At 39.9% G+C, this 282946-nt stretch overlaps 9 protein-coding genes and 1 long non-coding RNA gene across 36 annotated transcripts in view; 4 read left to right on the forward strand and 6 right to left on the reverse strand.

Annotated features, from left to right (window-relative positions):
• Positions 1-10801: 10801 nt before the first annotated feature.
• On the reverse strand, positions 10802-32045 carry wapla (WAPL cohesin release factor a). The gene is made up of 20 exons (XM_031308296.2): positions 31733-32045; positions 30116-30538; positions 29205-29919; positions 27256-27563; positions 26437-26567; positions 25286-25381; positions 24546-24707; positions 22570-22706; positions 21691-21802; positions 20656-20886; positions 20387-20498; positions 20135-20232; positions 19750-19826; positions 19060-19235; positions 18589-18704; positions 18227-18457; positions 17260-17476; positions 15116-15204; positions 14915-15010; positions 10802-12831 (listed from the first exon to the last, which is right to left on the reverse strand). The coding sequence occupies exons 2-20, from the start codon at positions 30510-30512 to the stop codon at positions 12766-12768; spliced, it is 3567 nt and encodes a 1188-aa protein (XP_031164156.1). The 5' UTR covers positions 30513-30538; positions 31733-32045; the 3' UTR covers positions 10802-12765.
• A 2888-nt stretch (positions 32046-34933) lies between these two features.
• Positions 34934-59273, reverse strand: LOC116056152 (serine protease HTRA1A-like). Its single transcript, XM_031308297.2, has 9 exons — positions 58820-59273; positions 52106-52205; positions 51188-51392; positions 39809-40003; positions 39695-39727; positions 39461-39575; positions 38377-38434; positions 38141-38236; positions 34934-35614 (listed from the first exon to the last, which is right to left on the reverse strand). Exons 1-9 carry the CDS (start codon positions 59271-59273, stop codon positions 35446-35448), a joined length of 1425 nt encoding a protein of 474 aa, XP_031164157.1. The 3' UTR covers positions 34934-35445.
• A 3286-nt stretch (positions 59274-62559) lies between these two features.
• On the reverse strand, positions 62560-81682 carry LOC116056179 (pleckstrin homology domain-containing family A member 1-like). Of its 11 annotated transcripts, none has more exons than XM_031308344.2 (14): positions 81527-81682; positions 76463-76676; positions 75477-75533; positions 75304-75349; positions 71973-72070; positions 71517-71648; positions 70856-70996; positions 69841-69909; positions 69126-69190; positions 68942-69005; positions 68722-68811; positions 66638-66711; positions 65762-65836; positions 62560-64679 (listed from the first exon to the last, which is right to left on the reverse strand). In XM_031308344.2, exons 2-14 carry the CDS (start codon positions 76601-76603, stop codon positions 64448-64450), a joined length of 1284 nt encoding a protein of 427 aa, XP_031164204.1. In that variant the 5' UTR covers positions 76604-76676; positions 81527-81682; the 3' UTR covers positions 62560-64447. The 11 variants fall into 11 exon arrangements, 7 of the variants coding, with proteins under 7 accessions (XP_031164204.1, XP_031164209.1, XP_031164213.1 ...); XM_031308349.2 differs by lacking the exon at positions 81527-81682 and adding an exon at positions 76907-77058; XM_031308353.2 differs by lacking the exon at positions 81527-81682 and adding an exon at positions 76782-77058.
• On the forward strand, positions 67086-68144 carry LOC116056235. Its single transcript, XR_004106527.1, has 2 exons — positions 67086-67184; positions 68005-68144. It is a non-coding gene; the product is annotated as an uncharacterized LOC116056235 (long non-coding RNA).
• A 2526-nt stretch (positions 81683-84208) lies between the features above and the next one.
• On the forward strand, positions 84209-131603 carry phactr2 (phosphatase and actin regulator 2). Of its 5 annotated transcripts, none has more exons than XM_035992171.1 (13): positions 84209-84463; positions 109183-109368; positions 110351-110425; positions 111081-111221; positions 112842-113087; positions 115243-115768; positions 115954-116135; positions 116729-116885; positions 117248-117303; positions 119523-119584; positions 120074-120211; positions 123901-123977; positions 125540-131603. In XM_035992171.1, the coding sequence occupies exons 1-13, from the start codon at positions 84325-84327 to the stop codon at positions 125553-125555; spliced, it is 2001 nt and encodes a 666-aa protein (XP_035848064.1). In that variant the 5' UTR covers positions 84209-84324; the 3' UTR covers positions 125556-131603. The 5 variants fall into 5 exon arrangements, with proteins under 5 accessions (XP_035848064.1, XP_031164165.1, XP_031164193.1 ...); XM_031308305.2 differs by having other exon boundaries at positions 84210-84463; positions 115243-115774; positions 115960-116135; XM_031308324.2 differs by lacking the exon at positions 84209-84463 and adding an exon at positions 92032-92111 and having other exon boundaries at positions 115243-115774; positions 115960-116135.
• Positions 131604-140992: 9389 nt separating this feature from the next.
• sf3b5 (splicing factor 3b, subunit 5) lies at positions 140993-145124 on the reverse strand. Of its 2 annotated transcripts, XM_031308410.1 has the most exons (3): positions 144987-145124; positions 141393-141692; positions 140993-141128 (listed from the first exon to the last, which is right to left on the reverse strand). In XM_031308410.1, exon 2 carries the CDS (start codon positions 141662-141664, stop codon positions 141404-141406), a length of 261 nt encoding a protein of 86 aa, XP_031164270.1. In that variant the 5' UTR covers positions 141665-141692; positions 144987-145124; the 3' UTR covers positions 140993-141128; positions 141393-141403. The 2 variants fall into 2 exon arrangements, with proteins under 2 accessions (XP_031164270.1, XP_031164262.1); XM_031308402.1 differs by having other exon boundaries at positions 140993-141692.
• An 8472-nt stretch (positions 145125-153596) lies between these two features.
• On the reverse strand, positions 153597-177318 carry oprm1 (opioid receptor, mu 1). Of its 4 annotated transcripts, XR_004106532.2 has the most exons (8): positions 176561-176826; positions 159116-159465; positions 157531-157706; positions 156560-156738; positions 156045-156228; positions 155362-155510; positions 154598-154641; positions 153597-154497 (listed from the first exon to the last, which is right to left on the reverse strand). XR_004106532.2 is itself a non-coding variant. In XM_031308435.2 (7 exons), the coding sequence occupies exons 1-7, from the start codon at positions 176824-176826 to the stop codon at positions 154446-154448; spliced, it is 1251 nt and encodes a 416-aa protein (XP_031164295.1). In that variant the 5' UTR covers positions 176827-177318; the 3' UTR covers positions 153597-154445. The 4 variants fall into 4 exon arrangements, 2 of the variants coding, with proteins under 2 accessions (XP_031164295.1, XP_031164283.1); XR_004106529.2 differs by having other exon boundaries at positions 153597-154641; positions 176561-177316; XM_031308435.2 differs by lacking the exon at positions 155362-155510 and having other exon boundaries at positions 176561-177318.
• Positions 177319-216881: 39563 nt separating this feature from the next.
• rgs17 (regulator of G protein signaling 17) lies at positions 216882-241463 on the forward strand. 4 transcript variants are annotated; one of them, XM_031308456.2, is made up of 6 exons: positions 216882-217067; positions 221873-222238; positions 228789-228919; positions 231979-232053; positions 232160-232391; positions 232958-241463. In XM_031308456.2, exons 2-6 carry the CDS (start codon positions 222236-222238, stop codon positions 233144-233146), a joined length of 630 nt encoding a protein of 209 aa, XP_031164316.1. In that variant the 5' UTR covers positions 216882-217067; positions 221873-222235; the 3' UTR covers positions 233147-241463. The 4 variants fall into 4 exon arrangements, with proteins under 4 accessions (XP_031164316.1, XP_031164323.1, XP_031164332.1 ...); XM_031308463.2 differs by having other exon boundaries at positions 216902-217067; positions 221936-222238; XM_031308472.2 differs by lacking the exon at positions 221873-222238 and having other exon boundaries at positions 216902-217067.
• A 1165-nt stretch (positions 241464-242628) lies between these two features.
• Positions 242629-273893, reverse strand: pcnx2 (pecanex 2). 4 transcript variants are annotated; one of them, XM_031308489.2, is made up of 40 exons: positions 273405-273893; positions 271984-272186; positions 270991-271108; positions 270791-270869; positions 267979-268538; positions 267678-267872; positions 266374-266856; positions 266087-266282; positions 265359-265509; positions 265114-265256; positions 264624-264702; positions 264198-264333; positions 262740-262882; positions 262159-262312; positions 261779-261811; positions 261139-261310; positions 260903-261013; positions 260512-260603; positions 260125-260234; positions 259338-259449; positions 258725-258817; positions 258418-258568; positions 257800-257941; positions 257242-257419; positions 256234-256342; positions 256019-256148; positions 254695-254753; positions 254304-254519; positions 253962-254215; positions 252247-252480; positions 251589-251692; positions 250784-250928; positions 250339-250569; positions 247770-247927; positions 247427-247537; positions 245610-245788; positions 244487-244653; positions 244296-244370; positions 243254-243430; positions 242629-243094 (listed from the first exon to the last, which is right to left on the reverse strand). In XM_031308489.2, the coding sequence occupies exons 1-40, from the start codon at positions 273555-273557 to the stop codon at positions 242921-242923; spliced, it is 6510 nt and encodes a 2169-aa protein (XP_031164349.1). In that variant the 5' UTR covers positions 273558-273893; the 3' UTR covers positions 242629-242920. The 4 variants fall into 4 exon arrangements, with proteins under 4 accessions (XP_031164349.1, XP_031164339.1, XP_031164363.1 ...); XM_031308479.2 differs by having other exon boundaries at positions 247421-247537; XM_031308503.2 differs by having other exon boundaries at positions 247421-247537; positions 270833-270869; positions 273405-273892.
• Positions 273894-274689: 796 nt separating this feature from the next.
• map3k21 (mitogen-activated protein kinase kinase kinase 21) overlaps positions 274690-282946 on the forward strand; it is a 29143-nt gene continuing 20886 nt past the window's right edge. For all 3 annotated transcript variants that reach the window (XM_035992700.1, XM_031308513.2, XM_035992699.1), the window contains exon 1: positions 274690-276458. In XM_035992700.1, the coding sequence (XP_035848593.1) occupies positions 275666-276458 (793 nt within the window). In that variant the 5' untranslated portion in view covers positions 274690-275665. The remainder of the gene's footprint in view (positions 276459-282946) is intronic.

Below are 282946 nucleotides of genomic sequence, written 5' to 3' on the forward strand. Positions count from 1 at the left end.
TATAAATAATGACGTGTTAAAGCATAAGTTGAGAAGATTTTTTTTAAATGCTTTTTATTGATCCCCAGTGGGGAAATTACAATTCACACTCTGTTTGTTGTCTATTTTCCATCACAGATTATAATCTTAAATCTTTGATAGCCCTGAGAGAAGTCAGTCATGTTTACAAATTTGAATTACAGCTGCCCAAGGTCATACAATAGACATATGAATTATTTTTTATAATGGATCTGTGCTTTACTTGTGATGGCGGGGGAGCGCTCTCCAGCTTGAATTTTAAATGTCCTCATAATGTGCTCCTGACCATGCAGCGAAGACAGATGAGGAAAATGAGTTACAGAAGGTAACAAAGCTGAACTGAGGAGTATAACATGCCTAGAGGAAGTTTATCATCTTTTCACTCCATTCAGGCTCAGGTATACACACCAATATTTTACGTGTGTATGTGTTGTCAATATACAATGAGCACAACAACAGAAATAATTTAAAAAAGAAACACTGCACCTTCTCCCTGGATTTCTTTTTATACAACTAGAATACATTTGGATTTTGATGATGCATGCAAAGACATCACTTTTGTTTGCAGGACTTGAAATGGAGTGATAAGGAGTGGGGGTTACAAATACTCTGAATAAGTTATTGTGTTGTCATGAAGCTAGTAAGGCTATAAGCAAAATACCACACTTGGGAGATACTGGCCTGAAAGTTTGCCTCACTCTAAACTGTTAACACTCTCACAGGGAATTAACTGCTTGTGTGCAAGTGTCATCAGTTAAAGGGAAATCCAAGGTCCTGAAATAAAAAGTTTCTCTGAGTAAAAGCTCTCTGCAGGTTAGTTCAGTTTAGAGTGTTAAGAAAATCCTAAGCAGTCCAGCAGCAAACCCATTCAGGCAAAATAAAATGCAAAACATATTTCACTTAGCGACAGAGGAGACAAAATAATCCCAGATCGATGTTTTCCTTTGTTGAAAGCATAACCACAAACTTTTCCTCACCCTCTGGGGCTAAACGGTTTATATTTTATTTCTTAACAAAAAGTTTCAAAGTTATTGTTTTCCCTTATTTTCCCCTCTTCCTTGTTCCTCTACCTTTGTAGCCAACAAGATGCATCTCAGGAGTATCGCTGTCCTCCACCAACAAGGAATAGGTTTACCTATATTTCCACTTTCCATGATGTTAACAATTTCACGTAAACATAGGGAGTGGCAGTAGCTCAGTCAGTAGGGAGTTGGGTTGGGAACCGGAGGGTCGCTGGTTGAAGTCCACATCCTCCTCTTGAGCAAGGCACCAAACCCCCAACTGTTTGGGGCGCTTTTCCATGGGCAGCTCCCTCATTCTGACATCTCTCCATTAGTGCATGTATAGGTACTGAGCATGTGTGTGTAATTCAGGCCTGTGTATAATGTGTATAATAATAACAACAGAGTGAAAACATTGTAATTTCCGGGATTAATAAAGTATACGTTATACTGGGAGCTATTCATTCTATGTAATGCTGCATTTACCATTAATTAATTCTTTGATGCAGGTATTTACCAAACCTGACTTTATTTTAACCCCACCTATTTAACATTTAGAAACACTATTTATAAATATTTTTATCACAACTGGACACACTCCATCTGCTGTTGAGGTCAAGAGATGCTGCTAGGGAGAACTGAAATAAAACAATTTTTTTAAAACAACTTTTTCCAAGGTAAAAAAATGAACCCTCAAGCTCAACATGTCTGTATGAGTTTTAAACATATTCATAAATAGTTATAAACCTGTCTGTTAAATACTTGTACATATATAAACAGTTAATAAATGCTTTATTGTAAGGATTTGTTTATGTGTGTAATCAATCATAAACCAATCGCTAACATTTGGTCGTGACGTATGTCATGTGCATGTGCAACAAGAGGGGAGACCGACAACTATCGGCTTATATTTAGCATTAGCATCGCTAGCGTTAGCCTTAGCCAACTCCTTCACCACTAACGGAGCGAGCTGGAAAATCAAACTGTTCCCGAACCCCGTGGGGAGGAGGGCTACAACATCATGGCCACCAACAAAACTCAGCAAAGCTTGTTCTTGCTCGGGCTTTAACTTCTGGATATTCGGCAGCGTTGCCACAACGAACCAAATGGCTTCGCTCACATCTTTCTAGCGCAAGAACTCAACGTCATCGTTCTCAGCCACTCCCTCTGTTTACTGATTGGACCGCCAAATATTTGGCCAGAGAAAACCCAAGAATATAGCACAAACCCAGACGGAGTAGTGAAGGAAAATGAAAATTGAGCGGAAGTATGTAGGAGGGCGGAGCCAGGCTATGTGATAATGGCTCCCTCTTATTTCCTTTACACATTTTACATTGAAAGGATTAAGCAAATCTTCCAGGAAATCGTATTCCCTCTGCAGGTGCAGTGTAAAGTGCAAGATAAATGATCCCAGGAGTGTAGTGTAACAAAACAAAATCTGTAGCCTTCATTTCACAGCCCATGTATACATGTTTCCCTGTTAAGTGGCAACTCACACTTATGGCTGCTGTTGTGAAACAGTCATACGTATAACCTAACAATTCTCTGGATTTGGAGGAACGTGTGAAGCTACTTTATTACACCTCCCACCCAAAAAGCCAGGACCCTCAAGGGCTTTTAAATCAAACATCGCAAAGCACCTTTTAGACATCTTTCCTATGATGCTGAATGTTTTACTTGAAGAGGATAATGGCACGTTCTTCCCAGCGTGTGTCTCTCTGTAATCCACCAGACGCCACAGCCTTTAAGGGCACCCTGCCACTGGAAAGGATTAATATTAATTCCTTCCAAATTACTCAGAAATTCAATTATGCAAGATAATGCAAAGACTGAGTCTTTCAGTTTTGACTTACTTCCTACACACACACACAAAAGAAAAGAAAACAAATTGCCAATTGGAGCATCATTGTCTGACACATTTATTTTCTACTTATGTGCACCTGTAGTGAGCTGCCTTCATCTCTGTGTTGGTAAAAAAAGTAAGGGTAATGATTTCTAGGAGATGTTGCCACTGATAACGTTACCAAAAATTTGCCCACAAATGCAGCTTCAGTAGCAAAAGCCCTTTTCGCCTTGCCATCTCTCAATGCTGCACTGAATGTTTTCAGCCAGCTTCGCCTGCCTCTGGGGAAGTATCACAGAGACCATTAGATTGGAAAAAAAGAGGTCTTCAAACTCCGTTTAGAGGCTTGTGCTGCTGATGATCTGGTTTGCTTTTCTGAAGCCACAGGGGTCTTTGCTAGTTGGGCTGGCATGCCCTCAAATGCTTCACACTGGCAGTTAATCACTTAGATCTCCAGAAAAAAAAAGCCAGGCCAAGTGAGAAAGAAATATATAAGGGAGAGGAAAGACCATGATAGAGTAAAGTGGGGGAGAGACAGACAGATGAATCTGGTGTCACTTACAATTACAACTTCATTAGTTAACAGTACACAGGCTCCGTGTTTAGATACCTGCATTTAGACTCATGTATGTTCTTTGAACAAGCAGGAAAAACAACAGCTGTTCCATCTATGTATCTCTCTGCCGTTAGGTACACTATCTCACAAAAAACATCCTCCTAGATAGCTGAAATGACTGAGAGGCTTCACAACATGACGACATGTTTACTGACACCCTGGAAATTGCAGTAGCTGCACCCAACAGCTTTTTATCCTTAGGTTAGCTCTCTAACTGTAAACTCTAATATGTAAACATTGACACTCACTGTGACAATATGTAGTTTCATGGTAGGAAAAAAGATATTTACAAAAGAGAAAGGAAAATCTATAGTCTATATATATATATATATATATATATATACAAAGGCTTGATGGTGTTTTAAGTCCCCAACGTCGACTTCAAGGCAGCGCTGCGACCGTCGACTTCAAGGCACCTAACCCTAACCCTAAACATTGCCTAATCCTAGTGCCGTGTAATCTCCGATTGAGCCCATGTGTGAATAGAGCTGCTCATTGCGCAGAGTATTCACCACAAGCGAGTGGGCGAGTTGATGACGTTTCTATTGGCTTGCACAAAACCAGAAGAAGAGAAACATTCAAGGGTGAAGAAGAATGGGGGTTTACACAAAGACAGCAGCAAAAATGTCTAACTGGAGAGACAACGAGATTTGGGAACTTCTGTCTGTAAAGGCCGATGCCGAAATCGTCAGACAAATTCAAGGAACAGCAAGAGACTTGGTTGTTTATGATCAAATTATAAACCGGCTTTTCCGTGATGCATAATCTGCGCCATGTCCTGTCTGGTGCACACTCTACCCGGCGCCACCCTTCGTCCTAACCAAACGGTGTATTTACAGTGAAAATGCATCTGACACAGAGAATCTCCTATTGTGTGCTACATATGTGAAAGGGAAACTCCGGACTACTGTATGTCGGGACCTGATTCCCCAAACATTGTCCGGAGTTCCTATGTGAAAGCAGCTTTACTGTCCCGTTAGCGACCAAGTTAACAAGCTTGTAAACCATATTGTACTTTTGCCAACTAAGCTACTGAGTTTGTGAACTTCTTTCTCCTGCGTTTGCTACTAAGATACAAATGTGTTAACTGCCAGCTTGTGAACTTATTTTTTTAACATTAGCGACTAAGCTAATGAGCTTGTAGACGTCTGTCGCAACTAAATCCTAACTCCTCTTGAGGAGCTATGTCAAGTCTGAGAAATGTTTGGACCTCACATGAGTCATCTCTGCTTGCACTATTGGTTGCACTATGGTAAGTGTAGTATCCAGTCTTTTAGGGCTTGATACATAGGGACTCAAGGTCAGGATAGCTCAGCCTCTAGTGCATAGATTTTTTTTTTAAAACATGTCTCCTTTAAGTCCCTCAACTTTATAGAAGTTCAATACTAATCACTGAAGTGTCCCTTCAAATGATAGCTCCAGTAGACAAAAACAAGCTTCCACTGAAGAGAACCTGGAACTGTGCTGAACCCTATTATCTACTATCTACTGTGAAAATAAATGTGTATTTCAGTTGTTAAATGTGGCATGAAAAATTATACGTACAGGCAGGCACCATGGAGGGCTAGGGACCTAAAATACTGTGAAAATAATGATCTAAGAAAAGATACACTGAAACTGCCTGGTTCAAATTTCAACTACCAGGGACCTTTGCTGTGTGTCATCCATCCCTTTCTTAGGCTCCACGATTGTGCTTTAAATAACAAAATGCCAAAACATTAAGTACAGGCAAATGTTCTGCAGGCATCATTGGGTTGGCTTCAGTTTTGCAGCATTGAACATTTATGTTTTTCACATCAGGATAAATCTTTACATGTCTCATTCATTGCTATTCATTTATTCCCTCTGTTGCACAATTATCTTGATCTTATGATATCAGGACCAACCATAGACTGTAAGGACCAACGCACAGGCACAGATGCTGTGAATGAAGTGTCCCTGAGCTCCTCATAACACCCAACCCACACACTTAGCCTGCTTTCACACGGCAACCAGCCTCCGATTCAGTTGTACGGAGCCCCCCTGGTCCCTGATCCCACTTTGTAAAAAAAATTAATTATAACTATCTCGTGGCCTCAAGATAGTAACTCGTGGCCTCAAGATAGTATCTCGTGGCCTCAAGATAGTAACTCGTGGCCTCAAGATAGTATCTCGTGGCCTCAAGATAGTAACTCGTGGCCTCAAGATAGTAACTCGTGGCCTCAAGATACTATCTCGTGGCCTCAAGATAGTATCTCGTGGCCTCAAGATAGTAACTCGTGGCCTCAAGATAGTATCTCGTGGCCTCAAGATAAGTGTATATAAAAGGAGAATGCACAATGGAGCAGCTTTTCTCCCCAAAGCAGAGAGTGCATCAAGACATTTAAAGGAATATAAATAATAATAGAAGTTGGTAAATAAACAAGTATATACATGTAAAAAGTATAAATATAGGCTATAAAATATGAAGAAGAATTATAAAGGACTATGGATATGCAGTCTCACGGCAGTTCGTGTAAATGTCACGTTATTTTCTCGGGGAAAGGACGCCGGAAGACGGCTGGGAAACGGCCGAAAATGATGCTCTGTAAGCTGGGAGGCGGCCGCAAGGCGGCCCGCTGGGGACGCGCCACAATAATGGGATGGCGGAGGTTGGGTTTGGAGAAACATAACGGGGAAAGGGCGCCTTACGCGCCGGGAGACGGCCGTGGGGGACCCGCCACAATAACGGGATGGCGGAGGTTGGGTTTAGGATAAACATAACGGGGAAAGGGCGCCTTACGCGCCGGGAGACGGCCGCGGGGGACGCGCCACAATAACGGGATGGCGGAGGTTGGGTTTTAGGAGAAACTCTCTGCACTCTCTGCTTTGGGGAGAAAAGCTGCTCCATTGTGCATTCTCCTTTTATATACACTTATCTTGAGGCCACGAGATACGTATCTTGAGGCCACGAGTTACTATCTTGAGGCCACGAGATACGTATCTCGAGGCCACGAGTTACTATCTCGAGGCCACGAGTTACTATCTCGAGGCCACGAGATACTATCTTGAGGCCACGAGATAGTTATAATTAATTTTTTTTTTTTGGGACCAGGGGTTACAGTTGTGTTTAAAAAAGGGGGGTGGGGGGGGCAAATCAGAAATAGGTTATTATTCAGCTGCTGATTTGTGAATGTGTATTCTGAGGGTGTTTGGGTATGCTGTGGGAATTTCTTGTGAATAGATACAGAATATGTTTGTGATTTGTGTGATCAACTGAAAGAGTTTGCAATGATGAATGAAACGAGCCCGTCCTCAGCTTTTTCTCAATTGGGGACACAGGTTTAGTCCCCAATTGGACAAGCTGTCACCAATTAACTGGTTTTTAGACTGAATGTCTAAAAACTGAATGTCTAGACTGAAATGTGTCCCCAAAGGTAGCTAAAGTCAGGAGTGACACACACACACACACACACACACACACACACACAGCTTCCAGCTTTAATGCTTTCACATAGGTGGACAGAAACACACGCACACAAACAGCAATCCTGACGACCCCGCACAACACTCATCAGCCTCCACCCTGCTGCCACAGACAGGACGAAGGCAGACTGAGCCTGGGGGAGGAGAATAGCAAAAGGCAGAGGCAGTGTGTGGTAGTAATACTACCACTGTGCTCTACTCCTCATCTGGCTCACCCGTGGACAAAGCCCATCCGTTAGGAGTGCAGGTCACGCACACCCAGGAATACAGATGGGCTGCTTAGTCTTTCTGTCCTGCCACTCAATGATTCAAGGCGTGAGATTACACAAGAGGAGCTTCCTGCACATGTATAAGCAGAGAGGGATGTGCACTGGCTTAATTTTGTTAGGATGTAAATGCATTAGTGGCAGTGTGTTTACACATTTGAAGCGGAGCACATGTACTTACTGTTGTGCTTTTGTTTGCTGTTTTCACTGCGAGGTGTTTGCAGGCCAGTGTGTGTTTATTTATACACCTGAATCACTGTGTGAATACCTGAAAATGTGTACGTGTGTGAATAAACAAGACATCAGTGAAAACATCTATTTAGGCTGCATAGCACAGTGTGTTGTGGCAGCAGAATAGGGCAGCACTGGTGGACACAAACTGTTTGTTTGAATAAATCCTTTGTAGAAAAAGCAAAATAATCCAAGACTTGTACACAAATCAGTGAATCCCAGGTCCATCACCGCTCTGCAGTGTGGTCAAGTGCAAAGTTCTTTATTCAGTTGACAGTGTGTTGGCTCAGGGTTGGTTCTAGGTTCTCTTGCAGTTTCAAGATAATATGCTCAGTTCAGCCTCACTGTTTACCTTCTGACTTAATCTGTAACATACAAATTGAAGAGCAGGAGTTAAAGGGAAAAGAGTTGCTCTTGGTTTTAACAGCAGTGGTGGAAAGTAACAATAATAGTAAAGTACAATTACTCAAGCACCGTTGTTAAGTACAGGTCAGAGATAAGTAATGCTATGTATACAGTACATTTCAGAGGTAACTATTGCACTTTCTACTCCACTACCCACATTTATTTGACAGCTATTAGGGGGAAAAAAATTATTATAAATGCCCAGAGAACAGTTGCTTAATTAGCTCCACCCTGACCATCTACCATATTAATTTTAATGCATCAGTATTAATAATCCAATAAGATAATAATATAACACTGTAAGACTACTGTGTGAGTAGTTTTTAATATACTGAAGTGATTTTCTCTGTTTCTTATTGTCAAAAATTCCATGAAAAGAGCAAAACCAACCATGAATTGATCCTACTTACAAGTATTGCCTGATAGAGCTACATTGCTGTCAAAACTATATAAAACACACCAATTAGCTTCACTGTGGCACTGGCTGACATGTCCCTTCATCACGTTGAACATATGCACTGTAGCTTGAGTAGAGCCCACATTTACCCTCCTGTTGCCATAAATACTCACTATTGCACCAAATCTGCAACATAAAATAGTCCACAACAAGTGCACTTATTCTGTTTGAATAACATTTGCAAAAGCCCAGGTTGTTTAAATTAATTTTAAAATAATAATTTGTGAGTAGCTTTTAGGAGTAGAGACCACTAGGCTTGGGGCTTATGTTGTGTTTGTGCCATATCGGAGTTATCGTAAGCTTCAGAATTGTAAACAGCATTCACGTCAACTTCAAGGTTGTTACTCTGACTGGGAAAGCTCCAAAATCCAGCTTGGAACGTATTTATATGGAAGCGCATGAAAACCAAGCAGACACCTCACATCAGCCAAAGTGTCTTGTTCAATGTGATTAAACCAAACTTTAGTGGATATAGTGTTACATTATTAATGTACACTATTTTTAACTCTCACATGACCAAAGCTGCAGTTACAAAACTGTCCTGAGGTGTTCTGTGAGGCAAGTCGTTACCATGGGAACCTTTCCCATCCATCCGACGTGAACGCGGCTTTAGAGCAACAGACTGGGGAAGTCTGAAAGTATTGAGAAAGACGCACACTGTTGGTTTAGGCCTTTTTATGGGATTTGAATATGAAGTATATATATATTGCCAGCCGTATACTTTATTTACATTTTGCTGACAATACTTTTGTACATTTTGAATGCAGGACTTGAATGCTACTTTTACATTACTAACAGATCTGAATACTTCTTCCAGTACTGTTTAAAAAAACAGCTTTGCTCTGTTCCTAAATGCTCCAGTTGATCTTTTAAAAGAGCTATCCTTGAAGAATCACATATTAGACACATTAGATATACGGCGATATGAATACAACTTTTCTAAAAGCAAAAAAGCAGATTGAAGGATTTTTTTTTAATCTTCAGCCACATAACTGTCATCAAAAGCACTCAGACTTCCGCAGATTTGAGAGACGAATGCTTCTGCACATTCCAGTCTGTTTCATGTGTTGGTGCACAGGCGGCAAAATGTTTCCGCCGTTTGACAGCTTGGTTTAAATTAACTGAATAAGGGTATCAATGGTCAGCAAAGTAACTCTTGAGCCTCTTCATAAATGTTTCACCACTCTGCAGGGTGTGCATAAGTGGGACTGCATCAGCGAAGCCGTTTATCTCTCCAAAGACAGCAGAGTTCTTACAGCTTGAGGGGAAATCAGTAAGCAACACCAATGATAAGATACTTGTGTGTGCGTGGTAGTACACAAAAATATATGTGGGTTTGTGTACTCCACTTCAGCTGTTCAGGCACTGCAGTCAGAGGCTGAGTACTCACACCACCTAGTGATGCATTGAGGACCTGTATCATTCTGCCTTCAGAGGAAAAAGCAAAGATGAAAAGACATATTTACACATGTAGACTCATCACCCATTCAAACCTCACACAACAAAGGAAGGATGAGATAGGACATCAAAAAGGAGTTGCTGCAGCAAATCTTGCAATAAACACCATAAAAACAAGAAAGCAGGTTATGAAAAAGTAAAACAGCATGTGCTCAGGGGAGAGGCAAGGCTGGAAAAACAAACAAGTCGAGCTAGAGAAAAATATGTCGAGAGACGGAGGGAGATGAAAGGATGAATGCTGAGGAAGTTGCATCATTTAGTTGTAGTTCTCCCCTTAAGGCTGTGCAGCTTAACCAAGGCTTTTGATTGGCAGGTGGGAAACATTAATCTGGTGTTCTGCATCCTTTTTTCTTCTCATTTTCCCCTCTGCCCTCCCTCGTATTCTCTCTCAGCGGAGGACATCTTATCAATCTTGTAAACCTATAGGAAGCACTGTTTTTCCTCCGAGTGTTTAACCTCATCCACCTCCTTGCTACTGCTCTACCTTTGACTTCCTACAACTGAAGAACCATCATGTATAAGGTGTAGAGGCAGATGTAAGGCAGGTGTGAGGTGCCTGTCATCTTAATAACTGCACAAACACCTCAGTCTAATCATATACATGCATGTGGTGCATGCAACCAGACATAATTACATGTTATTTGTGCACCGTTTAACAAACGTGTTACCCAACAATTCCTGGCTTTTCAGATTTAAAGCCTGCATTTGTCCCCGCTTGTTGTATTGCAGTTAACACAGCTGTCGCCTGCGTAGAATCAGTGTTGCCAGATAGCATTTCACTACATGACCCAGGCTCCCCGAGCTATTTGTAAGTTTGTCTCTCAGCTAGGAACTACAACAAGAATCTTTTGTTTCCATTACGCGGCATTCAGTTAAGTTGAGGGGCCGTGTCCACAAACTCACCGCTGAATGTGTTAAGTACACCAACCCTGGCTGTGGACTCTCGCTCCATCCCAGCCACTTTGTCAGGGATGAGAAAGAAACAGGGATTGATTGCACGCATGCATGAAAAGAAAGGATTCCTGTTGTTCAAACAGTTCAAGGAAGAAAACACATAGGGGGTGTACTGAAAGTAGCAACTGTTTTTTTTTTCTTTTCTTTTTGAGATACAATTTTTTACATGTAACCAAAGACAATGTCCTTGAAACGGGTACAAATATTTTTTTCCTCTTCCTGCAATTTTAGTTTTTTCAAATGACAACTCAGAAATATTGTATAAAATAAAAATATCAGCTTCAGGGAAAAAAAAGTAGTCTACTCATTTTTAAATGTCCATTAACCGCTATGTACAGGAGTATTTACATTCTAAAATTCCATTCAGACCAGAGTTTTGCAAAGTAATTAACAGTAAACACAGTTTCAACTATGTTAACTGCAGCCCTACAAACCAGATAAAACTAATCTGCTTATACAGGTATGGCTGTCATTCAAATCAGTGATCGTACATGTGAGCAGTACAAGACAGAGTTTTGAAGGATCATGTGCATCATCATTACAGGTAAAAATGACACCATAAAAGAATAAATTAATGGGAGCTTAATGAATGTTGTCTAATGCAGACGCATCACAATGAGTAGAAACATGACGCTACAAGTGGCTGGACATACAGAAACCATCAGGAAATACCCCATGTCAATTAACATGAGAATAAAAAGCACTTCCCATTTTATTAAATGCAAGTTTTGTTGAAATTTTGCGTGTTTAAGCCAAAACCATAAATAAGCAAATTCTGTAAGATACATGTAATCATGTCCAACCACTGAGCTGTGTCACATGGGATACATTTTAATGAATCATGGTGTGAAACTTTAGACACAAATGGCATCTCACTAGGCAAAGACTTCGCATTTACAAAGAAGGAGAAAGCATTAAATTAAATACATTTAAAAAAAAAAATGTTTAACTTCATTACAAATTCAAAAAGGAAGCACAACCATAAATTTTATGAGTAATTCATCACATCTGTTATACCTGTGAGTTTCAATGCATACTGTAATTACATACTCTTGAATTAATTGGACTTTAAATAAGCTAAACAAAAGTATAAAGTATAAAATATGAGCAAAATGATAATGGGTGAGAAGGAAATCTAAAATTCATAATAGCGTGTAATTTCCAAGTGCCATTATAAGTCAAATAAAGGACATCCTATTAAAGTCGGTATGTCACACAGTCCTGATTTCTTTCAAAGTATTTCATTCAATTAGGGTGAAAAACAAAATGCCCTCAAGGAACAAAGAAAAATCTAAAAACATAAGAAAACGCCTATGAACTCGCACAGTTCACAAGATAAACGTGCAGAATGAGAACATAAAAATCTAAGATTAAAAAAAACAAACTCTCCTTCCCTTAAACATTCAAACCAACTGCAAAAATGTAGGTAAATCAAAGTATGCATAAAAAAAAAAAAAAATCATTCCACATGAGTTTACACGTAGAGACATCATTCTATCCATGAAACTGATTGTTTTTCATGCTAATCAAGGATTTCACCCATTGCTTTGATGTGGATGAGTAAAGATTAAAATGCAATGATCCATAAAATTTGATTCAGAGGTTCACACTCCAGCTAGGCTACCAGGAATCGAGAGCAGGCAGTGAGACAGGAGACTCCACCTCAGTGGCCTGTGACTGTCGAACCTTTTGGGACGTTTTAAGAAGAAGTCTTCTTTGAGTCAGTCTTCAAGTTTGACATTCCACAGAGTATTTTTAAACTTTAGCCTAGCCCCTGCCTGATTCCCAGTAACCTGAGGATGAATCTTCTGACTTTGAATGTGGCGTTAGTTGAGTGGAACGGAAGAAATCTGCATGTCTGTCAGCTAGCAGGGCTTTGGTTCAGGCTGTGCTCCAGAGAGGGGTTTAGCTGTAACAATTCAGAGTGATCACAGCATTGGGTGATCTGGTGAAGTCAAAGCAACGCTGCCGAGTCTCCAATGACCTCTTGTGGCTCCTGTGGGTTAAGGGGCACCAGTATAGCCTGGGATCCTTTTAACGTGCGGACTGAGAGTTCCCCGTCTGGCTGCCTGTTAACAGTGCTCCAGGTAGTCGATGACCCGTGAGATAGACTTCTGTCCTGTGGTGCCCATGGCACACTGTGTGCAGAGACAGAATAAGAAAAAACAAAAAGGAGAGTGTGAGTTTGTTAACATGTACTACTATACTTGTGAGGTCTTGAAGCACAGTGAGGGTCTTTGGAGGATGTTTGAGCTTCTGTTGACTTGAAAAGGCAATATTTATTAAACAGATGTTTCCAGTCTTCAGCTGTGACAGGATGTGTCACTTTCAAAGCTGCTGGAAAATGCACATCTGTGACTGTGTAACTGTTCAGCTTAATATTAATGCTCAACGAGAGCCTGACCGATATATCGGCAGGCCGATATTATCCAAAGTATCGGTATTTATAATGGCCAATAAATGAATATTTAAAAAATAAAATAAAAACGGACAAAACACCCTTCAACCATGTTATGAGTGTTGGCGTTGCATAGTTTATCCACCAGAGGGCGCTCTACAACATCTCTGTTGGCAACACTCGTGTTTAACTCTAAGTTTCATATCTTAAGTTTGTATTTTTATACATTTTATTTATCAGAACTTTAATATATTTTGTTGTTCCTCTGTTCTGTTGTGACAATAAAACAAGTTTATTTTTAAACTGCATTATCATATTATTTTAGTGAGGACTCATAAATAACTACAAATAACTAATGTTTAATTTTAATAAATCTGTTTTGTTACGCGTTTCTGGATTTAAAAATATGTATGTATGTATGTATGTATGTATGTATGTATGTATGTATATATATATATATATATGTGTGTATGTGTGTGTGTGTGTGTGTGTGTGTGTGTGTGTGTGTGTGTGTGTGTGTGTGTACTACTTGAATTATGCTGCTTGGATCCACACTAATCATTTTTAATTGATAACAATTTATTGGTCTTATTTTGTATTATAAATGGCACATTACTGCCACAAAAGCTCTATGACAAAGCTAAGTGCCACTAGAGGCTGTGCAAGTGATTTTAAGGCCCAGGCATACGGACCAGACGGCCGACCCTCGGAAGAAAAGGCAGTTGGACTGATCAGTCTCCCGAGTTGGTCAAAAAAGTGCCTCGGAACACACCAAAGCGACGAGACGTAATACGTCTCCATAACAGCAGGCGGCGCTAATCTGTATTGTCGCCCCAAAAATAAAAAACGGCAGCTGATTGGACGAACGCGTCACGTGGGTCTGATTTCTCCAGAAATTGAAAGACAGACTGTCATGGCGCCTTGTTCAGAATACGATCTCATATATATCACATTAAAACATTTTAAGCGAGAAATAGACCATGCAGTTGCTGAATCTGTCTTCATTTCAGATCAACAAAGGTCAGTTTAAAAGATTTTTGTCAGATTTTGAGAGACTCTAGTCACGCTCATTCCGCTCCCCGTTTCCGGGTTAGCACTCTACCAATCAGATGGGTCATTTGAGTCCGACTGCTGGCAGTGCCCGCCCCGCCGATTATACATGTCAAATCGGCCAAAATGAAGGCCGACGGCCTCTCGGACGGACGACGACACGGAACACACTGAACAGACTCGAGTCAACGACCTCGCCAGACGGTCTGACGGCCGATTATCGGGCTGGTGTGTAGTAGGCTTTAAACTGGCTAAGAAGCTATTGAGATTTATTGGTTTTCACAGGCATTTCAGACATTATGCATTCCTCAACCTTTGCGTCAATGAAATAAACAGAAATAAAAGCTTCCATTTTCATCTAAATTCTAGTGTTTACTCAGAAAGGAGCCGAATGAAGGTGCAGAGAAAAACAAGATCAAACCCTGCAATTATATTCTAAACTAAAAAGGAAATGTGAAATTACTGGCCCTCAAAAATGTTTATTAGATCCAGGCCACAGTGAGTCCAATTAAAGGGACTTTGGTAACTTCAATTTAATAATATGCCTGGAGCTAGGATTGCATCAACATTTTTGGGTGCTTACAAAAAGTACCTCTGATGTCAGCGTGAAAATGATGGCTTATCTTTTAGTTTGGAAATCGATTCAACTTGTCACTACAGCACTACACTATGATTTAATTATAATGTATATGACTCGTTTCTTTTATCATAATGGTGACAGCATCATCATGCAATGCTGAGGTCAGAAGGTCCGTCTTGGCAGTCATACTCACAGTGAGGTTCATGAAACTCAAGAACTTCTTCAGCATTTCTGTCATGATGGAGAAATCCCCTTTAGGGAGATGCTCTCTCACAGTAGTCGCATTTGTCTGAGAGGGACAGAAAGGTAGGGGAGCAAAGACATGAATATGTTTGACGAGGAAAAATAATCTGAAAAATCATATTGCGTATATATCTGCGTCTGATATTCTCACCTGGCTTCCCTGGCAGAGGCAGCCCAGCAGCAGAGCTGTGTAGGAGGCAACGATACTGTCCTCCATATGCTTGCCTGCATGCTGCAGAGCTACAGCAAACACAAGGGAGAAAGAAAAAAATGCACAATTACAGATACATGTTCTTTTGGGGAAGAGGGTTTCAACTCTCATGGTGAGAATAGAAGGTTGGCTGAAAACATCCCTGTGAGAAGGACTTTGTGGCTGTAATTCACTGCTCAGTTACCCAACAGGTACGGAGGCTAAAACATTCAGGGGAAGTCACTAATAGTGCCATTAAGTCCTAATTGTATTACTGTGCTTATTGGTGGCCACATTCAATGGAACAGCAAAAAGGTAAAGCACTGGATTGCATTTCACAACTTGTGATTCAATCATATGAACAATACAGCTATGCAGTATATGAGCTGTATACTGTGAACACACAAATGGTGTGCATTCAATGGTTGCAATGGAGTGACGTCCCTGTGCCTGCACAGTTTCCTATACAACATAAAACAGCTCAATTGCAGAGAAATAATGTGGATTAGGGCTATAACTAATGATTATTTTCAAATGAGAATAATCTGCAGATTACCTTCTCGATTCATCATTTGGTTCGATAAAGGATTTTTAAGGCCGATATCGATACAAATATTTGGCGATTTAAAAATCCGATATATCGGCCGATATATATTTTTTTTAAATCCAGAAACGCGTAACAAAACAAACAGATTTCCCTAACAGTTCATTGTAGTTTGAGTCCTAAAATAATATGATAATGCAGTTTAAAAATAAACTTGTTTGTTTTACTGTTACAACAGAACAGAGGAACATCAAAATATATATTAAAGTTCTGATAAATAAAATGTATAAAAATACAAACTTAAGATATGAAACTTAAAGCAGCCATATTATGCTCATTTTCAGGTTCATAAATTGTATTTTGAGGTTGTACCAGAATAGGTTTACATGGTTTAATTTTCAAAAAACACCATATTTTTGTTCTACTGCACATTGCTGCAGCTCCTCCTTTCACACGCTGTCAGGTTTCTGTTTTAGCTACAAAGTGAGACCTCTTAACTTCTGTAACATCTGTTGTCAGTCGCACATGCGCAGCAGCTAGGTAAGGATTACATGAGCTAGCTCCAACTTCGGCCTGTACAAGGCAGGATTAGCTGGGAGACTTCTTCTAAATGAGGGCGCACTTCCAACTTTGCGTGGAATACCTGCAGAACAGTGACATGTAAGTAGTTCTATACAATTTATTTTGTAGATTAGGGTGAATTTGTGTGTGTTGTAGCAGTGTTTTGCCATTCAGAACGAGCTAGCATGCTAGCGCTAGCATGCTAACGGTTAGCCCCCTAGGCCCCTCATCTCGGCTAGTGACGTAGAAAACCCTGCAGATTTTGAACAGCTCACCCGGAGACTGAAGGCAGGACACATTCAGAAACCCGTATCTCACTCAAAACAGCATGGATGGTTTTTTTTCAAAGTTTGTATGCGTGTGGAAGCACCAGAGACACAAAATAACACCCCAAATCCCAGAAAAAGTGATTTTTTTTCATAATATGGGCACTTTAAAGGGTTAAACACGAGTGTTGCCAACAGAGACGTTGTAGGGTGCCCTCTGGTGGACAAACTATGCAACACCAACACTCATAACATGGTTGAAGGGTGTTTTGTCCGTCTTTATTATATTTTTTAAATATTCATTTATCGGCCATTATAAATGCCGATACTGATAGTTTGGAAAATGCCTAATATCGGCCCGTCGATATATCGGTCTGGCTCTAGTTTGGTCTTTACAATATCAGAAAAAAAGTCTGTTGAGAACCTGGAACTTTTGATAATAGAATTTCCACCCATCACTAATTGATTAGTCAACTAATCGCTTCAGCTCTAATGGATATATACTGTTTAAATGCTTTGTAATCCAGTGGTATACTGCAGTTTGGTGGAAGAGAAAGAAACCCCACCCTGCTGTCTCCAAATTCTTGCTCCCTAATTAGTTGAGAAGCAAAAAAGGTTAAGGCCACGTAGTAATCATAACTGCAACATTAACCACATGTATCTAGATAATGATTTTAGCTGCAGCTAAAAACAGCTCCTCTTACACGCGTGCAACTTCAAACACAAACGTCTACCTTTATTTAGATCCAACTCTTCATCCTCCTCCTCTTTCTTCTCCTCCTCTTTCTTTTCAGTTTGGCTGTCGTTGGTTTCGGCTGCCACCCACTGGATCTCTCCCGACGTCTCCTGCCACTCTCCGCTTTGGTCCAGTGCCGGCTTGGGCGCCTCACTGATGAGGTCGTCAGTCTTAGCCTCAGCCAGGATGGCGGCGCGCTCCCTCTCCAGGAAGAGCTGCGATGTAGAGAGAAATAAACTGTGTGAACTCCAAACACAAACTTTTTAATTGGAGCCAAGTAACACAGCATATTTTTCATAATTTAAAGGGAATGAAGGGATAGCAGTTTAGCATGCATTTTTTCAAGGCGAGGTCAGAAAGCAACTGGGAATGCCAAAAATGTACTTGACAGTGAAAGGTAATTTTAAAGTAAATCACTACTTTGCTCTCAAAGTTCCCCTTTTAGAAAACCTAACTAGTCAGTTGGGAAAGGAGTTGGTTAAGACAATATCAATAATAAAGCAAAAATATTAAAATCACATTTTTATCTTGAATTTCAAATCCACAAATGAGTGTGCATCGATTGGCTTATTACAGTGTTTAGGCTGTAAAATGTATGCAACTTCAGACTTTACTTAAAATGCAGTCAACAGTACAGCTTATGGTTGTGTAGTAGGGCATGTAGGACAGGGGAATTTTGAAACGATAATACAGCAATATAGTATCATCCATATTTATTACAGTATCAGAGTAATGTTTCAACTCTCAACTGTCTCCCTGAGAAAACATGTGAAACACTGTCTCACCTGTTCATACAATACAAAGTTGTCTTTGAACAGTAAAGACATTTACTTTTTCCTCATGACTACTCATCACTAACTACATCACTGCTCACATCCTTACTTCAAAAGAAATGATGAGGAAAAACCCTGTAGCCAAGACAAAAGAAAAAAATATTTATTAATGAGTCCTGGCACAATTCCTACCTGCACCAGGGCAGCCAAAGCACCAGAGGCCTTGGGTCTGACAGCTCCGTCTCCCTGAGTCTCAGCTGTGCTTGGCGGTGCCGACGCTGCCGCTGTGTCAGATTGGGTTTGGTCAGCAGGCTGCATCAGGCTGTCTTCCAGACAGGTGTCATCGACTGTGTACTCCATGTCCACCAAACAGTGGCGGTTTCTGGAGCTATACTCCACAAGGTTAATTAGTAGACCCAGGCCCTGGTATACACAACAAAATACACAAATAAGACACGCGTTCACGCGGGCACAGACGTACATAGAGCAAACACAGGTTGGTAGAATATCTTTTTAACAATTATGTGGTGTTGTTTTGTTCAAGAGCGCCTTACCAGTACTCGCACGTCAAAGCGCTGCTCGTGGGGGATGTAGCGTGGAACTCGGAGAACGCAATTCAGAGCAGTTACGGTCAGCTGCTCCTGCTCACCTGTCTTAGTGCTTCCCCACTCTGCAGATAAATAATAAATTATTAACCTCTGCTCATACTAGTCAATACCCTACTAAGCAACTGAAGCCTGAGTAATATGATTTATATAAGCACAATAATAAGAATATAGTCCAATACTGGTACTATACACCACAATATTGAAAAATAATGCAATATCACATATAACATAATGAAACTGCTGTTTAATGCAATAAACTGTGCTTCATTGTTATGCATCACATCAGACAAACAATAAGCCATAATACTGAATCATTGTCCAGCACTTAAGATCCACAAATGCCAGATAAAAGCATACACAGAGCAAAGGCAAAACAAATGCAAAAGCAAAACATATAAAGTAGTAAATGGAGAATACCATTGTCGTGGGTAAGGTTGAGCAGCACTCCTATGATGGCCCTCATGCAGTCCTCAACAGCCTTGCCCACGTTACTGAAGCTGCAGTGGGGCAGCGCTGCACCCGACAATGACAGAGAGCTGTTGTTTAACGCCCTGCTGTATCGCTGAATCATATCCTCACAGTACCGCAAAGCTCTGGTGAAAGGAAGAACCAAGTTATTTGGCAGAAATAAGGCCCATTTTGAAGAAAACAAGCGTAAGGGTGAAGGACAGAGAAGGAAGAGATGAACATAAACAGAGATGAATTTTAAAAGTCAGATTCCCTTTATATGACAACCCTAAATGGAATTGTGTGTCCACCAATACAGAAATAGTAATAATTTTTTTTGTCAGATCCAAATTTGCTGATAAATCTTTAATTTTATCTTTTAATATAAATCTTTTAATTTAATTATGGTAATCAGGGAGATAGTTATGTAATTGTCTATTACTGTAAGGTTTGAGCTTTAATACTTATTCCTTTACTTCAATAAGGTGAAAATGTTTTCATTAACAGACACGCAAGTAAAAAGAGCCATAACACCCCTGAGGACAATGTGAAATGTGATGGGTACAAAAGTACAAAGGTAAACTGATTGTATTTTAGTCAGTGTCTCAGTATGTGTCCGTGTCCAGTCAATAATAGCTCCTAGCTGTATGTGGTACTCACCTGGCAGAGGAGACAATGAGTTGTGAGTCTTTGTAGGCAATCAAGTAACCCTGGTTTTCTGGGTTCTGCACTGTCACCTGTTGGCAGAAGATGAAAGAAATAAAATCAATAGGAGGGGAGAACTACATTGAAAGGCTCGAAAAAGAGACAAGAAACAGAAAATGAGGGAAAACAACTTTGTTTGGTTCAGACCTTTGATCATTCATCAATCATTTCATGTGAAATAGTTGATAAGAAACATTGTTTTTTTTAAACAAAGCCTTTCATAAAAGGTAACAATGAAAAGTTACCATCCACTTTACAGTACTCAATTACTCGTCCTTGAGTGTCACTCTTGTATGACTTTGGTGAAAGAGGAAACCCAACTTAACAGAGCAGTACTTACACTTTCAAGTACTCTCAGACACCTCTCAGCCCCCCATAAAGATGCTACAAGGTTCTCCTTGTCATCCTCTTGGCTCAGGTTCTGCACACACTCTTTAACTGTGGTACCACAAAACACAAAAGCACATTACACATCCTGACAGACACATAAAAGTCAACAGCTGTTAAACTTGAAAATGGAAAGCAAATCTTATACACAAGTACAGAGACTTGCAAACTGCTCACCTACGTACAATGCATCCTACACACTTACCTTTGTCTACAATATGGTCCAAACCGCCCAGTAGTCGCAGCTCTTCTTTGAACCAATCCCCGGCTCTCTTGGAGGTTAGAGAGAGCAATGTCTCCATGGCAAGGTGGCCCGTCTACACAGAAAAAGACATGTCAAATCTGAAATATCCTGCATACACTTTTATTTGCCATGACACATTTTTTCTACTGGAAAACCTAACCATCTGACAGCGCAATGAGGACATGAGCACATTTTTTGATAACTACGCTATTTGATAACACACAACCCACCGTGATGTTTTCCAAGTCGAGGTGCTTGTTGTGCACGGTCTCGCACAGCTTCCTGATCTTCTCCTTGACTTTTTCCACCTCCTTTGCGGTGAGCTGATCCTGGTGAGCCGAGTAGTCCTGGTCCAGTTCTAGCAGCTTGATCATAAGCTCCAGACAGGCCCTGTCTAGATCCATGTTAAGACGATCCCGACTCAGAATGTACATCAGAGCAGCCGTGCACAGACCAAGGTTCTGATAGAATGGTAGAGAAAGGCTATTACAAAAGTGGTGCAGAGCATACATATGTATGTGTATATTTGAACACCCTGGACCAGCTGGAAAAATCTGAATAGCTGTCCACTATCAGTACAGCATTCTCTAAATTAGGAAACATAGCTTCAAAACACTTGTTTGTGTCTGTGCAACAGAGAAACGTCTTAGTGTGCAGAAATACTGCACACTAAAAAAAAAAAGGTATGTACAGAAGACCTCAATGCTTTGATTTGAATTTAATAATAATTTAAATTTTAATAATAACTGCAGCATGTAGACATTTAACACTTAACACCCTCTTCATTAGCAAATATTGCACAGGTGTTGATCAACATACTAAAACAAAATTCAATCTTCATTTTTATACTGTAAAGCTGCTGTGTAACATGCAGATCACATTGCTATTGCTTGTTACTTAAGGCTTGAGACAATTTAGCAACAATGTTGACAGAACAGACTAACAATGCATGTCTGGGCAGTAGTTTCTGAAATAAAATGATTTTTACTTGTTGAATCAGATGAGTCAGTCTATTTCGCGTCTAACCCCGACACCAGCGCCAGCTAAGGTTCATGGTTCAAACTCCCATAAAACACAATGATTACAAACTTTGGAACTGAAACTTAAGAGAATATATTTATAAAGTACTAAGTAAACAACTAAAGCAGCAATTACTTAAAAGTGGCAAAACTTATTACCATTTGTCACTAGTTAAAAAAAAATTTTTTGAGAGAGATGACAACGTGAAATTCAAAAAGCAGGTGACAGAAAAGAGTTTTACTGACCGGGTGTTGTGGAGCATCACTGAGCATTTTGAAGACCTGCGCCACTTTCCCTCTGGCCCGCAGGTGCATCCTGAAACCAGGCATGGCACACCGTGTGGCCAGGCTGATTATACTGCAGCAGCGAGAGAGGAATAGAAACACATTCAAGGTGGTCTTTCCTGAGCGGACTTCGTTTTCACAACAAATGTAGCCGTGTGATTTATCAGACTACAGAAAAACACATTTTTAATCTCAGCATATTAGCCCAACATGGTGGAAATGTTGGTGGAAATAAAAGTGAGACGCATAAACAGAAGAGGGCGGAGAGCAACGCTAAATATAGGTACACATACTACCTCTATAGGGCTAATTATTTATTATTCATTTATTATATCATTATTTTTGTGTTAATTAAAAAAAAAAAAAAACTTTAAAAATAAAAAAAGTGTGGATGAATCTAGTGGATGATTCGTCATTAAGAAGTGCAAAAACACTATGTTGCATGTGAACAAGACATTTGAGTAAAAAACAATTAAAAAAAAAACTTTACATTCTTTGTGGTCTCTTTAAACATATTTAATTTGTATCGCTACCTCCTGCTGCTCTTGGTTAGAATATTTATCAGTTTTGTTTGATTTAAGAATCAAATTCTCAAAAGCTTTGATCAAGTAAATCAGCTGTTCCTGTAATTGCTTTATGAATAGGCTAGGCTAACACTAGGTGACATGAACAAACGTCGACAGGAGCTTGTACCATTCAATCAACTTAGTGAGGTACTTGGTAGCCATACAAATCAGTACCATCAGGATGCCACTAGAAAAGAAATATATGTCAGAGCATCTAAGCACTCCTCTGTAGAACTGCACAGAAAAGGCAGCACTAAGTGTTTATTCCACTTACCTAAGGCATCTTGTGTTGAGTGGCTGACTGCTCTTCAGCCCTGTCTCCAAGTACTCAAAATCATCTGTGAACTCTTGATTCTCTCCAAACTCCACCACGTCATTGAAGTGCTTCACATGCTGCACCACCGTGTACAGCTGGTGGAAGGGGAATGGGGTTAATTACAGGTAATTGGGAAGCAGTGCATCTGTCCAGAGTCACAATCAACTTGCACAAACACAGTGAGAGAATTGCTCTCATTGTTAAAGTCCCCACTATTGGTTCCATCACCAGCAATAGCTGACTGTGCTAATATCCATCATCAATAATAGCTCAGCCTGTGGAGTTAGGGCCTGTTCAGCAGTTGACTCTATGGGGCCTATCTTGCACCCGGCGGCGCAAAACCCGACGCAAGTGTCTTTGCTATTTTAAGACCGTCCAGCGCCCACATCGTTTAAATAGCTAATTCACCTGCGCCCATCTTTGCGCACGTGGGCATGCTGGTCTTACAGGGAGGTGTGTTCAGGTGAATTCTTGGCGTATTGCTATCTTGAGGCAGCTGGAAGTGATCGCGCCATTGACCAACAAAAACCTGGTCTAAAGTCAATAGCGCAGCATTTCACTGATTATTTTAACAGCGCATTATTAAAATGCGCCTAGACTTGTGAACAGCGTGAGCCTAGGTGCACACACACAGGGACGCGCAGCAGCACACAAACATGCAAAAGATTAAAAATGAAGATATTACAATATGAAATAGCATTATGCCATGATCTGCTTGTGCGCTTTCACTTCTCGCACGAGCAGATCAGTTTCTTCTCTCCTTCCTGCTCAGCAAATCTGCCATCATAATAGCAATGCGCCAAGGTACAAACACGCCTGGCATTTAAAAGGGAATGGGAGATGACACTGATTGGCTTATTGCATGTTGCGCCCAAAACACAACTATGATTAATTAAGCCACAAAGTACAACCCTTTTGAACCGGCGCACAGACCCTTTTATCCGCCATCAAACTAGCAAAAGTGGATTTCGACACGCCCTAAATGCAGCTGCGCCATGCGCTTCACACCGTGCGCTTAGATCGTTAAAATAGGGCCCCATATGTTTACCACTATCAACAGACATGCTGTGTTTGTGCACTGTAGGGCAGTTTAAATTAAACAGCTACAGTCCTCATTGCTACCTCCAATCTACAAAGGGGTTCATACAGTGAGCTTGACATGCATCAAATGAATGCTATTCTTGTACTGCATAACCTGCATCAAATGGGTAAAAGCATCTTGGCCGAGTATGTAAGAGAGATGTGGTGGAATTTCCAGAAACACCATGTTATGGTATGAAGAGACAAAAATAAGCTTAGACAACATCAGGTCATTCATTGGTCACAGGTCAGGGCACGAGAGTATAAGGTCAGTCTCTAAAAACTAAGCCATGTATAATGTATAAATATGTTTGGGTCTATGCAGTCAGGGAATGTAGGCAGCTGCATGATAACAGAATGTTTTGTTTCAGGACTGTCTCCTTTTAGATTTCGGTGAAAACAGGGTAAAGGGGCCTGACACACTGTAGCATACTTCCCAGAGAGAGATAGGCTCAACTATGAATTTGGGTTAAGCATCTATGTTTACGCCGCCCGCAATATCTTTGTTTACCTTAAAAGTTTAGCTAAACTTAACGCATCCAGCATGAGTTTAAATCCACCTACAGGAAGACAGGAACTTCAGAAGATGGGATGGCACCCAAATTGTACTGTGTGATCCTAATTTCTCCTCAATTGAGTGTCCATTAAATGCTTCTGTGCAATTCATCAAGGTCTCCCGAATATTCTTTACGTATGTGAAATGAGTTGTGCTGTTTGAGCTTTTCCATAACAAGAGATTAAATTCTTAGCTACATGCAACAAATGTAGTAAAAACTGAACACAAATTAGCATTACGCTGCGAAAGGCAGTGCCTCCTTCCCCCCTGAGCAGATGTCAGTGTGCTCTGGACTCACCTCCTTGTGCTCCTTCCTGCATTTGAGTGCAGTGACAATATCCTGGTTGAGTCGCGTGGGGAGAGTCTCTGACTTAGTGACTTTGGGCGGCGGTGGAGGGGCTTTGAACAAGCCATCATCTTTATGGGAGTTGCTGTCCTTGCTGCTGCACGATAAAACAGCCTGAGGAAGAAAAGAGGCGGAGAAACGGGGCTCATACCAAAGTAACAAAATCTGTTTAACGACATGCCCGCAAGATTTACCATAGCAGAATAGTCAGTTAAGCACACAAGTCTTTAATAAGCATTGTTAACAGATGTCAGATGAGGTAGTGCTTAGTCAAATAAATCACAGTTGCCAGCTTAGACTGTCTCTGAACAAAACATGTATTTCCACGGGCGAAATTCAACACAGAATATACAAATAAACCCAGGTTCACTTGTCTGGGAAAATAAACATGTGAACAGAAAGAGACTGACTAGAGCAATTAACTGTTGACTACTAAGAGACCAATAAACAATACCCTGGGTTGTGGACAGTAATGAATGAAAAATTCTGTAAATAAATGGTATTAGTTATTCATATTTGTTTAATATAATACCCTGTAATATTTTTTTTCTTTCTAATTTGTGTCAAAAATGAATTAATTTAATAATTTCAAATGAGAACTTTACCCGCTTAACACGCATTTACCCTTTTCGCACACTGTAAAGTAATAGCTAAACTCAATACCAATAACCAGCCAGAGAACGATTTCTTACCGGAGCGGTTTGAGATCGAGAAAGTGGAGGCACAGGGATCTCTTCAGGCTCAGGTTGATTCCAGTGGCGAGCGTTGTACACAGCTTTAGCAGGGGACTGGAAACCAATAAGAATTTAAGAATTGGTTAGTTATCTAAACAGACAAAGCATAACACCTGGTATTATGTTAGTGGACCATGTACATGTCATGCATTCATTCATTCATTTAGTGATGGAAATGTTCAGACACCCAAAGCTCTAAGCACCATAAGCATTGCCACCCATACATGAACAAAGACTATGTGGAAACACTTTCATGTTAATCTCCATTAACCATTCCAGCACAAAGCTTAAGTAGTTGTTGTGAATTAGCACAACTCAACACAAACACTGCATGCTGTAATCAGGACAACGGACTGAGACAACAGCAGCCTCTGAATGGAGCACAACAGTCCCAAAACATTTCCTAAAAATGACAGATCGTGCGATTATATATTGCAAAGACAACACGAAGAACAACACGGAGAATAGATTTTTGTCGATGATGTAGAAGCAGTAAACACAAAGAATTAGGAAGACAGACCACAAATAACCCAAAGCTACTGCAAAACATGATCTAGATAAGCAGAGCAAATACGGACATTACAGAAAATATTCTGATATAGCAGATGAGCCTGATGAAGAGGTAATATTCAAACCCCCTTCGCACTGGAAGACCACGTACGTCGTGTGCTACTGAACACACATTTAACTCATTCATGCAAGACTGCTGTCACAAGTTAATCGCTGGGCATCTCCATTCAGAGCCTCAAGTCTGCAACTGTAGTTCTAGCACACATTACAGCTGAATCACAAAATTACATCAGATAAAACAAACAAATAAATTTAGGTTTCAGTTTAGCTTATTTCCCACCCCCTTGCTCAATTTTTCTCTAATGCTCTCCTCTCTCATATTATATCAGTCTATTTTTAGACAAGCTGGGTATTCTGTTATGTAAATGTCATTTAAACATCTATAACATTAAAAGAAATGCCTGTCCAAAGCCAAGCAGTGTCAGACCCAAGATCGACCCTGGCCAGGAGGAAAGTCATGAAGGCAGGTTAGATGACAAAGTTACTTTTGAGTAAAAGCAGGCAGAGAAAGACAGATATTTCTAAACATGCTCATATACCTTTTTGGGTCCACTGAAGATCTTTTTGTGTCCACTGCCAATGTCCTTGGATTTGTCACTTGGCTTCCCTGAGCGTCCTTTTTGGCCCTCAGCGACGCCCGGGCTGGACTCATCAGAGAAGTCAAAAGCATCTGTTGGATAAACCAGATTGTTGATGGCGAGAAACTAGCACCAAAGTATGAATGGACTGGACTGACGCGTCATCAATTATTTAAGTTTTGGGAAAAATGTGCATGTTTTAGAAGCTTCTTGTCAGGCTACAAATATATTAGTCACAATATCACCAAAACTGCACAGAGGTTAATTAAAAATAGTATATATCCACGACGTTCAACTTCCGAGATTGCTGAGGTACCGCCAGAAATTCTGCCAAATGTCCCTCATTTCGGCCGGATGTCCGTTACCTTGGGGTGTATTTATGTTTTATTTATTTTATTTACGATTTATGAGATCTATGGTTGACTGCTCCTCAGATCTCTGCAGGGTAAATCCAAACAGCTAGCGAGACTATCTGTCCAATCTGAGTTTTCTGTTGCACAACTAAAACAACCTCTGAACGTACACGTTCCACCAAAACAAGTTCCTCTCCCGAGGCTATTTTGCAGCGGCACCGTGGCTCCGTCTGGCGCTTAGCGCCGCCCAAGACGAGTGTGATTGGTTTAAAGAAATGCCAATAAACCAGAGCACATTTTTCCCCCATCCCGGAATTCTGAGTGGGCTCGCCAGACCCTCCTCCACAGCACTGTCGAGGAAGGTCTGGCAAAGCGAGACTAAAAGTGATTCAATGGCCATGTATCTATAAATTAAGAATCAGCTCACCTGTATTGCTGCTGGCCTGGCTGTCCTGAGAGTCGCTGGTATGAGGGCTGTCCACACCGGAGCTCAGAGCAGCTAAGGCTGCAGCCGCCTTCTTGGCCTTTTTCTCTTTGGTCTGAGAGCTCTCCTCATCGCTGTCACTCTCGCTCAGGTCGTCGAAGCCAAAGTACTTGATCTTGTAGCTACTCTTGCCTGCCATGCCACCTTCTGGACCCTCCTCACCCCCCTGGTCCTCTTTGTCCTCAAACCCAAAAAACTCTAGCTTGGTCTCAGTCTTGGTTTTCTTGGTCTTTGTCTGGGTGGGTCTAAACCTGGGAAGATACAGTGAGAGGATTTGTTTCATGTTTGTTTGTATTGCTTTTTACTGAGGATGTGGGAAAGAGAGGGAAACTGGAGCAGGACAAAGCAAAACAAAAAATTAAAAGCACCCATTGAAGCGGAACAAAAAGAAAACAAAAAGTAGGGATCTACATTTTTGTACAACTCAATGAAGAGAAAATGTCTTAAAGTTGGACAACTGTTCACAGTGAAGACACCACAATGTAACCGTTCAGAAACCACTCAAACATGATGCATACTATAACAATAGACCACATACACTAATGGCAGTGTCTCCAAAGAGCTGACATAGACAGTCAAATTGAAAATAATTATTTTCTACTTAATATAATTTAAGTCAATTCAGTCACTGTGGGTAATGTGACATTGTATGCAATGATATTGATATTAACATCCATCTAGATGTATAGAGTATCGTTGTGCTATCCTCTGCAATTCTGAGTTTTGTTTTAGACTTAGGTATCAGTCATAGGACTTAACATTCATCACCATCATTGACCAATTTGCTCAGCCTGCTGTGCTATATCCAATCTGGAATAGGTCTACTCCTTCCCTGTAATATTTCAAACTGATCCACCTAACAAAAACCTTGTGTACAGCTTTCAAACCTGCATTAAATGTCAAACTATCACAAAGCAGCAACTTAGCTTTTGTCAGTGAGTAACACCTCCCAGTACATGACATACCTTTAGAATATAGGCCTTGCAGCAAATGATTACACCTCTTGAGACATCGATATTAAGGCCTTTACCTATAATAGTGTGTATTTTGCTCCTCAGCGGCTGAACAAATTATATTTCATACAACTCAGTCCTAATTGTGGAACCAGTGAAGTTGAAGACAGGATGTTCAAAGCCCCACCGTTATAAAGCGTGTGTGAATAAGTGCACAATGAAGTGCAATACAAAAGTGATGTTCTTTATTAGTGGCTGACTCATTTTACTTTGTATGTAAGGTACTATAAATTTCAATACTACAAAATCCTGAATGACTCAATTTATGGAAGCTGATAAATTACTTAAATAACTAATCAATTTTGTTAAACTAAGAAAATTTAGAAAGATACCTAGCCTAGAAATCTAGATGCACCAGGGTCAGTCTAGCGAGCTGGAAAAACCAAATTCTGGTCAAGCCAATCACATCGTGTATAGAGTCGGTGGGCGGGATTAACATAAGGACGGCAGAGTTGCAACGGTTCCACATGAATTCCCTCTAACTTGAAAACAAAGAAGATGGCTACTGCTGCTGGCGAACAGCGGTCTTTTGAATCGGCTTTGGTCGCGACTCTGGAAGACTTTGAGTTAAGCACTGAAGTCATTCTTAAAAAAGGAAGATGCGTTCGGAGTTTTGCCGACCGGATACGGCAAAAGTGTCTATTCATCTATCAACTAGCGTTGCTCTGGCTGGCTATGAGTGCAGAGGGAATTCTGTTTATCCCCGCCCCTTGGATTGAGCCCTGCCAATGGTGAGTTCCCAGACCCAACATCTTGATGTGGGTCTGGCTTGTCAGGCTAAACGATACCAACTTTGAAAAAAGGATTTTGAAGACAACTTTTTAGTAATGTTCTTCACAACGCAGGTTGTTAAGACACATAGAAATTGAAATGACTTACCTGGTAGGTTTGGGGGGAGGAGCATCTGACTTCTTCTTCATCTGGCCTGCATCTCCAAGGTCAGCAGGGACAGCCGGGGTGACCAGTTCATCAATGCCTCGCTCAATTGAGTCCTGGATAGTGACATTGCACACCGACAGACAGGAAGGGTGCAGAACTGTGTAGTCCCGTACCCTCCCGCCACCCCTGCCTACGGGCTTGGCTGCCGTTTTAGCATTGGCAGTCGTACTACTTGCGCTAGCAGAAAGGACACTGTTGGGTTTATCTTGGGCACTCGCTGTTTCAGTGGGCTTGTTGCTGTTGTTTTCCACCGGTTCAGAGGATGTTTTGCTTGGCCTGGTGGGTCGCTGGTATTTCTTGCAGTTTGAGGCTCTTAGGGTAAATGGGGAAGGGGGGATGTTGTCCACTGGTTCTGGTGGAGGCTCTGAGGGAGGCTCCAGCTCAGCACCTTTCATTTCTTCTAAAGGCAGTTCATCATAACAGGAAGAGGTTTGGAAGTCTCTGCTACCACCTGGTGCATCAGTGAAAAGTTTAAGGGAGGGGACTATATTCGGAGAGGAGGAGATGGGCCTCTTGGGCGCTGAGAGGTTCTGATCATTAGAGGGGACTGTGTCTGACAAAGGGGCCTTGCATGCAGGTTTCTGGTTGCTATCTGATGTACTTTTGTACCAGGTCTGGTTATTTTTAACAACCCTCTCTTCGGATGTTTGCTTGGCTGTGAATGGAGAAGACAATTACGGATGGTTATATGAAAACACAGACATTGCCACAAAATGGATAGCAGACACTATCAAACAGGTGGAGATAAATAATGGCATGACAGGTCGGCTACAGATAGTAAATTAACTGTCAAGACAATCAGGGACAATGTTGGGTATGTTAGTCTAGTTTATATATTATTGATTACTTACTTGTGTGAAGTAACGTGGCTGTTGAGCTTGCAGAGCCCTGTGCGGAAGTAACAACAGTGGCTGCCCCACCTCCCTGCACTGCGGTCGACTTTGTAACAGCCCCTTCATTGACTTTCGACTGGGACACGTGAGAGGTTACAGTCTTGGACTCATCATCGCTGTCAAACCCAAATGGGTCTCCATCACTGTCGCTGTCGCTGTCCTCAAGCCTGGGCCTCTTGGAAAGCTCAGAAACTTCAGGTTTTAAAATAGGCCTCTTGCCCCCCAACTGAGCCTTGTAAGTGGTCTCCCCCCATTTGGTGGTCAGTGTTGGCTTTTTATTGGAGAAGACCTCATCAAATTTCGAGTTGGCCTCCCCTCCCTTGCGGTTGTATGTTTTACCAAATCTGGATGTCATGTCGGTTGCTTTATGTTACATATTCCCTGTGAATAGAAGCAGAGAAAATAAAACACGCAGCATTGTACAACGTTTAAGAACAAGCATTCATCCACGATCACACTGGCAAGGTTGGATTAATTACCTTGGCTTGTTCTGGTTGATAGAACACCAAGTTGAATGACTAACGATAGCTCGCTAGCTCAAAATGCAAAGCTTGCATAGAATGCTGCATTCAAGTGGTGTCGGAATAATCTGAAAAAAAATTGTTCCAGACTTGGAGAATTTACGTGAATACTCCCTCAAATCGGACCAACTCAGAAAGTCGGCGAAATGTCTGATACACTTCTTTTTTTTTTATTATCAATCTTTATTCACAGATAAGGATATACACCTGGTGATAACATATTCTGTACATCTATGAGTCTACAATTAACAAAACAGCCAGGGAGAATTGTCTGGTACACGACTTTCTGAGTTGGCGTCATAGTACGCAGCAACATGGTGGACGAAACTAAATGTTCACATATTGCACATACGTTTGTTCACATCACATATTTGTAATATGGTATCAAGTTGTGACCGTTAGTTGCTGTCCACGTAGAGTGGCCTAGTTTGTGTTATTTATAAGCATTAACCCTGATAACAAGTCAGTTAACGTTAAAGCAGTATTTTAGTGGTTTTAGGGAATGTACTGGTGCAGCAACAAGTCTGGGACAAGATCGCTATTATAAAGATTCAATGTGAAATGTATAATGGAAACCGCTAACGTTATTGTTTAATTGCTCTGAGCAATGAAACACAACAAATAACACACCGAACTCAAAGAACGACTTTCCAAATCGGGAAAGGGGGCCATCCGAGGAGCACGTGAATGCAGCATAATAACATTATCGATCGTATATGTGCAATACGATTATCAGATGGATTAACTTTAGTAAAACTTTTAATTAATTGCATTACCTAATGTCACAGTGACAGGGCAGTACATATTATATACGTCTGTTAACTCTAGCTAGGCCTGCTCCTGCTTGTAAAGTTGCTATAAAGTTAGCCATTAGCTTCGACATTGCTAAACTATGCTAACGTTAGTCCCCTGTTTACATTTCACACTTCTGCATTAAATGTGTAAAATGTTGTGTTTTTAATATGATCAAGTCATTTAACTTACACATTTGAATACAGAGATTGAGGTTTAAACATCGTTGTGAGTACAAAAGAATAGCAGCACACACTGTTACCTTTCAACTCCGGCGACTAGCTAAACGTCCGCTTGTGTTTTAGCCAGCCGGTTGGGCCTGATCTCCCACTCGCGCACGAATCAAGCGGGTAAAGTCCGTTTACCGCAGTAGAAACAACACTAGAAACACATCTCCAACCCCCAAGAGCAATGTTCGTTTCCAAAGAAAAGCGGGCAAAACGCACCCGTAGCTAGTATTGTCTAAATATAGTGGATAATCCGGACTTTTTGCATTTGGTAGTGCTACTGACGGCCATTAAAATATCCCCTCCCTCTTCGTTCCCTGGCAAGACCCCTCTGTAGTGCGCCGCAAGAAGGGAAATGGCCAATCAGCGGCAGGCAGGTTCTCTTGTGCTTTGAGACGCTGTCAGCAAACGTGACTCTGATTGGTTAAAAAGTGAAACCATAATAAATGATAGGGGGCGCTGGAGGTCCACATTAGTTGATTTAAACTTGAAGACGTGCCAAGGAGAAACGGTACAATCATGGCATCAGGTTATCTAAATTAAGCAACTTCCAGATAATTTATCAAAAATCGTTTAGTTTAAAATTATTTTAATATTCTTTAAACTATGCACGGTTTAAAAAATAGGGGACCTAAATTATGGATGTATAGGCATTTCTGTTAATATTGACTTAGTCTAGTAATGTTAGAGTAAATTAAATGAATTAGTGTTTAAAGGCTCGGTTTACTCAAAACAAGTTTTCATAGGTACTGTTTGTTCAGCAAAATGTCATTCTATTCACATGTAACCAGGGCATATTTTTCCCATTTTGTATATTTATTTTTTATGTGATCTTGTGTGCTTCTATTCATCCCCGTTGTACTGGGAGTAGGCTGATACTGATATCTCAAAACCATGGGCAATTAAAACTGCGCGGAACTGAGCATGGCTAGATACCATTAGACATACTATGTGGGGGGAGTGGTAGCCTAGAGGTTTAAGAAGCCGGTTCAATCCCCAGACCGACAGGATAAAATCTGGGTGGGGAAAGTGAAAGAGCAGCGCTTGTCCCTCCCTCATTACCACCACTGAGGTGCCCTTGAGCAAGGCCCTTAACCCCAACCGCTCCAGTGGAGCTGCTCAGTGGCCAGCAGATCAGACTGTACCGGGCAGCTTCCAGGTATGACTGTGTAACTGTGTGAATGTGACAGGTCGTTGTTGCAAATGAGAAATTGTTCTCAATCGACTTACCTGGATAAATAAAGGTTAAAAAAATAAAAAACACAATAGAACATTTAAAATATGTTTTAAGCATATGCTACTACTTTAATATAATCCCTCCCCGTAGTCTCAATAAAATATAATAAAGCATATCTTATAGAATCAATAGAAAAACAATTCTATACAGCCAAATTTGATCATTGTGCTTACTGGACTGAATGTTCAAACACCTGCAGCATGCTGGAAACAGAAAGCATATAGATCACAAACACTGGCACTGGTCTGGGGCGCAGATGGTGTCAAATAAATGAATAGTGTGTTATAAACAGCTCAGGTCTGCAGGGCAAAGTGGTCCCAACTGTGTCAACACTGAAATGACCATTACTCAGCCTAGAAAGGCATCTCTTTCAAAGCGTGAAAGTCCTTAAAGAGATGCGATATGGGGTCAGCTCTGTGGAAATGGCTGGTCTCAGTTCAGAGAAAGGGGCATACTAATTTCCCATGGGAGGCATTTGAAATTCTCCATCTCACCCAAAGAAAAGAAAATAACTCTTACTACTGTATAGCCCTATATATTTTTAATCAAAGCATGGGGTCACAGCTGTTCTCTATATATCATGCCATGATATCAACAGTAAAGTGGCAAATCCATCAATATATTCCTACGAGTATGAAAAACACACAAAATTTTCATGCAGCGTTAAACATTTTTTGGCATCTGCATGTATTTGGGCTGATGGAGAGACTGTCACTCCACCTCAAGGCTCAGAGTTGGTGAGGTAATATGGCCATGCCCTGGGTGACTGATGGTTTTGAGCTCAGGTCTTGGCAGTTTGGCTGGAATTACGTGATCCAACAGGCACATTTTACAGCTAAATCCAGTGCTACATATACTGTAATCTCTCTGAAAGTGTTGCAGTCTCGGAATAAATGAGTCAGGAATCGGTGCCATTGCCAAGTGAAATTAAAAACAAAGAACTTCAATTTTGTGTGTAACATCTGCCTGGAATATTTGCAACACAGGCAGATGGGTTAAATTAAGAAGAGAGACTGCAACACTGACACAGAACCATGAGATGGCAGCAACACTCGCTGTCACGCTTCTGTCTTTTTACTTTTTTTTGCTTGTTTGTTTTTCAAAAATGCACCTTTGGCCTTTGACCGGGAATGTACATCTATCAATTGGGTGCTCAGTATGTGATCAAGTCAAAATATTTGTGAATTACCAGTTTATCCTGAAAATATTGTGTGGTTATGATGCATGCCTGTGGGCTGCTTAACGTCATGGGAAGGCATCTGTAACATAGCTTCCATGTGGTGTATGGGAATGGAAAATGGGGTGTGAAGCATACACATCTACTGGTTATTATAGGCGTGGTCTGAAATGCATATGTAAAAACTGGGTAGCTGCACTGCTGAATCACAAAATATGTCCCTCTGTCTTGTAAAGCTGTTGAAGTTCTATTTAATATAGTTGTAGACAGTGCAGCATAGCAGATCTTTCATTTGCGTTTTGGTGGGTTACAATAAAGAAAAAGAAAAAAATGTCCACTGCAGATTTCACATTTAGTGAAAGTTTTCGGTCGGAGACCTTGTGAATCTTGAAGCTGTTTGTAGTGTGTTGGTTTCTGTAGTTCTCATGAGGTCTACTTAATCATCTTCATCCAAAATGTATGTGGTAAACAAAAATCTCTACCAAAACATTAAATGTATTCATGCGAGCGTCACACATCTGTGGCCACTGCATCGTGGGTCGAATCTCTGTTTGGCTCGCACTCCTGTCTCTGAGGTTAGCCAGCAGACCTCTGGTCCAAAAATCACACTACGCTGCTATCAAGCCCATATGAAGGCAATAAAATCAAATTTAAACCAGATCCCAATTGGTTTTATGTCCCCTTTGAGCAAACTCTGCACACACACAAAGAAAATATTGCAATGTCAGCCTGGGTGCACTCCATTTCAAAATGTGAGTGTATTTAAATGTGTGTGAAATTGACTGAAAGAGAGATGGAAAGAAAATGAGAAAACCAGCACGGTGAGTGTCAAAACAAAAGAAGGTAAACCCTTTATTTTCTTCTCAGTACACATCACATAATCAACAAAAACATTCTACAGTACTTTGAAAAAGGAGTTAGAAATCAACAATTATATAAATCAGATTTGCCCAGCGAGTCTCTAAATTGCTTAAAATTGCAGTGGAAGACCTGACTGAGCAGAAGTCCATATTAAAAAAGACACAAAACAAGAGAAAGCAGATAAAAACAATATGCCAATAACCAACTACTTATGTTTGTGACCAAACAGTAATAGCGTTGATCAAAGCATTGAAGACTAAAAGTGAAAACACACATGGAGAACAAAGTGCTAATTTTAGAGCATCTGTAAAGCCAATCCTTTCAAGGCAAAGCCAGAATTTTCCTGGATGTGTGGCGCCACTGGCCTTCGGCCACAGGGAGAGGGTGTGTCAGTAGAAGCCCCTCTTAAATATAAGGTCCACTGGTGATAAGTAAAACCTAGCTCCAGCTCCTGTGGTGTGATTTGTGGAGGGTCAAGGGTCAATCTCCATGGGAACAACTGTGAGTATAGCGTCTTCATTTCCACGGCGCACAACTACTTTCAAAGTTCCCTCCCGCTTGATGGCAGCACTGACATCATTCGCTGATAAGATCCTCTGGCCGTTGATCGAGATGATGACGTCGTGCTCTTTGAGTCCAGCACTGTGGGAGAGCAGAATAACAAGGGTTGACTGATTGATGGCCTCATAAATGGCAAGTACATGTTGTGCAACAAATAACAGCTTTTTTGTTTTCTGATCTTTTTAGTAAAGCGATGTGATATTCTGGCACAGTTTTAGCCATTAAGGAGGTGTATGGGATTGGAAGGCCAGTGATGAGGGCATTCTGCTGGTTTAGGATATTGACCAACTGATCTCAACGTCACCCGTTTAAGTCCATGTGTTGTATGTCATCACCCATCACTCATCTACCCTCATTTCCAGCTCTACCCTGTGTACTATCTAATAAATGCAAAGATGCCACAAAAACAACAACAAAAGGTTAATGCTGTTCTGCATGTGGCCTTAGTATACAAAGAGTATTACGAAGAAAGTAAAGTTTAAGTTTGGTGCTATGTTATATTTTCCTATTGTCAACAAATTCCATGAAAAGACCAAAACCATCTATGAATTGGTCCTAAAACTATAACTATAAAATGTTATTTGTGTGTGTAAAGCCTGACATATGGCATTTCTCTGTTCTTATTATTCCATTGTTGTCAAAAATTGATTAAAAACACATCAATGAGCCTAACCGTTCCACTTGGTGACATGGGCACTGTAGTTTATTTTGAGACAATGCCACATACTCTGTCCTGGTGCTGGAAATACTCACTAGAACCCCAAACATGTATTTTTCTATCGCTAGAAATAGTCCCCAACAAATGCACTATTTACTTCTGTTTAAGTAATGTTTGGTAAAAAAAATACAGTGCCCAGCTGTTTTAAATTATTCATGAACCATTTTAAAGATTTACATCTTCAGTGGGAACCAATGGGCTTGCAGCTGAGCGTATTGAGAGACAACTAACACATTATTGGTTTTGGTCTTTTCATTTGTTGACAATAATAAAAAAAAATACAAAAAACAACAACCTTATCCTTTAACAATAAATTCTGTTGGTTTTATGACTATTTTTCCCTCTCTTTGCATAACGTGCAACTATAATTTCCTCTTAAGATTTTAGTAGAAACAATTAAAACAGCAGATTAATGTAATGGCCTACAGATGTAAAATATCACAAACTACACATCAATCACACAAGTTCAACTCAAGTTATCCTAATGTGTCTCTAGTGTTTTATACAAACATATCGAACTTGTAGTTTGGCCAAGGTCCGTGAGCACAATCAACATAACATCTGTTGTAAGAATTTCAACGATGGAATATTCATGATGATAGCACAGCGAGGTTAGAGCGGTAAGCAAATTAAAACATGTTGGCCAAACATACAGCCATAGTGAAAAAAACAACTAGTAAACCTGAAATCACACGCAGACCAAGGCAGTACCCAGCAGTGAAATCAAAAGCGGACTCTCAACACAGCTGCTTAATCACAGCCACATGTAAACACAGACCACCACACCTTCACTTGCAACAGCATCCATAAAAACTACTGCAGCTCAGTATTCCCCCTCATTATGCTCAGCTTGCTTTTACACCTCCAACAGAGAAAATGGATAGTTCTCTACAGCAGGGTCAAGATTTCCAAAGGCCATAAAGCAACACATGAAAGTGCAGGCTAGAATATAACACAGGAACCACAGAAATGTTCTTATGCAAAAAGCAGGGTGATTCAAGCAATGAGTAAACTCTGACGAGGCCCTGTAGGGGACACCGCTCTGGAGGGGGCTGGGTGAGCAGGCGCAGGAAAACCACAGTGCAGCTAGTAACCTCCCTGCATGAGGTTTGAAGGAAATGGCTGACCTCAGCGTCTCCCGAGCCCCACTCTGCTCAAGTTGTGGAGGTGGCTGATTGGAGTGGGCTGTTATTGTGGGAGGAGAGGGATATTTTTTAGAGGGCCAAGCACTCCAGGCATGCCAGAGTGAGCCATGAATTTAAGTTCTACTAAGACAGTTGTGTAGTGTGTGTGTGTGTGTGTGTGTGTGTGTGTGTGTGTGTGTGTGTGTGTGTGTGTGTGTGTTTTGTGTGTGTGTGTGTGTGTGTGTGTGTGTGTGTGTGTGTGTGTGTGTGTGTGTGTGTGTGTGTGTGTGTGTGTTTGAGTGTGTGTCTACATGCACACAGTTTGAGGAGAGAAATAAAATATACTGTCTATTTGCATTGCCAGAGGGGAGCAGGAGCTGCATGGAGAGTGATGAGAGTGAAGTACACATGTGTAGAATAAAGTGCCAAAGACAACATCCCATAACTGAGAAATTTGTTATTGTTATATATGTTATTTATTTTATTTTAAACAGGGACAATGCACAAGTTAACATTAACCTTGTATAAGAACAAGGAGAGATGCATTGTACCAGGTTGTAGCACAAGTGCTATTTTCCGCCCGCAGTCCCTTGGCAGGTCAATAAAACAATAAATATTCAACGTAAGTGAAATACAAAAAAAAGAGTCAGAGACAACTTGCATTTGCACTTATGAAAACCATGACGTTATAAGTAAGTTAGTTTGAATTGAGCCCATTCTTATGGAGCCATATATGGAGCCATATAGGTTAAATATCTGCCTTACGTTGCAGCTGGCGTCTTTGCAATGACCTCCATAACATAAGCTCCAGAGGTGATGTCAGGGAAGTCATGGAGTCGAGTCTTCAGCTCTTTGGCCAGCCTAGAGGTAGAAAAGGGGACAGAGAGTTTAGCTATCAACGGCCATTTTTATCTAGCAGAAAAAAAGAAATATAAATGTTGCATTTCCCATTGTCTCAGCATAATGATGGTTGTACTGGTGCTATTTCACTGGCAACTTACGCTGGAGTGAGAGTCATCATCCTCACACCAATATATTTCTTCTTAGCAGCTGCTCTCCCTAGAGATAGACAACAACACAATACAGATACAATAATTCATCCTCTCACCTGCAACAGTCTAGGTTCTTAGTTTTTATTAGGGTGTTTGTTTTGAACTCCAAAAAATAAAAATCCTCCAGGGTATTTTCTTCTGTATGTGAGCTAAGAAATATTACTCTAAAACAGACAGTGGATCACAGATCGTCTGACTTATCTTGCAGGACAGTGTCCACATCTACATACCCCATCTTCCATGTGTTTTAGCATCTTGGTTATTTCATCATATAGACAAATCAAATCAAGAAACCCATGTTGGCAGTCACATATAAAATACACGTGTGTGCTGGGGAGTTAATTCCCCAGAGCCCTTATGTTTTCTCGCCCCGCAGTTTTCCCTGGATTAGGGTGGCACCTAAATCATGGTTGCAGCTGTTGCCGTGGTCCTGCTAGGCGCCCTGCTATGCCCTGCTACACCCTGCTATGCTTTGCAGTGCCCTGCCATGTCCTGCTACACCCTGCAGTGCCCTGCTACGCCCTACAGTGCCCTGCTAAATTATAGTATGCTTTGTAAATTATAGTGTGGTCTAGACCTACTCTATCTGTAAAGTGTCTTGAGATAACTCTTGTTATGATTTGATACTATAAATAAAATGTAATTTAATTTAATTGAATTAAACTGAATTGAATTGCTCAAAAACACTATGTGAGGTAAAGGGTGAAAAGCAATAAAATATAATTACAACCTGACATATACTGGCATTTTCTTCTTAGGTGTTTATTTGAAATGTCATAATCCTGTTAGGTAATGTTGGGCACGGATTCATAAAGCTAGAAATGTAATCAATATATCTCAAGAGAGCACACAGAGATGAAAAATAACAACCAAATGACATGCTGAATTATATGCTCCTTTACTGTATGTACACATTGGATCTTGGTCCAACTCTTGCAGCCAATTTAAAATGTGCCTCATACACTTTGTCTTGGTGATTGAATAGAAGGAATAAAATGAAAACATAATAAGTTGTGTCAGTGAGAGCTCATACCTCTGGACTGCCTGTCATAGGACTCTGCCAGGAACTCTCGAATTTTGTCTGAGGGTATGGCAAAGGAGATGCCAGCCGTCACTTTCAACGTGTTGATCCCAATCACCTCGCCATCCTAAAACAGCAGACCTCAACTTAGTGTCTGGTAACAAACAACGGCAAAGTATTTTATGGTTTTTAACATGTCATGGTAATGTAAAAATGGGTCTGCCACAGAAATATAAAATGGCTTACCAGATTTACTAGAGGTCCTCCGGAGTTGCCGTACTGTGAACCAAAAAGATACGTCACTTATTATTTGTGTTTGTAAGAAAAAGAAAGCGTATGCATGCATATTTATTCACATACATTTATGATAGCATCAGTCTGTATGTACTCCATGTCGGAGTTGCGAAGGCCCAGCTCTCTGCCCCCTCGCTGAGTGGTGCTGACGATTCCCGTAGTAACTGTGTTCTGGAGGGAAAACGGGCTGCCAATAGCAACCACAAACTCCCCTGGTCTCAGGTCTGATGAACGGCCCAGCAACAATACAGGAAGCTTGGTCTGCAAATGAGAAACACAGAGGGTTTACATTACTGGAAAAGTAACTGAGAATAAAGAACAATTCATGAGGCTTTGTAGGATAGAACTAACGGTCATTTTGACCAGTAGTCATAAAGTGAACAATTTTTAAATTAAAATGACATGGATGCATGCAAACTGCATAGGCATATTTACAGAAAATGTGTCATTATTGCATGACCAAGATGGCCCTCAGCTGCTTCTTAAGCCCTTACTGCACTATTTATGACAACTATTATAATGTGTTGTACAACGGGCAGTGTGCAATTTTGTTGGCTAGTGGAAGTCTCTGCATGCAACATGAGCATGTCCATGCAGAGCAGAGGTGTCAAGTAACGGAGTACAAATACTTTGTTACCTTACTTAAGTAGAAATTCTGGGTATCTATACTTTACTGGAGTAATTATTTTACAGCAGACGTTTTACTTCTACTCCTTACATTTTCATGCAATTAACTGTACTTTCTCCTTACTCCTTACATTTTAAAAATAGCCTTGTTGCTCCTATTTCAGTTCGGCTTGTTTTCATTCCAGCTTGTCATTGTTCAAAAAAACACCAAAAAAAACTAAAACCTATCCAGATAAATTGTGCCATCTGGATAGAGTGAATTTGATTGTGGTTGGATGAGAAGTATAAACATATACCATTCCAACACCCTATTGGTTTGTACGTGATCCATCGCACCTGCACATGACACAAATCACGTCACACTCCAGCAAGGAAATAGCAGACGTATGTAGCCTAGTACGAAGATGTCTGTGGCAGAGACTCAAGAGAACTCGAGCGAAATGTCCCAACCAAGCACCAGCGAGGAGGTTGGTAGCCAGGAAGACCAGCCAACCCTTCTACATCCCTGGCCGTACCTGGAAGAATTTTTCGAAATGGTTGGATGCAAAAACAACTCCTTTCGAATACGCTGCCAGCTCTGCGCACCCAAGTACCACGAGCTAATTACAATACTTATAGGTAACTAGTCATCATATCTTCCGTTACATGAAACACATGTTAATGCTCAGTAGTAGGCCTACACATACAGTATATGGTTCTTTAATGTATTTGCATTGTACTAAAATGCGTTCATTTTCAAAGGGCATAAATGCAGCTGAAACAGGTGCATCCCAAATTTTTCAACATTAACATTTTAATATAACATTATAGTCATTATGGCCTTTAGAAAAAATATTTTTTGTGGAGGTGGGGTAGTGCACTATAGGCCCCTGTGGCGCAGCCTAAGCTTTTCTCCTTAATGGCATCTTTTCCCCCTTTACTATTATTTACTACTATTTACTATTACTTTTACTTTTATACTTTAAGTAGTTTTGAAACCAGTACTTTTACACTTTTACTTGAGTAAAAAGCTTGAGTTGATACTTCAACTTCTACAGAAGTCTTTTTAAACCCTAGTATCTATACTTCTACTTGAGTAATGAATGTAAATACTTTTGACACCTCTGATACAGAGTGATAACAGTCTGTGTCTGTGAACTGTATGTAACTATGTATGTATGTATATATATATGCACTATGTTGTGTTTAATTCTCTAAACAGCAGATACTCTTCGCTCGTCCAAGACAAATTTCCCTCGGGAAAATAAAAATCTATCTTATCTTATCTATCTTATCTATGTACAGCTCTAACTTGGCCTGTTAGTTGAAGGGTTGAGAATAAGATCAGATGTGGAACAACGAATGGGCTTCATTTGGTTACATTCTGGATGTGAAAAAAGCACGTTTTGTGAGATTGTTAACCTGTTTAATAGGAAATTCATATACTATTAATATGTTTTGGTGACTGATATTGGCATCACAAAAGGCAACTTTCAAAGGTATTTTCAACTTTTTTTTAATGAGTACAGCTCTAAAAGAAAATCACAAACTCAGCATTGCTTTAACTGCAATTACTCTACTGGGCTTTTAGGCCTTCTCATGATCATGCGTTTTATGAGTGGACAGCAGGAAAATAATAACAACAAAACCACTAACAGTCTTCTAAACACAACCCACTCAATGCTGCATGGCAACGCTCCCACACAAAAACAATTATTCCTTTTCCACCGCAGTAAGAAGTTACATTTACACCAAACAACTCAACCCAGAATGGTAATAACCAAAATCAAAAGCATATTTGTATAACTGAAAGTGTAACTCAGCCAGGGCGCCCTGGTAGCTCACCTGGTTAAGCATGCGCCCCATATACTGAGGCTCAGTCCTTATCGCAGTGGCCTGGTTTCGAATCCGACCCATGGCCCTTTGCTGCATGTCATCCCCCCATATCTTCCCCCTTTCCTGTCCTCAGCTGTCCTATCTAATAAAGGCCAAAAAGCCCAATAAATGATCTTTAAAAAAAATAAAGTGTAACTTAGCTGAAATGTAATTTCTAATTTCTAAATGGGTGTGCCAACAGGCCACATATGCTGGAAAATGTACTGATATACGGTAAATAATGAGTAATTTAAGCTCTGGTTAGCATTGTTACACTGGGCACCGGAAACCAGGCTACTGAGAGCTGGCCTCTACAGAAAGACAGGATATATTTATCTAACGCAGTGAAATCATCTCTTTTTTCTGGGAAGTCTGCAGTCAAAACCCACGCGCCACCACATCACGTTGAGTCTGTGCGCCCTGACGGCAGACGAGCACTATCTTAGACTAAAGGACCTGTCCTGTGTGCTCCTCCTATGTATCTGTTTTGTTTACTCAGGGTTATAAATAGGAGCCACAGGAGGCTGCAAGGTAACAGACAGCAACACAAGTTGGCACACACAGACAAAAGGATCTATGAGAATTATGCACACCCAGTCAAACACTCAGACATAGCAGGCAAATCACAAATCATATTATCATCAGTCATAAAACATGACACCTCGCTGCCAACGCATGCATGCATTTGCTCTGTGTTTATAGAAGTCTGCGGATGAAAAAGAAATAAACTGACAGCAGACACCTGATTCATAAACTAGTGTAAATTAAATTAGAAACTTGGATTGTAGAAAAACATTTAACACTTTTGATTCAGTCACCAGCGTATTATAAGCTACTTTGCTGTAAACTATCCCTACCCTTATGGTGAAGTTATTAATAGAAGATGACAAAGATATTGATAGCCAGTAACTGAGGAAGAGAACCTTTCAACCCTACTTTCCAACTTACCTAACACACACACACACACAGATATAAAACACACAAAGGTTCGAAGCCGTGTTCCTGATTCTTGTGTGGCTTGTTTGAACATTGTGGGGATGTTAAAGGTAAACATGGCACACACACACAGGCAAGTGTGTACGTAATCCAGAAAACGTGCACACACACACAGACACCTGACACAGGAGTAGCAGTCTGTATAATCACCCCCCCGCTGCTTCTCTCCCTTCACACTCCATGTGAGATAAGAATATAACCAGATGGAGAGAGGAAGCAAGAGAAACATACACAGCTGAGAGAGGGACGTCAGGTGGATGTGAGTCACTGCCAAGACATTCAGGAGTCGGCCCCAGCCGGCCACCATGATTATGATAACAGTTAGTGATACTGGTGGTGCCATAGCGACTGTTGCTATCAGGTGAAAACCATACATCTCCAAAATGTCAACTTTGAGGAGAAGCTTTGTTTTAAGCTTGACTGCAGTAATTCCTAAGTTGTTCTCACAAACACACACAAAATCACAACGCATTCAGAAAAACCATGTACAAAGAGTGCAAAATACATCGGTGCGCTGACAGCCAAACAGCGCCTAGGTGAGAAGGGAGAACAAACACTCAACACGCAGACTGACAAACTTTTTGAAAGACCCCTTGACTTACATATCACTTACTAATTGTGACTAGTCAGCAATCTGGAATGGGTTGTGGAAAATCATCTCGCCATGTGAGTCCGCCTCTCCTGACCACCCAAGTGACTCACTTTGCTATTTTCGGACGAAGGTTACGATTGCACTCGTACTTCACCCAAAGACGCTATAGCAACACTTAAAGGAAGGAGGCAAGGTGAAAGAGGGGAACAACAAACACCACAAACCACGGGAAGACAGTCTGAGAATGTGAGGCGAATGAGTCAAAAGCAGGTTTGTTTGATATTTTGTGATGCATGTAGCACGCGTTGGCAGAGAGCAGTTTATGACCAAATAAATATTTTGGTTTTGGACCCAGAAGAGCATCATCAGTTCAGGAATATTTCAGAAAAATAATAAACCAAACGTGCTGCTGAGTTTTAGAAAAAGTCTACGAGGGATAGCATCTACTTTCTGAAAATGAAAGCTTTCACAAGGGAAACCATGTTTTCCAAGTTCTCGAGTGTTTAGATCAGGGGTGGCGAACCTGTGGCTCTTGAGCCGTATGCGGCTCTTTGCCTGCTCCTGTGAGGCTCTTACTGTGTGGCTGGGGGCTGTGTCATTGGTTGATTGTTGTTTTTAACTTTTCTGAAACATACAGTATTTCAGAAAAGTAAAAAAAAAACATATTTGAATGCATCTGCCAATACATCTTCCAATTATTTTAAAATGGAAAATAATGCAGCAGAGTTTTGAGGACAGATTCTGCAACCTGAGGAAAAACAGCGGCCACAGATCACCTTCCTCGTTAACCCTTTCACTGCTGAATCAGATTGTTTGAAAGCCCCTTTAGTGACAAATGAGTGAGAGAGTTGCTTCGAGTGGCCACAACCGAGTTCAAGCAAGACCTGAAAAGGACTGTGGATAACAAAGACTGTCAGGTTTCCCACTGAGTCAATCTAAGTGAGAAAAAAAAATATGAAAACTGCTATGTATTATGACTGTCATTAGATCTGGAAGACTGTTGCTGTTGTAGTGTGGACGTGTATGTGTTGTGTGGCTTTTTGCTATGGTGCGTTTTTTTTGTGGCTCTTTATACCTAACTGGTTGGCCACCCCTGGTTTAGATAAAAGAGAAGTGGGGCATCAGATTAAAAGGAGGGAGGACTAAACGGTTTTGACCGAGGAAATAGTTTTTTTTCCATCTTTTGTCGCTGATCTGAGTATTAATTCAGCACAGACAGGTTTTGTCACATTTAAGTTATTGGGGACACCATGGCGAAAGGACAGTGAGACAGATAAGCTGGCAACCAAGCAAACAGATCGCTTTGAAAATAGCTATAGAGATGTGTCATTGTTTAATGTTACAGCCTTGGTCGTTTGGACACACTAACTACTGTTTTATGACTCGAGGACCAGGTGCAAACTTTAACTCCAGTCAAGATTGGATGGACTGCTGCTTAATAGTTTCTGAGGCACATGTGTACGTATATACGCACACAGACACACACACACACACACACACACATGGACACACAGAGAGAGGGAGGAGGTTGCCAGGGCATGAACCCTCACAAACTCAAGTCTGTAAATTAAAACCCACACACCTGGCAATGCTTAGATATACAGCCAGACCACTTAAAAATACACACATTTAGACTATGAAGCTGCTTCGGTTGGGTCTGTGCGTGACCCGAACTGTAGGCTATTTGAGCTCACTTCACACTTTCCTGTTCATTTCATACAGGTGACTTCAAAGCAAAGAGCATACTTTTATAAGTTCCACCCTGCAACATTCATAAGTACACTAAGGTATAGGGTTTTACTGCTGATGTCTGAACGTGTGCCCTCAGGGTTGTGCTGATTCAGATCAAAATGAGGCAGGATTAAGCACGCTCATACGTAACACCAAGTCAGAGGACCAGAAGATCAGACTGATTTGAGAGAGGGGACACCAAGTGTGTGTGTGTGTGTGTGTGTGTGTGTGTGTGTGTGTGTGTGTGTGTGTGCGTGTGTGTTTGTATGGTATGTACGTGACTCATTTATGTGTGTATGAATACGTGTTTGTGCATGTTTGCTAGACTGAAGAAAGATATGTACTAGGTGAATGTTGTGACCATGATTTTTACACACAAAGCCATAGTCAACACACAGATTTGCTCCACTGGGCAATTCCTTGCACTGTAGGTAACATCAACATGCTCAAATCACACTGGCTAAACCACATCCTTGCTGACACCAGTATGGAAACCACTATGGTTTCCATATGTTGTTGGGAAGGTTTTTAGTCTGAGTAAGAGCAAACATATGTCTGTGAGTTCTGTGTGTATGTTCCATTCTGTGTAGTTTTGCATGAGAGCTCAGAGGACTTGAGACTCTGGCTAGACACCACAAAATCTTTGAACTGCACAAATCACAGTGATGGGAGGAGATGAGGTCTTCATTTGCTCCAGAAAGACTGCCTAAAGTATATGACCTACAACTCTCTTTTACCTAAAGTATTAGGTCATATTTGTATTTTCATTTATATCAGGATACGTTCCTGCCGTGACCTTGAACGGGAGAAGAGATTTAGATAATAGATGGACGTTTCACTACAGACACTGCATGTAGAGACAATAGTGGCAAGAGTGAAAACTATGCCAGTAATTGTAATTCCTGTAAGTTTTATATGTCTAGGGCAGTTATATTGTAGTCTAGTCTATTCTGTTTATGGCTGGGGGAGCACACTGGAATCTGCTTAAGCTACTCAGAGGGACCCTGGATCCCAGTTTAAAAACCAGAGGGTTATAGCCCTGCCTGTATGTGATGCACTAAGCCTAGCCTCAAATTGTGGAGTAGGACACCTGTAATAAATGAGCTACTAGATAATAAAAGGCACAACTTTTATTCTTTACAAGAAATTACAAGAAAACATATTTTCTAGTGATATCTATCTATGCAGAAAGTTTAAATGTGTCCAGGTTTAGAGATATCTGCCTTTCATAGTATAGTGGAGGAATTTTGTCCATGGTGCCCACAGTATTAAAAATGTTTTCAAAATTCAAAAGCAAAAAAAATCACTTTTTAGAGAACACACTGACACAAGTTTACATAGGGACAATTTCTACAGTAGAAAGTAATACATTGAAAACAAAGTCAGATCTGTGAATTATGCAGAGTAAACTGATTTCGGGAAAGACATGTTGCTGCTGAATCTTTTTTTTTTCTAAATGTTAATAATGTGAGGACCACAAACAAAACTCCATTCACCTCAAGTGCATTGGATTTTAGAGGAGGATTACAAAACCTCGCCAAATAAAACAAATATAATCTGCTTGGCTATGTGCCAACAGGAGCAAGTTTGAAAATGTGTTTTTTTATAATTTTGTGTAAACTAACCCTTAAAAGGCAGGGTCCGATAATGTAATCTTTGCCCATAATCGCCTTTAAGAGGTTTTGTGCCCACATCATAGCCTTGTCTCTAATAACATTCACTGATAGTCAGTAAATGTCTCAAATACACTGTGGGTTATCAACCATCTGACTAGCCGTATTTCCTTTGAAACTTCTCTATCATGCCTCATACACATCTAAAGTGACGGCATCGACTGGTAACCCCAAACTGTTTTGGGCAAGGCTGCAGGTTTGGAAAACCATCCATGTGCACACACAAACGCACACACATTTGAATAATTGATTGCACGCTAGGGAAATGTAGACATATCTTACTTCCTGGGGAAACATTTACCCAATGTTGCTGATAAACAGATAAATGCAGGAACACATGGCTACACAAAGGCACATTCCTTCTCTTTCCTCTCTGCTCATAAACACACACACACACACACACACACACACACACACACACACACACACACACACACACACATTCCAATAATAGCACCAGGCAAATTCCCAGAGAGAATGGTTTGAGACTCTTACTGTAATAGTAGGTGATGGGTAATACAGAGACAGACAGTGCCATTGTTTCAGTTTTCCCTGCTACACAGCAACATTTTGTAAAGCTGATTTTAGCACAAGGGTTGAGTTAATGGCTAATTTATTTATAGCTAGGTTCATCCAACAGTCTCAGTCAGTGGGATGTAATTCTTTTTGAGGAAACACTTTGTCATTACTCTGCCTCTGGTGTTGAAAATAGGAATAGGAAGCTCTTCATTCTAGCATGGCATTTATTCAGTCCAAAGCTTCCAAAGCTTGACAGGCCTGGCCATGCCTATACGTAAAATAACTTTTGAGCTGCAGTGTGAACAAAGCCACGGATCAATGCGTGCACTGCATTCAGCTGCATTTGCAGTCCAAAGCACTCAAACCCAAGGTTAATGAAATTTCCTTCCAAGTCAGCAAGCTTTCAAGTCAGAGTGAAAGCAGGTAAATCTGAACACGGCCAAATCATTGCAAGCACTTCCAAGTGAATGGGACCATGTCCAAGTTTTGAGTAAGAGAATGAGGTTAATGAGAGGCCTTTAAAAAGCTGAAGCCCAACGAGTTATATCAATATTGTGCTGTTGCCACATCACACAATGCACAGTTTAGCCTATTAGCTCACATTGTCCTCCAGACATATGGATCCATTTTCCAGGCCTTGACCACATCGCTCCCTCTTTCTTTCTTTCCCCCCACACTCTCTACACAGGAACAAGTGAGTACAGCACTTTTCCCCCTTCCCTTCCCCTCTGAAGTTCCAGCTGCCGTAGACGGACTAATGTATTCCCCAGAGCTGAGGGGTGGACCACAGCCCCAGTACAGCCTGGATCTTGCTACCAATAAACTCTCATTTCACATAGAAAGGGAAGAGAAAGAACAGTCTTTCCACTCAGGGAAAACCTAACTTGAAACTTTCTCACTTGTAAACTGGTACAATTGTTTATTGATTATTTGTGGCTGCTTCTGGATTGCTGATGTCGACATTTAGCTTTAATTTAACAAAGAGAACACTAAGATGAAAGGAGTAAGGAGCAGAGAGTGAATGCAGGCGGGAATGAGGGAAAGGATGATGGAAGATTAGAGAGCTATATTCTGCAGTCAGGATATGAATTTATAAACTGACACAAAACTGCTACAAAACAACCCAATACATGCTTGAGACTCAAAAAACTAAAAATTAAACTAAAAACAAAAAAAAAAATTGTAGGCAGACTTAATTTTAAATCCTGATGAGTGTCATATTGTTATAGTGCTATCAACTCTACAGCTTCCATTCGTCTTTCATTCTCCAGTGTGCAGTGTTGCATTTGCTGTTACTTCAGGTTTAGTAGCAAAAACCAATGAGTCTTCAAGGTCCACTTACTCGCTTATTTTTGGAGCTTTTGACCATATCACACAGCCTTCACCTGCAGATGAGGTTTGCTTAGATGACATTAAGTGTAGATGTTCAAATTCTTTATTAGTCTGAGCACTTGTAGGACTTCATCTTCCCTCAAGAAGACTGCGTGATACAGTCGAAAGCACTGAAACAAGTAAGTAGGTGGACCTTGAGTGAAGATTGCTCAAGAGTGATCAACTGTCATTTTAAGTTAACTTGACTTGGACTTGCCCTCAATTACTCCAGATTGTATTTGAGACTTGCTTTGACAGCACTCCATTATCTATACCTTCAGTGAACTGTCCTTGAAGAAAGGAAGAATATATTTTAAAGCTGGAATTTACAGTTATTACTAAGGTACTGAAATTAAACACACAGTAGCTATAGGTTTGGATGACTATACTTACCATTTTAAGTGCAATCCAAAATGACAAGTTTGCTTGCCCTCCGACTCTCTCATTATAACTCACTCATCCTCTAATGTCTCCTTGTATCAACTTTCGCTAGTCCCGCACGCACGCACGCGCACACACACACACACACACACACACCAACTCCCCCTCATTAGCAGAAATGCCAGTTCCATCTAATCATGTGTCCTTTCCAGAAGGACCACATGTCTTCTGGGGCTTCATCACTGACTCATGGCCTGGATGACCCACTTCAACTTCACACAATGACTTACACTCTTTAACAAAACAAGCATACTCATGATGGTGAATGTGTTTTCTACCAGTATGACACCCTGGATATATCTGGCTGTCATTCGTTTACAATTAACGTGCTTTATTACAATCACCCATTGTTTACCAACCAGTTAAGTCATAGTGTCATGCAGGGGAATGCAGCCAATACATTTTAGGCGAAAGGCTGGACAATATTTCTGCATGCACTATAATAAACAATAAAACAATAAACAAAGACTTCTGCAATGATGAAGCATGCATTATTGTTGACTAAGATGTTAAGTTATTTGTCATGCTTCTACAACATAAAGCATCAGTCATTCCTGAATCTGCAGCAATCTGCAACGGCTGTATCCATTGAATATGAGATGCAAACAAATCCCCCCCGATTGAAGACCAGCCTGTCATCTACAGACGGGACAGCTTTTATTAGGATGAACAAAAACAAAGCGTCTGTCACTGCTCTTTTCCGCACTCTTCGCTCACATTGCCGGCCGAACAAAAACCTGAATGTTTCAATCTCTTTTCAAAATTGGAGGTCTTTGTAATACACCTTGTGTTGCTGTCATGGACATCTATTCAGCTGCGTCACCCAGCCATGATAGTGAGCTCCATAATGCACTCTGCTCTGTTATGACTCCCAGTCAATAGGCCCGGGATCTCTGACACGCATTCCTTCACATGACTGTTGACGGTGATTAACAGTTAACGTGAAAAACCTCTAGTCCAGTAGACATTATATAATACAGACGTACGTCCTGTGCAGCAAAGTGTAGAAAGATATTTAACTAATTTTTCTTTAAATATCAACATGGGCTTTAAACTGGCCACGGGTTTGTGATTATCTCTGCGAGTTGCTCGTGAGAAGAGTTTTGTCTGAACACCAACAGGATCTGGACCGACTGCCAGCCAGCTATCTTTTAAAGACCTATTTGGCTGCACCTGCATTCTCACTTTACTTCACTTGCACTCTGAATAATCTCCTAGATTTAGAACACTTTCGTGCTAGTCTTCAATCCCCCAGACTTCAAATTTCCCAAAAGTTTAATTACAAAACAGTCGGTCAAAAGCATGGTTTTGTATTGACGTGCTGTGGTGGTTGTGACTAGACATGAGTAAATGTCATTCTTTAGGTCAAGAGCCAAAAAAGAAACAGAGGGAGAAATAAAAAAAGAGAACAGACACACCCGTGTATTTCATTCCTCGGCAAGAAAGTGAATAAGCATATTTCCCAAAATGTCAAACTTTTCCTTTAAAAGAGACCTGGCTTTGGCAATAAAAGCGAGCAGAAAACGTGTTCAAGCACTTAGTTTTATCAACATTTCAACTTTCTAGATGTCTCTAACAACCACTGTACTATATATATTTTTTACTTTGCTGGCCTCCTGACTGTCTGGCACTTTAACTGACCGGTGCATCGATCTTGATGAGGGCGATGTCCGATTTCTCGTCCACGTCTTTGATTTTGGCATCATAGAAGCCGCCGCTCTTCAGCTCCACTTTCACCCGGTGCTTATTGGCCACAACGTGGGCATTGGTCACAATCTGGCCATCTTCTGCCACAACAAAGCCAGAGCCACTGGCCACTGCCACTTCCCGCTTTGAATAGGTCATCCTATGGGGGAGAGAAGAGGATGGTGGGAGGGAGGAGGAGGGGGGATTAGAGTATTTTTTTATTCACTTCATTCTTTCAACCAGTATCTTATTCTAGAAAAACAAACTGAGGAGAGAGCAAAATCATGCATGATGTGACAGCAGTGTAATACTTATAAGTTGAAAGCAAACCAAGTTCAAAGTATTTGAGTGTCTGCACACTTAAAAACAATATATTAACAGTAGGCAGGAAGGTATCGGTAAGCTGGCAATATTAGGCATACCTAAAAACAGAGTAGGAAACAAACACACAGCTGCATCAATATACAGCACATACTTAATGAAAAACTGCTTTCAAGTCAAACTGAGGCAGCAACAGCAGAGGAGGTAAGAAAGAAAAGAGACAGATCTGAGTGAGGGAAAGATGGAGATGTGGAAATCAAAGAGCAGACGTTCAAAGAACCACTTTACAAGCCACAGTGACAGACGTGATGGAGGCAACACAGACAGAAGAATCAAGCTGTCAAAGAAGAATAAGAAGCAGAGATAAAAGAGCATTGAAAGCTGGTGAGACGAAAAGAATATATGTTGAAAGACGTGTGAAGAAAGAAGTGGAGGGTAAGGTGCACTACCAACTGGTGTGGTCTAGTACACAGGTGGGTTGTAAATTCTAGTGTGCTTCAGTCTGTCCCACACACACACACACACAGACACACACAGGGGCACGGCTCTTACTTGCGGTAAAGTTCAATGTGAACCACAGACGGAGCAATTCTCTCCACTACGTCGGCGATGAAGTTGTATTTGTGTCTTGGGCTGTCTGGGTTGTCCTGAGCTGGAAATACAGCGCGCACACACACACACACACACACACACACACACACACACACACACACACACACACACACGCATCAGGATGTCAGATGAGTAAAAGCAAACAAAAGATGCACTGAAATAATGAATGATGTAAGAGCTGTGTGAGAATAGAAAACCAAAAAATTTAAAACTGCCCTTTATCATAACACAGAGGGGAAAAGAAAAGATGACAGTTCATCTGTGGTTGAGTCTGTCTAGGCAGGTCTGACACACACTGATTTACAAACCCGTAAACCTGGCTATAAACCTCACAAATAAATACTTTATAAATGATTTACCTTGACCTTTACCTTTATCTTCCCATGATTGATTGTATACACAGACTTTAAGTCTTAAACCATCAACAGATCCTTTGTCAAGACTAAACTGGTCCTCACAAGTATAATACTACTCTCACACACACACACGCACACACACACACACACACACACACACACACACACACACACACAGTCTGGCACTTTATGTATGAGGACTGCCAAATTCACTGACTCACCCATCCCACCATCTATACAGTGTTGGGCAAGTCAGGAAATGTTGACTGATTTACCTGGTAATTAAGGTCTACCCAGAAGACAGTTTAACCAAAGCTATGAATCAAGACTCCCTAGACCTTTCCCTGTGCGCTTTACATCCTTTAATGCTTAAACCCTTATTTTTCCACGTACCTCAAACCATCACAAGGACAATTTTCAGTCATTACATTCTCCAAGAGAATCACTCCTAGCGGAATTTGTAAAATTCAAAAGGCCCCCATAAGCCCTGTGATAACATTGATTGCAGCGAAGGGTTAAGAAACGAGAATGAGACTTTCCGCTTGAGGGGCATTTAAGCTAACACAAGCATGGAATGAGCACCGTCTCGCCATACTGAATGCAACTAAATTATACAGTATGAAAACATTTGTCAACCCGCAGGGGGGAAATTCTGCTGTTATTTGGTTTTGGCTCATTCGTTTCATCCTCTGGATATCTGTACCAAATTTCAGCTAATAGTTGTCAAGACATTTCACTAAAAGCCAAAAATGTCATGGTTAACCTCATGGTGGCACTAGATAAAAAGTTAGGGGATCACCAAAGACAGTAGGTTTCATCATCTGGGGAACATGAATGTCTGTACAAAAATGCATTACAATCCATCTAATAGTTAAGCAGAAGGGGTGGACTGATATCCCTAGAGCCATGCCGCAACCAAAAAGATGAGAGGTTCTCCAAACCTCCACATATATTTTCCCTGTTGAATTTAAAGCATTAAATCTGATAAATGTCACATAAGTTTCTCACCACAGTCAGAAAGAGAAGCAATTGAAAGATTGAAGTCATTTTTCCCATGCTAGCTTCACACCTGGGGAGGTTGGTGGTCAGCTCTGATAGGATTATAGTTAGAGATAGCAGGCCCAGTGTCCAGAACCTGTGTTGTTTCTGGAGCTTCCATACAGGCTCTCAGTCTTTTCCACTTCACCATGTTACAATGAGTGCTGCCTCTTCACACATATGGGAACATGTACTTCCAGAGACACACTGTTATAACTGCAACGCCATTTGATGATAGAATCAAAGGCCCAAGGGTGGCGAGTTGTTAGAGTTGGGAAATCATGAATCAGATGTTGTGCACAGTTCAGTTACATTACAGTAAAGAGTCTGGCCAAGCCATTGTTGCCTGATTTATACACTGTGGGAGATTATTTTACTGCTGAACTGAGCTTAGAAAGGCTTTACTGTTGTAGAATTAAGTTGACTTAAGAGCAACTGTCCCTTATATGCCAAAAAACTGCTAATTGATCGTTATCTATGAAGTCCTGAATGTTGGTGAAGTGTGGAGAGAAAGTCGCCATGTAGAGCTTTCTGATTAGTGTCTAATCCACATGTTGCTTTTGTAACAGTTCTCAATACTAAATTGTTGCCAGAAGCTGACTCTAGAAGGTCTGTAGTTGCAGGCACCATCAATTAATAAACAGATAATTGGCTTATCCACTGTATGCAAAAATTATATATTTAAGCTAATGTGGATTTTAAGTTTGAGTTTGGATATTAAGTAAGAAAGCTTACCATTTTTCATAAACTGTAGCACGTTTTAAGAGCAAAGGTCACTAAGTGCTTCACAAGTCAATAAAAACATTGAGGGCTGCTTGCTGATAATACTTCTTTCCTTTTCTTGAGTAATATTTTGAATTCAGGACTTTTAATTGAAATGGAGTATTTATAGAGTGGTATTTCTACTTTTACTTAAGAAAAGAATCTGAGTACTACTTCCACTACTGCCACTCAGTCAGTTAAACAGTTTGTCTACTTGTTTCAGACTAAAGGATAATTACATTATCGTACATAACAATGGTGGAAAATGCAACCAAGATTCCTGGTGATTCAGTCCAAGTCAGAGTACAATAATGGGCCAAGAATTGAGCCCTGAGGGAGGCCACAAGAAAGACGTGCAAAGGAAAACAGATCAATCCCGGAGGCTAAAAACAAATCCTTGTGATGTCATCACCCACTCTATTAGGAGGCAGAGCAGTAGATATTGACTGATGATGTGTGATGGTGAGTAAATGTTTATGGACACTATACCATGGCACAGAGGTGATAAAGGGGAAAGATGAAAAAATATTCAAGACTTGTATGGGAGATAATTAAATTCCTACTCTGCAGTAATTTAAGACAGTTTTAGTCAAATAAAGGGAAAATCCACCCATATGGAAGACATATTAAGGTTAGATCATAACTTTATTAGAATATTTTATTAGCATCAGTTAAAAATAATCAGATGTATAAAGGATTATTTCTAGAGTCAAATCAAGCATTCAATGACGGGAAACCATTCAAACACAACATTAAAAAAAAGAAAGCAGATATATAAAGGCGTTCTTCTTTTCTCGCCATCTCTCTCACTCTCTCACGCACGCACGAGCACAAGCGCACAGACACACACACACACACACACACACACACACAAAGACACACACACAAAGACACACACATCACCCCATGTAACCCTTTCTACACATTGACCTTCACCACACGGTTCCCTGCTTAAGATCTCAACTTCTTTTCTTTTTAAATTTTTCCCATACATAATACCCACTGTTTTATTCGCGCATGCAGGCGGAAGCAGTTTTTTCTGATCCACTAGACTAGACAAAAACTAGATGTGAATACAATAAGATCAGCTCCTCTTCATGCACTGACACTCTCACTTACACAAACACACTGGTTCTCTACTGTTGGGCAAACTGAGGCCCACCAGAACCAGCCATATGCTAAATGTGTGAAAAGGAAGCAAATCTTTCTTTTGGTAAAAAATGTAAAGCTTTGAACATCATGGTAACCACAGTCACTTAGTTATACTACTATATCAAATCATTTCCAGTAAGTCATTGACTCGTTGGCTCAATACACATCTTTAAGACTCAACAGATGTGGATGTTAGGGCACTAAAGTGTAACATTTTGAGTAATTTATTTTTGATCAGCCTCTGCTTTTCTGCAGTTAAGAAATATACAGTTGAACTTTGCTGTTATTATTACAATGACAATGACACATTGGCAACATTTTGAGGTGACCCACTGTGAAACTGTATGAGTAACTCCAACTAACCTAATTTTTCCATTTCTAAGTTTCAATTTGTCCCATTTGAATTCAATTTAACTCAAAGAACTTTAATAGGGAAACAAGGGACTTCACCCAAGGTTGTCAGCACACAATACAACCAAAAAAAACACACATATCTGAGTAAGTCGGGACAGTTTTAGCAGCATAGCAACAGTAAGGTTAGAACCCAATCCAAACTATTTCACATTTTGTTGTTAGAAAATTATGTATGAGGATCAAAGAGATACACAGACGTACTGTCAAACTATAAATGCACAGACCACACAAAACCCTGGAGTTTAAAATATATTAATTTAATAACTTCAAACTTTATATATCGATATAAAGATTCAGAAGCTCAGGGATTATAGCGCCAATGCAACACTCAATGCAACATTTAGTCCGATTTATCACAGTCCAACAGTGACAATACTGGCAGACAGAGCAGATGGTATGGTGGGTTTCAGAAGTCACATCAGGGAACATACAAACATGTGGTCAGAATTAGATGAGATACACAAGAGCATAAGAGTGAATGATTCCTAATGAAGCGGCTGTAGCGAAGATGGTTGAGTGGAAAGAGAAATAAAGAAATAATGAGTAATAGAATTACAGGCATCATGAACAGGAAGAGATAGATGAGGAAAACAGACTGACTGACATGCAGAAACAGGAGCAGAGATAGAACAATATAAAAAAGGACACATGAACAAATATTATCTTTTAATATTATGAGTGGCTGAGACAAGCTGAGGAAGAATGTGCATATTCAGCACATGTCGCTAGCCGGAGTCATAGAGTGCATTCTGCAACATCAGCTGCAGCAGTAACACTCAGCAGCTACACATTGCATTGGGTTTACAGTTGGATTAAAATCTGAAGACATTATTAAGAAAGTTCTGCAGGCATTATCTGCATGCTCACACCTTTATTCATCTAGATCCACCTTGTAACACACTTTTAGATTGTTTCAGTGGCCCCTGTATGCAGTTCTGTATCAAATGGGTCATTTGGGGCATCCTGGTAGTCTAGTAGATGCACACCATGTAAGTTGCAAATCATCCCTTTCTATCCCTCAACTTTTTGCCTGTCAGTCTCTCCATTATCACTATCAATAAAGGCTTAAAAATACCATAAAAACAGAAGAAAATTGGGAAATCTTAAACAAATACGACCCGGAGGTCACTGAAATATTTGACCTAATTTTCTATGCCAAAGCGAACAACTTGCATAATCATCGACTTTACAGTCCAGACATGAAATGACATCATGCAAAATGTACTTGCATATGTTTTTTTAACATGGGGCCAAGTTGCAGGCGCTCAGAGAGGGTTGATTCTCTTTTTGTCCTGCAATACTATAATTCTACATCCATCTACAATTTAAAACAGGAGAGATGCTATGCAGAAAGCAATATTCACTAACAGCTTGGATGTGACTCGTTTTATTGCAGCTATGGAAATTTTCACTGGGTGCCTTAGAAAATCAATAGGACTCACCACAGTCTTGCTCTGTTTCAGACATGGTTAAGTTCCTGGGCATGATTTAACTATTTAAGTTGATTACATGACTGACAAACAAATGTTGGCTAAACAGTCTGCCCTACCACCGTGCCCACACACTTTTTGATGTACATGTGAACCTTTCCCAAAAATATGGGTTGCTAATTTTGTTTTCCTCATGTCTCCTGCCTGTTTTAAACTGTCTTCAACAGAGGAAGAATTATGGCTTTGAATCAGCGCCAGGCATTCCTTCATGTGACTGTTAAGTGTGATTTATGAGTGACAACAGAAAGACAGAGAGGGAAAGAGACACAGAGAGAGAAAAAGAAGAGAGTGGAAGGAGATGGGGGGGTTCTGGGAGGGGGAAGGGGGGGGGTTTCAAGCTTTGAGGTAAGTTATAGGTCTTTGAGGCAACAGGTGTTGAAGCACTTCATTCAGAAGTTTTCAACTGCAGATGTGTTGCACACTTCGGATGGACATATGTAACACACACACACACACACACACACACACACACACACACACACACACACACACACACACACACACACACACACACACACACACACACACACCAAAAACTGATATAATGTCTTTACCACCTGTAACCTCACATGTGTGCAAGTGTTTTATTCATTCCTGAATATTTCATGTGATGTTTTAAGATATATCACACACATGTAGCATTAATGATGATGAATGACTCACTGCTTAAATTGTTCAGAATGTGCATTCTCAGTTGAGCTGTTTCATAGAGCAGCAAACGTGAAGAAAGATGTCTGTTTATTATTGGGCTCCACTGATTAGGATGAAATACTTTTCACATGACACTCTGATAAAGTTCAGGCCCATACTAAAACACTCACTTATACCAGTTATTGCAAATGTATAACTTCAGTACTGTTTAATAACTGCCTACCTATCCTTCTTATCAGGCTTTGAAAATTCCTTTCTGGTCAGCTAATGAAGACTGCAGTGGCATGAACTGTATGGTATAACAATCAAACGGATTATAGTCGTGTGACTACTCACACCAAGCTTTATATCAGGAGAAAGCTCATGACTTCATTCAACCGGGTAAAAGTAATCGAGTCTAATTGTAATGCAGGAACAAGAGAGAAACATAGTTGAATGGTGGCTCTTGTTATCCTAGACACATGGGGATTGTATGCCACGCTGAATGCAACTTTATGCTCTAACATCTGTGTGAAGTTCAAACCACAGATGTCCAGTAATTTGAGGGGTGATGTTGTGAAGAGTGAAGGTAAAATGACACACAATAAAGAAAATGTACAGATTTACTGTAGCCAATCTGGACATGCTGTGACTGGCATCTTAAAGGAAGGTGTTTGTTTCACAGTAGTTTAACTCAGCAGAACATACTCCAAATAGAGTAATTAGTATTAATCCCACGGCAATTTTAACCATCCTACTTTCTACCAAATCCTATGAAAATCTCAGTTTGTCAAAAACAACTTGAGTGTTACCTTTTCCGCAGGCTCCCCGCTGAATGAAAAGAACAGGTGGCTGCTGCAGCTTCTGTGCCCGGCGGCTGATCCTCTTCAGCTCGCAGATATTCCGGTAGGACACCCCATCGCTTCCACAAACCGGGTCGGTGGCTTTGCACACGCAAGTCCCACTCTTGCTTCTCCTCCTCACCGTGATAGTGTATGCCACGCCGCTAGGAACCGAGCACTCCAGCCCCTCTCCGCACACCGGGTCCCCTAGCTTCCCCATGCCGCCGCAAGCTTCGCCCTCGCTGGACGCGCACACCGGGCAGCAGTGGCAGGCGTCGAGGCTTTGTCCCGCCGGGCAGTCCGCTGGTAGCCGAGGACACATCGACTTGTCACACCGAGCAGGACATCCGATAACATACCGGCTGGAAATTTGCGCATCTGCAGACGCAAATGCTACGATTACGCACAACAGTGACCAAAACATGATTCTCAAACTAAACTAAAATAAGTTTTAAAAGTTAAATAGAAAGTTTAAAAGAGTTCCAAATGCTCGCTCTCTGCTTGCAGTGTAATGGGATGAGAGAGCTCAGTAGTAATGAGGGGGGAGTCACTTCAGCTGGAGAGGCATTTAACAGAAACTCCACTGCGCAACCCATTACGCGAGTTTACGTTTTTTTGCTGGCACCGCATCAAAGACTCAACTCACTTTCTAGACAATCACAACAAGCTTGGTGATTGGTGCGTTTCGTGACGTATTGAACGGAAGTGCTGCGTTATTGACGTGTCTCAAGAAACGTGAGGATAAAATAAAAAAAACAGAGGAAAGAGCAGAAAAAAGACTGTATGGGAATTGATGTAGTATGTACAGTAGATGTGTATTTATCTAAGAGCTGTGACACTAAACTGTAAATATTTCAAGTAACAGCATTGCAAAAAGGTAACAAAGCTGTGTGTAACTTCTCCTTTTCTGTTGCTTCCCTCCAAGGGGGATTGGGAAGGTCAAGGCCACCTGGGAGAAAAGCTTTAGGACATTTCAGCCTGGGCGAGGTTTGCTGATATTGGCATTGAACCTGATTTAGTTATTTACAAACAATTAAAAAAACAAGTAGTGAAAGGAGCCAGGCAGCACAGATGTTGTATATGCTGCACAGACCTCCACACATCCAGCAGGCCTATTCCCTGTTTTTTTTTCTTCTTTACTCCCTTTATGAATTAGTCACTCCTGGCATCCAAACAAGCCCTATGGCTAATTAGGATAATCAGTGGTGGAAAAAAAGTTGGGTGGATTGTGGGATTTGTGGACTTAATGCAGGAATTTATAAACAGCCAAATATGGTCTGATTGGAAAATTGCAAGAGAACATCATGTATGGTCGTATCCCAGCTCGATGGGTTATAAGCACTTAGCTAACAGGGAAATAAACAACATCTGATTGGGACATCCAAATAATATTTTTTTGCATCCGAGTTCAAGTGTAAATCAATCAAAGAGTAATCTAAAGATTTCTTACAATAACCATTTGTGCCACACACTCAATCTAACACTACATTTCTCTGGAAATACCATCAAATAACCTTTAAATTGATTGTTTGTTGAAATAACACACATTTCAAGTATCAAGGGACCAATTTCTAGTGGTGGTGAACAACAAATCTCTGTTAGGTTTAGATGTCTGCGGTGAGTTGTAAAAGAATCCAGTTAACATTCGGGGCAATTAATCAGTGTCATAAAACAACTCAATATAATGTGATTGATTACGGGAACAGGGTTGTATTAATGGCTCTCGGTTTAATTGGTGTGGCTGGATGCAGGGGAGCACATCTCAAAACCGCAGCTTGGGAATGTTAAGGGTTGAGGAACGAAGCCCCCTGCGGTGTGCCGGAGCTCTGGGTAACACAAGCCTCTGTATCCAAAAGGCAATTAGAGAGGGGCATAAAGGGATGGAGGGCAGTCATATATGTTCTCAAAGACTGGACCGCCTTGTGCAGCACAGGAAACAGTGAGAGTGCACAATTTAGACTTGTAACCCAGAATTCAAGGTAGACTAATTGTTTTTAGTTAAATGAGGGCACCATGTCATTTAGATGCATAACGGCACACACCGTTGACTGATGTAAAAATGAATGAAACTCATGCAGCAGTAATAAGACCTTACAGCATCATCAGACCCACTATGTGGCAACACTCGTGGAGCATGAGGACGTAGGCGAGAAATGGTGGGAAAATCCACAGATGAAAACAACCTCATCTATAGGAACACCCATGCATTCCTCCAACCAAGGCCAGTGAGTTTAACCAAGGATGGACTCCATTGAGGTCTGTGTGATCTCTCCACTCCAGTCTGCAATGATGTCTCTGGCTGTGAGGCCCTTGACAGTCCAAATGGGGCTTAATTTCCATGTCTGCAGCCACACCAAAGTCTTGCATCCTCCAATAAGGAGCTGAGATGTACTATGTGAAGATGGAGTCAGGAGAACTTGCAGTATACACTACTTCCTACCTCAAGACACCAGCCAGCTACGGCCTACGTGTTGTTTTTTCCTCTTACTATGAACCATTTGACATCATCCTTATCACCTACACATGCAGTATCCACAATATACTGCACAAACATAGACTGAAGCCTAGAATATGTCACAGCTGGTTATCTGACTGATTAAAAGGGTTAGGGTTAGGCTTTGCATATTCAGTGTTGCTCCATGATCTCACTCTGTAAATCCATCTACACACAAAGCCAGAGGCTGCATTATGTAACTAGCACCTCATTAAGCGCTTATGAAGGATACCCAGACATACATGAGGAAATGCATATTGTATGTGCAGTGGCAGAATGTAACTACATACATTTAATTATAAAAATTTGAAGTATTTGTTCTTTACTTTTCCATTTCGTACTACTTACTTTATACTTCTACCCCACTACAGTTCAGAGGGAAGTATTGCACTTATTGCAACTTAGCTTCAGTTACTAGTGCAGATTAACATTTTACCTACAAAACATATGATGAACTCAGTAATAATAATCCAATACTATGATATATATAATAGTATTTGCAGGGGCTATTTTCTTTGCATTATGAATACTTCTGACAATTTAAGTACATTTTGCTAGACTTTCAATGTAGTTCATTTACAGTATGGTATTGTTACTTTAATTTGAATAAAGGATCTAATGTCTTCCATCACTGTTTATATGCTGAAAAAATAGATATTTCCTACTGATAGTAGTTGTCCGTAATAATAATGTTTTTCTGTAATCACATTACACAGACACACACATTTTAATGTGTTGGGTGGTAAAATATGGACAATAAGGGGAAATACGAGGCTGAGTACAGCAGAAACATTCATTCTATTTTATTTACTTACTAGCTTGGTGTGTCCAGCCTACACTAATTTGTTTGCATGCTTACAGTAAATCTAATGCTTCTCATGCATTTTATTTTATGTTTATCTTCCATTGCTTCCATTCTTGTAGATGGTCTTTTGTACTACTGGAATTCATTTCCACTTTGATAACTAAATCATTGTATTGTTGATGAATACATAACACATGACTTGTACAGCACTGCGTTTTCATTGAGTCCATAGCCTGTTAATGGAAGTGAACCAGAGTGAAGTTTTTTTCCCTCTCACCACAAGAGGGCAGAGGGCGCCTTAATGAGTAGAGAATCTTTCTTTCTAGCGTCACTGCAAAGCTCTCACTTTACTCTCACAGACTAATTTTGCTGTTCGGAGATAGATGAGCACAATAATGATGGAAACCTGTGCACATTTTCAGTGTTTATTTGTTTCAAGTCATCCACATAATAAATAGAGACAATTCAAACCAATTACACCAGACTGAAAAGGGGTAATACAGCTTGACTTGGTTGGGCTTAAATGAAGCAGGCACTTAAAAAAAGAAAAGATTAGTGTGTATTATTTAGCAGGACTACAGTGAGACATTTTTAAATAAAACCATGAGGCAGCTGCCTGCTGCTGGGTTGGCAACACAAGTACGGAATAATATCAGGAAACATCTAAAAGCATATAAAAAATAAATCTGCTGCACACAGCTCTATTCTGCAAATACACAATACACAGAGAGGCCGTAGAAAATCTAAAAACAGAAAAACTATCTGAGGAATCAATAAAATGTTAACATGCAACGGAAGTGTCTGAGCTTGAATGTTTTTTTTTTTTCTGTTAAACCCATGATTCAAAATGTTTGCATGGTGTTCATACAGTATACTCATCTTCAAACAATGAACTGTAGGTTAAGTTAACTCTGGTGAGCTGGTTATTACCCAGTCTGTCAGGACATGAAGCTTATTTAACTGACCCAGCCCTATTGCTGAAGTTTTTATTACTATGAATTACAAAATGTATACAAGTGTACTCCCTGTACTTCTTGTTTAGTTCCTACGTCACCCAGTGTCACAAACAGGAGTCCATAAAGTCTAGTATGCTGAAATATAGTTTGGAAAAAAAGCTGATTCAGGCTGTGAAGCAATGCATGTACTGTGATAGCGTAGACATTTGTTTTTCTTTTGCACAGTACTCTCACTTTCATACCATTACCTGTGATTAACTGTAAAAACTATTCACTGTAGACTTACACGTAAGCTACTTCAGTTTGTGGTCAATTACAGTCAACTTAAATCTCACAGATTTTATCCCTACCATATACTGAAAAAATTAAAAGACAAATTTAAGTCAAAGGCATGGCGAAAAAAAAGTTGACTAAATGTGGCTGCGGTACAATTGGTCTTGCATTATCATAAACAATGAATCATATACAAATCTATAGTTGGTTTTATTTGCATCTAGTTGTAGACCAGTCCAGAATCTCTGAATTAGAACTTGCGTCCTCATTCAAGGATTTGATCTCAGACTAGGCTTGACCCCTAGCTATATCGCTGGCCAACAATAGTAGACAAATCCAGGGTGTGTGAATACTGAGGGTATGAATGGACCACACAGTTGAAACTAGTAGATTAGAGAGGTGAAGAAAAGCCAGTCCTCAGTTTGAACGCACTTTTCAGACAAGAGGAAATAGTTTGCAACCTTGAAAGCTCCCTTATTTTCTTGGCACAAAGTAGTTTTTACAAAAATCCTCCGTCATATCGTTGTGCCTGTATTGGTTAAAATGAAGCTCTGTCATTGAATTCTAATCATTGTTTTAGTTAACTAAAATGTGTAGTTTTGTTTGACAACATCAACTCTTAGTAAATAAATACACCATTGTGAATGTGACAGCAGGCAGGCAGAGGGGGTGTGAGAGAAGACTGGGTCGTCTTTGGCACGTGAGCGCTGTTCAGTGGTCACCCAACTTGTTTCTTTAGCACACTGACGGCACTGACGGAGGAGCTCAAAAACACAAGTTTGTGACGTAGTACATTTTCACCCATCTACAGCTTTTGGTTTGAAAACCAATGCCTGCCCCCCCCCCCCCTCCCAACACCTGATGCACATGGTTTCCTCTCTGAATCTCTCTCAACATCCAACCAGAAAAGCGAGTTTTAATGTGCAGTTTAACAACTCAGACCTGGCTCACTGGCAGGTCAGCGTCATCCAGGTCCAGGGGTGGTTCAGGCATGTGGGGTTCAAAGCTGCTCCGCCGTCGCCACGGTGACTCCTCAGAGTTAGTAATGTTGTTCACAGGTGGTTCGCAGGTCACTTTGCCAGGCGCGTCTCCTGCAGGGACAGGCGTGCTGGCGTGTGGCTGTGACTGGGCCGTGGCAGCAGGCTCATAAAGTGCTCGCTGTCCCATGCCAGGCTGCGAGCGTGTGCCGCACGTGACAGCAGCCCCCCACTCTGGGTAGCATGGTGGCATGGCAGATATGGGCGAGCGAGGGACGGGGGGACCCGCGGGGCTGCGGTAGAAAGTGGAACGGGCGCCGTGTTCCTGCAGCAGAAACAGCAGGAGGAAACGGAGAAAGCGAGAAAAAAAAGAGAGTGGTTGTTAGTAAGCAAAGTGAAATCCTGATATCCTGCAGTTTATTGGAGGAGACCGAAAGTGAGTTACAGACTTGGAATTAGCACCAGCATGTGGAGCCTGATGCAGCCTTAGCAGAGTTGGTACTGGAGGTTGTAGGTGCTGAAGAATGTAGCATTGCTAGAAACAGGAGATGGTGGTAGTAGCAGTAGTAGAAGTAGTAGCAGTAGTAGCAGTAGCAGAAGTAGCAGTAGTAGTAGTAGTAGTAGAAGTAGCAGAGACGTGGTAGTAGTGTCAACAGGTTTTAGATTTGGTAGTCTGACAGGTTACAGTGGAGGAGCAGAGTGCCTTAGGAAGCAGTGATGGTTGTTGCTCATTATTTCACAGCTTTTCATTGTCAAATTTCAATCTCTGAAACACAAAACAGAAGCATGGGAAGATAGAAAAAACAAAGCAGAGGTAGTGAAAGCAAAAAAGGGGTAGCAACTGAGCAGCTGGTGAAATGTTGGTTAGAGAAACATCCCAACTATGAAGCATCAAGACTCCAATACAAATATGTGTCAACTTTAAGATGTATTTTGACACACAGTTTCTCCCACAGCACCACAGCCATACCCTGTAACTTTACAGGCTTGTGAAAATCCTGATCAGTAAGTCCACCAAGTATCACTTAAGCGTCCGTTTCCTGGCAAAAACATGTCTAAAAATCCTAGGGAGAGGCGCACATGTGTTGAGAGATGCTTTACTGTATGCTGAATTCAAAAGGTCCCAGATCAAGCTCATGCTGAAATTTAGGGGCAGTTAAACAGAAAATCAGATAATATACCACACTGAAGACATCCCATGAGCCCCTTGCCCCTTTACAAACCCAAATATTCACATATGAATCAACACACCACTATGAAAACCAAGTTTGTAACTATGGACATGTGGATTCAGCATTCACGAGTCCTCATTTTAAAAGCGGTTTAAAACATTTAGCACACAAAAGGTGTAGGAAGTCAACATGGACACAAGTATCATCGTGTGTATGAGAAAGAGAAAAAACATACAGGCAGCGAACAGGAGGGAGGAGGAGAGACAAGCAGGATGTCACACATCTAAGACAGGTACACAGCTGCAGCAGACTGCAGAGATGCATGAAGGGAAGAGAAACACAAGGTGTGAAAGACACATGTACCCAGTAATAAAGACAGATAGAAATAGGCTCAAGGTACTCATAGCTAAGCTGGTCAGGTAGGTCATGCAGAGACAAGTGTATGTTTGTGCATGAAATTATGTATATTTCTATTTTTTTTTTTACACTGAAGCATCATCAATAATGGTGAGGACAGGTAAAAGCTGTGCAAGTAAAGTTATAAGGGAGGAAGGGAGACAGGCAGTGACTGCAGGTCTTTCTGATAATTAGATGGTCATATTCCAGCTGTTGTCCGAGTCATTTTACAAAAATCTTACTTATTAGCATTTGAATGACTCAAGGTGGTCTTGATTTCAGTTGCCATGCTCGTGGCGACAGTCATCACATGCTAGAGAAGCTAAATCAAGCACACTTCAAGTCTTAACATTTTTTAAACAAAGATGTTTTTTAAACTGGGAACTGTCTGACCGCACTGAATAAAATGGGCTTAAACTTTAAAGCTGCGCTTAAAGTGACAGTGCGGCAAAGAGCAAAGGAAAGCAGAGGAGAACGAGAGGTGGATGAGAGAAGCAGCGAGTACGAGGGCGTGAAGGGAGGAGCGCTTGTTGGGTTATCACAGTCATACTGAGGTTGTGGTTGGCTCCTGGAAAAAACAGGAGCATCAGATGTGACGTCAGATCTGATCTGCTCTTATAATGTCTACCACAGAGGGCCAGCCAGTGAGTGGAAAACAGTATTAAAAAATGTGAACTTATAGTTTAAAAGGGGGGATTTAGACGAGCTGACATACGTGCTGCTGCACTCCCCGATTCGAGACGTATACCTCTGTATACAGGGGTTCGACAGCCGTCTGGCCTGCCGCATCTGCAACAACACAGTGCAAAGCAGTATTAGAGCAGATGGGCTGTCTGCCCACAGGGAGAGGAGGAGGTGGAGAGAATGTGACAAAGAAAGAAATGGAAAAAAGAGAAGGTAGAGAGAGAAGGAGAGGAAAAGGGGGGTGAGATACAAGCAAGAGAGAGAAGGACACAGGAGGGACGAAACATGGAACTGTAGAGAATCAGACAGCGCAGAGGTATTGAGAATAATTCCAGTCTAACCAGAAGGGACCAATTGCAGAGGACACTCTCTCCTCTGCAGTCAGGACTACAGAACTGGTTTACTTCTCTCTTGTCACCTGCTCAAGTCTGACTGCCTGTCTCTATGCTATGCTCTATGTAGGCTGCTGATTAATTAATGGGTTTCTAAAACTCGGTAATGTTCTCAGACAGATTTGATGATCTGAGTGAGTATCTAATGTTCAGATGACCTACTTTAGTTAAAAAAAGATAGCATAGGTAGGGCTGAACGATTAATTGCATTTGCGATAATATCGCGATATGTTAAAATGCGATTTCCTAATCGCAAAGGCTGCAATTTGGTCACATGACTCGCGAGAGCTAATCAGTCTGCACTCCGTAGAGAAAGCATCAACTAGCACGCTAACGCTACGTCGTACCTTGAGCTCGAGTCCATACATGCAGTTAATGGATACAGACACGCAGAACTCAAGGCTCGGTTAGCAATGATTAGCTCTGATTAGCGGTTAGCTCCGGTTAGCAGTTAGCTAGCTCCGTTATAAAGATATGAGTGGAGGAGCTGCCACTGAGAGGGGTAACAGGCAGACTGATAAATGACGTTCAGGGAGCTTTCACAGCAGCGTGGCCGCGGTGTTTCAACAGTTTTATTAGTACAGTTAATCCCACGGCAAGAACACCAGCAACTAGCTAACGTAACGATAGCCTCTCTGAACAAGTGCACACCGCAGCACGTAACTTCACGAGGGGGAGGGGCTGGAGGCAGCTCCTCTCTGTGCACTGTAAAAAAAAAAATACACTGTTGTGTGTGTGTGTGTATATATATATATATATATATATATATATATATATATATATATATATATATATATACATACACACTATATTTTTACTTATTTAACTGTCTAATGTGTAATTGTGTGTTGTTCATACTATAAAATGATTTATTGTTTGTCTTTCTTGAATAATACAGAAGACAAAGAGCTTAAAAAAAATAATCGAATATCGAATCGCAATCGCAATATTTGGGAAAAAAATCGCAATTAGATTATTTTCAAAAATCGTTCAGCCCTAAGCATAGGGGTGCCTGGTGGTTCAGGGGTTAAGGCGCTAAATATGAACCGCAACGTCCCCAGTTTGCATCCAGCTGGGGCTCTTTGTCTCCCTCCCCTTCATTTCCTGTCATCTGTCGACTGTTGGTTATCTAATATCACAGCATGGCCAAAAAAAATAAAATCTATATTTTGCTGTTGGGTGGTGACGAGGAGGGATGAGGAAACAGGCTGTGCCAAATACAGTGTAAATACTGGGAGTTCGAAACTACTGGTGTAGACTACACAGAGCCCAATTTAGGTTCATCAATCTTGTTTTCGTATGATACAACCACAACTACAACAGCTGGGCTTAATATATTTAAAATACAATAATAAGTTCATGGGGCAACTCATCTGAAACATACTGCCAAACTACCATTTCTGCTACTCTGCATCTGTTTGAGATGAAGTCAAAAAGGATTTTCTCTGCATCTCTGTAGCTTGCTGTTATATGAGATCTTGTGAGAGCAAGAAACGGCGAACCATAATCAATAAATCACATGAGTGAAACAACACAAATAAGTCTTGTGACATTCTGCACATGCAAGTCGAGTCTGAAGTAATTTCCCTTGTCCCCAGGTACATTTGAGGTCTCTAAATTTCAATCAGATTCCAGATTCAAGTCTACTTATAATGACTTGAATCCATACTATGGTGACAGTAAGAGGTGCTGTAGTGTAGGGTGCTGTAGTGTAGATACATACTGTGGCAGCAGACCTCCCAGGCCCCCGCTGGGCCACAATGGCCCCTGAGACAGCCTTGATCCAGCTGTGCATCTCCTCTGGGCTGTCCGCCTAGTGGAGACATAAAAGAAGAGGACAGTGAGTGACAAAGAGGTGAGTGAGATTGTATGGACTGTTGGTAGACATGGAGACAAGCAAGAGAGCAAGTGTGCATTCTTTTTTACTACAGAAAACATCCTACCTGTATGTAAAACGTCCTTGATGTGGTGACGACTTCAAACAGATTATCTCTCATCATAATGTCACTACGACAAAAGTGGAAAACAAGTCAGATCATAAAAACCTCATCTATATCTTTATCTAAATCAGGAAAGGTAAACACTATTTTTTTGCACAATGCGAAAACGCTGGGACATCTTAAATACCTCTGTTTGCATTCCTGGACTTTGTGAACTTCCTTCAGTGGGATCATTCTCAGAGGCTCTTTCTCCTAAAGGCAAGTAAATAACTGTTCATAATATTTAAAAGAAGACAAAGATCAACACTTGAAATACACAGGATAAATATTTTTTTATTATTAAATATTTGCATGTGTATTATAAATGCTTTTTTAATAGGTTGTCTAAAAACGAGGCTGTCCTGCGTGGTTTTTCTGTTTTATAGGGACAACAGAGAGTGAACTTTCTTAAAAGTAGCAGACTGCAAACTAAAATCTCTGATAGTTGTAACTTTCTCGACCCGGCCATTTGATACAGCAGGCAGAGTTTGTGTCCTTGGGGCCTGTTGATAGCCAAATAGACAGATAGAGCTGTCAAATAAGGGCAGCCCCGGACAAGGACAGGGTATGGGACGTGCAGCATTATCCCAAGGACAGTCTGTGTGTGTGTGTGTGTGTGTGTGTATGTGTGTGTGAGAGTAAGAAAGGCCAGGGGGTGGGGGGTGGAGGGGGGACAACACAAGGTAGGACATGTGAAGTGAAAGCACTGAATTCCACAGACTGCAGATAAAACATGTCAGAACTCGGGACTGTGTATTTGCGGTTACTCTGCCTCAGACTGTGGGGGTGAATTTAATCAACATATATCATCAATAAAAACATTCCTTAAAAGGCTTTACATAACTAAAATCAAAGTTAATTACCAAATCTGACTTGAAGTAACTCATTGAGTTTTCTTCGAGTAGGAAATATCGCCGTTTCCAGTTCCTCATCTGGGGAAGAAAAGGGAAAAGATGTTCAGATCTTTTGTTTTGCAAGGCAAACAAGTTGTTAAATATGCTACAATGCCAAATTGCTACAATAATGACAGCAGTTTTAATTGTAGTTATCCCTCTACACATTTTTACAATGTATATATATATATATATATATATGGAGGGGGAAGATAATTATACTTAGGCATTTATTAGGTACAGAATTGTACACACCAGCATTTCCGTAGGCAACCTTTTATCACAACCAAACTAAAATCTCATCATCTGACATTCCACAAGTCAAAAGACTTTACATTCGGGCGCCCACATAGCTCAGTTGGTAGAGCAGGCGCCCATATATAGAGGTTTACTCCTTGATGCAGTGGGGCCGGATTCGACTCTGACCCGCGGCCCTTTGCTGCATGTCATTCCCCCTCTCATGTCTTCAGCTGTCCTATCAAAATAAAGGCCGAAAATGCACCCCCCAAAAAAAACAACAAACAACTTTACATTTCCTCCTAGATGGAGGTGCTATTTTTGTGAATGTCACTTTAATTGTACCGGTGCCATTAATCATAAATGTTGTTGCGTGTCCATGGGGAGGCTATCTAAATGCAGTGCATTTCAGAAAGTTTATCGGTGTTTTTTGCCCCCAACGGCTCCTTCCAGGCAGCGCTGCCTGGAAGGCACTAGGATTAGGCACTGGTTATGGTTATGGTTAAGGTTAAGGTTAGGTGCCTTGAAGGCAGCGGTCGCAGCGCTGCCTGGAAGGAGCAGTCGGGGGCAAAAAACACCATTGAGCTTTCAGAAAGCCGTTGCACTGTATGCAGCCAGTGGTGCAGGTCTCCACCACATGCCTCATTTGAAAGGTGTTCACAATTCCTATTGTATTGATGAACTTCTCTAAACAGTACCAGCAGTCTAAGTGAAACCAACTCAACCCAACAGAGCGACAGGTACCCACCACAGCTCCTTGCTTGACGCAGTAGCCTGACTTGATGGCGGCGTGCTCCTGGGTCGGCCTGCCCAGGAAGTACGGCAGCTGGCTGTGGGAGCGATGCATGGCCTCACGCTCCGCTCTGTCTGCACCATCACCCCCATCATGCTTTAGGGTAAAGGACGCAAAATATTGTAATTGCAAGTACCAACATTTAAAAAAAAAACAGACACAGATTTTTGCATAGCACGAGGGCTAATCTAAGTTGGGCAAAATGTCCATCACAATTTCTCAGAAACCAAGGTGATGTTTTTAAATTGCTTAATTTTTTTCCAACCAACAGTCCCAAACCAATATTCAGTTTAAAATGATAAACTAGTAAAGCAGCAAATTATAATATTTGTGAAGCTGGAACCAGCAACATTTTAGCTCTAAATGTGTGACAATATAAAAGAAGGACTGTGGGAATTAAGTTACAATTCAAAGGTGTATTTGTAGCTAAAGTTATGTTTTTCAAAATAATATAGATTTTGCTTACTTTCATTAAAGACGTTATTAAAGTAAAATCAGCATGAAGTGTTCTGCCTACAGTTTGTCACTGTTGTGTTTCATTTGAAAGGTTTTGGAATCTTTGAATCAAATACATTTTTGTGTGTAATTTATGTGCATTCATGCGTGTCATGTTTACTTGTGTCTGAGTGACGATGGGCACTCCTCCAATGATCTCTGTCTTATAGGAGACTTGTTTCTTGGGCCCTATTAGATCCGGTAAAGCCTTCTGGTTCTCTGCATTCTGGTGTCCATCACACAACTTTGGCACCTTAAGAAGACACGCATATCAAAGTTCAGAAGTTTGACATTTTTACTTAAACACACAAATTGTAAACAGAAAAATGTGTTTTGTGGAAATTAGATGTAGGGTTGAAAATACTCCTTTTCTCTATAGTTAAAACACAGTTTGTAACTTCTATGTATGCAGAAGTTGACAAGCCTTCAACACATCTTGGAGAACAATGGAAATTGTCCTTTATCCCAGCACTCAATGCAACAACACAGCATCCTATTAGTCATGCTCTGACTAACTTCTATCTAGTTTTTTGACAGTCCACTCATTCATTTCACACTGTGTGTGTGTATGACTTACAGTGATCTTGGTGGCTTTATTGAGAGCATCGACCCAGTCCACGAGGTCCTGCTGATCGTTGGCCTGCAGGAAGAACTTCCTCATCCCAGCATTGATGACTAACAGATCATAAAAAAGCAGTGGGAACAATAAAAGAGTAAAAGTATATTCAGACTTCATTCTCTACACTACACCATCTGATTAATTATGTTTTTTTATGAATCACATGCAAATAAGCATTACATTTACCAAGAAATACTATGAAGTAGGTGTTGACTAATTGCGCTCATGGCCTTTCTTGTACAGAAAATATAATGGAGTGTCAGTAGAACAGATCCACTGCAACAGATTTCTCTGGAAGTGAAAAACAACAGAGCCAAGGGACTCTCCTACGCACTACCAGCAGCATTCCCTCCATGTGGATGATGACCCAGCTGCCTCAGTCTGCCACTACCGTCCTACCCATTTCTAACCATGACGGAGAAAAAAAAAAAGCCCATGGCTACCAACCATCAAATCTTCTTGCACATTTTCACACCCATGTGAACATTAGCAAACCCCATTTTCAATCACAAAGACATTTTTGGGTCAAATACTGATTATCTATGGATCAGGATTTAGGATCTGAAAGAACTCAAGTCTCTCATTCTCTTTCTCGCTGCCATAAATCCTTCAATTCTGCAGCTCAAACCACCCTTGTGTCTCCTCTAGTTCCTTTCGGCACCATGGAAATGAATTACATTAAAGCTGGACTGGTAAATCTGGTGGGGGCGAGCTGTAAAAGGCACTGGAAGTCAAACTCTGTGGCACAATGAGGATCATTCTTCCTTGTTCTCTGTGTTTGGTCCAGGTCTTAAGACAGACACATGCAAGACCTCACTCTCTTTCCCTCTTCCCACTTCCCTGTAAATAAATCTCCGTCTGGTCTCATTTAACCTTCAAATGTGTCCACTGTATGTTTGGGAGCAGTAAACGGCTTGGTAGTGGTACAAATGTAATGGTCTCTTGGGCACTGGGTAGATAAATCCAGGAGGAGGAGTATCAGATCTGACTCATAGTTACACATTATAAAACAATGTGTGCTGCTGAGAAATGCAGCCAAGCACCAAAGTTCACATGCACTCATGTTGTCTCTCACAACCCCACACAAGGTACAGACCCACATCCATCATCAATCACATCAATCAAGTCTTTACTAGGGATGCCCCCCGAATCCCAGGTCTACACAGGAACCGGTTCTAAATTAGTAAAAACCGGAGTATTTTGAAGGTCCGGCGTTATCGGTTCTGCTATCGGTACTTGAGCAATTAGGGAGTGGGATTTCCATAGCTTTAAATTAGGCTATCGAGCAATGAATGGTAGCATCACACACCTTTTCTGCCTCTCTCGTTGTGCGAGGGGTGGGGTTGTACTCAATACACACACACAGAGACTCTGGCCCAGTACAGCGTGTGCTCCTCATGTGAACAGACAGGCAGACAAGCGCTCCGCAAGTAAACGGTGCAGTTATTGTTGATAGCTAAAGTTAACTAAATTAGCATAGTCGTAAGTTTACAGCCTCGCTTAAGTTAAAAACTATACATAACGTTACAGTCATGTAATCAATCTGCTCTGTCCGCAGTCTCTCATCAAGCGGTGTATGAGACACATATGTTTTACACAAGCACAGCGCACTAGCTCAGCCAATAGCTAATTGTTTTACACAAGCTAAGACAAAAGCTTTCTGAATGAAGTGTAACTGTTTAGATTAGTTTGCCACTTATCTTATAATTTGACAAATTCTTGTAAACTTAGCTGCTGGCTACTCGATAAGAGTAGTAGTATCAATAAAATCCTAATGATACCGATCCCTAGTCTCTACTTTCTTACTGTAAAAAGATCTGTAACTGTGACGTCCAACATTTCTAAATACTTCATCACCCCATGTTTCTAGTTTCTAGAAGTAGGAAGAGGGGGAGCAGCAGGGTTCATATATATTAGAAAAACATGTGGCACACAAACGGCAGTTTAAAAATAACTTTATACATCTTTGAATCAGGTTCCGATTAGGATGCCGGCATCCTGTCAAAACCTCAACAAGGCAACTGGTGCGCAAACACAGCCAGACACTCTCACAGTCATGGTGGTCAACACACTAAGTATTTCCTGCTATGGAAACAGATGGAAGAGGAGGTGAGGGGCTAGTAAACAATAACAGGGAATGGAGGTTTACTGCTAAATAACCTGATGATGGTTCATATGTATGCAACACGTTTCATTCCACACAGGTTAAAGAGACAAGGACAAATGTCAAGATAAAACAATATCTTTGTTGCAAAAGATTCACTAGTAGGATAAGGGCTCGACTTGGATGGTTGAAAAGCTTTCCGAAACTCCCTCTCCTCATACCTTTCTGATGTCTTAATTGGTTCCGACGATTTCCAAAATTGACTTTTTCAAACTAGTTATTTTCAAGCAAAACCCAACCCCTAAGATTCAGAATTTTGCAGAGCATGTGTATCAACATTAGTTGGCCTTAGTTGACATTATGCACCTTAAAAGCTAGAAATGCACACAGCACCGGTATAACAGAAAAAGACCACAAGCTGATGTAAACAATGAAGGTTTAAAAATGTTTTGTGGCGTGGGGAATGTATTCAACATGCTTTCTGCAGTACAATATGGACTGCAATTATAAAGACAGAACTCTTGGGAGAAACGTCCAATTGCTGAGTCTCTGGATTTATTAAATTTAAAAACATGATCCAAGAAAAAGTATCAGGTGCCAACGCAACCATCTCTGATTAGGGTTAAGCAATCTAAAAAAAAAGGCACAAACAATCATAAAATAGTTCAACCTGATCAACACAAACTCAGACCATCAACTGCTGTGGCCTCCTGCATCTTGGTGTGTTGGCTAAACAGACAATGTTAAACAAGGCTGCCTGGTCCATGGTGGAGAAAGTATATGGAGAGCTGTGCTTGACCAAGTTTAGAGGGCAGAGAAGGACAGCAAACATTCCTCCCTTTGATTGTATTAAGTGTACTCAGCTGATTAATCAGACCATCACTGCTGATGTTTGCAAAGCACTGCATGCAAGTTCTCTTCTTTAACAAGATGCAAGTTTATTTGACAAGTTGGGTTACCATTTATTTTGATTCATACTGCCAATAATAATGTCCAAGACACATAAGCTACACCATGCCAGTACAGAAAAAAAGATTTAAGGTGTAAAAAGGTTAGTGAAATCACTGAATTCTTTCTAAATAGGTCTATATTTTTCAACTCCTACAGTAAACTATCAAATTAGTATTTTTAATGCTGAGACGTTAAAAACTGATAGCAAGATTGTGATTAACGGTGTTTTCTTACCGAAGCAGAATTCTGCCTTAGGCCTCAGCTTAGTGGCATCGCTGACCTAAAGGAGAACAAATCTCACAATTGTTAGTTTACCAATTCAACCAAGTACCGTAAGTGCGTTCTATTTATGCATAATCATATCATGTTAGTTTCAGATATGCTTCGGTGGTAATATTTCTTTTTACCTTAGAGATGTAGGTGAGCTTGAGGGAGCCAACACAGGCTGTACCAACAGGCAGGTTCTGTAGGAGGATGGTAAAAAGTACAACGTATGCAAAAAAGTGAAAGCTAAAAATTATCATTCACCAATTTTTTTAAGACAGGTAGCTGTGGATTATGACAGAACATAATGTGGTGGGAGAATGAAGTCAAGTTCTGCAGTGCAAGTCAATTTTACAGAGTAAGTACAGTATACTTTGAATGCACTCCATGATAGTTTATTTCAGTTTCCTGCTGTGCTTCTAGAAACTACAGGATCCAGATTTAACATCATTAAATTGTAAGCTTTTTCAATCTATAAAAAGAAAGACACTCACTGAATTATTTAAAATTTCTCCTGCACTACGTGATTTATGAATACTTCATGTAACAGTGCACTTAAAAATACAGCATTTTCAAACCAGCACGACAAACCAAGAGGAGTTACACTGTAATAACCCTAAGGGTCATAGAGCAGAAAATCATGACCACTGTTCCAAATATCAGTGCTCACTACATGGATTCATCTAGATGACTAGAAGACAACTAACAACTAATGCAAGGTTTAGAGTTTAACCAGAGTTCATTCTAACCGATTTATACAAATGTCAGCCGATAGCTCAAACACAAACACACCATTAGCCCTGACCTACTCCTGTGCCTGTAATATGTGCCTAATTGCCATCAGCTATAATTACGTAATACAAGTTCGTCCATCCTTTTTCCATTTAGCCTGTACTTAGTTTTGTGTTCATAATGAAGGACGACAGCTTAGCTAGAAGCGGCCTGGAGTTGCATGAGAGCTGATCATCCACACTGTTTACTAACTAACGTTAGCTGGCATGCAGCTGCCTGTAAATTGTCCAATTGTCATTCAACAAATTAAACATTAGCCTGTGCAGTTACAGTGCCTGGATGATTTGTTCCTGAAAATAATGCTTAAAGCTAAGCTAATACAGCCCTCTGTAATTACCTGTGGGTTGTCCATGAACCACACCAAGCTCCCCTGCTGCGTGTCCAGTATGAAGTAACGACGCAGGAACTTGCCACTGCTTTCGAACTCCTCTATGTCCAGGAAGCCACAGATGCGGTTCTGTCGGTCCACATAAGGCATCTTGCTGCCGGGACATTCCCTGGCCTGCTGGGGCCGGGAGAGGAGAGGGGGCAAGCGGGATCGGGAATAATTCCTGAAGGACAGAGAGAAAAGAGTGGAAAGAGAATAGTGTGAGGAGGGAGGGAGTAAATGTAGAATTTCAGTTGTCTTTGTGGTGAGCCTTGCTAGCGTGACCCACTCCTGCTCTTTTTCTCTCTGTATCTCTGGTCTCTCTGCCACCTGGAGCTCACTAGGCTACAGCCTGCCAGGGGATCATGTGACACAAACCACAACCCCGCCTTTATCCTTTTATATCAGCCTCACCCACTCTCTCCAAGTCCCTCTTTCTTCCTCTTGTTACACTCACTACACACTGTCACTCTCTCTTCTTCAGCCACCCTAGCTTGCTCTCTTTCTCCCTCTTCTTTTGCAGTCCTCTCCTATCTTCTCCCAACTGTTCTCTCATCCGATTTGGCAAGCCTCTGGCCAGCCCCTTCTAAACCCTCCCTCCACAGCTGAGCACCCACTCGAGCATGGTCAAAAAAAAAAAAAAAAATGCCACTGAGCTCAGTCATGTTCGACACAAAGAAACGACACAAACACCCTCAGGAGCTGCGCGGGAGAGATGGTGCAATATTTAACCTGCTGAGGTCTGACACATCCCAGAAACCTACAGCTCTCTGAAAATCAACAAATAAGTAAATGATTACAGTACAGCTGCTTAGTCCTACGAGTATGACTATGAACGCATGCATGTCAATGTCAAACCCTGTGTGGGTGGGTACAGCATTACTGAAGGCATATTGTCGCATTAGCCAGTTTAAGCTGCTGTCTTTTTGGACTGAGACTAAAATATGTGATTGAGATGAGTCTTTGGAAAGCAAAGATAAAGACGCTCTTTCTCCAGGACATTATGAGCACTGTGTGGGTGGATGGGGGCAAAGCAGGGACAAAAGGCCTGGTTGTTGTGCATGGACTCTGAGCTGAGAGCATCTCAGTTAGCCTTGCATCTAGCTGAGTCATCATAGGCACGAGAAAGGAGCAACACTGTTGAGAAGCGACTATCTGAACACTACACAAATAGTGATTGTTATGTGAGAGTGAGAGACGTCTCTGTTGAGTTTAGTGATCCTGTAAATGAGGTGCACAAGTTCAACTGCATACATGCTCATGCATTGCAGTGATGCAAAATAGATGTTAGAGATAATGCAACAACTTCCCAACAAGGTGAACAGGCAACTACTACTCCCCATAGTGGAGGCTAACCAATAGCCTACTACTTGTAACTGGTTTTAATTCAATGACAAGTAAAACTGGTGGGCTAATTTCAAAGTTGTTTAACCCATTCATTGTACTGAGGACAAATACACATAGTATCCCAGGTTCTATACTCGAGAGGGGCTTTGGTAGCATATCTGGGTTTCTGAAGCCAGGATATGATGTTAAAATATTCAAACACAGAATACTTTAAATACAAATAATTGCCAGGATACTATTGTACATGTACACTAGGGGTGCACGATTCAGAAAATGTCACGATTCGCTATCGATTTTTAGGCTCAAGATTCGATTCAAAAGCGATTCTCGATTTAAAAAATGATAAACAGTATGTAAATGTAGTTACTTTTCCCATGTGATTGCAGTAGACATACAATTAAAAAAAAAAAAATTTAATTCAAAAATATGGATCGATTTTTAAAATTCTATGAATCGATTTTGAATCGGTAGAGCTTGAATCGCGATACAAATGTGAATCGATTGTTTTGCACACTCCTAATGTACACTCATTCTGTCTGCTCACATGTTGGAGGATACAGAGCAGGGCTCCCTGTGTGATGCAAGTAATAATGTAAAAAGACTGGGTGACAGTGGACAAGAGAAAGTGAGAGGGACACACTGACAAAATAAATGAAAATATATATGCAAAGTAAGAACCACAAGACAGCAAAGACAAGCAAGTTTAAAGGTCCAACGCCGAAGTAGGACAAAGGCGGCATGATATTATTGACTTCTTTCTAGGTCAAGCATTCCCACGGTAAACTCACTCTTTGCATTTGCAGCAAGGCTTTGTCCACGTCATATGGCAGCCAACTGGTCACAGAGGACAAGTCATAAAACAACAGTACGGACCAACTGGATAACCCAAGAGGGTCAATATTTTCTTTTCATGATTTTAGAGTACTGCTGTGTCATCGAAAGCCACACAACAGCTGTGAATACCTGTGGAGAAGAAAGCTTGTGTTGTTCTCATGCCTACGTACCAATCACTATTCAAGATGTTGAGCAGAACTAATGTCATTGTGCACTACAGTCATAGTTATGCATATGACCAATAAAAGAAATCCTCTATGAGAAAAAGAATTGAGGAACAAATGCAAGCGGACTAGAGGCAATTTAGGGACTTAAAGTGCTCATATTATGCTCATTTTCAGGTTCAGAATTGTATTTAGAGGTTATATCAGAATAGGTTTACATGGTTTCATTTTCAAAACACACCATATTTTTGTTGTACTGCACATTGCTGCAGCTCCTCTTTTCACCCTGTGTGTTGAGCTCTCTGTTTTAGCTACAGAGTGAGGCATCACACTTCTGTTCCATCTTTGTTGGGAGTCGCACAGTAGCGCAGTAGCTAGGTAAAGACTACTACCCAGTCAGAAGCAGAGTATGAGGGAGTGCCATGCTAGCAGCTAGGCGAACATTATAACGTGTGTTACAAAGTGACCACGTTTGTCTCTGAAGTAAAGGCTGGACTACAATAGAGCTGTTTGGAGCAGTTTATGAACAGTGTTTTCTGTTGGAGATGGTAAGTCCCTTTGGAGTGGACTTTGGGCTTTTTCACTTTGTAAACCTATAACATGCACAAAAAAAATATATACTGTATAACACAATAAAGGAAAGGGAAAAAGCCAAAAAGCATAATATGAGCACTTCAACTAATTGGATCTTTACAGGTCAAAGATGGGACAGGTTATTCCGGTTCAGCTGAAAAGAGTCATTTTTGGTCAGAGTCTGGCTCTGAAAGAAGCACATAAGCCCAGCAGGTTTGACATGCTTTGGCCTTCACAATTAACGCTACTCGGTCAGGCAGGGTCACGTTTATCACGGCTATATGCTAGTGTGGGTTTTTGTATTCCCAGAGCAGGAGAAAATGTAGATGCTCACTAGGTAATAGAAGGCCCCCAGGAAGTGTGCCAGGCTTCGATGCAAATTGAACATAGTGGCCAAAAAGTGGAATTACAACTCCACTGAGCAACTCTCAAAGGAATGAACGGGGCTCCGCCTGGAATGCTGTATCCAGTACTTATAATACATCCATGGTTAATAGGGCTGGGTATTGTTCAAACATTTTCGATACGGGTTCCTGAACAATACTTTTTTCGATACAAAATTAATAAAATCCCGAAAGAATTACAACATTACACATTAGGGTACATTTTTTTTCAGCTCCTTTACTTTTTATGTGACGAACACTGTAGCCAAGCCAGAGGCCGTTAAGAACCGAGACATCCCAACTCTGAGTAATTTCCTGTACCTGTGTCAGGTGACGCCACTGCCTTGCCTCTTCGGAAGACTAGCGGCAGGTCCTGAGTCTATTGATTCCAATAGGAGAAGTGAATGTGATAACAGATTATGGCTGATTTTTTTCGCCCCATGGTCACCAAGATAAATATGGGACCCATTTTTCACAAGCCATATATCTCCTGAACATTTTGACAATTAAATGGCATTTTCCAGATGGAAAAATCAGGAGAAAATTAACTGTGTTTGAGATCCGTTTCTGTCTCAAGAAGAAACTGTCTCATGAGCCGACAACACAGATAAGCTTATGTCAACTAACGTTCACAAACTCCCTAACAAAACTAATTTCCGTAATGCTAAATATGGCTTTTAGCTGTAAATATCCAATGTTAGCAAAAGAAAATATTAATAAATTATACAAATATAACTTTTCATCCATCCACATGACGTTCATTACACTTTCTAACGAGAACACGCCCATTTTGGAGGCAGGAAATGTATACCTGGTATATCCTACCATTGGCGCAGCTTGTAATTGTTAATATAATACATCCATGCTTGTAATGCGCTATCTTTAGTTATAGAGATTTTGGTCAAGCCTCTCAAAATACAACAACACCCACATAAGCCCATAGATTTAGTGTTTTTCCTGCATGCCCCTTCAACATGTAACGGCCAATCACAAGCATTATTAAAACTTGGTACAAGCATGCTGCATGCTTATTGGCTCACTAACGCTGATGATTTAACCTTACTCCTTAGGTATTAAAAATGTGGAAGTGAATGACAAGGCATTTTTTGATACTCGATATTAGAGACAATTCGGTCGTGACTAAAAGTATCGAAGTTCGGTACCGAGCCCTACTCGTTCTTTCTAGCTAATACATCCATGGCCCTACTAGGTACAGTTACACTGACTGTGTCTTAAGTTACTAAAACAAACGACTTATCGTTAACCAGCGAGCTACCAAATTCCACGCAACGTTAAAATAGCATTTAGCATTGTAATGACAAACAGCTAGCTAACGTAACGTTACAGCTAACGTCAGATTACCACAACACGCTGACAACATCAGCGACTCTGGCCTGAAGTGAACTGGGAGATATGGCTGAGGTTAGCCTGCTAACTATTTCACACCACAAACTTGTAAGACGAATCACAAAACATCTAACATTATATTCATTTACCACCTAAAAACTGTCACTCCTGTTTTGTTCAACCTGCTACCAACAAGACAAAGCTGGGTTAATGGTATCTGGCGTTATGGCAAAGAAGTTTTGTCATAACGTTACACGATAACCTAAGTTAGCTAACGTCTTAGCCAGTCCTGTAAAACATATAACTGGCAACTTTAGCTGTATGAAACAACAAAGCTACGATAATTATTGGTAACTAATTTTGGTAAACGTTACGGGTCAGCTTACCCGGGTGTTCCCTTCTGTAACTGCTACTCTCAACGGCCGTTGGTCTCGGTGTTGTTGGGTCTGTTCTCTGCCTCAGCCCATCTCCACTGATCCAGTACAGACAGGGCTGCTGCTGCTGCTGCTGCTGCTAGTGAGCGTGGAACGTAGATTGTATATAATGAAGATGATCACTCTGTGGTTAAAAAGACAAACAAAATGTGGATGGTAGTAGTTTACCACCTCATAGGGAACACCAGCTTCAGAATCAGAATCAGCTTTATTTGCAAAGTAAAGAATTGATTTAACTCCGGCTTTTTGTTGATCTCAAAGTACATACATTAGACACAAATACGGCTAAAAACAAGGACAACAAAGCTAACCAAGCATAAACATTGACTATACACGTATAATGTATGTGTATGCATAAGTTACACACATACACATACGTAGCCTACATACACACATGTAAACAAACAGCTCAATGAGGATTATAAACAATATGCTAATATAGTAGGGCAATGCAAAAGTCCAAGTGGTGCTAGGATAAATAAAGAATTATTAATATAACAGGTTATAAGGTATGAAATTATGACTGTATATTTGACAGATTTTTATATGTTTAAATTATGTTTACTGAAAGGTGGATAGTTGGTGTTACAGGGTAATTGCCCAGGGATTGATCCTGACACCATTGACTGGGGTTAAGAGTTCATACAGTCTGTAGGAACAAACTGTTCTTGTGTCTGGTTGTTTTGGCTAACAGTGTTCTGTAGCTCATACCCTGCTTCTACCAGAGGGGAGCTTGCCAGATAGTCCTACAATTTAATATTTTTTATATAAAAGTATAAGCGCTAATCAGATAAAGACTACCTTTAGACAGGCATTTGGTTGAACTGTAAGCACCTGTACTTTATGTAGTATTGTGTCATTTTAATATTGTATTCTCATTATGTATTGTGTTTTTAGTTTTGTACTTTTAGTTAGTTTAGTGTGTTTTGTACATGATTTTTGTCTTGTATTTTGTGTTATGCCCTATAAAGCACTTTGTGGCTTATATCTGTGATAAGCACTTTTGTAAATACATTTAACTAACTAATTGATTACACGCTAGGCTATATCTGCTATAAGGGGCACAAACCAATTACATTATGGTTATTATGACATCTGCCTAAAAGGAGAAAGCTACATTTAAGACTTTATCACAGTAGGACCACCACCCAATATGTAATTGTAAACAAAAGAAAATCTGCTGTTGAGGGCAGTGTGATGCATAGCCTACATTTATGCATAAGCCTTTTGAAAAAGTCACTGTGATATATTTTGATGGTTTTTTTTCACATAAAATTGACACTGCGGTGATAATTTAAAGTTCATTCATTCTGGACGCAGCAGCATCTTCTTTTCAGTTTCACTTGGCAGTAGGAGGATGGTTCACCTCCCACCTCGTGTTTAACTGCTGGCTTCTTATTTAAAGATCATCAATGTATTAATGTTAAAATAACACAAAAAACCTACCCTTTCAATACCTAAATGCTGCCTTGCCAATAGCATTGTAAATTATGATTGAACAATTATTCTGAAGTAGTTTCATGTAGTGCACTTATTTTCATTACTAATGTGTAATTCGTTTATTTTACACAATATATAAATAAAAAATAATGGCAGTTTATTCAGTAACGTCCATGTAATGTGACCCAGGGACTCCACTTTATTACCAAAATGTATTGCTACACTGGACACAAAGGACACACCTCTTCATATTGGATTTTATTGCTTCTTCTATTTCATCTAAATATTTTTATGTAAAAGGAGACCACTAATATTAACATTTTGTTTAATATTGTTTGCAATCTGCCCCATTCAAACATCAAAAAATTCTGGTACCTGGAAAGGCAATCTGAGTGAGAGCTCTGATTTTTTTTTTTTTTCTTTTTTTCTTTTTCTCTTTTTTAGTCTCTACCGGACTGGGGATTTGGTGACATCTAACGTTTGGTCTGTCTATTTTCAATGTTACATTGACTTTGGTAATCCACTTTAAAAATGACCTCCTCCTTCAAGCAAACGCACCTTATTTAGTCTAGATAGCCTACAATAACAAGATCATCCCGTTAATGCTGTTCTTCTGTTTCCTTTCAAGGACGGAGATTCCGACAGAGAATATAGGCGCCCTGCAGATGCTTCAATAGGCCTAAATGTTTTACTTTGTTGCGCCACAGTGTTGTGGAGATAGGTCTGGCTAGACTAACAGCTGAATATTTCACTTAGGCTAGGGCTACTGAAGATAATGCCTTAATTGACATTAATAATAAAAAAAAGAGCAACAGATAGGCTTGCCTACATGTAAGCTACTTGTGTAGGCCTATATTAAAGATATTGATTTTTCATGCAAGCAAAACAAAAATGGCAGCAATGGGCAATGATGCAAATTCACACAGCCGGTTAACCATATAGCCTAGCCTATAGCCTATTTATGTTTAAATGCAAATATCCTGCTGGGTATTAGCCAATGTGTCATTTTAGACTGATCCACTCAAACTTTGATGTAAGAACTGGTTAAGCAGTCAGTCAGATAATGGACAGTCTTCACTTTGTATGTAGTCAGATCACATTTCAAACAGCCATAGCCTATATAAGCACCTGTCTTTCAGAGGCAATGGGCGTTAACAAACACAGAACTACACGCTGTTTGTCTGCTGCAGGAGGAAGGTTTGAGTGAATTGAGGAGGAGGGGTGGTCGGCTGACTGCTGCTGATGTTATTGAGGTTAAGGTTTTTCTTTAATTGTTCTTGACATCCTGCGGGCTGACAGAGGAGGCAACCATGGAAGAGGAGGAGGGGGACACCCACCCGGAGATGAAGCATTTTGCTCTGCCGTGGCCTCATCCCAGGTTCCGCTCCCATAGTGACACCTCCGGATTTCGTTCCAGAATGCTGTTCAGACTCCGGGGAGCCCGCTCAGGTAGGATAAACCACAAACCTGAACTACACTGCCAACCTATAACTTAATGTTACCATATCGTACTGTTTGATTCATTTAAATTAAATTCCTAAGACATCAGAACTAAACTGCTTCTGTCTGTCATCGCCACTATAAAATGGCTCTTATTCTTGTAGCAAGTTATAGTCCTTAGCCCTACTAGTGGCTCCTGTCTAAACAGAATCTCTATATGACTAATAAAAGCAGCAGATCGCTTCCTGTACAAAGAAACTTCCCCCTCTCTTTCTTTCACATTTTGCTCTGGGTGCCACAATTAGGTTAAAACACAAAATATCTTTCTATTTCCTTACTGTATTTAGGCTACAGTGTCTATAAAGGGTTGTCTCCTACTTTTTTCATGATTGATTCGTATACAATACCGATTATCAGTAGCCTAGAGTTAGTTATTTTTAATATAAAAAAGTAAATAAGTATTTACTCTGTCACTATGACACACCAAAATCATAGCTGGTGCACCCACAGAAGTCACACAATGGGTTGGATGGAGATCACATGTGAGTAGTTAAGGTGTAGTGATTTTAGGTTGAATACACCAGTAGCTGAAATTTCCAGTGACTGGTTTGTGGATATCCTGGCAACAAGTACAAACAACATTTCAAACAAATCCACAATATTGAAAAGTTCAAAATGCTGCCAAAACCTGCCTTAAATACTAATACACTTAGTATGCAATCAGTAATCCAGTGTCATATTTGTACTCAGTTTGCATCAATGTGTATGAATCATAGTTTAAACTTTGACGTTGAGGTTTTTCTTTTCTGTAGGTTAAGTGTCAAAAAGTTGTAAAACAATGCAACCTTTTCACAGGCATTATAAGACTTTGGCAACCGTGTTAACCATGCATCCTCAGCGTCTTACTTAAATGTCAGTGTCACAGTTTTGCTACCTGAAGCCCTTGGCTGTTGAGCCCTGACATAAAAATATTGTTTCAGTGGTTAGAACCACTTCCTATCAGCCCATCTTCAGTGTTTTATAGCCTCGAACTCAGCCTGCAGCGGTGCTCTCCACCCGACGCCTACACTATGTACTGCAGACATGAAGTTTATTAATATAACCTACTGCTGTTCCATGAGGGCGGACTTTCTTTGCAGTCTTATTCATTTCTTGTAACATTACAGTAATACTTAAATTAAAAGTTGCAGTTATTCTGTTCGTCTTCAGCCAAAGGAAGTGTTCTGTGTCTGGTTAAGTTGTAATTACAGGAAATGAGTTGTCCAAAGTTGTTTATGTCTCATGTCAGTTTGGATTTTGAGCTTCATGGTTCAAACTGAGTAAGCTTGGCTTAGCCTGAAAAATAAACACTATTGATACTTTGTTAGATACTTCATATACAATCCTCAAATTAACTGTTTTTTTTTTTTTTTCAAAATCTGTTTTAATATATATCATATATCATAACATATGTGATGTGGTATGGATTGAACACAATGTTAGATTTGACAGTGGAACTAAATTCACTAAAAATCTCTTTGCTGTAATGTACAGTAAAATTATCTGTTTGTAAATCAAGCAACAGGGGGAGCTAATTCACCTTTTTTACAGAGATCCTGAAAATTGCACCTCACACATATGGTGACATTACATTTTTCCCATCCATCCCACAGGGTAAAGGACAGAGGGAGAGCATGCTGGGTTCATTTAGCTACATGTCTGAAATGATCTGAAATGTAGATACAATCTGACATGAGGATGTATTCTAAACTGTATTTCTCTCAGGGAAATTAGCAAATGAATTACAGTACTCTTTTCTTTTTTTAACTTAAAGCGGTGTAGTTGACCCTGCTGATGAGAAATGTATCTTGCGCAGGGAAAAATGCCCCTGTGGGGATAATTACCCAAAATTATTGGCTAAAGGGTGGGGTGTCTTTTTCATGCCCATGTAGTTTAAAAAAAAAAACTAATTCTAAGAAAACACGAGACCAAAAAGAAAATGCAACCCACATACTTGAGAACAGGAAGCATAAAGAAATATATGTAGGCAATTTTCGGTAAAAGTGAACTCTCAGAACTGTTTGATGAGCATCGATAAGCCATCCCAGCTTGAATCGTTTAGTCTTTCTTTTTGTCCGCTTCATTCTTTTGGTGCAGTGATTATCACCAATATATCAGCAGTTTTTTGACACAAAAGTGTGTAGAGGAGGATATCTCCCCTCAAACCTAATCAAATCAAATAATTTATTTAGATTTCAAGTCCAATTTTTGACCTTTGCAAAGCTGCAGTTGACAAAAACAATCTCACTACAATAGCACCATCTGCTGAGGAAGCTCGTGTGATATGATCGAAAGCTCCAGAACAGCTGAATGACCGTGTGATGAGACGTATTTTGTAAATTGAACGTTCTTAAGCATTTAAAAAAAGAACATTATTATTTGAATAGCTACATTTGTGTTAAGTTAGTGATGCTAATGCTATTTTCTATCACTATTGTAATGTGTATAAGAATATGGTACATTATTGCAGCTCTGCATATGAAATTGTGCACTCGCACAAGTGCATTTGTGTATGTATTTGTGAAGAAATCAATTTGGGATCATTTGTAGGCTGAGATGCTATTTTGTTATCTGTTGTAAATAGTATCCTCCGGATGGGCGCTATATCGCTCATGTAATTACACAGGCAGAGACAAGAAGAAAGAAGAGAAGAAAGGGGTGAAAGGGAAGAAGAGAAAAGAGGGTGAAAAAGAGAGAGGAGAAAAAATGGAAAGGAAGGCGAAGAAGTGATATATTAAGACAAAAGAGAACAATAATGGACAAAAAGAGGAGAGGAAACAGAGTCAAAGACTGGAAATTAAGACAAGGGAACAAGGTAAAATGATGAAAACAGTGATGATGGGAGAGAGGAGGAAAAAAGGAATGCAGGGACAGGCTGATTAAGGAGGAGGAGAGGATAGCTGATAGAATGAAGAGAGCAAGAGGACAACAGAGGAGTGTCAGCTTGCTGGTACACTATGCTCCTTGTGGGTACTCTCCTCGAAATAACATTGATTACAGACCCTTTCAGTCTGCAATTACTTGTTAAAATGTTCTAGAGTGCAGAGAGCAGCCCTTCACTGCCCACTCACAACCTATCCTCAGCCACTGTTGTAGCTGCTGTAGCAGCCACCGACATACGTTCGACATAAGTTCCTCAGTAATTAAAGACCCTACGTATGTATCTATAATTGTGTCCACACATTGTCACAGCCTTCAGCTGTTGCTTCTGAAGTAAAATCTCAAATATTGAAGTATTGCAGATGGCCCAGTTTGTAAAAGCTGGAGATAAACAGACCTGTGCACGGAATTTCAATATAACTAATTTGATTTGTCAAAGATTCAAAAACATTTTTAAATTCATATTTAGCAAAAAATAAGTTTACAGTGGATTCCAATGCTACTGGCTCTGAACTCGGGCACAGAGGTGCTTTGAACTAAATGCTAACATCAGCATGAGAATATGCTCAGAGTTACAATTCTACTGCGCTGATGTTTAGCAGACCTATAATGTTAATATTATATATATTATTATTATAATATCATTATTTCAACCATGACGACAAAGGTTCCCTAACCTTAACAAAAACATAACTTTAACGCAAACCATGATGTTTCCCTAACCCTAACCAAGTTGTGTTGGTGCCTAAACCAAACCAAACTTTAACGACTTTAACGGCTCATAAAACATATTTTGTTTTGAACAGTGATGTGTAATGGTTTTGCAGACCACAGGGCAACTGATGCTTCTATGTGTTGTTCTAAAGGGCAGTTACAAACAGATTTTGTCAGCTAATTTGGAGGACTTGTTGGCCTGCTGGTATCTCATTTTATATACACTACACTACATGATTATACTGGAAGGCAAACAACAGGTGATTGTAATCCAATAATTAAGGAGATTGCATGATGACACACAGCTGTGTTGTCTGTGCCTGTTTTTGGGTGGACTGTTAGACCTATAGTGTTGTTCGCACGTTTAACGGTGCGAAAAGAGGGTTAGCCTGCATGTAGGTGACCTTGTGAGGTACTGGCGTTGTTATGTTTTTCTGTCTACTTTGTTATGTGCAATCATGTGTGTGTGTGTGTGTGTGTGTGTGTGTGTGTGGGGGGGGGGTGTTGTTGGAGTAGAGCCAGTTGTTTTTCTTCTTGCTTGTTGTGAGCCATTTCATTGGATTGCATTGATAGTTAAAGTATCACTTTCTCCGTTTCTCTCCCCTCTCTATCTGTCTATCAGCAACTCTGTGTGGTTACTAGCTAAGCCTTTAACTCTATTAATATTTGTTCAAATGGCTCGAACAGGATGTCATTGCGCTGCACAGCTTCAAATAATGCTGTGTATACAGTAAGTGTATGTGCGTGATGGAAATGTAATAAAGATATGCTGGGTTAATTAAAAAAGCCAGTGAAACAGAGAGACATTGTGAACAAAAACAAAAACATAATATTCTAAAGTTTAAGATCTTTTACACATTAGACAGTCAGAAAAAGTGAATAAAAGAGGGTAAGCTAAAAGGGAGGAAAATGAAATTAGAAGGAATAAAAAAGGAAAAGTACAGAGGAAAGGAACACTATACCATGTGGCATGATGGTCTTATGTAGTCAATAATGTAATGGTTGTGTGGACATTATGTCGGTTCTCAGTCCAGTTCACTTGTGGTTAAATTGGCATATATACACATGTTTTCAGTCCATCAGTGAATTTTATAATGTCCTGCTTCATTTATTCTTTTCACAGGTGGGACTTTAGTCCTATCAAAAACAATATGTTTAAATAAAGAACATAAAACAAAAAATCAACGGCGCTTGACACAGGCACATACTAAAATAGCAATCTGGTGCTATGGAGCAAGCTGCGGCATCAACCATTCACTGGGATACAGATGACATATTTAAGATGTTGAGTGGCTCTTCGCAACACTTGAGGCACCACAAGTGTGTGTGTGACAGATAAACAGAAAGAAAATGACCATCTGTCTTCCTCTGTGCCTTCTTGCGCTCTCTATCTCGTTGATTTCTTTCTCTCCTGTCTATCTCAGAGTTTGTGTATTGTTTTATTTAGCATTGTGATTATTACTTATGCTGTGTTTTATTATCCATGGGTTTAATATCTTCATTATTTTTATCACGGTGCAGTCACTGTGGCGCCATTGTCAGGTGTGTTCTCCATTCAGCAGTCGGATTTAAAGCCCCTGAAAAACTTTGGACCTTTTTCACAGCAGACATTTTGACATGTCATAGTAGGAAAAGCACAGCTGAAATTGATAACCTTAACGATGGCTCAATTACATCAAGTGTCTCAGTAAGCTATTTCAGACTACGTTTACACGTGGCCGGCTATTTTCATAAACGGACATTTAGAACCTCTACGTTTTCAGAAAAGTGTTTGTTTACATGTACCCGTGTATATATGCCGTCAATGCTGTCAAGAGCATGCCAAACCTGTAGGTGGCAGTGTAACGAGAAGCTCAAGCCCACGTTAGCCAATCAGAATCCCGAAAATAGCAACAACAGCAACGAATCTCTTCCTCTTTCTCTCTCTCGGCTGCCTAAACCTCCGTTTGTCTCAGTTTACATGCAAACGTGCAAACACAGTTTTCCAAGATCTCCACTTTGGCCGGATATCCACTTTAATCTGCGCTCCTTTGTGTGTGTGTTTGTAATTTATCTGTGATAAAAGTGGGGTTTTCGTGTAAATGAGAGGCCAAACCGCAGGAAAATATCTGCGTCTTCCCTTCGTGTCAACGGGGCATCAGTGAGTCAGCATGCACAATGTCAGGGCCTCTCCTAAGTGGAATGCAGCCATCATTAATGGTTTTGAATATACCTGTGCTTTTCCTACTATGACATGTCAACATGTCTGCCGTGAAAAATGTCTTAAGGTTTTAAAAAAAACAGTTTCAGGTATTATTTATTGGGAGTTTAACACTTAAAAACCTAACTAATGTGCTTTTTCAAAGCAGCCTATAGCCCACTTTAACCAGAATCCAGAGTCTAGATGATAATGCAGAAATCTCAAATGTGAAATAACCAAAATAGTTAGTTTTGTTTGTTTGTATGTAAAATCTCATCACTCATACTAAGAAGCTGATTAGTCTTTAAATAGTTTTCAGGACCTTTAATGAAAGAAAAAAAAACCTGATGTATTATTGTGAAGATTGAAATTTAAGTTGAGTTTTAATTTCTGATTTTAAATTATTTGTAAAACTTCCATATTTTAGTATGAAAACATAAGTTAAGGCTGAATCAGTTGGTCAGAAAGTTATTCACTAACCATTCTGATAATTGATTATTATTATTATTATTATTATTATTATTATAGATTATTGTTCTGCTTCCAGCATCTGAAATAGACAGACAAGTTACTAAGGTTACTTTTTTTGCTGTTTTAAATCATTGTTAATTGAATATTCTTGGTTGTTGACCTTTGATTGGACAAAAAATGCAATTTGAAGAATTCACCTTGAGCTCTGGGACATTTTTTATAGAATAAACGATTAAATTAAAATATAACTTTACTATATAAACTTTACTAACTTTACTTTATATAACACTTAACTATCCTGTTGATAATTTGAGGTCATCTTTATCTATAAATAATAAATCAATAAATGTATAGATGAAGAAAAGTAAACATATAGCACCAGGGGCGGGGTTAGAAGGGGGGCATGGGGTGGCAGCCCCCCCACACACACACACACACACACACACACACAATATAAAAAAAATCCATTGGGTTGCAGTGCTGACAATCTGACAATTGTGATTTCCATTGGATCAGAGTACTGTCACTTGGCTGCCTGTTCTGCCAATTTCCCCATCCCTTGTCACATGACCAATTAATGTTACCATGAAGACTATCCAAAATTCTGATACCATGGAACCAGCGCTGGAATTTTTTTCAAAAAGTGGCAGACTGAGCCAATAGAAAATTATTTATCGGATATACAATTTAAGTTTAAAATGAAAACTATCCTATCCAATATTTCCTATGTTTCCAAGCAGACTTGTTTCTATGCTGTATCCTGATAAAATGCCCCCCCCTCCCACAGGCCTCCCCCTGACTGATTATTGGTCCCCCCCTATGCCACCCCACTTAAAAAATCTTGGAATCGCCCCTGTACAGCACACTACCTGCTTATTTGATGCATCTCCCTTCTATTTTCCTTTTTTCTTCTCTCCTCTCCCCTCCTCTCCTTATTCCCTACGTCACTGTGGGACCTCAACACAAGAGGGAGAGTGAAAAAAAATGGGTGAGATGGAGCCAGACAGCAGCCAGAGGAAGGAATAAAAACTTGACAGGCAGAGAGATGGAGATACAGTAAATGCAGGAGGAGACACAGATTGGAAGGGGGAACGACAAACTCAGATGGAAACAAACATTAACTTTTAATGCTCTTTATTGAAACAAGGGGAGGCCGGAGGGAGGAGGGGCGAGTGAGGAGCAGACAGTGGAGAGAGAGGAAGTAGACAGCGAGGGAAAGAGAAAGGGAGGGGAGAAGAAGGGAGACAGTGAGAAAGGGAGGAGGGGGAGTCAGTAGGGGGAGGGAGGGCGGCAGAGAGGTGGTGTGTCGGGAAGAGGCAAGGATCAATTCACACTGCTGATAATATTCCCTGGGTCAAGTCATGGAACATGACGGTGAGTTTTCTTCTTATATAATCAGCTGTATCTTTCTCTTTCTATGTGCATGGGTCTCATTGACTTTATGTGTCTGTGTTATTGTAACAGAAGGCACAGTGGACACAGAAAGAGATTATTTCCACCACTTGCTCTTCTTCTCTTCACTGTCCTTATTTATTTTTCACCTGTTAGTCGGTGATTGCTTTACATTTTAAATGGTACACACAGGCTGTAAATCATCAGCCTATATAAATTAGCCTGCTTACAGTGTTTAGTTTGAAGTTAGCTTTGTAAAGACCACTCATTTAAACAAATTAAAAAGGGAGTCATAGTGCATTTAAACGTGTACATGAGTCATTGGTGGCTTTGACTATTACAACATAAGCTTATTTGTAAGAGCATCTGACCATTGTTGTCAGAGATCATTAGGCTGTCACTGTATCTGACAGAGAAATGCAGAGCGGGTTTTCCTTATACTCTTTTGCCTCATTTCATAAATCTAAAATTAACATGTTCCATATATCAATGACAACAACACACGGTCATGCATTATGTACAGGAACTACTTTAAAGACACAAGCAACAACACTGTGCAATATTAATAAGATGCTAATGCTGCAAGTAGAACACTTAATAACATTAAGGTCGGCTATACAGTATCTTCACTTAACCAGGCTTCTGTGTGCTGTGAGGGCCAGTTTTGCTGATGACACTTTGGCAATGCTTATGAGGCAATGATGATTGTGTGTGTAACTTCAAAAGCAATTATTGGTTTTGTAAGTCTGCCCACAATTGCATTATAGTTTCTTATATGACTAAGGCAAGGCAAGGCAACTTTATTTATATAGCATATTCCAGCAACAAGGCAATTTAAAGTGCTTTACGTAAACATTAAAGAGCCATTAAAAACAATAAAAGACATAAGAAAACAAAAACGAGCTAAAATAGAATAAGACAGGTATAAAATACAAGAATAAATGTTACAATGCAGTGTAAGAAATGAACAATTACTTAATTTAATAAAAGGCAGAGTCAAACAGAAAAGTCTTCAGCCTTGATTTAAAAGAACTGAGAGTTGCAGCGGACCTGCAGTTTTCTGGGAGTTTGTTCCAGATATGGGGTGCATAAAAACTGAACGCTGCTTCCCGTTTAGTTCTGACTCTGGGGACAGAAAGCAAACCTGTCCCAGACGATTTGAGAGGTCTGGATGGTTCATAATGTAGCAGAAGATCAGAAATGTGTTTTGGCCCTAAACCGTTCAGTGCTTTATAAACCAACAGTATTCATTTGAAATCAATTCTTTGACTGACAGTAAAGGCAAAGACTAAGACAACACAATGGCATTTTTGTCAATATTTCTACAGAGGAAAGAGAAGGCCAATTATTCCAGGTGGGCTCGACTGGTAGCTATCTTGACTAAATGGCAATGATACGCCGGTGCATCGGTTGGTGTCACACTCAGCTGAAGGAGGCAGGCAGACTATATCGGGCCTATGTTATCTAATATAGTTTAATTACTGTTTGCAGAGGTTGTCATAACATATCACAGTGTTTAATAGGCAAAAAGCCCTGTTGCCATGTGTTAATAAAGAAAGCCAGAAATGTAGGGCAGAGATGATGTTTAGACTCCAGTTGTTGTCTCAGGTAAGCTTTACAGCAATAAATCCACTTTAATCTGCGCTCCTTTGTGTGTGTGTTTGTCTGTGTTGATGGAGATGTGGTCGCAATGTGTACACAAATTATCGTTGTGAATTTGAGAAACAGCCTTTTGCAAGGCAAAGCAGCATCTGTAAATCGTATATGATGCGTGTGTGTTTGTGTGTGTGTGTGTGTGTGTGTGTGTGTGTCTACGATGTTGATTGTATATGTGTCATGTTTTGTGTGAATGTGAGCTCTGGAGACAATGTAAGGTGAGACAACACAATGTGCGTATTTGCATGTGGCCAACCTGATTTACCATTGTAGCCTGCACAAACTGGAGACACTGGACACATTTTTCACGAGTACAGTCTAATAGAAGCTCTTTATCTCTCTGCACATCCACCTCCAGGGCGACTGAAGTTAACCTCTTTAGAACTTAAGTTGAAGTGACAAATGCTATCTCTCTCTCTCCCACACTTAAATTACACACATGCCCTGATAAAACAACTTCTAGCTTGGCAGAAGGATCTACTTGTTTGATAGGTAGGTCTGTCCAACTCACTTGTTTTTTCTCATATAATCTTTATTTATTGAATGTCTTAATGGCTAGAAATGATCATCTTAGTCTAAATGTATTTCATCTTGGCTGGTGAATCTGCACATCGGATTATTACATTAATAAGATTGCCTTTTCCATTGCTGCTTCTTGTTTAGAGTTGTACAGCTGTTGTAAACATAGGATGAATGTGTCAAAACCAAAGACTATAAAACCAAGAAATGTTAGGTTGCAGTGCTGCCCCAGACCTCTTGAGCCACACTCTGGTAACAGACCTCAGTCAATAAAAGCTAGCTGGATGTTGGCCAAAGCAACCATCATCAACCAGTGGCGGTCTACTTTAAAACAAACCATGTCTCCAAGAGTAATAATGTCATGACTAACATCCACACAACACAACTGGGCAAACATGACTGACATGCTGAAACAGCTGTTTTTGTGATTTACTCCAGTAAATCTGATATGGCTTTATATAGTTAGAATATGAAGGTGTAGATATGCCTGCTGCTGTTTGTTTACGCTCCCCATTCGCTGTCCTCTTATGGCCTCAAATCACACACTTCTAGAGTGCAGCCATGGCTTGTGTTTTCTTTATGAAACATAGTGTCTGTGATCTGATGTTGGTATTATATTTTCCCTCTGCTGTGGCCTTTATTCTGTGGTTATTATAAAAGACCCCACACTACAGTATCAATCTTTCCTCTTGCTTTTTCTGTCTCTTTCTCTATTTGTCTCTCTGGAGCTCGCTGCATCTCAAGCTCTCTGGCTGCCTGTCTGGCAGGATGTCAACTATTGATTTATACAGGCAACATTTTAGCAATGCTGGCGGCTTATGGGTTGTGCCAAACAGAATACAACAAACAGGAGATCAGGTTTCAGACAAGCTGGCTGGCATATGTGAAGAGGAAGAGCAATGACAGTAACCACTACTGTATCATTGCAATACAAGACTGCACAGTTAATATTATAAAGTAAATACCCTTTTAATAGGGATGTTTTAATAGGGATGTACGGGTTATGAAGGTGGAGAGAGGGGTCAAAGTCATGTTTGTGAGGAGGAATGATTGAATAGGTACTATGGGTTTTAGGTACTGTTTATAGGCTTCCTTTTACTGTGTGGAGTTGGATCATGTATGTATATAATATTAAGTCTAGGTTTTAGCTGATTATCAGCAGCCACAGCCACAAGCATTGCAATTTCTGGACACAGATGAGCGATACATTTCAGTCAGTGATTTATATTTAGTGGTTACACTGTAAAAATGCCTAGAAGTCAGACCTATTGAGAGCAGAGGTCATTTTGGGATGAGATTTCACGTTAAAGCCCCTGAAATATTTATCTTTAACATTAAATATTTATGACTAAATAAGCAAGTGTTTGAATTACTTTATCTTGTTGCACATTATTTTCTGCAATGTTTTATTGACTCCCAACTGGAAAATTAGAGCCACAAACTATCTCGGTCCACCCAACTCTATTTACATTACAGTAATGTATGGAAATTATCATTAATTTACATTTTCTGTTGCAGATTTTGGATGGAAACTAGAAGCTGATTGAGAATACATGTTTTCAGTATACTGAAGTATTAAGTATTAACCTTTTTTATTATATAAAAAAGGTTAATACTTAATAGTGGAGCAACATCAAATGACAGAGAATCCTTATACACTCTGAATATAGAAAGCATGGTCAGTGTATTTTACAGTTCATTAACAATCCTACAAAAGACATTTTGACCCATTTTGCAAATCATATGTATTTGACAGAGTATGATTTGGACAAATGAAGCTTCACAGTGCTACTGTATGATTAGATTTAACTGGTTGTTTACTGGGACAATTCAAGAACGAAGAAGTAGTCCCTCTCAGCTCAGCTTGGTTTGCTTGTATAACAGAGCCTGGTCGTTGCTGAGTCACACTTGACTGTATGACAGTTTGGTACAGACTGTAATGGTGCAGAGATGTCCGGTCCCTGACTCTTGAAAAGGTTAGCATGCTCCATAACATGGAAACGACACCGGTGTAACCCTTAAACGCAGTTTGGATGTGTGACAGGCAACAGCATTTTCTTTTTTTAGGCAATGGACTGAATGCACAAAATCATTTTAGCAAATCAGCCCGAATGACACGCAGATAGATTCCTTGTCCTTTGGCTATGACAATATTATGAGACTGTACCCTGGCAGCAACTGAGTTTAATAAATAAATCAAGGGGAGGGGAGAAAGGCTCTGAAAAGTAGCACTTAAACAATTATTACCCCCTTGTTCCGCTGAGGCTACTACTTAATATTTGATGACTCCTTTCCTTTCTTCTGGCCCTTCTCCTCCTCCTTACCCTCTCCTGTCTTCCCTTTTCCTGTTTGTGTCAATGAAAAGGTCAGCCTCCCTCAGTTGATCTCTCAGTTATTTAGTGTCAGGACTAACAGGACTCAGTTCCTGAAAAGTGTCATTTTAATATAGAAATTCCGATGCTCAAAGCGGCCGTCCTCTTGACTTTGAGTATATCCCCAAAGATCTCCATTTTGGATATTGTATTCTTGCACAGATTTACAGTAAAAGCATCAGATTGATCTAAGTGCAATCCAGAGGGAGCTTTTACCTGCACTTGTTTGATCAGTACTTGACACAGAGGATTAAAGAGTTTGAAGCAGTAGAAGCCAGAAAGGTCAATAGTGAGTTTGTGACCAGAAGAGAATCTTTGGGTTTTCTGTTGTTAAGCGTTTACTTTATTGATCTCTCTTTCTCTCTCTTTCTCTCTCTCTCTTTCTCTCTCTCTCTCTCTCTCTCTCTCTCTCTCTCTCTCTCTCTCTGTCCATCTCTTTCACACAGACCCATATCTTTCACACATACAAACTTTTGGTCATCAGGTCAATATCTTAAAGTGAATACAAGTAAATAGAAGGAATAATGAGTCTGTTAGAAAGTCTGATCTATCGATAAAATGACATTCAACAAGAATCCCACTATAATTTTCTACATTTAAAGGAACAAATTGAAGAAAACTTAAAACAGTACTGAAAGTAATATAGGAATTTAATACAGACAAAAATATGAGCACAAAAAAAGGAAATTAAACTAAAATGTTATTTAAAAGTCCCCTTATAAACAACATAAAATTACACATGAAAATCAGTTTACTTGTCATGGGAAGTAGTATTGAGCCTGCTAAAACAGTTGTATAATGTCCTCTGTGGCTCTGAAGGGAGATTTATAAAAAATGAAAAAATTTAATAATGACATCACAGTTATAAAAAGATGTAAAACATATGCTGAAACCCACTACATAAGCTGACATGAAACTGTGCACATCAATGAAAGCATAGCATTGAACTTGGACTGCATCCAACTCAATCATCAATTAACCATTGATTATCATCACTCACCAATATTATATGGAAGACAGATCATGAGCTGACTCATCCTGAGAATTTAACACCTTTAACACATGTGTAGCCTCCAACAAATTCAGTACATGTTGCTGATACATCAAGTTAATGACATTACCTCTCAGTCAATACTAACACAGTCAGAGTTTTCTCTATTAACTTTACTAAGTACTTCCATCCTCCTGTCCTGACTTCCTTCCTGTCTCAATTATCCACTTCCATCTTATTCACTAACGACAGACAGCGGCCGTCATGACAGCTCCCAGGTGTGAATGTGTATAAGGCTTGCATTATTATATACTACAAACAAAAGTGGATTTGGAGTCTTTGCAAAGGCTCTCAAACTGCAGTCAAACACCATGCTTCATATACTCAAGATATTTATGTTTAATGATCATGTGAGTCCAATTGGAATCAGAAGATTTAAATCAGCCACACTCAAAGTGCAAATGTAAAAAAAGATGCAGCCAATCATATGATATTGATTGCATATGAGTCAAGTGGCTGTATTAAGAAGTGATGAATGAGGCTGTGCAACCTTGGTCTGCCCAAATGGCTTTATTTGTTTTGATCGCACCGTTTATTTCCCGTGTGAATTTGCCAAATTTGTTATGTTTAAAGTTCGCTGCTGGCTTCATTTTTCCTATTAAAGCAATCCATAACAAGCCTGTCCTCTCTTATGTGATTATACATGCTTGTGTTACTGTTTGTGGCTTCTTATGCTTTGATGACTTATAGGGGAGAAAAGAAGGGGTGTACATCATTGACAAGGAGAAGCAGAAACAAATGTTTTACAATAAGAAGTATTAAGAGTTACATAATGACAAATCATCTTGAGTCATTTGAGTTGTGCTGTTAACACTAGATGGCAGTATTGTCCGTAATGGAAAATCATTTCACTTGCAGATCAGGAAAGTTTGAGTTGGTAGTGTTAAAAGTGTTAAAGTTTTGGTCATCAAACACTTCATTTTCTGCATCAGGTTATAGTGCAAATGTCTTTATTTATGTAAAGGAAATTGTAATAGGTTTTTGGGGTGGGTTGCACTGGCCAGTTTTGATTTCCTCCCCCCCCCCGTGAATTATGCCTATGATGTCACGCTATGTGTGTTTGTGTGACTGGGTGTTTGTGCACTGACTGCTGTCTGGCCACCCAATTCTGTCAAGCTGGGTTCTGAAAGGCCTCAACTGACACTTTGTTGACAGTGATGGTGGATTTCTCTCTCTCTCTCTCTCTCTCTCTCTCTCTCTCTCTCTCTCCCTCTCTCACACACACATCACACTCTAGTTGGCTCCCATATCGAGAGTCTGGTGCAGGAGTGTTTGGCTTGGTTTGCCACAGTCATCAGTGAGTGGTGAGCTCATAAGTCATTAAACAGACATTATTTCCTCCATACCATCAAAGCATTTAAAGGCTGTGCTCACAAACCTTGACACATTTCCGCCTTTGCTCCCTTTTGACTCACTCAAAGCTGGATTCAGGGTTCACTGTCATCTCCTTTTTTCCAAAATGAAATGCCTTTTTTGGTAGAACGTATACTGTACTGACTGGAGCCACAGACACTGTGCAGACCCTAAACTAATTTATTCATCATTAACTGTGATTTTATATTATTGTGCCACACTGGGGTTTGTTGATTCCCAAGCCTGATCCCACAAATGTCTTTAAATGTTTCATTTTAAAGCCACACACGTTTTATTTGTCTTGGTGCAATGTCTATCAACCAACAGTGAGACACAGTGACACTGACACTAATTATCTTCTTCTTCTTCATAAGGCATATTGAGGATGAGCTGCTTTTATTGTTCATATGAGTTTTTTAGGTTATTTGGAGTGGTGTTCGAACAAAACAAGCAATTTGATGGCATCATCTTGGGCTTTAGGAAGTTGTGATAAGGCATTTTTCCACCTTATACTGAAAGTTTATCGACCAAAGGATTAATGAATTTCTTCCGCATTACTTTATACCTTTTACCTTAACAAATATCATTCCACCTTCCCTTCTTATCTCTCCCTGCTTCAAGGGATAAGGAGTGAGTATTATTTAGTATTAGTTTATTTTAGTAAGTATTATCAACTGCATGCGCTTAGTGTAAAGTAAAAGTAAAAGTACTTGTTCTGCTGTAAAATGTCCCCAGTGACTTATATATTTTTACCAACAGTAAGTGACACTAAAACCAAAACTATAGAAGTTCCTCTTTCTTTCTTTTCAGTTCTTTATAGTAAAATGACAATAATAGATTTTTATTTTAAATACTGATACATCCATGTGTAAGCAGCATTTTACTGTTGTAGCTGGCTGAGGTGTACAGTAGCCTATAAACTAGATAAAGTAACTACTTTATATACATTTAGGTTATTTAGTCCAGTGGATTCCAACCCAGGGGTCGGCCCCCTCTTAAAGTTCACCAGATACATTTGAGGAGTCGTGAGATGAATCATGAAAGAGGAAAGAAGAAAAAACACAAATCTGTTCTGTTTTCATTATTTTGAATATTCTCCAATCTTTGTCTTCTTGTTAAATAATTGATAATTGGAGATCTTTGGGCCTCAAACTGTTTAAATGAAACCATCTGAGAAGTTTAGAGGGGAAATCACTTACAGACATCTGAAACGTGGCAAAGGACCCCATCCAGACAGCTTTTGCGAAGGGCTCACGAGCCAAATGGTTATATTTAATAAGATCATCATATGATTTAACACAATGTCAAATCTTAATCTGTAAAGTAGTAGTAGTCAAATAAATTAAGTGGAGTAAAAATTAAAGTAGGCCTACCTCCAATATTTCCCTCTGAAATTTAATGGAGTATAAAAATGGAAATACTCAAGTAAAGTATAGGCTACCTCAAAATTGTACTTAGTACATTACTTGAGTAAACGTACTTAGTTACTTTCCAGCACTGATTTTAAATGCAGGACTTTTACTAGTGGAGTAGGCTACTTTTACTTTTGATACAGTACATTTAGCTAATACTTAATAGTATTTTGAATGCATGACTTTTACTTGTAGTGGAGTACTTTTCCATTGATGTATTTGTAGTTTTACTTAAGTAGGCTACAATATTTTAATATTTTCTCCATCACTGTGTCTAGGCCAGTGTTAACTAGTGGCTGAAGGTGTCAGACCTCTTCAACCTGTGACCCCAGCAGCGCCTCTAATCTGCACCGAGGAATGAGAGGCATTCTTCAGCTGCTCACAGGAGGAGGAGGTGGGAGGGGAAGTAACGACGTAGTAGCGACTCAGTCAGTCAGTGAAGTTTCCAGCGACTCAGCCATCACGGTCTGAAACTCTTTTTTTGAAATGAACAAACTCGGCGGGTGCGGAGGGGATTTAAGCGGCGATAGAAGACCGTGATCTTGAGTGGTTCTTTGGGTTGGCTCGGTCCGGCCCGGAGGATCTGAATATGGGTCAGACTGCTGTGTCTGCCGTATCACAGCCTGCGAGCGGTGAGTGAGTGTGTACATGTGTGTGTACGTGCCTCCCTCTTGTCTCACACACATTCGCTATTTTTATTAAGGATGTCTGTTCACTTCTGCTTTGTTTCTTTTAACATTTCTGTCGGGTAATTGATAGAAACTTCCTCACAGCTCAACACAAACAAAGCGCTAAATGGTTTCATGCTAATAGGAAGTTAGCTAACTTAGATGTTGTATTAATTAATAACTGTGTTCTTACATCCTCTTTGTTTCTAAATCCTATCGCTGGTTGTGTTACCCAACTGTTGTAAAACTGGTGAAATGGAGTGTTAAAGCAGGCTTTAGTTGCGTAACCAAAGAGTTGCATGTTTTTGCTGGGTAATGAAGTGCACTGTTTAGTTTATGTGAGTATGTATTTAGCAACCAGTTTGACATGAGTCCAGATGAACAGCTTAGTTTTTAACTTTGATTGCCCAGAGGAGTATCTGAAGCCTGTCCAGCTCAATGCAATCTAGACTTTAATTCACATGCAGGACCCTATGAACCAAGACAACATCATGTCAAAGTCAACAAGTGGGGCTGCTTATTTTTGTAAAGGCTTCACAGAAAATGTCATCATCAGTTGCATCCCAAGATGCTGTTATCAAACTGTCTTTTTTGTCCAACACTTCAAAACCTTAAATATTCAGTTTACAATTATATAAATTAGACAAAAGCAGCACTTGCTAGCGATTGAAAGGGCTGTAACCACTTAATTTTGGGCATTTTTGCTTGAAAAATTACAGAAAAGATGAATCTAGGGCTCCAGCTAACACTTCTTTTTGTTATTGATTAGCCTACTATTCTACAGATTATAGTTTTAAATAATTGATTAATTGTTTGGCCTGTAAAATGTCAGAAAATAGTGACAAATCACAATTTTGGGCAGCCCAAGGTGACGTCTTCAAATGGCTTACTTTGTCCGACCAAAAGTCCAAAATGTAAAGACATTAAATAATCACATGAGAGAGAGAAAAGCAGCAAATCCTTACATGAACTATCAAATGTCAAATTATTTTTCTGTTGATTGATGACTAATGGATAAATCGACTAATTGTTTCAGCTCTATAGAGTCATCAATTCAGGTCAAGTTGTCACAGTTTTATAAATCTTTAGTTGGACATTCCTGCCATGTACACATCATTCTTAATCTCAGTGTCTGTGACCCTCATGCAGGTTTAATTCTCACTGTCGAGGGCTGCAATTTACCACCTGATGCGATAGTAAACCAGCAATTGTTCAATATCCATCACAACAATTTGAACCACTGCAACCAATTTATTATGGAGAGTGTTGACTAAATGAAATAAAAACAAAGTGTCCTCTTCAATAGTGCTTGGATTAGATTCTCCAGGTCTCAGAAACTACTATTACTGTAGTTACCCACTTGTCATATTCGTGACTCCACCTGCAGAGGAAGGTTGTGTCATGCGATTTAATTGGACCTGTGGTGAGATTTTCCTTGTCTGCTGATGTTTCCAAGAAATCAACTTTAAATATCAAAACATTTAAAGTTGTTGGACCGATGCTTTGTGGTAAGACAACATTTAACACTGATGCATTTGGGTTGTTTCCAAAACAAAACTGCACTTGTTGTCAAAAAGTAGTCCAGTCTGTAATTGAAGGTAGCCTACTGGCTACTAAATAAAACTAAAGTATTAACGTATCATAGGCTTTTTGCTTTTTGAGCTTTGTGTGTCCATGAGCCATAAAGTAAACATTTCACATTTGTTCACATTTTTTATAGGAACGCTTTAAGGCAGTGAGGCACAGGAAGGGCTGAAGGGCTCCGGATGAACACAAAACTGACCTCTTTTATGGCACTGTCAGCATTTAAAGTAAAACCCAGACTGTTTTGTAGCACACTTAAGCCAACATGCATAGGAACCTAAGGCTATAATAGTGATCTATTTGCTCTGCGTGGCTGCATTATGGATTACATTATGATGCTGTGTTGTACTATAAGTGCTGAATCTACAGTTCTAAGAGCAGGAAAGGGAAGTGATTCTGTTGGGGTCTTATTGAGAGATCATTAAGATAAAACCGATATACTCTGAGCCTTAATGAGTTATGACTGTGCGTTAAAACTATAAAGCTGCAGTTTCCTGTTAGATTTATTTTCGGTCTGTTACTCCTGACTTAATCCACGCTGCTACAGTAGGTCCTGTGAGTCTCATGAGTTAAACAGTACTGTGCTTCTCTGGCCTGCTTTGGAGAAAGATTTGGAAGAAATGACCCAAGTGTTAAAACATCAGCTAATGCCCAGTGTCGCCCCTCCCTCCGCTCTCATCTCACACCTCTTTTTGCCTTATTTTCTTGCTGCCCTCCTCTTTCCCACATTTTCTTTTACCTCAGTTTCCATCTCTGCTCTTCTTTCTCCACCTTTCTCTCTTTTGTCTCTCTTTGCCTCTCTCTCCCCCTCCATCCCTCTTCCTCTGTTCGTGACGTCTGGTTCTTCCCTCCAGGGTGACTTGCAGTGAAGGAAGGAAGCCTCTCCCTTTCCCCTCCTCCTTAACACATGTTCTTGCTGTAACGTCTAAAAAAAACCATGCTGGCTTTGTCACAATACATCGACACATTAACCCTAACATTACATCTATTATTTTTTAACCATTATTTAACTGAGGCTAAACAGTTCACTAAATAAATTGTGTGTGATTATTTCATTGAAATGTCTGTCATGTCTCAAGTTGTTTTTGATTATCCCACTCATTTCCACAGCTGCTATATATCCAAATCCTGACTCACCCTTCTAGCATGACCTCACGAGTCATCTGTTTCAAAATAAAACTCCTCTGTGTGAAATGCAGTGTGGAATTGAGTTGAACCAGCAGTTGTTATATATACTAACATCTCTGAGTTAACGTGAAGTGGATTAAAAATTAAAAAGCTGTAGTCAGTATTATTTTGCTTTTCTTGGATGGATTTGTCTTGTCTGAAATGCAGGATTGCTTTAAAACTGTGAACGGTTGCAGTTCCTGTATGTGTTACAAGGCTAAGCTAACCTGGGCTCGTAGAACAAAGGAACACAGCTACTCAAGGCTAACCTAGCTCGTAACATTAATGGTACTGGTCTCCTCTCCCTGCGTGATACATTTGACGTGAAAATGAGACCTGTGCTTGCCTGGATGAGAGTATACTTCCCTACCTAAGAGGGGTTGTGCTGTGTTAAACTGACTCACCTAGCCATCATTCCATTCGCGCTCTGGAGCCGGGCCTGCTTGCTTCGGTGACTACGCCGTCTGGAGCGGCCTCTGCTCCAGGTCTGCTTCCCAGCATCCTTCGTCGACGTCAGGACTCCGCGAGCCCGCTCTCCGTGTTGTAGTTAAGGTTTTAAAATGTGTATTTTCAAAAAAGTCGTGTTGTGGAAAACAAGAAGCAAGAAAAGTCTTTCAGAGTCTTTGTTGTTCTCCGTGTGGAAGCGTGTGGTTTGCAGCTGTCAGCCTGCCGCGTGTTGCTTCTTTCTGAATCAACCTCCTTCATGAATCTCACTCTCTCTGAATCTCCACACACCTGTAGCTGGCTGGGTTAAATCTGACTTCACAAACACACCCCCCTCATGTGTCATGCCAGCACTGGCCATGTCCATCAGCTAACCACGCCCACTTCTCTAAAGACACTAGACTGATATCATAACATATGTAATGAATCAATATTATAATTGACCCAGGTTTGCATTATACTTATTGTTGTATAATCAGCAAATGAATTAACTGAAGCCCTGAATTGCTCTCATTTCATCTTTTCTTGTTTCCCGATCGATGAGGACGTGCAGTTTGCAGTAGCCTATATCTAATTTCATTTGACATATTGTAAAGTACACGTTTGTCTTTCTCAGGCTTTGAGTTTAAGCTATATTGTATTCTTTAGCTGCCCGTTTACTGATAGTGGTTCATGCTGTCACTTTCTTTTGTTGCTGACAGTTGATTTCTGTATTCATATGTCAGGTTGTGGGGGGTGTAGGGGGCACTGGGGTTGCTCTGGTTAAGGTTTAGGTGCAAAAGTTAATTGGTTAGAATCAAGTAAAGATCATGGTTGGTTTGGGTTTAAATAAGGTCTTCCTTAAGGTTAGGGGACCTTTGTCGTCATGGTTACAATAATTAACACATGGTTATGGTTAGGGAACCGTCGTGGTCATGCTTTAAAAAAAGTGTTGACTGTCAGTTGGAAACGGGGAAACAAACTGCAGTTGTGTTAAAGTCTAATGTTTCGTAATGTTTCGTTGACCCATCAATCTACCTGACACGCATCAGTCTCAAATCTTCCCTTTTTCTTAAAGTAGCCTACCTATTTATTCCTGTATGATAAATGTGTGTCTAAAAAATAGAAATAGCAAAGGACCTCAAAAATGTCATCTGTCTCATTTTAAACGGTTATAATAGCCAATATAAGGATTTGTTCAGAAAGAGATGAAGCAGAAGTCCGTTGATGATTATTTTCTGCAAACCACCTATCATCTGTAAAAGACTTAGTTCACTATCTTTATCTCTCTCTTCCTATTTTATAATCTTTCTTATACTCCTCTGCATTGTTTCTCTTTCATTTCTCTTTCTTTCTTTCTGCCCCGCTCTGCAAGCAATAAGTCTGTCCAGGCAGTGTCCCTATTTGGTTCCCACTAGAGGTTTAATAGTTGGGCTAATGGTGATAACAATCGCTGTTACTGATTTTCCCATCATTAGCTGCACAAAGCAGCTGCTGAAATGCACCTATTGTTGCGATTTGATAACAACACAGGAACAGGAAATGAGTGTGTGGGGATGTATGTGTGCGGGAGAGAGAGAATTAAATTGGTGTAAGGGGAGAGCATGTACTGGGCTCTGCACTGCACTTTTCCATGTCTACGCTCTTGGTTTTTGTGTTTTTAATTGTATTGTTGTGTATGTAAATGTTCTTTTGCTACATCCCTCAACAGTCAGGGTCATAATTTGAGCTAAATCCTGTTGAGAGCAAACATACCTGCATGGCTTAATGATTTTACATCATGCACTTTGACAAAAGAAATATGCCGCAGTAATTGCATTCTATTTATTTTCATTATTCGAGCCCCACTTTGTAATTTAGACTGATGAGACATCTGTTTCTTGATAACATAACTCTCATGAAGACCACCAAATGCTTTAAACCTTATATTTACATTTGATATAATATTGGATGATCTTACTGAAATGATATATTGATTTGCCATCTCCAGTAAACAGCAGTCAGAGCAGAGGCAGTTTGTTTTTACTCATCACTTTCAGCTCATGTCCATCAGTAAAGCCTTTGAGCACCAGATTGCCGAACAACATCTAGTATCGGCATCAACAGTCTGTCGGTGCTGGTGAGAGCCAACCAATCAACAGGGTATTGATCGTTTTCAATTGAGCTGAAGGCTAGGCTACGGATTAGCTCCATCAGATGTGTTCAACTGCTTTCTTTTTATTTGCCTTTCGAACACTGGCTTTGGTGCTGTTGGGCAACGGCTACCTAACTTATAATTCCCTATAAATGTGCTGAACATCTGGATCATCTGGCCAATTTTGCTGAGTGTGTTGTCAGCTGTTCTTCTGCTGACTATGTTGCTGCTTAAGCCTTTTGAATAGAATTGAGAAAACATTGCACTCTTGCCTTTTCAGCCAATCTTCAGTTATTGAGATGGACATGAGCTGAGATCAGTTGTTTTGCTGATATTTGACTGTCACATCTTTATCCACCATCAGCAGCTACAGCAAAGAAATGATTCAGTCAAATATTGTGTCTGTGTGTTTTGTACAAGAATTGAGGGTAGGTCAGCATTTGAAAGACACTACATTCACAAGATAATTCACAAGATAATTACACACATAAACACACACCACATCCTTGACAGTGTTGTAGTTATTGTTCTAATAGGTGTAACGATTACATTTAATTTGTATGTAATTAAATGTACAGTACTTAAGAAGCCAGTCAGTGCGGTATGGTAGGGGAAAGTATGTTTTGATAGATTGATCAGTAGAAATAAAGATGACATCCAACAAATCCCATAGGTTTGTGCAAAAAGAGACATCCCATTTTTAAATCCTGCATTTGTAGGATGACTATTGCAATATAAAGCCCTGCAGGTATCAGGAGTAAACTATTTAACCTCTGTAGCACGCTCCTCATCTCTGCTTGAGGCTTGCAGCTCGAGGCTACATTAGCCTCTACTAGCATAACACCATGGATTTTTTAACAAGGAAAAAGATGATAAAAGACTAATTATGATTCTGCTGCATTCCAACAATGTCATAGGAGTGTAATGCTAAATCAGTCGAGTACTCTTTTAATTCAGTCATTTGAGGGCACCTGTACACTGAAACACAGTTGCTAACCTGCTGTCCACACTATCCCTAACTGATCAGACAAGCCAGTGACACAAACTTCAGTTCCTAGCAGCTACAATAACTTGACATTCCTTTAGGAAGGACATTAATTTAGTAATTTCAGGGTACAAATTATGAGAGTGAAGGAAAAAATACTTAAAATGTTTATGCAGAGATTATAAACTGTTAAAGCCTGCTGGGCTCCCTATAGTCAGGAGGCTTGGGCGATTCAGCAGTGGCTGTAATGTAGCTGGAAAAACAAAAACCTTCCTCTGCTTCAATCTGAAGAATCACACACCACCTCTCTTTCCTCTGTAAGGTTCCGGCACACACACACACACACACGCACACACACACACACACACACACACACACACACACACACACACACACACACACACACACACACACACACACAAACACACGCAAACACACACACAAACACACACCAGCCGCACAGTGTCTGCAGTCTTCCAGAGAGTTCACAGGACTTCTAATCTTTCAACAGGAAGAGGAGGAGTTGTGGAAGGACAGGGATCTAGCCAAGACACACACACACACACACACACACACACACACACATATATATATATATATACACTGCTAAGAGTTAGAAATAATATTCCTGCAGTATTTAGCCATTGAAAGCTGAGTAAAACAAGTGATTAATGCAGCAATGTAGGGTGATATAGTCCATGACAATAGTTCCCAGTCTTTTTTCTTTCGCTTACCTTAATCCTTTAAATCAAATCATATATTGAGTGCATACATCTATGAGCATTGAGCAGTTCAACCAAAGAGGGGTATTCTCAAATTGTTTATTCATTTTAAGGGGCATACAGAGATAATTATTTCCAGTATTTTGCAAGACAAAAGCAATAACTATTAGACTAAAGTCAGGATTTTGTGTAGCCGTTTTTTCCTATTGTTTCCTATCTTGTTAAATATCTTGAATCCTGTAGGCTAAATTAACTCTTGTAGTACATAAAAGACGCATTGGGACCTGAATAGCAATGTGGGCAAGATATCCTGATACTAGTGTATCATGAGTTACCCTGTGATTTGCCCATATTTCATGTAATAACGGATAATAATGAAACTAGTCAGGTATTTGCAGTATGAGCGAGTGAAAAGAAGGCTTTGTTTGCTTAATATTAATCTGGACCTAGTGTTCCCGAACACATTCAAGTCAAGAATACATTATGTTGTTTATTTATATGATATGATGTTGTACATTACAAGGACCACATCTGTGAACTGGTCAATAAGAAAGACAACATCTGTGAACTTGTCAGATATTTCTGTGAACTTATCAAGAGACAGACTGTGAACTGTCCCGGATTTAGCAAGGTTTACCGAGATTAAACTAAGCTTTGTAGGGACGGCTACATCGTAGTGAAAAGTAGAACTACTGCAATCTTGTAATGGGTAACGAAAACACCAAGTAACCGGAGCCAAAAGGACCTGTGGTTTTTTGTTTTTTTTTAAATCATTTTTACCTGCAATTTGATGTTTTTATTTGCTTTGTTTTTTTTAATCGTTTTCTAACTGCTCTTTAATGTTTTATGTAAAGCACTTTGAATTACCCTGTTGCTGAAATGTGCTATACAAATAAAGCTGCCTTGCCTTGCCTACATCTCCATGTATCACAAGACCTTCATCTGGTGCATATAGGGAACTGTAGTCCTTGCTTGTGTTTGTATGTTTTTGCATGTGTGTCTTGCAGTTGATGGGTTGGAGAAATCATCATCACTGGCCAGCTGTGACGTGGTGGTGGACAGTGCCGGCAATACCCAGAATGCCCCTGCATCACGGCAGCCGCGAGGCAAGCTGTCATCACTAGGAAAACTGTTCAAACCCTGGAAGTGGAGGAAGAAGAAGACCAGCGACAAGTTCCAGGATCTTTCCAAAGGTAGGACTGTGTGTGTGTGTGTGTGTGTGTGTGTGTATATTTTAGTGACATATGAACAAATGATGGCTCCTCAGTCAACAACAACATCATGGCTTGCATTTTTGGATTTCTGCTGAACATGTGGTGTGATCAGGATCAGTGTTCGGTTTGTTTGTAGCTCTCACTGATTCATTCTTGAAGTGTTGGCTGGGAAATACAAATGGACAGAAGTACATACAAAAAGCAGACACTCTTTTTCTTCATGGCTTCCAGGTGTAGCCTTTATTAAAATGTTTAAACTCTGTTACTTAAACCATGTAGTTGGAAATGAAAACAAACATGGACATTGAAATCTAAATGTAACATTGTTCAGTCTTATTTGTCTTTATGGAGTGTGCAAAACCAATCTAAGCTTGGTGTGTAGGGCTGCATCTAATTATTCTTTTCTGATAATCAAGCAAATAGTAAAAGATGCCCATTTTATGTCCCAGAGGGTGGTGATTTCTTCAGATTTCTTGTTGTATCCAACAATCTGTCTAAAACACAAATATATGTATAAATGTCACATATGACGAAGAAAAGCACAAAATTCTCACATTTGAGAAGTTGAAATCAGAAAATGTTTATTATCTAAATAGTTGCAGATTATTTGTTTGATGATCGACTAATTGATTAATTCACTAATAATTAATTATTTTAGCTCTAATTGTGACAACTCTGAGCATGCTCATTCTGTGTCTCAGCTGTGTACAAGACTGATTGATTGATTCCGTATGATCCTATTTTCAAGAAGTTTTATAGAAAAACAGCAAAATTGGCTTAGTTTCCTGGCTTAGTTCCTCATCTATGACTCGGTATGTGGTGCTGCTGTCATGTGCAATGAGGATTTAGCAATAAGAAGAGGATAGTAGCTATTGAGCAATGCTTTTTGTGGAATTCTGTGTCAATTGATTACTGTAGCTAAAAGACGAGATAAAAGGCCTTGATTTTGTTAACCTTTCAGTTCTTGAGAGAAAAATCTCCACCAGACAAACGAGGGAGGAGCTCATCAAGAAAGGAGTTCTCATCCCTGACCAAGGTTTGTCTGATCATTCATTCTCATGTTTCTTTATTCATTTATTCATTTACACTTATCCCAGGTTCAAGGTTCAGCTTTATTGTCATTATACAATACAGGATTGCACAATGAAATGCAGTTGCAGCTCCCTCCACATTACACACACTGAAAATGTATAACAAATATTGAAATATTTAAATTAGAATACAATGAAACAATAAAAAAGGCAATAAAATAGAACATAGGATTAAATGAACAAACTATGTAAAACATGTAGCAAACTTTGAGGGAGCCACTGGCTGCCGAATCTACACACGCCACCATTATTGTCAAATGCGAAATCTCAGACATTATTATTGTTATTTTGGGAATGAAAAACAGCAAAGTCATGCTGCCATAAAGCATTTAAAATTAATTGACGTGACGTGATTTGACCGTGATGGAGCTGTAATTGCACAGCCCTAAACATTTTAAATCTGTTTTTCTTCCTGTTTTTCACTGTCCTTTACACGTTAAGTCCAGCTTTGTTAAATGTGATTACATTTGCCTGTTGCTAGTAAATGCAGATCTCAAAGGTTTGACCTCTGCTTTTATCTGCTTTTGAGCAACTGAACATCTCTTAAAAAGTAAAGCAGAGGATTTCAGTTATGCTGTTAACTGTTTTTATCTCTTCTAGATGAAACGATCAGCAGTGAAAATCTGAATGGCCACGCCACATCTAGTGTGACATCAGAGGAGGTCAAAGTTGACATTGAGTCTCCAGAAACAGCGCTGGAGGAACAGGCCGCCGGGCCCGTCAACACTGAGGACAAAACAGGTAACTTCTGGATGAGTTACTGTGTCTAACATGAGCTTTTGTCATTCTGTGACCTGTAATCTCTGGCTTCTTGTTGTCCTTAACTTTTGGATCTCTGTACTAGTTGAGGCTTTATAGTGCGTTCTATTTACTTCGGAACTCGGAAGCCGGAGCTGGGAATGACGTCACACCCGAGTCGAATGCATTCCATTTAAAAGTCGGTTTTTCATTGTTTTCATTAGCTCTAGCCCGGTTAGCTATTGTTAGCTATACCAGTTGATAACAACGCATTTTGCCGTTTTTTCTGCATACAAACAGCGTAACAACATGTTCACAGATAGAAATTGAACATGCCTGTGTGAACGACTGATTTAGTGAGACACAAATAAGACAGAAGTGCTTATAACTATGTTACTGTAGCTTTCGCAAATGTTTATACAGGGGCAGCCATGTTGGATTTTGAACTCGGGCTACTGCGAGGTTGTCCGAGTTCCGACCTTGGAAATCTGAGGTCGGGGGGGGGGGGGGGGGCGTGTTTCCAACTTTGACCTCGGAAAATCAGAGTTCCGAGTACAAATGGAACGCACTATTAGACCTGGAATAATAGTGTCTCACTGGTATGTTATGAACGTCAATGAGAAATGACTTTATTCAGGGGTTTGTCTGAGCTGAGACTTTCATTTTCAAAAAAGTGGCTAATTGTTACTGTGTGAATACAGGCACATTTATCCCAAGGACAACACTCACAATGTGAAAGCCACCACAGAGATATGGATATTGCCACAATGTTTGTTGAAGAAATTGGCGTACCTACAGAGAAGGAAAAAACAAGTGGCAAAATTAGAGGATGAGAAAAAAAAGAGTTACAAAGAGGCTCTTTCTCTCCAGTTTTGCCAAGAATGATCATGAAAATATTTTACGCCTCAAGCATAAAACCAGGTTATATGCTCCAAGTTTATAGATTTTTTTTCTGGAACATGGAGATATTCTGTATCCACATTGGTATAACTTCCATGGAATGCATTTGTATCCGCAGCAGTTTTCTGGCTGACATTAAATCCTCTGTGGGATCTCTGACAGGGTCTAATGTGTTCAAATAGATATTCCCATTATATCAGCCTGTAGAAGGCATTCACAGTCTGAACAGAGCAGTAGCCATCTCCTAATGCCTCCCTCTCCCTCAGGAGACAGGCTACTGTTCTTCTGTCTGATGCTGCTTAAGTGTTGTGCTGTTCTCATCTCAACCATGTTAGCATTGAACTCAGAGCCATTTGTTTGTTGATTTGTCAATAATCAGAAGGGCACAGGCAACAAGCACTGTGAATACAGTAACTGAACACACATGCCTTCACAGTGGAGGATGGGGAAGATTAATGGGTGTTTTTTTCTGTCATATCCCAAGCCTTATACATTATTCATTTGATACAATCCTAAATAAAAGATACCCAAGACTAACAGATCAGACATTGCTTCTCATTATCAACAGCTCTGTCCAACTCACCTCTTATCTTTCAGTATCTCTTTCTTTGCTCGTCTGCAAGTCCACTTGTGCATCTGTTTGCACAGAAGTGTGTCTTTTATCTCACTTTCAATCCCTATTTTAACCTCTAAATAACTTCCTGCTTCCACTTATCTGCTCAGAGAGGTGCGATACTAAATCCCTCGCCCGGGCAAAACAGGTGCGACCTCGAGACGTTCAAGCTAAAAAACAGCAAAGTGCCACTCTGCCCGCCTCTTCCAAACCTTTGGGTGGCACTTCAGCCACAACCAAGCACAAAGACGCTGCTTCGGGGAATAAAAAGACTGCTAAAACCACAGGCAAGACAGTCTCATCCATTCAAGCTAAAGCTAATCCACGGAGCACTAACAACACTAGTCGGGGGATTGGTAAGTTCAGCTAGTTGGGACTGAAGTCAGTTTGCCTGTCAGTGTTCTTGCCTGCCTGCCTCTCTGCATGGAAAATATGCTTGTATTTCTGAATGTTTGAAGGGAGTGAAGATTCACTATAAAGCTGTCTGCACCTGTAAACCACAGCGCCATGAACAATCTTGAATTTCCCCTTGGGGATCAATAAAGTATATATCTCTCTATCGCTCTCTCTCTCTCTCTCTCTCTCTCTCTCTCTCTCTCTCTCTCTCTCTCTCTCTATCTATCTATCTATCTATCTATCTATCTATCTATCTATCGTTAGTCAAGTTTCTGTCAAGTGGATACAAAATAGTATTCCCCTGACTCTCCCTCTTGATAGTGTCCTTTCCTGATTAGAAGAGATTTTGTTTCTGATGATCGTTTCCGGAAAAGCAGAAGTGAAATGTATTTGTAAACGCCCAGTACAAGTGTGTGTGTGTGTGTGTGTGTGTGTGTGTGTGTGTGTGTGTGTGTGTGTGTGTGTGTGTGTGCGTGTGTGTGTGTGTGTGCGCACATGAGTGTGACTGAGATCAGTGTAGCATGGCCCTCATAAAACTAGCTCTGACAAGCTCATGTGGTTTTGATTGATAGCATGATCCTAGAGCATGATCATCACCATTCATCCAGTGTTTGTGTGTGTACTTTTGTAACTTACAGCATGTTGGAACTAAGCAGCACAGAGACCACAGCCAGTATATTGCATGTGATGATCACGGAGTCTTTCCTGAAGGGCTCTGTACATTTTTTTTTTGTTATTGGGGAAGTGGGCCAAAAGTTGTTTCATTAGTGTTTGAATAGTATTTAAGTACATTCCTTTCCTCAGGCTGCTTTCACCAGTACACAAAAACACTCCACAGACTGTTATAGAACTACTTCAGTCAGTATTACCTTAGGTATTCTATATTTGTTGCAGTTGTAATGATGTCATTAGAAATGGTTATTCTAATACTGGAATATTATGGTTGCCAGCAAGTTTTAATAGAGTGGTTTCTTACTGCTTTTTCTGCTTCGTTTTTTACTAATTTTTGAATTCATATATACTGTAGATTATGATGAAGAAAATGATTAGCATATTAATTGATTAGTCAATGACGGAAAATTGTCAATGTGAATATTTTTTTATTATTTTCAACAATATTTCCAATTATCTGGCATTTCATAGCCTAAACAATCAAAAGATTAATTTGAAAAATATTCTATGATAATGGATTAATTAATTGAAACAATCATTAGTTGCAGCCCTATGGACATACATAAATTAAAGTTAGTTTTTTTTCTGCTACAGCATACACATCTGCTCTGTAAATAATATGCGCTGTGTTCTTGTTTGTGTAAAAATCAGAAACGAAAAGAGAAACTTATATTTTATATTTTTTTAGTTTCATGATTAGATGTTGGTGTGGTCCTTACTCTTCAATCCCCCACCGGAGCTAAGCCTGCAGGCTAGAGTTTAGATTCTCGGCCCAAGCCCGAGCCCGACCCGAGCCCGACCGGACCTCGGGTCGGGCTCGGGTCGTTATTTTCCGCCACGCCCGGCCCAGACCGCGCCTGGGCCGGACCCTTCTTTTTTTTTTTTTTACGTTTCTTCATTCGGATCCACTTGCGATCCGTTCCATTCTAAACAAACAGCGCAGTTTACATGCTTCCTCCTTGTTGTATTATTCTAAACAGATTTCTGTCAGTTATAACGGCCCACGTATTGAAAAATTGTCAGGTTTAAATCGGGCTCGGGCTCATAATTACAGTTAATGTGTCGGGCCGGGCCGGGCCGGGCCGGGCTCGGACACAACGTGCTCGGGCTCGGGCAGGTTCGGGCTTGATTTTTTGGGCCGATCTAAGCTCTACTGCAGGCTGCTGTCAATCACACACACAGACACGCCCCTTCAGACAGCTGAGACAAACACCTTTTTTTTCTACCTTTTTAATAATAAAAAAGATTCTTAACAGTGTATATATATTTTTACTGCAAAGAAATATGCCTTAATTTGATCTGAGCTGGACTTTACTGCAGACAATTGAGAGTTTTTGTTAACGTAACCTGCATTTCTTCTGTGGGAGGAAACTAGAGTACCTGGAGGAAAGAAAAAGTCTAATTTTTCCCTTCCCTCTTTCTCCTGCTCCTGCTTCTCCTCAGCCAAATCCTCCCATCCAAAGAAGACAGGATTCACAACAAAAAACACCCCCACCTCCATCCCTCATTCTCGTGCATCTAAAGACTCTGCAGCACAAACTGAGGGGACTGATGCAAGGAGCAACCGGAAATCAAACACTCCCATCTCTTCCCACGTACCCCAAAAGGCCCCTGCAGAGACTCCATGCCAGCCTGGGGAGTTAAAATCCTCGCCCCTTTCCTCAGACACCAAGCCAGCCTCATCTAAAGCCTCAGGCAATGAGGCAGATGGAACTCAGGCTGCTTCTCAACCTGATCTAGAGTCTAAATCTGATCCCAATGCCTCTACTGCGAGTGAGGACACCCACAATGGCATGGCTCCTGAACCAGCTGTCCAGCCTCCACATATCAACACTGCTACAGAGGACACTTCCTTCACAGAGGGAGGGACGGACAGCAGCTCACATGGGGAGAAACGGGGGAGAACGGGAGGGGAGGGAGGAGAAGAAGAAAAGAAGAAAGGAGAAACAGAACCTGCTGTGGAGAACAGCCGGAGGTAAAAATGTAGTAAGGACATGAGAGTTGGTGAAACATTCCTTATGTTTATCTTCTCTGCATGTCGTTTCTTATACTTTTAGAGTACATTACATATCTACACAGTAGTCTTACTGTAGTCACACAAGTGCTGAAATGATGGTTGACAATCTCATTTTAATTTAATCTTGTTGTTTTTTCCTGCAGGTCTGCAGAAGGCCACGCTGAAAGGCCACAGGGCCTCAGTGTGAACACGGAGCAGGCCGTGGTGACGGTGATCCCTGATAGGCCGAGAGACAGCCAAACTAGCGACTCTGACTCTGATGGACCAATCCTGTACCGCGACGAGGAGGAAGACGAGGAGGAAGACGAGTACACAACCAGTATGGCATTAGTTTTGTAACACATCACACAATAATAGAGATCCACAGAAAAACGCCAATGTCACCTGCAGAACTTGTACGGACATTTTAGAGAAGCTCCTTGTACATGGCATTTATTTATTTTGTAAACGCTGGCTAAAAACTGGAAAGAACGAGCAGCTCTAGGTTTTTATTTACATTTGACACAGTGATGCATGCTCTTGAGAGTACACTGAGTCACTAGTTCATTAGGTTCCTCTTGTACTTTCACACAATTTGTGCATTCCAAGTCAGTCATGTGCACCTGCAGTTTGTGGTATAAATCGGGCCGGTGTTCTTAAGTATCATTTAGGGTTCAGTTAAGCATTGAAACATTAAGAACAGACCATAGTGACTTTAAGGATGTCATGATAGTAAATGCTAAGCATCCCGGCTCTAGAATCCCCTAAACGGCTGACATTTTTAGCTATTTTTTTTTTTTTTAGGCTAATCTGGATTGTCAGTGGACGTAAACATGCTGCCATTACTGTGGTTGCATCTTAATTGTCCATGCAGGTTGTTTCAAGGCCCTAAGAAGCCTGTGACTAGTTCTCCCTGTTGTGTCTCTGTTCCAGGCGCTCTGGCCATTAAGATCCGCCGACGAGACACCCTAAACATCAAGCTGGGGAACCGACCCAGCAAGAGAGAGCTGGAAGAGAAAAACATTCTGCCACGGAGCTCCGAGACGGAGAGAAATGAGCTTCGCCAGAAAATAGGCTCCAAACTAGTCAGGTACACACTCACATTCACACACGCTCAGCATGCTGTGAAAATGTAGCTGGGTGTGAATTTTCATATTAGATTTGGCAGAGCTGTGGGGGTAATAACAGAGACTGTTAATTATTTTTTGGTGTAGTTGTGGGCGGTGTACTGGTACAAATGTTGCACAGTGAAAATCTGTGCTGAAGTTTAGTTTGGCCTTTTCTACCAGATAAGGAGGAAAGGCTGGTGGCAAACAGCCTTTGGATTAACAACAAGAAAAGGGTGTAAAAGAAAGTTTTTTTTAATTTTTTTTCTAAAGTCAGTGTGATGTTTAAATCAACTATTATCTGCTCTTTGTAGAAAAGTATGTGAAAATAGTTTTCTCTTTTCAGGCGCCTGAGCCAAAGACCCACCACAGAGGAGCTGGAGCAGAGAAACATCCTCAGGCGTAAGTTTCTGACATATACATACTGTACTATTAAACTGAGTGGTGATGGGATACACGTTTATGGTTATCGTGATGTTTAGAAACTTGAATAGTAATATCACAAAAAGTAAATATGGTTGCATGGAAATGTGTGTGCAGTTGCTGCTTCTTTAATTTTCAAACTTGCCACATTTTCATTCACACCTAACACATTTTAAATGTTAAGCATGCTGACAGTGTTGCACAACCTCATCTGATACATACAGTAGTGGGAATGTGTTTACATGCCAGTGAAAAATGTAGTAACACGGGAAGAGATAATGAGCACTGATGCAATATGCAGCCTTGGTCTTATCTCTCAAGCTTGACATTAGCGAACGATATCCCGAGATAGGATTTGCTTAAAAAATTGCTTTTGTTGTAGTAGTTTTCTGCAGTACAACAACATGTTTCTAAAGATGCATATTTTACTGATTGCACATTTTTAGAAGCACTGTTTGGGGGGGGTTACAGTTGATAAAACTAGGAACATGGTTCATTATGGCTTTAGTAAAAGTGACTCATAAAATGTTCTTGCCAATTCTGATTTCATTTTCTGTCAAGCTGTCCATTTTTATTCTTCACACAAAGAGAAGGTCTACGTAGGTCATTATTGCAAAACTATATGCGTCTCTCTAACATAAAGTTCCATAGCTGATCAAGAAATGAGAGGTTCCAGGTTATTGTGGTGTTTCAGCTGTGACAGTAACAGATTGCCTGATACAACCTTGTTTGTCTTAATAATCTGATAGCTGACACAGATCATGTGTCTGTTTAAATTATGAGTTAAAGTCTATTAGAAGCTGTACTTTATGTCTCCTACATTTAACTGATGTGCTCAGTCACACGGATGCCTGTATTTACAGACTGCCTCAAAATTGGGTTTATAGACATTTATAGTTTTTTTTTTTCTCCTTTCTTTTGTTCACAGTACACCACATTAATAAAAGTTAGTTCAGGTCAGTTAGTTGAGCTTTATTGTGCACAATACACACTAAAGACTAGCCCCAATAAATGTTAAATAGACTCTGTGAAAGAGTCAATGACATTTGTGTGTAATGCTACCCAGCAGGGCCTAAATCATTCTGCTGGAGGGTTTGCTGGCTTGCTTTTTGCACCAACTTTGCATTTTAGAGACCTAAAAGAAGCATTTAAGCCTTATGTATTATAATTTCAAAGTCGTTTTGCTCCTGGCCTAAATGAACCAGTTCAAACTGCTTTTTCTCCTACTAAAGACTGAGTAAATATGCTTTATGCTAACAGGAAAGTAAATAGAAAATAGCAGCCCACAATCACCGATTTGTATTCAGTGGATACTACAACACAGGAAATTCAAATTTAGAAATATTTTAATACATAGTTGGACATATCACAAGTTGTTACCCAACAGTATAACACGCCTACAAAAAAACTTGAAGATATCTGAACATTGTTTCTGATCATGTTCATCCCTTTGTAACTACAGTTTATCCATGAATGGACACTTTCAGTTCTTTGAGGCTGTTACTAAACACATTAAATATACAACAGCTGTTAAACTGCTAGGATGAACCTTCACCTTCACAACTGACTGGTGTAGCGATACTGATCTGTTGACATAAAGAGTGTTTCTAGAGAAAGTTAGGATGCATTTACTTTTGCACCAAGAATTTGCAACCAGTTGGTTTGCAACTTCAGTGCATGGCATCCATCTGGAGCGGTTGATACTTTTAAGTGTCGTGGTTCACAGTGTAACACAGCCTCAGTCTGGTCATAACACAGGTAAAATAAAGCCAGCCTCTGATGTGTACAGCATGAAGACCAGGATGACGGAGATTTATTGAGTGACATTTCATTTAGGAAGAGAAACAGAAAGAAAAAAGTAGTGCTACACAGTTGTTCTGATTATGGGAAGGAGGAATTAGGTGACTGTGGTTTCTGTGCTGCGAATATCAGGCGGCTTCTATTTCAATATATATATATATATATATATATACATCCATGAAGACGCCACAAGAGAGAATGCATTACAGATGTAACTCTTAGGATACATTCTGTCTCCAGAAGAAAGCAAAGGACACAACTTCCCCTTTAGCTGCTGCTTCACAGCCATGGACACACTTTAATATGGGGGGGATCACGTCTTGCTGTTATAATTAGAAGCAGAAGCTCATTGCAGACACAGTTGGCGTGAAATGACTTTCTTGGTTCTCTGCATGCAGAAAAGAATGAAACAGAGGAGCAAGAAGCTAAGCAAGAGATTAAAAGAAGACTCTCCAGAAAGGTACTGTAAACCACAAACCACACACACACACACACACACACACACACACACACACACACACACACACACACACAGAAAGAACAGAAATGACTCTGTGAGTCTATATTTAACTGCTAATATGTTTTGCTCCACCTTATAAGTCACGTGAGGAGGCAGAAAAGATGCTTCGTGCAGAGAGATCAGCCCCTCTAGTGGACACAGATAGAATTGCAACTTGTCTTTCAATGGAGAAGTTGGCTGCTTTCTGTCTCTCTAGCTCTTGTGATTATAGATGACATTTGCTTCCCAGAAACCTTTTACATAATCAATATAGGGTACAATAATAAAATGATACATAAGCATATAGGCATGTACAGTATGTAAAACTTTAATATAACTAACTAAAAAGAGAAACATGAAGACCATTCTTGATTTTTGATGTTTATTGTCCAATATCTGTGTGTGTGTGTGTGTGTGTGTGTGTGTGTGTGTGTGTGTGTGTGTGTATAGCTGAGTGTAAGGCCTACAGTGGCAGAGCTTGTCGCTCGCAGGATCCTGCGTTTTAACGAGTATGTGGAGGTAACGGACGCCAAGGATTATGACCGGCGGGCAGACAAACCCTGGACACGGCTTACTCCCGCTGACAAGGTGCTACACTTAATATGCTGCATTGTAAAATCTTGATGATTTTGTTATATTCTTTGATAGGTTGACTACTTTTTTTTCTTTTTATTATGTTGTCAACTTACCAACCTGTTACTAGTCAGTTATGCATGCTCATATACATTTGTAACATTCAGCTTTATATCAGGAAGTGAACTACACGTGGTTAAAGGATGTCAAAGCAGACTGCATTGACAAAAGTACGAGGACACCTGAACATTACACCCATATGTGATTGTAAAATATGTAACTCTAAAAACGTAGGCATTAATTTGATGCTATAACAGCCTTTGTGAAATGTTGGCTGCAGGGATCTACTCCCATTAAGCCACAAGAGCATTAGCGAGGTCGGGTACTGTTGTTGGCAAATAAGGCAGGGCTCACAGTCAGTGTTCCAGTTCATCCAAAAGGTACGGTGGCTGAGACGGTTCAACACAAATGCAAAAGCTACAACACAAACGCAAAAGCCACAACACAAACGTAAAAGCCACAACACAAACGCAAAAGCCACAACACAAACGCAAAAGCCACAACACAAACGCAAAAGCCACAACACAAACGCAAAAGCTACAACACAAACGCAAAAGCTACAACACAAACACAAAAGCCACAACACAAATACATAAGCGACAACAGAAGTGAGTGTGTTGTTGACAAACGGAGCCTGCAGATGAGCAGGGGTCCGTTTCAGGAAGGAGGTTTAACAAACTCTGAGTCTAACCCTGATCTCTGATTTGATTTACCCTGAGATGGAAAACTCTGAGTTTTCGGTTCCAGAACAGCTGATATGAGTTGGTTCAATCAACTCCGAGTATGTTCACGCGCGTGCACCACCACAATAAAAAGGCAGTATGAATGGCGCCATGATACTACGATTCACCATGGTAACAACCACAAACAAACGGGTCGGCGGAAATACTCATGTGCGCAAACAACGAGTTTGAACGTGTATTTTGTTAAAAAAGCAAGAGAGCGGTTGCTGCTGCAACAGAGAGAGAATTGTTGTGGGAGAAAATTGCTGCTCGAGTCAATGCGTAAGCTTTAACAGTGTATTAATTTCATATTTAATCACAGTTAACTTATAATATTACTGGTGAAAACTGGAATTGTATTACACCTATAATTTCATTTGGGTGCAATCCTGCGGGCGAAAAAGTAAGCTAGGCCTACTACTATATCCCATTCTGAGGCTGCAGCACCATGATCATTAACAGAACTATAATGTATAATACTTTATTTCTTTTTAATGGCTCTCACTGGTTTGTGTCCAGGAAACAACTACAAAAAACGTTTCAGAGCGAGTCACACTTTTCTGACGGCTACAGTGGCTTCACTATTACAGTATGATCCACATCACCAATAAAGATAAATGCCATTTGCAAAAAATGTAATGCGACACAAAGAATCTGCTGGGATGTTAAAGCATGTCCACGATGGTGGATGTTAGTGATATGAGGACGGATAAGGTAGCCTATGGACTGTGAAAAAATGTGGAAATGAAAATACATTTAGTCGGGACTCAATATCATCTCCCGACGTAAACTCTCTGTGAAGTAATACAGCTTTTCATCAACGGGATCGTCGACAAAAGGACATGACATGTTTGAGAAAAAAACGTTTTATAATCTGCCTAACAATAAGTTTTATTTATTAAGTTTTTATTCTAGCAGATAACAAACTGCATTAAAATGCGCCTGATACTGACTGAATGAATGAATGAGGAAATAAGAGAGGAGAAACCCAGAGTTTTCTCGTGCAAACTCAAGGTTTCTTGAAGAAAACCTGCTCCCGAGCAGGTTAGGTTCACAGACTCAGTTACCATAGTAACTAACTCTGAGGTTAAGTTACCTCTCTTTTTGAAACGGAAAACCCAGAGTTTCCCTCATCTCAGGGTTAACAAACTCAGAGTTTTCACTAAACCTGCTTTCTGAAATGGACCCCAGGAGGAAAGTTCTTGTATGTTTGAGAAGTAAGAGAAACATGGTTCCTGGCTAATTATGATTACTGACCTCTACGTGATTGTCACAAATAAGCAATGTTGTTCAATATCTTTGTATTTTCATATGTATGTACGAAGGAAAGTGTGTGTGTGTGTGTGTGTGTGTGTGTGTGTGTGTGTGTGTGTGTGTGTGTGTGTGTGTGTGTGTGTGTGTGTGCGTGCGTGCGTGCGTGCGTGCATGCGTGCGTGCGTGCCTATTTGTAGGGTAAGACTGAGGACGTGCAACAAAACCATAGACTGAACAAATGGTAATATACAGTCTATGAACAAACCCTTTTACATGGCTTAAAATACAGTGTAAACACAAGAGTCCACAGTCTGAATTCTATTTATTTACTTATTTTATTTTCCAGTAGTAAGCACGAAGCAAGGTCATGGTTAAAATTTCATTCAGACCAACCCGTGTACAGTTGATACAGTTAACAAGTTACAAGCACGTAACAGTGGGATATAATATTTGTGTGATTTAAGCAGCTTCACTAAACGTGACAAACTATAGACTTTAAACGTAGCACTCGCGCGTTAATAGACGCTGGGCGCCATTTAGATAACGTTATAGTTGTAGCTTTGTAGCCTAAATGGCAGAGTAGATACATATGAAAATAAAAAAAGATATTGAACAACATTGTTTATTTGTGACAATCACGTAGCGACAGTAATCATAATTAGCAAGGAACCATGTTTCACTTACTTCTCAAACATACAAGAACTTTCCTTCTGCTCATACGCCGGTTCCGTTTGTCAACAACACACTCACTTCCGTTGACGCTTATGTATTTGTGTTGTCGCTTTTGTATTTGTGTTGTAGCTTTTGCGTAGTATTGTGGTCATCTCAGCCACTGTAAAAAAAGTTGTGCTTGGAGTTGATGTCAGGGCTCTGTGCAGTTCTTCCCCTTCAAACTCAGAAACCCTTATTTTTGTGGACCTCTCTTGTTGCACAGGGACACATAAAAAAAACCAAACCAAGTGCATGCATCTACCAGATCTACTGTACAAATCATATCTTTACAAACCTAATAGGAGAAAGGCCTTCAGGGTGTGCAGGCGGGCAGTTTCCATGTCAAGCCTGCCCTCTGCTGTTGATGTTTAGGACTACACAGCATCACAGACCATAGACCTCCTGAACACTGAACCCTCACAGACTTTAATTTCCATCAAAGAACAAGTGACTGAGTGCAAGAGGGTGGCACAAATGCTGTATGAGGAAAGCAACAGGACTTCACGTTACCTGAGGGATCTTTGTTGCCAGTCAAATGCAAGGCTCAGTTTTCAAGAGTTTGTTCTGCACTTTCTGAATACAATAATCCTGTATATTATCATTTATGTTGTTTAATAACAACATAAAAAAAATGAAATCAACAAAATCATGCCCTAAGAGAACAAAGAACAATGCACATGTTTGCTGCTGTGGACTGTCAACGTTACATTACATTACTTTGAATTGTGAGTAGTTCCCTGAAGCGAAGTCTGCAGCTGTGCAGAATTATGGAAAAGATGCAAAAAAAGCTCAAAAAGTCCATATGAGAGGCCACAGACTGGACGTCATCGGAGTAGAAAACACAGCTGCGTAATAGCTATGTTTTGATGTTGTGTGCGTGTATTGGGAGAACAGGTGGCCTTGTCCTGCTAGGTGCATTTTTATCAGTGTGTGTGTTGGTTGTGTTCTGCCCCTCAGGCTGCTATCCGTAAGGAGCTGAATGAGTTTAAGAGCCGAGAGATGGAGGTTCATGAAGACAGCAAACAGTTCACCAGGTACTCGATGACCTTCACCCCTTATCCAACTCTGACGATAACTCGCGCTTGTAATTTATCACTGTACATCCTGCTGTTTATTAGCTCACATTGATCAATATTTAATATATTACTGTAATCCCCCAAAGCCATTTCAACTAACATTAAAGTCATGATATACACACCTGGGTCGACTCCAGTTCATTAGCCTGAGGCATTGATTGCCAATAAAGTCAAGGTTCTCTCTCTCATATGTTATTAGATCTGCGGGTAATGGTTTTATATTGTATCGCTGTACAGAACACAGAGAGATTAAGTCCACCAGTAACAACTAATATACCTTTTAATTAAATATATTTCCAAAAAAAACAACAGTGTTTCATTAATATCAGTTAAATGTGGATTTACCTTTAGTAGAAATGTGTCAATATTTGTTACTTCCACTGTTTGCATTAGTAGTTGTCAAGCTGCATTTGAGGCACACAAGTATATATCATCAGCACACTGACCACTGCACGCAACATGATTGCAGCGGCCAGGCAACTCCCGTTCGAGCATATGACTTCGAGCATATGACTTTCGTCGCACATAGCTTCCACCGAGCCATCACAGTTTCTCTCACATCTTGGATTGTTGCAATAATAATAAACATTTGCGTAAATCAAGCATATTCGTCTGCTCCCATGTTGATAAGAGCATTAAAAACTTATATCCCTAAAAATATCCCTTTTTTAAAGTACATTTACAACAGATACATTTGTGATTAATTGCGATTAAATATTATAATCGATTGACCGCCCTAAAAAAAAATATATATATATATATATATATTTTTTAGGGCGGTCAATGATGTAAATTTGCAATTTGAGACAGAGACCTGTTTATATCTTTATGACCCATACTTTTAACCTGATTTTGGCATTGTATATATTTTGGATTTGCACCTTATTGTTATTGTACTCTTAGACTTTTATAGTTGCACTCTTCCACCTTGTATTGAAACTGCTGCACATTAATTTCCCTTTGGATAAATAACGTTTTATCTTTTGTATTCCATAAAAACTAATGAAACCAATAGCACCTTTATCTGTTGCTGCAGCATTTAGATCCATCATATAAACATCATTACACCAAACGATTTTCATTCTCTAAAGCAATTAGCTGCAGCTCAAAGTGACAATAAATTCATTTTCGAAGGACGGGTGTTTGAGGAGTGTTTTTGTCCCTGGTGAAGATCCATATCTGATCAAAACACAACAGTAGATAATTGAATGTATTACTGGATTATGAAAAAGTGTGCATATTCTAATTTTGCCATGAATATTTGTTGCTTGATAAAGCACTTTCTTGATTTAGAGATGTCACTTAAAAAAAAAAGTTAGAAGGAATAAGAACACGTGTCATTTGTTAAAACTAATTTGATTGCAACCCATGTAACCCTAAACTATGCTATGCACGTATATCTTTGCTCTGCAGTGAGCAACAGCAACAAGAATGAACAATGTCATTTATATTGATTAATTTTATAATTGTGTGTGTGTATTGAATTTTCCTAAACTAAGCCTGTGTGTTTGTATTTTTAGATTCCATCGGCCCTAAGCGTTCTCACTGTCAGCTGGACGTCAGCACCACAAGCTCTCCGGTCCACAGCTCCCAGCAGTCTCCCAGTCCTCCAGATCCTCCAGATCCTCAGTACACAGATTAGTCCACTTTGCTTTGGGATCCTCTTGCGCCTGATGATATGTATTTCTGTCTAAAGTGACAGCTACAGGTGTGTCTTAAGGCCTTGGCCATCCGTGAAACATTTGCACATATCTATAGTCAGAACAGTGGTGTGTATAGCACTCTGATTAGATTATTTATTATAGATAGCCAGAACCTGCTGGTTTTTTTATGTTTTGTTTGTTTGTTTTTTTGTTTTACTTCAGGCCTTGTCATGAGGTTCCAGGGAGGAAAAATGTGCAAAATCACCCTCTTAGTAGTGAATGTGGCTCAGTTGTATTAAAGTGTTAGCGTACTTGCCAAGGTATGCCTTGTCATAAACTGCCAAATGGCCATATGTGGGCATCCTCCTAGAACAGGAAATGGGAGTGATTGGATGGTTGCGTGCTGATGTCAGTGCCTGTGTCATAGATCAGAGGGGAGGAGAGGCAGATTGTTCTGCTCCGATGTGCCTCTCGGAGTTAAATCTGAAATACTGCAGTTCATTTTTAGACATATTTAAAGTATATTGCCACTAGAGGGCATTATATCATAAGAGTTATAGACTGTGAGGATGAAGATGTGTATATAGATGAAGAATAATCTGCAAGTGTTATATTTATAACTGCTGAAGCTGAGGGATCGGTGGACACCTGAGGCTTTAATAGTGAAGTGCAATGAAAATCCCTCTGCCATCACAGCCATTTGTAATCCGCACACAATGATCATGTACTATTATATATCTTGTGTTGAGTTATTACGTGCAAACCTCTGTTCACAGAGTGCTGGATTTTGCTGTTACTTCAGTTTTCATTTTAGGCTTTTGGCTGGATCTCTTTCTCAGAGAGACTTGGTGCCAAAGAAAAAGCAGGAATTTGATTGTTTGCTGGTCTTCTTATTTGAAAGTTTTGACTTTGTTTGGCAAACTTCCTATGGTGGATTTATGAATAGAGAACAGGCACTGAGAGTGTCACCACTGAAGCAATCTAAAGGCCTCTCGAGGAAGTCGAGAAGTACTTAATTTTCCATTTCCTTGAACATGCTTTTGCAATTTAATCTGTCAGCCTGTGACCCTCAAGAGAGACTTGCTCACAAGTGGTCCTTTTACACCTTGCCCTAACATGCACCTTGAATCCATATCATATCAGCACAGTTTGATACACTCTTTTGTTCCTGAGAAATTAAAGGAATTGATAAATGTTTTGGGAAATACAGTAGAGCTGAAACAATTAGACAATTTTCAAAAACTTAATTTGCAACTATTTTCATAATTGATTTATAATTTCATATATTTTTAGCAAAAATGTCCAAGACATTGCTGAACAGGTGGGGATTTAATGCAGTTTTTATCATATACGACATCAAACTGAATACTGTTAGGATTCGGACCGAATCGTATTAACAGGCAATTTTAATATGTTAACTCTGGGAAGTTATAATGGAAATTTTCCATTATTTTCTGACATTTTTTAAATGAAACGATTAATCAATTAATAGATAAAATAATCAGTAGATTGATCTACAGTCAAAATAATAATTAGTTGCAGCGCTAAAATGCACATATTCACTTTCTTGTTGAGTGTTCGCTGAGAAGATCGATTCCACCAGTTGGTGATTAACTTAGCTCAGCATAAACACTGGGAGCAGGGGGTAATCGCTAGCCTGCCTCTTCACATTTCGGCTTTTGTACATATTAAAGACAATATGTTTATTAAGAGGTGCTGGTAGACTTTTTTTATCCTTTGAACAGAGCCACCTAGCTGTTTCCCCCTGTTTCTGTTCTTCATGCTAAGCTAAGCTTATCACCAGCTGGTTGTAGCACCATAAATAGCGCAGACATTAGAGTGGTATCAATCCTCTCATCTAACTCTCAGCAAAAATGTGAATGAGAGTATTTCACAAAATGTCAAACTTTTCCTTTCATATCACACGTATGGCAAAACTAAAATTATGATACGCGTTATAGATACGTGTATACTTAAGCAGGGACAAGGAAGGTTATGAAGCAGCACAATGCATTTCTTGGTCCATTTTATACTCCAATGCTCTTGTATTTTGTGCACTCCTGGAAAGATGTTTAGACTTTCATAAGTCTGAATTGATTTTTCTTGGGAGGAGAATAAATACAAATAGGTAATGCAGTTGGCTGCACAACAACTTAACTACACTCAAGAAGATTTGCCTTTGTTTAAATGTGCAGATACACAGAAATGTTAGTGTGTGTGTGTAGATTAATGGTTTGTTAGCAACATGGCTGAGATGGTTTGGCCATTCATATTTGGTGCATTTATAGATTGTATGCTTCAACGTGCTCCAAATACTCAAGATGTATGTTAATGCAATGCTTTGTAAACCCAAAATGTAAAGGGGATCAATTCATGATTATTTGTTTCTTCGTGAATGCCAGAATGTTTCGCTGAGCTATCAGAAAAATAAAGCTCAGAAAAGTCAGAGGTGAAATGTAGAAGGACAGAGAGAACCTGAACCGATAACTTCCTCTCCAAAATATTTTAGGACTAATATAGAAAACAGGGACAGAAGAAAAAAACAAAACATGGCGTGGATGTTCACATAAGATTTAAACAAAAACGTTTTTTTTTCCTCCCAGCATATTTGGACTATAAAGGAGATGTTGGCTGAAAAGTGATAGACAGATTGAGCTTGCTGACATCCAAAGGCGTGTGTTCTCACAATAGACCTCCAACCTCGACGACACTCGTCATTCTTGCTTCTGAATGTGCAGAGGTTGTAACCTTGGTTGTAACATGAAATGATGTACAGCGATGGGAAATAACCAACAGTATTCATTCATGACAATGTCTATGTTGTTATATGTATTGATCATTTTGTACATAATGTATATCGAGCATGTGCATATTGAAATCAATTTTACTACCAATATGATACAATAGAACTTTGATGTCAATGTTTTAAGCTCTGATTTTAGTTGTCTTGTTTTTTTATGATCCCCAGACATTAATAATGAAATGAACAGTCCAGTACATGTATCAGTGTTGTTTCTAGGCAGCATATTAAGCACAGTATGTTGAATAACTGTCACGTCTTTTCCAAACCTACCTGTTTCCTAAACACCACCATGGACAAGCCACTTTACAGATAGTGGTAAATCTCTCACTGCTTATTTTGTCTTCTGTTCCACTTTCACTTTAACTGAAGTTAGCAGGTGAAATGCAATATATATTTAATGGATGGAGACAGTTTAAAAGCAATTTATAGCCTAATCCTTTCTGGACTTCACTTCTGATTTATTTCTTCAGATGACCCTAGGTCACCTTGCACAAACTAGAAAAAAACAAACCGGATGTGACTTGAAATTTAAACTACATTGATTTAGGCACAGTATGTAATCCAAGTAAGTAAACATGAGTCTGATCAGTTGCATATAGTGTGAAATTAGCTTCTATGAAGGTGAACATACTGCAGCAAATAATGTAATAAAAATGTTAGCACAAATTAGAAGTCTTGGTGGATCAGCTTCAATTCTGTCATGGCTGAGTAAACATGAATATGCTGCTTGAATCTTTGTAGAAAAGAAAATCTCTGAAGCATAACTGGTACCATTTATTTTAACCCAGCCTATTTAGCATTTATAAGCAGTTTATAGTCAATGAGTAAATGGTTATGTAGGTGTAAGCAGATTGGCTATAACCAATATTTTTCTGAAAATATATCAAGTGACAATGTGAAAAGGGTCGCTCATGATGATAAACCAGAGATTTATCACCCAAATCTGCAGCTTCCCCCGGCTTTACCAAGATTTACAGTGAGTTTCAGCCAAGCGGCAACCTCCATTGATGAAAAATGAAGCCGACGTGGAAGTGCCAAAACTGCAGTTCCTCAAATGACCACTTGAGGCTGGCTCCAAAAAGGAACCAATCCCCATAAACCTCCATGTTAAATGTACTAATTTACGGCAGAATTAAGCATTTTTACAGCCTTTTCCAAAAACGATTTTGGTCTCTTTAGCTAAGTTCCCGCTTCATGACAACTGTATAGGGGGTGGATCACCCGTTCAAATCATATTAAGGCTCAAAGTTATGCATAATTAAGGGTGTCCTGCTTTGAGTGACAAGTAGCTGCCATCACAGGAGGCGAGTATTAACTTGTAGGCTTCATTCGGCCCCCCTCAGCTCCATCTCTTTGCCCATTTTTGGATTAGCCGACGTCAGGCACTGCCAAGATGGCGACAGCCAGAACCACCGGGAGCCGCCAATTTTTAGCTTAATTTTGGCTCTTAAGAAACCTATGGGTGACGTCAGAGACTATTGCATATTTTATACAGTCTGTGGTTTCAGCTCATTGTTTAGCTGTTCGGTTCACGACTTTACTGTTTTGGTTCACTTTCACCACTCTCATAGTGTCATTGTCGGCTGCGGCATGCAGCTGTTTTCAGCTGTTAAAAACCTACTGAACACTACCTGCTCAGCACGAGACTAGTTAGTAACTAGCTGGTAAACAAAGTGGAGAAATTAGCACCTAAAGAGACATATATTTCCTTCAGGAGTTGGTAGAGACCAAAACGGAGATTAAACAGAGTGAATTTGGGATTTACATTTGCCAGTTGGGCTGAAACATGACTCCAAATGAATAATATTGTTGCTCCGTATCTGATGAATGTGTAAATAAGCAACTGTTTGCCATATCAATTTAAAAGTTGATAATATGTCAATACTGTGTTCACAACATGTTTCCGCTGCCAACAAGTTATTGCAAGTTTAAATATTATAACATTAACATTCATAATCCTATATAATGATGTCTACACATGTTTTGGACCCATACTTATAAATGGTTTCAAACCTGTCTGAATAATTTCTACATGTATATGAATAGTTGTTAAATGCTTTGTTACACTAAGGATTAGTTGCAATAACAGTTGTTATACTAAACTATCAATCATTCATTCATTAGCTGTTTATACACCTATTATGGATGCTTAATCAAAAAATGTATAATTGGTGACAAATTACATTAAACACTTAAAAATGTCTTTCTATTGGTTTACAACTACATTATAGTGTTACAAACCATGTATTAAGTGTTTATAAACTGCTTATAAATGCTAAATAGAGATAATAGGAGGAGAATAAGAAGCTTTAGAAATCTTACTTGTTTGTGAATCTCCAGGGAAGAGCTCTATTTTAAAACAGGTGACTTTATTTTTTTGCAACACTGATACATAAATCCCTATTTTAGTCCAGAATTAGCATCTAGACAAAGCAGTTGAGAGCGTGGAAAAGCCTTGACAGTTGGTGTTCTAACCAGTCAGTATTAATCACAAGGAGCGAGTCCTGTAAAAACTTTAATGGCTGCAGTCTGTTTCATCTCATCTTGTATGGAACTAAATAAAGCTTCTGAGACCCGAATGTTGTAACACACCCCACATTTCTCTGCAACGTTGATAACTTGGAATATGTGAAAGTAAAGTATCAAAAATGTCCTGCCGTTAGATTTCAAAAAGTATTTCTCTAAGATTCCAGTTGAGGGGGTTCATTCACAGACACATGCTTTTCCCATCCGCTGCTGTTCATTTGCAGTACTGGAGGCTTCCACCAGTTCATGAAAATGTTTACATTTGAGGATGTCTGCTGTTGTAATGGTGCTTGAGGCTTCCACAAATCCCCCCCCCCCCAAATCAAATCACAGAGCCATAATCAGGCTGGTGTTGACCGAAAGCCTTTAATGTTAATGTGTTTTTTCTTGATCATGTGAAATCCACAGTAAGGTATGTGATTTGCTGGGGATTTTGTGTCGGTCAGTCTCAATATAAACCCTACAATTTTAAATGCATTGACAGTCTTTGAAATGCATTGTTTTTTAATTGATCTTTGAAGTCGCAAGATGATGTCATACATCCCAAAAACAGCTACTGTTACGTCCAAACAGTGTATATTGTTTTTGTATATAAAGAACCATGGAAAAATATCTATTTTTGTCAGTTTCTTTTTCTTCTTGTTTCATAAGATCAGCATAGAAGTATATCTGAAGTAGATAAGTAGACTTGAGCATATTACACAGTCTAAAAAAAAATGTGTGAGTAACATGGAAGCAAACAGAAGAGCCAGATAACATGCCCAACAAGCATGTAAGAAAAAGCGGTTTCCTTGATCCCCCTTCTCTCTTTTCTATCACTGTAAATTGCTGGCTGCACTCCTCAGAGCTGGTTTTAGGAGGAATATCCTTGAGACATGAAATGGAAAGAGTCTCGGTAGGGTTTTATTTTTAAATACATTACATCATTTCTTGAAGATTTCCTGAAATAATTAAAAAATGTGCCAATTTGGAATTTTTCCATTGATGTCATAAAGATGGCTAAGAGAGATATTTACAGCCTAGACGCTTAAAGGTGTAGCAATTAGTGACAATTAAGCCTTTCAAGGATATTAGATTTTTTCTTTTTAAATTGAAAAAAAAAAAAAATCTTTACCAGCTTTTCTCATCCCCTTCATGTGCCCTGAATTTGAATAATTGTCGAGGATGACAGCGTAATTGCTCTTTAGAAATCTGCATTGAACCGTGCTGGACCTTTAGCTCTTGCTGAGTTTCTGCTTGGGTTACAAAAGGACAAACGATGTTGCTAAAAGGGATGCATTTTTATAAGCATCTTCAGCCTCCAATTTCCAAACACAATGTGACAAACAGCTTTGAGTTGAATGGCTTTACTCTGCCGTGCCATTAAAACTACATTTTGCCAAATAGATTTCCAATGAATATTCCAGTTAAATGCGAGCTCTATGAATGCTGTTTGTTTGCACTGTTTTGATATCATGCTTGCTTGCACGTAGGCAAGGCAAGGCAGCTTTATTTGTATAGCACATTTCAGCAACAGGGCAATTCATAGTGCTTTACATAAAACATTAAAGAGCCGTTAAAAACGATTAAAAAATTAAAAACAGATACAATACGAGAATAAAATGTACATTGCAGTATAAAAAATTAACAATTATTTAAAGAAAGGCAACATAAAAAAAATAGAATTTCATTGTATCAGAGTGCATGGCATCTTGATGCGTGTTGCATACATTTTTACATTTGAGCGAGTATTTTAGTATATGTGTATTTTGGTTGATATGAATACCAGCCCTATCCATCAGCCTCACCCTGAGTACGAGCCTGCCAGCTTTTAAGAGGATGTGATCATAGTGGAGTTTGATCTGAAGAGGAGGACAAGAAATTGAAAGAGATTGAAGGAGGAACGAGGAGATTCAGAAAGAGATTGCGTAGACAGAGATTGTGAATCACCAGTGGGGCTTCAACTTAAAAGACCTTCTCTGATAACCTGCAGGCTTTGGAATTGATTTTACAGAACAAATGTGCTACAGCTTGACCTCAGTGACAGGAAACGTGTGATTCAAGTTTTTGATTTGCTTGTGATGTACGCCCACTTGTCAACTATTCTGACAGTGCTGATAATCTGTTTTATAGAGCAAAGGAGGACAGCAAGATAACTGTAGCAGCTGGCACTTATATCTGAAAGATGCACTGCTGGACCACAGTGATCATAAACCTCTTGCTCTCTCTCTCTAAGTCTCTCTCTCTCTCTCACACACACACACACACACACCTCTCACACCTGACCACACTCAGCCCTTAAATCCTGTGTTAAACAGCCAATCTTCTCCAAAAGGTTTTAGCCCCCAGAGTCACAGTAGCTGTAAAAAACAAACACACACGACTCTCACTCACACACACACACACACACACACACACACACACACACACACACACACACACTCCCCACATTAATGAAGTTTCCCAGGCAGGATGGGAAGGCAGTTTCGTCCCTGGCACACTGCCTGGAGGTCTGGGCTGTAATGTAGGTCTGCTACTCAACTGAAAAAGGGTGGATAGTAAGCATCAGTCTAATACCCTGTCAGGTTACAAAAAGTGTAATTATTAAAATGTTTGTTCCACCCAGTCTTCCCGTTCAAATTACAGTTATTCCACTTCTAAAATTACTTGCACTCTTCGCAAAAAAATAGTAAAAGGTTATGAAAGATTAACAACGCAGGGAAGAAAAATAAATAATACTAAAACAAAGTCAGCTTTCAATTTTCTCTGCTCAGAAATGTCATGAAAAGGATGTTGTTCTGTAAGAAGTAAGGGTGACAACCTGTATTTCAAAAAGACTCCACTTAAGCTGGATTTGTCATTGCACAAATGACCAAAAACTCATTAAGGAATTTTATAATAAAATAATTTACTTTCCTCCTCTGAGTGCCATTATTGCATTTCTGTTTGCATTTATTCAGAGAAAATGATGCCAGAAACGCACTGCGGCATTCTTCGCAGAAAATATTCAGTGTTTTTCCTCGCTGCAGAGTCATTACTTTGTGTCGTTTATCTTGGATGTTTCCACTCCGCTGGTAAGCCTGTCTGAGCAGTAGAGATGGAGAAAGAAAGAAGGAACATAAAGTGGGAGAAAAGGAAGAAGTGATGAGGTTTGCAGAAGGGCGTGTAAACAGTAAAGAAGATAGGAGTTTACTGGAGGAGAACAACAGAGAAAGAGGGTTAAGCCAGATAGATAGATAAAACAGGTGGGTGGCAGAGAAGGGCAAAGATAATTGGATTGTGGGAGCAGTCATATTTGACGAGGGTGCATGTGCTGCCTGGACCTTTTAACCATTTGGCTGAGGTCCTGCGTAATCAGAGGAGAACCGAACAAGATGCTCACATCAGCATGAACACAGAAAGGCCAAGTGGTTATTAGAAGATGCCATACACTGTGCCAGAAACTATTTAAAAATGTAAACACACAGAGATGTCAATGCAGTTTTCAGTCTAACTCTAGCTTTTAAAGGATGATGTGAAGGAATAGAATTAATTGTCTAGACCAGGGGTCTTCAATGTTTTTTAGGCCAAGGACGCCTTAGCTGAAAGAGAGACGGAGCAGGGACCCCCCGCACATTTATAAAAATTGAGTTGCGTATTAAACTGTTCCTACAATAACGTGTAGGGCGGCCTAAAGCCTTCATACATACCTTTTTATGGTGCATACATTACTAAACTATTACAATAATAATTATTGATATATTTATACATCATGTTTTAATGTTAAACATACATGTAGCACAGTGAATCCTTTAGCTTAACTGTATATGTGATGGCTACCTTAGTGGCTATCTTACCTACAGGCTGATAAGCCTGTCATCATTGTGTAAATTTAAAAACAAATCACAGATATGCCAATTTATCTTTGCTAATAATATGTTGGACTCGTGTTTATGTATATTTTCATACATATTAACTTTTGATGATTGATGAATGATTATTAATTATATATTTAATGCCTGTACAAGATTTCATGGCAATCCATCCAATAGTTGATATATTTCAGTATGGATTGAAGTGACACACCATCCTTAGAGCTGCACCAGTGTGGCTAAAATGGCAACATATTCCACTGGTGTGATCATCTATACCAGCATGTAACACAGGTTTATGGGCTACAGCTACACAGAAGTGGATACATTACCAAACCTTATTCTTATTCATTACCCTAAAAACACTATGTTGAAAATATACAAGGACGTCAATTTTGTTTTTGTGTGTAAAGCCAAATTCTATTTCTGCTGGTTCCAGGTTTGTCTCATAATATAGCACAGCTGCTGAGCTTTACTTTGCAATTCATTTCTTTTTTTGTTTTTGTGGATTTAGATCAATACCTTCAAAACCAGAGGGATATGAAATGGAAGTAGAAAATATCCATAGTATACATTTAGAAACAAAAGACATTTTATTCCAGAAATATTAGGAACCATCCATCAGCTCAGGGGCCTATTAGGTTTTTAATATATACAGTGCTCAGCATAAATGAGTACAACCATGCTAAATTTGACTAAAAAGAGGAATAAAAAAAATTCTTATGCCTTAATTAAAAAAATGAGGAAAAATCCAACATTTCAGGACACCAATTTTCTTTGTGAATGAATAATGTATCGTGAATACATAAATGTTCTTCCTTAAAATACAGGGGGCATAAGTGAGTACACCCCTATGTTAAATTCCCACAGAGGCAGGCAGATTTTTATTTTTAAAGGCCAGTTATTTCATGGATCCAGGATACTATGCATCCTGATAAAGTTCCCTTAGCCTTTGGAATTAAAATAGCCCCACATCATCACATACCCACGTACCATATGGGTACTTTCCATAAAATCATAAGGAAGAACATTTATTTATTTATCATACATTATTCAGTCACAAAGAAAATTTGTGTCCTTAAAGGTTGGATTTTTCCTCATTTTTTTAATTAAGGCACTAAGTTCAATTTCCAAAAGATGATTTTCTATTCCTCTTTTTAGTCAAATTTAGCATGGGTGTACTCATTTATGCTGCGCACTGTATATTCACCTCAGGATGTGTGTTATGAGTATACAAAACTTGTTGATGTCCCTGCACTGTAAAAGTCTTTATGGTGTGTATGTGTGTGTTGGCAGGCAGGACATAGTATTTATAGTGAAGGTCTGCAGAAGGAAAAAATAAAACTGAGCAAGCTGTTTCACTCACACGTTTCCCTTTGCTGTATAAAAACACTTAAAGATAGAAGACATAAAAGGGGAGAGGGGGGGAATGACATGCAGCAAAGGGCCGCAGGTCGGAGTCGAACCCGCGGCCACTGCATCAAGGAGAAAACCTCCATATAAACTCAGCAAAAAAAGAAACGCCCCTTTTTCAGGACACTGTATTTTAAAGATACTTTTGTAAAAAATCAAAATAACTTTAGAGATCTTCATTGTAAAGGGTTTAAACAATGTTTCCCATGCTTGTTCAATGAACCATAAACAATTAATGAGCATGCACCTGTTGAACAGTCGAAAAGACAATAACAGCTTAAGGGCGGTAGGCAATTAAGGTCACAGTTAAAAGATAATTAGGAAGGTAAAGAGACCTTTTTACTGACTCTGAAAAACACCAAAAGAAAGATGCCCAGGGTCCCTGCTAATCTGCATGAACGTGCCTTAGGCATGGTGCAAGGAGGCATGAGGACAGCAGATGTTGCCAGGGCAATACATTGCAATGTCCCTACTGTGAGACGCCTAAGACAGAGCTACAGGGAGACAGGAAGCACAGCTGATCGTCCTCGCAGTGGCAGACCACGTGTAACAACACCTGCATAGGATCGGTACATCCGAATATCACACCTGCGGGGTACAGGATGGCAACAACAACCGCAAGAACTGGCCAGTCTGGTGCAGTACATGAGGAGGAGATGCACTGCAGTATTTAATGCAGCTGGTGGCCACACCAGATACTGACCCCTTCCCCTCCCTCTCCCCCCTCATCCTTTGTTCAGGGACACATTATTCCATTTCTGTTAGTCACATGTCTGTGAAAAGTGTTCAGTTTATGTCTTAGTTGTTAAATCTTTTAATTTGCATGCAACTATTGGCATATGTTATGTTTGCTTAAAATATAAAAGCAGTTGAAAGTGACAGGACATTTCTTTTTTTGCTGAGTATATGTGCGCCCGCTCTACCAACTGAGCTAACCCAGCCACCTTGCTGTCTTCTTTAGAGAAAACCATAAACTGGAGAATACTCTCTCTCAGAGTGCTTCACCTACAACGTGGGTGTTATTAGCTGTATTTGAGAGCCTGTAATCAAAGTACACCCACCTGCAATCCGTATTCCCATTAAAAAAGGAGAGTCCATCTCCACTTATGTCACTGGACAGGCCACTAACTAAGGAGCAGACTTCTATTTATGTGCTCAGAGAGAACAAGTCAAGCAGTTTATGTGTGTGACACACCGACAGACCTCGCGCTGCTTTCATGCCTGACTGACTTGGCAGCACCGTCTTCACGACTCTCACAGTGAGGACAGATGGTGAGGACTTACCCCAGTAACCATCTAACACACACACACACACACACACACACACACACACACACACACACACACACACAGAGATGTGATGCGCAACACATGAACATCCTTGGCACCCACTGACTTGTCTCTCAATCCAACAATGAGTCATGCATAGCATCCTCTCCCACCAAGTGTCAGTATTTGTGTGTGAATTTGCCTGCCATTATGCTTCGATAAATCACCAAAGTCAGCAAGTGAAACCTCAGCACCTGTTGCTCTTTTCTAGTCACACATCTCACTTTTCCTGCTGCCCACTTCAGTCCAAACAAGAGCCTTGTACCTACTGCAGCTTCAAACACCTAGTCTACTTCAACCACCCTGAGACGATTTACATAAAAAAAATATTTTCTAGTAGCATATTAAACAGACACTCCAAAGGCGCTGATTCAAATTCAACACTGGGATAATTGTCTTAATGTCTGCCATGAGCCGTTTTCATTGCAGTTTCTAAAAAGGGGCCACCGCTTGAGATTACTTGCTTTTCAGATATCTAAATGAAAAGTACCAGACCAGGCAATTTGTACTTGAGTGACATACTGTTCTCTATAAAATAGACAGTACATGGTAAACATGTAGCAATGTACTAATTTATTTCTTCACAATCAGATATAATGAGACACAGTGTATCAGGATGTTTAAGGCATGCACAGCTGATCAGTGTGCACTTAAATGTGTGGGTGGATGATTGGGTACAAATGTGTGTGTACGCCTGAATGTGGTGCATGTGAGGGACTGTGTAGGTGGGCAATAGTTTGATGAATCTGCAAGGCCAAACAAATAAAACTCACTGCTGAAAACATACCACTGTGCAGTATATATGTACATGCAGTTGCTTTATGCTGGATGTTGTTAATGTTCTAGCTTGCAGTTTACATTTTCCAAACTGACCTCAAGTTTGTTGTACTGTAAAATATGTCAATGCAAAAATTGAACTTCATATACTTACATGTATCATATGACTTAACGAATTTGGCACTGCTCTTAAGCTTCACAACACAAAACTATTTCCTACAGTTCCAAACTATGGGGTTATTTAAGCCCTATTTGGAATTTACTTTGATTACTCTGCACATTACAGCTGTATTTTTTTTTTTTCTTTCTCATGTACAGTATATACTTGATACAACACTAATCGTTTGTTAATGTGACCAATTTTCTTTATGCATTGTTCTTCAGTTAATATTTGTTCTGAGCGTGTTTGTGTTGAAGCTGGTGCTCAAGTTTTTTTTTTTTTTTTAAGTGACTATATGTAACTTTTACACGTTTCTGAAATTGTGTAATGTTCCATCTGATGATCATAAATGACCTGTAACAGCAAACGAGACTAACAGTGAAAAAAACGCTAGTTTTATATACAGTAGTTTTTCTTAATGCCACTACCCGGCTCCAATTTTTCCAAGGGGGTAAGCGTGCATCTGGAAAGCGTACCTCCAATGGGGAGATTCTAGGCTAACAAGCCATCACCTCCCGTTAGCATTCCATTGACTCCCATTCATTTTGGTGCCACTTTGAAAGAATAACTTTACATCTGAAGCGTTTAAAGACTTTATTTGTCCATTGTTTATTTCTAAAGAAACACGACAATGTACAAAAGGCTCTATTACCTTGTACCTCACGTTATGGCTCCGTAGCAGACGTTTTTGTAAAAATAGGCTAACGATTGTGTCGTACCACGCAACTTTCTGTCACACAGTAGAGAAATTACCGTATAGTACAGGAGAAGCTTGCAGGCAGTTTCGACTTACATTAGTTGTTTAAGTTTAATTACTAATGTTACCTAGCATTTTAGTTAGCAATAATTAGCCTGTGCCTATGTTATCTCCTTACATATACCTACACTCTCCGTCTCTGCAAGATTCGGAATGATTAAGACTTCTCTCGGCACAGCTACCAGAAGACTTACAACTTTCAGACACTTTCACATCTACGTTGTCAAGCTCAGTTGGAGGCCGCGCAGCACGCTCAGCCATCACCGGAAAAGTGACTTCACTGGTCTCTGTCGGTACTCCATAGAATATATGGTGTCGCTGTGTCCTTTCTTTTACTATCTATGGATTTTTCCTGCAAAGCCACAAAATGATTTACGGCAGGTAGACGGCGCTACAGAGCAGACATTCTGACGGGTCACAGATTTTGGTGTATCACCGGAAAAGCTTGTGTTAGTGTATCCAGCCAGGTAAAAGGTAGCAGGAGATGTCTTTATATAGGCCTAATTGTATTTTAATTTTATTTTAAAAGTTATCTGCTGTAATTATGTCTGATACTGGGGAAGGGCCATCACAGGAAAAAATGATATTAAATGAAAAACAACTAAATTCTAAAAGGGACAGTGAAAGATGACAGGCGAAACAGAGTCAATGTCGGTCGGGCTTTCAAACGATGGAGAAAATTACGGGATTGTAAATGATTCAAAAACGTCCCAGAATTGGCCCTCAGGTATGCAATATGTCTATTTCATTCATAAAATAACTTTACAATGCGCAATGTGGTTGCGAGCCAGTAGCATTACGTCCTCCTTTCATTTAGCGTGGACGTTTTATTCCTTTTAGTCCGTTTTGTGTTGTCCTATTTCCTTTTCCCTCGTCCCCCTGTACTTGTGTAAAGCGTCCATGTGTTTCAGGAAATGCACTATATAAGTTATTACTACGTTGGTTGCTACAACAACCTCTTATTGCTTTGGCTCGTGAGCCGTGACACAGATACATCCAAAACAGGGCTAAGTTACCGTATGCAACACTTGTCTTCACACCAAACGTGAATGGAATTTCCTTATTGTAAATGAATGATTTTCAGCTAAATATTCATCACGACTATATGACCTCCCGGTAATGCTAACTCAGTAATACAGCACCGTAAAGAAAAGACCTTTTCGACAGCAGGTGTGGTTAAAAACACTACCGCTTTTGTCCACAATGGCCGCTAGAATCAACACAAACTGAAAGTTATATAGCCACTTTAAATATCTTTTTTGTGTGACTCTTTTTTTTCCTCTTCTGTCAAATTCATACTGAAGCGACAGAATAAATCTAATACAATATGTTGTATGGATACCATAGAATTTGCCCAATTTGTTCTCTTAATGACATGGATGAAATTTACAGACAGATTAATTAAAATAAAAACTTAAGCGGGGAAAATACAAATGCTTCCGTAGCCATTAATGACTTAATGAGTATGAATTGTGTGCTACGTCCTTTGCAGTGACAATTTCAACTTAACACCTATAGAAGATTTTTGTGAAAATACCAAATGGAGTATATTTCACAAGAATGGAGTTCATTCCTTCTATAGCATTAAAGAGACTCGGAGAATCTGAGGAGCATTAGAGCGGTTGTTTGCTGGTGGTGGCCACACACTGCACTAAGTCACTTTGTGCTGCTCTAACTTTAATTTGTCACCTATCTGTATGTAGTCTGGGCATTGACTTCATGATGAGAAAATACATTTTAATTGGTAACGTATGAATTTTAATTAAAACAAAACAGAAAGTTTAATCGAGAATACAGCTACATCAGTTAATACAAGATGATAGTATGCCACTTTTCCATCTTCTCTGATAATTTCCCGGAGAGCTGCAGAGCTGTACGGGACAAGAAACAAGGTTTTTCAGTGATCCAGATGCAAGATTCCTGTGAAGATCTGTGTCCAGGTATCTTCTATTGTGTAAATGGACAATCTATTCAGTGTTGCTAACTTGGCAGGGTTATACAGGGTTCATTTTATGGTCAGAAATTTCACAAGAGCATAACATTAAATATGTTTATATGCAGAAAATCAAGTTGTATGTCCAACAAACTAAAAGAATCATACATAATCATCCTGTAAAAAAACAGCCACAGCTCACTCCAGTGTAATCTAGGCATCATCAGGTTTGTCTGCTGGTGGTCCACATGGTTGAAGCATCTTCTCCATCAGGTTGAAGCGGACACGCGCTTTGCTCTCGTTCTCAGCGACGGAGAAGTAGTTGAGCAGGTCAAAATGTCCCATGTAGGAGCAGTAAGAGTCTCGGTGCTGGTTGACCAGCCATTCCCACTTGCTGGTGTCGGCGTGTCCTGTACCGATGTACTTTGACTGAAGATGCTCCAGTTGACTGTGAATGTTGTATCTGTCTGTCATTCTTGCGGCGATGAGACTCCCAGAGGCTCTAGACAAAAATCAGAATGTAATTAGAATCATATGCACTTGCAAGGAATCCACATTGGTGTATTAGGTGCATACGTTAACATATTAAAAAGGGAATAAACAAAAAGGCAAAGTACTGATACAGTCAAAAACATAAATATTAGGGGTGTAAAGATTCTCCGATACGAATCGGTATCCGGTTGTATTATCACAGATACGACTACATAGATACATGGACCCCTGCATTGGTCTAAATAAGGCATGTGCTGGTTACCGGTTTTAAGGTATACCACAGTTTGAAAAAGTCAGTATCAAAACCACTAAAGTTTCCCGTTAAACCGTTCCTGCGGAATGAGCTGTTTTGAGTGAGTTGAGTCGTCGCGGACAGAAAGTGCCGGTCAGAAATCCCTCTGCCTGCCAACGTGCAGCGTAGAGTGTCACGCCCCCCCCCCGTTGTTGGTGCGAGTGTATGTGCATTATGGCTGCAGGAGATGAAACCCTAACTCTTCCCGCACGTCTAAAAAGACTGAAGCCGGCTATGTGGGAATTTTTTGGGTACTGAAAAAGCACAGACGCCCCAAACAAATTCAAGGTAACGTAACGCTGTCTTTGAATGAACGTTTGCAATCAGCTATGAGAGTTAACGTAGCATGTCTAACAATAGTGAAATAATTACTTCAGGCTGCTACCGAGGCAGATAACAGGCTAACGTCAGCCATTTTCCTTCCTAACGTAACTTCACTAAGCAAACAAGTACACATTTTCTGCTAAGTTAGTACTTTTACAGTAGTGTTAAAATAATCTTCCACCACTGTGTACATCTGGTTTGCGACTATCTGTGTTGTACAGAGAGTGTAAACATGGTATTTTTGCTGAAGGTTATCATACCGTCAGAATCTTATACCAGCCCATGCCTAGTCTAAATGGACCAAGATTTCTAACGTTACGAATCGGTTGACTGAAGCTTTGCTGTCAATCCAACGAAGCTGCGTTGTGCGCAATGCTGTTGATAGAGACGGGTGTGTGTTTCTTTGTGAGGGAGACAAAAGCCTTAACATTTGTGTGATTAAGGACTTGGTCATTCATGATCGGGATGGCGGGGACCAGCCAATCAGCGCCTTTGTTTGGGTTTTGCAGAAAAAACATGTGCCGATTGCTAAATTTCGTTTATAATTTCGTTAGCGGTGAAAGTGGCTGAGAGGAATACATTGTGGATATTGTAAATTGTACTAGCTGTGGTCTGCGAGTCATCCATCCATGCGTGTGTTCATACACATGTGAGAAGACTTGTATAAATATGTAGGCTATAGATATATATTTGGGTGTTAAGTTTATATTGGCATTTATTAGGGGTGGGAAAAATAATCGATTCTTAGATGCATCGCGATTCTCTCTAGAACGATTCGATTATCGATTCTGATAAGTTAATAATCGATTATTTATTTTATTTAAAAAAAAAAAAAAAAATATATATTTTTTTTTTTTATGTGTTGATTTTTATTCAAAAGTTACTGTCTCCAGACAAGTACAAATCAGAAAACAGAGTGAGTGAAAGAGGATGGGATAATGGACAACAACTTAGAGTTTAAGCAGAAAAAAAACACAAAAATGGCCAAAAGGAAAAACATTTTTTTTTGTATATATACACACACATGATCTAATAAGACATACATAAAATAATTAGGCAAAACACATATAGGCTGTTCATCTACTTTATCACATTACATCTGACCACCTCATGTTTCATGTTCTAAGAAGCCAATTCTCCACCTTTAAACATGACTGAGCCTCTGACATGGAAGATTACTCTGAGAGAAGGGGACTTTCACAAGCATGTTTAAGGCTTAAGAATGGAACGACCAAACAAAAACCTCAGTAGACAAAACATTTCATTAAAACTTGCGTGTGACAAATATATGTCAAAATCTAAGCTTTGTCTAGCTGCTTTGTCTAGGAAGTGATTAGCAAACTGAGTAGCAAACTCAGATTTATATGTATATTTTTTTTAAATCACGCATGGAAATGTACATAAAAAAATTGTTGCATCGAGAAGCATCGATAATCGGTTTAGAATCGAATCGTTGGCCTCTGAATCGGAATCGAATCGTGAGGTGCCAAGAGATTCCCACCCCTAGCATTTATATGTTCTAAGATGTTAAGTTTCATTAGCACAAAAGTCCGCTAGCCGCATGCCAACGCTCACAACAGTACGAACTCGCGTTATACTTTAACGCTGTGTACGATTATAAGTGGAGTGCTCACAATGGCTGTGTAACGTGGACCTGTGTTGGAGTTACTGTCTCTCAGGACTTGACAGCAGCAAGGAGGCGGTTTCATTTAACATGGAGCTGATGTTGATGTTATTTGATTTAAAGAGGCTAGCTAATTAAGTTGAAGTTACAGTGTATACTATTAGCATGTCCTAGCTTTACTATTCCCTGGTCCATTTTACAAAATATATATTTATTTGAAGGTAGGCAATGCTTCTTTTATAGAATTGGTTTATTTTAATTTATAAATGGGAAATCAATGTGTGTACATTAAATAGATATTAACTGTATCTATCAGATTAAATCGTATCTCATCGCACCTAATCATTTAATCAAAATCAAACTGAATCGTTCCAGATTAAATTGTATCGTCCCTAAACCCTATCGTAGCCCATGTATCTAGATATGTATGGAATCGTCTTATAAGGGAGATATGCTCACTCCTAATAAATATACATATATTACAATAAAAAGTACGTAAAAAGACACTTAACAAGTATGTACATTATGGGTGTTTTAGAAAGGGAAAGAAGGAAGGTGGGACGGTTTAGAGCAGGGTATGCAAAATTATTGATGAGGGGATGTGCAAAAGTTCACAGTACATATAATGTTAATATAAATGCCACGGTCTCACGATATAGCAAGGACATAACTTAAGTTCATGCAAGAGGCGCACAGATCGAATTAACCATGTAACAGTTAAGCAGTTATATTGCTAATATCTAGCTAAATAAAAAGAAAAAACAGCTAGCTACATCTCTGGCTTAGTCATTGTTAAATGAACTACTGTGTCTGTGCTTAAGCCAGTTATTTGTTCAATATAACCGTAACATAGTAAATACCGGGAAAACAGCTCCCTCGCTTTTACAAAGAAACAGTTAGCTAGCTAGTATGCTAATGTTGACTTTCTGGCCAACAGTAACGTGAGGTTAGCTAGCTCGTGTTAGCCCAATGCAAGTATCCTCGAACCTTAACTTAAACTGTTCTTTTAGCTAAATATATGTTTCTTAATGATGATATAGTTTTCAGGTGCTAAATATACTTACTCGATCAAATGTAAAGAATGTAAGCACGAAGGAAGAAGATGAAAATAATATGTTCCTCCGTTCGCACTTCGTGGCAATGCAATGGAACGATGACTTCCGGTAGGTTCCACCTGTAAAATGAACCGGAGAGAAACAAATGGGGGTAACTTTCTGTTCCTTTCAAATTTAGATTCAAATTTGCATGGCCAGTGTTGCCTAAACAGGTGTACCAGGGATAGTAAGGATATAAGGATAGTGTCATCTGTTTTTAAGCTTTTTTGCCTCAGACTGACACACAAGAAATGCTTTATGTTGCAGTTTTTTACATCTAAGTAAAAAAAAACAAGTTTTCTGAGAGTATGTCAAATTCTTGGTAATTAAGTTGTCTTATGTTAACACACTTTTTGGGTAAAATCGCTTCTATTTTTATACAGGCTGCAAACAGCTCTGTTGTATCTGATGCCCTTGTTGGACTATTATCTTCAGGTATTAACAGTACTTTACTCCATGATTTGGTAATGTAACATAGTGTACCCAATGCAAAACTGAGGGAAACAAGTGAGTCTAAATCTCGTGGCTCTGTGAGTCTGTAGGCATACCAGTACTTAGAGGGTGATATGGAGAAAATCAAATATCACAATATTTTTGACCAAATACCTCAATATTGATACCGCAACGATATTATAGTGTTGACTATTGGTGCGTTCACAAAATATTCACACAATGAAATTTTTGATAAATAATCATCAGTAATGTGGATATAATGACTAAGTGGGTAAAGGCAAATAATAAAATCCGAAAATGACATCACTTTACTGTAATGCAGCCTTTAAAACCAGGAAATCACAATATTACAATATCCAAAATCTAAGACGATATCTAGTCACATATCACGATATCGATATAATATCGATATATTGCCCAGCTCTACTCAGAGCTAGCTTAAAGCTAACATCAGCACACTAACATGCTCACAATTACAACACAAAATTGCTGATTTTTAGCAGGTATAATGTTTACAATGTTAATCTTGGTTTAACGTCTTAGCATGCTAATGATTTATTATATATTTACGTATAGTTTATGTTTCCCTGGGTCCGTTATTTTGAAATCACCCACATACAGCTTACAGCCCATTTATGTTATATTCTTAAAACCTATGCCCTCAAATTTGTGGACAGAGTTTTTTTTATAACTTCCATTCCACCTCCACAGTGGCTGAATACATTTTTATCATTCAAACTGCATTTGAAACATCAATCTCCCTTCGTTAGTTTGCGAACATAGGGCCCTGGGAACAAAGCCTTGACCCCCACACTGCCAGCGTGGCTAAAAACGTCAGTGAACTTTTACTATTATAATATTTCTATTGATGCTTTTATTTTTAGTAGAGTTGTTGTTTATCTTACTTATAGAGTACTTATAAAGTGCATTCATCCCCAAGGAAATTGACTGAGCATGTAACAAGTTATGGTACATGTAGGAAAGGTGTTGTTATTGGTACTGTGTCTGTTTTTTATGTGTGCAGCCTGCTATTAATAGAAATAACTAGAAACCCAGAAAGAATCAACAAAGTTTGATGTGATAATGGAACTCTATAAATGCAGGGAAAGTAAAACAATGCCGTCAGAGGTTAATTTACACTGACGTACTAAAAGAGGCATTCAAGTTTAGGTATCGAAAAAGCATTCATCTTGGTATAAGATCCCATCATTAAGGTTCACCTTCATGTGTGATTAAACTAGACAGCATACCTATTTAATTAGGTTTCATGAGGACTGCTGCTCATGACTGGATTGTCTGTTTAGCTCACCCGCTCTGTAGAAAAATACCTGAGGAGAATAACTCAATATGAAGGATAACAGTGATAAGAAAGAAACTTCCATTTACCACATTGCACCATGGAGATCTACAGGGATAGAGATTACATTTCTGATAGCACGTCTTTGCCGAAGCCGCTGAGTGAGTTAGGTCAAAGACACCTTTTTATTTATTTCACCTTTTATTTTTACAGGCAAGTCATTAAGAACAAAATCTTATTTACAATTTTTGGTATATTGTCCTTATTTCATTAATGAGAAAAAGTGAGAGTGCCCAGAGGATCTGATGAGCCTTCCTTTCCTTTTATGTTTGTGGTATAATGCATTGTGCAACATATTCAGTCTCTATTGGCAAAATAGAAAAAGTAAAGAGTTCAGTGTGGTTTTTAAGACAAAACTAGACTATCTTGAATGCACAATGGGGAAGCAGACAATGGGTAAACGATGTGGGATTTGCATCAGAATGAGCATAAAGATACAATTAAGTCATTAGTCTTCTGAAATCCACTTAAAGGAGAATAATTGAGATAGAAAGGGGGATGAATAAGATGTGCTGTTATACAACCTGTTACATTATGCTACTCCTTTGCATTATCTCTCTGTGTGTGTTTGATCATGATCATTATTAACAGGCCTTTTCTTCAGTTTCTATTTCCTTCAGTCTGTAGCAGTCCGTACCTCAATATTCAACAATTTGCATACACTGCACTACATTTTAATTAGAAGACAAAATAGAGATATTGCTGAATAAATATGCTGTTAAATATATACACTACCGGTCAAAAATCCCGGGTCACTTTGAAATTTCCATTCCACTCCATTACAGACCGAATACCAGCTGAGATCAGTTGCATTGTTTTTTTAACCAGGGCAGCAGTTTTCAGATTACAATATGTGCTTGCATAATTGCAAAAGGGTTCTCCAATGTTTTCTCAGTTAGCCTTTCAAAATGATATCAGATTAGTAAACAGAATGTGCCTTTGGAACATTGGATGAATGGCTGCTGATAATGGGCAATGTAGATATTGCATTAAAGATCAGCCACTTCTTTCTACAACAGTCGAGAACCCTTTTGCAATTATGTAAGCACATCATTATTATTATTATTATTATTATTATTATTATTAGATGTCATTTAGCTGGCGCTTTTATCCAAAGCGACTTACAATTTGTATACTCTATATCAGAGGTCACACGCCTCTGGAGCAACTAGGGGTTAAGTGTCTTGCTCAGGGACACACTGGTTGATGTATCGCAGTGGAAATTACTCCATGAACGTATGAACGAATGAACCCAGATCTCCCACACCAAAGGCATGTGTCATATCCACTGCGCCATCACCACCACCACCATGGTTTACACCATAATGTAATCTAAAAACTGCTGCCTTGATTAAAAAAACAATGCAACTGATCTCAGCTGGTATTCTGTCTGTAATGGAGTGGAATGGAAATTTCTAAGTGACCCCAAACTTTTGACCGGTAGTGTATATCTCAGAAACATTTTACAGGTCCCATTGTTTCCTATAATTTCCTAGAAAGGAACTAATATGTAACTCTCAATTCATAGGAAGGTTCCAGGAAATGTAATTCAGTACTTTTAGTACTAGTGTAATTATTGGTGACAAAAAATGGAGAGAGTGTCTAATATACTTCCTGAGTTATTCATTTCTATCAATTGTCTTTTAGTCAGTACACAGCAGGTCAGCTGAACATGAAATATAGTGATAAAGTTACCAGTCATTATTAAATATTTAAGATTGTATTTACTTTTTAGGAAATTACAGACTTTGGAGCTCAAGCACCTAAAACACAAAATCCTACAATTAGCATTACCATAATGCAACTCAATAGCATCTTATAGTAGACCCTTCCTGCCTGGTAAACCCCCATATCTTTCATAACCCATGACCCATTTTGTGATTGAGGCTTTATTTTCAAAAAGTGTTAAACACTGTTATCACAAGCGTAAGTAGTATTATTGGAGTAGTAGTCCCCATGATGAGTGAATTGTTCTTGATCATATGTAAAATAGGCGGAGTGCCCCTGACAAATGCATAGAAGAAGGGTTTGCTAGCTTTAGTTCAAAACGTTCAAAATGTTCTACTCAAAGCTCTCCTTGGTATGGAATTGTAATACTGCAATATTATCTTTTTCAACCTATGAACAAGACCGGTGGGTATCAATTCAGCTCCACTTACAATATACAGAACGTTTAAGTGTACCGCTGAAATACCTTGTCAGCAGAAATTGGGTTGTTAATGCAATCCAGATAGTGTAGAGTTTGTCTTTGTAGATGGTATTACAACTACTCTGTACAATGCACCTTATAAAGTGTGTAACTGCTCCAAAGTGGCTGAAAAGTGTCAGAAAAGGACACGATATGTAGTGCAATGAAGGGTCATTCGTGTGTATGCTGTATGTGCATGTATGTGTACGTGCATAAGAGTATAGATTCAGTCTAAATTCTCTTCCTCTAGTTTTTTTGTTTTGTACTCTGCCAGATAGATGTACTGTTATTACACATTTGCATAGCTACATCTAAGGTAAAATAATAGTCACAGGGGCATAATGATCAAACTTTGATAGCCAGTCTTTTAGTGAGCAGACCTGGGAACAGCTATGCACTAGCAGGGAGAAAGGGTAATGAAATCAGGTGGATGGATGGGAATATTGCCTGACTGGATGAGGGTGGGTGGTGATGGCGCAGTGGATATGACACATGTGGGAGACCCGGGTTCGGTTCCCACACTGCTATACATCAACCAATGTGTCCCTGAGCAAGACACTTAACCCCTAGTTGGTTAACCTCCTGATGTGCTTTGCAAAGCTGATGTGCAAAGCACATCAGCAAAATGCAATGTTCCTCTCTGTCAGACGATGAGAGCCAGTTAGACATTAATCTTAGTATGAAATAGCCTGAGGAAACTACTGCTCTATGACAGTGCTGAGTTGTTGAGGTATTAAAGCCCGGGGGACCTAAATCGGATTTGGCACGCCTCTTGAACATTCAATCTCACTCCTTCTTTCGCCTACTGTTTGGTGTTTCTTGAAGGATTTATGTCTATTTGCTGTTATAAACTCATACATTTTTCCAATGGTCACATGATCAGTCAAGAGCCTGTTCACTCAAGGTGTTGGTTATGACCTGAGAAAATCCACAAGCAGTAGCAACGATAAAACAAGACTGGCCTTTGGCTTTTTCCCTGGAGCCTTCAGAGCAGAACAGCAATGTGAAGCCGATAACCGGATAACCACTGTGTGACCTTCTCAAATGAATAGGAATCACATTTCTTGTAAGTACAGATACAGTGCTGAATGTCATTATTTAGGCCATGCCTGATGCAGGTACTGTGGTATTCTACATATTATATGAAAACCCTTTTAAAAACATGATTCCAAAGTGTAGAAAACGTGCACTTTTAATCAATGATATCAGATCATAAATATATCGCAGGCTGCTCTCATGACCCATTCGTACATATAGCTACGAAAATAAATGCACTGTAATTCGTATGTTTTCCACATATTTATAACTACAAGCCCCAAAACACATCCTTGAAAAAGTTAAGGGGAAAACACAAAACTTTTACCCAAAAGAGCTGGTCTGTTGTTCCACGACCAGGACGGAATCCGCATTGTTCCTCTTCAATCTGAGGTTCGACTATCGGCCGAACCCTCCTTTCCAGCACCTTGGAGTAGACTTTACCAGGGAGGCTGAGAAGTGTGAGACCCCTGTAATTGGCACACACCCTCTGGTCCACCACCCCGGTCTGCCACTCCTTAGGCACTGTCCCAAACTACCATGCAATATTGAAGAAGCATGTCCGCTTCGTAATGAAATGTATGACCTTATTAAATATGTCTAATCTAATAAAAGGACATCATAACAGAATGTGGTACATTTACGTAAGTAATCAGCTGTTACATGTATGCAAAACAGCATGTTAAGGGGAAAGGAATGAGCCACAGTATCCATTTCTGTAGGATTTGTAAAAACAAAATGTTCTTTAATCTTCTGATACAGACCCTCATTTTTCTTGAGACAAAGGCTTTGAAATATAATGTCATTTAACTCATGTTTTGGTTGATTAGCTTTGGTTTGGTTGATTAGCTTTCCGTAAAGACAAGGGCAGCCTCACAACATCACGTCTGAATGAGAACACCGTCTCTGCAGGAAGAGGGAACATTCAACACCACTTGATAATAATCACTATGACAGGACTAATCATGCTGCCATCTCCAATAACATAATGCCTGGCTCCCCGACAGCCCCATTCATGACAGGATGGAGTTGAAGGCATGTACGCAGACATACATGCAGTAAACGCGCCCACGTCTGTCTGAGACCGTACTGATCACGATTTCTCAAACAGACACCAGTGTAAGCACCTCATGCACACTACATATGCATGCATACACATTGAATCCACGGTGACCTCACAGATTGTCTGGGTTGATAATATGCACGCATGACCTTTTGAACACATTTGAATTTCAGACGAAATCTGATGTGAAATTCTGCAACAACAGAACTTTCCTCACTGTTTAGAAATACCTTTATTTTTTGTGGTTAAAGAATCAAAGCTTGATTTACTGCAATCAAGGCATCCCAGTGTGAAATAATAAAATAGTGTGGAAACCAGGTTCAGTCCGTATAGATGCCCCCTTTCACTTCCCCTTGACACTTGGTTATACGTAGCACCATATGTCATGTGAGTGCCCACTTGCTGAGCGAGGGCGCAGGATCAGAGAAGAGCAGAGGACTAAAAAATGAAACGCACCTGCTGATAAGCGGGCTTAATAATTGAGAATAATAGTTGATTTTAAAATACTCACAAAAGGGAGGAATAAAGTATGCCAGATGACTCACTTTCATATATAGGTCTTTAAACACAGAATAACAATGAATGATGAAATGCAGAATTGCAAAAATAATTATACAGTATATTATTTTTTACTCCATTATGCGCTGTGCAGAAAGAATGATGAAAGATTATACAGTATATACTGTATGCCCTTTGAATGTACATAATTGTGCTCTCGACTTGCCAAAGATTTTTGTCAAAGGTTTCCAAGGTTACCATGAGGGAAAGTGCCAAATGAAAAAAAATCAAAGACATTAAAAATCATTACACCTCCCTCACAGACATGGAGGACATTTATCATGGCAAACAATTATTTGCATACAAATTTCAAGTTCCTGTTATTGTGCTTGCTAGCTCACTGCAATGGCATACTGGGACAGTTAAATTGGAACAGAGATGCTGTTAATGTTATTTGTTACACCAGTGCTTTTACTGCAATGACCAGTCAAAATTTCTGCTGTGACATCTGAATCCACAGCCAAATGACACACACACTGAGCTGACGCAGCACCTTATCGCTGAAATATGGAGAAATGTCACAACGATGAGTTTTTACATTACAGCAATCACTTGGTGGTGAATTGTAGTTCTAGGAGCTAACAAGTGATTGATTGGAAAAAAGCTCCAGCCTCAAACTGATTTGAATTGTCAAATCCAGCAACCATGTCTGTCTCGACCTTACAAAGTGTAGTTTAGGTTGATATCCTCATAATTCATTTTTATCTGTTTGTAATTTGTACTACTCATCGTTGAGAGTATAGAGATTTAAAGCTGTGTCATGTTTCAGCTTGAGAATGGAATATGTGTATTTGAAGAAAAGACACACTTTAATGCAGCTGATACTTTATTCTGATACAACAAAAAAGGCATTCAGTGAGATTTAGAATTACATTTTATAACATAGAAAATGCATGAATTAACAGTAACATTTTATGTATTGTGTTATAGAGTGTCCATTAAGTAGAAATCATCCTCTGTACATTAGAATACAAGAAATGCCATTTTAAGACTTGACTACAAGTTAAGTCATGATTGAATCACAAGTCATGTAAATAAGCAAATGACAGAAAACAGTTAAATAGTGGCATGGGTACAGATCATGAACAGCATCTTATACATTTTATTTAAACTTACCTTCAAGAGTGTATTCTGTATGGTGCACCAAGTGCCTGCTGCAAAAATGGTTATTATATATATATATATATATATATATATATATATATATAATGTCATATATGTCATCATGTCATATATATATATATATATATATATATATATGACATGATATATGATATATATTTCAAACAGATGTAAAGCAGAAAGTCAGCATTCTCACCAGTTGATAATCCATGGAATAAAATAAAAGCATTGTTCTAGGACTAATTAGCTCCTAGTATTATTTGTATTCTAAGGAAGAATGTAATTTGTACTAAAAAAAAAAGCCCAGTGTAGCTGTAGCTGCTTAGCAACTTTTTGTAGTTTCAAACAGTATGATTTCACTTTTAACGTTAAAAGAGAAATGGCTTTTAGTTGAGGACTAACCAAAATGTTTGGCAAATGTAACACTACTACTTATCATAAAAAAAGGTTATTATGTTGTTTGATTTGTATGTTTTGTAGTTTTGTGTCTTTATTTAGTTTGTTTTATTTTAATATGTTTGTTTATGATTATGGCATTTCTTGTCTGTGTCCTAGTGTGAAGGATCTGGAATATGAATAATGAGATGTATGTTTGAAATATAATATAATAATAAAAAAAAAAAAAGAAAGGTGACACATGGCACATCAAAATTAGTTTTGTGCACATGATGTGTTTTGCACAATAAACTCTGCATTTAATACAGCATGTGACACTCGATGCCCCATTTCAGCCAAACTCAGCTACAGATTTTGTAATATTTCAATCTTAGACAATTTGGCTACCTGTGTTTACACGGTTTTTCCTGTTGTGTTAGCTGGGGGTGTGAAAGACTGAAAATAATAGTAGTCTACTGTACAATCTTTCAAAATTGATTGAAGGCAAACAAAAACATGAAACAGTCTATAAAGTTAAATTCTGCATACATTTTCCATTTTCAAATTCACAAGGTTTTCACGCACATTGTTTTCTGATTAATATACATCACTTCAGTTAACTGAGATTCAATATGACAAGTTATATTTAGAAGCACAATAACTTGCTTGTCCACTATGATCATCAGAAATAATTTTCAGGAACAGAGTAGTTATAGTATTTTACATGGGAGATAAATACAATCATGTTCATCTTTACAGATCGTTAAAAAAAAAAAAAAATACTGGTACACATAATATCAAGTAGAGCTACTGTAAAGGCAACTGGCAAGTTTAGCATACAGCACAACATGTAAGCACAAGCAATTCTAAAGATTACAACATATGTACAATCCTGCTTGGCTCACTTGTTAACTTCTTCAGAACCCATGCCTGGTGTAATGGCTGTTAAGCTGTAGTTAATCATTCACTGGTAGTACCATGTGTTCACATTGTATGTCACAATAGCACAATATGTGTGCTGTGCAAACGGACGTTGTGTTTACTGGTTTAGATGATCCAAGTTTAGTACGGATCCAGTGTGAGTAACACAGCGGGTTTACCTTCTGTACATTCAGAAGTGTGTCAAATTCGGCAGAGAGAACATACAGTGCTCTATTGTATGTCTATTTAATGATAAATTCAGCGAAGGGTAGAAAACATATTTACAGAGACAACATAAAAACAGAAGAATAAAAAGAAATAATGAAGACAGATGGGGCAGGGAATTACAACAAAGAGTCAGGTGGGTTGAGAGGGGAGTCTTCCTGAAGTGACCAAAACCAGCATGGTGCTGTGCAGATCAATCAGTGAAAAACAGTGTTAATAGGGTGAAATCCATACAGAAGCTGGACAAGAAGCACATTTGGTGCTGTAAATAACATTTCTGTCACCTGCTGTCCAGTGATGTCTTCATGTGGTGAGGGAGCCACAGAGCCTTTGAGCATTAGATAAAAAAAAGTCCAAAATCAGATTAGAGCCTTTATTGTCCAGTATCCCCGATAAATCCACATTTCCAGACTTCTCACACATGCAAACACTTAAAAAAGAAAACATCAGGAGCAACTGTAACAGATTGGAGGGAAGTCTTATGAACACTGCAAACAAGATAATTGATAGATTTCTTTTTTTTTTTTTTTTTTTTTACAACCTAGAGGATTAGCGATATGAGGGTTAGGAGAAGAGGCTTAGATCAATGAGGCAGCTTTGTCTGCAGCATACAGAACAAAACATCATATAAGTGCCTTTTGTGAGTGGCTTTGATAGATCTGTCTATATATATATATATATATATATATATATATATATATATATATATATATATATATATATATATATATGTGTGTGTGTGTTTACTGGACATACTCAGTCTATATAGCGTATATTATAGTAATAATAGCAATAATGAAAACTAAAAGCTGTAATAGCGTTAATGCACAAAAAGTGCAACAGCTTCTTCAGTTAAGAGGAGTATTGTAATGATGCTCTATTTTCTGTTTTAGTCTATCTTAAACCATCTGTATCGGTTTCAGAGTAAAAGCCTTGCACAGCCATGCAGTTAGTAACACTGCTTGGCAGGTGAAAGGCCTGACCTGATGCAGAGCTGCAGTTAAGCTTGCAGCACATTGCCTAAATGGTCTGTGCTATCAATGCTCACTCGTGTCCTAGATTGTCTGATGTACGTGTCACTTTGTGTTTGCATGGTCAGAGCCCTGTGGTGACCTGCGTGACCTCTGAGTTGAGATCGTCGTTGGCAACGCCCCCACAAGAGCGAGAGTCTGACGACCCCTCCAAGGCTAGTCATACCTGCAGAGAGGAGGGAAAAAAAGAGAAAGTATGTTCATGTTATGTTGTATACAGTATATTTATATGTACCTTTTACATGACTGTTAACAGCCATATACCTAAAATGAAGATTAATGTACTCTTATGTCTACAGTAAATTTGAAGCTTCAGTCTTCAGCTTAGCATAAAGACTGGAAATCGAGGGAAACAACTAGCTTTGCTCTGTCCCAAGGTAAAAAAAAAAGTCAGCCGACCACAAAAAACAATTTTGGTTTTATGGGAGGTTATGTGCCGGACTATTTCTTGGCCAGGCAAAGTGACTTCTGTGCAGTCTCTGCTGGTTATCTGGCAACTTCGTGGTGACGACAAGTCTTATGCTGAGCTAAGCTTACCGGCTGCTGGCTGTGGCATCATATTTACTGTACAGACACAAGAGTTGTATCGATCTTTTCATTTAACTCTGGGAAGAAAGCAAATAAGTGCATTTCCAAAAATGTTGAACTAGTCATTCCCAGATGCAATGAATTGGTATGTATACACACAGACAATGTCTACCTGTTGATTGGACCTTTCTCCTGTGTTTGCAGTGTTGTGTTCGCGCTGTGGGAGCTTGCGGCTTGTGACTCCGGTTCGGGACGAGTTCTGCATCTCCAACACTGAGGGACTCGGGGTGCAAAACTCACGGAAACAACGCTTGAAGTTCTCATCGAGGTAGCCATAAAGAACCGGGTTCAGACTACTGCAGGGGATGAAAACAAGGTTACAGTTTAACACAAGAAAATCAGCTTCCCCCTAAAATCACCAACATCAGTTTTACCTTTTATATACAGTATAACATGGGTTGACTACAAGTCAACTGAAGTCATTGCATAAAACCATGTACCAACAAATGTACGTTATCAAAACGTCAATGCAATTTGCTCTTATCTGTAAAACACAATTTTTCCTATAATGAGCATCCTTTTATCTACACTTAACCAAGCTTTAATGATTAATCTCCACTTATTATCCCGGAATTGTTAGGACTAACAGTTTCAATATTACAGAGAAAATATTTGTCTAATGCGTACCTGTTGGTGTAGCCCAGGGCAATGCAGAAGTGCCAGGTGATAGTCTGCAGCGTGGAGCTGGGGATATTGATCAGAGCTGTGATGATGACAAAGATGTGGATGGGTGTCCAGCATACGATGAAGACGGCAACCACCACCAGGACCATGCGGGTGATCCGACGCAGGTTTCTGTCCTTCTCCTGTGTGTGTGTGTGTGTGTGTGTGTGTGTGTGTGTGTGTGTGTGTGTGTGTGTGTGTGTGTGTACGGGAAGGAGGTTTAATGTTTGGGGATAATTGGGAGTACAAGATGAGTGATGGACAAATGACAAAGTACAAAGAGGAAAGCATGAGAAAAGGTGAAGTATGGAAGATAATAATGATGGAGAAGGATGATGGAGGATGAGAGAAAGGATTGGGAGAAGATGGTTAGAGGGCAATGAGAGGAGAGGTAAAGGGGAGAGGATCAAAAGGCAGAGAGAAAAGCAAGATGGAAAGGAAGAAAAGTGGTTAAGAAAAAGTGCAATGGTGGCTGAAGTGCTTTTTAGTAGGAACAAAGCGTATCTACCACCACCTTTATTCCATTTGTATCTACTGTAAATACATCCTCATTAGAATCTGCACATGATTTGCAGACAGCGTTTGGCAAATGTTTTCAAAATTACTGTTTTGGGTCATTTTATCTTCCACTGCAATTAATTAAAACTGAGCCATAACCTCAGGCTTAAGTAGATTTTCCCATATTGCTTTTTTCTTGAGAGCAATGAGTGCACCATATTTGCATGCAAGCTCTGGGCAACCTTGCATTTTGCTTCATTACTCTTAATGATAATATCAATTAGTTATTATGTACACAGCATAGGCCTTGTAGTTAGTAGACCCAAGGTCAGGTATTTTCATTTCCATTTAATTAAAAGCCTTTGGCACAAAATATACAAAATATTGTTTTTAAGTTTTGGCCCATGTTTGTAGAAGAAAAACAGATTTTTCTTAACCTGGGAGCCCGACAGCATGCGCACACTCTTCAGTCGGAGGATCATGAGGCCGTAGCAGACGGTGATGATGAGGACGGGCATGATGAAGGCAAAGATGAACACGCAGATCTTCAGCAGCGTTTCCCAGTACCAGGAAGGGTGGGGGAATATCAGCTTGCAGTCAACAATACTGGAGGCTGTGCAGGGTGAGGAGACACACATGCACACATACTGTATGTTCACAAGTAAACGGAGACGCAAACATTCATTACTTCCACACGAGCAATTTCACAAGTAGTTATTTGTATCCACTCTATTTTCACTTGGTAGTTCTTTTTAATCATCTGTGCTTTATTCCTCTGAAATGTGTTTGCTTAATCTGGTTGTACACAATGCAGTGTTGCACAAGCGTAATTATAGTATTTAGGGTTGAAACTAATATAAATATACATTTTAGTAGTCTGTGCATTGTTTCCATGATTAATTGATCAATTGTTTAGTCTATTAGAAAAAAACAACCAAGGTAACATATTTAATTTGCTTGTTTTTTGCTGCTCCACCAATTCCTGAAGGAAATATCTGGCTTTTTAGTTTCTCTTTAGCTTCATTATGTTCACCAACTAGCTGCTAACTTTATCTGCCTGCTTTGTTAGGTAGGTGCTGGTTAGGTGTACACAGTTGTTTTTTTTAACTGGAAACAGCTAGCTGCTGAGGCTGTAAACCGAACAAACTGTTTTAGCACTAATGTTTTTTCTGTATGTAGCGCTTTGTTTCGTCTGTCTATCTTCAGAGGTTAATGTAATGTGAATTCTCCTCTCCGTTCTTCCGGTCATTTGAATAGAAACTGAATATTGCCCTGGTTGCCTAGTGGTTAATACTTCGACCATGACACACAACATTCGACTCTGACCATTTGTTGCGTTTAATTCCCCATCTCTCTCCGCTCATTTTTTGTCATCTTTCTACTGTCCAAAACTCTAATAATGGCATAGAAATGTCCATAAAATATTTTGTGGCGCTAAAGCAATAAACATATTTTAGCACCATGCAGAGTTACAACTTTACTGAGTCAGTAAATCTCTCATTAGCCTCTCTCCTCCAAACAGAGCGCGATCACACTCAATTTCAGTGGCAGTTGTCTCTCCATTACGTTTGCAGTTACACAGAGACACCGTCAGAGGAGCCTGGCTTTGGTGGCCACTTTAACGCAGACAGTTATATTAGTCACCAACAGGCATATAGCATTCAATTGTTCTTTTGTGCAATTACACCGAAAAACCTAAGCAACTCATCTGGGTTGTCTCCTTTTATAGAGCCTGCTGGAGTACATACTTGCTCATTAAGGCTGGAATGCAGAGAATGAACAGAAAGTGTTTTCTTCCTGTTTTGTGCTTGTATTTGATTGTGAGACCTTGTTGAACTCATCATCTACCAAGGACTAAGAAAGAAATGAGCTCTGTTGTGCATGGTTGCTACTTGAGGGTTGGAGGCTACTTTTTTTAGCTCATAGCTCAGGAGACCTGGTTCTATCCTGTTATTGTTGTTGTCATAAAGGATATACAGTATGTGTTATTATGAATCACATACTGAGTGTGCACATGCTTACGAGAGAGGACTGTGGAGGCCATAAACATTACAGGCAGCCCGATGGCCGAGGAGAGAATCCAGTTGCAGACGTTGACGATCTTGGCGTTACGCGGTGTCCTGAAGTCCAGCGCTTTGACTGGGTGGCACACAGCAACGTAGCGATCAATGCTCATGGTGGTGAGCGTAAAGATAGAGGTGAACATGTTGTAGTAGTCAATGGACATCACCATCTTGCACAGTATGTCTCCAAACGGCCAGGTCCCCATCAGGTAGTTGACGCTCTGGAATGGTAGCGTGCTGGTGACCAAGGCGTCGGCCAGAGCGAGGTTGAAGATGTAGATGTTGGTGGCAGTCTTCATTTTAGTGTATCTGTACAGAAAACATGGATTTGCTTATCAAACAACAGGCCCCTAGGGCACAGACATGTAAAACGCCTCCCACTGCTCCTACAGTACATGAGAGCAAGACCCACGGACTAACTACAAATGACATGACTGCATCATCTGCAGTCGTTTTGAGTGTATTTGTACTCGCTTTGAGTTGAGTGTGTCAAGTAAAATGTTTAAGTAACTTAATGTTGTCTCTGACACTAGAACAGCACTCACAATAATCTGGAAATTATCCAGAAAGTAGCAATAAAGATTTATCCTTTAAAGACATGCATAAAGAAGACAGCACTACAAGGACACACATAGAGTGCCAATAAATTATTTAAATGTGTTGAGTTTTTTTCTGCACAGAAAGAGCCTGAGTTCAAGGATTGTACTCCTGCATTTTGAGCACCATTTGCAGAATTTGAATGAATGAACTCAGGTGCCTCATGAGCTGTGCAGAGTATCCTGTGATGTTTTGTGAAGAACAGCTACCCCAGCTCATTTTGTAATAGCAAACCTCTGGTTTAATCAGTTCTAATGACTCAGTTTTAAAAGAAGCTGTCCACAATAGTAAAGCCCTGTCACGAAGCCACAAGTGGGGAAGTGACAGGACTGTGGGTGAACAGGGGTTTCTGGATGCCTCTCTCTCTCTCTCTCTCTCTCTCTCTCTCTCTCTCTCTCTCTCTCTCTCTCTCTCCTCTGCTCATCTTGTTTTCCCTTCCCTCACAGTGCAGCGTGTGGGCCGGCAATTCCTAATCACTCAACTGTTTCCCGTGGCTCATCAGCGCAGCGTCTTAAGCTTTGGCAGTTCTCTGTTCTGCGCCGGATTGTTAAATCATGCCTGTAGGTGATGCAACATCCAGCTAGTCTTTGTCTCCGAACTTTTTGAAACCCGTTGTTTTTTTGCCTGACCTGCTTTAACTCGATCTTTTGTGCTCCTAAGGAAACTACTGTGTTCCGCTGTGTTTCGACCTGCCTGCTGACGCCGCTCATCTCCTTCCACCACCTGCCGTGCCTGCCTCGTCATCCCTCCCTGTGTCTACTGCCTGCTCTGTCGCCTGTGAGGATTCATCCACCAGCCCAGTTTTGCTGCATTTCCCAGTTCATAAATAAACTGTTTAAATCTTCGAACTGTCTATTCGTCTGCTTTTGGGTTCAAGCCGCAAATTCCTGACAAGCCCTCTTTAACGTTTTAAAATGTATCACACAGAAATGACTTAGGCTATTTATAGAGCCTTTTGTGCAAAAAAATATTATAAAATATAAAATATTTGCACAAATGTTTGCTGAAACGGAACCAAATGATTCCAAAAAAAATGTTTTAGATACACAGATAAAAAGTTGAAGTCCACTTTTCAACATATTGACTGATAGGACAAATAAGTCTCTCCTCAAGTAAACCTGTTTCTCAATCTGTAGTAGCTTTTACCATCTGAATGAAGAGTGAATACATTTCAAGAACAGTCCCTTTTATACATCACAAACATGTCCTTTCAATCATTATTGTGGAAACTGGGAAAAGAAGAGAGGTAGTTCATAGCGTGAGAGAATAGTGGAGTGTTTATAGAAAACAGGAAAAGGTGCGTGGGTCCATTAGCACAGAGGATGGAACCCAGACGATTGAAATGGCTCGACTGTTTAGAGCTCTTGTCAGCCAAGACATATACTATGTTTAGCGTTTGCTGTCCACTTCGTAATGAGGCGAGGGTGAAGCTGGATCACGTCAAAAACATCTAAAAGGATCTATCTTGTACGTCATAACCTTTGTAGACCAAAGGCCCAAAGAAAGTATGTAAGAAGCAACAATTATAATCCAGTTATTATTTTGAGGATTAACACACATTTCTAGGTGACATACAGTGTTCATGAGAAAAATGTAGTGAAAATGTAGTAAAGCTTAGCCAGAGCCTGCAGTTCGACACCACATCTGAAAGTTTGATGTCTGAGTGAAGTATGACATTTTAATCAAGCTGCTTTTGTTTTATATAATGTTAAATGTGCGAAGGTCTCTTACTGCTAGGTCCCCCAATGAGATCAATATGCCTGCAAGCTATGATAGAGCTCCACAGAGAGCTAATCAATCAACAATGAAGCTTTAGTGAAGCTATCCAGAAAGTAGAAGATTCTGCACTTTAATTATACTTTCCCTTATTAATTTTTCACTAAAGATCTAAATGTTTTTCCATATAGGTGACCGATGAGAAGATTGACTCTCCTATCTGATCACTGACTATGAAGCTATCAAGCAGCTTGTTAGCTTATCTTAGCTTAGCATAAAGACTGGAAATGGGGAAACAGTTAGCCTGACATTTTTTTTAATCCACTTAAGCACCTCTAAAGCTCACTAATTATTTATTTATTTAGTTATAGTTTGTTTGTCTAAAAAATTGTCCAACACATAACTCCCCGTAAAGCGCCGAACTGACATTTTTACACATTGTTTTTTGTACAGATTAAACAGATGTGATATAAAATATTAATTAGAGAGCTTTAGATGTGCTGCTGACTGTAGCCTTATCAGACAGGTATTCATTTAATTTAATTTCCAAGGCACTGTTACTGCACTATTCCATGAACAGACAATTTAGACACATCCCTGCTGTAATGTTATTGAATTAATCTGGATACACAAAGTGACAATGATACATTACACCCTCTGGCCTTCATTTTATTAAACCCCAACTGTCATTGGGTGAGGAGGTAATTTACCTATTTTGTTGCAGCACTCTCCTCAATAATCCCAAATCCTCTTAACAACCAGAGATGACAGTGAGTTCATTAAATTCTGATAAACTTGAACACTGACAGCTTAGTGCATTTGTTGTTTCAGGCTTTATTTGAACGGGGACTGACATGCCTCAAGATGCAGTAAAAGCTGTCACCCTAAACTAAGTAGTGTGCTGGAGCTGGTGGTAATTTCCAACATCCCATTATTTACTTTGAGACTGCTGTTAACATGGCTGCAGATGATAGCTTGGGTTTCTCCTGTGGGTTGTACTAAGTCTGAGGCTTATGCATGTCCAGCATGCTATGTGGAGGCTAATGGCCTCATCTCATCGTCTAAATTAACTGAATGAGTTGTTTTATTAATGAGTTTTCAGCTTTAATTTATTCTTCACCCTTGAGGTTTTGTCACACTGATGACAATATACTGACAATACACATATTGTGTGCAAAATGTTGTGCACAACTAGCTTGTAAGCGTTTCCTTGGAGTTTATAAGTCAGTTAAGTGAAATAGCCAAGACTGAGATATGTATCATTCGTTGACCCTCCCAACTGTTGAGGATTTATTCAATCATCACCTACTATACTAACACAGAGTTGTTTCGTTGCAACAAAACTTTTCACAATATCATACTATACGTTGCTGGAAGGTCACATAAATGTTGTGAGAGCCTAAACACAGCTTTACTTGAAAAGAATGGATAATAATGGAAACTAATAGTTGGTGAATGTTATTCAGGTGGCACTACATTTCAGTTAAAACATATTTGCTGTTTCAAATTAGCAGTATATAAAAGTAATTTCTTGGAAAAGAGCTACCCACCAGCAGGTATTTCATCAAATTCAAAACACTTTTATGAGCTCGAATGACTATTGTGTTATATTAATTGGCAACGTAGAGTTACAAAATATTACTTATTAATTTTCATGCCAGCAGTAATCATTTGATAAGCATCATTCATAAAGAGGATACATATCTCCGGCGGATGGTTTATCATTTTGGAAGATAAGAAAATTGAAGCTCTGTTCATGCCACATAAACAGACGACAAGAACATTGTCCCATTATATTCCAGTAAACAGACCACAGATAAAAATGTTTACAGCACATATTCAGCTTATTTTTGAGAGGAAAAGAAAGTGACCGTAAAGCCATAGAGAGACAAGACAAAAGTAACCATCTGCAAAGAGTAAATCTTCATTACGCTGTTTCCGTGAGTAAACAACACTTGACAATAGAAATTGCTCAATCTGCCTCTTAACTACCTTGACTTGGTGTTTTCCTGGACCAGTGAAGCATAGAGGCTGCAGAAAGATGTGCAGTAATGGACCTTAAAATCATCCAAAACAGTCCTTTCAGTGAAATCATGTTTAATTCATAGGCTTCCATCAACCCATTAGCTGTGGTTCCCACCTGGGGGAGTGAGACGCCTTCTCATTTCTCCTGTTTCTCATCCATCTTTATTTTATCTTAAATGAGAAAAAAAGAACAGATTTGATAGCGACGGTAAATTATCCCTGAGGTGATTCTGAAGAGAAATTCTGAGGAGGGTATTACAATCTCATCACACGTGCTCCCAGACGAAAGAGAGAGAAATTTCACCCTACTCTCACAGGCTGTTGTCTCAAGCATGCATTATTCAAGCATCCAAATCATTTGACACATATGCAGATGCACAACACAACTGTGTCAGTAAAACAGTGTCATTTTCCTCATTTGAATACATTTACATAAAGTTAGGCAGTTGAGAATTGTTTGTTTTAGTGTAAACAAATTCAACAGAGATTAATGTGGACATTACGGCAAAATTGTAATTGGTTTACTCCTGTTCTGACTGAAGACCCCAAATAATATCAAATAATATAAAATCTTCTATACGCTGGATGAGAAATTATTGAAATGAAAATTACAATATCCTCTAGCCTGGCTCCCTAATGAGCCTCATCTGTTGCTGAAACTGTAGTCTATATCCTTGACATTCCACTTCCAGGATTGCTCTGTTAGGCCAGATATCCGTTACCTTGGGCTTCCTTTGTGTTGGCATTTTAAACTCTTTATGCATTTTAAACGATTTACGAGGACTATGGTTAACCTTTTCTCAGATCTCTGCAGGTTAAATCCAGATATCTAGCTAGACTATCTGTCCAATCTGAGTTTTCTATTGCATGACTAAAACAACTTTTAAACGTACACATGTTCCACCAAAACAAGTTCTTTCCGAGCCTATTGCTCATGCTAATATTTCGAATTATCAATAAAAACAAAACACAGCCGGTGCGGATGGAGAAAAGGTTGCCCTTTTCTAGAGGCCCCATTCCCCAACATTGTCAGTGTTCTTAATGTCTGTTTAATTATTCATTTCAGTCCAATGTTATTGATAAATGGTCAATAAGGTTATATAAACAACACAACACAAGCTTGTTTAATTTGTTTTATGGGATTGGGATCTGTTGAAAGGGGTCAACCCAATTGTGTGTGTATGTGTGTGATCTTGTCTTTTTTCTGTTGAAAGGGGTCAGCCCAATTTTGTGTGTATGTGTGTGATCTTGTCTTTTTTCTTGTTGTTCTGCCTAGGATGTTGGAGTATCAGTTGCTTAAACAGGGATAGTGAAAACAGGATTGCATCATGTCCTCTCAGCAAGGAGAGGCTGGGCCCCATCTAGAAGTAGGACGATAGGTTAAATAGTTCTGCAGTGAATGACATCAACTCTATTACATTTAGTGCTCTACGTGGGCCCATACATTATGATGTCAGCAGGTATTTCAAAATCTCACATTAACATTTTGTTACTTATTTTGTTTGATTTTGATGCTTGCTCTCAGTTTAGCTTACCCTACCTGGGCAGGTGGTAGGTTCCAGTTAGGTGAGGCTGAGAAGGTAAAATGCCATTCGCTGGAGTAGGGGGAGAAGAGGTAGTAGCTTGCTGTGAGGCTGCAGCTTTCACCTTTTGTTTTTTTCTTTTTTGCTTCAGCTTAATTTAGTTGTGGTGAATTTCCTGGGGTCCATTTTTTGCCTCTGTTTCAGTAATCTTTATCTTAATAAATGCCACCTTTTATTATATTTATTTTTAATATATAAGATATTTCTCACAACTTGAATTGCAATAATTTAAGTAAACAGACTCTTTAACACTATTCACATACATGTTTAGACATTAAAACTCTCCACTGGCGCTGTGTGTGTCATTGGGATGAAACAGGAGAGAAAATACATTCTGCCCACACAGAATGTCCACAGTTCATGAATTTGGGATGCCGCAAGGAGCCGTTCAAATGTGCCTGAATGTTAATGAATTTATTGTTAATAAATTGATGATTGTCTGTTTTCACATGTGAGGATCGTGCTATACCATGGCAACAACAGTGACCAGGCAGGGTGATTCAGTATGATGAGCTCCTCTACTCAAATGTCTTATCTTATTTATTTATTGTTGCTGTTTTTATATTGTTTTCATGATCGATATTGTGCATTGATGAATGAAAGAGTCGGATAAAGGAAATCTTGAAACGTGATAATAACATACAGTATAACATAAGATCATAATGACGCTAAAATGATTTTTTTGTTGGAACATTCCTTGGATTAAATGTTTCTCTGTTAATAAAAAGCTCAGATTTAGCTGCAACAAGAGAAACCTTTTACATTTTTTCAACCTTTTTATTTTAAAATGTACATGGCATGTTTGTGAAGGTTTGCTCGAACATTTGGATGTTCTTCAATCAGTAGCTGATGCTGTCTAATGGGTTCAACATCAGCCATCAACATAATTCAGGTGCCACAGCCCCTAAAGAAGAATGTTAAATATTTATAGAAACCTAATTTGGTTTTAGTTAGCTTCAGTTAATACCACATTAATAAAACATAAAAGAGCTGAGACTATTAATTTGTGTGAAGTGAGGTAGAAAAAACACAAAGGTTTATAAAAAGTAAAACTGGATTAGGATTTATTATATTTTACAGCTAATTACCTGCTCATTGTTAGTTGGTTTTAAATAAACATTTCCTGTGAGTTTGTGTTGCCTGGCACGTTGTTTAATGTGTCAGATTGAAAATATCGGAATGATAACAGATATTAAGAGACTAATAACGTGGCTGGACATTTAAAGCTATAAACACCAGTGTTAGCTTTGTGTATCTATATTTGGAACACGCCTGTAGTGAATCAACAATCTTGTCATCATGTTTCAACAAATGTCAAGATGAACCCTACACATTTGCGGTCAACAGTTTGGAACAGAAACTGATATATTTTCATGGCTTTTCTAGTAAGATAAACATAATTTGTCACTAGTATGCGATGCTGGCTGGTGGATGTGTAGCCCTGTATGATTCATGGGCTGCTGCTGCTGGGTGCAGATAAACCATTAAGGCCTGGTTGCAGAAACAGAGGTTGCTCATGTGAACAGACATCTGTATGCCTCTGGCTCCGACCAATAACACTGTCCATGCACACTGTGCGGAGCATGATGGATTAGGGTGCGCAGGGTGCAACTGTGTGCATGTCTGACTGCCAGGCAGATTCTGAGATTTGTGTTTTTACTGCATGTATGTAATATTCATGTTAGGCGTGTGTGATATGAATACTTTTCTCAATATACACAGTATATGGAATTTTATAGCACGATATTGATATTTATACATACTGTACAATATCATAATATTGTACTTTAGAAAATCAATTTACAAATTGTATGGAAAAAATAGACGGGACTATTTGTTTTTGACTGATTCAGTTGATTATATACCTGACAAATCAAGGTACTCATCACACTGATGATCATGTAAAATCCAGTATTGCTATAAACAGCAAACAGCAAACTCTTAAATGTGGTGACGGTGTCTGCCTCCAGAACCCAGACTGGGGGCTGGTTCCACAGGAGAGGAGCCTGAAAGCTAAATCCTCTGGCTCCCATTCTACTTTTACAGACTCTAGGAATCGCAAGTAACTCTGCATTCTGGGAGCGTAGTGCTCTAGTGGGACAATAAGGTACTATGAGCTCTTCAATATATGATGGTGCCTGACCATTAAGAGCTTTCTAGGTCAGGAGAAGGATTTTAAATTAAATCCTGGATTTTACAGGAAGCCAATGCAGAGAAGCTAAAACAGGAGAAATATGATCTCTTTTCTTAGTTCTTGTCAGCACACACGCTGCAGCATTCTGGATCAGCTGGAGAGTCTTAAGGTGCTGACACACCGAGCCGATAATCGGCCGTTGGACATGAAGACAGATAGCAACTGCATGACCTAGGTCTGGTCAGTGTGTCTGCAGCTTTAAGGGACTTATTTGAGCAACCTGAAGCAACTCCTTGCTTAGTTGTATTAATGGTATTCAGCTGTGGCTGCCACATAACTTCCTTAAGATAAAGTTTTATAAAGATAAAACGGAGTGTATTATCTTCAATACTTCTTGCACAGTCCAGTTTTGAATTAGGGTGCTGTGGCTTCATACGTTAAGCCAGCTGTCAAAAATCTGGGGGTGACGTTTGACTGCAGCATGAAATTTTATAAGCAGATTAGCAGTGTTGTTAAAATTAGCTTTTTCCAGCTTTGTCTCCTGGCTAAAGTTAAGCCCTTACTTAACAGGCGCGATCTAGAGAAGGGAATTCACGCCTTTATTAGTTCAAGGCTGGATTAATGTAATTTTCTGTATGTTGGTCTCAATCAAACCTCCATCTCGCCTTCAACATGTGCGGCTGTTCGCTTTATAACTAATACCTCTAGACGTGTACACATTACCCAATTCTCTACAACCTCCATTGGCTCCCAGTGCGCTTTAGAAATTGATGTTGTGTCTTCTCCCGTCCCGCATTAGAAAACACGTCATTTTATAGGTTAATAGGGAGAAGATGAAGGCAAAGAAGGCAGGTGCTTGCTGCTGTTAGACGGGGAGGAAGGAGCAGAAGGGGAGGGAGAGAGGGGGAGGAAGGAGCCGAGGATAAGGGAGCGGGCGGACGGTGGACGGAGCCTTGGCTCGGAGCTCCCCCGTCCTGGGAGGCTCAGACACGCTGGTGTCTGCTCATAGATGGCCTATACAGTATATACTCAGTCAGAATATATGTATATCTATGGTTTCTGCTGGCGTGGGGGGGTTCCAGGCTACATCCCGATCCTGCAGAGATGCTGGCCATGGAAACAGGGACCTCAAGAAGAGTTTATCAGCTTGTTGCTAAGGAACACTATTGTTAATGTGCTGAAGATCTTCTATGAAGGGTCTCTCTGTGCCCTCGACCCCGACCTTAAATCAACATTTAATTGTGTAACTGTTGTGCACAGCAGTGAAAAGGTCTGGCAGCTTTCAAACTACAAGGACGTTTACTTCAGGAGGAGGTCATCAGTATACCTCTTTGGTTTTTTTTGTTTGCTCATCCATGGCATTTTGCAACAGTGAGCTATTTTTGTGGAAAACCACGTTTCGAAAAGATAAAAAGACGTACGTATGGCTCCAGACAGTTACAAGTAGGAGGGTGTAACAACATCGTCATTAACATTTGGAGAACAAATCTGCGATACCCTCTGGTGATTTGAAATGCCAGCTTTGATGAAGAAGGACATGTTTAACCCTACCTGTCATAGAGTATAAAGAGCAGAATTGGGGTACGTGAGTGAGTCACTTTGTAACTGACAGATGGACAAAAGAGCCAAGAGCACCCATCAATCATGAAGCAGAGAGAGACAAAATCTGTCTTTTTTGTTCCCTCGTCTTTAGTTTATCATCTTTCCTTCATTCGGTCCATAACTTTCTCAGTGCAAAACGGTGACTATAGCTACATTCCTCGAATAATTATTTATTTAATAAATAAATTCTGTTATTTTTCCTGTGATCTCTCCACAGTCAAGGTCTGTAAAATTGTGAGGTTTTATGACCTTACTGTATGTAACTGGTTATGAATGAGGGATTTCCTGAGTTCAAAAGAGCACCTCCTGTTATATCAAGACTGAAGCCTTGGTAATAATCGCTCTTGAAACCGTGGCGCGGGCCTATGTAGATGGCGCGCGTGCTATGAGGATGCGCAGAGACGTTTTGTGTTCGTTGCAGTATTCTCCGAAACGGCAGGCGCCATACAAACAAAATAATCTGTGAATAAGCAAGATGTAGTAGAGAAGAAGAAGAGAGCGAAGTAAAGGAAAGCAGGCTGCCTGGCAACAGTAGTAAACTTATAATGATAAACACCAACGAACCGCCAAACATTGTATTTGTGTAATTATTAACGTCATTGGCGCTTATTAACATTATATCTGCCTCTCGATGTAACGAACACTCTATAAGGGCCGTTATTTAGCTTTGACAAAGCGATCTCACATGTTTTTCTCTCTTACACATATTTAAGGTCATTTGACTCCCTGTGGTCTGTTCATGAAGAATCATCACACAAATGTTTGTACAGGTGAACCTGCTCGGCCAGTCTTGCCAGCCGACCATGTTGAACTGACAGCGCTTGCCATATTACAACAATTCAAAGGTGCACGACTACGCGCCGTGAAAACTTGCGGAGCCTTCGCGCTGCAAACAACAGACAAGGTGACGTCATTTTATGGCTCACACACCTCGGGCCGGGAACACCACGGCGACCATTAACCTAGCTTGACAGCACTCTAATTCTCCAGCAGTGTCCAGTGGTGTTAAGAAGCTCATTACTCTTAGACACACACAGACACAGGAAGGACAGCCTAATTACCTCTCTGCACCATCTATTCATAATAGTCTCCCGAACAAGAAATTAGACTCTTTACCACCCTGTTGTGTGCAGATACACAAAATTAAAAAGAGCAGCATGCAGAATTCCCTTCTCTCTGAGTCGCACAATAAGCTGTCAAACTCTTTCGCGCTGATAATACTAATGATCATTGAAATTCAGGCAGCTTTTTGGTAAACGCACGAGTCAACCAATTAATCTTCATTAATTCACTGATAGTTTTATTGTTGCCGGTGAATTATTTTTTTTTAAACTCACTTTGTGCCAGGTGAGTTTGACAGTGCTCGAAAGCAGACAAAGTAATTGCAGCGTAAAATCCACAGGCGAGCAGCAATTATTGAGCTGTCCACTTGTCATTGGTTAACATCAATCATGTACACAACGGCTGCATGTTCAGTGCTGTACAGCTGTTAGAAAACTGAGGTCAGAGCGCTCAGCCTCAATTGTTTACAGCTTGTGAAGAAGTTAACAAAAGGATGTGCCAAGCACTGTGCACTAAGCACAAACACACACAAAGGAAAGCAACTCTAATATACCGATGTTACTCTGGGTTGGTAGGAGGTTCAGGGCTGCAGAAAGTGCGAACGTCTGCTGTTGGTTCAGTGGGTTTTCCTTCACAGCTCTTCTTTTAAATAAATCTAGAGCTCACATCTATAATGCACGAGGAAGTTCATGAATACACATGAAAAGTATCCACACTTTTTAAGCAGCCAGGATCTATTCACAAGCCTGTCGTCAAAGAGAAGCTTTAAAATTAAGTCAGTGATCCCGGGGGTTGATATGTGTTTTTTCTTGGTAAAAAGAAATACTATGCATACCCAGTGACTAATTTGTGTTAATAAAGGGGATGCCATTCCCTTTATCCCACACATGTCCTGTTAATTTATAGTGTGTAAAATAATTCTAGGAATTAAAATGCAGTAACTCTAAAAAAAATAAATCAAACAGAGCTTTTGTTTTGCATAAAGTGTGGCTGTTTTAAAGATAGGTTCCCAAGTCTATTTTAAAACAATACTGACATGCCCGTATGTACATTGAAAGGATTAGCTGTTTTGTTTGCTGTAATTATTCCTCCTGTCCACGCTGGCCTTTAAGAAATCCCTTCCTAAAGTGTCAATATGTCCCCTGTCACTTGTTTTTTATCCCCATCACTTACACTGAAATTGCTTTAAGAAATGGCCAGTATGGACTAGAGAAACAGAACAATGTAGTTTGCTTGCAATCAATACAAGTACTAGAAATGATTTTAAGCTGTCTGAATTGTTTCCGAGCATTAAACTGGCTGTAGACAGGACATTAAAAGACTGCAGGTTAGTTGTTTAAAACTCAGCCTGAGAGTATTAGTCATGTCGGGGAACGGGAGCCACAAGAAACCCATTAGAGACAAACATTTCTGAGAATCTATGACATTTGTCTTGTGAAGTAGATTGCGTTGACTCCTCATCATAACATCATATTTCATGTGACTGGGTTCAAACTCTCACATAACCAGCAGGGACACAGCTGTTTGAAAGTTACTTTGACATCAGAGAGGAAAGTCATGGAAAATTTGGTAAGAGGTAACCGAGTTATACACGGCCACATTTGTTGTGCTGCTGCAGTACATGCGGTACAAACAGCAGTTTACAGCATCCTGGTGTTCAAAAGCTTCTTAAGCATCCAAAGTTGTAGAAATGCTTCACCTGCTGAATGCAACCGACCAGGTACAGCTGCTCATCTAGCTGGATGGTGGATGGAGACAGGGGTTTGGGGTGGTGGTGGAGTCATTTTGCAATCATCATGCTCAAAACGCCTCCCGGTGTTTCCATGGTAACAGAAAGCACTCTGCACTGGTAGCATATTCCTTGTGGAACCCAGCGGTTTGCTGTTCAACCGCAATTGATTTTTCCAATTGAGCGTGCAGATCTCTGGATATGTTTGCCCACACTCAGTTTGCGGATGTAAGTGTGGAGCGAACAGACGAGGGACAGAGAAACAAAAGGAAAAGGACAGGGAGATAAAGAGTGAGAGGAAATGGTTTATGGCTTTAAGGTTATCAGACACTAAGGGGGAAAACATCTCACATCAGAGTTTAAAACTACATTTTTATTTAACAGTATATATCCACTGTGTGTTATTACCTAAAAGGCTGTTAACTCTCGATGTGCCGACAGAGAGAAAAGACCAAAAGACAGGCAGAGAAAAGAGAGAAAAACAAAGAGGTTGATGCATGCTAATGACCGTGATGGATTGTGGTTGTCAGTGGAATGAGACACATCATTTACCTTCCTCCCAATTCCCTTAAAACTCTAAGTCAGTCGAAATCCACAAAACTTTTCTCAGTCACAAACATGCTCACAACCACGCATGTCTGCACACTTAACACACACTGCTGGCTAAGTCAGTACAGTTTCATTGGCAGGAAGTAACACATTACAGTTACTCTAGTTACTGTAACAAACATTTTTGAGAATTTTTAAAAAGAGAGAGGCTGCATGGGTGGACTGGTTATAGTGGGACAGGACAGTAAGGCGGAGTGGACTGGTTATAGTGGGACAGAGAGGTTGGGTGGACTGGTTGTGTTATGCTTTGAGAATGAAGGAGCAGAGAAGTTGAACATAGAGCAGACTCAGATGTTTAGACAGCTGAGTACAACAACAAACTCACTTAGGCTATTATTTGTAACTCATTCAGATGAGAACATGTCAGTGTGTTGCCTAGCAATGTAGCATCCTAATTTCTCGTTCATTCTAGTGGGGCTACAATAAGGAAGGCAGTCGTATATTTCAAATAATTTATATAAAATATTGAATAAGTATATATCAAACCTGGGAACTGTGGTGCAGTGGATATGACACATGCCTTTGGTGTGGGAGACCCGGGTTTGATTCCCACTGCGATACATCAACCAATGTGTCCCTGAGCAAGACACTTAACCCCTAGTTGCTCCAGAGGTGTGCGACCTCTGATATATAGCAATTGTAAGTCACTTTGGATAAAAGCGTCAGCTAAATGACATGTAATGTAACTGAGTGATGTCATCTTACTAGTCTGTAAAGGCTACTTTGACATGTTAACACACTTTATTTTATAGCCTGAAAGTGTTATTTAATTTAATAGCTCTATCAATTAACATCATCTCCCCTTACTTTTTTAAAATGTAACCCTGCAATGTTTACTCTGAGTCCATTTCAACAGACCTAGTTTTTTTACTTTTATCTGAGTACATTTGTCTTTGGGAAATGTCTTTGAAGTAACAGTGCTTTTACTTGAGTAAAATATTTTAGTACTCTTTTCGTCCGTGGCCCAATGGGCAGATCTGTCGTAAGTAATTTGAGGTAAAACATATCTGGCATAAACATATCTGGCATAGATGTTTGCATTCTTTAGCAAAATAGAACTATTTCGGGAAGCATTCAGACTGAAGGGAATGATGTGTGCAGTCGGGCAAATGAGCATTCGCATCTGCCCGGCAACAGTGGATGGAGTGAGGAGAATTATAGTAATATTCTCTACATTTAACAACCTCTTTCAATTTCCAAGCCATTTTAGCACCTGTCTGACAGGTTCAGCGCAGCAAATCCTCCACACGGCCACTCTTCACTGATTCTATCAGACCTACAAAGTAGGCCGAAGTCCGTAATTACAAGGTGGAAAAATGAAAAAGGACCACTCTCACCTTTACCTCAATCCTTCTCAGCTTTCTCATTGCTCACCATCAATCTTTCTCGCCTCAAGCATCCACTCATGTCTAGCTTTTTTCCAGGTTCATCTGTCCTCATTCTACTCCAACTTTCATCTACTCAGTGACTTTTATTACCTGCAGGCTCATCTGGAATGACGTAGCATCAGCTGGGGAGCATTTGACCAACATAAATTTCCAAATTTGTTAAAGGTACCACCTGCAAAATCCACCTCACTGGGCTGATGTTATTAGCACAATAGGTGATGCTCGATGTAACTGTCTTAAGTGTATTCATATTCTGAGTTGGAACTTAAATTGTTAATATCAATATCAATGTATGAAAATGGGAAAAATCTGAGACTTTTACACTAATAGATCTTCCTAATACTGAGTTATTTCTCATGAGTCCTTAGCCAACTAGTTTCTCTAAGTTAAAAAAGAGAGTTAATTTAGTCTGTGAAATAACTGCAAGATCACAAGAAAGAAAAGAGCAAGTGGCCAGGGACATTTTTCATTTGTGCACCACTAATCATGTATTAGTATCTCTTACTCCTTGTGACAGGTTATTAAAGAGAATTAAAGCTCCTCCTGTGATAAGATCTTGAAAGTATGACGTTTGTTTGAAACCAAGTTTTAAATATAAATTAATGAGATGTCGACATGTTAGCTGAGCAAAGTGGGGGTCATATTGGAACATTTTAAGTCTTTAAGATGAAGTTTAAGAGACAAAATAATACTCATCTTTTGTATACAACCAGCAATGCTGGAGTAAGTCTACCTTTCAGCACATCGGTTGTATGGCATCTGCTTGTTTTAAAAGCATTTCCAAAACTATTGAAGGCCTCTCATCTAATTTACATGAAATGTAGAATAAACACAGCCATGCACAAGGGTATGGAAGTTTATTGGTCTCTTTATTCAAATGGCAATATATTTTGCAATTGTCAATTCAATTAGCAATTTTGTCATTCAATTTGAATATGCATTTTGCAATTGACAATTCAATATGCAAAGTTTCAATGCAATCCTCAATTTGGTTTAAATTATTTTGACTAAACATTAGAATGAAATCTTAATCAATTGCATTTCATTTTGCCATGGATTTTTGGTCTCTTTTTTCAATTGGCAAGTCATTGTGCCAGCTAAACAGCGCCCCCAGTCTATTGCATTAACATTTACTTGGTCACCGCGCTTTTTTGGTCTCTTTATTCAATTGGCAATGAAAAATGTCAAACGTCACCAAGCGTTAGGACGTTGTAAGAAAACATTTTTCATAAACATACATAAACATTACCTTAAGTTGTGCAACTTAACTTTCAGAACTACAAGTTTCAACCTGAGACTGATCTGTATACAGTATAGGCCTATATGTAAATATTAGTTATACTCAACCTATTTTCATTTATATATTTTGATTACAATGTCACACAGCTCTGTTACACTTATGCTAGTAGATCGTTGATCAGCTGTTTCTCCGTGGAGAGAGAGAGTGAGAGAAAATACCGCGCGACAGTCAGCTGTTTTTCCGAAGGGATAGTCAACAGGTCGGCTCTTTAGATCAAATTGTGGTCACCACTACGTATTTTCTCGTCTTTGTTTTTGGTAGTTGTTGTGTTTGGTGTAGTTTCATCCTCCATACAACTCTGTGATTTACTTTTGTCGGGTCCGCTTCGTGGAATGGATGATTAAGTTAGACTCAATGTTTTCTGTTGAGATGCTGAAGCATTGACGTCATGCTATTATTGTGGTACGCTAGTTAGATTTTGCAGTAGACACACTGTACAGAGTTTTCGTTTTAATTACATTTGAACTGATTCCAAACTTTGGACACTTTCTGTTGTTTTCTCCAGCTCGTCTCTTCTCTTAGCCCCTCACTATTTACGTTATTTCTTCATTTTGTAATCTGCGCCGTCAGTCTTCATGGCATGTGTCGCCAGCAGCGTCAGCCTGGTGTGCGACAGTAATAATCATCAGTGTGGAAACACCAGCAGTGATACAACGTTGGTAACGTTGATTAAACAAAGCTTCGAGGCAAATCATTTTGCATCGAGGTTTTTTAGTAATCGAATTATTTGAGTTACTCGAGGAATCATTTCAGCCCTACCACAAATGTTAATGCTATAGACTGGGAGCTCTGCCAATTGAATAAAGAGACCAAAAATCCGTGGCAAAATGAAATGCAACTGATTAAGATTTCATTCTAATGTTTAGTCAAAATAATTTAAACTGAATTGAGGATTGCATTGAAACTTTGTATATTGAATTGTCAATTGCAAAATATATATTCAAATTGAATGAGACAATTGGCAATTGAATTGACAATTGCAATATGTAAATGCCATTTAAATAAAGAGACCAAAAAACGTCCATACAAGGGAACACAAGCCACTGAAGCAACCATGCATATGAAGACAGCAGCATCTGATTGGATTCATGGTCAGTAAAGTTTTTGTTTAGCACTCACATGGGAGTAATATGCAGCATCCTCACATCGGTGCGATTTTTGCGAGTTTAGTGTTGATATTGTAGATCAAAGAGACACAGAGAGAGCAAGTGTGTGCTGTGTCTGTATATATAACACATACAATAGTATTCCTCTGTTGTTATGTCTATTGGCTGTTGTTGTGTAAAACCAGTTCCTCGCCATCCCCTCGCTCGGCTCGTTTTTTGCGCGCCGTAGCAACTTGCTGCGAGGTTGGAGGCATTTTACGCACGGTAGCTGAGCTGGCAGCATTGTCAGCATCGCATTCACATGGTCTCACTCGGCCTCATTAACACCCTCTCACTCACACACGCACACACACACACACACACACACACACACACACACACACACACACACACACGCACACCCAACTTTATGGTTAATATAGCAACAGGTTGCCGTAGAGTCCTTTCCAATCATGTTAGAGAAGGATCTGTTTAAAAAGTGCAAAAGGCCAAATTATGCGCAACACAGCTGAGAAAACACATCAGTGTTTTTGTAAGTACTTTGCTGTCTTACCTGACGATGATATACATGACCAGCACGTTTCCAACTAGCCCCACCACGCACACTATGGAGTAGAGAGCGGTGATGACAATCGCTATGATAACCGGGTTGGTGTCGTCTTCCAGGCTGTTGGTCAGTCCCCGATCCCCGTCGCATCGCGCCTCCGCGAAGCTCGTGGTGTTGTCGTCGGTGAAGTTTCCACAGAAGCTGCTGTTGTTGAAAAGCACGGGGAGCTGGCTCCGGTAATTCGCGTCCGAGCCGTTGCCTGCGGTCTCCATGGTCCTCGTTCGGTATGTGCCGTACTGTAGGTGCTGTGCGCGTCTTTCGACTCCCCTTGGGTGCCCGTCGGCGGACTCGGTGCCTGTGATGCCCCGCTGAGTGCTTGTCTGGTGTTGGCTTAAAGAAGCGCTGCGTGTCAGGCGCGGGACGGACCGCCGGTAACGTTAAATCTCACAGTGTGGAAGAATGTTGCCGCGTGTGATGAGGGTTACCACGTAAAGCCTAGTTTACTAACAACCCTCGCGCGGCACAGCGAGCCTGCACAGAGCAGAAACAGGACGTGAAAATGAGTTAGTTCGCTCTCTTTCTTCATTCCTCCCTCGGTTCCTTCCTCTCTTCTTTCCTTCCTCCCTTTTTCCTATACTTCATTTCCCCCCTTTCGCTCAGGTTTTCGTATTGCGTCATTGTTTACTGCGTTTTTTTATTCCCTTCCTTCCATTCTTGCTTCTTTTATTTTTCATTCCTTCTCCCTTTTCTCTCTCACTTATCTTTGTTCATTTTCTCATCCTGTCCTTCCTTCTATCTTCCCCTTCCTTGCTCCAATCATTCCTTCCACCCCGCCCCACCTTCACTGCTTTCCTCCTTCCTTGATCCTTTCCTTATTTCATTCCTTCCTCCTTTCTTTTCTATACTCTATACTATACTTTTCTTGTACCATCAGCTTCTCCATGAAGTGTTAATTAGTACTCATCATTGTTCTCTGTGGATGGACCTTCTTACAGTCAAGAAGAAATAGCCATCTTATGTTATTCATTTATAAAGCCCTACTGTTGAAGCTTCCAAACAAACATTTTTTTTCTGTTATTTAAATCTAGTTCACTATCCAGTAACCTTAGGTATCCCTCATTTGTACTCACTAATGTTGGCAAAACTGGTTTCAGGTACTATGCACCTTTTAAATGGAATGAAAATGCCCTCAAACTACATAGAATCATACATTCCTCTTGGAGATTTTAAAGCTTTTTTATCTAATGTTTTCTTATGATTCTTGCAAAAGTTTTTTTTTTTTTTAATTCCTTGTTGTGTAATTGTGTTGTTTCTGTTTGTGGCATTTAAGGCCTTTATTGGACAGGACAGCCTGGGCATGAAAAGGGAGAGAAAGGGGGAATGACATGCAAAAAAGGCCCGCAGGTCGTACCCTAACCCGTGGCCACTGTGTTGAGGACTTGTGTTTTTGTGAATGTTTCTTGTTCTCAGATCTCTCTTATTTATATTTTAGATATCTTATTAAAGATGAAATATATACAAAAATAACAATATGCGGAACGTGTGCTTTACCTACAGTATCACTACATTAACTATTCAGTGAAACAACCAACTATACACTAATAATACAAGGGATTCAGGAATAAAAAACATGTTGGAAAATAAAATAGTATGACAGCAGCAAGTACCTTAAATAAGGACAGTAATGGATGATGAGGGGGAGTCCAGGGATTATCTGTCAAATTATCCGTGCATGTACATGTCATGTTTTGATGAGTCTCCTCACTCCTGATTTCTGTTTTCTGTGCTGTATTCTAATCAGTGAAGGCAAGCGAGGGAATGTAGCACTGTGTAATCCAATAGGGATTGATTTTAATCAAGATAATGTCCCTGCTTGTCTCATTACAATTTTAGAGCGGCACGAAATGGGCAAAGATCATTTACTAAACGTGCTGGAGGCCTGTTTGGGGTAAAACTGTTTAACATGAGCATAACTAGTCAAAGTCTTTATTACCCGTTTGTTTTTATAGTCGCTTTAGTCAACAGAAAACCACTCCCCCCCCAAAAAAAAAACTTGTTAATGTTACTGATAAAACCAAAGGAGCAGCAGGGATGGAGGGATGTACCACTTTAAATGCAAAGGGATGTTTTCAAATACACCACAGTTTCATTTAATTGGGATGTGCCATTACTTTGCCACAGCTGCCCCTCTGTTTGGTCTTCACATAAAGACATATCACCTTTCAGTTCCGAGCCTGGTAAATCTGAGTAGATTAACTTTTGTGGCTTATGCTGCGTTTTGTGCTGATAGGTATATGATTTATCGGTGTTAGACCAAGAGGCGCTACAACCCCTATTAACACGAACAGGGCACATATGTCATTAAATTTAAAGGATAGGTTCAGATTTTTCAAGTCTATCTTAATACAAGAGGGACATTTAGGTATACCAAGAAGTGTAATTTTGGAAAATACCTGCTTCATTTGTCTGACTCTGACTGCTGGGGGCTCATATCAGCTTTAGCTCATGTTTCAGGACTGCATGCTGATTCTGTCCCCCTTTGCTTATTAGAGTTACTTTAGGAAGGAATAGCAGGGCTGCTGTTGCTTTTGAGTAAACATGAGGTTACAGCTTCAGAAAATGTTAGTGAGAATTTGGTGCTTTTATAAATCTGGGGGGAGTTTACATCCTATATCCTACAGTTGAAACATTTTGTATTCTATATTTCAATTTTTTTTAGACCCATTATTTCTGAATGTAATTCAGTGGAGAAGGCCTTGATACAGCATTTAGATCATGTTGGGAAATACATTTGAACACTTTACAAGCCACTAATCTCAGAGAAAGTTTCCTGGAAAAATAATAATAGTACTAATTATAGAAAAAACCAAAACAGTACGTGCAATATGTGCAGTGAAATGTGGGGGCAGGATACTCGAGGATGTGCTAAAAGGCTAACGTGCAACAATAATAATAATGAGAATAAAAGAAAGTCTTATGAATAAACAGTTATTTACACACTCATTCCCCAGAGATATACTTGACTAAGTGATTTCAAGAGAGACGCTGTTGATGCTGGATGTATTAGAAAAGTAAAATTCACACTAACATCATTGTTATTCTTCTGAAGCACTTCCACCACGTTCGTGTATCTCGTGTGAAGCGGAAAGTATTGGGGCTCTATCCTGTTGCCATGGTGAGGATGAGCATTACATCTCACAAAAGCAACACCTTCACAGGCTCCATAGGTGAGCTACTGTATGTGTAGTACCTGTTAAGCATGCTGCCACAGCGTATTGGATATGTTTCCTTTTGTGATCCTCACACGTTTAACCTGTTCCAGCTTGAACTGAAAATTCACACTTGTCCCCAAGGTGTCAGATTGTATAAAAGAAGAGGACGTAGCCACCATGATGTAACCCATTGGTTTGTGGACTACTGGTTTGAAGCCTTGAGTTTAGCATTTTGGCTGTCCCCATCTTGGTTTTTTGGAGCCAAAAGTGAGCATATTTGGACGAGAGGGTGGAGCTGAGGAGCGCCAAGCTAAAAGCCAAGTTACCGTTGCACTAGCTTGGTTAGCAAGGTGCATCTGTAATTCATGCTAACTGATATTAATTGGGATGCTAATTTTGACCTGCAAAAATAGACTTAAAATAAAATTTACTTACTGGAAAAAACAGTTTTAGGATGAAAACACCCAAAATCAAGTTCACAGCTATTTAAATGTTCACATTGCCATGGATAAGCATTGCTATGCCTCTGCCCTGAATGACAGGTCTCTGTGGTAGCAACTGTGGTAGCTGTGCCCTAAAGCATAGTCTGCTTTATCGTTTATTTTAAAATAAATGAGACCATAATTTACAACTGAACATCATGCTCATTAAACTCATTAGGACAATGTTTATTGAGGTAATACATCAAGGCAGAAGTAGTTCTCATAGACTTCTATTAGACTTCTTTTTGCAACCAGTGGAGTCGTCCCCTGCTGGCCATTAGAAAGAATGCAAGTTTAAGGCACTTGCACATTTTCAGGTCCGGAGGTTGCTGCTTGATTACATTGTAAGGTTGCCTTTCTCCCTTTTCACTAAACCCTGTTCCCAAAATTAACATTGTTTGTGTCTGCTTAATCCTTAATTTCAGTGTAACGTGTTAGTTTATTTGATACTTTATCATTTGACATAGGCCTGTTTAGTGGTTTTATGGGGTTCATAGCGTTTTTGCTATGGTTCTGCCTGTGATGTGGGGAGTAGATCAGCTGCTCACCAGCTTAATCAAGGTCAGCTTAAACACAGGTTTGCCTCATTAGGTCCTTTCAGCAGGGAGGGGCTGGCACTCCTAAGGTGGAGGTAAGATAGTTTTGCAGTGAATGACATTTTTACAATATGTAAATCATATCAATCATCAATGTGTATATCTTATTGTTGTGGGTGCTCATGTATGTATAAATAGTAATGTCAGCAGTAACTGTTTTATCTAAATGTAATTGTATTTGCAAATACAGAGTGTTAATGTTAATGAATCTTTCAGTTTAGCTCGCCCTATAATAACCTGTGCAGGTGATAGGTTCTAATTAGGTGAGGCTGAGAGGTTCAACGTGCCTTCAGAAGAAGGGGAAGATAGAAAGGACTTGGCAGCTTGCTGTGAGGTTGCCATTTTAGTTGTTTGTTATTTTGCTTCAGTTTAATTCATTTTTTTTGTATTTTCCTGAGTTTCAGTTTTGTGCTCTTTAAGTTGTTTTGTTAATAAACACCACTGTTCTTGCACTTCTCAAGCGTCCTGTCCAGCTCAAAACTCTTGTGTTAAAGCTCCGGTCGCCCACCACTTCATCGGCCTTTGCAAAAGGTGGTGGTGTGACATTTGGTGTCAGAAGTGGGATTTCTTTTTCCGTCTCTGAAGCTGGAGAACCAGAAGAAGCCAAGTCACCCCAACACTAGGAGTGTGAAGAAGGCCATGCTGAGTGACCAGGGGAAAGCCTTACAGTATGACCCAGAGGTACTGGTAAGCGACCAGGGGGTCGTGGAGGACCAGGCCATGGGTGGAAATGATGGTGGTCACAGGGGTCCTGACCAAGGAGGCTTTGACCAGCTTTATGCCTTGATTCGGAGGCAGATGCAAGCGCAGGAGAGAAAGGACTTGGCAGCTTGCTGTGAGGTTGACTTTTTATCTGTTATTTTGACTTAGTTTTTTCTTTTTATTTTCCCAGTTTTGACTGTGTGTTGGAAAACTAACGGGAAAACCTCAAATGCAATTATCTTTTTCTATTTAGAAAATCCCTTAGTGACATTTGTTGACATGTTCTTGCATTAAGTTTTAACAAATAACTAAAACTGGCAACAATATTGGAAAGTATTCAGCGAAACACAGCCGTCCTATGACTGGTGATTGTTACCAAACACAGAAACAGACGCATGCATCACCGGTTTGCCATGAAGACAGAAAATCAGTCTGGCAATCAGGACATCACTTGATACCTAAACCTAAGGGAGCTCTCATCTGTGCCCAAACTGTGGGTGTATAAGTCAACAAACTGCTGATTTATTTAGCAGATCAAGAGGAACAGAGTCGAAAATCATGATTGCAGCTGACAAAGAAAGAAACGGCACTGACAGAGGAACAATGGTCATAAATTAACCAACCAGCATAAACGAATCAGAGGCTTTATAACAAAAGAACCAAACAAAAGCTGAATATATAATGTTATGGTATTTTCTGCATGTTCATTTCTAATAGTCAAGCAAAAAATATGTCATGATGACATTAGCTGTTATGCATAATGGTTCTGTAGTCTAACAAAAGTATTAGATGCTATTTAAACTGCTGTATTGTTAATGTGACCTGATACACCTGATACTTGATGACCTAATGACAGATAATACACACACACATTTAGTTGGATAGTTATATGAGTAATTCCCATGATGTTCAAGTCTCTTTGAATGTATCGTATGGCTGTCTCTTTGCCTCCGGCAGCTCTCAACTGCTTCAACACATTTATGGATCATCACTTTGATGGAACATTATACACTCTTCAAAATGAGGGTCACAAAACGTTTTGACATTGATTGCCATTGATGATATTACCAGCACAATATGACCAAGGCTTTGATAAAAGAATGTGAATGTTAAGAGGAAACAATGTTACTGTAAATGCTATAGTAATAAAGGATGAGGATATTATATTTCATCTTAATGGCTTCTAGAAATAAAGCTTAGAGCTTACTGAAATGCAGCATTTCTGCTGTAATAAAATACAATACTTAAAAACAGTAGGAAAAAACAATGACAGTTTTGGAGTTAGTATTATAGGAACAGCACTTACTGTTATACTTATAATACAATTTGTATTACAGGTAAAAAATATTGACCTGATGATGGCATTAGAATATCAAAACCTTTTGTGCCGATCCATCTATTAAATGTTGAGATATTTCACTGATTAGTGAAGACTTTGACCTGCTGGCGGCACAAGAGGGAAATTGGGATTCATCCTCTGTGCACCATCGACGTCTGTACAAAACTTCATGGCAATCTGACAGATGAGATATTTCAGGCTGAAACAAAGAGAACCAACTGATTGACATTGTCGTCCCTAAACCCATGCTGCTAGCATAAAAGTACACAAAATGTCAAGGAATCAGAGTAATTGTAACTCTACACCTTCAGTATTTGCACAACCACTCTCAAGAACTGCTTCATAGACAGTACACATAAAACGTAATCCTCCAGCATTTCCTGAGGTCATGGATTATGTTAATGTCATATGTGGAAATAACACCTCGGCAATGCTTCCAGTTAGTGTAAACAAGTGACTCAATGGTACTTATTTGTTATCCAGATGAAGCCGCCTACACCCTATATGGGGTCTTTGTCTTTCTGTGGTGTAAATATTGTCAAACAAAGCGAATATTGGCAGAGGAGCAACCTTGGGGCCACATCATGTTCTTCTATCTCTTTCCATCAGTTTTGTGCTTTCAGTAAAATGACGCAAGACAGTATTCTTCACTTCTTTCATGTTCACTCCTATTCAGCTCTGTTCAATACAGTTGAATTTAATTCAGTTAGACTCTATTCACTTTATTGCATGCCATAACATACATTTCACAACATCAGATTTAACCTCTCCAGTGCCTCTTGTCATGCACGTTTTAGCTCTCTCCCTGCTCCAACACAGCTGATTCAAATGATCAACTCATTCCAGGAATTCCTGAAGCTGCTTGATAACGAGCTGATCATTGAAATCAGCTGTGTTGCAGCAGGAAGGGATCCAAAACATGCAGGAGAATGGATAATCCAGGGCTGCATCTCATGTCGCTTATTTGATAGCTCCTCGGTCCTCGGCTCATCGAGGAGCTATAGTCAAGGATACACGAGAGCAGCCTTCCCGGAAGCCGTGCAGCTGACGTATTCATGTGACTCTTCACATGGTCCGTTCATGCCACCTGGGAATATGATTACGTTGTTTTTCCGACTGCCAGCGTTCATGTGCTTCACTGTCTATGTGTGTTCTTCTTCTGTTATATTGGCGTTTGGCATAACAACTTGTTGCATGACTGCCACCAACTGTTGGGCATAGCCTAGAGCATCAGGGGCCTGTTTCACAAAACCAAGATAAGGGATTAAGCCGGGATTTATCAGTTATCCTGGATTTATATATTCTCCTTTTGTGAAACAGGCCCTAGGTGTGTGAAAACATGGAGGCCACAATAACAAAGATTTGCTGCTGTTTTCTTATGCAAGCGCCTACTTGACTTGAATTGGTTTACTTGTTACTGGTAATAGCACACAACTTGTATAAGTAATTTAAGTTATTCTGTTGAAACCAATGGACGACTACAACCTAAATTGACAGCACATTGTGGACATTGGCAAAATATATTACATGCATGCGTGAATTTTCTATATTTAGGAAAAGTTTCTCACCCTTCAACACATTTGAACGATCGTCAAGTTGTCAACAACGCGTCCCCAACCTGGAAACTCTAGCCCCAGTTTCCCGCCTCTGATTCCCACATGAAGTGAGGTGAATGATGACGTTTTCACTGGTAAAAATGTTTTTCTGATGCCCATGAACGCATGGAAAGGAAAGGACGTCTCATCACTCTAAAACAAATTTGCTCTTTGCCTCTCTCCTCCCATGATTTCGTCGCGTCTCTCCCGTGCCTCCTCGGTGGGAGGGACTAAGACGCGAGGAAGGGAGGCAAGTGGAGGACTCGAGGAGGCAATTTAAGGGCTATGAGATGCACCGCAGGAGATGTTTGGGACAAGTTAGTACTTTAGAAGAGATGAGTGATATTTATTTTCTCAATAATGGAGTTACTTTTTTTTATTTAATTTTGTTATTTTGGATCACAGATTGCACCTTTTAAAGGTACCCTACAGTCTTTGACCACTAGTGGTGCTATGGAGCAGTTTCGACGAATGAGTCCCTGATTTGTCTTATCTTTTGCCCTACAGGCAAATGAATGAGGACACACGTCAAAAACAAGCACTTGCGCCACTCTCACAGTTTTCGATGACATCTCGCCCTTGTTCCTACAGTACAGAGTTGATTTGATTTAGTGCTTTGAGCGTCTGCCAAATAAATGTAATGTAATGTAATGCTTTGATACTATGCACCCTTTATTTTTTACATTGCGTATTTTGCATTTCAGTATACCTCAAGGTCAGATCCCACTGTATTCTTCCCATCTCAAAACAAATGAAGACACATGACCGTAACACAGAGATTAAAGCTTCTTCTCTAAATTACTCATGACAAAAAACACCCCAAGGACAAGTGGTCACATTTAAGTCACTTGTTGTGACTTATGGTTCACTTTCTCATTAAACTGCACATCTTGTACTGTAAGTGTCATCGTGCTGCAACTCTCCCTCTTTGAAGTAATGGGGCCCTTGACTAAGTCTGTTTCCTTGATAAATGTATTGAATTTCATTCTGGGAAATTGCCACAGCTATTAGTTCTTTATTTTTTATTTCTCCCCAAAATGAGAAAAACATAGTGGTAAAAGAGGCAAGAGCATCATTTGTCTGTTTGCGCATATCTTACTGCTGCTGTTGTAACTCGGAAACCTCTCCAGAGAAGAAGAAAATACAAAATAACTCTGATTTAACATGAGTCGTGGACAGTAGGTCATATGCATAGACAGTTAAAGAAGTGGACAAAGTGACGCCATTGTTTTCTACGGAGATCAGTGAAGGACATTAGAAGCACTTTTCCGGTGATGGCTGAGCGTTACTGCACAGCCTCCAACTGAGCTCGAAGACGTAGATGTGATGTGAGCAACCTGTTGGAAGTCTTCTGGTGGCTGTGCCAAGAGAAATCTCAATCATTCCGAATCTTGCAGAGACGGAGAGTGTAGGTATATGTAAGGCGATAACATAGGCACAGGCTAATTATTGCTAACTAAAATGCTAGTTAACATTAGTAATTAAACTTAAACAGCTAAAGTAAGTCGAAACTGCCTGCGAGCTTCTCCTGTACTGTACGGTAATTCCTCTACTGTGCAACAGTAAGTCACGTGGTTATGACGCAATCGTTAGCCTATTTTTAGAAAAATGTCTGCTATGGGGCCATAACGTGAGATACAAGGTAATGGAGCCTTTTGTACATTGTCGTGTTTCTTCAGAAATAAACAATGGACAAATAGTCTTGAAACGCTTCAGATGTAAAGTTATTCGCTGTCAAAGTGGCGCCAAAATGAATGGCAGTCAATGGGATGCTAACGGCGGGTGATGGCTTGATAGCAACAAAATGGCTCCATAGGAGCTACGCTTTGTGGACGCTCGCTTACCCCCTTGGTCATATGAGGGGGAATGCTCTCCTCCCTGTTAGTAAAATGACCAAAATGCATGCCCCTTGTAAACCTGCTATCCCCCCTCCAGGGAGGGGTTGTTTAGTTGAATATTTTAGTCTAGACTGCCTGACTCATTGATCTGTTATTTGGCTGAGGTTTGTGCAAGTTGGCATCTATGGCCTCAACCATTGCTCTGAAAGATCAGTGCTGTGTATTGATAAATCCACGGTGCTGTCCATGGTGCTGAAGTAGCAAACGGATTTGTTATTGCGACTTTCGTCCCTTCTGTACATTTTGTCTTGGATCTATAATATTCTCTAAACTAGCTGGGGATGGTACTAAAAAATACAGAACCAAAAGAGTCGTTCGTGGGGCGGTTAGCTAGTCACGGATGAACTGTGGTGGTTGCTTGTCAAAATGTCTTTGACATTTGTTGTAATATAACTCTAAAGTTGATCAAACACAAGCAGCAAAATAAAAATTTAGTGTGCTAGTTTGTTTATTTACACTTCGACCCAGTAGGTGGTGCTTGAAGAAGGAGGCAGCCATAATCACAGAAAACTGGAGTCAGTGGTAACCAAAACTAGACTAACAATGAATCACTTTCAATGCAACTCAGGGAAACTTAAAATTTACAACCTTTTATACTCAAAGGATATAATTAATAAGAGAAACTTCAATAGCTATTCCTGCATTATTTTTTGTTTGAGATTCAGACACATGATGAAGGCTGGGGTCTGAAAAATTACATCCGCAAGCTTCTGCATGCTGTTTTATTCCTCAAATGCTGTCCTTTGTTGCAGAGAATCTGTTGAAATCAGTTTTACCAGCATGTCGGCTGTACAGTGGCTCTAAGGTTGACGACATGACAGTATCAGAATGATTCCTTGTGAGGCGTTGTGAGTGCAGGAACCTTGTGACCTTGTGTCACTATTAAAGCCATATTTCATTTTCTTGTTTTACACCTCCAAATAAGACCAAAGGACTCTTTTTCAAAAAATAAATGTTTATAGGAACATAAACATAAAAGTCAGTCCAAAACACAAACTCAACAATAGATATATACATTCAAATGCAAAACACAGAACTGAACAAGAAAATACAGACAAAACAAGACACAGACCAATACAATAAAGCTTTCTTAAATTACAAGTGATGATTGACAGTGTCAATTTGAGATATCAATGTAGCCTTTAACCTTGGTCAAGCATCACCAGCACTGCGGTTGGCTGGTCGCCCACATCTGGCAGTCTGTCCAATTAATCCTCCTGTGTAACCAAGCAATCAATTCTTGGTTCAGCTCTTTTCAAACGGCACAGTCTCCCCTTTGTCCATAGAGGAAAAGGGAATATATAAATAAAAAACAGCAGGCTAAGTATTGGTTTAGTATGCACATTGTGTGTTAAGACTGTGAGGATTGACAGTAGTACTTTGAATATTTCATAGCTCCCTGAGGGTAGACATATAAACTAATTAACACACAACCATGTCTCCTAAGATTATGTTCATATACAACTAATTTGCATTAACAGCTGTATTTTATGGGAAACATTTAGTATTGGAAATGCACTGTTTTCTACCCATGCAAACAATATTCAGGCTGAACATTAACCTGTTCTCTCTCAGTATATTTCATGGTCTCCTTAAAGATGTTTAATTCACAAAATATTTAGGGCTTTTCGGCTATTTATCAGTCTAGATTATATTTGTTATAACAAATAACAGGGATTTTCTGAGAACAATTGGATGTTTTGTTTGTGTTAAGGTCAACCTCAGATTTACTTAAATTAGTTATGAATATGAATAGATTTAGTGTGCTGTGTTTTTTTAAATAAGCTTGAAAGAATACATAATTACATGCTTTGTGTTGTTTTTTTACCCATTAGGTTAAGATGACAGATTGTGTTTGATAGAGAATATTCTAAAAGAAAGATGTTTGTATTATTTTGTTTTTTGTATTTATGGCCATAAATAAATGAAAATAAATGTATCCACTAAGAGAAAATTTTTTTTTTCTGAAAGGATGATGATGATAATAATAATGTGTATACGGAAGGGTAAAACAGCTTCAATCACCATCCTGATGAAGGCAAAAGAGCAAAAAAAAAAGTTTGGTGAATATGCATGGTGTACTGGAAAAGAGTTGTGTGATGTGTTTCAATTTTGGTTTACCACTTGTATCCAGAGTGAATATATTAAGATCAAGATTAACATAAGCTATATTAAGACACTGTTGCACAGTGTTACACCATCTATCTCTGCCCCCGTCATCCTTCCATCCACCAACATCATATCTCTCATTCACTTCATCCACCCTTCTTTGTATTCATGCTGTCACTGTGTGGAGGTACTTTTGTGCTTTTTAGTATTCTCTCTGTCACTTCACTTTAGCTTCGTGCCTCTCGTCGTTTCATGTCCAGACACTTCAGTGAAGCCAAAAGGAGTAAAAAAGAGAGGATGAATAATATCTCCATTTATAAGTAAAAGAAGCAAAAGGGCCAATGTGAGCGGACTGTACTCACTGGTCCCTGTTAGAAGACACCCAGACTAGTAATCACGATAAAGATTACCAAAATAACAAGTTCTAAAACTTTAACTTTTTTTTCAAATGATTTCACTTTATTCTTGAAATAGAAAATAATAGGCTATACAAGTTTGGATATTTAGGGTCCCATGGCATGAAAATTTCATTTTATGAGTTTTTTTTTAACATTAATATGAGTTCCCCTAGCCTGCCTATGGTCCCCCAGTGGCTAGAAATGGCGATAGGTGTAAACCGAGCCCTGGGTATCCTGCTCTGCCTTTGAGAAAATTAAAGCTCAGATGGTCCAATCTGGAATCTTCCCTTTATGACGTCATAAGGGGAAAGGTTACCTCCCCTTTCTCTGCTTTGCGAGAATTACCGTGCGTTCACGGACATCGGAAAAACGTTTTTCCGAGTGAAAACGTCATCATTCACGTCCCTTCCTGTCGGAATCAGAGGTGGGAAACTCGGGCCAGATTTTGCTAACCGAGTTTCCCAGTTGGTGACGCGTTGTTGACAACTGACGTTTGATGTAGGCGAATTTGGTTCACTGAACATATTTCAATGACAATAAACTGTTTATTGTGGACAAATGCCTCTGCTGAGAAACATACACAGACATAACATGTTTCAAATTATTCATAAATAGGCCTATGTATAAAAAAAAAAAACAACACATTATCCGTGTCCTTTCCTGTTCGTTGTCCTGCAGATAACACAAACACCTGACGATGTGCTGTTTGTATGCTCGCATAAGAAAACAGCAGCAAATTATTGTAGCCTCCATGTTTTCACCAGGTTTTCACGCACCTGATGCTCTAGGCTACGCCAAACATTTGGTGGCAGTCATGCAACAAGTTGTTATGCCAAACGCCAATATAACAGAAGAAGAAGAACACGCATCCCGACCATCCTAACCATGTGAACACTGGTAGTCGGAAAAACACCGTAATCACGGAGGCGGTCCCTGTTATTCCGAGGTGGCATGAACGCGCCATTAGAACAGCCGACTGATGACAACTAATGATTCAGATGAGACTTTGCACACACACACGCAGACCTTCATCCAGCGTCTGCATTTTATTAGTCTCCATACAGACATCTTACGTGTCTTCTTAGTCACTTCTTTGTCATTATAATCTGTGATATCTTTTCTTTTATTGTTTAAAATGAAAAACCTCTGTTAAGCATCAGAGTTGCTGACACATCTGGCATCCTTGTTCATTTTGTCACAACTACAACTTGACAGTTCATATTATCCTGTCCTGACTTTTCCTTGACTCTGTACACGCACACACACACGCACGCACGCACACACACACACGCACACACACACACACACACACACACACACTTCTTCTCTATCCAAACACTGCCACCCCACAGCACTTATTTTATTAGTTTATTATCCTAATGTTCAGCCATCGTTTCCAGACAAGTAAACAAACCCCATAAGAGATGGAGGAACCAACACACCCCGAACAAAGGCCGCTCAGAATATAGGGAAGTGGTGGTAGCATAAAGGGAAATCATACAAACAGATATGTTGACAATACTGTACTCTGGGTGTCTGAGACAATGCTAAAAAAGCACACCAGCCTATTAGGAGCAGCTGAAAACATGTCATTCTTTTTTTCATTTTACAGCTGCTTGCTTGTACATGGTTGTGGTCAGGAACATACAGTAATAACAGCATAGAGGAAAAACAACTTACATAGAAAAGCCTGGGCAGCGGGTGGGAAGTGAATCTGCTGGGAAAACTGGCATATTTGTCTTATTTGGACAGCGAAAGATGACCCACATGGAAAGCATCACATTCCATCTTAAACAGCACAAATTATCTGTATTTTCTCAGACATCCTCATTTAGGATCATCCAGGCCAAACCTTAAACATCCTCCCACATTTTAGAAACCTACAGAGAGAAAACTCCACTTCCACTGTACTGATGATGAGGAGGAAACAAGGAAGGACCCAGAGTGCAGCTGTCAGTGAAGAGGTAGTGCTTTTTGGAACAAATGTTAATACATAAGATGTCTGCAATTAAAATGATGCTGAGCATGAACTAAATCACACTATGCAAACTGTTGTGTGGTGTTTTAATGTATCCAAATGTCATGAATTCCGCCTCCTGAGTTCATTTTCTGCCTCAGTTTCTGTTTTTCGCCTGTGAGTCTGTGTTTTCTGGGAGTTCCTGAACTGCCTGTCTGGTTGCCTGGCGATGAAGCTAGGCGGGAGAATCTGCAACCACCCACACCTGTGTCTCATCTGCAATATGCACACCTGGTCCTGATCATCACCTCTCCACCATTTAAGCTGTGAACTGACATCCATTCCCTGCCGGATCGTTAGCCTCACCAGTATGTTTGCTAGAGTATCAGTTAGTAAGTTTGAGAAGTTTGTTCTGCTGTTTTGTGACGTTGTGCCATTGCTAATCTGCCTGTTCCTCTGTCTGCAGTTTTGTGACCTGGAAAATTCTCTCCACCTCTGTCTGGCTGTCTGCTTCACCATCATTATTGGATCTGCATTTATCCGTCAGCCGACTCACTTCCACCCACTGCCTCACCAGCTGGACTCACTTGCTTCCACGTACAAAACCAAATAAATACTTACCTTTTTTTTCATTCTACTTACCTTGTCCTTGTCTGCTTTTGGGTTCCTGTCCTAGTGAATCGTGACACCAAAGCCTTGTTCCTAAAAACACAGCAAAACAGATTAGCTTGTGGCCGGGTTGGATCAGTGGGGAGACTAGGTGCACATATACTGAGAGGAGGTTTATGCCTCGACGCAGAAGTACAGGGTTCAAATCTGACCTGTGTTGATTTCCTGCATGTCTTCACCCTTTCTCACCTAGCTGTCCTGTCAAATTAAAGGTAGAAAAAGCCCCAAAAAATAATCTTTAAAAAAATAGATTAGCTTAACTAAATAGTTTAACAAGATTATTGGCGTGAATAAGAAAATTAGCTAGAAATTATCATTCAGAAGGCAAGTAAATTGTTGGTATAAATTGTATAATTTAGTGGCTCAAACTAATGACAGTGTCATATAAACTGTATTTGAAATGACTGGACAAAATGCTTAGAAAAGATATTGGGTTGTCCCTTTGGTTGTGTAAGCCAAATATGATCTACAGTATTTATAGTAATGCTAAAACAACTTATTTTATGGCATTTTGTATTTATTTATACAAGGAAGCCAGCACAGGAAGGTAATAATGGCTTATCTGTCAAGCATGGATGGATGAACTGTACGTTGTTTGAATACATGACATCCCTCTCCCTCACACACACACACACACACACAAACTAGTCTTAGCATGCATCCTGTATCTCATCAGTTTTTACAGTTTAATGCCACTTAATGAGTTTAAGTTAATAACTCTTGAAAGAGTTTGTGTCTTCCTCCCAGACATGACACTCACAGCAGGAAGGATGCTGTTAATATCAACCTATTATGAACTCAACATTTCAATAGTGTCCATTATATAATTCAGTTTCATGTTTAGGTTGTCATCAGGCATTGGTGGACCACACATCCCACAGATTTCAAAGGGACTTCAGTTTGAGCCAAACAGGCCTTACATTTGAAAAAATGCTTTTCAAAATGTTTTCAGAAAACTGGAATCCCAGATGAGCACTTTGGCCAAGCTCTGGTCTGATCCCTTTAAAATATATATATATATATATATATATATATATATATATATATATATATATATATATATATATATATATATACATAAATACATATACACATTTATTTTGTTTTTTTTGGTACACAACTTTTCCAAAGTCTTTCCAATTGTCTGTCCCTCCAAACATTTGTGTTGCAGATTTGAAAATAAATAAAAAATAATGATAGTTATAGTTATAGTCAAAAACTCCCAAAACAGAATTCAACAGCTCGAGGTGGCACAAAGGAAAAAGACACAGACCAAAAAAAAAGCCTCAGATTGTCAGTTTGAGGCAGTTTGTCATTGGTCAACTAGCCTAGCCATCTGGACCAATAAGATAATGGGACTGAGTGGCAGGCAAGCAGCTTGGCAGCCATTTCTGTGCACAGGGTAATCCGATTATTATCCACAACAACAGTCAGGTGTCTGCTGGTGATTTTGAAATAATCCTTCCTAACGAAGCCTAAGCAGAAGGCCTTCACAGCCCGTCAGACGTGCTCCCCCAAGAGTAGCTGAACAAATTATTTCATGATGCTGAAGTTTTTTATTAATAGCCAATGCCAAAAATGTTCATACGTGTTTTTCCCATGGTGTTAGACAGTCCAAAAAAATTAGTACTTGAAAACATTTTTTGGCAAATTGTTTTCCTGGATAATGAATGTGGTAAACAAACATCTTTATCTGAATTTATGTCCCATCTGTCTTATTTTCCTTGCCATGCTTTTAACGTTCAGGGTCACTTAATGTCCTTTAGAAAGCATTTGCTTTTCTTCCCCTCTGCATCTGCAAATTTAATTTCCTTCTGAATCATGCCACTGTCTCCTATCTTTTACCAAGGTTAAATAATGCTATTCAGTCATCCTTTCCTTTGAGACGTGTTTATAAATGTTTCCTCTGAAGCCAATCTGGTGTACCCCGCATGTTGATTCATTTGCGTTAAACTACATTCATATCCTCTTTGCTTCCAGGAATTCAAAACCACCTTTGTTGAGCTGAAAACAGGTAACCTTTACCCATGAAGGACTCTGAGTGGAGAAGATAAGAAGAAATGTACGGTCAAGTGGCATACAAAATTAACTCAGATCAGGCCTCAACATTGGCACCATTCACCAGCCAAATGCTGGTAAAATATGCAAGTGGCTGGTAGATTTGCTTTACTCACCAGCCAAAAAAACAATGGTAATCTATTGAGGTCAAATTTGAACATTCACTAGCCATTTGACTGGTGGTCGTAAAAGAAATTTGAACCCTGACTCAAATAATAGATAATTCTGACCTAGTAATTCCGCTGTCACCCACAGGCGAGAATTATGTTAATTTAAACTAGGGCTGTCAAAATAACGCGTTAATTTTGATTAATTAATCTGAGAAAAAAATAACACGTTAAAACAAATAACGCAAATTAATCCATTCCATATTGACGTTTAACCCGGAGCCATTCTAACCACCATTGGACTGTAAAATGAAGGAGGAAGACGAGAATGTGCTGCCTGGATCATTAACTGGAACATTTACTTGTAAAAATCTTCTTCCTGCCAACCCTGGCTACCGAAATCTGATGCCACTGATATGTCTGCTCATTCTCTCTGGTGCTCTGAAACAGACAGGCAACACAAACACCGCTGAATGTGACGCTAGTTAACACTATACTTGACAGCAGCTAACATTAGCCTACCGCTAGCTAGTTAACACTATACTTGACAGCAGCTAACGTTAGCCTACCGCTAGCTAGTAGCTGGATTAAACACGGTTACAATGCTGACAGCTGACGCTGAACGGTGTAAAGTTTGACTGTGTTTTACTGTAGAGGACTGTGACTCAACAGCGGGATGTAACAATCTGCAGCTGCCGAGCTGCCGTCGGAAAAACAACACAGACGGTGCGTTCAATGAAACTGGTAAACTACAGCTTCGTGGTGCATTTGAAGTTATTGTAAATGTCCTTTTCCCATCTGGTGGTTGTTTTTGTCGTTCAACAGCAATTTACTAGTGAAATAAGTTATTGTTATTGTTATACATTATTATTAAATCATTTAATTTTGACCATATGGACTTAGCAATAAACAAGCCGTTCTTTAATGTCACCAACTGTTGTTTAGTACCCTTTGTTTTCTTTTCTTTTTTTACTTTCTTAAAAAGTATCGGTTCAGGCACCGTTAATTATGTATGCCAGGGGTAGCCAACCAGTTCAGCATTAAGAGGCACAAAAAAACACGCACCATAGCAAAAAGCCACACAACACATGCACGTCCACACTACAACAGCAACAGTGACTTCCAGATCTGATGACAGTCATAATACATAGCAGTTTTCATAGTTTTGTTTTCTTACTTAGACTGACTCAGTGGGAAACCTGACAGTCTTTGTTATCCACAATCCTTTTCAGGTCTTGCTAGAACTAGGTTGTGCCACTCGAAAAGACTCTCACTCGTTTGTCACTAGAGGGGCTTTCAAATAATCTGATTCAGCAGTGAAAGGGTTAACGAGGAAGGTGATCTGTGGCAGCTTTTTTTTCCTCGGGTTGCAGAATTTGTCCTCAAAACTCTGCTGCATTATTTTTTATTTTAAAATAATTGGCAAATGTATTGGCAAGTGCATTCCATTTTTTTTTTTTACTTATCTGAAATGTTTCAAAAAGTAAAAAAAATAAATAAATAAATAAATCCACCAATAACACAGCCCCCAGCCACACAGTAAGAGCCTCAAAGCAGCAGGCAAAGAGCCGCATATGGCTCAAGAGCCACAGGTTCGCCACCCCTGATCTACATTGTAGCAATTTCAAACATTACATTGTCTGGATGGATGAATGTGGAATTGTTGTTATATCTGCTGTTATAAGAGGAATCGGACCGAAAACAGCCCTGCATTCGTTACCAGTGCAGGGGGCTGCGTTGTAGAAAGGTACGAGTGAGACAATGACTACGATCTAAAAAATCAAGTTTCAGTGAAAGATGAATATGTTTTTTCACACAGGACTCAAGTCAGTCTGGGCACAGCCTTAGCCTTTTCATTAAGGTACAGATAAATGAATTTCTCTTGCGATATGCAAGCTTATTTTTACCAGTATGACAACTTCATCTTTTAGTTAATGCAGACTGGTTGGTCTCCTTTGTGCTTTAAACTTAATTTGCAGTCCTCTTGAGAGGTTGTAATGAGGCATCTGCCTTTTCCTTCACTTCACAGCCATGTATTGTTACCAATTATGCTGGAATAACCCAGAAAGAAATGTCCCCTGAGTGAATTTGATATCTGTTGTTGATGCAGGTCAGCTGTACCCACAGATATGCAAGGTTGCTGTGTCCTTTGCATTTGAATCATTCTGATTATATAGACAAAGACACATGTCAGGTAGTGAAGGCAGCAATAAAATTGCTCCCTATCAGCTTTGAGCATATTCGCTATGTGAACAGAATGTGAACAGATGATAATGAGAGTGAAAAGCTTAAGTTTAACATCAAACCAAAGCCTGCAGTATTGAATATTCATGAACCACAGCGTGTGTACTATTTTCATTTTCATGTATTTATTTATCTCGAACAATCAACAATGTTGCAAGACAAAACAACAACAAAAAAACAAAAACAAAAATTTAAAACCCTAAAATAAAACAGAATCAGATTTTAACAAAATAAAAATATAAAAGGGATTAGTTCGAGAAGGAGCAGGCGGAAGCAAATAGCTTATTTGGTCCTGCCCCTATTTCACAAAATCAAATTGATACAAAGTAAGTAGATATGCAAATACAGCATACACTTTTTTCAGTCTTACAATAACTTAAAACAGTACAACAATATACAACAATACCTTTATATTACAATTTCGTTCCTGTATTTCGGTCTATTCATTTCTGTATTGGTCAAGTAATGATTTCTTTAATCTATTTTTGAACTGAATGATATTAAAGGAGAATTCCGGCCAATTTTTACGTTAATCTTGATCGCTATTGCTATGCGAGTACTTTCAATAGAAAGAAACCCAACCTGGATCGGTCCTAGCAAACTGGAGTTGCTGCAGCTACGTGTACAAGCGTCCTCTGAGCTAAAACGGCAGTTGTCGGGGCAAGTTTTAGAGTGCCTTTGTGCCTCTTAACAGACACAAAATGCAATTAATATGTCTGTGCCACATGAACAGGGCCCTTACGTGACAACAAGATGCATTTTCAACGGATCAACGTTTTCATTTTGTGTGTAATCGATCTGGTGTTGGTGAGTAGGAGGCTTGTCAGTGTCGATCTGTGTGGTAGTTCCCTTAGCCAGGCAAGCAGCCTTCGTCCCCCTCCCGCAGCCGACAAAAATCCCCCGAGCGCCCGGTGGTCTGGTGGATGTCCTCCAGAGGACAGATCATGCCTTCGCAGTGAAAAATTGTAGTTTATTTCCCCCTCAAAAATAGGTAATTGAGCACTGTAGTGGTTATGACCATATCAGTGACTATGTAACTACATGGAAATGGGATAAATGACGTCTGTGGCTTGCACAGTAATAGCGTTACTGAAGCCTAGCTGTAGCCTCATGCTGTGTCCTGGGAATTCAGTTGTAGCAGGAAAAGGTAAACGGTAGCGTGCAGATCAGAGCGTAGTGTGTCGTCCTTATTTATTTGAACCCGAGTACACAGACAAAGAACTAGCCTCACAAGAGTTGGAAAGAACGAGACAGACAGAGCAACAGGTAGATGAAGCAGCTGCTCCAAGCGCAAGCTAAAGCTAGCCTTCAGTAACATTATTACTGTGCAAGCCACAGACATCATTTATCCCGTTTCCATGTAGTTACATAGTCACTGATATGGTCATAACCACTACAGTGCTCAATTAACAACTTACATGTCACCATAGAAACATCACAGGTGTAAATAATAAAATGAATGATGGCTGAATTCCATTTAGCTGTTTCAGTTTCACGGTCCTGGTATTGTGCATGTTGGCTCACTGTCAGCATATGTGGCTGCATGTTTCTGTCCACGGCAATGTGACATCCATGTGATGTGTATCAGCATGTTTGAGGTTGTTGTATATGTCAGCTAATGCACAAGTAGTCAGGATAATTTTAGGTTATGTTTTTTTGTTTACCCTGAGTAAAAGTTTATGAAGCACGCTGTTTGGTTATAAAACATATCATGGAGTATACAGTATGAGCACCCAAAGGGAGAAAATAAATGTAGGTAGTTCTCTGTTGTTTCCTGCAGTATGGCTGGGCTCAGTGATGTTGTTTGTTGGTTAAATAACCTTCATCTAATTGACTGATTCCAGCCCCCTCTGATGGCCACTGTATGTAAATAAAATTAAAAAAGGAAAGGTAAATAATAAAGTGCAAATCTCGACACAGAAAAAATATGCAGCTGATTATAATGATTCTGACCTCCATAATGTGATTTTTCAGTGTGAAATGACAAGTCTTGTGTCTCTACTTTAGTATGTAGGAGGGTGTTATAACGTACAATGTGTGTAAGTGTATGTGCTTGTATGTTGGTCTCGAAAAGCCAACATACAATGACTGACTTAGTAACTAATTTCAATAACAACCACAAACTTCCACTGTTTTGTACACAAATAAATATAAAGTCAGTCCTGCAAGGTGTGAAACCTAAACAGTAGATGGATAAGCTCTACAGAAACAGACTCTCACAGAGCAATGCAGAACAGATCAGGTGACAAATTGGTGTTTAACACTTCAGGAAAGCAACATAATTCTTCCGCAGCAGCACGCTCGAGAGAGAGACTGAACTGTGCATTGTTTAAATACTTTATCTCAGCTGTCTTAATTCAGTTCACTGGAAAACATCTCTTTTTTAGTAAATATGACAGTGTTTCCACATTATTTCAGAAAGGCAGAGAGGGAAGCAGACGTCTGCTGTTTTCCCCCTCTCAAAAGAATGATGTATTTTTCTTAGTGCACACTCTTAAAGCAAGGTCACAATGAACTGTTCAGCTATGACAACAATTTTGTGGTTTTATTTTTTTTTTTGCTAATAAATATATAGTGCTGTTATCTGCAGCATTACAATAAACCTTTTTTAGATAGAGATTCATATGAGTGCCTAAATCAATGCTGCAGCAAACATGAACCAAGAATAGAAGAAAGTGCCTGAAGAGAAGAAGGCAGTTACTTCAGTGTTTTATTTATTCAACAGCTGTATAGTTAGGACTTTTTCTGCAGGCCTTTTAAATTGTCATTTGATAATTGCTATTATAAAAATGTCAATTATAGCCACTTTAAGTAAAGGATCTGAATAGTTTTACAACTGGCAGAGGATTAGCGTAAGTAATCCACAAGGCTATGTGGTAAAAAAAAAAGGCTGCAGGAACATGCTGTATATTAGACACATTGCCTGAACCAAAGCAACACTAAATGTGTATATGAAGACAAATCTGATCACATTCACGACTGTTCATCTGCAAACTGTATACTGACACGTAGTGTTGTTTTTGTCAACGAAAATTATGACTAAATATCGGTGTCAACGAACCTTTATCACATGACGAAAACGAGACGCAACGTAAATGCTGGTCATGTGACGATGACTATAATTAAATGTATAATGCAATATTGTTGACGAATAAAAACGAGACTAAATGTGGTTTCCAAAATTAAAACTATGCTAAAATGTCTCTTCATTTTCGTTGACCAAAACAAGACGAGACGAAATGATATAACACAGGAACCTGTGGCTCTTGAGCCATATGCGGCTCTTTGCCTGCTGCTTTGAGGCTCTTACTGTGTGGCTGGGGGCTGTGTTATTGGTGGATTTATTTTATTTTTATTTTTTTTTACTTTTTGAAACATTTCAGATAAGTACAAAAAAAAATGTAATGCACTTGCCAATACATTTGCCAATTATTTTAAAATAAAAAATAATGCAGCAGAGTTTTGAGGACAAATTCTGCAACCCGAGGGAAAAAAAGCTGCCACAGATCACCTTCCTCGTTAACCCTTTCACTGCTGAATCAGATTGTTTGAAAGCCCCTCTAGTGACAAACGAGTGAGAGAGTCTTTTCGAGTGGCACAACCTAGTTCTAGCAAGACCTGAAAAGGATTGTGGATAACAAAGACTGTCAGGTTTCCCACTGAGTCAGTCTAAGTAAGAAAACAAAACTATGAAAACTGCTATGTATTATAACTGTCATCAGATCTGGAAGTCACTGTTGCTGTTGTAGTGTGGACGTGCATGTGTTGTGTGGCTTTTTGCTATGGTGCGTGTTTTTTTGTGGCTCTTAATGCTGAACTGGTTGGCCACCCCTGATATAACATTATTCGTCTTGTTTAGTCGCGTTATTATTATTCGGGTCGCACTGCGCAGACGCAGGCGACGTTACTTCCTCAAGCCCTGTCGCGGCATTATTTAATTTAGAAGATGCAGCGGTGAGTTAGAGAGTGAGACGAGCGTAAACGACAACAAACTAAATTAAGTCTGACACAGAGAAAGGGACCGTGGCCGGCCAGCTGGAGTTCGTCTTTGGGAGAAAAAGAATAAACGGCATTTGGAAAAACTTTCGTTACATAGAAGTGGAAAAGAAAACTGAATGTGTTGTGGAAAAAGATGGGGAGAAATGCGGCCACAAAATCATAGGAAAAAACACCACGAACCTTAAGAGACATCTCAAGCCATTCCATAATGAAACTGAGTTAAGTCAAGACATTAACGTAACGTTACTTTCTATTTTAGAAAGCTAATGCCATGAGGCTGTGGTTATTGTGTCTCATTTTAACGTTAGCTTTAGACATTAGCCACTGGAGCTGAAAACAACTGAGACAAACGTGTGTTTATGTGTGTGTGTGTGTGTGTGTGTGTGTGTGTGTGTGTGTGTGTGTGTGTGTGTGTGTGTGTTTGCGTGTGTGCGTGCGTGCACGAGGGTTCTTAGTTCCTGCCTGACTAACGTGTGTACTAAGCATCCCTTGTTGGCCAACATTTTGGTTTTGTCTATACTACTAGGTACTTATACTATATTGACTGGATTAAATAGAATTGCATTACTAAAAAGAGACTAAAATACAATTTTCATTGACTAAAACTAGACTAAATGTCATCAATTTTCATCGACTAAAACTAGACTAAAATGTCATCAGTTTTCGTCGACTAAAACTAGACTAAAATAGTCATGGATAATTCTGACTAAAATAAGACTAAAATGCTCAAACTTTTAGTCGACTGAAACTTGATTAGACTAAAAAGAGTATGAACGTGACTAAAACTAATAAAAACTAAAATGACAGCTTGACACAAAGACTAGACTAAAACTAAAATGAAAACAGCAACAACACCAAAAACAACACTACTGACACGTGTACAAAATCTATTCCACTCGTATTTACATCTGTGCAAATATAGTTACAGTCATTTTAGCAGAGTCATCAGAGCCAATAAAGTTGATTTAAGTGGTTGGCTTGGCTCCATTTAGTCCCACAGAGACATAACTCCTCTCCTGTGTATACCATTTTATTTAATTCTACAATCCCAACAGTTCCTGGCAGTGTTTTAATATCCCTTTGTGTTGTAATACTGTTTACTGCTCTGTAAACTCCAAACCTTCCAAATAATGTGTCATCTGCTCCAACAACATCCCTTTGCATTTTATGTTTGTGTATCCATGGAAACAACAACTCTGCAATCCCCTAAGCTCCTTTCTTCTTTTACTAATATGAGGTACAGTTTTGGCACCTTTGCATTGCATGCATGTCACAGCAGTTTTCACACACACACACACACACACACACACACACACACACACACACACACAGCAGCAAATTCCACACACACATTTCCTGACAGGATTTCCAGACAAAGCTGAAAGGAAGCGCTGCCAGCACCTCATCTCATGTTGACAGATCTGTCAACATGTCAGTCAGTCCTGTGGCTGATTGGAGCTGATTGGAGCTGATACTGAGGAGAGATAGAAATCCTGACAGAAAGCCTGGATATATTTTTGCCAGGTAGCTACGTCAATTTCAATCAAAACATACTTTCATTACCTTGCCACTCTCTTCTGCACGTTCTTTCACTTCCTGATCATATACTGTGTGACCTTGACATTTAGCAAAGCATTAAGAGATATTAAATCCAGCAAAACATGGGACTTTTGTGCTCCATGTTGATATGTGCAGTCATTCCCTCTGAATAAGTCACTGCATGCTTCCCATCTGCTCCCACGTTTAGATTTATGTGAATTCACAAGTTTTTTTTTTTGCTCAAACTGTGTAGATTGTTTTTAATAACATATCTTGCTTTGATTTGTTGCTTTTTACTGTTTTTATTTTAAGCACATTTTAAGAAAATAGTTTTTGCATTAGTAACTTTAAGGTAACCCAACAATTTACCCTCATTCATTTTTAATGGGAAATACAGCCAGCTTCCAAAGTGAAAGTTCACTAATTGTTTTTTTTCCATTCATTTCCAATCTTTAGAATATGTTACTGTAATGATGATTGATGATAACGGAACAATTGCATGGCAGATACTAAGACTGTGTTTATTCATAACACTGTGTGGGTGTTGTGATGTGTTTGTTAAATACATTTTAGTGTCACTTTGCATCCACAACCCATGCATGTTGCAGAATTCCCCTCAAACTGTATTTTGGCTTGCTGTAAACATACATTAACATTAGGCATCAGCTACAATTTTCAGGTGTGCAGTCATTTCCTACAAAACAACCATTACATGGTGTCTGATGGCAGAGAGTCGAGTGGAACAATAAAAAAGAGAGAGGGACATCAGTTCAGGCCACTTAAAAATAAAAAAAAAGCAGTCAAGAGAGTGCAAAGCCAGACCAACTGATCACAAACGTTGACACCCATCTTGCTTTTACTCACACTTGCTCTTTACTGCTGTTGCAACAAGTCTTTCTTTTGACAATTTTGGATTCAAAAGGGCGATTTTGGCCAAAAGGTCACAAGTTTGCATCGCTGCTCATATTGTTTTCCTGGCAGGTTCAACAATGTTGTCCCTACATAGACAAAAAAACAGCCCTTTACAGTAGATATACAAACACACACATACAAACAGACTGAATCTGTTCTAGGAAGCAGTTTCAGGCAGTCTCGCCTAATCACCTATGCAGCCAAGCTGCTGAGATGGGGGTAATAAGTCCCAAAGGAAGTTGACTCATTTTATTGATAAATAGGCACACACACACACACACACACACACACACACACACACACACACACACACACACACACACACACACAAATAATAAGCGCTGTCTTTGCTTCTGCTATGGCGTGCAGAATTTCAGCGCCGGCCCTGCAGAATTATTTGTGAATACACAGGATGACACTTCCAGCAACACAACTCTATCATTCCTAAAAAAAACGACAGTAATAACATCCTGGCAATAACCTGCTTTGTGCCAGGAAGGATTTAAGAATATCCTTCCCAGACTTTCAACTTTAAATTACTTTCATGGTAATTAAAGGTGCTCTATTCGACATTCAGAACATTAATAAGGCAGCAAACACTTACTGTATTTGCTATGTGAAAATATAGTGGAGTAATGGCGTCCTGAGCAGAGAATGAAGTCTCACTCCCTCTGTGTGTGTTGTAATCCGAGCTTCTCTGTTCTTTGTTTTGATAGTTAGTGCATGCATGTGGCCGTGAAGAAACATAGGTATTTCATGTACTGGGGAACGGTCTGTGAGAGCGGTGTGGATGCAATCCCAGCCCACAGTTTTTTTTTGTCAGTATTTCAATTAAATTCGTGAAATCAGCGGTGATCAAAAACAAAATGGGTCACTGCAGCACCAGTGGTCATATTTTCAGAGGGACATATACAAAATGTGAGCTGGGTGAAGTGAAATGTCAGAAACTTCAGTGCACAAAAATCAGGAGGTGTTGTAATTATGTGGGGTGTAAGCTATGTGTACGTAAAACCTGACAGTACCAGTGAGGCAGTTTGATAATTCTTTTGCTGAGAGATTTTCCCATGATGTGTATTTCTTTTATCTGAGATGAAGCTTTTGATTAATTCATGGGGATTCAAACCACTTTTTTGATCTCTGTTGCACTCATGGTAATTTTAGAAAGCAGAATAAGGAAATAAGAAACTTATATGACAACATTGGAGATGCAGAACACATATTCTACTGGAATCCAGGTTGGCTAATCCCATCTAACAACTGAACCTGTTTTAAACTTTAAACAGGGTTTCCAACTGTCATTTACTGAATTAATGGGACCAAATACAGAAGAAAGCTCCCCTATACAAGATAAAAAAAATCATGTGAACAGAAAATTCTTGTGGGGGTTTGCTGGGACAAGGGGTTGTAGCTGGCTTCTGAGCATTATTTACTCATTCTTTTGCAGGAGACTTTTCCCACATGAAGTACTTAATTAGATTGTTAGGAATTTTTGTTACAATGAATACAGAGACAGTCAGCTATCGACTCGGTCCTTCCTCGGCTCAGACTCCCAGTGGAGGAACGTCAGTCTGTTCGACTCTGCTGACAGCCTCGCCATGAGACATTTCTCACGGCTGTATCTCTCCTCCCTCTCTCTGCCCCGAGTGGGCAGACGGGACTCAGAGGAAAATCATCCCTCTGGTTTTAATTAGGCTTTTTAATTACAGAGTAGAGACGCTTTTCATGGAGACTTGCTGAGGTAACACTTGAGCAGAGACGATAGCAAAGGGAGTGTAACTTGTGTGTCACTGCTAAAGTGTTCAAGATCTGCAAAGCTGAATCCCGACTAAACTAGATAGCTTGTTTTGTTGATGAAATAACTTGTCAGGCAAGAGGAAAAGATTTTAATTCTAGGGATTCAAAAAGGTAGAAAAATGAATTCAAAGCAGTCTAAGAGATGAGTTATGGTTCTTTGAGGGTAACAGAAAGGTAAATAATTTATTCTTTTACATCATTGGAAAATTATGGAATGTGAGGACGCTGGCATGAATATCGCCGCTTCACAATCCACGAAATTAATAAAAAAACTAAATTAAGTACCTTAAAGTTTTAGATTAGGTGTTGGTCATTCTCAACACCTTTCTATCCCCTTTGACTCATCAATTCTGGACTCTGTGCTGCTGCCAGCCTGTGTAACGTACGCTACTCACCGTCGATCAACTGTTAGCTTCAGCTGACTAACTTTAGCTGTCAACCTCCCGACTAACGGTTACCGCTAGCTAGTGATCTATCAATAATTATCCCGTCAGACCACAGTGGACTTCAGTGGACTCTCCATCCAAACTTCCGACTGGACCTTCGTCTGCCACGACTGCTGGACTCTTTCAAGTACATGTACTCCCTGTCTCCGCCAATCATTAGCTTTGAGACACCTGTGGCCTGTACTACGAATCAAGATCAACATGCCCTGGATTTATTTCAGTTACTCGGCTTCACCTAACCTAACAACCACGGACCCGCATAAGCTGTGTCACGAAGGTGGTTAACAACTAGTTCAATCAACACAGGGTTTCCCAATCCAGCGACGCGCCAATCACCCTGTTAGGGTTAGGGTTACAGTTAGGGTTAGGAATCTTGTGTGATTTTCTTTTGGTGATATACAGTAACTTATTGCAGCTCTTTTGGAGAGTGAGCAGTTAACAGTGAGGCAGTTGTGAATGAGATCAAATTGAAAACAGTAATGCTGGATCCTATGCATGCCTCACTTCCTGTGAATCCCTCAGATGTGTGAATGTAAATAATGGTGACCACAAATGCTACGTTTCATCTTAAGGATACAAATCCAATGCAGACCTTTGCTGTGAGATTTCAACTTGATTCCAATTTGACCTGCCGAAATTTCCAGAGCAAATCGTTAGGGTCAGAGGTAGGGAGAGAAAGAATTGAAAACCAGACTATGAGAGAAAGTGAAAAGGTATAGGCACAAATGGGGGATGGATAGAGTGGAGAAAGAGACTATATTGATTTGCTGGAGTTTTGTACCCTCCGTCTGGTGAGATGGATGCGAGTGTAGCCATGGAAACCAACAAGTGTGTATGAGTCATGGGTCACAACTTTAGAGTGGGGGGTGGGAAGAGATTGAATGAGGCTCACAGGGACTATAAAACAAGTCGGAGGGAAAATATTGTAGAACCAGCACAGGATTTTGTTTTGGTCTTTTGATTCTGTTATCAAATATTCCCAACTGTGGCTCCAATTAAGTCTATTGTTTTTTCTATCTTATTTGACGGATAAATGTGTTAGTACTGCTGGACTGCTGTCTATAATCTGTATTAACTTTGACTGTGTAATTATTGCTGGTGATTTTAACATTCATGTTGACAACCCCCAGGACAGAGGGACCAAAGAACTGTGTTGTGTTTTTGAGAACTATGGACTGACTCAACATGTGACAGAGCCCACGCACAATAAGGGGCACACTCTGGACTTGATTATCTCCAAGGGTCTAAACATTTCCAAGGTTGTGGTGACTGACGTTGCTCTCTCTGATCATTCTTGTGTTTTCTTTAACAGCACTATCTCTGTGCACAAAAGTGTCCAAACAAAGGTAATCAGAAAACGGTATATCACTGAAAACACCAGTGAAACATTCATTCAGCTTTTCTCCTCCACACCCGCCCTCTTTGGGGTCTCAGTCACTGAGCTTATAGATACTTTTAATTGTAAAATTACAAATGTTATTGATGCCATTGCTCCCACTAAGGTCAAAGCTGTCTCTGGTAAGAAAAGATCTCCATGGAGAAATGTCTTACTGGTAAGAACAGAAACAGTTTGCTACTGTCGATAGGTTAACAAATCCTCCAGTACCAGTAGCATCTGAACTTTTATCTACCAAGGCCTTTAATGAATTTGCCTCCTTCTTCAAAGACAAAATTCAGAAAATTTGACAAACAGTCAGTGCCTCCATATCAAGTACAGGATATGTGTTGTCACAGTGTCCAAGAAAAACAAATTCCAATATGATACAATATCATACGATCAACCATAAAACCCTGGAGGACATTATACAACATCTGAAAACCTCCTCCTGTTTCCTTGATATTCTACCAACGGGCGTTTTCAAAAATGTTTGGAATTGTTTGGTTTCTGATCTTCTACAGATTGTAAACATGTCTTTTCTCTCAGGTATCTTCCCACAGGCCACAGAAAACTGCAGTCATTAAGCCACTCTTAAAAAATAACAATCTAGACACGTCACTAATGAGCAACTATAGGCCAATATCAAACCTTCCATTTTTAAGTAAAATCATTAAAAAAGCATTTTTCCAACAACTCAACCTTTTCTTGTCACTAAACAACAGTTTTGATGCCTTCCAGTCGGGTTTTCGACCACACCACAGTACTGAGATGGCTCTTGTTAAAGTCTTTAATGACATCCACTTAAACACAGATAGTGGAAAAATTTCAGTCTTAGTATTACTTGATCTCAGTGCTGCATTTGACACGGTTGACCATGACATATTACTAGACCGACTTGAAAACTGGGTTGGCCTTTCTGGCTCAGTACAAAACTGGTTTGAATCCTACTTAAAGAATAGGGATTACTTTGTATCTATAGGTAATTATGTATCTGAGCATACAAATATGACGTGCGGAGTTCCCCAAGGCTCCATTCTGGGGCCTCTCCTGTTTAACATCTACATGCTACCACTGTCTCAGATTATGGAAAACAACTAAATAAGTTACCATAGTTACGCGGACGACACACAAAGGTTAAACACCAAACGAGTCAATGGCAGAATAAGCTGTTTGGCATTGACAGAGAAGATTTGGCAAATTTTTCATGGGCGCAAACCACATACTCAGCACTGCTGCTCATCCCACAAATGCATGTTCTTTACAAATGGGGCACCATTTGAAAGGGAAATAAACAGGCTTTCCAACGGTATAAGATGTATTGCCAAAAGCATTGTTACCACAGAGAAATAATCTACCAAACAAATTTCCTTACTTTTTGTGCTAAGTTTATATATATATATATATATTACCTGGAAGTGATTTTTGTGTTTGTGTGCACCACAGGAAATCAGTCTATAGTTTTATATCGTTTTTTTTATAGATATGAGCGTGGTATCAAACTTCTGATCTAGCTTTTATGGCAATAAAGTGTATTTCACAAAATGTCGAACTGTTGCTGAGTTTCCAGAGATACTAAACATGTCATGCAGAGACATGTGGATGAAAAGATGTTAGATGGTGAAAAGTATGTTTTATTTATCTCTGAGGATACTAAGACATTTCTGGGAAATTATGGTAAAAGCAGGCAGGCCATCCTGTACATTTGCATTATTTTCACTCAGGAGGAAAAACAGGTTTCCATACTCAAGCTGAATTTAACAAAAATTACCATATTTTGGATCTGGAAAGTTTAATGAAGAAAAATGTGACCTTTATCACAATCATTTGCCTTCTAAATTTGGCAATAAGCCATGAGTAGATGAAAAGCCTCATTGACTTGGAAAACTGCTGGTAAATATTTGAAACTCTTGGGAGACTCAATGAATGATGAATCTTAAACACAGCTTCATGTCAATCAGCAATTCAGCAATGAAGATGAATGATTTAATGTAGTATATGTTTGACAGAGAGCCTCAGAGAGAGAGTGAGGGGCATACAAAGGAAGTATGTAAATTTGTGTGTGTGTGTGTGTGTGTGTGTGTGTGTGTGTGTGTGTGTGTGTGTGTGTGTGCATAGGTGCGTGCGTACGTGCTTGCATGCGTGTATGCGTGCATGTATGTGTAGACAGGTTTTGACATTTCACCGATACATGATAAGAGATGACAGGTCCAGAGCACTGACTCGTTCCGCTTTACTGCAGAACTGAACTTCAGGACTTCTTTGAAATCCTGCTGCTGTGCAGCATAGCAATGTCAAATGAAAAGTATCCCGTCTTCAAAATGTCAACTTTACAGAAAAAAAAATTGTAATCTAAGAATGACACCTGACAAGCAAAGAGTATCAATTTTGGAAAGTTTTGGAGAGCTTGAAACTAAACAAATATGCGTTCCTTTAAATTTGTTGGTTGGATTCTCACTCCTTTCTCATTTCTTGACAAGGCTCAGTATTTTCTTAAAACATTTGGGCTCTGTGATTTTAGGAAACATTACTCAAACATATGGAAATACTACATATGTTAGGGACTATTTTAGTAATACTGTGAATTAATACACATTTAGTAAGCTAGTATGTATCAATACTCTTATTATTATTATCAAAACTACAACAAAATGAAGGGTTTAAGAATAAGTATTCTATATTGTATTCACATATATATTTTCTTGTTCTCCACAAGTCCCATGAAAAGAACAAAACACAATGAATTGATCTTACTATCAAGCAATATCTGTTTTAAAACCCTGATATAGCTTACAGTAGTATTAGTATTTCTCTGTGCCGCAGACCTCCATTGAAGTTCAAAAACTATTAATCATCAAATCAGTAAGCCACACTGTTACATGTATAAACGTAGTCTATTTAGACTCAATCCCATATACACAGTACCATCCTGCTGCTTTATCTTCATGATCTTTAAAGTAATTCTGATCAGAAATGCCCTTGACTTGCTTTGATATAGGCTACATCACAAAATAAACATATCATATGGTTGATAATAAACATGTTACATAAGGTTTATTCATTTGATTCTTAATTCACTGCATTTTGACAAGGTTGACAAACATTTAACACAAAGTAAATCATTACATTCCATTAAATCCAGTTAAGAAAAAAAAAATTATGAACTTTCCGTTGAACATCTTATACCACCAGCAGTCCCTGAATAGTTTTATCAGTGCACGTACCTGGTTGTTATAAAGTTGTCTGAGTTGAAAGCAGCACTTCATTTCAGGCTGGCTGGGCACACTAAGTGTCTGTTTTTTCATGGTTGTGTTGACTGAGAGCATGAACCTTTCGAGAAATGTGTCCAGCACTGTGCACACTCAGAAAAGGATTTATTTCCAAACAATCAGAACTTGAGCTGTAACTTTAAAATGGCTAAGGGCAACCTCCACAGAAACTTGTTTAAATTTCCAAAGGTGCTGTATTTTTAGCTCCCTGTGCTTCAGAAACAAATAGGATGGAAAGTATTGTGTTCTGCCTCAACACCACTCGGATAAAAATTAATTCACCTGTGGGCCAGACTGTGATCATGCACCTGCTCTCCACATCACCAAACCCCCTGTTTAATTCATTTCAATTCTGCTTTGCACTTTGACAAAGCTGTGGTAGTAAAACATAACAATTCTCGACCCCACACGCATGCACGCACGCATGCACGCACGCACGCACGCACGCAAACACACACACACACACACACACACACACACACACACACACACACACACACACATATATATTTGGGACTGTCCAAAACTATTAGGATTTTGGCAAAACCATAGACTGTATATAACAATGGATAAACCTTCCGGGACTGAAAAATGATGTGCGAACGTGCCTTAACTCATTTCCAGCACAGGGGGCGATTCCCCCGGTTGCAAAAAAACCCTCAATTTCTATAGAAGTCTATAGGAAAATGACCCTACTTCTCACTTGATTTATTACCTCAATAAACATTTTCATAATGAGTTTATGGCCTCAACCGCTATTGTCTTCTTCAATATAACATGATGGTCTTTTTGTAAATTATGGTTCCATGTATTTTAAAATTGACGATAAAGCAGGGGATGCTTTACGGGCACAGCTACACGCCGACCTGTCAATGATAGAGGCTTAGCAATGCGCATCCATGGCCCTGTGTAGCCTAAATTAAAATAGCTGCAAACTTGTTTTGGGGTGTTGTCCATGTTTTCATCTTAAACTTTGACCCTCTCACACTGTGTGTTTTTACTTAATCAAAGTTGATTGGAACATTTGGTTGCCTAAAAAGGTCTTTTTCAGCGTTATGCCAACCAAACTAGCTAGCTAGCACTAGCGTCAACTGGTAACTTAAGGGAACGTTTGCCGATTTTCTGGCAGTGCCCGGAGGTCCGTGTTTAACAGCCGGTAAATCTCTGCTGCATGACAAGCTTTAGAAGGGTTAAAAATCGGCAACTTTCCTCCTTTAGTGTTTAGCCAACAGCAGCTCCATTGCAACCAAAACAACACTGGCTTGGTGGCTTATTCGTGTCCTCCTCCCCAGCTCGTCAAAAATTGGCACAGCCGGTTGCAAAAAAACAAGATGGCGACGCCCGTGTCGCCAAACTCGAGGCTTCAAAACAGCAGTCCACAAACCAATGGGTGACTCATGGATGGTACATCCACTATTATATACAGTCTATGGGTGAAACATATAGATATAAAACTGCCCTTAGGACCATCTTACTTTTTATTAAGAATATAACCAGAAGATGTAGGAGAACAACAATCAGACATTACTACTGAGAGTCTTTCTTCTAATTGCAAAGACGATAATCACAGTCTCCTGGCAACACAGCCCCCCACCGTAACACAATGGAGGGAGAAAGTTAAGGATGTTTAATACATGGAAAACATAACCGCAAGATTACAATAAAAAAGAAAAATCCTAAATAAATGGCCCCCAATTATGTCATACTTTTATAACAGATGATTTAAGAGTTAGTGAAACTAACTACTCCCATGAACTTCTCTTGTCCTCATTTAAATGTGGACACTACATGTTTATTTTTTATTTTATTTTTTAAATGTATGATTACTTGTTTTCTCTGTGTTTGTGGACAAATGTTACTATTCATTGCTTTTTTCTTTCGTTTGAGAATGGGAACTATGTGTGAACATTGAGAAGATGCGAAAATCCATGGACTGCCCCTATAGGACATTTATGCCTGATGACTGTACAATTGCACTTGAAAAAAGGAAGTGTGGCTCCGCTCCTATTTGAAGAAAAAAAAAAGCCTCAGTGTTGTAGATTATATGTTCTTTTAATGTGCCATCCTTTTTATCTCCCTCCAGCTGTCTCTCTCTCAGAAACATATCGTAAATACATTGTAGGATACATCATTCATATCGGCTGTATCATTCATTAAATCCTCCTGTAAGTGTTCAGTGAGTAATACAAATGTGCCTGTACTTCTTTACAAGCTTAATGATCGTTTCATACTCCCTCTCTGTTGTTGGGTGTATTCACAGCAGCTATACAGGCCATCACCATGACTCTCACATACTGTAATAATAACCTCATCTAAAATTACTGCTTTCCCTAAAATTAAGAATGCCCTTTTTGCTAATAGAATACATTAAATTAATGTGAACTGTGAACTTGCAGCTGGTAATTTTGTTGCAAAAGAGTCAAATAATAAAGTATGTCTAAAAAGTTGCAATGTAAATCAAAGAGATGTTACTCCACCAAGGCAGTGGATTGAGATGTTTGGCAGCAGCAATGTCAGCAATCATCCACAGTGAACACTGCTGCCTTTTTTTCTCATTAATACTGTATCTAAAGTGATATAATACCACGTCACATCTGATATCATATAGAAATATAAAATACAATATTGCACCTGTGGCCTGACATGCTTTTACAGTGAGGCCTGAGGACTGCAGCGTGCAGAGACTCTGTTGGAGGCGGCGGTTAAACGTGAAAGGACATTTTCAGAGCTGTCACGTTGTCTCGCTGGGATAAGATCCCTACCAGGTAATTGCAACAATTTTGAGCTTGTATCCATCCTGGAACCATCGTTGCTTTTCCCCACTGAGTTTTGTTTGTGGCTAAAAAAAGCCGAAACACCAAGGAAACCATCTTTAAAAAGACATGACATTATAGAGGATTGTTGAAGAGGATCTTGGGCCACTGCCACCAACTAACAGAAATGTGCAGAACAAATTGTTCCTGTGATTCAAACACATGATTTAGGATGTCTACTTAATTGCCACCCAATATAACAATAACAAGATGAAAACAATGATTTTCTGATTTATTCAAGATATGAGTTTAGTTGAAACCACTATGACCTCACATATATTAGGTTTAGAGATGGTAAGTAATATATAGGATTGTTGAAGAGGATCATGGGCCACTGCATGTTTAACTAAGACACATTCTGCCCCAAACACATTTGGTGTATTTATCCAACGGGATAATGTTTTAGTTTGCATGTCACTTGTGCGAGTGTTTGCAAGGAACATCTCGCGCCTTATTGCATATTTAAGGGAGGATCTCACAAACAAATGATTTTATTCTGCTGGATTTACTAAAGTCATGCAATGTGAAACGGTCAGTTTTGCATACCACAGAATCTGTTGTTAAGTACGACAGAATTTATGGCACAATCCTGTGGTTAACGTCCCAAAAGTCTTTGAGTACCACATGACCTTACCTCAGGAGTAGGGGGTACCAGTACCAAATAACTTGTGGTAAAGTACCACAAGATCTATGATCCTTGTAAATGTCGCAAAATACCTCACACGTCTTTGTGTACAGGGAAATATCACAGAAACATGTGATACAATAGTAGAAATTATATGATATTTCTTCCATAGGAACTTTTTGTGAAGGTGATCTCTGAAGGACAGTAAACAGTCCCAGTCCAGAAGCTGGCTGTCTGCTGTCTCAGTAAATCAAGAGCTAAATTCACACAGATTGCAGCCACAAATAAATTGAGAAAACTTAGTAAATCTGGCCCTAAGAGTCTTGTTAAACTTACCATGCTAAAAGCTCTGAGGCCACATTGTTAGCATGCTAACAATGCTGATGGTCAGCCAGTATAATGTTTACCATGTTCACCATCTTAATTTAGCATGTTAGCATGCCAACATTTGCTAATTGGCACTAAACACAAAGTTTAGCTGAGGCTAATCGGAGTGTTACAAGTTTGTATTTGGTCATAAACCAAAGTATTGGACAAATACTGACTTTTTTCTGAAAACCTAAGGAATGACCTAAGTTGTTACAATTTGTCCTACGAGGGACATAAATGTCTGAACCAAATGTCATGGCAATCAATCCAATAGTTGTCAAGACTTTTCACTCAAAAGCACAAATGTCAACCATATGGTGGCACTACAGGAAAATTCAGGGGCTCACCAAATTCATTTTAGGAAACATCAATGTCAGTACAAGATTGGAAATGGAAATCCATCTTTGTTGAGATATTTTAGTCTGGACCAAAGTGGTGGACCAACTGAAAATACAATCCTTAGAACCACGCCACATGAACAATGATGTTCTTATTCATAAAAGATATGTACAAGTACAAGTAGAAATCTAAATTTGGAGATGGTAAGTAAGGACTCAGACAGAACAGAAATAGAGAAGACTGAACAAGATTGTTGAGCTACTGCAAGTAGTACTGCAGATTAATATTTAGAGTGCAATATTTGCAAGATTTAATGGATGAAACTTGCTCAAAATCTCTACATGTAAGAAAAACTGCAGTTTTACAGCTCAGTTATGGACAGACTGAAGAGTATTAAGCCTTATATTATCCATCACTGTGAAGAAAAGGACTATAGTGACGACTGAATGCAGTAATGAACAGGAGCCTTTGAATGTGACAGATTTGGTGAGAGGCAGCTCTTGCATCTTTAACAGCCATCTTATTTCTTTTTCATGGAGTAGGTTTTTTTTCAGTGTAATTTTAAAAAGTTGAAATTCAGAACATGCTCACATCTCAATGCTGAGCTGTTGAATGGAGGAATTACTAGACAGCTGTTATACAGTATGTGTTAGTAGACGTTTATTCAAGTTGTGTTTAAGTAGACAGGGAAAAATTACACCCAGATTTGCAGAACCTGTTTTGCTCTTGTAAATGTGCATTCAGCCTTCATGATTCCTCTGTGAGACTTTCAGACAAGCAAACAGGTACCATACGTATGACTGCAGGCTCCAACCAGCATGCCTGTCTATCCATGTCTATTTTTCTCACTCTCCCTATCTGTGTCTCGCTGACCGTCACACACATACAGTATATATGAACAGCAGTCAAACGAATTAACAGCAAAAAAAAAAGCCCCAGAAGGCTGTCTGAGCTTGACTCGATACATCACAGGAACACAATGACCACAGGGTGAAAGATAACTCCACAGACACAATCTTGGAGCAGAGATAGTATTATGGTCTGTGTGATTGAAGGAACACAGCAGTGTGGCTCTAGGGATGTCAATGTCGGTCGGTTGGTTAATCCACCGCTTTAGTCCAGCCTGAAATATCTTAACAACTGTTGAATGGATTGCCATGCTTCCAAAGCTGTCTGGCCCCCTCAATCTTATTTCCTTCTTTCTGTCTCTCAAACAAACACCCACATATACAGCAACAAAAACGGATTCCTTTACAAACACACAGATGCTTGCACACCCATTATTTTCTTAAACAAAATCTTTATATATTACACAAGGAGAGTATTTGGATTCACATGCATAGAAGTGTTATGTACTTAAATGCCCTTGCCTTAGACAGACATGCAGTTGTATTGTTTTCTTAGACGTTTCCTTCTCTGCCAGAGAACTCACTGCTTTGTGTTTGAGAGCCACGATGAAGCAGAGTAATGCATTTGTTGCTCTTGACCTTTTCACATGCAAATCAGTGCAGCACTCCAAACAGGAGTTGATCCAAGCCACTTCAGATCCCTATTAATGAGCCAACATGGTCAAGGAACAGACACATGTTCCATCTTGGCTTCCCTCTCCTTTTTCATCATGGTTCATCATGTCTAAATATTGAGTGTGTCAGATGCATAAAGATGGAGGACTACCAGATACTTAATAAATTAAATACATCAATTCCAGTATTATTTCCATGCAGTGCTTACTTCAGTCTATTTGTGACTGTATAAACATCTCTGCATCTGAAATGATTTGAAAATCACAAAACCATGAGTTTGCCGTATTTATGTACCCACAAAAAAAAAATCCTCTAATTGTCACTGTAGCAGTAATAATGTTCTTGTTCAAGCAAAACAAATAGATACTGCATGCATTAAGATTTGTCACTGCTGCATCAGTGTGTGTGTGTGTGTGTGTGTGTGTGTGTGTCTGTGTGTGTGCATGTGTATGTGTGCGTGCGTGCGTGTGTGCGTGCGTGCATGTGTATGTGTGTGTGCGTGCGTGCGTGCGTGCGTTCGTGTGTATGTGTGTGTGTGTGTGTGTGTGTGTGTGTGTGTGTGAGGGAGAGAGAGAGAGAGAGAGAGAGAGAGAGAGAGAGAGAGAGAGAGAGAGAGAGAGAGCAGAGTTTTGGTGCCCCCCTGTGTTAACAGTAGGAAAATAGTTTGAACAATCATTACTACATATGAGGCTCACTAGAGGAGACTCACGCTGCAGATGTCCGTGACTAAGTGAAACAAAACAAAAATGAAAAAAAAACTGAGATAGAATAATTCAAATGTTCTCAGCAATAATGATGTATTCTTAAAAATGTGACTTCAACTGTATAAGCTACAGAAAAGTATAATGTCTGGAAACTATGGTCTAGTTCACCTTGTGAATACAGAGATAAATGAACAAATTAAAGAATGGATGTATGGAGTCACAACTTAAATTATCAATAATTCGCATGTCAGGAATTGGTAGTATTAGTTTCAAATATACCTTTAGCTGTCTCAGTTGTAGAGTATGAATTCCTGCAGCTATGCAACACGCATTTACAGGCCTTGCTGCTTAACCTCAGATCAAAATTATTATTAATTTTAAACAGATTACTGTGCAGATGATTTTGTTATCTGTCTCTGTAGAATCGTTATTTCCCATTTTAACATCTTTCTGCCCGAAACACAGGCACAGTCTCAAACTAAGTTCAGCTGACTTGATATTTAATCCACAGGCCAGTTATTTCAACTGTTTCTACAGAAGAGATTTAGCGTTGAAATTGCCTAAGATCTACAGATACTTAATTTCACACAAACATACACACACACACACACACACACATACACACACACACACACACACACACACACACATCCACTAACTCATAGATAACTACCACAAATGTCTACTGTATATAATGCACTATATGACCATTATACTGTATAAATGTTATACTGTACAATACCATACAATATGATAGGGTCATTATAAATGCACACTATAGCAATATAGCCAACAACATTATATGATTTGAAGAGGATATGAGGAGCGACATTCTAAAATTAGACAAAGGTGTGCACACACTAAAATGCTGTACAAAATAAATAGAAGTAACATTACTGAAATGACTATTACTTTGATGTAACACTACAGGAGGTTGTGTTTGTGAGTTTATAGAGGCTTTCTTTATAATTGGTTATGAACTGGTTTATAACCTGAGGATACATCCTCTTTATGAATAGTAACCTTCTAATATCAATTGTGATTCTCTTTCTCTCATTCAGACTATATTTTAGGATTTGTGCCTTGGAAATGTTTGATATTGAATAAACTCAATGTAGCAACGTTTTAAAATGAGTATCTTGTGTTTTGCAGTTGTTGTGCAGCAGAGATGCGATGTGACCTGTGCATTATAGACCGTATGTGGAGCCTCAGCAGTGCATCTTCTCACCGACTGCAGCCACAGAGCGGCGGTGGCAGCGCGCCTGCGCAGTGCATCCAGGGGCTCGGCGGCGTTCGGTGCTGAAGTGGGGCGGATGGCATAAAACAGCGGCGATGGACATTACATCGCAGGATTCCCATTTACGATGTCGCTAAATAAGCATCGGGACATCGCGTTTTCAAACCCATCGCCCTAGGACACTGACAGACCATCATAAAGGGGTAAGATGCTGATTATTCTGCGCTAATGCTCCACACGGACTGGCTAGCTGACGCTAGCACGGCGCTAGCTGCTGCTCAGCTGCCACCTCCTCCTCTCGCTGTTGAGAGATAGCGGATCTCAGGCTGTCGGCTAAAGCTAGCAAGTAGAAAGTGGGTGGCGTTTGATTTCTAAAAAATGTCGGTACGACAGTCAGCACTGTGCAGCACTCTCTCTAATCGCGTTGTCACTCCGTGGTGTCAGCTGGGAGGGGATCTCCTCTCCCGGCTGGTCGGAGCTGCAGCGGCTGGGCTCAGATATGTCGGTCGGCTGCAGGAGAAACCATGCAAAACACCCAGTCCAGCAGCTAGCCTAACACAGCTAGTGCACAGAGGGAGAAAGCAGGGTCCGATGAGCCTGCCTACTTGTTACCTAGAGATATGCACAGGCCTTCAGGCAGATGCAACAGATCCAGTGCTGCGACAGCTCACTCCATGCATCCACCTTCTTCACTCTAAAGTTCATATTGCCACTGCCTAGACTTATTTTAACCTCTACTGTCCCTGGAAAGAGCTCATGTCGTGCACAGCTGAGGGAGCACCCACACTGCAGTTTCCCATGGGTGTGTTGTTGAGTCAGAGGAGGATGGCCCAGATGATGAAGGCCACAAACGCGTTGGTCTGACAATAAAGTTGTTCTTTATAGTACTAGTGTTGCTGGAGTTTTTGATGTCTTGAGTGAGAGGAGCTCATGTTATGTTGCCATTACATCCTGAGAGACTTCCTGATTCATCTCATTCAGCAAAATGTTTCACACAATACCAGCTGTCTTATCACCATATTTGAGATTTATGTCATGTGCTTGTAAGGTGGATATCTTTTACTTGAAGATGTATTCTTCATTAATCATTGAATACTAGTAGTGTTTACAGAGGCAAAGTTAACCAACACTTTAATGATCCCTGATGAGTGAGTGATAGCCTGATTGTTCTTATAGAGCTAACATGGCTAGAGCCAGTGCTTATTTCTTTGATAGATAGTTATGATGTGATGTGGACTCTGAGCTGCATTTATGTGTGTTATGATCATCAATAACATGATTTAATAGTTTATAAGTCAGGGTTCAACGTTACGTTTTTTTTTTTTAATTCTACTTGCCCGTAGTCCTTTTTTTACTGCCCCCTAAACAAATAGTTTTTTTTATTAGTGATTATCAAATAATGACAAAATGTGAAGTAAGTTGTTATAGTAAATCTTAATTTATAATGTATTAAACAGTACATGAACAGTGTCGTAAATGAGTTAAAGTTCATACTTAAGTGGAAGCTATTATTTAAAAAAATTAAATAAAATCTAATAGGTTTTCCTTTAGGTACCCTCATCAAGTGTGTTGTGCCTTTTTTAGCAACAGTTTGCTTTATTTGCAAATATTCTTTCTTAAAAGTACTCTATTCAGCTTAGGATAGTGTGCCCTTTCTCTCACAGAGTTATATTTCAGTCATTGGACCAGAATAAAAATCGGTTTTATTAGTGCAAGTCCATTCAGCTTGACAGATATCACACAGGGCTATACACAATTCCAGATACATTTTTGCAATGTGCATCATAGATCACCTTTTCACTCACTATGACCACTTCTACTGTCATTACCAAACATTCAGCCAAAATGAACAATAACGTTGCCGTCAGTGGGCTAATTGCTAACTAACCACCACTAAGGGAAATTCCAGCAAATAGACTGTGCCTTAGAACGTTAGCTACATGAAAGAGGTAATATAACGTCACCGCTCATTTTACATACAGTTTAGCAACAAAACGAAATGCTGAGGGGACATTAATAACATTTTTCATGTTGCTTTTGAGCGCTATGCATCCCCACTAACCTGATAAACGTTTTAAATAGTAACGAGAATACAGCGTGTCAGGAAATACAGCGCCTCCTGCAGCGGTGAGTGAGGGACTGCAGCATTCGCTAACGTTGGTTCTTGTTCTTGTCGGTCTGATAAACAGTAATTACCGTGAAAATAGCGTTATGGACACTGAATTTTCATCTATAAATATAATTTTCAATATAAATCAGACGTTGAGGCTTTCGTCGCTGTTTGTCACTGCCCGAGGAGAAACTGCGGTAGTCGCGCTGTTGTTTATTTGATTGTCATGACTTCACAACCCACTTGCCCATACGGGCCAATGGGTTGTTATATTTACTTGCCCGACGTGGCGTTTTACTGGACCCGGGCCATCGGACGATCCTTATTGTTGAGCCCTGTAAGTCAGAAATTGTCTTAACAGTTTTTTGGTTCAGTCTAGGACTGCATACATATTACTTTCATATCAGCCGATTATTGTTTCGGTTCATTGATGTCTTCAAATGTATTGTTTTGTCCCAAACCCAAAGATGTTCAGTTTACCGGGATATAAATCAGAGAAAAGCAGCACATATTCACAATTGAAAAGCTATCATAAGGGATTTTCTCATCATTTTTGGTTAAAAGAAAATTAGCAAAAGAACTAAAGAAAAGAATACAAGAAATCCAAGTAAGGTGTCACAGAAACATAGTAAGCTGTGAACCTATATTAATAAGATAATTTAGTGTAGTTTGTATTGTATATCATTTAAAATAACAATTGTTTAATATTAAATTAAGAAATGATCTGTTCCCTTTTCCGTTGTTCTTTAATGTCTTTTACTTGCTGATTTTAGTGTCTAAGTTACAAAAAACTGGTGATAGTTAACATAAAGAGTCTCCAGTGTTGAGGTCAACATGTGAACACTTTTATGCTGCTGTTATGAGGAAGCAAGTTGTTTGAACAGTAATTCCTTTATGAAAACATGTAGCATGAGAGCGACCCAGGAAGCTCTGTCGCCTTTAGGCTCTCTCATTTCCATTGCAGGATTTGACTCAACCCGTATCAACTCACTTTTGGTACCGGGTGCGTTTCTCTATTTTGCTTTCCACTGCAGATAGTACCCCCCTCAGTGTAGGCGGGATACTCAGCTGATCGCCCTAGCGACGCTGCGTGAAACTGCTGTGACATCATCTTCAACGTGACACTCATTGGATCTTTTTATCGGCAATGATGTGCGCACTTTGTCAATTGTAAGCCGTAGTGTACGCCGTAGTTTTGCGGGCTGCCATTTAAAAAATAAAATAAAATCTGGTTTGAGTGAATAAAAAATTGCAGTCACTATTGATGGTAAGTTGGCTATTTAGAAATGGCGGGTTTGTGTAGGATGTCTCGTGCAAGGGGGTAAGCCTCTCCTCGGACCGCGAACCTTCTATGGCGCCATTTTAATGCTACAAAGCGGTCACCCCCCCGTTAGCATTCCATTGACTGCCATTCATTTTGGCGCCACTTTGACAGAGAATAACTTTACATCTGAAGCGTTTAAAGACTCTATTTGTCCATTGTTTATTTCTAAAGAAACACGACAATGTATAAAAGGCTCCATTACCTTGTACCTCACGTTATGGCTCCGTAGCAGACGTTTTTGTAAAAATAGGCTAACGATTGTGTCATAACCACGCGACTTACTGTCGCATAGTAGAGGAATTACCGTATAGTACAGGAGAAGCATGCAGGCAGTTTCGTCTCACATTAGCTGTTTAAGTGTAATTACTAATGTTAACTAGCATTTTAGTTAGCAATAATTAGCCTGTGCCTATGTTATCTCCTTACATAAACCTACACTCTCCGTCTCTGCAAGATTGGGAATGATTGAGATTTGTCTTGGCACAGCTACCAGAAGACTTACAACTTTCAGACACGTTGCTCACGGCACATTTACGTCGTCTCTCTCAGTTGGAGGCTGCGCAGTAACGCTCAGCGCTCACCGGAAAAGTGCTTCTAACGGCCTTCACTGGTCTCCATCCAGAGCAACGGGATCTGTTGGTCCATTCTTATATACTGTCTATGGTCTTGTGTCGCACTAGTGAAAGATAAGCGTGATTTATGCTTCTGCGTTAAATCTACGGCGTGGCTACGTACGTAGGTATGTGGAGACACGGACCCTTAACTACATGTAGCGGTGATGCACGTCGCTCGGCCGTGGCTTGGTAGCGTTGCATTTCCCCCTACTCATTTCCTGGAAATCAATGAGAGGATTTTAATTTTCCTACAGATTTCCGACCGTGGTCAGAAAGCACAGGGGAGACACTTTGTTTGTCTCACTATGCCTCTAGAGTCGGTACTCGCTCTGAAGCTAATCGCCGTCACTCTCACTCGCTCTACCCCCCCCCCCCCACACATACACACACACACACACACACACTTACGTAGGCTACAGCGAAAGCTCAGCTGGAGCCTCCACAGAACCATAAATCCCGCTTTAGTCCCTGACCAATCTGTGGTCTGCAGTGTTTAACTCCACCTTCTAGTATCGGCTCAGCTCGCTTGGAACCTTGACCTACCATGATACCTTGATGATAAGTAATACGAAATTGCAGTAAAGAAATGCCAAAGATATGTTTTGGGTAGTTTAGAAACAGTATAGAGCTGCAACAAATTATTGGTTCCAAATATTTATAATCTCTAAATTATTTTTAAGATTAATCCATTATGTATTTAGTTTAAAAAATATTTTAGAGCATATGGAAACGTCTTAAAATATCTTACATAAAGAACCAAAGATATTTAGTTTTCAATGACATAAAACAGAAAAGCACAAAAAAAACTCACATTCTGACAAGCAGGAAACACTGCAGAAATAACTTAACAATTAACCAATGGCCAAAAGTTGTTGAAGATAAATTACTGCACCTTTATTCTACTTGGTGGATAAACTGATTCTGTTGTGATTTTGACTGTTTGCCATGTGTGTTTTTCAGATGCTGTACTTTCATTTCACTGTACTCTCAAGTCCATAAATGATCCTTTCACCAACATCCAAGGAAGCCTAGGAGGCAACATTAAGGGGAAATAAGGAAACAAAGAGAGGAAGTAGTTACATTTCACCTCAGCTCTCGTGTCCCTTTCTGTGTCCGTCAGTCAGGGATGGTGAGACCAATAACCTCTCTTCTGCTGAAAAAAACCTCCTCTCCAGCGAGCCAAGCAGCCGGTCCGTTTGCCAAACAGACGCCCAGACAGTCCATCAGTCAGTCACTCCGTGAACCAGCCTGCTATCGTCCAGCAACCTATTACCTCACACCATGACTGCTCTGTCTGGCCTGTTTTTAGGAACTCACTAATTCATGGTAAGTTTGACTTCTGTCCAGTATGATTGCGATGCTTTAGTGTTGAGACGTTGTATCTTCAAGTTTACGTTGTTTGAATAAGAGTCGTTTGAGAGGGAAGTAATCATCACCCTTTTGTGTTTAAATGTTTCCGATCAAGATAAAGAAAAACCTTTGATAAAGACTTGGTTTATGTTTTCCTCAATAAGCTGTGAAGTATCTCCAACATGCAGCTGAACCATCAAAGTAAAAATATGCGTTCATTTAAACCTGATCAGTTTGTGATGTGTTTTGGAGGTTCAAGGTTTCTGCAGAACAAACAACATTCCTATAGTGTTGTTATTCCAGCCCAGAGCTTTTACGCTCCCTATATAGCCCAACTTATTAGATCCTGTATGATGATAGTCGGCCTCCCCAAATCAGCTTTGCAACAAAGGGTGACTATTTTTACAAACCTGTTGCTCATTGATGTTGCACTTATTTAAAGTAAGAAGACTGATCTTAAAATGTGTTTAAAAATTGGAATAAACTGTTCATTCATATTCACTGTTAAAGAAGCGATTATATTATTGTTTTTTTTTTTTTTCTTTTCCACTCAGTTACAAAAAAAAAAGAAAGAAAGAAGCACAGTGGATATTTGTATCCCACTTACTGTAGTCAATTGTCTGTTTAATATCATGTTACTGCTAGTTAAAAATGGGGGAAAAGTGCCTCTCCCAAGTTCAAATTCACTCTTGAATAACTTAGGTCCAATAAGTAGCTTTTTCAAGAGCTTTCAACCACATGGCTCAGTTTTTCTCAGTGGAGTAAGACTTGCTCAAGTATATAGTAGGGCTGGATGCCTGAAATTAATGTCACTATTGTCACATTTACCTCGATAACGGTTAGTAAATAATACCTTATTAAATAAATACACCAGGTGTGGAGCTTTTATTAATTTGTACTCAATAATAAACAAAAAAAAGCAGAAAAGGCAGTTGGACTGATCAGTCTCCCCGAGTTGGTCAAAAAAGTGCCTCAGAACACACCAAAGAGACGAGACGTAATACGTCTCCATAACAGCAGGCGGCGCTAATCTGTATTGTCGCCCAAAAATGAAAACCGGCAGCTGATTGGACGAACGCGTCACGTGGGTCTTATTTTTCCGGAAATTCAAAGACAGACTGTCATGGCGCCTTGTTCAGAATACGATCTCATATTGTACTGAAATAGTTCACCGAAACGTGTTTCTGAAAACATTTTAAGCGAGAAATAGACCATGCAGTTGCTGAATCTGTCTTCATTTCAGATCGACAAAGGTTAGTTTAGATTTTTGTAGATAGTAGATTTTTGTCAGATTTTGAGAGACTCTAGTCACGCTCATTCCGCTCCCCGTTTCCGGGTTAGCACTCTACCAATCAGATGGGTCATTTGAGTCCGACTGCCGGCAGTGCCCGCCCCGCCGATTATACATGTCAAATCGGTCAAAAAGAAGGCCGACGGCCCCTCAGACAGACGTCGGCACAGAACACACCGAACAGACTCGAGTCACCGACCTCGCCAGACTGTCCAACGGCCGATTATCGGCTCTGTGTGTCCGGGCCTTTACACCCGTCACTCACAACACTCAGCAAATAGGTGGTGTTGTACATATCGTTAAGGATATATTACAGCTGTATATGCTGCTGCTTATAATGTTAGGCTAGTTTCTCATAAAAAGAAGAAAATATAATACCAGCAGGTCCTTTATGTTCTTTTGATAGGGAGACTTTCATTTTCCTCTTTGAAAGGACACAAACAGTGTTTTCCGGGTATAACATCAGACGAGTCAGGTTTGGATAGAATAGCAGCAAACCAATAATAAAACTTCCACAAAAGCCCGATCGACTCACACGCGTGGTTGCAAAGATATTGCTAAATAAACCTCTTTTGTGAATAACTCTTTTTCTCAGTTCTGTAATGCTCATTGGCCAGGAGTATGAATGAATGTTCCACCTAGCTTCCTTCAGTGACCACATATGTGACTAGTGCACGCAGTGTAGTCAAATCGGGTGGATTTTCCACCCAATAAGGCTCCTTTTTATTGAATTGGGCAGGTAAAAATAGTTTTGGGCTACAGTATGTGCCCTACTTTTTGTACCATTTGGGCGGTTTCCCCCTACAGGCGGTACCTACAGTACCTGCCCAGGGACTGCGGGCAGAAAATGGCAATTTGTTAAAAAACCTGGTACATTACATCTCTCGTTGTTTTAAGATTAATGTTCTTTGTGCATTTTCCAGAAGAAAGAAACATACATACTAAAACCTAGGCTATATTCCAATAAATTGGTCCCTCTACAACTCCCTCTTCTAGCTGTAAATAAAAAATAGGGCTACTTTCATGACAAATGGGTGGGTTCTAGGCTAGGTTGGTCTAATTTTTGTCCGTCACATCTTGCAACAATTCTGTTAGCCCACAGCAGCACAACAGCAGTGTGCATTGCCATGATGTATGCTAAACAATACAACAGGATTTTTAGCCTGCGTGTACCATGGATGTATAATAAGACCTGGATACAGCATTCCAGGCGGAGCCCAGTTCATTCCTTTGAGAGTTGTTCGGTGGCACATGAAGCCATCATGGAGCCAAAAATTACCAGGTTGATCGGCACTGCTTCTGCACTGTGTGACCCATAGAGCAGACACACTAGAGCCGGCTACTTCTGCTAACTTGAATGGGGATAAAATGATTTAATCGTGCAGCCCTTCTAGACTTTACAAATGGTATCGGACCGAATGGATACAATTCTGATAATGAAATGATTTATTTCGCTGGGGTTGTGACCCTAAAAAAATAAACTTCCATATCCACTGATTTACAGATGTCTCTTTTGCTATGTAAGTCTATGAGAAAAATTCTTTTTGGGCCAAAGGGTATCATGTGATGGGCCTGGAGTTGCAATTCCACTGTTTGGCCGCTATGTACAATTTTCTTCAAAGCCCGGAGCACTTTCTGGGGGCTGGTGTGTACTTACTATCCCTTGGCTAATGACGTGATGGTGAAGCAAAGTGGAGGTTTCAAAGTAGAGCTGGGTGATTGGATGAATACATTGGATTGTTTTTGGCTGATATGACAGTAGTTGTTTTGGTAGTTGAAAATTTTGCCTCCTCAAGCAATTTGAAATTATGTCTAAATTAATAAAAAATATGGAAAAATGAGGGGGATGTCATCTGAATAATTTATAAAACCACTGCATTTATGTCAGATCGTGTAGCTCTCTGTTTCCCTCTCATCTGGATGTATTTGTTTTTTTCACTCCATATTTGCATGTTCTGTCAATGCGGCCTCTTTCCCTGGGTTTAAACAAAGCCGATGCCTCGCTGTCGTTTGCATTTAGCAGCCTGTTTTTCCACGGATACTGCCTGGTCGCTGAATAACTGATGGCCACTCCACTGGTCAGGCGACAACATTTGCATATCGGGCAGGTCGTCTCAGCCTTACCTTCCATGTACTGTAACATCACTGTAGTAAATCGCATGTATGTATGCAGTAGAGGGAACCAGAAAGAAGGTTCCTCTGTTGGTACTGGGGCGCTCTTTTTTATTTATTTGGATATTTAAGTGTTTTATGAGGAGTTTAATTTGAACCATGACTTTGCAGGTAAGACTTCTCTTTCATTAATTGCAGACAATAAGACTGCAATTAATTAGTGCATTTTTCACACCACACCCGTTGGTGAAACTAAGCTTATATGCCCCAAATTATCAAGTGAAGTCTGTGTTCATTATTATCTCCTCTATCTGTTTGAATTTGTTCTGACATTCTCTTCTTCGCTGATCTTCATAGTGTATCCTGGTATAGATTTTGGCTGTTGGACTATCTGTAAGCGAGCTGTTATAGTTATAGCAGGATAAAGGTTTTCTCGGCCTATATAGCTCATAAAAAGCCAGCCAAGTGTTTATATCTTCCGCATGGAGGAAGATACAAAAATAGCATAAGTTAACTACAATTACTCAGCAACTATTTTGATAATTAATTAGTAATTTCAGTGCCAAACATTCCCTGGTCATATGACAGTAAGTTGATTATCTTGCGGTTTTAGACTGTTAGTCAGACAAAACCAGCAAATTGAAGACATTTCCATGGCCTCTGAATGGATGGGCATGACATGTTGTCATTTGGACACTCATTAAAATGACTTTAGTGATTCCCTGACTTTTAATCTGGGGCCATCATGAATGACTTTGAGTGAAATGTCCTAACAGTTATTGGATGGATTGTCATGTAATCTGGTGCAGACATTTATGTTCTCCTCAGGATAAATTGTAATAACTTTGGTGATCCCTTAACTTTTTATCTGCCACCATCATCACGCCAATTTGTCCAGTACTTTGGTTTATGACCAAACACCTGGAAAATTAAATTAGCCACAGCTTTACTTTGGGTTTAATTAGCAAATGTTAGCATGCTAGCATGCTAAACTAAAGGGTGAATAATACCTGCTAAGCAGCAGCATGTTAGCCTTGTCATTGTGTAGAATGTTAGCACATTTTACGTTAGCATTTAGAGGCGCTGTGCCTAAGTAGAGCCACACAGCCATGCTGTGACTGTTGATCAAAGTGTTACCACAAACTATACATTTTCATTACATCCATCCGTCCATCCATATTCAACCACTTATCTAGGGTCGGGTCGCTGGCCGCAGTGGCTCCAGCAGGAGACTCTAAACTCCCCTTTCCCGAGCCACATTAACCAGCTCTGACTGTGGGATCCTGAGGTGTTTCTAAGTCAATGTGGAGATATAATCTCTCCACCTAGTCCTGGGTCTACCCAGAGGCCTTCTCCCAGCTGGACATGCCTGGAACACCTCCCTAGGGAGGTGCCCAAACCACCTCAGCTGGCTACTTTCAATGTAAAGGAACAGCTGCTCTACTCAGAGTTCCTCACAGATGACTGAGCTTCTCACCCTCATCTCTAAGGGAGACGCCAGCCACCCTCCTGAGAAAACCTATTTTGGCCGCTTGTATCCGCAATCTAGTTCTTTCAGTCATGACCCAGCCTTCATGACCATAGGTGAGGGTAGGAACGAAAATGTACCGGTAGATCGAGAGCTTTGCTTTCCGGCTCAGCTCTCTTTGTCCCACTCCAATGTCCCCTAACGTGCGAACAAGACCCCAAAAACTAAAGGCTTTTTAAACTTTACCCTCCTGAGTGTCTCAGTGTCCTTGAACCATAAGACCCAGAGGTACTTGAACTCTATTGGGTCCATTTTCATTATAGAGAAGACACACCAGCCCGATAATCGGGCGTCGGGCCATCTGGCGAGGTCTGTGACTCGAGTCTGTTTCATGTGTCCCGTGCCGTCGGCCGTCCGAGGAGCCGTCGGCATTCATTTGGACCGACCCGACATGTTCAGTCGGGGACAGGGCAGTCGGGACTCACCCGGAAATGGGGAGTGGATGAGCCGCTCAAAATCTGACGAAAATCTTTTAAACTGACCTTTGTCAATCTGAAATGAAGACAGATTCAGCAACTGCACGGCCTATTTCTCGCTTAAAATGTTTTCAGAAACACGTTTCGGTGAACTATTTTAGTACAATATGAGATCGTATTCTGAACGAGCCGCCATGACAGTTTGTCTGTGAATTTCCGGAGAAAAAAGAACCATGTGACGCGTTTGTCCAATCAGCTGCCGGTCTTCATTTTCTGGTAAATAATCAGACTGTTAATGGAAACAATACAGAGCAGCACCGCCTGCTGCTATGGAGACGTATTACGTTTCGCGCACGCGCAGAGCGTACGCTCAAGTCGGCGTCGCCTCAGTGTGTTCTGAGGCATTTTTTTGGACCTCGGGACCCGACTGATCAGTCCGACTGGCTTTTCTGCCGACGGTCGGCCCTTCTGGCTGGTGTGTCAGGGCCTTTACATGTTTCATACATTAAAGAGAAAATATCAGAAACATCAAAGTATCAACAGTAACCACAACACTGTGTGTCTGCAATGGGATGAAATCATCAGACAACAGCAGGACATTCAGTGTTACTACAGGGTCACTATATAAAACCACATTATTTAGGTTTTTATGGTATGTCCTTACCTATCCTCGTCTCCTGCCTGTGCAAAGGATGTTGCACATTCTGAGGCAACAACAGGTTAATATACTGTAAGTGTGTGCATGAATATATGTATTTGATGCACACATGTGTGTGTCTGTCTGTGTGTGTGATGTGTAGGCTCTGTCTGTGTCTGCACCTTTTAAAATGTATGTGTAGTGTCTGTCAAAGCCAGTGTGAAAGACTTGGCTCAATGCCAGAAATCCTCGTACCGTACAAGGAAGGGAATCCTTTCTGTTCTGCTTGGGTGCTCTCTCTCGCTTCATCTCTCTCTCTCACACACACACACACACACACACACACACACACACACACATACAGTTTCATTTGTTTTTTCCCTTCTTATAAGTCATAGCATAATATTGCTATTATATTGCTAGTGAACCAAAAGTAAAACATGGGGACCAAATTTGAAACTGCACTCTCTGTGATTATTATTTTGAAGGGTATTTAACAGTGTTTTGTTGTTGTTTTTTTTCTGTGTGTATCCATTGCGAAGCCCCGGAGTGTGAGTGGAGTGGAGATGAGAAAAAGGCAGGCGGCGCACATCGAGGCCACACCCCAGGCCCCTGGACAGCCCCGACCCAACACCTGCTGCCTCTGCTGGTGCGGCTGCTGCAAGTGTCTCTGGTAAGAAAATACAATACTATACTGAAGTCTACTATATATACTATACCAAGTCTGTGTCTGCAGAATCTAATATCACCCAGTTTGTGTTTATCTCTTTTCCATCATATGGTTAGACTGTGGCTCACTGGCTCAGGATAAGAACACTGTACTTAAATCCACTATAATGAATATATTGTTTAAAAATAATCATTTATAAAATAAGTTTGCTGTTTGCACAGCCACTTTATGAAGAGCTTTACAAAAAAGAAGGCTTGCAAGCTGAAGCAACTATGTGGCATGACGTCATCTGGTGACTTTCAGCCATTTGTTTAGCAGCCAGTAACATTTTTTTAATTTGAGATGAATTGGCAAAGTTGCTTGTGATGAATTAACTGGAGTTGGCAATAAAGCTGCCTTTTAAAAAGAATTGATGCTTAGAAGCAGTAACGTAAGTATAAATGTAAACACTCGGCCAAAGCAATATCTGAATTAAACATATTTAATCATAAAATCATATAAATAGAGATTGCCGCTATACAGCACCTTTAAGCATTGTGTTATTGGACAGTTGGACAGAGATTTATGCATTCATGGTCACAATTTCTTTAAAAAAAACACAGAATTTTAGCATTTTAGTTATTAGGAAAAATACCCCCTGTGCCTGAAACAACAAACAGTTGGTCCTGTTGCCTAATCTGTGATGTTGTGCTTATGTTGAGTTCCCTAGAAATTTAACTGAAAAAATAGTCTTTATACCGACACACAGCACTGGTGCCTGATCCAGTGCAAGGAGGTCTGGGAGCCAGTACACCTTTCTACAAACCAACCCTTGTTTTAACAGTTTTTAGAGTTAAACAATTATGAAGCCAGATGTTAAAGTTAAGTCAATTTTAATTATATAGGCCAAAATCACAAATTTGCCTCAAAGGCTTTCTCTATAGACCCTTGGTTCACATAAGGAAAAAGTCACAAAATGTGTGGGAGTTCTTTGAACAAAACACAACATAAGTTCTTACAATGTTTACGCAAATAATACAAAATTATATAGTGGTGAAAACCTACTGAGATGATCTGTGTCACTTGAATCCAGAAGATTAACTTTATTCTTTGTATTCCACTGTTGGATTCAAGGCCTGCAGGTTTAAATGGTCATGCAGATTTTGCAGGAAACAGGTTTTTGGCAGTTAAATATAGCAAACAGCTCCTGCACGGTCAGCTTGTCTGTGGTAAAGGTGTGTTTGAAAGGTAATTATAGGAGTGTACAGTAGATTTTATTTTTTAATTGATAATGAAAATAATCATTATAGTTGCAGCTTTAATTCCTGCCTTGCATTTTTGAATACGAGAGAAAAGAGTACACAGCCAACACAACAAAAAAATGTTTCAGTGTCCTAATACTTACAGATTGCAAACTTTACTGCACCAAATGCCCCTAAGCAAGGCAAAAAAACCAGTAACTGCTGTGTATCTCCTATTGCTGCTTCACTGTGGCTGCACTCTTGCCAGGAGAGAGGAGTGAATGAAACATTGTTTTCAGGCAGTGAATGGTGAATGTGCTGCTTTTTTCACACCACTTCATCTGAAGTGGTGGCAGCTTGTGGACTGGGCCCATAGTAAGTGCTCTGTGACTCCGCTGTGTGTTTCTCAATCAAATGCTGGTGTCAGATATCCACAATGAGCCTGGAAATATGTCTTCAGCACCCTATATGTTTATTTATTTTAGCGTCAAGGCTGGGGGGGATAATATGCCGTTTTCAGTACAAGTTTGTGTGAGTTAAATCACTGAATGCTCTCTGTTTTTTTTTTTTCTATCATGCCGAGTCAAGAGATCTGTGTGAGAGTCTGTGTGTCACAGGAGATCTCGTCTGCCGCCGTGGTGAAGTTTTATGGGGACGGTGTACGAGTGTTAATGGTCACGGCATACTGTTACATTTAGTTTTTCATCCATCCTTTTTCTCTCTTTTTTTCTCTACTTTATAACCGCTCCTCATCCGCCCTCACACAAGGTTCCTTATCTACTTGGGGTGCCTTCTATTTCCATCCACACATCACATGCAAAACAGCTGTGAAGAACAGCCTGTATATTTAGCTGTATTGTAAGGGCGCCCGGGGGCTGTGGCTAGCTTAGCCCATTACTGCCACACAATGGGGACTTTGACAAGAGACAGCAAGAGGAAGGAAAGATCCTCCGTGGTGGGACAAAAATAGACCGCTCAGTGTGTGTTGCATTGTGAACTTAGCATGTGTGACTGAGTTACGACAGACAGAGAGGCTACCGTGTGTATTAAGTGTTTACATAAAAAAATGCACTGTAGCTTTATTGTTGAATGGATTTTGAAGCTTACACCAATGCTTCCTAGTGTGATTGATAGCTGGAAGAGATGAACTGAGTTAGAGCTGCATCTAACAGTTGCTTACATTATTGATTTATCTGCCCATTATTTTCTTTTTCAATCGATTGATCATCATTTGGTCTATAGAATGTCAGAAAATTGTAAAAATCACAATTTCCTAAAGCCCAAGGTGACGTCTTCCAATTGCTTGTTTTGTCTGACCAATAAATCCAAAATCCAAACATATTCAGATTACTATGACGGTAGGGTTGGATGATCGTTTCTATTTTCATATCGTCCAATCGTGGTTACTCAAGATCGCCGATAGGTGAACAATAGAAAAAGTAAATCAGCCCTGATACTGATCTTGTTGATTGGCTCTGGACATCCCTAGTGAGAGGAGAAATTTGGTTGTTTGTATACAGTGTAGAGTTTTTTTCTTGGGTGGTAACTAAGGATGGTGAATGCTGATTTGCATGCATGGAGAAAAATCATTTTGTATCTTTGGAATTTATACATTTTTCACAATCAATGTATCGTTGCAGCCTTAATTCTACAGTAGGTAAATAAAGACAACAACATTGTCAAATATGTACAGCAGCTAAAAGTGGACAATAATAATTAACATAAAGAATCTCCATCTACAACTTAATCTAATGATAACTAAAATATATCCATTTAACATGCCAGAAACATGTCCAGACATTTGTTTTGGCGAGTATAATCAATTTCTTGTCTCCAATCAAGGAATGAAGACAGGATGGAGAGGAGTGAACGACAGACCTGCACCAAGATGGACAGTATTGAAGCTGCAGAAGAACAGTAAGTCTAGCCATCATCCCTCCGGTCTTGCATGTTTGTGTCAGTATGATTGTGTGTGTCAATCTCACACACATGAATGTCTTCATTTGTTTATGTCCGACTGTAGACAGCCCAGTTTAGACGAGGCGCTGTTGTGGGCCCGGAGCTTTGAGATGATGCTGCGCTCGCGGGAGGGCCGGGAGGTCTTCCGGGAGTTCCTGCGCTCTGAGTACAGCGAGGACAACCTGCTTTTCTGGATGGCCTGTGAAGAGCTGAAAAAGGAGACTGACCCCTTAGTGGTGGAGGAGAAGTCCAGGATCATATACGAAGACTACGTGTCCATATTATCACCCAAAGAGGTACCGGCTGTATTTGTGTTGAATCAGCAGAAGTGAGCCACCACTGCCATGTTAACAGCATGGCTCTAGGGATGGTCAGTCCACCACTTTGGTCCAGACTGAAATATATTTTTTCATAGTCCCCAGATGATAAATCCTAATGACTTTCCATGTAGCCCCATCATCAGGTCACATTTTCATATTGCCCAACACTTTGGTTTATGACTAAAACTTAAAATAGTCAGTTGTACTTGATGCATGTAGTGTCAAATAAATGTTACCTAAAGGTAAATATTAGCATGCTAACACGCTATACTAAGATGGGGAACATGGTAATAAACATTATACCTGTTGATCAGCATCTTAGCATTGTCATTTTGAGATGTCACCATGCTAACGTTAGCATTTAGCTTAAAGCACCACTGTGCTTAAGTACAGCATTACAAAGGTGCTAGCATGGCTAAAGGCTCTTGTTAAGAAGCCAAATAGTGGACAGCCTGTCACGTCTTTAAGAAGCCACTGGTACTCTACGGATCACTTAAAAAAATACCATGGTTTATAAATCAAATTTGTTTTCCACATCCCAGGTGAGTCTGGACTCGCGGGTCAGAGAAGGAATAAACCAGAACCTGGCGGAGCCCAGCAACCTGATGTACGAGGAGGCCCAGTTCCAGATCTACAACCTGATGCATCGCGACTCCTTCCCCCGTTTCCTCAACTCCTCCGTTTACAGAGACTTCCTGGCCAACAGGAGGCTCACCTGCCTCGACACCTAGACTCCACCACAGTCCCTCATCGCCATCGTACGCCAACGAGACTACTACTTAAACTTCAAATACTACTATGGTGCCAGAAGTCGGGTTTGGAAAATCTCTCCATCTTTTTTGATTGAAAAGACTGAATGACATCCAAGATAGCTGGTTGTTTTTTTATTTATATTTTTTAAGCAATTTATATCCAGTTCTCCACTGGAGCCAGGTCGGCCTTTGCTGGTTGGTTATTGGTCAATTTAAGACCATTAATGCTGGCCAGTGATTGTTTTGCTAGCAATTTGTGCTGTTTGTTAAGGTTGACTGGCCAACCCACTTGTCAGCTGAAGTCAGTTGAAATGGCCAACCTGATGTCCAGCTGCTGGTAACTGTGGACAAGGACTCTCAGGCGGTGGGGCCAGAAAGAGGAGAGCAGAAAGTGGACAAGCCAACTGTTCCTGTACTGTAATATTTAGACCTCATGCTTTCTACCTTCACTTTAATATTCTCTCTCTCTCTCTTACTCATTCGTTCATGTTGTTTTGTTTTTCTAATTCTGTCCCATTCCGCAGATGTGTAAAATTGTGTTTTTAATTTTAATTTACTGTCCAAACATGACACCTAGTTGTTGGTGGGAGTTGGGGCGTCTCTGCCCATTTAACCAGTAGAAGCACTGGCTCTGCATGTGACTCTCTCTCTTTACAGTAGCTTGACGATGTAAGCCGCGGACTGCAACCGTTTTTGAATATTGAGATGTATTAAGACAGTGGACCTGTCTCTCTGTCTGGATGTCTATATTCAGTGAAGGGAAAAAGGACACTTTGCCAATTTATAGCTTACTGCAGTTTTTTATTGAGGAGACATGATGGCTTCTGCAGCAAAGGCAACAGCACATACCCATCCATCCATCCACCTGTCCATCCATCCATCTGTCCGTCCAAGCACTTTCCTTCTTTGGGATTGTTTAACTGGGAGAAGTAAGGGCTAGAATTGTGGTTGGGCAGCTACATGTATTATTATTACTCATGAACTTTAGACAAAAAATCTCTCCACTGAGAAATCACAATGCCTTTACATGTAAGAAAAAGGCAGCACAAGCGCTGCTGGAGTTTTTCTGGAAAGCAACCACAGTTTGTCCAACGATCCCTACCTCCCATATTTTTTCCCTCCCCCTCCCTCCAACTCAGACCATCACAGCCTGACAAGCACAGGTGCCCAATGTGGGGGGAAAAAACACAGCTGGATAAAATACAAACAAACCTACGACAACTCTACATTTTAAAATTGTTGCGCAGAAAACAAGGGTTTACCTTTTTAGCGTTTTACCATGATTTGAGCATTATGGAAAACTGATTCTACTTGGAGAACGTAGGGAGATGCAGCAGGCACAGATCTAATGGCCTTTGTCTGTAAGGCTTTAGTTTTAGATGCTGTAGGTAACATGACAAGTCGCTGGAGTTGGACGTCCAGTATCACGCTGCAGATACGTGACACGGGTGCCAAACATGATGTCAAAGATGCTGTGAAGAGATATCAGATTTGACTTGTCACCAGGCTGTCGGCCATTCTGGTGCATGTCTGTTTCTCCAGCAGATGGAGTTGGGAGAGCGTATGGTAGTCCTTCAGTTAGCTACTGCCTATTTAAGACACTAATTTTTTACCAGAGCTAGTGAAGAGGGTTGGTATAATAATGCTAACCTGCTACCGTACCAGGCTTGCGAAGAGAGTTTGTGTAGTCATGCTACAAGCTAGCCTTCTCAACAAGGCTAAATAGGTTTCAGCATGCTGTAGGCAAGCAGTCATCATGCTTGTGCTAGCCATGCTAATCCCCCATCCCACTGCCAGCACTAACATACTCTGGTTTGTTTTTCTAATCTGACTTTGACAGCATGCAATGATAATGGCTATGTGTGTGTATGGTACAATTACACACTTAACAGAAACATTTTGATAACAAAAAAAACTGTAAGGGGGTCTTGCCAAATGTCCCATTAATGTTTTTAGTATATAAAGCTTTTGTTTTTTGATGATGTGAACATTTGAACTTTGGCCTGTGGATGTGCAGTAGAAAGTGCATGAGTGCAGTATATGCTATTCTGTTTAATTAACTGGGCCTCCAAGTCCATTCATTGTGTAACATGATGGATAGCTGACCTTAAAGTGTCAATGAAACAGTGCCACTCCTTACTGATAAATGTAGGCATCCATGTTGCCACCTCCTTTACAGTAACTACCTGAAGTTCACGTGCCAAGTTTGATCTAGATTAAATTTAAGAGTAGACGGTGCAGGATGTCTAGCAGACTATTGAAGTGCAATTGGATGTTGTTAGTGATTATAGAATGAAGCTGTGTACTATTATGTTAGGTTGGTTTTAAACCAGAAGTTGACAGAAGTTAGTAACCACGACACCTTTTAGAATACTCAAAACATTGTAATGCCACTGTTGGATTAATCAAGAAACTGACTCTAGTTAGCATTTGCAAGTTTTACTAGGTGACTAGATAAGGCAACAGATAATTTTATTGATAATAATTTAATTAAATGCAGGTCCTCTGCTCGAGCCTAAATGGAAAACGAGTCCATGGAGTCATGGTATTTTGAGTTTTCCTCCAGACTTATTTTCACTTACAGTGTTAAAAATGCTAACTAGATGTAGCTGTCACATCAAAACCAAGCTATCATATTACCACAAAAGCTTTCTGTAGTAAAAGTGTTGGTTATAAATTGATAACACTGACACTGTAAAGTCAAGAAGATTTTGAATGTTTTTTGCAATGTTCCTTCTTGAAAATATACTATATTTAACTTGCCAATACAATACTTACATGCAGACTACATTAATACCCATAACGACTTGATTTGATATTGTTTAGCTGCTGTATTGAAGAGCCGTGCATGCATGCGCATAAGAATAATTAACCAATTCTGATACTGAAGGATCAGTTGTCACACTTACTCCTTGAGCAGTTTTCATTTCCAAGAATCATTTTAGACGTATTTGGACAACTTTGTAATTTTTTGACTGAGTAGAAGAATGCCTGTCACTCATAAAGCTCTCTTGCAAACAAGTCCCTCTTCTGCTCAGTACAGCTGTTTCCTTGTTGCTGATTCTATACAGTAATTCAAATGAGAATGTTTCACCAAGAACCAGATAATGAAATCATGGTGCAATTAAACCAAGTTTACATTTATAAATTGTGAGATGTGTGTACCTTATTAAATACTTGTAACCGTGGGGAGCTAACTATCCCCAGTGTGAGCAGAGAAACCAGCCGGTCTCTGCCCAGTGCTAACCCTATTAGCACTTTACAGGGTTTACAGGGAGGACAGACACAGCAGAATCCCAGGTAACAGTGTTTTACAAGGAGGACAGACACAGCAGAAACCCACGTTTTCTGCTTACGTCCTTTCCTATTAATTTATTGTGACTCTTACACAGTGGGGGAAAAGTACACAGTTGTTTATTTTTAATGACTGCATTTCAAATGTAGATTTTACAAGCAATGATGATGATGTAAAGTGATGTGTCATCGCTGAGTTTAGATTTTTTTTTGTGTTTAAATTCCCATGGGTTCCAAGTGAGTGGGTTTTTGAAATGTGACGTGAAAAGGTTGAGAGCTGTGTCCAGATCTGGTGGAGGAGGTTTGCGAAGCTTTGGCCTTACTGATACGTTTTATTTTTTTCCTTTGTATAGAAAAACAACAACAAACGTCTCCGTAGGCTTTTCACTACCTCTCATGTTGGTTAATTTATTTCACATCTAGTTGTTAATGTACAAGTTGTTTTTTAGATCTACTTGAAGCCTAACACTGTAAACAAAAATGTGCACAGAAAAATGACTATGTACAGTATATGACCAGAGGGGTTAAAGAGAGCTTGGCCTAGTCGACATTATTCTTTTTGTTTGTATGTATGTTTGTTTTTAATTGTGTTGAGCTGAACTAGATTTTGCATCTCTATAAAGAATTCAGGAATCTACTGTCTAAGGGCTAATCCCATTTTTGCCTATGCAAATCTGTTACTGTGGGTGAGTTGGGAAAGTGCGAACTACCGCACCTTTCACCTGTTTTAGATGGACCATGGTTTACAATGCCCTTTGCTGATATTCTTCAATCTAAGTCAGCAAAAATGTACGCTTATTTTTGTTTCTATATAAATATACTTATATATCTATATATATCTATCTATCTATCTATATATATATATATATATATATATATATATATATATATATATATATATATATATATATATATATATATATAGCAAGTAATATACAGAGAAAATAGTATATGCCTTTGTGATGATAAAAAAAAGAAACCTTGCTGAAAACAAATAAATGTGTTGTCTGACATTATGTGGCTGTTTGCTGGAGTCTTGGTAAGATGATATAGACGACTGGAACTCAACTGACAGTTAAGCGACTGACTGTCATTACTCAGACTACAACACTAGTAGCTGAACCAGTGCAGTGCCTAACTGAGGGGGAAAAGTTTATGTATTTAAGGAGAAACCACATCATGACTTTCTGTGACAAATATTGTTATCCAGCCCTAGCCTGTGAGTGAAATAAGGTATTCGGGCCACCCAGGACTTGTCCTTGTCATTTTTCACTGTACCATTTGGTCATTTTTAAAGCAAGACTATGCAACTTTTGCTAAACAAAGGCCATAATTGCCACCGGTGACAGTTAAGGGATAAGGGCAAATGATATAACATTGTGTAAAAGTAGCAGAAGTAGAGTCAAGTCATAAAGTCAGCAAACTGACTCAGTAATGTCAATTAAAGGGGTGTGTAAGTTTGCTAGCATTAACCACCACAAGCTAGTTGTTACACCAGACCAAAGTAAGGCTGCAACGCCAAAATCTTTGAGTATATAAAATTGAGCAAAAGTGTGTTTTACTGCTTATTAAATAACCTTTCTTTTGGAAGAGTCAGGCTGTGTTATTTCATCATCAAGTTGCATAGTCTCACTTTGAAGAACTGAGTTGGAGCATGTGCACTGTCCATATGTAAGTCACATTTTATAACCAGTAATCCATTAATAAAATAAAAGAATTCCACTTGCCATGAAATAATTAACATTTTAGCATGATTATCTTTTTGTTTGTCAGTGGACACTGCACAGCTGTTAGTGTGAATTTGTAATCAAATGTGTGCAGCACCATGTCGTCAGCAAACAACAGGAGCTTATTTTTCTATTCTTCAACTTATTGTTCTTTATGTAGCCACATCCAGTCAGACTATCACTGTGCTAATACAGTAGCGTTGATGTGAAACACATCAGCAGAAGTAGGCTTTCTGTTTTTTTTAACACTCCACCAATGCAAGATGTAAGAAAAGTCAATAATACATTACTTACAAGACCATTCACTCAGCGTTTGAGAGACACTTTTAGCTTTGAGTAAAGGGTTGATTTGAGTTTTAATAATTTATTTATAACTCTTTGTACAGAAAATGTTGCTCCTGAACCGAGATAGAAATGAGAATAAGAGGGTTGATGTTGTATAGATTTTTCATCCACAATTCCTTACAATGCATCCTGGCTAAAGAAAGACAGGTTTATCGACTGATGTTGGTTTGAAACTCAACCTGCTTTGTGTGTTCCCTCAGTTGAATTTGGTGCCTCTTTATGCTTCACAACAGACCTCAAGATCTCTCTCTCTCTCTCTCTCTCTCTCTCTCTCTCTCTCTCTCTCTCTCTCTCTCTCTCCCACTCTCTGTAACATTACAGATACAACAGAGCAGAGATGGTCCCATTTTACAACAAATATAACACTGATGTTTGTTCCTCCTACTGACACCCTCATATTGTCTGTTTTGTACCTCTTCCAGAGGTGTTTGTGCTACTTAAGGAAAGAGATTATATTCGTGCAGGTACCTGGTTGAAGTTGGTTTTCAACAGTTTTAGGCAATCACTTTTCTCTTTATTGATTTAGATGCCTAAGCCTCTTGTTTTTTGTCATGCCTTTGTAGATAGATCACAGTCGGCGAAAGATGATCCACAGGTGAAAATAAAAATAATTTTACTGTCACTTTATGCGATTAAAAGAAGTGACATTTTTTCTATTTGCATGCTTTTTGCTAAATAAATGAAATAATTCAGTTATTTGCTATAAACGATACTGTATGAGTATGTATTTAAGTACTGCAGTATGCAGACAATTAAAAATATCACAAACTCTTTTGAGAGGTTCATATCTTTCTTCTAGTATGTTTCATTAATAATATTGACAGTTATGGGTTCTTAATTCTTGTTTCGAGTGTCTCATGAATTGCCAGAATGATTAAGTGACCCTCTTTGTATTAACAAATATAGACTGGTTGATTATTTCCACATGCATGACTTGCAGAGTAATTTTACCAGGACAATGCTAGTGCAGGGGGCTTTTTAATCAACACGTTTTGTCAGTTGAGCTCAACTTTTTTTCTATTTGAACTTGAACTTGAACTTCTATTTGCTTGACAAAGTTTGATTATGACTGAGATCCTGTCTGTTTTATTATTATTTACATCAAGGCAGGTTAAATCTTATCATTGTGCTCACTAATGGTCAGCAAGGTAGTGTGGAGTGAAATGTATTATTTATTACCTTGCCACACAAAGCAAATATGACCTCAGTGTTTCAGATTTAAAATGTTGAGATGAGAAAATGAGAAACAGTGCAGCTTCAAACAGAAGCCAGAAAGCTCACAAGTTCAATAGATTGTGCAACTTCCTCAAACATCTGTGTCCCTAACCTTCAGGGTTGTGATCAAGGATCTGATTGGTTTTCATCATGACTGTTTTTTTAAAGTTTTTTTCAAAGGAAACTGATCATTGATCCTTGATCAGCAGTCGCTGTCTAAAGCACCCTGAGATGCAGGAATCCCTTAACTGTAGCATTACATAAAAAAGATGTTCCTATCTTATTTGTCCAACCTTGATAAAACATCTATCCTCTGTTGTAGAATATCACAGAAGGGGCTAGTCTCATCCAGCCTTGTCTTCTAGGGATGTGAATCTGTACTTTAAGACATCTGGCACAAATTTAACTGAGCATTAAGGAATTTGTACATTGTGAGAAACATTTCATTATGTTGATGTTGCCAATTCTCTGCATGATAGTACACTACAGATGTGACTGTAATTTTCACCAAGGACAGTAGAATCAAGACTAAAGAAATATTTACACCCAAGACTAGTTTAGAAAATATGGATTTTTTTCTTTCTTAAGACTTAACTTGGTTAACAAATTTTACAGTAGCTGTGTACAATTGTAGAATTGTAAAATACAAGTTTCTTGCCAAGAGTTAGATGAGAAGGTCAATACCACTCTCTATATTGATGTGCGCTAACTATGAAACTACAGTCAGCAGACGGTTAGCTTAGTTTAGCTTAGCTAGGACTAGCTAGCTAAATGGATGAAACTGCTATCCTGGCTCTTTCCACCTATACAGATCACTAATTGTACCTCCTTTGTTTAATGCGTACAAAAACAAAGTGTAAAAACAACAATTACTTTTTTTATGGGGGATTTTGTGTCAGATGCTTCCATAAAGGCCCAAGAAAAATGTTGCTAAGCTAACCGGCTGCTGTTCATGTCTTCTAATCTAACTCTGAAAGTAAAGTGAATAATTGTATTTCCCAAATGTCAAACTATTCTTTAAAAAAAAAAATGTAGCTATAAGGTTGAATTTGCCTGACACACTGGTCAATGTAACTGTCCCAGGAAGTACAATAATACGGCTTTGCTGGATAAAATGTGCCAAAATTATAATCTACCTTTTGTTTCAATGTAAAGGGGTCAAAGGAATTGTTAGAATATAAAATGTTCCTCACAAAACACATTTTGCTATTTGTCTTTTCACGTTGCTGTCGTGGGTTTTTGTGTCATCCCTCTGAATCATCCACATATAATCAATGACATGTAACCAACAGACCTGAAAACTTTGTAAACAGGCACTGAACATTTTGAAGCATGACTGATGTGGATTACAAGCAACCATATCAGATCCAACTGAAATGGTAACTGTCACACTATTTACTATATTTTAATTTGTTTTGTTATCTTAATTTAGTTTAACAGCAGGTTTATTTCAGTCATTGTTTTTTTCTTTTATCTCAAAAGACACAAAATGTTGTTCATCAGCCTTTAACTTTACACATTAGTCACCGTCGCGTGTTCAGTTGTGGTACATTTTGATCTGATTCAGTCTCTATCTGTGTTTACACAATGACATCTTGCATTAAGAGAAAACTCCAATCTATGGTAACTGCCCTTGAATATGTGTATTTAAATAGTGCTGCTAGAGAAATGAATTTAAATGTAACAAACTTACAATAAATACTAAATAGATTTTTTCCAAATGTGTCTGTGTCTTTCTTTGACTGGAGGTGTGGGAGATAACCAGCAGATACCACTGTAGATTCTGTACGCAGTTTAGGTAAACATTGTACTGTGAGGGTGCATTATTCAATTTTAAGATGCTTGCAACTCTACAAATAGAAAGGTGTCCACATTTCCTTAGCACTTTCATCAGCCGAAAATAGTTTTATGCTATGAAAAGGTAGTGGTGTAGCTCTATGGATGGCAGTACTGGTCTGCTGTTTGATCTGTCCACCACTTTTCCCCAGGCTGAAATATCTCCACAACTACCTGATGATTGGCAGGTCATTTTGTACAGACATCCATGGTCCCCAGAGGATAAAACCTTGATTTGTAAATTATTAAAAATTTAAAAAAATGAAAAATATTTTTTTTTTCAAGTATTTAGATTTTCATATTTTATTTATTCAGTTACTTGCTTTCTGCAAATTTCATTTCCCAACATGAAGGTCGAGATAGTGTTTCAAGGCTTTCTCCACATTATAAATGATTGGGGAGGAACCTTTATTTATTTCTTATTTTGTTGGCCTTAATGTAATCAAATTTAGACAAATTAAAAATACTGGAAGCTCATAAAATATCTACCATGTGTACGTTTTTAATTGTAAATGTTAACTTAAACATCAGGCCTAATTCTACAGACATTTGGTCATCACATTCCTCTACGATATCTATTTGTTTTTCAGTTTCAGTCAACCACAGTGTAAAACTACTCATCACAAGTATATACTGTCAAGTAGTCCACCACAGTGTATCCTTTGCCTTGGGGGGAAGTGTGAAGCTCAGATTGCTGACTACAGGCTAAATGGTCTTAGGGATCACATGCTGGCCTCAAACAATATATATGCATCATCCTGGAAAGTTCCTGGAAACACATACAGTCTTTTTTTGTTAGACAGAAAGTACCTTGGAGGGTTTTTGCTTTGTATCTTTTGAAATGATACAGGATGATTTAAAGTAAAACGGGGGTGTTTGGCATTTTTGTAGAGTGGGTAAAACAATGCAGGTAACACTTCTTCTATGGTGCCTTGAGAAATTAAAGTAACAATAAGGCATTGTCCTAACATGAGTTTAACCTCTCTAATAATAACACATTTAAAAACATGGGTGACATGACTAGAGGTAGAAAGAAAAGGCAGCCTCATTTAAAAACGTCTTTATTTCATCAACCGGATCCAAGATCATGTTTTCAGACTTGTTTACATTCAGACAACAAGGTGAGACCACATGCTGAGGACAGGAGAGGAGGCAGGTTTGTGTGCATGGATGCTCTCTCATACAATCGTCTGTATGTTTGTGTATATGTGTAACTTTTCATACAGTCCTCTCTGTATATGGGCATGAGTATGGGCACTCTCATATGTGTTTGTGTGTGTTTGTGTGTGTGTGTGTGTGTGTGTGTGTGTGTGTGTGTGTGTGTGTGTGCTCTCTCTCAGACAGTCTTTTGATCCGTCACCTCCGGAGTTTTTGAGACAGATGCTGAGTCCTCCTGGGTCTCGTCTAATCCCTGGCTACAGCTTCGGTCACCTGACTGCACACTGTCTTTCACCGTGATGGCTGCGTTGGAGTAGGTCGCGTCTATACTTTCATACGGCTCTGATGTCCACTGAGAAAGAGAGGAGGCAAGGAACAGGCCCATTAGAGAAATATTCTTTGTTTATAGCCTGTGCTGTACTTATACCATTTTGCATCCCACGTCAAACTAAAAGAGCAGTGAGTATGTGTTTTATTTTCCCACAGTCTACCTGTTGATTTGTTAAATTACCTGTGTGGCTCTGCTGCTGGACCTGTGCGAGGGCCCCATGGCGATGTTGACGCTGGACGAGGACTGTGTATCGGTGGTGTTTCCCCCTTCAGCAGCAGACAGCCCAGAGATAACCAGGCCACTGGAGAAACTACGCTTCCCAAACAGCAAGCTGAGAGTGGACGAAGACGAGGAAACCTGGGGAAAGGCATATAGTGGTGTACAGTAAACCCTAAGGTGGTACATGGTAGTACAAAACACAAACATGCTCATGCACAAACAATTATCAGAGATAGCAGGCTGTGTCTAAGAATAACTTGTAGTCAATAATACACTATAATCAGACGCTTCGGCCATCAGCTGCAAAATAGTTTCTTGGATGAGTTTTTAAAGTAAGTAGTGGGAATAACATCAACTTACTTAATGTTTGCACAAACATAAGTGCAGTGTAATTCAAGAGTTTTACTGCTAAACACGACACTACTTTATCATACAGAATTGCTGCTGTGGCATGAAAATGTTGTCATTGCAACATTGGCAACTTTAGTTCACACACATTTCACTTCCTCTAAAGGACTATATACTGTCTGTATCTAGTATAAGTTGAAGCAACTTTCTGACTCCTCCTCTTGATCCAGAGGCTTTTCACTCCCTTTATTATTATGCTTATAAATATAGTCACTACATGTCTCAGGCAGGCACTGCATTTATAGTTATTTAAAGTAAAAGGAACTGTATGTGTTCTAGATACTTAAGTTTAAGATGGTTCAAGAGTTCAAGTCAAAAGAACACGGTCATCAAGGCTAGTTTTTCCTAAATCTTCTTTAATTTGAATATGTTGCATACAGTTTTTTCATTCCATGTGAATATTACCATTTGTATGTGGTACCTGAAGTCTTTTTATATTTGATATTAATCTTAGATCTTTTCTTACATGCTTGCTTTGTGTGTGTGTGCATCCAAGAAGTGCAGTATGACCAAACTTGTCAGTCATGAGATGTTCATCTGTCAACCATGTGTTGTAGTAAAAGTGTGGATGTATAGAAGTATAATAAGCTCGTACCTGGCTGGAGCGCTGCTGATGCTGTGCTGCCTGGAGCTGCGAGCTGATCCCACCTGCTCCTGAGAGACGAGGGACCTGAAGGGAGAGAGGAACATCCTCTTAATCGCTTTATTCTCCTCGTAAAGGCACACTAAAGCAAGGATGGATAATTAGCATTGTGTGTGTGTGTGTGTGTGTGTGTGTGTGATTACCTGGGAGAATATAGAAGCTATGGAAGTGTTAAAGGACAGCTGACTGTTGGACAGACGCTGGACAAGCCCGTGGTTGGAGCCTGACTCCAGAATGGGTCCTGATTGGCTGCTGACGGGGGGACGCTGACTCTGAGGCTGCACTGACCGACTGCGGTACTCTCTCCTGGCTGCAGAAACACAAACATGAACACAAAGAATTACATACTTTTATAATCTGGAATTAAAAATAAAAAAACAACCTGACTGAACTACCACAATGTATTTATTGTGTACAACCTAGTCTCGCTTTGCCAGACCTTCCTTCACAGAGGAGGGTCTGGCTAGTCCATACAGCTTTCCGGGATGGGAGAAAAACGTGCTCTGGTTTAATGGCATTTCTTTAAACCAATCACAATCGTCTTGGGCGGTGCTAAGCACCGGGCAGAGACACGGTGCCGCTGCAAAATAGCCTCGGGAAGGAACTTGTTTTGGTGTTTTTGGTCATTGGATTTGTTGACAATAAGAAAGATATAGAATAGCATCTAACTTATCCTTTGAAAAAAAATTAAAAGTGAAACAAAATGATTTTCTACATTAAAAACCAAACAGTAGCAGTATAGTAGCACAAGTAGAGAAGAGTCATAAAGTCAGTTACACAGCTATATCTATCTTAAGGTTGCTAACATTAGCCAATATAAGCTAGCGTCTATATAGAAGAATGCATCATTTTGACCTTAAAAAATTACGTAGTCTCATTTTTAAGGTAAATAAAAATGGAAAACTATTCAGAAACGAATAAATACACCCAAAACTATGATACCCTGCATATATTATAGTACCTGTGTATCTGCTTTGTGGTGTGTGTGTGTTTGTGCGTATATTTACCCTTGTTTATATCCAAGACTGGCAGCCCACTTAGAATTGTGGGAACCAAAAGCTGCTCTGCACAAGTTAACTTTTATTTTGATGTTTTATTTGGACTTTATTTTACGATTTGAATTTCAATTCTTGTAATGTTCCAGTAAGGGACTTGGGAATCAATGGAGTCAATAGAGATTTTCCACGGATAGTGAGACACATGTGTCTGTGTGTGTGTGTGTGTGTGTGTGTGTGTGTGTGTGTCTGTGTCTGTGTCTGTGAGTACCTGCGTTGTGGTGTCTGCGGCTGTGTGTCGTCCTGGCTCTGTGCTGGTAGAGGCTCAGGCTGTTGGACGTGACGGAGGACGGACGGTTGTTGCTCAGCGAGGACGAACCACCCGCACCGCAGTCCACATCCTCCATGTTCACACCACTGTTGCAGCTGGTGAGGTTGTCCTTACGCACCCTGCAGAACACACAAGCACACAGTTCTAATTTATTTATTCATGTCCACATCAGTGCAAGGGACACAAACTGGCAAAGGGCCATCAAAAATTTAGCAAGGCTTGACTATTCCAGCTGGTTAACCACACACACACACATAAACCTTCTCTCAGAGAGATGTTACGTAACTGTGCTAGCATATGTGACACACACTAGGGCAGCCATCCATTTCAATTAGTTAAATGTGTTCTAGCTGACGAGGCACAGACCATCTCCCTGGCTCCCTGGCTACTTACTGAAATCAAGAAAACACCTTTAACTCAAGGCTGATGAAACAGGATTAACACACTAATCTAATCTGGAAGGAAAACTTACCCTCTAAGAAGCTTAAGAGAGAGACACAAAGACAGACACACACACCAGGGTTTTTCCTGGCTCAGAATGGGCCTTTGGGTGGACACATTAAGCTGGGAGTCTTTTTGAACAAGCATCAAACACTTAATTTTCTGCATTCTGATACATTTTATGTACCAATTTATGATGGAAATGTCTTTATTTATGTGAAGGGGGAAAAAAAGGATGGTAAAACTGAGATCCCTTAGTGCTAGCTTCACGGTGGAGCGTTCAGGTCCAGTCTAAACAATGCAGCAGCTTGCTTATCAGCGAAAGCTGCATGTTTGAAAAAAATATAGCGGCTGTGGATAAGAGGAGTTGACTGCTGGAAGAAACCCCCCCCCACACTGTCCCTGTGCATGTATTTAAAACTGCATTAAGTTGGCGAAGAAGTCTCTACCCAGCACTGACTTCCACCAATCTAATCACTAAACTATCGGTAAGTCCACAGAGAAGTACTCTCAGCATTACGTTGCGGTTTGCATCTCATGTGTCATCACAACATTTTGCCTATTGCACATCATCTTAATGTTGTATTTGAGGTCCTGGAGACCCCAGACCCTGTTTATAAAAAAAAAAAAAAAAAAAAAACCCACAAAAACATTCTTAATGTTGTTTATCCCTGATACTTCATGACTTTTCCTAATTTTACGAGAATTGCTTATAAACTTGATTTTGAACTGAAGAGCAGTCACAAATTAAAACTAACCACTGCAGATGTGATGGACAAACTGTACATTACGTTGTATGCTGGAGAATGCTGCAGGTAATCAACCTAATACAGCCTACTTTGCAGCAGTGTCTGAAATAGTTATTTAGCGTCTCCAACATTAAAATAATCTCTCTTGGAATTATATTATGTCAACCCTTATACATCTTAGATGAAGGAAATTCTGAGCAAAAATTCTCAGCTGAAAGTGATTACATACGACCTTTGAGTCTGTAAGAAGCATGTAGGTTTTTCACCGTAAGTGTGAACTCTAAATCATGCCAATTGAATTCAACTGAGCCTCTTATCCAGAGTAAACAAGGACCCTCAGAGATGCCGAAGCTTATAGTTACAGGCAGCATCATCTTTTTTACCCACCAGACTGTACTAAATAAAAAATAATGAGGGACTTCAGCATGTGAAGAATGTTGATTGAAGAGCACAGTCACAGGGAGAGTTTTGGGGCAGGAAGAAAAAAACTGCACTCTTGACTGAGGTGGGAAAATAATGTATGTTTTTAAATATGCACAAATGTATTTATTCTAAACCGACCGTAACCATTTAGAGCAGAGCCAGGATCGAATGACGTCGAAGCTTAAAGCGCCTCCTCCGATGCTGCGGAGCGTACGGTGTGTTCCTGCGTACGATGTTGTTAGTGGTGACACATACCTAAAAGATAATACAATAAATGTCATACTATCAGCAACAAGGCACACCTGCACATTGACAAAACTGGAAAGATAATGCATATTTTTCGAATTTCAAAAACATGCATTCTGCAAAGGTGAACTGAGCAACAACATTATCATTAATAAAAACGTTCAATTCAATCCTAAAACCTTGTGATGTTAGTTCCATGCTCGACATATCTGGTCTAATCATAGCTGTGAAAGACACATACATGGGGTAGCCCAGCGGCTGGTCGCAGGATGAGTTCACCATGTTCCTCAGCGCCTGCTTCGAGTTCTGGATGCTGCCGCGTTCTGGGTTTCGGTTCCGTAAAAACACCAACTCCTGCTGCTGGCCTGCCCACAGACCTCGCACACACTCCTTATTGATCTGCAGAGAGACATCAGATCATCCTCCATTGGCAAAAAGAAACAGTGGCAATGGCATTACCTGTTCTTTGGCACAGATATGATAGCATGTACGAAAATTGAAGAGGTACTACACTGTATAACCTGGAACCAAATAGAACCATTTAGTCATTAGCTTTTTCAGCTTCATCCAAAGTAGAGGATGTTTTAGTTTTTAGCATCATCCTTCCATCACTGAACAGCTAAAACTTAATGTTGCAGAGGATTAGATGGAAATGAGTGCACTTACAAAGTAACTGCAGAGTCAAAAAACTGCTCAACAACCCTATTTAAACCCACACAGATAAAAATGTACTTAAAGGAATAGCTTGACATTTTGGGAATTGAAGCTTAGCATAAGTTCAGCCAGTTTATCATATATATATATTCCAGCGCCCAGGTCTGAGCTCAATAGAGCTCGCTTCTCGTTTCATTCATCCAGATCTCAGCCATTCAGCCATTACCATCACCACCAGTGTCTAGACTGGTGCCCCGATGGTACCAGTCTAAACACTGGTATACACCATCGGGGGTATCTCACACTACTCACGGCTTCTCGACCCGCTTTAAAATATGATGACGTAGGTGGATTTTGGACACAGCCAGGTTAGCTGTTTCCAATCTTTGTACTAACCTAAGTTATCTGGCTGCTGGAAGTAGCTTCATATTTCATGACAGATATGTGAGTGGTATTGATTTCCCAAAATGTCAGACTACTCCTTTTATGTTGAACAGTATAAAGTTTAAGTACTGAGAGTTAAGTCGAAATTTGAGCACTTAGCACTGCAGAGTCAAACATATTGATTAAGCACTGTTGTGGTCATTTTGTGCAATAAAAACTTTGCAAGTCTGCACTTTTCAGGAGACACACCCTGCTTCACATTCATTCAGATCTTGTCCTGCGACACAGTCACTGCTCAGACCTACTATCTTGATACATTCAGCTGAAATGGGTTGCAGTTTCACATCACAAAGCACACTTGTGATCATATATAGGGCCGTATTTTAACGATCTAAGCGCACGGCGTGAAGCGCATGGCGCAGGTGCGTTTAGGGCGTGGCCAAATCCACTTTTGCTAGTTTGACAGCGGAAAAAAGGGTCCGTGCGCCGGGCGCATGGTTCAAAAGGGTTGTACTTAGTGTCTTCATTAATTCATAGGTGTGTTTTGGGCGTAACATGCAATAAACCAATCAGAGTGTCATCTCCCATTCCCTTTAAAAGCCAGGCGTGTTGGTACCTTGGCGCATTGCTATTATGATGGCGGATTTGCACCGTAATCTTTTTATTTGTAATCTTTTGCATGTTTGTGTGCTGCTGCGCTTCCCTGCGTGTGTGTGTAACAAGCATAGTGTGCGCGCGCTGTGCATAAGTCTAGGCACATTTTACTAATTTGCTGTTAAAATAACAATGAAATGCTGCGCTATTGACTTTAGACCAGGTTTTGTTTGTCAATGGCACGATCACTTCCCACTGCCTCTGTCATGGGTTGGTGTGGGTCTTATTTTGGTAGTCTGTTTCTGTTCTGTATTTTGCTTAGTTTCCTGCTTTATTTTGATAATCTGTTCTCTGTCTTGTCTTGTTTTACTCCCTGTGTTCCCGCCTTTGATTGTCCTGCCCCGCCCTAATGTGTTTCACCTGTTTCCCAGCCTTGTGTCACCTGTCTTGTGTTCCCTCGTTACCCGGTGTATTTAGTCCTTGTCTTTCCTCTGTCCTGTGTCGGATCATTGTTTTGTGTCTGGTTGTGGTCCTGTCCTGTCAGCACGTCGTAGCCTGTACCATTGTTTTGGATTCCTCCCTGCTTTATTTTGTAAGTTTTCCTCTGAGCTCTTTACAGTGTTTCCAGCCTCGGTGCTGCCATTTTTCGTTGTCAAAATAAATTCCTGAACTCAAGCCATCTCCTGCCTGCCTACCTCTCCCTGCATTTGGGTCCGCTATTCCTCACTTAACCATGACCGCCTCAAGATAGCAATACGCCAAGAATTCACCTGAACACATCTCCCTGTAAGACCAGCACACCCACAGGCGCAAAGATGGGCGCAGGTGCATTTGCTATATAAACGACGCGGGCACTGGACGGGAAATTGACAACTGCGTCGGTCTTAAACTAGCAAAGACACTTGCGTCGGGCTTTGCGCAGCGCTGTGCCGGGTGCAAGATAGGGCCCTTAATGTTTGTGTTCATATTTGTGCTCAGCCATACAGATAGAAAAGTGATTGTGATGGTTGTTTGATACTACACGTCTCGGACGAATTTCAAAACCTTGTCTTAGTTGTTATAGGTAGGATGTTTGTCATGCTTTATACATTTCTCACCATCTCACATTATCCATTCATTTTGCGTAACATTGTCTGACTCTGAAAAATGAAACACTCACACCACCGACACCCTCTTACCTTGATGACCTTGAAGCTGAGGTGGCGTTTGTACAGCATGATGATCTTATACTCGTCTGTGCCATCATCGATCATGTGCCTCAGTGTGAGCAGCGTTTCGCGGCTGGATAGCACCGCCTTACGCCAAGCGGGGTCGCTCTCGTGGCAGATGACCAGGCTGCTGCGGTAGTTTGTGATGGCTTCGTACAAGATAGAGGCCTCCTCGGTCTCCTCCAGACAGGTGAAGTGATCCTAAAAGGGCAGGAAAGGCATGATGAAGCACTGTACAATTTCAATCAGATATTAGGGAAAATGTCTATTCCAGGGATTAGAAATGGCCATCGTGAAGATATTATTACAAAAAAAAACAACAATTGAATGATTGATGTCTGAGTAGAATTAGTAAAAACAGGTTGACAAGCCCAGGGATACAGCAGCAGTCATTTAAAAGCACAGTGCACGTTACCTGATGCAGTTTGAGGCTCATTCTGACTGCAGGAGCCACCACCTTCTGCAGGAGGTCAAGATCAGCAAAAACCCACTCATCTTTGGTGGCGATGCGGAAGTCGCCTTTAAACAGGGTGTTGAAACCGTACAGAAATGATTCCAGACTTTGTTGTGGAAGGCAGAGGTTTGTGGGGAAAAATAGAGATAAAAAGATGGAGAGAAAAAGAGAGAAGGAGGAGGAGGGGGGGATTATGAAACTATGAAATATTTTTAGACTATAAACCACACAAAGACAAAAAGTCATGAGTGCAGTGACAGAAATCTGTTTGAATTATGTGTATGGTTAAAGGTTTAGCTGCTAATGCCCCCCTCTGGTGTATCTGTCAAACTGCAGGTAAATATCTACCGCTACAGATATATTACTCATAATTTTTCAACACAATTGCAACCAGTAAACTTGTACAATTATGTGTAATTATTGCATTTATCTAAAAACATGAAAGCAACATACAAACTAGTTCTGATCCTTGATGCTGAAAAAACCCCGCCTAATGCTAGATTTTCCTGTAATTTTAGATTAATTGACTGTATTACATTTTCATTATATGCATTGCTATATTATGCTCAGGGTCCCTGTGGTTGTCTCCTGAAACAGAAAATTGTTTTCCATTGAAGGAATTTCTGCATAAAACATACATGTCGAGACACAATGGGACCCCCATTGTAAGCGTCCCCATGATCTTCCCACACGAGTCAATTCAGAGAGTAGTTACAGGGAACGTATTCATCTATTTGTGTTGCTCTTTGACTTGAACAAAGTTTACCTGTTGGACATGTTGTGTGATGCCGTTCCGAGGGATCTCCTCCCCAGGACGGAGAGAGCGTAAGACAGAGTCACCAAAGGTGAGTCTTCATCACTGTCCACAGGCTGGACAAAAACACAAAAAAGGGCAAACATGATGAGACTGGCATAAAGGACAAAATAAATATACATTCTGCCCAAATGTTGTGCTGCTGTTGTATTCATGAGAAAAGGATGACAAGAGTTGTGTGAGTTTGCAACTTTAATTGGAGTTTAATTTTCACTGTTAAGCAACTTTTGCTTTCCTTTTACTCATTTCACATTACTGATTTAAAAAAATAGCTCATCACCAGAAAATAAATTAGAAATGTTTTCATGATCGTTTAATAATGTACGCCATTTGTTACGAAACAACGTCATACATTCACTGGTTCCATCTTCTTAAATGTGAATATTTGTTTGTTTTCTATGAGAGTAAACTGAGTTTTTTAGGTTTTGGACTCTTGGTAAGAGAAAACAAGCTATTTGAATACGTCAACTTGGGCTCTGGGAGATTTTGATGGGCATTTTTCACTATTTTCTGATTTTTTAAAGACTAAACTATAAATCCGTCAAGTGAGAAAAAAGTTGCTGCTCTAACCCATGATGAAGTTTGATAGAATAATATTTAAGTGATGTACCGTCTCCATCTTCCCAGCACAGTGCTGGATCCACTCCAGGTAGACGTTGCAGAAGCTGGCCCGCGTCACCCCCTGCAGGCAGTGCACGTAGTCTTCATCGATCTTCACACTAAAGACCTGAGGGTCGCGCTCAATGTGGTGCCACTTAGTGTAGGACAGCAGCGCCTCCTGGACAGTGGCATCTTTGAGCCAGGTGGACAATTTGGGAGAGTGGACCAGGTAGTAGATAATACTCTGAGAGGGAAGGGCAAGACAAAAGCAAAATATGAAACACAGGGAATGCACAGGAGAAAGAAATGGCTTGTTTGTTGTAGCTGCTGACCACATCTGGAGTTACTATTGGCAAGCTGCCATTTGTAGTAATGATTAATGCATAAGATACTGGTTGATCAATTTAACAGTTTAACCTTTTGGCAGGTAAATCTTCAAGGGCACGTTGAGACAAGTGGACTATTCAATTTTCAGTCCGCCAATAAAGAGAGGGTGACTCAGAAGTTGATTTTCTGTTTAACCTTTATGTAACCAGAAGAGTCTTAAGATTAAGAATCTCTTTTTCAAAGGAGACCTGACCAAGACAGGCAGCAGCATACATAAAAAACATAGTTACAGACAGAAAACACAAGAAACTTACCAACAAGCAAAGGCAAGTTACCTTTCAAAATAGAAATGAAAAGAGTAACCAGTTAAATTTAAAAAACATTGACATCTAAATCAAACTGCCTCTAATTCTTTCATTTTTGATTTTAAAGCATTTAGCGGGATTAATTCAAATGCCTTATTAAAGCTGTACTACTGTAGGTACCTTACCAATAGCAGTGACTCAGTATAATCAGTGTAATTAAATAGTACCTTAAATACACAGAAAAAAAAGATAACAGGATCTCAGCAGATCACATGAAGTATGCTCGGATGTTCTGACATGCTTAAAATCTGTACAGTAATAATGATCCCGGGTTTCTCTGGGCTGAGTGATCACTTGTTGCAGTATAGCATTGGTGTGAAAATGTGTCTTTACATCTACATAAAACTTAGTTAGAAAACAGACAAAAGACATCTTTCCACCGTCAAATGAGCCGATTTCTTGATCTAGCCTATATTACCACTAGTGTGTATACTAGTCTGCCACCAACAGCTGCAGCCATTTAAAAAAACCCAAATATGGAAACAGTGGAATGCTAAAATAGAAGAGATAGTAGAACTGATTTATAAATATTGTGTAAAAAGTAAAATATCGACACTCTCATACCAATAATACTGTATAGCGCAATATCTGTGGTGAAGATTAGAAGCCACGTCATCATTTTCACACTGAACATACTGGCATAATCATGAGACGCTTACTAATACATTCATTTTCAGCTCGAATTTTTCAGTAGTAATGTTTTGTGGAAATAGACAAAATACCAAATAGGATTACAAAATAAGAGCTGCTCCACAACTTTAAAAACTTTCCTCCGAGTGAGTAACTAGTTTGTTTTAATTTCGACAACAAAATTGTGTATCAAAATTCAAAACATTGTACATACATGTACATGTAGTACAAGGTTTAATATACAGTACCTATGATGGACAAATGATGAATATCAATATGCTGCCCAGTTACCTAGTAAAGAGGCAAAGCTTTTTGCAAACCGTTTCTAACTACAGTCATATAATTGCACAACAACTTCTGTAAAATGCACATACATAAACAGATTTGCACAAATGAAACGTACCTTCAGGTAGTAGGTGATGAGTAGTTTTCGGAGATCATACACTTGTAGCATTGTGGCGGCATTGTTCTCACTGATGCTGTAACCCTCCAGCAGGTACTTGGTGGCAGTCACCTCCCAGGCCAGCCAGCGTAGGTTGAAGGCCGCATTGCACGACAGCAGGTGGGGCAAGTGACCTGGCTCGCAGCAGCAGCACGCATCGTCTTCCTCCACGCCCTCTGTGATGGCCTCCACCTCTCTCTGCTGGCAGTATGTACCTGGGATGGAGAGAGAAGGAGGTAAGACAGTGAGTCATTCATTCAGAGAGACAGATGGAAGGGAGGTATGAAGGAGGTCAACCTGTACCTCTGAACTCCAGACCCCTCAGCTGGAAAGTGACCAACCCGTTGCCAATCTCGATAAGGTGGACCAGGGCATTGAGGTAGTCAGAAGCCAGAATGAAACAGTCTCCGGCGCTGTAGTTGCCCCATCGGCCCAACATAAGGTCGCCACAAAGGGAGTGTTGCAGCGAGCGAGTCAGGTACTCGTAAAAGATGGAGTTTAGATTGCTATCATCACACCCTGTGAGAGGAAGAGGGTGCAAAAAAGGAGACATTTGGCTGCAAATAATAACAAGAACAACAAAACCTAAACCTAATTTATTCGACAGCTTCAAAATTGATCTTTCAGATATGACTTTGAGAGGACAGAAATAAAAAATAGATGCAACCTGTAAGCCTAGTTAAAAGGAACTCACCTGTCTCTTTATCCACTTGGGACACCAGTCTGCTGTTAGAGTTGTCAATACGCTTTGTGCTGCAAGAGATGGGAGACAAGAAACAGTTAAAACTGTAAACTGTTAAGCCCAAACATAAGTCAAAGGTATCATTTATGCTATAGTGACAAAGCTGTCCCATGTTTAAGTCATGTAAAATAGGGTGAATAAAATGTTGCAGCTGATGGGACAACAGCTTACACATCAAAACTTATTTTAAAACGGCTCCCTCAAAACAGGTGGAGAACAGCTGATCTAGACAATACATCTTCTTGGAATCATTTGTGGACTGTATTACCACTGTAAAGTTTCTCAGAAAGAATTACTCCTCTTGAAGATTTTAAACTATTCAATGCGATATACAGATAAAAAAAAAAAACCTCTACAGCCATCAGACAAATGTGTAACTAAATATTTTAAAACTAAACTTTTCTGGGGTCTCAGTTGTTGTCCTTGTGTTATTCTTTTGTTTTAATGTTGTCTTGGTGTTTGGCTGAGGTTCACATTGTCGACCTGCACAACTACTGCAGAAACACCTAGATCTCAGTCCAGCAGAGATGATGCTGTCAGTGATTGTAATGTTGCGAGACAGACAAAGATTTAGACAAAGTCTAAATATAATCACAGGCTGCTTCATGTCAAATCACTGAAGTTTGCACAACAAAGCTGCAGGAGTATTTTTGGAGTGCTCTCTGCAAGCTGAAGTACAAACAGTCTCTCACATCAATAAGTAAAAGGGAACAGAGGGGTTATGTTGTGTAAGTGTGAGTGAGACAGAAAGAGAGAGAGGAGGAGTAGGGTGTCTATCTGCTAATCTGCCTAGCTCAGCTCAAAAGGTTGGGATTGATTTCTCCTTTAGTATATACAATGTTTATGTTATTGTTAAAACTCATACAGTAAATTATATAAAAATAAGTCATTAGCCAATTGTTCAGTACTTTCCGACTTCCCTATCCTGCTTGTGGCTCTCAGCGCCAAGCCCATTCTACTGAAGCTGTAACTCTTTAAAAACAGCTCACAAATATATGTTTTTACTTTTATAAACAAGATGAAAGTGCATTTGTTTGGGACTATTTCCAGCCACGGATTAATACACACATTTGGTCCGCTAGTGAGTATTCACAGCAGCAGGATGTTGTATGTGAGATTGAATCAAAATAAACTACAGCGCCCATGTTCATAGTAATAAAGGAATATGTCACACAGTGCAACAGTGACACTGATGTGTTTTTAATAGTTTGGGAGGTCTGGACATCTCCAGGCTGTTTGGGAAACTCAGTCCTCACTCACTCTGTCGAAGCCTTACTTGTAGTTTCGCTCCCAGAACTTAATGGGCCTTGGATAGGAGGAAATGAAGATGGCACTTCCCAGGAAGGGAGCCAGTGGGGTGTAGAAAACGGTGGTGAGCAGAGTCTGGAGCAGCAGCATGGCTGAGTCTGAACACGCACACACACCAGTAAAGGAAAGAAAAGCAGGTACTGATGCACTCAGACACACATACAGGTCTTAGAGAAAGGATACGAGGCACAGCAAACGGCTGAGCAAAGGCATGGAAAGCGCTGCCCCAGGCGATCTGCCAGGGAGCGATGTAAACCAGAATGAAATGGAGCTTCAGCAACAGCTCACGCATCTGGACAGAAACATAAACAACACACAGTCAGTCCCCTATAGTAAGTAGTGTTAAAGGCATACTGAATTAATGTGATCTATCATAGTTCCTTCCACAACACTATAAATGTTATATAAATGTTTATTCTATTCATTATATGTACAGTATGTCAGTGGCACATACAGACAAAACACAAAATAAAAGGCAGTTCAGTTGAAAATGACATATTTCATGTTTTCCGACAGTAACATTTCAGTTCACCTCTTCGTAAAAAAAAGACTTTGGTGGGCGACTCCGACCTGTGGCCTTTTGCTGCATGTCATTCCCCCCCCCCCCCTCTCTCCCCTTTCATGTCTTCAGCTGTCCTATCAAAAGGCCAAAAATGCCCAAAAAATAATCTTACTTTGGTGTCTGTCAACAGCGGGTTGTGCTATGTCAACATACATAATTACAAAAAAAATAATTTTTAAAACATCATTCAAAGTAAAATGGACAGTTGTCATTACTCATCCTTTTTAAAGGAGTTCTCCTCTGTGATATGGTATTGCACTTCCATAAAGTTGAGATACTCAACAGAGAGAATAAAACAAAAAATGGTAGAAATTTAAGTTGCAGAGACCAAGACATCCTGACAAACTGCCAAAATGCTGGATCCTACAAATCCCATAATGCAACTGGATTGCATCTTTTTGTTAGACTCTCCATGGTAAACACCCACTTCTTTTAAACTCCACACCTCAAGTTTGTAATGCATTTTTTCTGTTCAGTCTTGTGCCAGAGCCTAGATAAACTTGACCATCAACTTGACCATGATGCACATCAATGTAATCCCGTACACATCACATTAGGGTAGAACAAAATATTTTTCATGGTGTGCAACACACACACACACACACAAACACACACACACTCCCTCTCACCTTGTGAAAAACAATAGACATAATGAAGAAATCCAGCAGGAAGCTCTCAGAGGCGTGGGGACAGTCAAAGTGGAAAAAGACGAGTGTGAACAGCAGGGTAAGGAATTGGAAGCTGGGGTCACAGAAGGATGAACGCAGGAGTTTCAGTCCAGCGACTGTCGTAAGGAGAACGTCACAGCTGGAGGCGGCATAAACAACAGTTTAGAAACTGGCAGAAGGGCGGGACTCAGAGAAAAAGTTGCAATTACAAATCTGGCTGCTACTTCAGCACTACGGACAGCGCCGTGGATTTATCAATGCTGTTAGGCTACTGATATTTCAGAGCCAAGGTCGGGGCCATAGATTCTAACTTGCACAAACCTTAGTCAGATAAAGGATCAATTAGTCAGGCAGATTAGACATACAGAACATATTCAACTAAACAACCCCTCTGCCCCTGTACTGTCTCTGCTAATAGGGGATAGAGAGGGGGGGGCATGCATTTTAGTTATGTTGCTAACATGGTATCCCCTCCACATCCAGCCTGAAAGCTCCTACTGGCTGTTTGTGTCCACTCACTGGATTCCCAGCTTCTTGCGGTGACTGAGGGCGAAGCCATCATTAGTGAGGGCGCTCAGCACGATGGCAGGGAACACCACATACTTCTCAAAGCACAGGAGCCCCACGTACAGTCGCTCAAACCACATCAGCACAGCGTCCTCTGTAACACAAGCAAGAATAACAAAATACCACAAGCAGATCAGAATCACAGCCTTTTAAAGTACAGAGAGAAACAAGTTCAGGGTTTCTACAAGCATGTTTCTTTTCTCTGTAAGGAAAGTTACACTGATACCTTATAATATGGATGACAAGATGGCTATTTTTAAAGAAAAGCTTCATCCTATTTACTTCTGCCAAGGAAGCTATGTTTTTAGCAGTATACGTTTGTTTGTTTGTTTGTTTGTTTGTTTGTCTATTAGTAAACAGAATATCTCAATAACTACTGAAAACATTTCAGTGAGATTGGAAATTTTGAATTTATGCAAAATGTGACATTGTTGATCAAATAATACATTTCGATAACTGCATGGCCTTGGTGTTAGTGTGCGCCCTCTGGTTGTTTTTTGAATGATCCAGGTAATTACATACTTTAATATTACCAGACAACTCTGGTCTATATACAGTAGGCATGCTGACCTCTGGGTTCAAACTGGTGGTACTCCTTGGTCTTGAGAACCGGATGAGAAATCCACAACCAAGGGTGATGCTTCCTCAGCTGGGGGATCAGGTAGTGGGTTACAAACCCCACTGTCCCCGCCAGAGCGTACAGCACAATGGTCACAAAGGGCTGGATACAAGTTGGTGTGTATCAAAAGAAACATGATTCAAATGAATAATTATACAAAACACTTGAGTTGGTATTCCTGCAAACTGCAACAAGCATCAAAAGTAAAAGACAGAAATAATCAGCGGGATAGAGGGAGGAAACAATCAAGGCTCTCACCTTGAGAGACAGAAACACAGTACTCGCAGTGATGGCGAAGGTTAGGATGTAGGCAACAGAGCACACGACTACATCCGACAGCAGAATCTCCTTCTGCAGAGCACAAGAGGGAGGGAACGCTGCGATCTTTAATAATCCACACTGAATGAAAACGCATTCGTTAATCAGACTCATTTAGGTGTGAGATTGTTTCTGTCTAATTGTTCTGAGCCTTCAATTTTTAGAGATCAAAGACGCAGCAGCCCAAGAAGACTTACAAGCTTCACAATCTCCATTAATACTGTAAAAGGCGGCAGGAGGCTTGTTTTATTCTGATGCATAATTCCCTGTATTCACACGCAATGATCGACGGAAAACACTGTTTTATTATCTTGCCTACAACACTGAGTTTAAAACACTCTGCCCTATCATATACAGTATGTATGAATTCCACAACTGAGGTGCATAGTGTTCATGAGTATTGATCTGCTGAAGATACTTGTTGTGAGCTGACATGAGCTAAATATTGCCTCTGGGCTGCTGCAATTCAAAACAATAAATTCCACTACCAACATAACTGACAGAACAAAACCACATTATATCAGTTTATTTCTACATAATCATCTTTAGTTACCATAGAGTTCTGCAGTTTCTCTGGCAATGGGTCTTTACTTTCCGTAGCTTCCTCCTCCTCCTCTTCCTCACTCTCCACTAAAGTGGGCATTATCTTTGACTTGACCAGAGATCTGTAAATAAAAATGTTAAAATGAGACATTATGGATGAGATGAGTCAGCTTTGGGTGAAAATTACTCAACACAATCAACCATCTGCCTTCATTTCCTTGATGAATTCAGCTCTCTTTTCCATGGACCTAACCTATCTTTAATTTGCAGGTTATTGAGAATTATGTGCATGGCAACCAGGCCCAGTGTGTGCATGCAAACACACACAGACGCACGCACGCACGCACGCACGCACGCACACACACACACACACACACACACACACACACACACACACACACACACACACACACACACACACACACACACACACACACACACACACACACACACACACACACACACTATTTGTGGGGACCCGTCATTGACATAATGCATTCCCTAGCCCCTTACCCTAACCTTAACCATCACAACTAAATGCCTAAACTTAACCCTTACCCTCACCCTAACCATAACCTAATTCTAACCCTAATCCTAAAACCAAGTATTAACCCTCAAACAGCCCTTTGAAGTTGTGGGGTCCAGAATTTTGGCCCCACAAAGCTGTCCGGACCCCACAAGTGTACTGTATTCCCGGTTTTTGGACCCCACGAATATAGTTAAACAAGAACAAACACACACACACACACACACACACACACACACACACACACACACACAAACAAACTGATACTCACAGTAGTACAGTGGGGTCGCTGCTCTGTCGGCTGAGGTGGTAGGAAAAGACCACCAAAAGGCCACAGAAACCAGAGAACAGAGCTGGGGTGTGCTGCTCATCCCACGGCTCCTGTAACCACACACACATGTACACACATACACCGTTGTGAATCGTACCATCATGTACCTTCAAAGTCAGAGTCTGCTGCTTTTAGATTTTCTGTTTAAAAGCTTCTTCCCTTTTGAAGGATGAAAGACTTTGTATGTTGCTGCAGCTCTACTTAGTTCCATCAATGAAACTGCCTGGCCACATGTTATTTATAACTGAACTCCCTGTCTTCTTTTATTTCTATATTCACATCTCCTACCTATGCTCTGTTTTGTTTGATATCCAGTTGATTTTGTACCTTGAGAGCTCCGAAGCAGAAACCGTAGAGCAGAGACAGAGCGATCAGACTCCGTAGGATGCTGTATACTGCAGAGATGAGACTCGTAGCAGCTGAGACACACAAGGATGAAAATATATGTACTTGTATTAAACAATGACTCACAAAGTTAATCATGTACTGTAGTATTAGTTTTGTGGTTTTTAAATCACTAAGAAGATTCACCTTTACTAAAGGGGCCTGAAAATGTATTTGCAACATTGAATGCAAATTACACAGATTACACATGCAGGCATCAAACCAGAGCCTTACAGTTTACAATGAAAACAACTTTTAAATTGACATTCTTTGAGGATCTGGATTCAAGAACACAAGCATTACTGAAATCAATCGATGAGAAAGTTTCACCAACCTGTCCCTCCAAAAAAGTGCATGTCAATCTGCTCTAGCAGGTAGATGGTGAAGGTGTTGATCTGAGGGAAAAGGCCCACTAGGAAGGTGATTGGGAAGCAGTAGGTAAAACCTGTTTCATGCATAAAACAAAAGACATTTCTTAGTACCTGTCAAGGAAGAAATTATGTTTTGAACAGGAAATAAAACAAATAATTGTATTGTTTGTATCTCCTGGTACATTTCATGTATCCCTACCCACTAGCAGGTCACGTAAGAAGCCCAGTGCATCATGGCAGACGATGGTGACTCCGTACAGGGTGGAGACAGGCAGGTCTTTCCTCCTCAGTAGTTGCTCCAGCAGCCAGATCAGAGCACAGAAGATGCAGAAGTAGGCTGCTCGGCTGTAGGCCACCAGCTGGTTGTGACCCTGGAGACACACACATGAACAAGCACAGGTTAGGATATTAACTGCTAGACACTGCAAGATAATACCAACATCTGATGTAATCACGATGACAAACACAAATGTAACACAAAGTTGGGTCATATTAGGTTGAATGCCCATATGTCTTGCACTTTTATGTTTTTTTTTACAGTAACATGAGTCATGACACAACTAAGAAAGCTCCAAAGAGTAATATCCTCTGCAGCCACATTGCTGGTGCATCAGTCAAAACACAGCAAAATTATTAATATGGAAAATGGAACTGTTTTCCAATTCATGACATGATATGCTAACATGCATCAATAAAGTTGCAACTAACCAACCAACTGGAAATATTGGCAATTATAATGCAACCAAATATGCTGTTTTTTAGAAGTTTGTTTTGTCTTTACTCTACTACTACTTTAATATTTCCTCTGAGATTTAGTAAGAAAATAACATTGAACTCACATGTGTTGGTGAAGCTGCATCTGGTTGAACACTCTGGAAAACAAAACCACAGAAGCAAATATGTAATCACCATTTATAAATTAACATGAAAACAGTATTGTTTTAGTTCAAAAGAGATGAAGTGAGCAGGGGCAAATAGGAACTGGCAAGTCTGAGGCCAGTTTAACTTTTAATCTATGTTATAGGTCACCATGGCACACATGTTGAGCTTACACATCATTCATTCCTCAATGCAAGTTGGTTTTATTATAGTGAAATGGTTTTCCTTAGACCATCACAATACCACCACACACTTTGGTCCAACAGTAAAGATTCAGGTAAACTACTCAAAGCAATGGTTAGATGGCATGGCTTGTATTGACATTTTGTATTTTCCTTACCTTCAGTAGGGAATACTGGCAGCTGGCGATAACCAGGCAGAACTGGAAGACCCAGAAGTCTTTGAAGCAGCCGTGGTTGAGGAGCAAAAAACCCAGGAAAGAAACCAGAAAGGCCATGAAGACTGCAACTAGATTCTCCAGAACGTCCTGGTTTCTATACAAAAACATCACATACATTACAGAAGCATACACACGTTACAGTGACGCATTCAGCAGCTTACTAGAGTATATCCTCACTGAGGAGCATCATTCCTGCACAAAATTCATGACAAACAGACATTTATGGATTGAATTACTGTTAACTGACGATTAAACTGAAAAGACATAACACTGATTGATCAAACTGGAAAAAATGTCACAAGAAGTGACTAAATTGACCAACAATTAAGTGATATTGATGGAAGGGGCTGTGCTGTAAGATACACATACAGTAACTGTTATTCTTGTCGCTCTAAAATCTAAATACTATTTTCAGAGTGTGAATTTCCTAGCTGAAAAATGATTACGAGGTTGGATTTCCAGACTTCCAAACAGTGGAATGAGTGGAATGAGTTTGAAGGCAGGTTTTTTTTGTTTATTACCTGTCCAAAAGGGCAAGCAGCGTGAGTCGGTCATATAAAATGTTGATCCACTTCCCAGGCAACAGTTTGAGTTTGTAATAAATCTTCCTGGTCGGTTTCTCCTGAGTGGACGTCTCTGAGGACTCATCCAAAGAGTCCTCTTCCTGACGCACACATGCACACAAACACAAATAATTTACACCCACATGAATTCAACTGCAATAATAACAGGACGCAAATTAAGTTTTCTAACTACATGATTTCCCATGTAGGGTAATTCAAAACACAGTCAGGATCATTGTAAGGAGACAGAACACACACACACACACACACACACACACACACACACACACACACACACACACACACACACACACACACACACACACACACACACACACACACACACACACACACACACACAGACACAGTGGTGAAGTAATGATTCAGCAGAGAGTGTATGTTGTTTCAGCTTCAACAACTGATCCAGACAGTGTATGTCCCCCCTGCTGGTCTGCATCCAGCAGTGATGTACACTGATTCAGGAGTGATCATTTGTTTATAACAGGAGCAATGACTCATATTTTTTCTGTCCCACTGTTTGACAGAGAGAAAACACAAATCCGATTTACCAGTTATTGTTTAATTATGATTTATGTTGCTCTCTGGGGACTTGGCCAATTAACTCAACTGTGAACGAGTACAAATGTAAACTGAAAAAGGAATCAGCATTTTATTTCCCTTGTTTTAAACCTGTATTTTTTTTAACTGTACTGACAGTGTTGTTTATGTAGAATGAATCTATGTTTGATCTATTTATTGATTGTTTGTTTATTGCCAATTATTTAAAGTTGTTATTTATGAATCTTTTTTTAATTTGACCATTGTATTTCATATATTATTTGATGGATTCATTTGTTAAGTCTTTCATTAATTCATAATTAATTATGTAGTTAAACATACACTGTGGAGTTTTTTTGTTTTGTGAACAAACAGTTCACTATTTCTCACCAAGACACATCATCACACACACGAGAGAGATTTGCAAAACTGATTTTTGGAAGAATTTGAAACATACATAGTTTACATCTATGCTTGCTTGCTTGCTAACAGCCTTCTTGTTCACCCCCTTTGTTGGCTGCATTTCTTGGCACGAAATGCAATAGCATGAAACTATAGGGAGAACTGGGCATCATGTCACCCGCATGCGTGCATGTGACGTGGGTTCTTCTGTGCGCGCACAAAATACAAACAAAACCATGACCTGCTTGAAAAAACATGGCTCCATAGCACTTTTATGGACTGCTTGTGGTCAAAAGCCCACAGGGTACCTTTAAATAACAGCTTTACAACCATTTGAAAGACCCCCAACATCATAGTCATAGTTTCATAAACAAGTCCTGTCTTTAGTCTTAGCAAATCAGGTTAAGTAAATCACTTATGAAGAACAAAAAAGGAAAAGTGAAAGCAGATGGAAACCTGGAATATCTCAGGGTGCGTCCTTCGTGGCCGAAGCCTGTGTGCAGGGATGATGCGTCGCTGGAATGGGCAGTCAGTGTGACTGCCCACCATGCCGTCCTGGCACTCTGAGTTGGAAGAAGTTGACAGTAGGTCACTGAAGACACACACACACACACACACACACACACACACACACACACACACACACACACACACACAAAACAGACTGATGTTAATCTGGTGAAAAAACCTGATTACGTAGGCAGTGATGATAGTTTAGGAGGAGATGGAAAAAGGAAGATGAAGTTAAGTACATGGAAGCAGTGGAAGAGAACATGCAGGTAGACAGAGCAGGAAAAGCAAAAACAGGATGAAAAAAAAATGGTAGAAAAAGAGCATGTGTTGCTGGTAAAGTAAGAGACAAGGAAGAGGGGGAAGCAGTACCACATGTTGCCAGTGATGAGCTCTGCTCCTAGCGGCAGGTTAAGAGCTCTCTCTGCATACAGCTTACGAGGCCTGTCTCCTGTTGAGACAAACATACATACATAAAACTTGTCAGACTAACTGATATCCAGCTGATGAGTAGCTAAATCTGTTATGTGGGATTTTTTTTTTTTAGCTCTACAGACCGGCATCCGAGACTGAACAGCTAAACATCAGAACATCTTGGAGCCATTCCAGAAGAATGTCATTTAATCTGAATGTGAGCTGTTTTAAAAGTGAAACCATCAGCTGCTCGTAGAGCCTTCTGCACATATTGTGTATTTGCTCAAAAGATCAAAATATTATCAGACCGTCCCAGCACAAATAGACTCCTAAAACTGATCAGGGACCAGGTGCAAGTGACTCATTTTAGTTACAACATTACATTTCCAGGAACTAATGGAAAGATTATGTAAACACTACTGTTAACTATTCAAGGGTGGCTGCTTACTGTGTACAGTATGGAAGGTGTAGGCGTCTTCTTTGTTGGTAGCCTCTGGTCTGCAGATGACCTGCAACATGGAGCTCTCTGACTGAGAGGTTTGCGAAGGCAGGGAGTCATAGTCTGGATCCTTCTCTCTGTCTGTCTGTGGACTGTAGACAGAAAACACAATCAACTGGATCTCCTGGGTGGATGAGTGAATACAGCTGTGTGCATATTTATATTGAAGCATGTGGGTGTACAGGCATGTGTACCTGTCAGGAGAAACTATTGGGATTTGTGTGGGTGTTATAGCCTGTAGTGTGTCGGTAAGCAGACTGGTTGGTGGTTTGGGTCTCTCTGGTTTGTTGTCCGTGTTGGTCTCTGTTATTGTATCATCTTGCCTGGAAGTCATACTCAGATTATCTGCAGATCCAATGGAAATGATTTTATTATAATATCAGAAACAGAAATTTGTTTTTATAAAGGTAGGTGGGGGGGGGGGGGGTAATATTACTCCTCGACCCCCCTCTGGCCCCCCTAACTTCATACATTTTTAACCCCACCTTTATCCCCAAAGAGGGGATATTATTCATGTGCAGTGATAGATAAAATGCAGGTTAACACTCAATGAGCATACTATGTTTATTGTTATATGTGTATCGTTAGTATTTTGTAGAACCAAACCTACGGAGGGTTGGTGGTATGTAACACTTGTGCTTAAATTTGGTACCCCCACAATAGCATGTGGCCACAGTCTGGCCCCTCCATTTGAAATGGTCTAGAACCACCACTGTCTACAGTAGATCAGTATAGTATTAGTATGGATCTTTAAACTTATATAGCTCATAGGACCATGCACCAAGAGCAACAGTAGGAATTTATTGCAGCTCGTAACACAATGCTGACATTGCACTCATGTGTGCACTTATATATAAACATCTGCATTAACTATGACGTTATAAAATATGTAGATAAAGGAGATGGAGGTAAAGGAACAAACCCTCATGCCGAGATTCACCTTCCTCTGCAGCTCCCATGTCCTCTTTGCGTTCTGGCCCTTCATCTTCCTGTGTGCTTGCACCTCCGCCTCTGGTACTGAGGGACCCCAACAAGGAAACAAACTCCAAGAAGTTGGTTTCGTTGGGAATCTGGCCCTCCTTCGCTTCCAGATCTGACTTGGAACTGGTCATGGTGGTCTGATAAAGAGACAATGTTTGTATGTATGAATGGACAGATGGATGGAGATAGATAACTAAAAATAGAAAGAGAGCTAAAGTGCCAACATACTGTGTTATGTGAGCGGTCTGAAAGCAGCACGGCATCTTTCCCACTGTCCATGCTCAGCCCGCGGATGTGAGTCCTTCCCCCGGGCCCGTAGCGGCCCAAAGCTGGCGGCAGACGCAGGAAACCCTGTGAATCCACGTTAGGATCCAGAGGATCTGTGTCATCGTGGTGGGAGTGGACATCGATACCTGATGAGCTGTTATCATTTGTCAGCTGCTGGCTCGGTGTGCTGTCATCAGTCAGCTGCAGACCAAGATGTTCCTGGTCTGGATCTGGACACTCCAGTGTGGTGGACTCAGAAGTGGTTGTTTCTCTACACAGGTGAAACTCTTCACTTTGGCTTGCTGTCTGTTGCTGTTTCGGGGTGAGGTCGTCCTCCGATCCAGCTGTTTCTTCTCCCTCCTCCACCTCCTGCTTCTCCTTCTCCGGGGAGTCAAAGGTGATGACGGGGATCTTGATGTGACACTCTCCTGCATCCTTCTGAGCCTTGTAGGAAACACACACACACACACACACACACACAAGTTATTCTCCAAATGTAACAACACTTCAGAAATAAACATGTCCATCATTTACACTAAGTAACAATCTTACCATGAGCAGCACTCATGGAGACATGAGCTTAAATATCAGGACAGGACATTGACATCTGGATTTAGCAGTAGATTTAGACAATTGTTTTACTACAGGGATTTTACTCTGATAGCTATACATACATATATCACACACATCACATAATCTTACATTTTGCACCAGCCATTTTACTGATTTCAGAAGTTAGTAATTTAAATAAACCAAGCGTGAAGCTGCGTCAGATTTTAGGGGTAAAGGCAGGGGCAAGAATAAAAAATATGCAACGTAGTCATTATATTACATGACCTGCTGGAGGGTCAGTCATTACAAACTCATGCTGTGCTACCGGACATTGTTCAAACCCACAGAAATGTATTTCAAATTGTAGGGGAGATCCTAAAGTTTCCAAAGATACCAAATATGTCTGAGCAAATTTCGCGAAAATGTGTATATCATTAGAAAATAAGACATCTAGAATATTTACATTTGATGGGATGATTCAACCATAAGAACACTGAGTCTTGGATTCAAATATTTGACTCAATATAAACATCACATAGCATAAAGAGCTGGAACAGGCTGATACAGAACACACACATGTATGTGATACTGCTAGACTGTATAAGATGATTTTAACAGCTTTGAAGGGGAAACAAATGGGGAAAACTGGATGTTAAGGGGGTTAAAAGTGTTTCATGAAGAACAATAAAACTGACGTCCAAAATTATTCTTACCTGTGCATTCTCTAGAAGGCTCTGCTTGACATTCTCCTCCAGTTGAGCAGCAGTCTGAGGGTCACAGCTCATAGTGATGATGATCTTGATTGTGTCGCTGTCCTCCAGGTGAGCCGACACTGGCCCGGGGCCAGAGGTGTCTACCAGAACTACTTCAATCTCATCGGAACAGTATGTCTCCTCCACTGGCTCACCCTGAGAGAAAAGAGTGATAGGTTTCTACCAATGATGTACACAATAATCACAATGCAATGATAGTTTCACTGCTTTCAATTCAAACCTCTGTAACATAACAACTTACTCCTGTTTCTATATCTGTGAGGCCTATCTGTGCAGGAAGTTCTGGGATGTCGATGGAATCATCCTGGCGGTCCTGGGGAGTCTCCAGTGAGTTATTGTTGGCATCTGGGGGCTCTTTTTGCCCCTCACTCTCCTCCTCACTCTCATCTTCACTTCCCTTGGAGGGAGGCAAACCTTCATCAGCTGTTTCCCTGTCTGCAGTCTCTTTATGCTCGCAGTCTTCTTTTCTGTCCTGCTCTGAGTCTTTCTCTATTGTTCTGTCCTGCTCTGAGTCTTTCTCCGTTGTTCTTTCCTGCTCTCTTTCAGTTTCCGTCAAAGACCTCTGAATGTCCATTTCTTCTTTCACAGCCACAGTTTCAATTATTTCCGCATCCATCTTCCCTGTCCCCATCGCAGATCCAGGCCGCATTTCTTCCCTTTCAGCTCGGGACGGGGGCCTCTGCTGGGCCTGCAGCAGGGGGGCGGCCTGGTCTGGATTGGGGCTGGAGAGGTCATCTGGAGAAGGGCTCGGATGCAGGCCTCCCTCCACAGGCCTCTCATCTGGAGCGCTCTCACTCTGTCCTGGAATAAAATGAAATGCACATTCAAATTGTTGATTTAAAGTGTAATAATAATACAACTGATCTAATCATAAAATCCTTGCCATGGAAATATTATAGTATCTTATTTGGCTGCAGTGAGAACACAAAAAATAACACTATTGTCTCCAGCAGTATGATGTGACATATAAATGTCTTCCAATTGCAATAAAATGAAACGCAGATGAGGGACCAACTGCTATTAAAAACAGATACATTTTGTTACAATTGTGCAGTCATCTGATGCATTACACTACAGCGTTTATATATCTTTTTTTCAATAGGCTGACATTGTTCTGACTAATCACTAGTGCATTAGGTCATACATTTACTGGATGCAGTCAGCTGGTCTTGTTGGCTGGCTGCTAGTTCCGTGCTTGTCTGAGCATATTTACAACAACGATGTGTTCGCAGAAAAGGAAGTTGTCAATCCACATTGTCTAAGGAGCCATCGAGTGCATTAGGGAAGAGGAACAGAGTTGGCTTCCAGGACAGACTGATTCTGACGACAGATCCCTTGTTCCCCCACATGGCACGCAAGGCCTCAATAGTGACAATACCTAAGGATTAGTCGATGATAACCAGAGTTTAAATGTTGTCTTTCTCGATTGTGTCTTCATTCTATAAGTGTATACTTATCACTTCATGTCATCACGTCATATTTTCAGTGGCATTTTTAGCATTCACTAGGAGGAGGATCTTTCTAGAAACTGATAAAAACTGCTTTGTGTATCAATCATTTGTACCTTGATGTCAGGCTGATGGAAATTTTTCTGCAGACTATAAGGAATGTCAGCAGCCAAACTGACTTAACAAATGGCAGTGGACATCAGCAACGTATAACCTAATGTTTGAAATCACAATGTGAAGAAGAACTTGGTTCCCTATTTCTGTTGACTCCACTGTTTCAAAATAAAACTGCACAAAACGTGTCCCGATATTTCTCCCATAGTCAGTCAGAAGCCACTACATAGTATTATCATGTTTCTATTATCATTGCATTTCTGTTTTTATTTCTGAAGTCATTGCCCCTGATCTAGAGCCAGATCCTTTACTAATCCACCTCAGCTAATTTAAAACAATGGTGAACCTTACTACAGCTCTGAGACTCACTCTTTCTTATTACCTCATTTTAACAAAACACATTAATACTCACATATCACAAGAAAACAACTGTACAAAGCTTAAAATATGGTTACACAATTAATACTCATAGAGACAGTACATTTAGAGAAGATTTGTAATATTCCACAATATTGTACAAATATGAGTGAAACATATGATGGTGAATTGGCGTATTTCCCCCCACAGTTCCCCTCTACTTTGTAGTTATCCTGTTCCTATGTTTTTCTCTTACTATTTGAATGTCATTGGATATCATTTAAGATCTTTTGACTTTAGTCGGTCTAGAGCCTTCAGCTGTTTTGCACCCCACCTTTGGAACTCTCTCCCACAAGACATTCGCAATATTGACTCTCTCCACCTTCAAATCCCGTCTTAAAACACACTTTTTAAACTGGCATATTCGGTCTGATTCTGTAATGGCTATAACCACATTGAGTTTTGCACTGTTAAAGATTTGATATCTAGTTATTGTATTAACTCATTATTGAATGTTCCTGTTAAGTTTGATTTTATGTATATAACTGTGCTTGTTAACTGTCCTTGAGTGCTTTACAAGGTGCCTATCAATAAATGCATTATTTATATTTCGCTAAACCAAGCAACAGCTGAATCATTGTTATCTGTATGTTAGACAAGATACATAAAAAATATATATATATATATATATATATATATATATATATTCAGCCAAACAAACCCAGACTGTGAATCAGATAATGCATCTTTACCATTTCTATATAATGTAACAACCCATGCTGCCTTCCAAAGCAAAGTGGTTTAATTTCACAGGAAATACAAATAGGTCACTTAATTTTTTTTAAATGGAGCATACACTAAATTGAGATGGGTGACAAATTAAAGCAAGTGTCTTAGTAAGGTGTTGAGCCACCACGAGAAGCCAGAACTTCAGTGCTCCTTGAGCAGTAATGCAAAGAGAAAGAGTTTTTAGACACAGCAGTCGGATTTATTTAGAAGAAATACTGAGACCTGCCCCATTAAGAAGCCACAGCATCTCAGCTCTGCTACAGATCGCCTCATGGCTTGTATGGAAGCATCTGCATTTGTTATGTTACTCCGCTCATTTATTCAGATTTCTCCTTCAATAGTTACCCATCTGTATCTCATTCAAACCCAGAGAAAGATCAGCATCACCTTCCACAGTTTTTCCCTCGTCTGACTTCGAACAGTCCTGTATATGGAGGAGAATTCAGAAACACATGAATAACATAAGAACATAATGTAGGTCAACATAGTATTTTCTGTACTGTACATTCATATTCTCAGGTGTCTGTCTTGTAATCGTCGCTCACCACCCCAATCAGTCCCGGGTCAGTTTCAGTCTGTTTCACTGTCACCTGGATCACCGGACTGGTACGTTTCCGAGCCAAATTCGTCATGGCAACACTGTCAGGAACTGTACTGCTCTTTCTATTAGACAAAAACAAGAGACGGGGGAGAAATTAAATAACGAAGCTAAAGAGGCAGCAAGAAAGGTAGTCTACAGAAGTCCATACATCAATATGTCACTTTTATATGAAGTCCCCAGAACTTCATTACCAGCCTTTCATGTTTTGAATACTAAAATCCACTAATTTATAGGGATGAGGAAGCAGTAAAAAATACTTCTGTCTGGATTTGCTGTTTTAGCTCTCCACAGGAAGAGAAATTAAAAGAAATAAAGTCATACGGGGAACAGGAAGTAATGGATTTTCTTTTATTAGTCTCTGTGAAGATCAAGTGTGTCAGAGCGGAGTGAAGATCACTGACCTCCCCTCATTAGCTTGCTCATTCACCAAAGGTGTACTGAGACTTTAAAATGAAGTGGCAAGAGTCTATAGCCCTCTCTGAGACACTAGATCATAAAACCAATCTGATCTCAAAGAAAGAGAGGACTGACATGATAAGAAAAAAAGACACATACAGAGAGAGAAATAGGAGACTTTAAATTAAATTGTAAAAAGAGAATGTCAAGCTTGGCAAGACACTTAGTTATACTTAGTAATAGTGGCATTATTATAAAAGGAGATCTCAGGCCTAAATGTACAATTTCATGTTAATAATTAAGTTGTATCATTAGGGATTTAGCCCTGTGGCCTAGATTTTTGTAATGATTACCCTGGCATTGGAGCAGCTTGAGGCACAAGCAGCAAAAATGTTTGTTGAATGTATATATGCTGTATGTCTCTCTGAATGGCCTCCAATACATCTGTAAAGGTGAGACCACATTGGAAATGTTTCAGCTACTTCAGATGGATCCCTCTGACTGTATTTTCAGGATAATATGTGTGTCTGTGTGGGTTTACCTGATACTGGCAGGCAGGCAGGAGTCTGAGGCATTGCTTTTCTTCTCCGGAGCCTTGCTGAGGTCAGAGAGGCTGCTGCGGACCACCGCCTCGCCCTCGTCGAACATCAGGTGCAGCCGATAGTTGGCAAGCTTGATGAGGATGAAGAAGACGGTGATGGAGGTGCAGTAGATGCTTAAAGCCATGGTGGTAGGGGGTAGGGCCTGTGGAGAGGAAAGGAGCTTTATCATCAATTCAACATCTCCAGTCTCCTGCCTCCACTAGACCCGTGTTTGATTTAATGCTCCATGCTGTAGCATCTTTTCTCATCTTACTGTAAGAAATTCTGCAAAAAGTAAAGCTTATTTGCAGCCACACAGTTCCCCGCGTGTAGGATATTACAGGCTCAGTGAATCACAAGAACTAATTTGAATAAACTTGAAATTTGAAACATCTTACCCAGAAAGCTTGTGTTGTTTTTGCAGGGGATGCAGTGGGTGTTTTCAAACTGTCATCCACAACATTTTAACATAGCTTTGGTGGCAAAGCTTTGAAACGTCTGAGCTTTTCTTCTCACATCAGAATCTGTTACTTTGCCTCAATAACTCTCATTCATCAGTTTGGGGGTTATCGGAACCCACCTACAAATTAGACCTGGTTTATTGTATTCAGACTGGAGAGCAGGGATGTGGGGAGCAATCACATAATCTGTGATATAATTGATCTAATCTGGATAAAACAGGTTATTGATAAACCTCCGTTCTATTGAGAACATGAGACACAGTTAAAGTTGTTTATTCACATACAATAACAGAAACGCTGCCATTGATCTGCCATCAGGCCATTAAGTGGTCAGCATTTCAGTACTGTGCATGGCTGTTGTCGCCATCATACTTCATCTTCATCTTACTTTACAACTAAGGCCAAGGTGTTTGACCTACTGTATAGCAGCAACTCTTCCCTTCATTCATACCACCATTCTGCTGTGTGACTATTTTGAAACAGAGGCTTTCTTCCTCCTGCTCTACTGTATCTCCACATAAGGTAGTAACAAATCCCAGATGGAAGTTCCTCAGTCAGGATGTTATTACTGGGAGTATTGCAGCCTGCGTTGCACCTAGGCTATTTCAAAGGCAATGACATGAAAATATTAGTGAACCACAGTTCCACGCCTCGTGGCTCTCCCACTGCCACATCCAGGAGCAGCCATGCGTTCCGTCACTGCATGCAGAGAAAATACTGCGACAAGGTTGTTTTCTCTAGCTTAGTATTACCCTCAGTAGCAACCAGACAGTGAGGGATGTTAGACTCTTGCAGAGCCACCGCGCGTTTATCCAAGAAAGGATCAAAAGCGCGCATGAAAAAAAAAACGTTACCTGGTACCGTGAGCACCTCACACCCCCTCCGCGGCCTTGAACGTCATGTTCCCTCATAAAACTCACCAGATGGAGAGACAGGGGCAACATCAGGAGAAATATCCACAGATAGAGGTGGCAGGAGTTGTTGAATTTGTTCTGGTCCGGGTCGTGGTACCAGCCCCCGGTCACAGATGCCCAGACTCCCTGACGCAGGGTCTGCACAACCTGGGAGACCATCTCTCCTCCTCTCCGCTCAGGTTGGATGGACGGATGCTGCTGCTGCTGCTGCTGCTAGGCTACAATGAAATGATCTCTTCTAATGCATGCTACTGTCGCTACGCCTCCATGTTGGGGCGATACAGCACGTCTGCTCAGCCTTCTCTTTCATGCCTCATCGGTCTTCCTCGGTGTTGTCCTCTCGTCCTCCTTTTTCCATCCCAATGTCGATTCGTCCATTTCTGCTGCCGCGGTCCTCATCTTGTCTTGTCCTGTTCGTCTCTCTCCTTATCCCTCTCCTCTCTAGCTGCCTGTACAGATGCGCAGCTCTGACCGCCTCCCTTCCCTTCCCACTCCCCCCCACCCTCTCCATCAATTCCTATTATAAGATTCGCACCCTCGTGTTTATCTGCGCGCACACACGCAAGCCAGTCGGTTTTCAGGCAAAATCAGTCATACGCTTAAGCCACACATGTACAGGCTATGTGTTTAATATGCAAGCCTTTTACGCACTTGTATTTCTAGGCTAGTAGGCTTAGAGGTTATGTGAGTAGGCTACATGCATAGGTTTAACTCAATACGCATGTATAGCCTACTATCTGAATTTATTACGAAAACACATTATTTTAAATAGGCGATATTATTGCATTATTATTATTATTATTATTATTATTATTATTATTATTATTATTATTATTATTATTATTATCATTAGCAGTAGTAGCAGTAGTAGTAGTAATATAGTAGGCCAGTAGTAGAAGATAGGCTATGTTTATGTTTCAGGGCAGGCTTAGGCCTAGGCCTATAGGCTATGGAATTGTTGACTTTGTCTAACAGCACGGACACTGAAGTCAAATTCCTTGTGTGCCTAAATACTATTCAAAATATCAGTAGTAGGCCTTTAGTTAAGCCTATATTTTCACTTTAAAATTACTTTCTTGTTCACATGGAGAGGTGTGTGTGTGTGTGTGTGTGTGTGTGTGTGTGTGTGTGTGTGTGTGTGTGTGTGTGTGTGTGTTCTTAAGTGGTCCACTATTCCCATAATTTCCCTGAAGGCGCGCTCTCCTCACACATTCCTATGGTAGCTCCTCCCTCCTCCCCCCACTGCTGGGGCGGTCACGTGTCATGTAATCCACCAATCAGAGGGCACCCAGCCAGCAGCTAGAGCAGCAGCAGCGTCCCCCAGAAAGATCCTCCGTTCAGCCACTGCACTGTGCTGGGTCCTACTCATGGTCCTACTTCGTCTGGCGACAGCGGCGATGGGGGGTTGTTTTGATAAAAGTTGACGAAGTTTTTCTTGTTTTTATTACCATATTGTTGCGTTGAAATCCAGGATGTTTGATGTGTTTTCAACCTTTGGCTTTACTTCACGTCCCCGAAGGAGTAACAAACTTGGGAATAACCGATCTTAAAGCTGAGAAGAGCAACTTTTCCAACTGCCTTAACGTTACTAGTCAATGGGCTGACCTATGCTAAGCTAACCCGCTCGCCAATGCAGTTGAAATTCCTGTTAAAAGTCCACAAACGAGCAAGCGAACTTTACATTTCGGGATTCGGTGACTAGACGATATTTACTGGCGACTTTCTAAGAGAAATCTGTCGTTTGCAGCCTCCCTTTATCTGGTCGGACTGGACGGTGCAGGTGCACCTCTTGCGGCACCTGCGAAAACTTGGTTACTTAGCTAGCTCCATCGCTAGAGAGCTAACTAGCTTGTTCGTGTTAGCATTCAGCAGGAGCAGAGACTGTTGTGGACAAATGTATCTCTCATGGCAGAGATGATTTGAGATTTAACATGAATTGTTAGTTTCAAACTTTACATTTCTATTTAACCGCTGCTATTAAAAACATTTCGGCTAACCGTAGCCAGCAATCTCGCTAACAAGTTATTGACCCTCATACAATTTTACCGGAGTGGCGACGTGGATACAGGGTTGTGTACGCTCTCTCTCCCACAGGACTTTGGACACGGTTTGATTCCGTTGTGGGCTGCGCAGGGAATGCCCATCTGTTCTCATCAGCTAGTCTCCTAGATGTGACAGCATGATGATTTCAAAAAGTTACATTTTACCGTTATAAAGTTTTGTTCTTAAAGCTCTGCACCCTATGGTGTCGCTACGGCCACCGAGAAATGGATGTCTCGCAGGCCGCTTTCCCAAACGGTGAAGGGCGGCCGGGCGGCTGTAGGACAGGGGAGCATGCATGGACAGACTGCCCCACAGCTCGGGCGTGGGCTCACTCTGCTCCGCTGTGCCCGACTCGGTCCCTGTGGACAGCCGCCTATGACTACGAGGCAAGCGGCGAGGATGAGCTCAGCCTCAGACGAGGGGACGTGGTGGAGGTGCTGTCCAAAGACGCAGCAATCTCCGGGGACGAGGGATGGTGGACGGGTAAAATCAACCACCGGGTCGGGATTTTCCCCTCAAACTATGTTACCTACCAGCCCGCTATTTACCGTCTCCCTGCGACGAGTGGATCTGTGGGGGCACGAGAGGAAGTCCCGAGCTCGCCCGTCCAGATTCCCTTCAGTGAACTGGTACTAGAGGAGATCATAGGCGTGGGTGGATTTGGCAAAGTTTACCGGGGCACATGGAAAGATCAAGAGCTCGCCGTGAAAGCGGCTCGGCAAGACCCAGACGAGGACATAACAGCCACCGCCGCCAGTGTTAAACAAGAAGCGAAACTTTTCTCCATGCTACAGCACCCCAACATTATTAAACTGGAAGGAGTGTGTTTGGAAGAGCCCAACCTGTGCCTGGTCATGGAGTATGCCCGAGGCGGGACACTGAACCGGGCGTTGACCGGAAGGCGCATCCCTCCACACATCCTGGTCAACTGGGCCGTGCAGATTGCACGCGGGATGCTCTACCTACACGAGGAGGCCGTGGTACCCATTATCCATCGTGACCTGAAGTCTAGCAACAGTAAGCAAAGATTGAAGTGTGTGCTTGTGTGTTTGAGACAGATACATTAAGATGAATAACCTAACTTTAGGAGAAAGTCCTCACGGGGAACCATCCACCTGTTGCACATGCACTCCATCCTCCTTTAGTTATTTATAGTTATGTGCTGGTCGCAGTTCAGTTCTGCTTGAGTAATTGTGTTAAGTAACTATAGCTTCTTCTAAAGCAATTATATAGATAGTGATTGTTTAATATAATATTGATGACAAGGGACATTGGGAAATGTTTACCTCATGCTTATAGGCTATTAGGACTTTTTTGTCAATACATCCTAAATTGAGGTTGCTGAAAACTCAGAATTCACATATATTTCACAACATCACTGGTGCAGCGCTGCCCTTTACTCAGGATGGATTTAAGGAGGTGGAAAAGGTCTGTGGGTGTATGAAGTGGTGGGGGATACTATCAAGAGGATGTGAAATAAAGAGTTTGCTCAGCTGGGCTGCCCCCCCCCCAACCCCCCTCATCCCAAAACATACACACACCTTCCCAGCCCCCTCTCCAATCCAAGTTGAAATGTTGTTCAAATAAAGTCAGTGATTCACCACTGACTTTCAACACTGCCAGGCCATGTGCTTGACCAACCAGAGCTAATACCAGAGGTCATAGGGCAAAAAGAAGTCAGACAGAGAACCTATCAAGGTATGATAATAGAGAAAACCATTCACTTTGGGGGGGGTTATTTGACAACAAGCCAGCACACTTTAGTTTCCCATGACTGAATAATGAATGGACAGGAGTCTGAGTCATATACCCACTGACACAGTCCATCCACTTCAACACAGGTGTGTTTATGTGTGTAATGTGACTCCAAACACTATTTCTCCCTTTGTGATCAGATACTTATCAATCTGGGGCCATGTGGGGAGCAGCTCTCGTGTACTGATGTCTGTTTATCTCCAGCTGTGAGAGTCAATGTGTGAATGTAGAGACAAAACATGTGAAATGTACACAGACCAGACCATCCATGATCACCTGATAAAGATATTTTGATTGGATTGTAAAATTCCTCTTAGTGCTTTACAGATATAGATATGGAGGGTCCTGCATAGATTGACCATGAAAAACAAGTCAAACACACATGCCCGCTGATCATAACATTTAGGCCTATGTGCTGCACACATGACCTGTATGTACATGGTTATAGTCTCAGTTAATAAAAGGCAGGGATAGTGAAAGCATGACAAAAAGTTCCCACTTCATCAACCCTCATAACTAATTTTACAGTCCACTTATATTATCAAGAAAATAGTCAAAGTAAATAAAAAAACCCTCCAGATCTAATACCAATAATGTAGTGTAGAATATCTGTAATAGAGTATGTTTGAATGTGGACAATCATTCAGTGTGTCCTTCTGATGTAGATTTTTCAAACAATTTTAAACAAAATTTTGAATTCTTTTTATGCGCATATGATGCCCCTGATGTCATGTGGTGAACAGTGTAGATGAGCCCAACCCTAAAAGTCGTCTTATTTAAGATGTCAGATTTGTGTTAATTATAGGGCAGATGGAGAGCGAGGATTTAGCTGCCATTTAAACTGTTTCAGCTAATCGGATGTTTGGTGAACATACACAAACAAACTCCCCCGAACAGGCACTGTGCTGCGAACACAAGTCATTGTGTTTGTCCTGCCACTTCACTGTGACATAGAGACAGCATAAGCTTTAAGTAAAGAATTTAAAATGAAGCTCATGGGAGACCAATTCAACATTTGTATTCAATATACTGTCTTAATATCTAAATAAAGAGAGAACTAAAGAAGCTCTATGTGTTTGCTTTGAACCAGGGCAGCGAGTTCACAAAAGACTCTCTACTACACACATACAGTATACGCACCTTGCGCACCCTGTGGTGTGTTGGGTTGTTTTCCAAGTAAAAACCCAGAATAATGCAGCTTAGAGATGTTACTGCATCTGCTGGTGAGGGTCTGTTGTCTGCTTGTCTTGGCGTTGTGTGTGCGTCTGTCAGTCTAAAAGGATAAAAGAAGTGAGAATTATCTACACGGGGGGTAAAAAGAAAATGGATACATTGCAGTAAGTGGTTGTTAATCAGCAATCTGTCACTTTTGAAATAATTAATGAGCAAAATGTCTGTTGGTGTGGCTGTGTGTCTTTTCTATTTTGGTATACATTGTCAAGTTGTTTCACTCCAGTATTTTTCCTAAACCAGGACACAGACAGGTACATATGCAAGCACCTTCACTCAACTCCTCGGCCTGCCATTTATCAACTTGCAGTGTACACATGCTCCACGCAGACAAACACACAGCTATTTGATCAATGATTAGCCTGTAAAGTAATATGTTGGAAGTCAGCAAGATTTATCCAATCTCTTTTGTGTTTTTCAACCTAATCTGTAAAATCCCAGCCTGCAGGGAGGAATGTTGCTAATGAGGGATAAAAGCTTAACATACGTTTGCACAATGGACTGGTCAAGCAGCGGTTGCTAGGCTACTGTGGCCAGAAGAATGGCTAGGACTCGGAGGGTCTCAAAGCCCTCGTTTTGTTTTGTTCCGTTCATATTTAATCTCCCAGAGAGCAGCAGTACTCTTTTATTGCCACAAACTGAGGGGGTTTCCCTCCTTACTTCGTTATTTTTCTCCTTACTTACCTTCCTTCCCTTGTTCCTTTCTGCTCCCTCTTGCCCCTCTTGTTATTTTTCATGTCTACTTTTCACAACACAATTTTCAAACTTTATATGCTGTAGTTACTTTTTCTTATTTTAATATGAATCAACAAACTTCCTATTCACATCAAAACCAACAATGAATTTATTCTGTTGTTTTGTCTGTGTAGCTGCAGCCTGATATAGTATATACCTGTGTGCCATATAGCTCCATTGTCTACCAAAACTACTGTTTACTAATACTGTTGTATTGTTATATTGACATATTCATTCATTAAAATAAGTATGGGCACTATAGTTTGTTCTAAAATAACTAACATTTGCAATTTCTGGAGGGTGGCGGCATGTAAGGCAGACATCACTGTGCATGCTCAGAGTTGGGGGTCCATGTTTACAATACTTTGCTAATTTGACAAGCTGAGAGGAATAAACTTGCAGTGTTCATTGTAATGAAGGAATGTGTCCCCTAAGTACAATACCATGTCAGTTAGCATGAAGTTATATCAAACTCTGACAATGCAGACAATACTTGTTAGTAGGATACATTTATTGTTCATTTTGGTTTTCTGATAATGGGATAAGATAAGGGAATTTGTTGTTTATCCCAATCTTATTCATTAGCCTACATCCTTTTATTGACCCTTCCATTTTTGCCATTTTACAACTTTGATTTATACTCTCTCCCTCAAGCTATGAGTGGAAGTTTTCTTAGAGCAGCAGATAAGAGCCAGAAATTACAGTGAAACCTGGCCCTGAGCCAGCCTGCATAACCCACATTAACTTTTGAGTTTCACATCTTGGTGTGAGCGATAGCATGCTAGGAATGTGTGCTTGAACGCCAATGAAACTGATAGAGTTCACTGTGGCGCGTGTGCAACAGCACTCTCCCATCAGTCTTATAAGCTATTGTTAGACTTCATCACGTTGTATCTGTGTTCCCTTCCCTCCTCCCTGTGTCTGTATTCACTATCAGTAAACAGAAATTAGTGAAAAAAAATAAGTGGAGAGAACATGTGTCATCCATCACACTATTAAAGGACCCTATTTTGATCTAGTAGTTGCAGCAACCAGGGCAAAATGCTAGGGCATGTGCAGATGCCACTTGTTATTTCCATCTATATGTAGCAGCACACTGCGCAAATGTTTAATTTCAAATATAAATAGGTGGGTTTTGTGATGAATCATAGTCTTCTCCACCAGTCGCATTAATCGTCTCATCGCAACAGTCCCAATCATAATTGGCTGATGAAAATGGACAGTCCGGACAGGATTCTCCAAGTAGCCTAAAGCTAAATAATATTGTTAAGGAAAGTGACCAATATTCCTATAATAATCCTGTTTACATGATCGTCCACAAAGTTGCATCATCATGTGATTTTATTTTTTGTCACACAGCCATGATTTTGACCAGTATATACCAGTGCTAGCCAATTTGCATGCATCTTCCATTTAATTTTGCCCGTCCTCCTGCTGCTGCACCGTTAGGTATGAAAATACTAGTCGATAGACTATAACAGTCTTCTAAATTTGGGTTTCCCTGTGAACAACCCTACTTCTGTGGGAAAAGCATTGCCAAAGACACCTCTTAAACCCTGCTTTTAATTAATGGGTCATAACGAGCTCACCACTGGAGAGAAAACAGTTGAGACATGATGTAGGTCAGAAAAAAGTATAAGTAGAGAATCATGTTATCTGTAGTCTTGCTCTACTTCTGTAATAAGTCAAATCTAAGAGGAAAAGTTACCAAAGCTTGACTAGGTGTTGAAGGGCAACTTTTCTCAGGCTTCCCACAATTACCCCTGGTGACACACAGACAGTTACTGCCTGTCTTTTCTCTGACGAGAGAATGGGCAGAGGGGAGAGAGGAGGAGTGGAGATGCTTTCACTCTGTTTTTTATGACCTCTCCCTGACTGCACCTATTGTTGCAGGGCAGGGTGAAAAGGAAAAGGGCCCACAGCTGAGAAGAGCTGCCTTCCGAATCAACCAATCCCCTCTATAGCTCCCTAGCACATTGATAGATGCTAATACAGCAAAATGTAGTGGCTGTACACCTTTTACATTTGTCATGTTTTAATTAGCCTAGTTATGGGTTAATTCAAACTTAACCAGACACAAACTAGGAGAGGAAGAGGACAGACAAAGAGTAAGTGGCCCGGAGAGACGTGACCATGATAGATGGATTTAGTCAGCCATTAGCCCTGATCCTTTTCCCATCAACCAGTATGCCCGGGGGCACTCTCATTTCAACCGAGAGAGACGGACCAGTCGGGGAATGTTTAGCAGCCTTGTTTCTGCTTACTACAGGAAGCCCTCTCTTACTATCCTGCTTAGTCTGTTGGCACTGTTACGAAAATACTGCCACGTCAAGTTAGGAGGCTGCACTCAGAATTTGTACACCAACCATGTTGCATTAGTGCTTAGTTATGCCAAAGAAATGAAAGAAGCTTCTGAATTATGCTGAGATTATGCTTTAATTTAACCCCTAGTAGTAGATTGTATACCATTTCAAAGTTTGTTTTTAAAGCTGTATCATAAGGAGCACAGCTTCACACAGCACTGTCTGTTGCTAAGAGACAAAGAGATAAAAAAAAATGTAACTGGCTTTTTTGGTTGTTTTGCGAAATCATCGCTCAGTACTGCTTCAAGACTCGCTGTTGCTCTTCTTGGTTGTGCATTAGGGTTAGGTCAATATGTTGAAATTGTCCCGGCCACTGTCAGCCCAAAAGTAAAAAAAAAAAAAAATTAAAGGTGCCCTGCCACACAAAACGGTTTTTACTTGCATTTTTTGAAATATGTTAGGTCCATATGCAGACTGATCTCACTAAGTGGCGTATGTATGACACGTCAATTCGTATGTCATTTTTGTGTTATGAAGACACATAATAGTTTTTTTAGCGTGTTTATCAACGCCGTTTGGCCTCCATTGACCTACATTACATGTGAATTATACTTGAGGTATTTTTGTTTGTTGAAGAGAGAAGAAATGGCCATGTTTGCCCAAAAAGTTTTCTTTTTCTTTTTTTACCTCGAGGGGATGAAAGCAATGGGAAGAAGCGTGGGACCTGCTTTGAAGGCAGCAGCTCTGCCTCTGATCTTCCCCCTGTTCCATCATGGAAGATAGATCTGCCTGAAGATCCACTGTTGGAAAAAGGCATTAAATGGGGGTTGGACTGAGGGTGGGGTCTGCCTTGGAGGCATATCCATCTCCTATTGCGTTGCACTGTTTGTACGCTTCAAAACATTTTCTCTTCAAAATAGTAAGAAAATACAGACTGAGAAAAAGTACAGAAAACAACATATGGTTTGTGTAATAACCCTTTCAGACATGACAGGTTTATAAGACAGTGATTGCAAAGTATCACAAGACATTTGTAATTGCAATTCACAATTGGAAAACAGACTATAAATCTGCATAATAGCTAACACAAGGCCACACGCATCGGCCCTCTTAAGTGCTTGTATCTTTTTTTTCATTTAGTATCTTTCCCCAATATTTGGGTGCTCTACTTAGGTTAAGGAGTACAGATGATTAGCTTTTTGTGAATTGACAAGATAGGTTGCTTTGCCCATGTAAATGACTCAAGTATACAGGCAAATTCAATTGTCATGAGATGCACATGTAATAATTGGGTTATATTACCCCACCTCCACTTGTTCAACATATCATATCCAAATAGGCCTTCGATTGTCTGTAGGAGCAAAACAATACTCAAGACAGACTAGCCACAGCCTGATTGTGTGCATTAGCACAGCTGTGAAGGCTTTACATACTAACATTACCCTTAGCCTGAACACAGGCACTAGATTTATTTTTCTAATA

This window comes from Sander lucioperca, chromosome 15 (assembly GCF_008315115.2).
Source record: "Sander lucioperca isolate FBNREF2018 chromosome 15, SLUC_FBN_1.2, whole genome shotgun sequence".
Classification (NCBI taxonomy): Eukaryota; Metazoa; Chordata; class Actinopteri; order Perciformes; family Percidae; genus Sander; species Sander lucioperca.

Coding starts and splice junctions, on each gene's coding strand:
- wapla (XM_031308296.2), bottom strand. CDS start 30,512: ATGACATCCAGATTTGGTAAAACATACAACCGCAAGGGAGGGGAGGCC. Junction 20,499..20,655: donor TCGACTTGGAAAACATCACG/GTGGGTTGTGTG, acceptor TTTTCTGTGTAG/ACGGGCCACCTTGCCATGGA. Junction 17,477..18,226: donor CTTTGGCTGCCCTGGTGCAG/GTAGGAATTGTG, acceptor TCTACATCGCAG/CTCTTCCTGGAGAGGGAGCG.
- sf3b5 (XM_031308410.1), bottom strand. CDS start 141,664: ATGACAGACAGATACAACATTCACAGTCAACTGGAGCATCTTCAGTCA.
- oprm1 (XM_031308435.2), bottom strand. CDS start 176,826: ATGGAGACCGCAGGCAACGGCTCGGACGCGAATTACCGGAGCCAGCTC. Junction 156,739..157,530: donor GCATGCTGTCGGGCTCCCAG/GTTAAGAAAAAT, acceptor ACACACACACAG/GAGAAGGACAGAAACCTGCG. Junction 156,229..156,559: donor GCCCTGGGCTACACCAACAG/GTACGCATTAGA, acceptor CATCCCCTGCAG/TAGTCTGAACCCGGTTCTTT.
- pcnx2 (XM_031308479.2), bottom strand. CDS start 273,557: ATGGTCTCCCAGGTTGTGCAGACCCTGCGTCAGGGAGTCTGGGCATCT. Junction 264,703..265,113: donor CACCTTCCATACTGTACACA/GTAAGCAGCCAC, acceptor TTGTCTCAACAG/GAGACAGGCCTCGTAAGCTG. Junction 243,095..243,253: donor CCAGCAGCAGAGCCACACAG/GTAATTTAACAA, acceptor TCTCTTTCTCAG/TGGACATCAGAGCCGTATGA.
- phactr2 (XM_035992171.1), top strand. CDS start 84,325: ATGGAAGAGGAGGAGGGGGACACCCACCCGGAGATGAAGCATTTTGCT. Junction 119,585..120,073: donor AAAGAAGACTCTCCAGAAAG/GTACTGTAAACC, acceptor GTGTGTGTATAG/CTGAGTGTAAGGCCTACAGT. Junction 120,212..123,900: donor GGCTTACTCCCGCTGACAAG/GTGCTACACTTA, acceptor TCTGCCCCTCAG/GCTGCTATCCGTAAGGAGCT.
- rgs17 (XM_031308446.2), top strand. Junction 228,920..231,978: donor GGCTGCTGCAAGTGTCTCTG/GTAAGAAAATAC, acceptor TCTCCAATCAAG/GAATGAAGACAGGATGGAGA. Junction 232,054..232,159: donor ATTGAAGCTGCAGAAGAACA/GTAAGTCTAGCC, acceptor GTCCGACTGTAG/ACAGCCCAGTTTAGACGAGG.
- LOC116056179 (XM_031308344.2), bottom strand. CDS start 76,603: ATGCCTTATGTGGACCGACAGAACCGCATCTGTGGCTTCCTGGACATA. Junction 75,534..76,462: donor GGTTCATGGACAACCCACAG/GTAATTACAGAG, acceptor ATCCTCCTACAG/AACCTGCCTGTTGGTACAGC. Junction 65,837..66,637: donor ATCGGGGAGTGCAGCAGCAC/GTATGTCAGCTC, acceptor GCATCTCTGCAG/TCTGCTGCAGCTGTGTACCT.
- LOC116056152 (XM_031308297.2), bottom strand. CDS start 59,273: ATGTTTTGGTCACTGTTGTGCGTAATCGTAGCATTTGCGTCTGCAGAT. Junction 51,393..52,105: donor CACATTGAACTTTACCGCAA/GTAAGAGCCGTG, acceptor TCTCCCCCATAG/GATGACCTATTCAAAGCGGG. Junction 35,615..38,140: donor GCAAAGACGCCAGCTGCAAC/GTAAGGCAGATA, acceptor GCTCTCCCACAG/TGCTGGACTCAAAGAGCACG.